We start from the raw sequence: 276,009 nt of genomic DNA on the forward strand, positions 1-276,009 counted from the left end.
CTCGGTACGCACGTTTGCTACCATATCACGTTCGCTATTAGTGTATTCCAGCCACCGCTGTGACACGGTTAGGATGAGCGACCAGGGAGACCGAGCTTTAAGTGCAATGAATTAATCATCTTTTCTCAGGCCCCGCAGCTTTGACGGTCAAACGTATGGTGTATGGTGGCCACGTGTCGTTCGGCATGAGCCTAAATTAATCTTTCCAAAAAGCTGGTGCAAACTTCTCGCACGTGGTAAGACGAGCCAGACTGCGGGCCAGACTGTGTGTGTGTTTGGTTTGCTCTCTCCTGGGATGCGCTGCGAACTGTAGTAATTAATTAATAATCAAAAGGTATTTAGTGTCATTTACTATCCCGCCCGGGCAGCGACAGGCTCTCGAAGCTCTAACGAGCGTTTGTCTAATGAGTCGGAGTTGTGGTTTAAATTGTAGGGAGGGTGGATATAGTGTGGGGTTGTTCCGATAATTGAGGTTCGTTTCATTAAAGTTCTGCAAACCTTTGGAAGTGTTTAACCACTGGTACATTGACGACGCTTCTTAAGGTGTGTTATTTCTGTGTTAAATTGTGCAGCTTGTTGTAAAATTGCAGCTTTTACTACAAAAAGAATTAACAAAAGGTCGAGTAAATGATTTATTATTCTCATCCAAGTGTGATGATAAAGATGACTGAAATTGATATTAAAATTGAATTGAGAAACTACAGCTTATAATGAAACTTTCAAATCAGTGATAACATACGAACAGATCGCAAACGATCGAGCATAGTTTGTGGATTTAAATGAATCTATTCGGAGCTTTAAAAATTAGATTTATGGTTTAGGCCTCAGCGATCAAACGTACATGCTGTCTGGCGAGGGAAGAACTCTATTTGAATTGTGGTGGCGCTGTTACGGAGTGTTGTTACAGGTGCGTGTTCAGTTGTTCAGCTTAATCGCAAGCAATGAGCCATGAGACTTTTCTAGCTCACGTTAGTCTCTTCGAAGAAGGTAGAAGGAAAAACATCATACAGTAGCTCATACAGTATTTCATCCGGTGCCTCTAATGGCCATGGCTAAGATGGATGGATGAATCCATTGTTCTGGGGTTGCTTGTTGGGCGTTAGATTAGTGTAACAGAAGTGGGGAAGTGAACTGGGAAAGCCTCCATTTGATCCAGTTGTTGGGGTCTTTGGGGTTTTCTACCGTGCCGGGTCAGAGGTGTTAAATGCTTCCGCTCGATTAAAGCGTACTAGTTACGCCGAATTGCCGTTGTGAGTTGGATATTAACCATGAAGAGGAAATGGGTGTTGAGATGGGACTATGCAGACTAGAATTAAATAAAGATTTTCATAATTTTTATCATCGAGAAGATTTGCTCTACTCTTTTAATGATAACACGTTGTAACAAAGCACGAACATATCAAGGTAATGTTTAGTATAAGATTGCGAAACAATTTCAAAAGTAATATAAGCATCGATAAGCAGACTTGTAAATTTTAAGCAAAAACCTACCAAAAACATAAAAGGACTCGCCTTTGACATCAGTAAATCGCGCAAAAGTGTATAAGTATTGAGTGGAATTATTCGTAGAATTGTTTCAAAATAACACATTTATACAACGTTTTTCTTGAGAGGTTCCATCGAAAGATTTACGATGGCTGTTTATGTTGTACCAAAATTTGTGTTTTGACGTGTTATCGTAGTGACGGAGAAAAACAGAAACCTGAGCGGGTCACTGGGGTTACGTTTGGGTGTCGACAAATAAAACTGTTGTAGTAATAGAATACCTTTTTGGAAAAAACAAACTACAAAAGTAAACAGTATTATTTTTTTGGTTAAGGGTGAAATTGTACCTTGTTTCTGATTGCTTCCCTTCCGAGCGCTTCTTGCTAAAAGTCTTCAATTTCTCACCTTCCCCAAGGGCTGATCGAACGGTATGGCCTTTATCTGTTGGGAAAAGTTACGACGAATCTGGTTGTTTTGACTTTTCCGTTTTCCGTTTGCTGCCGCCGATGTTGTTGTTTTTCTTATTGTCAGTTTGTTTATTTTTGCTTGGGCACCGTAATCCATTCAAACGCTGCTGTGCCAAATTCGCTGCCCGTTGGTTTGGTGTACAGAACTGAACTGTACTGAACGCAGCAATGTGGCCATGTGGCGGCGGGTGGTCGGTGAGAACGTGTTTTGGAATTGCTGAAATGGCACTTCCTTTAAGCGTTCAAGCGCTTCCGACTTTAAGCCGACTTTCCGATGTTGTTCTGAGCGGTTTTTTATTTGTTCAAATTTGTTCGCCATTCTCCTTCCTTCCGCAACTTTTCCCTTGATCGGTGCACATTGTTACCACGCGTTGACAACTGTACCGGAAGTGGGGGGGGGGTTGGTAGATGCTTATGCGCATTTATTTTGTGTTTTGCTTTTACAAACTTTGGATGTTTTTGGTGCAAGTGGCGACGCTGGGCAGGACGCTAGTTGGGCAAAAGATTGCACCGTAAGATAAGAAGTTGGATATCAGGCTTAAGGAAGCGAATTCATAGTCTGCAAAACTGTAGCTTCTTTTCTATCGGATGAGTTTTTATCCCCGTATGGAAGATGTTGCAGACGAGCAGAAAGTTTTTGTGCAAACCGTTCGATGCAATGGTAATTCATTTGGATTATATTTTTGCTGTTTCGATGCTATTGCAAACTGTGCATGTTCGGAGAATGCTGCGGCAAAAGAACGGGAAAGAACATCATTTGTGTGGTATGAATGACTGTGTGGAAATTGAATTTTACGGTTCAAGGGAACCGAGTACCGAGAAATCGGAGGACGCTCAGTCAGTGCGTCTGCGGGCAACGATTGAAGTAGGCATCAATCTAACCAATCTGTCACCTTGACAGGACTGTTCCGGTGTGCCGGGTGCAGTTCGAACTCGGGTAGTTGATAGTGCGATCCCGGTGCGACCGCTCCGGGATATTCGCAGTCAGGAAGACGGATGAAAACGTTCCATTGTCCCGGAGGAACGCTTAACTCGTCCGATAAAAAGCTTAGCAAGGGGAAAACTATATCAACATCCGCTGGTACAAGTTAGAGCATCTTGCCAAGTGCTTCATCGCTCGGCGCAGAACCTCGTGATGTGGTTTGTACTGCTTGGCCCTGTGTGATAGGCATACTAGAGTGCGGAAAATTCCTTTGTGTCGTTTGTTTGTTTTTTTTTTTGCTTTTTTGCGCATCGTACTCCAACGGCGAAGCCACCTCGTCTCCGCCGATTCACTTTTCTTTTGTTGTGTCTGGTCTGCCCGGGCCAAAAGGGTGTGTGATGATTTATTGCCCTTTTCAACCGTCACGAACCTTGGGCGGGTGGGATACTGAAGTCATATCATCATCGCTCAACGTTTACCAACCATAACTCGAAAGCAAACAATGCCTTGTCAACGCTTTCTGCACTGATATCTAGCTACGTTTGCTTCCTTCTATGCGATTCGTGCTTTTCGTACACTGCCATTTGGGTAGTTCTCGTGCTGTGTTGGTAGGTCTACTGAACAAACACTTTCCGGGCTGTGGCTGTGGAAGATGTGGGAATAATTTCGCTTGCGATAGAGTAACAAGGATGCAATCTGTTCATTAACACTAAAAAGCGGCCTGCAGAGTAAAATCTTTCGGGAATATCACATCATATGGAAAAACTTAAATTTGCGATAAAAATTTATGTGCTTTTAATAGTATTGATTTAAATATTACAAAGCAGTATCAAATTTTTATGTCAAAGTTGATGTCATCATATAATATTTTTATGTTATTTTGTATTGATTTGAAACTTCAACTAGCTTTAGTATGTTATAATTAAAATTATAAATTGTAGGCATATTTTGGAGTATGTACCACGTAGTTTATTAATCTTTAACAAAAACAATTTTTATTGTATACAGCAAAAATAATTAATGTTAAATTTTTAAAATAATTGAATAAAGAACTTTGGCTCTACACCAGTATTTTGATGAATCGCTATAGCAAGCTATTTCCATTTATTTTGTAATTATTAGTAAGTTTGTAGAAAATGTGAAAAATCTGTTTGTGGAATCGATAATCAGAACTTCTCCAAATCCGCCCTCGACAGCGATGAACGTTTGCAATAAGTACTGAAAATTATAATGTCTCTTTTCAGATTAATCTCACCGTTCTCTAAACTTTGCACGGATTGTATCACGGATCGGTAGAACTTCGTACAACAGTCCAAAATGGTGGGTGCTTGGTGTAAATTACATGCCAGCTTCATACGTCCGTCACGGACCATCAGCTGCAATGTGCTGAAACGGTTCATCAGCATCGGTATCCTGCTACAGATCATCGCCAATTGTGGTATGTAAATACATAATATCTCCATATCACGCCCTCATCAATATGAGGTACCCGGAAGCACCTGGGTATGATGAAGAAATTTATTGCTATCGTTAGGGTAGGAAGCGGTGGTGGCGTTTTATTTTTTAAACCATGTACTCTACTAGCACATCAGTAGCCGTACCGATGGGTTGCGGTTGGGTCGAAATGAGTACTCTTTAATGTAAGCTACACCGAATTCGCAACGTCCCGACACGTATGACAACAGGACAATCAGGTACGGAAAAAAAAAATGGGAAGCTCACTTCAGCCGCAACGAGCTTCGGTTTAATGATGTGGGAAATTTGAAACAGTCGTCATAAAATACGTCCATCTGCCAGCTTGCATCCACCTCCAGCGGTGGTTTTGTGTATGTGTTGTGGTGTATCCATTCTGGGCCCTTCACAGAGTTTCGGTGAACGATCGGGTGACCACTAACGACATCATTGCGATTTCATTGGATTGAAACGTTTGGTTTTTGGTGCAATAATGCACGATGCAGAAATGGAACTGATCGTTGTCCGCCGTATACCGTAGTTCAACTGGGAACTGGTTTAGTTGGAACAGGATTTTGTTGGAACTCTGACTAGTGATCAAAAATCAACGTGAGCAGTGCGATTTAATTAATATTTGGCATCGTGTTTTAACAGTTGGTGATAGTAAAAGCACCAATACATTAATTTTGATGTACAATGCGAATGTGAATTTAAATTTCCATTACCACTAATGCTCAAAAATGTTGCTAGGAATGTTAATCAACGCTATCGTGTGGCATGCCGGCGGTGTCGAATTCGGGAGGAATCCGCGCTTCAACAGCTTGCTTACATTCCTCCGAACTTGTTTGATGTGTCAGAAAAGTATCGTGTTGAATTTGCCATTCATAAGCACTTGGAATTAACGTGAGAACAGACACTTAGGTGGTGCATTTGTGAAGTTCATTCAACGTTTTTCACGGATGGCTGTGTAAGTGTGGAAAATTTAGTTATCCGTTCAGGCGTTTCGTTGCGAGAATGGTATTCTCACATGCCTTATGTGTGCTTATGCATCCACATAGACAGGAATGCTGAATTGAGAAAATGTGCACCGTGGTCGAATACGTACGTTTCCTACCTTGCATTATTTTTTTTTTATTTACGTTCGTAACACTAAAGAAACATTCACCGACCGTTGTTGGGGAAGGAAAACTGTGGAATCAGCTGCATTTTCCGTCGATGAACCGACCGTTTCTTTTGGACTGTGGCGGTATGTTCGGTGGAGTTTCAGTGCGAGGAGAAAAAAAAGCTCTCCCCGAAAGCTCAACCATGGTGAAGTTTTTTTCGCTAGCACACGTGTGCATTCATCAAATGGCATTAAATGGAACGGTGTTCAGTCTGTGTGGCCATGCGCTAGTACGGTTGGTTCATTCCGGGTCTCAATAAGGCCGACACGACGAGGGAAGCGAGACTGGATATTCTATTTTGGTTACTGACCGCTTGTGAATGTAGCAAATGGAGAGAGAGAACAAAAAATACTTTCTTTCCCGTTCGCAGTTTTAAACTGCTACGTGCATAAAGTGGATCGGTGAATACTGCAGTGTTTGGGCCGAATTTGTTACTATACAACAGTTATATAATGAACTTTCCATTGTTTTGTTGACGAACGCTGCCCGGATTTGAGATTAGTTTTCATTTGGTTAAAGTTATTTGAAATTAAAACAAAGGGGTGTTTTTCATTTAAAACTGTTATCTGCAATACGATCAGGCCTGATAATTAAAATTCAGAAAAAATACATAAAGAATAAATAAATAAATAAAAAACAGAAAATAATACTAATCGTAGTAACAGTAGGAAAAGATAAAATAGTTTTTTTTTGTAGAAATAGAAACTGTTTGATTTCAAAATCGTTATTTTAATACGATTTAACGGATTTTTTTTTAATTTTTAAAAAGGTGCAATTGTTGATTATTTTTACAACATACTTAAAATTGACAAACAAATGTTCCCATCATCTTGTAGCAGGAACAAAACAAAACAATGGTTTCTACTGCTTGAATAAAATTGGGGTTTTTTCCCCAGAACCGTTGTCTGTCACGTTTAAGCTTTTGCACCCTTCCCGTTTGCGAACCAAACGAGAAGTGGGTGTAAAGTTAGTCCATTCGGTGTGAACATTTGGTGATTTTCCCTTTTTTCGCTTCTGTTCCCCCAGTTTCCGGTTCGCACTTGAGCCGATTTCACGCCTCGTAGGAGGTGACTGGTGAATCAGGAAATCGCAAAAACGAATCGCTGTGATGACGATAATGTGCCTACGGAAGTATTGGATTGACCGAACAAGACAAAAAGAAAAAAGATACTGCAAAGAGACTAAAGGAGTAAAGCGGGCGTGCGTTGTGACCTTTCGGCGTAGCACGGCGTGAAAATCCTTTCCGGGGAAGAATGTTAGTCCTTCGCTTGTGTGCTTGTGTCTGTCGGGCGAAGGAATCGAACGCGGAAAAGGGAGATCGTTAAGTTTTTGGTAGAAGGAATAAAAAGGATAGAAAACATAGACGTGCGGCACTCGGCGGACGGGATCTGTCGAAGGGTTGTACCGGGTTTGGTGAGTTAGAGATGGGCTATCAGTGGGCTTGCAAGCACACACAGGCGCATCGAACCGTGTACCATCTAGACTGGGCGTGTAACCACCAAGATCAGAGGGATCGATTGAAAACGCGTGTATCGCGCCCGTGTGTGTGTGTTTATGCTTTTTGTTGCATTTCATCACCTTTTTCCCACAGTCGGAAAGCAACAGGAACTAAATCACAAGGGTGGTTTACGATGAAAGGAACTCGAGATGAAGCCGGTTAAAAAGGGTGGTTTGGTAGAAGACCCGAAGAAACATTCAGCGCATTGATTGTTTGGCGGTGGTATGAGGTGGATCAAAATGGAAATATTGACAGCTGATAAAGCATTTTTGAACGGTTTTTTATCCTTATGGGATGTTTTGCAGATTGGAACAGAAATATGTTCGTGAACTGGGCGAGTAATTCTTTTACCACAGCGGAGCTTTGTGGAGCTTTAAGCGATGAAGCTGGAAATTTTCTATCACATCCTTGGGTACTTATGCCTGTTTGAATGATGAAAAAAGTGTGTTGTAAATGAGAAATAATCGTGTAACGGGCCTTTACGTAAAATGATTAGAGTACGGCAAATACTATAAATTAATTAAAAAATCCGTGTTCTGAGGCTTGAAAATGATATCTTAAGCATGTCTAACTACTGTTATAGCGTTCATTTTTAAAAATGATAATTGTTACAAAAAGGAAAACAATTATTAACAAAAATGTTTTAAGTGTTACATTACTGTATTGTGGAATTATTGATCGTTTATTTAAGTGTACTTTATTTGTATTTTGTATTTATGAAACCTCTTTGCTTTAAAAGACTTTTTAATGATTTGTTATGGATATGCACTGTTCTTTCAAGCTATTTGGTGGCTACAGACAGCGTAAGAATGCAACGTCAAGCATTTTGAAAATTTTCTTTGCTTATCTTCTTAATATCCCTCGAAGTTGATGGGCGTATTTGTACAACGGATCTATCTCAGCTAAGATGTTAAAGTAAATGTTTAGATTACTTATTCCGGCGCCATCGCACCATCGCACTACACACTTGACGTGCTCATCTCATGCTCGTGGCACACATCGTACGGATAAGTGGAATCAGATCTTCTTCAAACCCTATTCCACCATTCCTGAACTTGAACCATCCGCCTGACTCGAGTACTCAATATTTCACACTCAGCGCCCCCAGTCTACCGCTAATACGCTTATCAAATTGTAGGCGAAATAATAAAATGTGTATTTTTACGGCCGAGCGAATCTGCACCGCAGGGCCGCTACACGATGTGGTTATCGCGTCTGAGGTGAATGCGCTCCAACCCACCTCCGGGCGGAATAGAGTGGAAAACAGGAGCTAATATCCTCGAGCCATGATAGTGGCTGAAGACAGTTCCGTTTTGGCACTGGTTTTGCCAGCGAAGGCACACAGACGTGATGAAGCCACCAACACCCGGTACGGAAATCGACTCCCTTGCGGGGGCGGTTGTGGTTTTTCCTGTTGCGCGCGAACGTTACATCCGTGTGGCGCAAAGTGAGCGGCAAAGCGTGTGCCGCTTGTCGTCGTATCTCGCTTTCCGTTGGAGAAAACCCTTTCTGTGGGGGATGGATGGCAGAAATAAGGCTGTGGAAGCAGAAGGCAGTGAGCACAGTCGGATGGTTCGGGTTTCCGGCTTTTAGGAAGATTAAACTCCTTCCGAGAAGAGCGTTCGGTGGATATTTGCATCCAGTTGGAGCTGGCGTCCCGGACCTGCGCCGTGCCCAACCCACCAGTACTGTGCCGGGCTCTAGCAGTAGTTTGGTAATGTTTTGATAGTTGATGGTTTGAGGTTTGCCCCAAAATCGTCCGGTAAACGATGGTCCCGATTGGTGATCCCCAGCTATGTGACTACGCCCAGTGGGAATTTTTCTGTCGATTTGCAACCGGAAAGTGAACAGCTGGCGTACGTTTCGCCGTGGCACGTCGGTCGAAGGTGGAAAATAAAATTACGTACGCTCGATTTGAATGGGCGAAGCGGGATAACGAAATTTGATTTTCCGAATTCTGTTCCACAGGAATAATAAATATCGCTTTTTAATCCGTTGTTTTTCTTTCCATTTTTGGCTATCGTTCGAATGCGTTAGACCATACAAAGCAGCTGTGCTTTGTTTATCTGTAGCGGGCAAAATAGTTGAAATAACAAACTTACGTCCCAAGCAGCATGTAAATATGGGTGAAAATTTAAAACAACTTTTTCGCTACATTCCGAATTGATTAAAAGGCGCATGATCGGTGTGTGTGTATACGTCTTCACGTACCATTAGTGGCGTTTTGCTGGTCGTCCGGCTGATTGCCAGCTCCTGATACATGCTCGCACACACATATTGCTTCAGCAGAACAAACGAGGTCACACATTAAAGCGTGTCTGTTTGTTTACCCCGTATCCGACGCTGCATCGCTAGTGTCCAGGACGTTGAGCAGCAGAAGACGTCAGTCGCGTACTCGTAAACACGGAAACATCGAAAGCACACCAAATGGGCGCAGGCCCTCGATCCGGAAATGCGTTCGAGAATGGAACGCTTTGATAGCTGGAAGCGGAATCTTACATGAGCGAACGGACGGAACGTGCCGGTACCCATATCTCGGTGCTCTGCGTTGTTTACGCTACGCCTAGATGGATTTCACGTCCAACTGCTATCGCACTACTCCATTTATTACTTCATAATTGCAACCGAGGACGACCGAGCGTGGGGCAGCCGCTGCCGATGCATGCGGGCTTGGCATTCAAGCTTCTGGCTTCTAGCTCTCGTGTGGGTGATGAGAAGTCTTGTGATAGACTGCTGCGTGCCATAGAGTAGTGCAAGTTTCGCTAGCCCCCAAGATGGCGAGGTTTAATTAGAAACCAATGCGCATAAATGACGCTATGCGAAGGGTTGATTTGCGCAGTAAATATCTACCGCACGGAATCGTTGGACGCAATCGGGTGCAACGGTGTCGATGTTTGCAGGCTCATTTACATCGCTCATCTTGATGATGATTCATAAGGAAGGAGTGAGTGAGCGGAATCGATGGAAATGGTCCTACATTTTTCCAACCAGGCACGGTTTTAACCATCGTTCTTTGAATTTTATGCATTTCGGATGTGCTCGATGCATCATCGCATGACGTTAAGGAAGCTCAGCTCCGTCCAGTGCATGAAAGCAAACGGAACGTTGCTTAGCAACGATGAACAGTGGACCTCGTCTCGTAGTGTGTGTCCCGCTGCTTCCAGGGCAATAATCACGGAACAAATTTATCTGTCAAGCGATGGTCGGTTGGCCATAACTCTGTCGGCAAAGTTCTTGCGCGCTAAGTTGTTTGCAGCACCGGTTTGTCCGAGTTGGGTCACGGGTTTGACGTTGCAATTTCGATCAAAACGGAGTAAGCGAGAGGAATAGAAAAAAAACATTCCACCCCAAAACACTTCTTGCTAGGGGCCGGCCGAGTAGCGGTCAATCCTAGCTATAACTTTTCCCATTTTATTAAGCCTCTCGCTAGGCCGCTCGGGACGTCCTCGGTATAAATGAGCCGCAAGGCTAAACCCCAGACCCAAGCGAACGACGGTACGGAGATGAACGGTCACTTCCTGTGGAATGGGATGAGTTGTGACAGGGAAGGATACGGCATATATATACACCACCTTTCGGACCATTTTCTGGCCGAGGAAAGTTTTCATGGTACGAGGCACCGGTGCACCGAACCGGTTGGCAGTTTTTCAGCATTCTGCCTGGCGGAATTTTGGAAGGACGTTGATGGTCATGTTTCGATGCAATTTGTACCGGGTTCTTCCACAACTGTTCAAAAACAAATCTCGAAACCAGAACACCTGCACGCTTCCTTGCCATGCTTCCATTCCGCTACGGATGGGTGCAATGTCGTTCGTTACCTGGTCGATAGATTGGTTTAGCGGTGCTTACTCCTGCAACGTGGTGCTGGCAAATATAAGTACGAAAGATACCACGTGCAGTAAGCGGTTCTTGTAGCATTTTTTGGAGGTTTGACTCGTTTGTACTGGACCTCCTGCTTTAGGGAAGAAATATCAAAGCACGTACGCCATATACTTGTCGTCGGACAGGGTAATAAACTGATCCGTTCGAAAATGGGTGCATCGCAAGTGGAACTTTAATGGTCACGTAAGGAATTGTTTGTGGAAAAAGAATTGCCCGTTACTACTTGCAACCTGCATCGAAGTTTTTGGAAACACGTGTTCGAAAATAGTTCATTGAAACAACATTTCCCGAACATCATGAAAATCATGCTGTTTATCTAAACATATTTTTATACCTGATGATAGACCTTTATGACGTATAACATTTCAATTAGGATCATTTATACGGAATCAGGGAGAACTTCGCGTAAAAATGCATCGACTTGCCTTGCCAACAACAAAAGGAGGTTTAAACCTTCTTGTGCCTGAGTTAAAATTAAAATATTTACTTATAAATCGGTTCCTTAAAGAAAAACAAATAATGCCGTACACCAGTGAATATATTAAATATGATAATCCACCCAATATTTCCGATATTCCATCGTTCTACCCTTGCTTAAAAACATTAAAAATTGAAATTTCCTATCTCAACAAAAGTACTCTTGAATATCTGCTAAATTATTACACAAAACAGTTCTTAAATCATGTTCGTTACCACACGTGCAAACCAAATATTTCCAATATAATTGGAAAAGAATTTGGAAAAATATTAACTGCAACGCTCTTAATTCTAAACAAAGAAGCCAGTACTACCTGTTGGTTAACGTTGGTTGGTTAAAAAATATTAACACAAAAACTAAAATATAAATTTGGAATGAGTACACATGCAAACTGTCTTGAATGTACGACAATAGAAAACGTAGAACATAAGTTTAAAGACTATAAAGCTGTACGTAAAATGGCGCCGTTACCGCCATTTGAACAGCTAATCAAACCTGTGTTAGACAATATGAAGAAAAGGTACAGAAGTGCTATCATGTCTGCATTTATAAATTAGTTATAATTATTGAAAACAAAGAAATATGTAGCTACTAAAACATGAGCAAAACTTATTTGAAACAATTAATGATTTTCTTTTAGTAATAAAGTTAGGACATAAGCTTTGAAAAAAATAGAAATAAATCTTGGTTTGTTATAAACAAATAAAATCTCCCAAATTAAAGCTCCCAATGTTTATCAACTTTCAATTCCAAGAAATAAAAAATAGACCAAAATGGATGGATATTTAAGGAGGTAATTAAGATGTTCGATTTATCGTATGGGAAATAATTCCATTGCGTTAGTTAACGTTTTCTATGTATTAAACCTAATGTTACGAGGCTCGTTGTATGATGACAGGACTGCTTTCAGCAAATGCGTGAGCTCTTGTTTGTTTTGATGTTAAAAATTAATTTTGCTAGCAGGTGAAATTATAATAATAATGAGTAATGAATTTTATAGTTGATTTGGGATGTTCGAATCACAGTTAATAAGTTAGTAAGATAAATAGCCCACACAGTAAATTTTGATGCTAAAATAATATCCCTTCTTCAGAATAAGGGCTCATTCAATTATTACGTAACGCTGATAGGGGGGGAGGTCAGTACCAGCGTTACGATTTGTTACATAGGGGGGAGGGGGGGTTTAACTTTTTGTTACGTAACATACAATAAGATTATACTTAGATTCCCGCTTCATAGTCTATGTATGAAAAATTAACTTATTTAAGGGATTTTTATACAAATTCCTTGTTATCTATCTACTTGTCGATTATTTAAAGGACAAGTTTCTTGGTATCTTTTGATACCCACTCATTGATGACTTCTGATGTCTACTCAGATGGTGATTTTGGAACCCTGTGTGTTGTAGTGGATCCAGTTTGCATCCATTGTCACATAGCAAGCATCGTCGACTCTTAAAACTTACATTGAGCTTGAAGAGCTCTAAACAGGCTCAGAATGATGCATGCAATTTATCCATTGTCGTGAAGAGCTTCATACAATCATACATCAATCATTAACCATACATCAGTTCATTATTCAATATCATTTAGTGCTCGGAAGCTCATTTACGGTACAATGAATAACTTTTGCCAACTAGAACGTGCAACATCGTGATCGGTGTTTGTATGGCCGTGTTTGAACTCAGCATACCAGCTAAAATGGTTGTTTTAAAGGTGCTGAATTTGACGATGCTTATCAAATAAATTTAACCTTTTTTTTAACCAAATGCAATTTTTTATTGATATTCTAAATTAATGATGTAAAATTAATGTAAACTAATGTAAATTAATGATGAGGAGCGGCCCGGTGGCATCAGGACCAAATCCCATCCGGACCAATCCCCCGTAGCAAGGACTGACTATCCGGCTACGTGGTAGAATAAGTCGATACGGCCAGGCCGTTATATTGAAACAATACATAAATTAATGATGTTCAATTGGGTGTTAAATGATAACAATGGGTTTGAGTTTTGAGTTTTCCGGCACTTCATGGTCTTGGCCTGCTGCAGGAATCCTCTGAACCACCTACGGTCAAGCGCCGTCGTTAGCCAATCCATAATCCCGATCTGTCTGTTGGACTCATCAAAGACATCCCTCTAACTTAACTTGGGGCTACCAAGCCTCCTCTGTCCATGAGGACGACCTAAAACAGCTTTTTGGACAGGGTCGTCCGGTGTCATTTTCATGACGTGAGCAGCCCATCGTGGCCCAGGCTGGTCCAATTCGCTGTACGACGGTAGGTTCGCCGTACAACTCATAGAGCTCATCATTGTAGCGGCTCGATTGTCCTTCCACACAAACGGTGCCAAAAAACCTTCTGAGCATATTTATACTTTCGTTATGTTTTAGATAATTTAAATGTGTATTTTATCAACAAATAAGATAGTTAAAAAAAAAGAATGAATAATGAGAATTAACAGAAGACAACTACGCTAAAGAAAGGTTGCTGGATAAATAAGAAAGGAATAGTACTGATAAATAATTTACGTGCGAATTCTTTCTCTTAATAGATTACATCGATTCGTCATGTAGTGTAAACTTTAAAACGAGCTTCTTAAGCTTTTCTCAGTGGTGTTAAAGATTTTTTTACGAAGCGTCTTCCAGAAATTACTATTATTATCCAGAACCTATCCAACCTAGGTTTAGTTCACTTTGTACATGCCAATCATGAATTATATTGATGAAAGCTACGAACAGCCTGAAAACTGAAGTTAATGAAGTATCGTACGCAGAATCGTAGCTGTACAGATAGAAGTAGGTTCTAAAACCGCTTCAAATTATTAGCAATGAGCAATGCATTATGAGCAAGTTATTCTGGCGTGTGTAGTAAATTTATTAGGCAGTTTGTTCGTTTCGTTTTGCATTTGTCGAAATACGATGGGATTACATGGATTACTTAAGAAAATTTCAATTTTTTTTTCAAACAAGGGGGGGGGGGAGGGTCAACGAAATGTTACGTAATTAATGGAGGGGGGTTGCGTCCAGTGTTACGTTTTGTTACAATAGGGGGGGAGGGGGTCGAAAATTGACATTTTTTGCGTTACGTAATAATTGAATGAGCCCTAAGATACCTTTTCACGGTTCAAATAAGGAAATGTCTCAGCAGCCTATGTGAATTGCAAGAAATGTAACTTTACTTATCAACCACCATAGGGCCACGCCATCGTTTATGAAAAAATAAAAAAGCACTTTCTTCACAATATATGTATACCACCAGCGAATTGTGCTAGCGCATAAGAAGGCACAAAATCACATAAAAACCTAACAAGCCAAAAAACTGCATCACAACAACATCATCAAACAGACCATGTTTTGTCCCACTTGCGATTGAAGGAATGAAAAATGAGCCAACGGGTTTTCGGGGGCCCCAGAGTCGCATCCGTGCTAAAACATTACACGGAGTTTCGGTGCAATCGTTTCCCTATTTTGCTCGCTGGCTGCAGTACGATATGTGCTGCTGGTGGTGGTAGCGTATTTGTAGTGCTCAAGACCATGCCTGCCAACGATGGGATAAGCATATTTCGCTGTACTGCAATGTGAACGTGCAATACCCATGCAGAGCATTTCCCGCGAACGGTTGGAAAAGCGGGAAAGGCAACCTGCCAACCTTCTCGCGATTGTGGCGCGCGTGGCCGAAGAATCTCGGCACCTTTTCGCCTTTCGCCGGATTGCACCACTGCACGCGCGGCTTGAGAGTAAATTTGTTTTTATGGTGTAATTGTGTTGATGGTGTTTTGTAAACACAGCATGGTGCATTGTTAATGGTGACTGGCACGGAAACCACTCATTTGAAACGATTTCGCTTGTGAGTCTCGCTTTCTGTGCACCGTGGGCCATGTTTGTACCATGGTTGCATACTTGCCGAACAATGGATGCGCGAATGAAGAAGTTTCGCACATGTCTTTCCGCTTATTATTGGTTTAGTTTCGGGTGCACACGAGTGGGTGATGATTTTTTGCAATTTCGCGAGAAAAAAAAAAAAAACGCCACGACGCTTGTCTTCCCTTTCGCTGTGAATTGGTGCAGTTTTCGACGACGTCACCATGGTGCGGTTCACCCCAAGACGATCTCCAGTGTCAGCTCGTTGTCGTACGATGCCGTCACTAATTTGTATAATTACTCCGGCTTTTCGGGTTTCGCCGTCGGTATGGAGGCAGCATTGGAAAAACCATGCACACAAATATACAGCAACGTGACAGCAGTGCGGTGCATAGCGATGCAATCCACCATCAAGCCTTACGTTGGCGTCTGTTCGTGCCGGTTCGGTTTGAGCGGTTTTTCGGTTTGCTCGGCAAAGTGTTTGGCAAGTGTTTGACGGGATAATACGCGGGGCTGTACGGCGTGGGGGGAAGGACCGAGAGCGTTCCGAGATTTGTTTAGTATATTTCGTTGCGGTAGACATCGTCGGGAATGGTGGTACACCCAGCACAGGGCAGAAGACGAAGAAAAACGAAGGATAGTTTGTTCTGGCAGCAGGGCGACGCTCGCTGCACATGTCATCCACCCGGTGCGGTCATTGAGTGCTGGGTGCTGGGAAACATGGGAAAAGCTTTTCCGACAGTAGTGAGAAACATACGTCACGGAGGGACCTGGTAGCCACACAGGGAGAGTGATAAAGATTTGGTGCAAATGTTAAGTTACACATGGGGGGACTCATTCTGGGAAACACACTGGGGAACCATTCTGTGGTTATGGTGGGTGGACTGAATTGAAATTGTTCAAATACTACCAGCTAGTCTTTCATTACCGTTTTTTGGTAGGAAAGTATATTTGCAGTGCTCTTTCGAACATTCGGACCAGTTATTTGTAGGTCGCGCAAACTGCTCGAAAGTTGATCATGAAGTCATCCGAGAGAAGGAACGAGAAAAAAGGGCCCTGGGTCGACCAAGGGAAAATATTGGACTGCAATTTAGAGGCTCTGGCTCCTCATTTGTGGCCAAAGTTTCGCAGCGTTAGATAAAACTTGTGCAGCAGCAGAAGATTGGGAAGTGGGCAGAGTATGTACGACATTAGCCCAAAATATTGTGGCGAAGAAAAGTTGGCACCTTCTGTCAGCCAACTGGTTTGCCACCGGGAAAGTTTGCTAGACTGCGCGTGTTCCCGGCGAGGAAAGCAGTATGGAATGGAATGAATTCTTGACAGGCAGATAGCTTAAGCACTGACGAGTCGGTCTCATTTCGGAACATATTCTTCCATTGGTGTCATTCCCAAAAATCGTTCAGCGATGTCGGCGGGTGACTTCGATTCACTGAACCAGACGTTATAATCAGTAATTTAATGATTCTTGCCATTACCGATGTGCGCCGAGAGCGAGTGAATGCAGCTGGGATAATCAAACACCACACCTGCTATGGAAACCCCCCCCGTGCATAGCCCGTGGAAATTGCTGCCTGCAATGAAATCGTATGAGAGTGATGAAAATCTTCTTCGGCATGCATTGCTACGAGGTATTGAGAAAATGCACGATGAGTTTTCTCCCTACAGGTATGACAATATCGATTTTCGGAACCAACGTATGTCAATGCATCGCGTGGTCATCCCGGTTGTCTGAACGCTATCGGTTACGGCCAGAGCAATGTCTGGTCAGAGCGGTCTGTGTGGTTTGGCCACGCACGCTAGAACACGTAACAGTTAGCGATTGGTGCGTCCCGGCGGCCACTGATGTCATTAGCAAATTGGAAACCCGTTGAGGGTTGGTTGGTCGAGTGGATGAAACTACCTGAAATTGCAGTCTTACGGTTGGCGTAACGATGATGCACCTTGGAGAACGATAAGGAGTGAGTTCGCTGAGTACCACACAAATCTAACCTGTCAATATTGTATACACTCACGGAGCATAAGGCACCGTCGCTCTGTCGTGTGATTTCTTTACTGCAAGAAATAAAGGAAAACCCACCGACAGCGCTCAATGTATCGCTAGCAAGGCTACATCAAAGACTGAAGTAAAACTCAACAATACCGTCGACGACACAGGGAAAGACAAACATTAGACAGCGCTGTCTATCGCCCTGGTGGGTACGTGGGAGTGTCAGCAGTCGGGACGGGAACAATAGCCTACTACTCGTCGATTGCTGGTCTCAATTTGCCCACACCTTATCGCTTCGACGCAGGATAATGGATCCAAGTAGACTGGATTTTTGGTGAGAGTACCGACCGGCCGAGGTCAGAGGAAATGACAAATAAAAGTTTTACTGTTTGCACTACCACTCATCCGAAACCAGCAGCGCCACGATCTTTTTTTCGGTGCCACTTTTTTTTCCTGATGTCGGCTTAAATTCCTCGGGGAGTGAGGAAAAGTGCACCCTCCTGCTGGGAAGCAGTTGAAAAATAAAAAGGAACTCCGTCATAAGCGTGAGAAAGAGCGAGAAAGCGAAAGAGAATGAGAAGAGAGAGAGAGAGAGAGAGAGAGAGAGAGAGAGAGAGAGAGAGAGAGAGAGAGAGATAAGTAGAAAAGAACACTGCGAAAAGAGAAAAGAAATAAAAAAGCGACTAAGAAATCAGTCTCCACTGGTTCGGGTTGGGTATTCGGACAGCTAGGTTCTGGCTGGCGTTTTGTTCGAATGTAGCTCTGAATGGAAAAGCATCAATGGCCGTGGAAGCTCACGACCGGTGGAGGATGGCGTTCCCTCCCATGGGAAAAGACGGACGCGGAAGAAACAACCGGAAAGTTTGAAGCTTTTATCTGACTGTTTTGGAGCTTTTTTCCACACTTTATATCTTAACCTTTTTGTTTTGCTTTTTGTTTTTGCTCCTTCTCCTGTCTAAGAGGGTAATTGTAGGACTTTTTTGCACTTCACTAACTTCTCTCATTGCATCATCCCGTGCCAGAGCAGTCGGTGAGGTCGAGATGGGTAAACCATGGCCTCCCCCCCCCCTCCAAAAAAGGAGATGGGAATGGGTGGCAGAAATGAAAGTGGTTTGTAGGAAATTAGATTTATGTTCTGTTTGCTCAGGCCGTTTCCCATTTCCCAAGCGCGCTCTATGTATTCGTGCCGGTGTGTTTTTGTGTGTGTGTGTGTGTGTATGTGTGTCATTTTATTCTTCTGTTTCATTTAAGGTTTCGGTGTCATTTTGTTTTACTTTTTCTTTGTGGGCTTTGTGTTTGGAGGTCTTCTTGCTGCACGGAAGTCATCGAGCATGCTTTTGAGTATGATTTGTGAGAAGTTATTTGAGAAAAAAAGGGTGTCGTAAAACTGTCCATTACAGTATCACACGTTTCGAGTGGATGAGAGTGGAAGTATAAATTATGTTTGCGTTTGTTTTTGGAAGCTGCAAATGTCTGTCCTACGGTTACGTCAGCCATGTTTCAAGAGAGAGACTCTCTTAGTAAATAATAATCATTACAGATGATGAAGAAGAATAGTGATAAAGTTTCATTGCAATGCGAAACTTTTGGTGTGCCTAAAAAAAAAATGTAAAATGAAAATGAAATGAAAACATGAAAAGAATCGAATTTCTCTTAGATGTGAAACATTTAGTGGATGTGCGCGAGTGTTAACGGAAGCAATTACCCGCAAAACCACCATATTCAATCTTGCTCGAACATGCTTGTTTCGCTGCGGTAAAGAATTTTCTTGCGTTCGACGCATTGTTGCTTAATTGAGCGAACTTTTCGTTTCGGGTTCATTACGAAGGTTAACTATCGTGAACGGCCCCCTCCCGCAGGGAGAGAGTCTAATGGCGGTGTGTGCAGGAGTAATTTTTCGAAACCTACGGTATGTTATGCGAAGCCCCCCCCCCCTCAGCAAAACCGTCCGTCTTTTGGCTCAATAACGTTAATTAAGTCCAATGCGATTCATTCATCCGTTTGGTCGCGAAAGGCGTGGGCTAAGCGAGTGGGCTGTAGTGCCAGCTGGTGATGTATGAGGTCCGACGAGGTTCCTTTCGCTTTTCCCGCATGGGAAAAGCTTCTTCTAGCTGCAATCAGTGTTTCATAGTGTTTCGTGCCGTGATCATTCCGTTTGTCGTCTGTGTGTGCGGTTTTGGGTAGCCCACAGCGCAGCGTGTGTGTGCTTGGAGCATAAAACACAGGACGCACCGCACCCGTGACTGATTGCATGCGGTTAGCAATAATGGACTGGGCTTCCTTCCAGCACCTAATTACAGCGAGGTGCAGGAGTGATGCCAATAAAATTACGCAAATTATTATAGTCAGCCCGCAGTGGGGTTTACCTGAGTGCGTGCAGAAGTTGACGCTCCATGGAACGCCATTTGGCCACGAGTGGCGTGGTCTCGTGGTCTCGAGTCCTTTGCTTTGATATTCATTATGATGACGCTTTATGAATCACCAGTGACCGGCAATGTTTTGTATATAAGAGGTAAAAATCTAGCTAAATTAAATAATTAGAGCTAATGGGGTTTACACGCATTGTAGTGTTGTTGTAACGAACAGTAGGTATACCGCTTAGGTGTGAGTGATTGACTTTAAATTGTCTTAAATTTGGAATACTGGTATGAAAGTGAATTGAGAAATATTTTACTATCATCTGCAGAGTGTTGTATTACTGTTACCATAAAATGAAGATGATAAGATTTCCGACTTGGTAGCTCAGCAATTTACCAATAGTGATTCTACGCCAGGAGACTCCGAACTATTCAGTCCGGGGGCCACATTGGTAGAAACTACCTTGAAAGTCTATTCAAGGGGCCTCTTCAATATATTAATATTTGGTCGGTTGAACACTATTAAAACTTATCTTTAATGAGACAATTTCATAAGATATTAACATAAGGAATAGAAGGCTGCACTGGAGGCTCTGAAAGCCTGCATGCGGCACGTGGACCGTAGCATGGAGATCCATGTTCAACGTCAACGTATTGATATATTTGTACACAGGATTTTATCTAACATAGGTGCAAATAAATTGAACAGCTCCTTCTATTGCTTCAAAAAAGCTATTTCATGCTGTTGCAAATTCGGATTGAAAAGTATATTTTTAACAGCCTCGTTATACTGAGAGACGTTCAAAATTTATTACTCGTCTTTTCTCGATTGCAACATGAATAGGGTGCGATTCTCGCAATACAGCCCTTTTTATTGCCTTGCTGGTGGCGCCCTCTCCCGTCATTTCTTTTAAGCTCCGATCCTCCAGATGAGCAGGTTGTGTCAAAAAACTTTGACACATGCTGTTCATGATCTTATCTGATCATTGGTAGGTATTACGAAGAAGTGTTAGTGTTAACACCCAGAATGGTGAATCTCAAGTTCATAGAAGTAGTTGTGTGATATTATTTCACTTTTCTAGTACTTTACTTTTATAATAAACTTACAGTACTCCATAAATAAAATCTGTCAACTGGAAGATTTATAATTTTGTTACATTTTTTTCACATTACAGGGCTAAACCCCTAATAAATATAAATTTCACTTAACTGTTGATGCGATTTACTTTAATGCAATAGAATTAATCACCACCACGACTTGAAAGTTGTCACTAAATTAAGCTAGCAACAGCTAGTTCTGAAAAGTGTTTCTCTTTTGGAAGCACCCCCGGCCGTTATGCCTTTATTTTCAGTTGGTCTTCAAAGATTTTAATGTTTTACTTACCCTATGGAGGAGAATGCCCAAGTTTGGCCAGACTTCAATAGCATCATATCGTCAGACATCATGCTAGTAACTGGAACGAGTCAGTGTTTTTGGAAAGTTTTCCTCAATTCATTAAGCTAGTTTTGGGGCTAAGCATTTGGGTGCGCTGGAGCAATACTGCTACGAGGAACAAATTCTCCGGGACAACTTCGCATCCCGTTCGATATGGATGGCTTTTCCTGCCAGTACACCAATTAGTGGGAGCCTTTACCAAGTGCGTTGTTTTTCGGATCAACATGTGTGCCGAAGTTGCGGCGTTGTGCAAGTTCTGCAAGTGTTGATTCCCGACTCGAAGATTGATCCGTCTCGCTCGTATCGGAAGCTGTTAGTCCGGGGCGCCCGAGGCGCAGGGCTAGACAATGGTCAGCAAGCGGGTGGGTGGGATATGTGTACATAAATCTTGTGTGTAGAGCACGCAAACCACATCGTTGTCTGCTTTTCCCCGGGGCAGTGCGAAGTGAAACGGCTGTGTGTGTGTGTCTGGCTGTTCTCTTTCCCGGGAATTAGGCTTCCCGGGAACGTGTACCGACCGGCGTGCTATGTAGCAAAGTTTTGCCACTCATTTGTTTGCGGAAAAACATCGGCTGCTGCTCTCTAATATGTCTACGAGTGAGCGGAGTGGTTGCGTCCAAGTTTGGGTTTGATTTGGAATCTAGCTGCCTTCGGGCAGATCGTTCTGGTGCCCCGGGGAACCAGATGCGAAGCTAGATTTTGGAACTGTACCCACACCATTCTGCTTCCGCAATCATCCTTTACTCGAACACTGTTTACCAACTAATTAGACAGCACAGAAGGGAACCTGCATCGTGGATGGAAAGTGGGACATTCAGAACACATTCTACAGCTCAACAACTCTCACCCGAGCCAATCTCAGCCATGCGAGATCGGACACGAGTACGGCTGTGTAGTACACACGTTCGACTTGTCGGGGAAGCGGGTCCCGTCCGACCCGCCGAATGTGCACGGAACCGTATTCGTGCAGCCTTATGTGCGGAATATAGTACGCATAAATCTTATGCTAGCTTTTGCGTTTGTTTTCTTCCGTGCTTGTGCGGTAGCGATGGATATGGGTGGAGAACGTTCTTTCGTCGGCGGGCACAAAAAACACTAATTAATGACCCTGAGACCCTTATCGTTCGTGAAATCGGAACCGGAACGGCAGCGGAGGCCCGACGGCACCACGCAACTCGTCATAAAGTTTTAACTAAAAGACGCAAGCTGCCAATTTCTGTGGCTGTTTATGTTTGTGTGTGAGAAAGTTGAAGACTTTGGCATGCTTTGACAGTGATGCACACCAAATTGACACAGGCAAGCACAAACCGCTAGGCAAATGGTGAAGTGTCATTCATTGCCGGTACCGGTTTGGATACCGGCAACCGTGGAGACCGGTGCACTTAATTAATAGAATTTTTGTTATGAATGTGAACTGCAACCGTACTGCAGATTTGTGGTAATGTGAAGGATGCGGCATCCTTTGGAAGGTAGGAAACCAGTGTGTAATGTGAACCTCCACTGTGCAGAGTGTTTGCTCTGTGTGTGTGTGTGTTATGTGATTTGTTTTTCAACAGTTTCAGCAAACGAAAACGATGCGCTCGTCCCGTTTGCTGGGGAAACCTTTTAAACGCTCCCAAAAGCACACGAAAGCGCCACCACGTTCGGCAATAGTTGGTCGGAGCTGTTTGCAATCAACCATCGCCAAAGAAGACCTTGATTCCGCAAGTTGCAAATTCACGTCGGTTTGGCTAGTGGGATGAGTCGATCGGTGTAGTTTCCGCTGTTGAAAACCACCACACCGAATTGTGTGAAGAGATACGAACATACATTTGGGGTGTTTGGGAAGGTTTCCCGCACAAAACACTTTTGACTCGTTGCAGCTGGAGCATAATTCGCATAACGGACGGCGAGCGGCCATGGCAAAAGTGCTGTGATTCGAAACGTATAACAGAGATGTTTATTTAAATTGTCCACCGGGTACGGTGTGTGTGTGTGTGTGTGTGTGTGAGTGTGTGCTTTTTTCCAGGATGTAGTTTTGTTGGTGCAGTGGGGTGGTATGGGTCCGAAGAATGCACTCTGGGTATTGTGAAAGCGCAAGATATTTTTCACATAATCTCATTTATATTATTTCTACCGAAAGCAAATAAACATATAAACTTCCCACCGGATAGCACCGATAGCAGTCGCAGCAAAAGCAAATGCGGGGCACCGCAATTGCTTCTCGAGCTTTACATTGCACCCAAAGCTCTCTCCGTATTATGTTCCGTGTATTTAACGCCGAAAGATGTGAATACCACGGAGGTTGGTAGTTTGGGAAGACCGTAGCCAACGCAAACAATATCATTTCGATGGTTCGTGAATGATCCTCACAAAACTAAGTGATTGTTTTTGTATTTACTAAAACCGTCGGTTTCGACTCACCCGTGGCCCATACCATACACTCCAACCAAACGAGAACTGAGCGAATGTTTTAAAGCATGAGCATTATATAATGCTTTCGATTTACTTTTAACTGAATTCGTTCGTAATGCACCGTTGCCTGCCTATACATAGTTCTTCTATGTTTATGTAGGGTGTGCAGTCAGCACGCCGTGCAACGATCATCTAACTTCCTGGGGATTCTTTGAACGCACTGAATCAAAACGGTTGCCGGTAAATCAGTCCACCGCCGACTTTTGCGCCGAACTCCTTTGGGATGCATTTTAGGTTTAGGGTTGACTGCGAATGAACGTAGACAAATAATAGCGATTTGGTGAATCATAAATCGAATTGGTTCCGTTCGGTCTTGAGGAGATAATTTCCAAGGTTTAAGAACACAAGTTTTGAGAAATCGATATTTGTTCGTGGAGATACTCCCAAAGAAGGAGAACCACTGCTGGGTGGCAGTCCCGTTTTGTTTTATTTATCGGACAGAGTAATCGTTTGGTGGTTTGAGTTTATTGTACATTCGGTTAATCAGTTTTCATTTATTATTTATTTATTATTTATTAATCAAAATTGTTTGCCTTGCGAGCTGTACAATGGCATAAAAAAAACTTAAATCTAAAGTGGCCCTAAACTAAACCCTACAACGAAAAGAACAAATTAAGAAAACTGCAGGAACAAGCGAGTACAACTAAACCGGAAAGACAAAAAGGAAGGAAACAAATAGAAGAGGAAATGGATAAATCACAAAACAGAGTAAATAGAGTGGGGAGAAAAAGAGAAAGCGAAAAGAAAACAGGAAGATATCTAATTAGAAACAGAGGATAACATACGAGAGCGAAATGAAGACAGGGAGATGCCATAGTCAAAATGGGTAGAAAGAACATTGAACTGCCGATAACACTCTAGAAGCGGGTCACTAGAACCAAATAGCCTACGGCGCACTGGAACAATTAGTGGAGGGCGAGGACGAAGGGACCGGGTGGGAACATAAAGAGGGATGATAGAAAGAAGGGATGTCGCATCGGTAACCCCAAGAAGTAAGCCTGCAATAAAAGCTCCCCAGTCATACAAACGCGGAGTCTCTTGGTCGAGTTTCTTTTGTTCTCATAGTCAAGTTTTGAGTCAAGTATCTTTCGAGTAGACAACCGAAAGGAAGACGAACTTCAACCTTCACGCACACATTTACACCGCATGGTATATAAAGCGGCGCGTAACCACGCCCGCTTCAGTCGCCCGGCGGCTTTTGCAGCGTGTGGACCTACGCCGGATCGTAGCAAAAATATGATTCTATGCAAAAAAAAGGGGGGGTGGGGGAACTAGCACCACTCTCTGGCTCTCTCGTGAGAGCCGTTATCAGAGAATGATACTCTTTTTCCCCATATATTTGCGTGGCGATAGTGCTGTAATGAAAGAGAATATTGGATTAAGTCGGTCGAGCAGCAGCAATAGGTACATCCTTCAGGGTCGCGTGAGTAGCTTGGCTCACGTGCGTTGCTAACGGTTTATAAACAAAGCCTAACGGGAAGGATTTTTGTCATTGAAAATTTTGAAAAACATTCAAATGGCTTGGCGATTGGCTGTTTTTTAATAAAACATAAAATTTAAGGCATTTTGAAATAATTTTTGCATTGAAAAATAATGAAAAAAAATTTTTGGTATAAGTTTTAGAACTTTTCAAACACCATAGAAAGATGTATTATTTTATTCTTTACATTTTTGTAGAACATCATTTTTATCTATCTCTGCTACTTTTCTAGTTATTCTTAAAAATATGTAAAAATTGTGGAAAAATCACCACTAATATGTATAGAAAAACTACATTTCTTATTCTTAACCACTTTGTAGAACAATGTATGTATCTAACACTTAAACTTTTCCTGCTATTGTTAAATACTCCCGTGTGTTACCGATCGCCACAAAGCAATGTCTTCGAATGTATCAAATTATACCTAGTTTTGATCATTGAATTTGTGCGCTTGTCCTTCAAATATCTTAGGAAAAAGTGTTCCAATTGTTTAGTTAAAGTGTTGCCAATACTTTACAACCGATGGTTTATAAATAAATAATAATTTAAGTACGATTAAATGCAGAAATCCACACACGCCAGTCAGTTGGACGCTTTAAATGAGAGGTTGAATATGTGGGCTTCGAGCCGCATATGCTGAGCTGCAAGGCGCGTAAGCTGCATGGACAAAATTTGACTCTAAGTCGGCAGACGCGAGCACAGTACACAGGTACCTGTCGACACACGCGTTATCGGTCGGTCGCTTTGAATGTGTTCGCCTATGCGTACATAGGCGCGTAAGCTGCAAGGACAAAATTTAACTCTAAGTCGGCAGACGCGAGCACAGTACACAGGTACCTGTCGACACACGCGTTGTCGGTCGGTCGCTTTGAATGTGTTCGCCTATGCGTACATAGGCGCGTAAGCTGCAAGGACAAAATTTAACTCTAAGTCGGCAGACGCGAGCACAGTACACAGGTACCTGTCGACACACGCGTTGTCGGTCGGTTGCTTTGAATGTGTTGGTGCGTTGCGATATCCGTATACGCGCGATGGAGGGCGTGGATCGCGTACCGTGATTTTGCGTGTGTATCACGTGTGTGTTCGATTTTTTAACTCGCGTCGCATGTAGGCCAGAACGAGAGATCCGAATAAAAAATGGATAGGCGGAGTCCATTTGCTGGTTGGGTCCTTGACCAAGACAACGTCTGGATTCCAGCGAAGGAAGGTTTAGGAGCTCACACCGAGTTGAATAGGATGGTAGATCAGCATTGGAGCAGCCAAGGAGGCGAGTTTTGAACAGAAGGCGCAGTTTAACATCTCCTTAAACCAACAACTCCGTCCTTTCCAGGAGTATCATGTCTAAATTTATAACCTCAATTACAATATTGAGTTAATGTTTTTAATAATGAAACATTTAAGAAACCCAAGGTCTGTGTAGGATAGAGGTCGAGTAATATAGAGCAATTTGACAAGTAGCCAAAAGTTCGTTACACGTGATTTGACGTTTGGACGCCCTTTTCCATTCAAATGTTTTGTGTGTAGTTGTGTTGATTGATCGGGCCGGTCATAGCAACAAGATTTTTATTGTTTTAGATTTGGTTGGAAATTTGTGTCGCTGTTTTTCGATTTTAGTCCGGAATAAGATCTGCAGATTTTATTGGCGATTGGTGTTAGGTATGATTGTTGTTCAAGGCAGGTGAAAAAACGGAGAATCGGATTTTGTAAAGCGATCATTTGGCAACGAGTAGGTGAGGTTCTTCACATATGAGGAAGAGGATGAGTCTCATCATATCTCCAGGTTCACCGTACGACGTGAAAGTCTGGTACACTAATTGGCAACACTAATAGGTGATGACCACACACCACTTTATAAAACCATCAACAGTTTGCTGTTTTAACTAAAGGCATTCAAAACGAAGGAAAACTTTAACGGCCAAGCTAATTGTGAAACTTCGCGATATAGTAAACAAGTAGGCTAGACGCAAGAAATCTTACACGGGCGACCAAACGTCAAATGAAATCCAAAATGGCGAACCTCTATCTTGGCTATTACTCGACCTCTATCCTACACAGACCTTGTAAGAAACCCTTGCTAACATTACAAACGTGTAAAATCATTAAACTTTTAATCAGAAATAATGCTACCGGTTAATTTGATATCAAAGAAAAGCTTATCAGAGCAGCAGTAGTGTTTCGTAACTATATCAGATTGCTTAAATCATTCAACAGGAAGTGAAGTTGGCAAGGCAACTAAAACGTGATTGATGGTTGGAATGAGACATGTTAGGTATTTATAACGTCAATTTTAAGGTTGATTGAAGCCTTGCTAATTGGATTGCAATGTACCGTTCGGGCATGGGCAAGTGCGAGAACTATCCGAGGGAATAATTCCTCGGTGATGGTTGTGATTTTATATTTATAAAAAACTACCCTCTTCCTTACAACCCCAGTTTTGATGGACAGAATGATGGATGTATGTTCGGTGGTTGGGATTTATGTAAGTAGGAGGACCACACACACGCTGGTCGGGAGTGGAGTCCATCGAAACAATAATTCACTACCACACCTCTCAGGTGCGTGTGCGAACAGGCCATGTCATTCTTATTCAGGTTGATTGGATGTAAAAAAATCGTTTACTTTTTACAGAGAGGCAAATTGCTAGGACTACAGCTCCCAGCTCTAACTTATGACAATGATTTTTTGTTTTATAAAAGACTCGGTAGACCGTGCTTTATTTTTTTTCCTCCAAATTAAATGGCCAATGCCCAAAAGGTCGAAATAGGGTTGACTGTTAATTATGAAAATGAATCATTTCCGTGAGCGTGGTTGCATGGGTGAGTGAAGGTTCACTGGACAGAAAACAACATTGTTTCGAAAAAGTGAAGAAGCTTAACGGTTGACCATTCAACGGATAGTGTTCCCGGTCGAGCTGTGTGTAAAACCGCATGTTTTTCCGCCATTTCGCAATCCATTATTGCTGTGACACATGAAACGCTGGTGTGTCGCGCAATACAACACTGCCCCCCCGAGTGATTTGTGTGATCGACGTGCGCGGATGGTTTTCTCATTCAATTAGTGTAAATTGAATGTACGCGTGCTTGGAAAAACAAAACAACCCCGTGTTAAGCCAAAACTTCAAGGTATTAATAATCCTTAAGAAAAGCGGCAAAAAAAAACCAAAACACGCGTGAAGCATAAAGTGGATTCGCGGACACTGAGAGTATCCACCACCATTTCGCTGATTATCGCAATAAACCTCAATTCATCTAATTATCGGGCGGGAAAAGTACGTTTCGCACGAATTTTTATCCTTTAGAAGTACCGCCACGCTAGCGGAGGAATGGAGTTTTTATCTTATGCGGGGTGGGGGAACGGATGACAGGAGCAGTGAAACACGGGTTGAGAGCCCCATGTTTTTTTTTGGCAAAAGCCAAAATCGTCATTTCGGTAATTGCCATTGCGGCATCGCACATTTCCCCGATGGGTTTTAATGTGATTAAGAGGGGGGATTAATAAAATTATGACTCTCGTCGCTTGTACGCTTAAGTGAATTGGAGGTGTGTTGCGGGCGATGGCACTGTCGCAAGGTGTAAGTGATGTTGCGCGCGTTTCTAATTTATAGTAAATCCTGCTATGAAACGCCACGAACTGGACAAAGACATTGACCGGAAGTAGCAAGCGTTCCTAGACGCTAAACGATTATCGCCCCAAAATCATTCATTGGCGGAAGTATCGTAAACGCATTTTCATTCCTGCCCAACACTAAACATGGCCTACTGTGCTAACTTAATAAGCTTCCTTGCTAAGTGTTTTGTAGGTTAATGGTAGGGAGGGATGAGTAAGAAAAAGAACTTCCACTTCCATAGCAAGAGCTTAGGAGCTTTTGTAGCTCAGTGCTCAGTCATGTGACGGGCCGGCTGGATAGTATTATTGTTATTTTGTATCGAAATCGACTCGATTGTATCGGTTCTGTTCTTGAAAATGTCAAAAATCTGAAGCACAAAAGGGCGAACTTATGTTTCGATTAGGATGATTGTTTTTATTTTGTTAGCATCGGCATAATGGTGGTATCTTATGAAAGAGCGGCCGAATGCTCGGAAAGATTTGGGATAAATCATGGGAATGGTTCCAGCTGTATCTGCTTTATCCTTGAGGTAAGAAAATAAAGCTTCCCCTTAAAGGGATTGTTTATATTGTCAAGGTTAAAAGGAGAGTGGATTTAAAGCAAAATGATCCTCGATTCCCGAGCGCGTGTGTTCAATGATGTGCCAAACCCGATGTGGTTGTCGTGGTGCATATGCGGAATAAATAACGAACCAATTTTAAAGAGATTTATGTATTAAATGTGTGCCGTGTAGCTTTGCACATCCTCTTCCTTTTCCGTAACATAGAGAGCAACGCAGTTGAATTGCTGATAGTCCCATTGTACCGTACGATCGTTATGATGCGTAAAGGTAATTCTTGGGAATGGAGTTTTCCGCACATAATTCGCTCGTTGCGACGAACCATTTCCAGCAGCACTAAAGCACCTTCCATCGTAAAGCATACTTTTGCCAGCCCAAACCCATCCCGGCGACCGTTAAGATAAAGCTCCACCTATTGTACTGGTTTTTGCGCAACGAATTACATGCACGGGTACGCCTGAACCGGCCCACTTACACAAATGCGCTTGGGTCATTTCGTTTTAGTATTATTATTACTACTATAACCGAAACTATTTGTGCATGTTAATTTATCGTTCACCCCTGCAGCACCCCCCCCGATTCGCTCGTGCCAGTCGAGTAGTTGTTTTGTTGTGTATGTTGTTTTTTTTTGGGGGGTTCTTGGGTTCATCCTGGCACTCATCTTAAGCGGTTTCGAAGCTAAATGGCACCCGGATGGGTGAGTGATGTGTAAACGGCTGGCTGGAGCGGGGTCCGGCCAGTGGGGACGAAAATGCATTGTATTATGTGGTGGGGTTTTCCTCGTTTTTATGATTCTCACAAACTTACGGCCTTACTGGTGAGATCAGTGGCGTATTGGGTACACAATGGCGAGATCATTCTTTTGGCCGTTTATCCAATTTTGCAACGCCCTCCACATTAGCCACACCAGGCCACCGGCATAGGGAGGGGGAGGGAGATGGGGGGACAGTAGGGAACGTTTCCCCTGGGGAGCGGACGATGCACATTACGGGCCGGATTGAACAAGGGCTGGGCGCGTCCAGCTCGGATGCGAGCCCGGTTCGTCCGTCAGTCTGTCCGGTACGGGGCAAGTTTGCACTGGCCGAGAATGACAGACTGTCATGTGGATGTGAGGTTATGTATGGACGTGTGCGTGTGAGCGAGGATTTTATGAGTCGAACGATGGATCGCGGGATGTACTATCCCCGGCATGCCCCAACCCGGTCCCACCTGCTAGGGCTGCTGTTCCGGCCGGGAATGCTTTTGGGCCATTCGTTCTACTTTAACGATAATGTACCAGTCGCCCGTTCTGCCATTGTGTCTGGCAGTGGTCGCCATTGCTCGGATGTGCTGATGTGTTCATTGTGCATGTACTGTGCAGGCGGATTGAGGTAGGGTCAGGGAGACCAACCGTTTGTGAACCGGTGAAGTCTGACAGGACGGGACATGGTCGTTGTAACTGTCGTTTTATGGTGCTGTGAGCACGTGATTTACCCCTGACAGGATGGTACGAAATTTAGCTACTTTTGCTCATCGACAAAGTGGCCTATTTTACAGGCACGTTTCATTCGCTGATTATTTTCTCCGGTTCACGAGGGATTTTTTTAGTTGTTTTTTGTGCATTTATTTGCCAACAGTGATTTCAGATTAGGTGTAGATGATAGGAATTTAGAAGAAGCTTATGAATGGATGAAATTGGGTTAAATAGTGAAATGTTACCGCATACTATACGTAGATAGAAAATATTTCGAAAAATTTGAAGATTAAAATTGTAATGCGGTCGTAAGAAAAAGGTTACTAGAAAACATTAACAGAAAACATAACATAACTCTTTTCCTCTTCATCTTTTCGGGATGTTTTCCACATAAAAAAAAACCAAAGTAATGTTCCCGGTTTTTTTGAGGAATATTAAAGTCTAATAATAACAATAAAGGAAATATCTGCACGGAACATGTCTCATGTCTTTGGTGACTGCATATAAATGTACAAGCAGTCCCCGAGATACGCGGTTCCTCTTATACGCGGATTCGAAGATACTTGGATTTTGGAAATTTGACAAATGAGCTAGTTTATAGCACAAAATCTAAGCAAAAAAATGAAAATTGTTTAACTTTTTGTGTCACATAAAACATTTCTTTCTAACTTATTTTAATGTATTCTTTCTTAAAATCGCCTGATTCGGTGAAAAAATTAAGTCCAGATAAGGAAGTCGACGCTGTGACTTTGGAGTATAAACGAAATTACACCAGGATTGGACTTACGAGCATTTTTTCCAGATTATAGCGGTCCGCTATTATAGCGTATCTCAGGGACTGCCTGTATGTAGTTTTCGAGTGAAAATACAGGCAGTCCCCGAGATACGCGGTTCCTCTTATACGCGGATTCGGAGATACGCGGTTTTTGGAAATTTGACAGATGAGCTAGTTTATAGCACAAAATCTAAGCAAAAAGGAGAAAATTGATAGAAAATACCTTTTATGTCACATAAAACATTTGTTTTTAACTTATTGTAATGTAATCTTTCTAAAATCGCCTGATTCGCTGCATTCGTGACTTTGAGTTATAAACGAAATTACACCAGGCTTCGACTTACGCGGAAAATCGAGTTACCCGGATTTTCCCGGGTTATAGCGGTCCGCTATAATAGCGTATCTCGGGGACTGCCTGTATAGAATAAATATATTCTGGGAACAAAGCTTTGGTAATTGGCGTCTTTGAAAGACCAGAAAGTCCACTCCTTGATGTATAAAAAAGAATTTTATACGGTTTTTACTGCGAATTAATGGTTTTGAAATGGATGAAATGGGATGAATTTCTTCCTTGCGTTAAAGAATATGTTTTCCGATCAACAAGTTTGGCGGCATCCAATACGGGATGCTTGAGATGCAAGATAAAGGGGTGCTTTTCCCCAAATTGGGGAAAAATCCTGGAACAATGGCGTAAATGTGTTACATAAAAAACAGGAATGGCGTTAAATGAAATTTTTATAACTTTCAATAAAGAAAGAGAGATAGGGCGAGAAAGAGAAAGAGAAGAGAGAGAGAACAATATGCTAAGCAAATGTAAAGCGCCCATTTGAGCTACAAAATCGTTTTCCACTTTATTCCATCTAAACTCATCTAATCAACTGCAGGATATTATTGTGCCAGTCTCATTTCCTCCATTGGATGCCTAAGAATGGAGCCTTGAAATTAATAAAATGTAGAATACAAACCATTTTGGGCTGGGCTGCAATTTGCGCCGAAGTGGCCCTGTAAACGACAACAACGCAAGTCTCCCGGCTTCATTCGCGCTCGAATTCGAGTCAAATGCGGAGTTTACTGCTGCAACCGTTCCGGCAAAGATGTGCGGCGCCTGTCGGTAGCTAATTAAAATTATTTGCTACACTTCCCGGTGCCGGAAGGAAGACGGCGAGGATGAGGTGTTGCTGTTTACCATTTCGAAATGTGGAATCTTTTAAATAAGTCTGCAGCGTGGCCTACTTGGTGAAGGTGGGTAACTGAGCAACAAATAACTGTCGAAAGTATTCCTTTCCGCTATAGCCGCTAAATCCCGGACAAATTTTACGCTGTGCATCACAGTGCCGTGCCAATACGGCTTCGGAATCCGGGATGGAATGTGGTTTTTGCTTAGGAGGGAGTAAGAAAACAAAAAAAACGAACACAAAACGATAAGGATTTTGAATCATTTTCGTTTGCACCCAAGCCCACACGCTATCCGGTGAAAATTGTGTCCCATTCGGTGGCAAATGTTTGTGTAGCGTGCTCATTTCGAGTTTCGCTGCTTGTTTACTTTTCATTGTGTTCCCGTCCCGGTTCCATTAGCTGACTGCCTCACACGGTAGCCTCCGTCGGTACCAGCATTCCAATGGCATTCCAATGGGAATAAAATGATAAAAATTATGAAAACAGAGATTGGCTTTTACATCTCATCGGTGCTCAGCGCTGTCGAGGTGGAACGAGGCTCGGGACTAAGGATTCCGGTATTTCCCATTTCCCCCCGACAGACAGCATGGATTCTTCATCTTTGGTTAGCCGCGCAAGAACCCGCCGACGACGGCAAACAACACCTCCCCGAATTGACGGTGCGACGCCACCGAAAGGACTACGCGGTTGCGCGAGAATAATGACATTAAAAGCAACGGGCGGCACAGGAAATAGGAAAAGTTTTCAATTTCTTTATCGTGCGCTAAAGGACAGCCCGCTTGTGCTTGTGAACTTGTGATCGGCGGTGATGATGAGCTGCTGGAAGCCGACAGAAGCCGGTGGTTGCTTGATTTGTGAAGGGAAAATGAGCTTTCAGATCTGTTTGTGGAGACAATTGTCGTCAAAATGAGTCGCAAGATGCCGAAAGATGTCGGACGAATATTTGCACGCCAGTGATGGTTGATGGTTCCGTGAAATGCGTCTTATCTGCAAGACGTTTTGCAGCAAAAAATCCACCTCCACACACACACACACACACACACACATACAGAGAAAACAAGACCCCAAATAGCGAGAGGAAAGTTTTGTGAGAAAGTTTCCGTGCCCAGGGACCGCGGATATGGGTCCCTGGTAGATGGGTTTTCGTGGTCAGAATGGGCGAGGGAAAATGCTTTACGTTGTCTGAGATTTTTTTTTGTTTGTTTTGTTTTTTGGCTGCATGCCTTTCGCCCGGTGGGAGTTGAAGGAGGGAAAGAGACTCGAACAGCTTCCAGCACTTCTGGTGCTGGTGCAAAACTGACACTAAAAGCAACACCGTCCACACCACACCCTCTCCAGTGCCTGCAGCTGACGATGACGGTGGCGGTGGCATCCAGCTTTAATTTAATTAACTCGGAACTCGGAGACTGCTGCTTGCGTGTGGACCACTCGGTGGGAATATCGTTTCGTTCGTTGAGTGGCTCAATTTCTCATTTAAATTTCAAAGTTTTCCTCGGCATTTGGCGATCCGGTCGCAGTAGTTTTTCGTGTGGTGGGGCAATTTTTAGGGCAACCACGGAGCGATCCTTACCAAGCGGTTTTGAGTGCGGAGGGATTGTGTGGCGGGAGATAGAGATAGGGCCACTTGACCTTGGCAGTAATGGAGTGCCATCACGGGTGGAATGTTACTGGTAAAGCTTGAATTAAGAAGGATAGCATTCCTCGAAGAAGTCTTTTGCTTGCGGTAAAATAGTGAGTTGTGATAAAATTTGAATTTACTCCAACACTTGCATTACATCGTTTCAATAATTTGACTTGAAATAATTAATTGACTGTACTAGCACGTTGCAATTTCACATTTGTGATGGATGACAAAATGTAACGAATGGAACTCGGCACAGTTGATGTATTAGTTCGATTGCAATTCACGGCGGTGTCTGTTGGGGACCTGAGAAATTACTAGAACTATGACATCGATTTTAAAACATGCTTGGCTTGGCATTTGGTCAGCTACGAAAAGCAGCCTTAAATAACATTATACCATTTATTGCGTCAGTCCAACAGGTCCTACAAGCCTCTCATAGTTTATTTGCTAACGTTGTATAGTCGCCTCATTGACGAAACTTCGTTGTTAATTCGTCCTTGGTTTATTCAATTTCAAACTGTATTACTTTGCATTTTACCATTTGAGCTTTGAGAGCAATTCTTTGCGCTTTCTATTTAGTTAAGTTGCTCCCATAATTTTTATCGTATTTTATTCCGCAGCTTAATCGTTTTATTCAGAAAGGTTAACTCCGAAGTCGAACTACCCTACGCTCTATTTTATTTTCCCCTGAGACTGAAATTGTTTTCTGTACACTTTTCATTATCTTCTTTTCCCCTTTTGTTTCACAATGATTGACATTTATACCGTTCTGAATGGAATTACGAAGATGTTTAAATTATTTATTTAAAGACTTTTATCTCGCCGCATATTAATTTTACATTATTGTCATGATATTCTAAAAAATAATATAAAATTACTGCCTCTTTTTCTATAGAATTAAAAGCTAAAATGTGAACAATATCCAGAATTTGAAACTGTCCATAATTTGATTCAGAATTGTATACGTAGCAATTAAATTATGTTTAGTTAAGTCGTATTCCGGTGGACTATAAATCCTTAAATCGTCCTTAATAAATATCAAATATCAAATATCATGAACTGACCGGAGGAAAATATTTGTACAACTCCAACAGACGGTTCTAAGTGGTTGTTATATTACAATGAGATGTGCATAGGGCGAGCATACAGATGAAATCGGCGTAGGAACTAAACTAAAAAATTTAAAAGAAGCTAATTGTTACAGATAAAAATAACGATGATCAATAATAAGGTTCGGGATGGTGGTTTTAAATGTAGGTGTTTTAGAACACTATTAAACTGATACTCATTTACATATATCAAGTATATTTGTTGCAAAACTTCCGTCTGCACGTTGTGTTTCTCGATAAACCTACTCTATGGGTTCACCGTGACGTGGGTTTAGTCCGTTGCACGAAGAATGTTGAAGCTAGATAAACATGTTTGCCCTAGAGCCGTAACAAGATTCATACCCGGCACCAGAACTACTCTCATTGCGGCTCAGCCCTTTCGTAATCCTGCACAACACAACAGCAGCAAAAGAGACATGAAGTTGGGAAATTACATCGGTTAGTTTTTATCAATACCCTCAGCTGCGTTTCCCATGAAATGAGAAGGGAAAAACAATAAAACAAACAGGTCCGTTCATGCTACTCGGGGGATTTTTTTGTTGTTGCAGGTTTACCGCTAGAAAAAGCGTCCGTCGATGTTCGATGTGTGTTTGCAGGGTTTCACCACCACCGGCCAACGGTATCGGTATGCAACGATGTTTGAGTGAAGTTGGGAAAACATGTTTATTTCCCCGATTGCGGCATTTCCATCGATAGCTACATACCATCTCGCCCAACTATGAACTCTCATTCGCTCGGATAAGCGTTGTCCGTGTAGTGGGTAGCCCCAGATTGAAGTGGACATCTACAAGTGGGCACACGACTCACCGACTCGCCGCTTCAACCGAGCGCAGGATGGACATACGAGCGCCCTGAACCCAAACGTTGCATCGTGAAAAACATGCAATGGGAGGAGGATAGAGAACGCTCCGGATTGTTGTCATTTTTCCGTATGTTTTTCTCGTATTTTCGCTTTCCACCTAACTAAAAGTAGGGGTTGCAAACAGGGCAGAAAACATTGGCACGCTGATGGATTATGCTCGGGTGTACAAATTGTTTTGAGCGGGTTGATTAAATCTATTACGCGGGATCGAGTTTGCGCTTCTGCGTGGAATGTTATGAAATGGTGCAAATATTGATCGTTCACGAGATTCTCCACAATGTAAATACTTATGTTTTCCATTTTTATTAAGTGCTGTACTTTACTTTTTATTAATTCATATAAATAAACTACTTCTACATTTCAATAACGTCATTGCTTGATGGATTTTATTTTTGAATTATTTTTATTAGTTTATTAATCAAGGATAGAGCAAAAATGATTACATTTGTTATAACCATCATTGATAGCATCCACAACCGTATGCTAACGTTACTACAAGAGCATGGCTTATTTTCTTCGCAGCTCATGAAGCATATTAATCATCAGCATGTCGTTAGCACATATCAAACTACTGCTGTATTGGTTACGATTGCATTGTCGTGCGGAGTGCGGAGTGGAGTAAAATTGCATATCTCAAAATAAAAAAAAAAAACCGGTTAATAAATACCATATTTGGCTAATTGGAAGCAAATATGGAGAAATCTACACAATAGCAATATGACAAGCAACCAGAAAAACCTTTACTTCTATTTAATTCACGGAAAGGTACACAGCAACGAAACATTCAAACGAATGAATATGAAAAACTCTGAACAATGTGAAAAAATGCAATGAAATAGAATCGCTAGAACACAAGTACGCAAAAATGATGAAACAAAAATGGGAAATTTTTGCTAAAATTAACCAATCAATCCATTTGCACAAAAACTCAAAGCTGGGAAGAACTAGTTTTCTCTGATACCACCAAGAAAAGACCGAAATTCAAACAATTTATAAATTACATAAATGCAGTTAGTCAAAATCCTGATGTAGACATAATTGAGGAATTATTAAGTATAGAATTTTAGACAAAGATATTTTATACTGAAATACAGTTTTTGTTTAAATATTATTTAAAAAAATTGGAGATCGGGAATAAAAAGTTTACTCGAACCGTAACTATGTGTTTATGTGAATATTAAGAATCGTTAGGATAAAAGTATAAGCTTAACCGCCACAATGAATCATGCCATTATCAATATCAGTAGAGAACAGCTTTTAAAAGCAAATGATAGATGATTCGAGCAAATGCTTTGCCGAGTCGTTAATGTAGTGTACCATTAAAAATCTATTACGGTCGATGCTAGTTGTTATGGCGCTTTCCTACACTGGGGCGCATAAAATAAAATGGGACGAAGCAAAAACTATATGAAAATGGCGAATCGCTACACGATGGTGGGACAACCTTAACATACCGCCCTGGGCATGTGGGTTACTTTAACCTAGAGCGTGTTGTTAAACCGTATATGGCCGGTGTCAACAGACATGCAGTTGCCGGCGTTTTACGGATGGCACTAGGCCGACTCGGTAGATCCTACTTCCAGGGTATGTCGTCTTGCGTTGTCGCAATTCGTCGTACAACAAATTAAATGTATGCACACATATTTTGAGTAAAATGTAAACATACTTAAATTTTAACTCTCTACATCGTTCCAACCGTCTCGCTGCTGATGGTTGTGGAGAGGATCAGCTTTCGTTACCGTCCCACTCGTCCTGGCACGTTACGGATACGGATGGAGGTACAGAGCCTGCAGCAAACGCGGATAGCTACGGGCCGACAAACATTTGACGAACATGCTTCAGTCGTCGTTTGCTGTTCGTAAACAGTTTCATTCGCACCCAACCGAATTCGGTTGGAACCGGTCGGAAAGCGGGAGGGAATGGAAGGAACGTGTTACGGAAATCTGTCTCCGTTTATCGTCGGCTGTAATACGGTACTTGAGAGATACTCATGCTGCATGCATCTAATGCCCTCTTGGTTCCGTTTCATGGTAGCGCGAAATGCTTTGGCACTTCAAACCCCGAGTGTTGTGGATGTGCGTCCGTTTCGGTTTGCCATTTTGGACGAAGAGCGAAGACAAGTTCGCCCGGTGCAGCAGATGGGTGCAAAAAGAACGGGTTCCCTTTTTTTGCCCCCCCGATGGGAGCATGGGAAAAATAGTGGCTTTATACTTTCCAGCACACATCACACCGGCGTCTGATGGTGGCCTGTCATCTCGGTCCATTCCGGTCCATTCCGGTTGCGAAGCGTCGCAGCAACGCGGGACGGGACACGCAAAAGTTATATCAAGTGTCATCTGACGAATGCCGTTCGTTTCTGGATGCTGATTCCAGTGCAAGCATTTCAAAATCCAATGCGCGCACCGAAACGGGGTCCGACGGTTTGAGGTTTGGGTTCCCCTTTTTTTCCGTGCCGTGCCGACGGGTTGACCGTCGAAATGATGCTCTGCCAGTTGTGAGATGAGCGATGTGACAGAAATGGGTCGCGAGAACGAATGAAGAAAGCAGTCGAACAGTCGCAGGATAGCGCGTTCCCCACACAGGCAGGCTCAAGTGCAAATATTTAAACCCATTTACCGGGAAGTTTTTTCGTGTGTATGTGTGTGAGTTTCGACATGTAGGTACACGTGAGGAAGTTTTGAGATCTGCTGGTTGAGGCGAGCGATTTTTCAGCGGGTTTCCAGCAAAAACGGCGAGGAAAGGATCGGTCACGCTTCCGAGCACATGTTTATCGTGCTGGTAGATGAGTTTTCGCTCGCCTCAAATGCTTTGCAATAAGAAAACGCGGGCTCATAAAAGTTACATCATGCATGCGCATACACACACGCACACACACACAAACACACTTCCAGTGCCTTTTGCCTTTCGGGCACACCCTGTCATTACTGGGCTCGTGTACAGGATGGTCGCCCTGTTTACCGGTGGCCTGCATGTATCTGTGTCAACAGTGTTATTTATGGTGCCAACACGGGTTCCCTGACACAATACACCGTTATACAATTTGAACTTTATTTAATCCTTTTGCTGTGGAAGTTTGTCCTGCAGCAGCTCACACAGGACCATCGTGCCTTGCGCTTTTGCGGACGGTGTGGCGCGATGGAGCGATGGGTTCAATTCACCAAAACAAAAAAAAAAAGCCATGTGTCGATGCTGTGGTTCTTTGCCATGTTGTTGTTGTTGGAGGCCACCTTCGGAGACTTGATTATGCTCATAATCGTACGTCAGTTCCGTGCAGCCGTGCAGGACCACGGCGTTTGGGTGGGGAGAAAAGTTCGAGACAAAAGTGCGATTTTGGAAGGACACACGAGCGCCGTGGTGTTGATGGTAAACAAATTTCTTCCAAGCTTTCCAAGAACTCGTCAGCCATACAACGTTCCCAACGCCCCTGGGGGATATGTGGGGACACTGTGGTGGGGGTCTTTTGTTGCTGTTTTTTGTTGCCCGGAACATGTCCCCCATACAAAACCTCCTTTTCATGATCGTGACAGCAAACAGGCCGAGGTGAAAGCGAGGGCACCCATGGTTGTGGCAACTTAACTATGACATAACGGTGGCCACGAAATGACCATGATGGCATCAGGGGGAAAGCTAATGGGCCCCCAAATGGCTCATTTGCTCAGTAGATTTTCTGGGGATGTGAGTGGTTTTGGGATGCTACTTGATGTTACATCATTTCGGGCTTGTTCGACTTTGTACCATCCGGTAAGGAATGGAATGGGTGGGGGAATCTATTTACTAGCACTCCCAATTCTTGGCACAATGTGACCCGTAGTGCGACGTTGACATGACTTTGCTGGGCCCCGTGGCTTATGCCACGGTGTCATGTTTTAGCAAATGATTTATTCTCTTTCTTTCGCTTTCGCTTTATGCACACGGACACGCAACCGTGCTGTAGTGAAACTAAACTAAAGGTGCGCTACAAAACGGGACACAATTTGTTGAGCGGAACCGGTAAAAGTGCTGCTCAACTGGGGGGGGGGGGGGGAAGCCAGAACCGTTACTGCACAACCGCGATGTGTTTGCTGTTGCAGTGGAAAATGTTTTGCAAGTACGTAGGAAGGTGCGGTCGCGAACACGATCGGAAATCCATTACGCGAACGATGAACGGTGTAAGTATCGTGCAACAGAGGACGTTTTGGGATTGACAAACCCTGGAGTGGCTTTGGGAAGTGGTGGCTCGCGGTTAATACGAGGTCGCACCATGGAAATCCATTAGTTTCGCATGATTCAATCACTTAGCGTGGGTAGTGTTGTGCGGACTGGTGTTCCGCTTGGCAGCAGGTTGGCGCGCGAATGCTCAGTTTTGCCCGTTCCGTTTGTCACGCCAAAGGTGCAAAAAAGATTAATCTATTGCCCGTCCCTGTTTGGAGGAACGCCTCGCATACACGACAGTGAACCCGGGTGGAGCGCAAAGCCAGTCGACGCAATACACCTTCATTGTCTGTCCCGGGCCGGATCGTGCAATCGTGTGGAAAGACAAGTGAAAGACGTGAAATCTGTAGCCCGTGTAGCGGTGGCGAAGTCACCGAGAAAATAATGAGATTTTGTCACGCGAACGTCGGTAAGGGACCAGGTCCAAACAGTGGGTTGGCTGGCTTAACAGGCGTGGCTCGTTGAAGTCGATGGTCCTTTTCTAAGATGGTTTCCTTTTTTTTTCGGCACCCTCCGAGCTGCTGGAGGTGTAATACTGCTAGAAGATAAGTCTGGTTAGAAAAAGATCTCGACAATAGTGAGATGGTTTTATTCTGTACTTTAGCACCTTTCCCAAGGGATCTCTTCCCGGAGCAAACGAGTGGTGTGGATTGAAATTGAATTTCTGTCCCTTTTATTGCCAGAACTCATTGTACTCGCCTGAGGTGGTTTTTGGTGAGTGAGGTGATAATCGAAAATAGATCAAAGCAGGCGAGAAAAACTTATTGGAAATAGGTAGAGAACTCAGTGAAAGGATAGACGGCTATGTTCTAGTCATTTGCTTTAGCCGGTTCGGATTTCATTCGTTTACTTAACAAATGGTAGCGTGATTCTGTTTTGTACTTAAATCCATCATAGTTTTATTGTTGATTGCTAATAAGTATCTTAACGCTTATAGAAGGAAAAAATAGATTCCTAATGTTTAATAAACATTTGTTTCTTAGTAGCTAATCGGCCCGGTTACAGGGCTATGCAACAGAATTCCGTAGTGTACGTGAAATGAAATATGTTTAAAAAGGGATTTTCTTCCCAATTGGTGAAAGTTGTTAATTTTGTGGACATGAACAGGTGAAACATGGACTGCAATCGCAAACCCGAAATATCCAGTGAAGTACAGTGATCCATATGATGATGGAAGTCAATTCTCTTGGCTGGTGTGATTTAAACTGACGATTGTTGCCTATGATTTAATCGAGCCTTTCATTCAAAAGATGTTTTCCTGAAGTTTTGGCAATATTACGTATTTTGCCTATTTGCATTTGATGACATCTTGACCATTGGGACTTGACTACAGACACCTGGTTGCCTGGTTGTTGATAACATTGTTTTAGAGAAGTAAACAACAGAGATGAATCAACTGCTCCTGAAACACTCTCGCATTTCTTTTATTAAAAAACATTGCAGCGAATCAAGCAGTATAACAGCTTTTTAAATACCTTTATAAGCTGCTATAAAACATGGTATCCTTTTCTATGCTGTTATCTTCGTGGATTCAATGATCATTTCTGGTCTTCCTTGATTTGTATTAATCAGGATATTGAGTCCAGTCTTATTGGCACTTGGATGGTGGCTTGATGGTAGCGACGCCGGTCTTCACAGCAACGGATCGGGACCAAAATCCCCCGTTCTTCGGTCTGAATATTCAGCTACGGATAAACAAAGACGCAGAAAGCCAGAAATGTCAGGCCCATACCTCTTAAAGTTGTGCCGATAGAAGCAGAAGTGAGTGCTGCGTACGGGTCGAATAGTATTTTGTATCAGTTTTGTCATTTAAGAAACCTTTCACACTGTATTACCGAACATGATTAAAATCTTTTCGAAAATCTTTTAAAGGATCCGATTGAAAAATGCTAGAAAACGCGCGACTACCCAAGGACAACAATTAAAAGCATTCTCAAATTGCGCGTCTGTGGACGTCGATACGTGTAAAAAATTTCCATTTGGTAAAATCTTAGTATACATGGAAAAATAAATTGTTGGCTAGAGGATCATAGAAGGCATAGCGAAAGAAAGGAGTGGGAATGTGGGAAATAATGTTACCATGGAAACGTTATGCGTCGCCTCCAACTAAAATTTGTATAGCGAAATATCTCATTTGGAACTCACTTACTATTTTTAAAAAGAAATTAAAACAATTTTATCATTAAAATCTTTTATCCGCTCGAATATCATTTCAACAGTTTGTTTATTCCTAAAATGCGAGTGAATGATTTCATGACAATTGGAAGAGACAATTACCAACGATTATTTGCGCTGCGTCGGTGGTTTACCCCCCGTTTCCTGATTCGAAACGCAGCTCGCAACGCGTTGATCCCTTCAGAGTGATAATTTAGTCGGCAATTGTTTCCTCCAGTACAGTCTTATCGTTGAGAAATGGGGTTCCGATTTCCATTTAGATTGCGCCACCAGATAGCTTTCATCCGATGAGGTTTACCATGGCACAAGCTGTTCAATTTGGTACGCTCCGTTATCTTGGTAATTACGGACGATAACCATCAACTTTAATGCACGCACCCACCGAAGCAATCCTTGTCATCGAAATAAACAGTTCATTTTTGGAAACGGTAACGGGTATTGGCGTTTTTCGGTCAAAAGCCAGCGCTTTTTGTGCTAGGCAGCGCGTAGAATGTCGGACGGGGGAAAAAAAAACTTTCAGTTCTGCTGCCGGCAGCTCAACCCTTTCCGAAAGGATGAGCTTACAGGCCGTTAGTGACCGTTGAACGAGATCATTAGCGTCTTCCTCGTGTACACTTGCGACGCGAGCGCCAGAATGATGGGTCCGAAGTTGGGGGTAGCCCTTTTTTGAAATTTATCTTCCCCGAAAAGTTGTCCCATTCCGTCGGCGCTTAATCGTGACGGCCATCAGTTTTCCGACCACCGCACGTTCCCGGGTGGCTAATTTTTCGATCTCAATTTTTGATGCGTTTTTAATCCAGACGGAAAATCATCATACCCCGGGTCCATCACCGAGGCACCGAGTTGGCCCTTTGGGACTGGGGACTGGTTGGGATTTCGAGGAAGCAGTTTAATTTTCACGCAAACACTTGTCCAGCAGTGCGACTGATCGCTGTCGGTAGGGAAAGTTTTTGGCTTTGCGTTTGGGTTGAATTTTTAGCTGTTTTTTGTTGTGTTCTTGCTCTCCGCTGGGCCCTTGCTCAGCCTTAGAAAGTTAATAATTGATTTGGTTATCTTTAGAGCCTTCAATTTTTAAGCTTACTTTGAAAAAGTTTTCATCAATGCTCGATTGTCGCTGTGCCGAAATGTTTCTCGATTGTTAGATTCGATCGAAGGAGAAAATTTGTCCGCGGTTTTGGAATATTGATGCTGCGAGGCTTATCGCAATGTCCTGAGATTGTTTTATAGGTATAAATTAGTATGATCAATGCAGTTGTATTGAGTCATGACAAACACAGTTCATAAGAAACTAATAGTATATAACCTTCTCCTAATACATTGAAGAATGTTATATGTGTGATTGATTTGAAGAATTAGATATGATCGATTTAGCGATTATTAATACATCTTTTACGGTTTTGATTATCTTAGCTTAGTTGAGTTTTCATTAGTAATTTCATTAATTAAAAAATAAACGAACAATTTAGTTGTCGTCTTTGCGAACCAGTTAATTGAGGTTATATGGATCTTATAAGAGCTTTTATACATGGGCTGTTAACGAAAATTGTTAAGGTTTAAATTGGCACCCGTTTCGGTTAGGTTCCTAAGCAATACTAACTTATACTTTCTCTTTTTATTTTAATCGCTATTTTCAACTCTATTCACAATCGGATTCGCTCGTGAGTGTTGTTTACAAACTTTAATTGGTTACTTCAGATCGATCCTATCTCAATCCTTAACATGGGCAGTTGAGCTGTTTGTTTAATTATTTAACAAGATCTACCATTGGCTTCATGGCCATCTATAAGCACTGCAGTTGACTGCGTTAGAGCTAGAGGGCTTTATGCTATTCTGCCAAATTTTGATAGAAACTCGAGGAAGCTAAAAAGAATCCATCCTAATGACTTATGGTTCGAGGAACGAAACATTAAACAGCTTGTTGTGAGCAATGTTAATTATGTTTTATGTTGTTTTAGAAAAAAAACCTAATGTTAAATTAAATTCAATGATTATTGTTATCACTAAACGTTGACTTTAGTTCACTACGGTGCGGTATGCATATACTAATTTGGTAACGCGGGTTCATAGCTCAACTACGTTTAATGTGGTTTTTCATCCATGCTTGCTTTCTAAAGGTTCATGTATTTGAAATGGTATGCCTATTATTGCAGTAATCTTCTCTACGCAAAGTGTATTGTTTCATTTGCATAATTTTGGTCGTCCAAGTTCACATTCACGTGCACACTCATCGTGAAAATGCATTTCCTTTGTTCAAGCTGCTACCCAAAGCGCGTATGTACGAGGTGTGTTGTGATGTTGGTAGATGGTCCAAAAATGATCGAAACAGTGGGACAATCGAAACAATGAGGGATTTATATGTGCAGCTCTATTATGCATCGGTTCGTAAGCGTTGGATGCGCGTATGCGGCATTGGAGAATGCACTTGTTTCCTACGGCATTATGTGCACGCATAATAGCGAACACAATCGAACCACAATCGAACATTGGCACAGTGGGTTGATCACGTAAATGGGATGGCGTTGGTAAGATTATCAAAAAGCAACATGTGCTCGTGGCAACACATGAATGCAGGCATTAGGATGTGATGCGCGAGTGGCAATATCGCGTAGCTGGGAAAGCAAAAGTGTGACGAAGGAATTTGTTTGTGATGGTGATGTACCGTACACTATACGGTCATTGAAACGTTTCCATAATAGTTTTAAGTCGCTGCATTGAAAACGCATCCTTCCGCTCGATCATGCCCGAGGGGGGGGAGTTGGGCTAAAATTGATAGTTCGAGCACGGTTTTGAAAAGCAACGTAACAAATAAACTCTTCTTTATCAATTCATGAAGTGTATAATGAGTTTCAAAATAAATCAAGCGATCGTGTATACATTGGATACTTTGGGAACTCTCTGTCAAAACGTGTCTAGCTGTTATAGGGTTCCGCAGAAGATAACATAAAGCAAGCACACTATACTGAATCGCGCAGTCGTTTAAGATAAACAAGGCGTTTGATAGTGAAACGGAATCAACATTGCAGTAAAATTGAATATGGAATCAAGTGCACAGTTTAGTGAATAGCAAATCTGCCAGTTGTTTTATGTATATATCAGGTTCTAGAGTTACAAAAAAGGTAAAGAAAAACCTTCAGTTATGAGGTAGTTAGGTAGTGAGGTAGTGAGGTAGAATTCAGGGTCAAATAAGATAACTAATGAAATGAATTTCAATGTGATCAAGTGCGCGCATGATTGTTCCGTGATGCGATTCCGATGTATGCCGCCGTACATGCCGAGCGAAACTGGGAACGAAACCGATCGCACAACACATCCCGATTATAGTCCTGTCACGTCCGCGAAAAGCCCTTACCGGCAATTTATTTGTAAAAGTTGCAATTTTCTCACTGCCAAAGGAATACAAAAAAAAAAACACATCAACGATGATCGGTTTCCTTAGCATGGTGAGTGGGTTTTTTTTGTCATGGCCTGTTTTGGTTTTGTTTGCTACGTTTCACACCACCGAAACCGGTGTTGAGGCCTGTGTGGACGTAAAAGTTTGTTGATCCTTTTTTACGACTCTTTAACAGAACGGACACACAGGCGAAAAAGGCAGCGGCCGTTGTCCGGTGTCGTCCTCCCGGATGGGTTGGTATTTTATTGATCATCGGCCCACTCGTTTAGCGTTCCTCCCGCAGCGTAATACACTTCGCAGCATGGATGTGTTGCGTTTAATCTTAGCTCCACAAATAAAAACAACTCACAACGGCGGAGGTGCGGAAAATGGTTGTTTTTACCGAAAGAATGGCCAAACAATAAATCGTTGTTCCAAACACACGCCGTAAGACAATAATACAAATGCCAGTTTTCGCGATTTGGCCGCTGGATTTTATGGCGGTATTACGCGCGTGTTTTGCTAGGCAGCAGAGTGTTTTGAAAAATGTCTTGAATCGGCGAAATGCGACAACAACCTGCTGACAGCGAAAACGATACGAACAGATAATGTATAGATGCGGACGGTTAATGGGCAGATTGTTATGGTCGCAAAACAAACGGGACGTGGTTTTTTCCTTCGCGATGGTTGCAAAAATATTCACTCCATGCGTGCGTGGGTGTCGTTTTTACAAATTTGCCAAACGACGCAACTTCGCATACGAATAAGTATTATTGCATTTGTAGAAGAAACCGCACTAAATGTAGAAAGATGTGCAAAACATTCATCACACCGTTGCCAACCTAGTTTTGTTTTTTATTTCTGCTGTGTTATTTGTTTCTGCCGTTGGATTGTTTGTTGCGCTGACGTGGCAGATGATAAAGGAAACAAATCGTTCACATACACGTAATGCGCTAAGCCATCATGCGTTATGTTAATTTGTAGTGAGTTGTGATAACCCAAAAATCAATTACATCTAGCAATGAGCGCGTGTTCGAACGTTTCGCAATAATTCAATTTTTATTTCCGGATATGCACTCATACTTAGTCAACACGAACCCGGCGAAGGCTGGTACAAAAATACTAGAAGTTCCAGGAAAAGATGCTTTCCTTGGGTTCCCTCGCCATAGCAAATGAGTTTTCCATCGCGCACCACTTTTCGAAGCCATTAGAATGAATGATGACATCTAGATGCCATCAAATTTATTCACGGGGTTTGGCTCGAGAGTGTATTATTATTATTACTATTACCATATTATGGTTCGAGAAGTTTTTACTTGCGACTCCGACAAATCGCCGATCTGTCGAAAAAACCCTCTAAGCTCCAGCTCTTCCGAAAGTGGTTCATGTTTGTCCCATCTCAATTGGGGAAGTTTTTTTATATGATCCTATCTTTCGGTCAGTTCCGCACAACCGTTTCGCTCGCATTGCTCTGAAAGCATCGCGCATAAGCAATGTTTGGCCACGTTTGGCCTATATTCAGGATCTCTCGGAGCTTTTACACAAACAACACAAACACAATTTCGAAAACTTCTTAATACTACGATCGTAAACTCGAGAAAAGGATATGATTGTGGATGTGGAAGCCGATTTAGTTAATGATCGATTTTGCAAATGAATAAAAAATAGTTAAAAATTGCGTTTATGCTTGGGCGTTGCGTTTTCAAAAGATAATACAGTAGAGAAAGGAATAAATGATCACAATAAGTTTTTTTTGGGAAAACTTTAGTAAAAAACTGGAAAAGCCTCTCAAAAGGACGAAGGAGTGTAGCATCCTAACAATAGCATTCAGTAGCAAGTGCTGAGGAAGGATTATATCGGAAGCCCGAGCTACACCCGTTCCTTACTCGGACGTTGTGAAGTCGGCTGACAGATGATCCTTGCCGGACTGTCTATTTGATGTCGGGCTCGTTCATTTACAATCCGAACAAATGCAGCACGAGTCTACAGCAGCCGGGATAAAAACCGAGAAAAGCGTCCCAAACGTACCGAACCGTTTTTACAAACCTTTCCATTCCACTTGACGTTAATCCTTGTTTCTGTTTCTTCGTAATCCTGTTGTGATACTGTGGAATTAGGTCATTAGGGAGTCGGACAATGCTATCCAAGCAAGCAAGAGGATGGCGAAGCTTTCTCCGGCTTGGAAAATGGTTCCGAACTCAAACATTTAGGTGTCCTGAAATTCCAGCTCTATCGAAAGGGGAATGGTAATTTGGGTTTACAAATTCAGGTTGGTTTGCATTCAGAGTACGTTATTGGACGTTATTTGAATAATATTTTGTTAATACTAAATAGATACAAATTTGGATCAAATAGTACATTCAAAATATTATACTGGTGTTTTAAGCACATTTATTATCGTATGAAAATGTTGTTTCCATGTGGAAGAAACATTTATTTGTTGAAGTTTTACATCAAATTGTTAGAAATAAATTTATAGCCTTTCATTACAGCACAACAGGGCGATCCGATTGTTGCAGTTGCTGTACATGGACAATTTTTATGGCATGCCACTCAACGATACCTCAGGCGAAAAGTTTGAGAACTGTAAGCGGTGCCAATAAAATGCAAATATAGACAAGGGATCAACTTCGTCCTAACATACACTGAGCCGAACAGTTCAGCGCATCTAGAAGTTACTGGTATTTGTTGTGGTAGCTTTGTTGCATTTCAATGATTGCAGAGCCATCTATCTCACGCAACTCATTTCCTTTCCTTACTTTTGGTACAAACGAATGGACGTTGTTTGAGTTAGAAGTCTCGGGCATGCAGCCGCTGGGCATCGGAAAGTTAGTGACTGCGTTCGAACACCGTAGCTTTCAAATTTATAAAACAAACATCGGCAACGGTGATTACCGAGCACTCGAACCAGCATCGGATCGAGTGGGTCGAACAATTTGGATTGAAAGTTTGGGGAAAAAACCGTTCACTCGTCACAATTTTCGGCGAAGGCACGAACGATTAAGCAAACAGCACTAGCTGCGTTGGATCTAGGTGTTTGTTTTCTCTGTTCTTGTCTGCTTGAACCGATGGTACGGTGTGATGGTCCATTTCGTCCTCAATCGACAGGATCACCAGTACGATGTACGGTCCAAACGAGTACAAACATTCTTACCCACCGACTATAAAAATGAAGGCTCGTGGAAAATCTCAGCCATGACCTCGCAAAGCAAGACTGCTTTTCGAAAACCGGTGGTCCATGTTTAAGAACCTTGCCGATTCGCGAAGAATATAGAGACTGAGAATAGCATAGAGACTTTCGTACCCGAATGAGGTTCCCAAGAATCCCACGAAACGAATGCGTCCCAAACTAAAGCCAAAACTAAAGCGCACCCTTCACCGAACGAACGGAAACGAAAGGCGAAGTGAATGTGCGAAATTATCATAAAAATATCGTTAAAACAGATTCCACAGCAGATAATAAAAGAAAATTTATCGTCTTCCGTTTGAAGCGCGAGAGCACACGTACTACAACCCCATCACCGAACCGCTATATGGGACGAACCGTATCGAACCGTAATGTCGTAGAAAAGGTTGAATGTGGTTCTAGGCCCGGTTCGTACCCGGGTATTTGTGCATTTCTATACACCGATTTGACGATGGCCATCGAAAAGACTTTTCCACAGCAGGTCGAACCATTAAAAGAAATGGATGTGCAAATTTGACTCTTCCAGTGGGGAAAACAAAGTGTGCCTGCGTCGTGACAGTTGGGACCACGTTGAAGTTTTGGCATGGCCAAACGCTTCGATTGGGCTCGGGGTGCGAAGTACATTTAACAGATGCAAATGTTAGCTTTGTCCTAGCTGCCATTCGAGTCCCGGGACACATTCCAATTTTTAGTTCGTTGGTTTCGTTTTAGTTTTTTTTTTGTTTAAAGACTATTGCGAGACTTGATGTTTTGTTTTTCGAATCGATATTATTTTATTTTGCTCAAAACGGACCCTGTTTTAGGAGTGTAAAGAAAGTGCTTGTATTTTTTTCTGAGAGTTTCCAATTGATTGGCTCATTTTTGTTGATTGCTTAATGTACAATCAGACACCTGTAGGTGTAACTGCTAGTCAATTTGTTATATAGTCGTGGCCACTATGTTTTATCTCTAACGCATGATTTTTTTCTGTCGAAGTTATCAACTTTTGATAGCCTGTAAGCCATGAAATTTTATCAGTTTTGTCGACAACTTGTAGAATTCGAAAACATGGAGTAAATAAAAGCAAAAAGCATTTAGAGCTCAAACTCTATTTAACTCTCGTAACTTACTCTGACTTTGCATTACATATGACTAGAAAACTTGACGTCAAAGAGAAAACGGTTTAGACTGTTTTTTACACAAATTTATACACCTTTTTTTTATCAATTTTAATGCAACAATTTAATTATCTTTAATCAACATACCATTTAAATAAATTCATCGTGTTTACGTAACTGAAATTCTCGAATAAACAGACAGAAATTGGTGACTTCCAGACAAAATTTAGAGCCAACAACTCTAATACAGCAATGAAAGCTTTTTTTTTAAAGATTCTAGTAGCTACAGTTATTCACCTACGGGTAAACTATCTCAAGAAAAGCCTGAAATAACAAATCAACGAGAAGATGCACTTCGCTAAATAGAGTTGAATTGAATTATGCTAAGAAACTTGATCTATTATGTCTTTAAACAGTGTATATAGCCCCGTTTATTTCCATCTCCTCAGGGAAATATTGATATGATCACCTATCTTACTTAACGTTAAATCGAGTGTGCTTAATCCAGTAGCAAGCAGCATTCTCAAGAGATTAACCTTTAAGTGAAGCTCCAGATCAGTATTAGTAGGTAGTGCAATCGAATTCTAGGTTTATGCAAGGAACTATTAATTGTTGCCATTGACCTTGGCAGTACTGCACGCATTACTTTCACCCATGACGTAGTACCGCCGGATCTATTTGAGGAACATTAATTTTCATTACATTAATTAAGTTAACACAAAAATAATGGTAAAACAGGAAGGAAAAATAACCCACTGGAAGGCCTTTTTCTTGGGAGAGTTTGGCATTTTTTCCTCGAATTCTTTTCGCTTCATTAATTTACGACTGGAATTGTGTAAGCCCTTTCTGTTCCACCGTTTTCCCCTTTCATCCTCCATTCTACCTTTTTTCACGTATCGTTTTTCCTCTGGTAGAAGTTACGTTGGATGCTGTAGTTGGTTTATCTTAAGCTGCTAATGAATATGTCGGAAAAAGTGTTGTTGTTTCGTAGTTGATTAAGCGTAGAAGATTGCAAACGGTGGATCGAACTGAAGTTGCCATCCTAACACAGGGCCGATCCATTTCCTTAGCAGCGTGTGTTGTCAGCGTAGAGAGGATTCTGAACAGCAATGGTAAACAACGTTTAAAGAGAGTGAGGAATGTAGTACTACGCTGACTGTGGCATACAACTTGAAGCTTTAATTAAATCGAGAAATGGTGTTGGTTTATAAGGCTCTTTTATTCTTAACCTGTACTCAAAGAGGATAATTTTGCAGATTTATTAAAGCAATTTATAAAGTACATATCATCTAAGCAACTGATAGATTTTTTTTATTTCCATTAGAACGGCCAGGCCATATCGACTTATTTTTACCACGTAGCCGAATAGTCAGTCCTTGCTATGGGGATTTGGTTCGGCTGGAATTTTTCCTCGGACTTTCCTGTCCTTAACTGATAGATTTTAAATTGAACAGAAAATACTGATAGAAATTAAAGTTGAAAATTATTTTTGCTTCTTATTAAACGTATATTTTTGTAATAAAAAAACATCTTTTGAGTTGATCAAAGAATGCCTGGGCTTTTTACGTAAAAAAAAACTACTAAAAATAGTAAACCAGGAAAAGATTGAAGAAAGCAAGATTTGTATCAAATATTTCACAATTTATATTACATTAACATTTCTGCATTTTGTAAATATTTGTAACATTTGTTTATGACCTTTTTTTTGCTTTCCATTGCAGATTATGGTTTCGGTGCTATCCGATCGGTACAGCTGGTGGTAGATCCTCCAGCAGTACGCCGTGGACAACATGCAACGCTCCGCTGTCTGTACGATCTGGATGACTCGCCGCTGTATTCCGTAAAGTTCTATCGAGGCTTGCGAGAGTTCTACCGCTACTCGCCGGGCCAGCAACCGAGCAAGAAGATTTTTCCCTTTCCCGGGATCAATGTTGACGTAAGTAAAGATACGTTTCAATTTTACAGAAACCAACCGGTTGATCGCCTCCACTACGATCGTTTTGGCCCTTGGGCGATCGGGGATTATAATCGGGGCGTAGGTTGAAATGAACCGGTCAGTTCTGCAAGGGTAATTTAGGGGCATGTTTTTCAGCTGACACTAATCCGCTTTTTCCGATCCTTAGAACCGGGGCAGTTATGCTACAGCGTCCGACTAGTAAGGGACTTTGAAAAATAAAATTATGCTTCCCGGAAGAGAAAAACGGAATTGAGTAACGCTCGCGAAGACTTCGTTAATGGAGCGACAGCTTTTCATTTTGTCTGCCGTTTATTTCCTGATTCCACATCACTAGCTCTGAGGAATCCTTTCTACAGGCAAACGTGACTTGCTGATGCTTAACGTTGTTACGTCGCCTGGACGAAGCTTAGCATCTCGCTTTTGCGAAACTGACTGACTTTGGGTGTTGCTTGACAAGAATTACACGAAAAAGGTCTCGCAAAAACGGTCCCACAAGTCGACAAATGTCGTTAAGCGTCTTGCAGATTGTGGGACGAAAAACTAGAAATCCGAAACGAAACGAACTGATAAGACACGATTACATTTCGAGATGATTATTGTTAGGTTCTTCGGTAGTAAGGACGTGCCGTTATTTCTTTCTTTCTACTTATGAGTCTTGTTTTATCGCTTTGTGTTTCGTAGCCTTTTTCGTAGCGATCGTCCCGTCGGACGCTTGTACCCTTGAAAAACCCGAAGGTCGTTAAACATATTAAACATATAAGTAATCTGCTTTTCGTTTGCAGTCCGTGCACTGTTACTAAACCGCTGGACTGTTGGATGCTTTTGGACGGTTTGATTCACTCCCGCGAACAAAAACGCAAGTGATTTCAGCTAAAAATCTGATCATTTGCACTCGGGTGGATCCGTGGAAAAGTTATGTTTGCCGCCCTGCAATCAGAACTGAAGTTCTTGAAAGGCGCTGGATTGGAGTTTGAAGAGGGCAAAATGTCTTGTTTCGTGCCTTATTTAGTTTATTGTTTCTCATTTTTTGCTGCTAAAAACGATCGGCTCTGGTCGGGTTTTATCTAATTTCTTGAAGGGTTTTTTTTTGTGCTATCAAGTGTCAGACGAGCGGGTTGAATGAATGGCGCCCGTTGTTTTTCCGCCCGTTATTAACTTATTAATTATAATTGGAAGGCTGAAAGATTATCTTTCATCGCTTCGTATCCCTATCGTGCTTAAGCATTGCTATCGCTTTGTTTGCTAAATTGTTGTCCCGGAATGCTCGAACCGGTATTCCGCGTACGTTCTTAACGTTGAATCGTACAGCTAGGCTTTTGGCCCTCGTTGTTGTGTTTTCCCGTTTGCGAAAAAGGCAGCGAAATGGATTGAATTTGTGTGTTGTTGTTGTTTCGCCGCTTTTGCTGAGCTGTGCAACTTTGACGAGATGAGCGGGATATTTTAAGGCGTCTGAAGAGTCCCCTTTCTGTACAGACACTGGGATAAGGATGCTTGAGGCAATCTCGAGCGATGATTTCGGATTGGTATCTGCTTGAGTAAAAGGTTATGATAATTATCGGAAAACGAAATCCATCCAATTCGAAAGGAGAAATAAACATAAGGCCACTGACCAGTGCTGATAGAAGAGAATCGCAAAAAGTAATGGACTTTTTTCCCTTTGAACAAATCTAACGAGCTAAAATAATCATACCAAATCAGTATTTCGAGACTGTTATAAGTTCTTAAATAGTTCGAGTTCCCAAAATGCAATATCTGATTGTTCAAGCAATTGTTTAAAGTAGATTTGTATTTTTTAAGGTAATGTTCATTCTGAAAGACCTCAATTCAGTAGTTTTGGATTCCCAGAATAAGCTGGATAAAATCGGCAGAAAAAAAAAACAAGTTTCTTTAGCAAATTGTCTGATCAATATCAGATGTGGCCGTTACGCCCATTTCCGGTTGCTGTTTATCATTGGGAATTTATCTTTCATGGTTTCTTTCCCATGTCATGCCGTCGCCTACGCGTTGTACGAGCCAATTCAAATATTTTCTGGCAAAAGCAAAACACGTGAGGCTAGCAGCTTGCAAAATTTAGCTTTTTTGTGCTCCGTTGAAGCTCCAGATTCTTGGCATTAGGGTTTTTCGTTTTCTACCAATTTGCGTTCCCGATTTTTGCCCATTTCGTGTTACGCGTGCTAGCAAAGCGTGAGCGCAGGCAAACCGTTTGTGGTCTTCGTCACACAGTGTTCGTCATTCGGGCGCATAAAACAGCGCAGTCCAAAAATGGGAGCCAAATTGGCTGATCTGCACAAACGGTGGCCGAGCGAGCATTCGTGGAAATATCTATCCAATACACGAAAGGAGTGCGTGGGTGTAAACGGACATGGAGAATGTACACGGTTCGCTTCCATTCCTCACTACAGGCATCGTAGCTTAACTTTTGGACTTAACATCGTTCGCCGTTTGGTATGCTAGGCGATCCATTTTGTCAGACCGTCGAAAGCGTTTGAAGAAAACCAGCCTCTTCGTATAATATATTTATGAGATTATCGTCCCATGCTTCGCAGTCGTTAGTCCTTCCCCCGACCCTACCCGACCGGAGATTGAGGATGGTCTAGTGCCGTTCCACTTCCACGCCTTGAGCGGCACTCAATTTTGGACGCGAAAAATGGGAAGCTTTTCGTCTTCCTATAAATATCGTATTTCTTGCGGAAGCGTTTTGGTATTTTCCCCGCTACATTCTGGTGACCTACGATGCTTAATGTACGGTATACATACGTATACGGTAACGTATTAGGTGACCATCTTTTGTGCTGTGCTTGTTTCGGACGACAGAACATAAGTTAATGCTTCGTCCAGTCCGCACTGGCCCTCGTTTGCCGCGAATAAACTCCAGTGGGAGAGAACGACGAAAAACCGATGAAGACTACGACGGTGAAGTGTGTGTGAGTGTGTGTATCGGGCTTGGAAAAGAAAAGAAAAAAAACACGATAGCATGTCCACACTTTTTACCACAGTGCTCGATTTGCGGATGCCGGCAAACCTTACCAAACCAAAATGGACAGTGGAAGATTGGAGTAACCTGACATGCTGAATCGTTAATAGTTAAGGATGAAACAGAGGGCACACACACACACACACACACACATACACCAACGAACAAAGATAAACGTTTTGGGAGAGAATATGATAAAGAATGCGAGGTGGAAATATAAATCGACGGAAAAAGGATGATGGGATCACCGGAATAGACGGGATGTATTAAATGGAGCAGGCTGCCGTTCGACAACTGGAAATCGTTGGGGGTAAATGGTTGCCATTTGGTGACATTTTCCATCGTCAATCCTCACCCTAAATGGTTAAAAAAGCACGAATTGGACGGAGCGAGCCTTGTTGATCAGACGACAAACGTTTCCTTTTTTTTTACTTGTATCCTGATCTCCTAATACATATATTCGATGTACGTGAGCGACTTTTTTCTCTCCGGCTGCCCCATTTGCGGGAGTGAAATCGACAGCAGGGCTGAACGCAGCAGCAAATACGGCGAGCTCTTTATAGGGAGAAATGAATGAATTATTGCTTCGGTCATAAATATGGAACAGATACATTTATCTGACTGCAAAAGCGGATCAGCGTCGCGCATGTGAAACGATCAAATTCTTATAAATGATGGTTTCGGTATTATCCGGGATTGAATATCCATTTCCGGTCGCCATAACCTGGTTGTCAATAGAGCGGCTTGCTCACTGTGTGGTTAGAATGCATTTCCAGCTGAACGGCCACTGAAGGGTTTGATGCGGCGTGAGCTCATTAACGATCCGGGCACGGGATTATGCACGGGACAGACGAGAGTAAATCATTCGTGATCGGACGGTGTGTGGTTGTAAAATAAAAAAAAAACAGCAATTTCTATTAACAAAAGATGGCTTGGATTTGAATTGTATTCAATGCGAAACCTGTATTGTGAACATTATCCCACCAATGATGGGATTTAATTGATGCTGTTCAATGTATCAAACATGAACCTCCTGATTCGATACGCCCTTTTACTGTTTGGAACTAATTGTATATTGTGTTTTTTTTTACTTTCGCTTTCCTCCGACAGGCTTCACTTTCCGACAACCGACAGGTGGTTATCAAAAATGTTGGCTTCGGACTGTCGGGTAACTTTTCCTGCGAAGTTACTGCCGACGCACCATCGTTTTCTACCGCCACCGAACACATCAGCATGCAAGTAGTGGGTAAGTTACCTAGCAGCCTGACAGCCACTGTTAACGTTTTGTAGTCGCATGAATTACGCTTGAACGGCCCCTAAAGTCGTGCCGTGTTCCCCCGACCGAGAAAATCCACTTGGGGAAAATCCCGGGGAAATTCGAACTGTTTCCGAACTTATATGGAGAGGCGGTTAGTGTACGCCGTTAGTGGATGGATTAGGCAGTTGGATTTTGGTAAAACTGAAAATGATTATGTGTGCCTTTGTGTTCTCCGATTCTTGGCCGTGTGTGGGTTGAAGCACACATACACACACACACACACCCACACAACCCTTGAGGCTGTTCGGTGTGCCGTTTTTCCGCACGACTTGGGACGAAGCTTGGTGCAGGCCGCTGAGCAGGACGTAGGACAATTTTCCGAATGGATTAAATTTAATCAAATTACGTACGTTCTAAGGAACGGAAGACTAGCTGTGTCTACGGGTGGCCAACACGCTCATGCGCAACGTTCGGGTGGTGCCATTGAAATCCGTATAATATGTAGCTTTCGCCGGTTTGCATGCAATTAGGTTCCGTTTCCAGATGCTGGCTAAGTATCCTTCACGGTAAAGTAAACTGTTTGTGCATTATTTCGTGACACATAAAACGAACTGGAAGGTTTACGATTTTATTACGATTTTAGAAAAAACATTCTTCTTTGCCTTCAGTATTCAGTATGACAGTAAATTAAAAGAACTCGCAAGGTACGCTCCTAGTACATAACTAAGCAGAGGAGAGAGCAAAAAAAAAACACACACAACGAAATATAACAAAACAGACCCGAAATGCACCACAAAAACGGGTTAACCCAGGGACGCCAAGGGTTGATCAGATAATTGACGAATCGACTTGCGGGACCGCTATCGAAGCCCGGGGATAGGATCGTAATGTTGTTCATGCCCGTATAAAATGGAACCGTTTTGGGACGTTTACCGTAAAGGTTTATCTCGCCAGCCCCAAAAATTCGTTACGAAAGGGTACACGCTCGGTATGACCGCTGGCTATCGGTCGAAAATGCTCCCACATTGACTTGTACTTCCATTTGATGTAGTCAATTTGCGCTGGTGGGCGAGAGATGGTGTACACACGATAGAAGGAAAAGGTGGCCGTTTTAGGTTAAAGCAAGATCATTGCGTGAACATGTTTTAAATCCTTTTTACTCCAGTGACCTAAATGTTATCAGAACTAATAAAAAACTTACTCCCAGTTCGAGCCACGCTCGAGTGTCCCGGTAGATGCTATAAGGATAAACATGAGGCTGAGTGGATTGATGGCCACGGGCGGTGGCACAGAAAAAAATAACTCCCAAACATGACCTATCATGAACACAAACATAAACACCGCATTTTTGTCTCCCTGGTCCTGCATAGCATATCAAGATGCTGGCAAGGCCAATATGAAGAGCCAAGCCGAATGACATCGATTTTAGTGCCACTTGGCCATCTGCTTCACGTTCTCGCAGTGGATGGTTGTTGTGGCCATACTTTTTTGTTGTTGCTGCTGCTGCTGCTCTTTTCCGTTCGCTTCCTGCACCGTCCAACGGTCCGAACGGTTGCGCTGCTCGTTTGTCTTTCCGCACATCCTGACCATTTCGGTTTGCAGCCCCGGAAATGTTTAAGTCCTCGGGTTTCCCTTTTCACCCATCCGCACCGGTTTGCAGATAATAATAGCATCGAGCATCTCGTGGCAAGCGGCAGTGCAGTGAGTGGTGAAATTTAATGGCGGAAATGCAATTGTCGTTTCCATGTGCAACCTCTCTTCCGCTTTCCCAGCGAGGAAAAAAAGCGGTGGTAAACAGAGAGTGGATGGCGCACCGTGGGAAGAGGAGAGAGCTTCGGAGGCCGTTGTGGTTCTGTTGCAAAATAACAACATCAAGCTGTTGTGTGCCAACCGAGGAATACGGATACATTCCAGGTTTGTGCTTTTTGGATTGTTCGGCAGTGATTGTTTCGCTCCCACTTGGAAGCGATGTTTTTCTCCACTGCTCGGAACATCCTGTGTTGGTGATCTGTTTTTCTTTTTTACCTTAATTTTATTTCGCTTTCCTTATTTTGCTGTTTGTTTGCAGCGCTCGTACCGCATCAAAATACCACTGTCCACTGGTGGCACTTGTATCTCAAGAAACTGTGCATGGCGTGCTTCGATTCGTGCCATCGGGCAGTGGAAAATTGGGCGAAAAAAAAGTTTGAGTGGAAAACAACGGCAAAAATAAATATTTTATAACGATCCTCTCGAAATCGAGCGGTGCTGACCGCTTCCTTTGACATCGCACCGTTGCGAGACTCTGACATTGGCTCTTGGCCTTTTTCGTGACTGAGGTTCGCTTTCGGTCGCCCAAGTTCCGTCTTGTTTACGGTGGGTGCAGTAATAGTTTTTTGCTGCTTAGAGATGTTGTATAGCGTGCTTGTGGGTTGGTGGTGAAGTAGTTTTTGCTTTGCTGGAGCTATATTTACGGTATGTTGCGGGTTGCCCGCTTGTTGTAAGGTCATTCATCGTGTCAATCTGTGCTGGATTTTTCTTGTAACAATAGAGCTAACAATGCTCTCCAGTAGCACCATTGAAAGCCATACATACGAATGGCTTCTTGAACATTTAAATGCTCTATAAATGATCCCAATGTGTTATTTACTGTTTCGGGGGGGCGTGTTTCTTAACTTGCAGTATGCAGAAAAACGTGTGCAGATTTGGCAGCGAAAGTTCCGCCATCCCGGCATAAATATACAGCGAAAAGCGTCGGCTTTTGGGTGCAGGTTCCGCTGTTATAAACTATGGCGCTACCATTAAATCTTTCTCGCACGCTCGTACAAATGCTCGGTCCTCGTTACCGGATCGAACGCACTCACCTGTGGTGAAATATTTCGATCGCATAAATAATGTTGTTTGTCTATGCTTTGCCCGCGTTCATGGCCGAGCAACGAGCTTATTGGGCAAAACCCTGCTGGGAGATGCAAATCGTGCCGGGGGAAAATGGCAAGCAAGCTTAGAAATTTGGGCAATATATTTCGATCCTTCCGAAACACACTCACACACAAATACACATGGATGGCCAAAAATGGACTATTAAGAAAGATGCATTTATACGCGGTCACGTCTCTGAACGTTATCAGAAAATAACTTACGTGAAAAAAACAACAAACAACGCAAAATTGAAAACAAGTTTTTTCCCCGAATCAATGGCATACCCATAATGCTTCTGCACATTGAGATATTTGGATTACACTCATACCTTTTTACTCACAGGCTATTCGGTTTTGGAAGAGACTGCAACGGTGGGCTATCTTGATTAATATTTCATAATTAAAAAAAACTTCGGAATAGAAAAACCTTTTAAAAAATGTTAAAAATTATTTAATAATATTTTGCTGGCATTAAGAATTGCATAGCCTACTGCTTTCAGCTTTGGTCTTAATCTTAATTTGAGGTGATATTTAAGAACAATAGACAACAATTCGAGGATTTAAGTAACAATATTGATTGAAAAAAGGTTGTTTGTTGTCATATTTTCTTATTTGCATAATCGTTGTTCAACATTGTTTACGAACCTATTAATATCAGATCGATAAATATCTCGACGACGCCGGTGCTTGTTCGTGAGCGGTTCAGAGAACTCCTGCATCAGGCGAAGACTGCAAAGCGCGTTTGTAGCACCTAATAAGTACATTAGTAAGTAAACTTTCACTTGCAGAAAAACGCTGCTGAGATACATCGAATTTCGCTTACGCTGTACATGAAGTTTAACTCGGTGAAACACGGGATTGGTTACAAACATTCCGAGGTGGTGATTTTGTTATTAGAAACAAAAAGCGCGGCTAGCCACTAAAAATGCTTAAAGTCGCTGAACTTTTGATATTAAATGGGTAGATTACTAACTGTTAAAATTCGGTGAAACAATTGTTGCCCAATTGACTACCAACAAGAACTGGCCAGGTTAAATCGCGACATACACCAGAAACGTCATGAATACGTATTATTTATTTATTTTTTTTCGTATAAAATTGCAACGCCCCAGTGTACAAGAGCATCCTAGAAATTAGTAAAGTCGTTCAATTGGGAGTAGCGGATTACACATCTCGCTTACTCACTAGTTTTGACACAGAAGAAACAACAAACAGCAAAATAAGGAAAGCGTTTTGACAGAATAAAATGGAATGGATTGTGACACAAGGTCTGTGTAGGATAGAGGTCGAGTAATATAGAGCAATTTGACAAGTAGCCAAAAGTTCGTTACATGTGATTTGACGTTTGGACGCCCTTTTCCATTCAAATGTTTTGTGTGGAGTTGTGTTCGTTAAACGGGCCGGTCATAGCAACAAGATTTTTATTGTTTTAGATTTGGTTGGAAATTTGTGTCGCTGTTTTTCGATTTTAGTCCGGAATAAGATCTGCAGATCTTATTGGCGATTGGTGTTAGGTATGATTGGTGTTCAAGGCAGGTGAAAAGGCAGAGAATCGGATTTTGTGAAGCGATCATTTGGCAACGAGTAGGTGAGGTTCTTCACATATGAGGAAGAGGATGAGTCTCATCATATCTCCCGGTTCACAGTACGGCGTGAACGTCCGGTACCGTGTGATCAACCCTTGGTTCAGAACACTAATAGGTGATGACCACACACCACTTTATAAAACCATCAACAGTTTGCTGTTTTAACCAAAAGCATTCAAAACGAAGGAAAACTATAACGACCAAGCTAATTGTGAAACTTCGCGATATAGTAAACAAGTAGGCTAGACGCAAGGAATCTTACACGGGCGACCAAACGTCAAATGAAATCCAAAATGGCGAACCTCTATCTTGGCTATTACTCGACCTCTATCCTACACAGACCTTGATTGTGACCATAGACGAACAATTGTTTGGTGAGTTATTCACAAATTGCAAGAAAGAAGGCTACAACGTGTGTTAAACGCTGGCAATAACTTGCAATAACGAATAATTTGCATTTCTCAAAAGCAACATATTATAAATTGCTAACAATTATATGGAATGCTAATTTGAAATGATGCATAAGTTTACGAACCCTGTTCTGAAAAATAGAAACAAATATCAGTACAAATTTCAACAATTTGCACGTTTCCAGTGAGTTGGTTTGCTAATATGTGTTGTTCGGAATTAATGAAATATTGTGTTGCTGCTATGATTCACGTAAAATTATTCATGCAAATGATTTATGCAAAATAGAACGATTTTTTAGTTTTCTCTGTAAGCAATTAGACTGAAATGCGATTGCAACCCCCTGCAAACAAAAGTTGCAAATGTGGGTTGATTTTAATTGAAATCTACTTTTGTTCAAAAAAAAAAAAACTCGTGTGCTCGTGTGCGTTACCGTCATCACCTGTCACCGTGACGCAAGGTTTGGCTTCAACTCGGCGCACAAAACCATTTCATTTTTATTTACTTTTACTCGAGGCGTCCTTCTTCAAACAATTGCCTCACATTATTGTGCACCTTTGGCAGCTTGACACAGGATATGTGGGTGGGATGAGATTGGTGGTGTGCGATAGAACCGTGTTGATTTCAATTCCATCGCTATTGAAAGATCAAATAGCCGATCTACTCGAATGTGACGGGGTAGAGTAACCGCGGGCTAAGGGGCGGTAGCAGAGCGATGGGTGTTGATAGAAAATGAACATAAACCATCTGTCAACGCTGACGTAGGGTGGTGGACCGATGCGGCGACCCGAAGTCAACGGGAGTCCAGACCAAGAAATAGGAGAAACTGATAACTCATCCTCATACGGTTGTTCACCAATCTACCAACTCCACGTCAAAGGATCTTTGGCCCGTCCGCACTCGGGAAACTCGGGAAAATGGGAAAGCGATTGGTCGTACCGCACTGCCGCGGGAAAACCCATTTTCCCTTCCCCTTGGCTGGTGTCGAATCGTACAATAGTGATTCGGGTAATAACAACCACCGTTCGGAATAGTTCGAGAGTGAGAGTTCCCATTGTTCGAAACCAATCCCCAAGCAGTTTTGCCGTTGCCGGTGCGGAAGGAAAGCGAGCGGATGGGGCGATGGCGACGCAATAGCGCTTCCAGTTTCGAATTGTCGAGCTTGGCTGTGGGGTGGGTTGTGTGTAGTGCGGCTAACTGTTGCCCGTTCGCTTTGATGTCGATCGTTCGGTCGTGTTTTCCTTTTTGGCCGTAGCATTCGCCCATACAACGGGCACAAACGACCGGCTAAACAATCAAAGGCTCAACGGGTACACTGCTGCCGGAGTTTGTTCCGCACGGCGAGAATCATTGTCGGGGCGTTTGTTTCGGTCCGGTCGATCAGGACCCATTCGACGAGATTCGTAGTGTGTGCTTGTGCAGTATGTGCGAATACTCCCTTACCGTTTTTTTTTTCTCTCGTTCATCGCATCATCATCGGATGTCGTGCTTCGACCGAAATGGGTCCCACTATTGCAGAAAAGGCGCCCGGGTGTACCGGGTTTTAGGAATGTCGTTTTTTTCCGGGGGTTTGAGTAGCAGTTACGGATCGATTTATTCGGGTTGAGAATTAACTCGGAACAAGAAAAGAAAATGCACGCACACACACAGAACGCAAAGCAAAACAAAAACTGGAACCCTGCCCACAATACTTCCTTTTGGCGTTTTGGGGAGTTTAAGGATGTCGGAAATAAGGGTATCCATTGCCCGGACGTGAAAGACGGAAGCATTTGCGGCCCATGTTCCGCCTGTTTCGTACCAAAGCGATGCCCGAATGTGACACTTTACGCCCAGCATGAGCTTTTCGGTTTTTCTCCGCAGGAACCGTAAAGGACGCAGAGGTTTGTTTCTTTGCCAAATGAAGATCAGACCACTATTGCACACAACAGCACACAACAGCTTTGCACTGGTTGGTTGGGTGTGTGCTGCGTTTGTGTCACGGTGTCCATCGTGTTTATCGTTTTATGGTCGTACGTACAACCGCCCCGCAGTGCACGGAGCGCATGGTGGTAATTGTTTTGTTCTGTTGTCTTTTCCGAGCAGTCAATTTCTTTCATTTCTGTGTGCCATCCCGGAATGAATGAGTGTCCTCGAACATAATGCTGCTGGCTGGATGGACGTTTTCCGTTGGTCAGTGGGTGCGAAACGATGGCCATTCAATCGACCAGCGTAACATTGGTAGAAAATCGATCGAGTACTCGATACGTTGTTTGTTCGACAGTGAAAATCCCTCCCAACCCAGCTTGTCTTCACACCGGACAAAAAGGGACGCAGTTTACGGGCGTCCCAGTGGCTACGGCACGAACGTACCGGATATGTGTGTGCGTATTAGTTTCTTCCATTTTCCCCCTGGAATCCAGGGTCCAGGCCGAAACGGACCGGAAACGGCGTTTGAGTGTTATGAAATCGAGCATTTGTTTGCTCTTATCGTCTGTCATGGACGAACAAATATGTGGCCACATACCTGGGCCCCGTGCAATGGGGCTTTTAGTCGAGCTTCATTATACCACACCCAAGGTGAGTGGATGCTGGAAATGCCACACATTGTAGAATAATGCTCGAGAGGGTATTTACATGCATCGTTCTTCTTTTTGCCCTTTGTAACAGGTATTGATTTGCTTTTGAGAAAATTTTAACATGTCTGCTACCGAGTACTGAGCAGGAAAATGGTTGCATAATCTCGATGGGCATGAGCATCCTGACAATATGTAATTGATCCATTGAGTTGTACGGTAGCTTTCGGAGCGAAGAAGTATTCGAAAAACGTATCTCTGATGGATGTTTCTCGCAGAAAAAGGTTACATATATGCTTTCATTATAAATTACTGATTGCATATTGATATGGTATCATCTTTTCCTGTTCACTGACATGATTAAAGATCTACCACTGCCTCTATTACTTATTGTGATATATTATCACCCTCTTAGTCCAGACATCTGCTGTGGAATTCACTCCAGCTAACTGAGAATATTTGATTATTCTGCTTTCGAGTTGAGTTTGATGTTGTTAATTGAATGCGTTGGCATTGCAAACTGCGCAATACTATCCTAGGGATTTACCAAAGATTCCATTGTAATTTAACGAGAATGGAACGAGAAGCCTACCAAGGCGTCTTAAATCAATTTAAGCAACTTTTTTACCACTTGAGAAAAATTCACACCAAAGAATGCCCCTCGAAAATGGGTTACATCGACGTGGGAAAATACCTGCATTCAACGGTGAGATTTCCTTTTTCTTTTTCTCCCCCCCCCCCCCATCACACACATTAAAGAGAAAATCCTACACAATGAGCAGTGTACTATAAAAAAACGCGTTCAAAGCATACGCTTTCTGAAGACGATCTCCGGTCGGTGGCTGCTGGCTTTTATGATCGTTCACAGTGCGCGCACCATTCAGTTTCCATTTGCGCTCACCGCTCGGCATTCACGGGGTCCACGTGTGAATGTACTATTATGAGGCGGATTTTTCATCTTTTCTGTGCACGCTTTTTCTTCTGCACCTGCATCCTAACGAGGCACGAGCGACGAAATAACACGTTTCATGCATCCCCGCTGCAACGGATCGCCGCCGGAAGTGAATGCAGGGAAAGAAGGAAAGAAGTATAACTACAAAAAAATATGTTCACATCGCTCGGCTGAAGCTGAGAAAGTGTGTCTACGCTTAAAGTTTATGTTGTTTCTCACTTGTACCGGTGTCATTGAAGACGTTGTGGTGCTTTTTTTTGCCCCCCTTTGCAAACACCCCGGCGATACCACGTGCGGCCCGACGGTGAAGAATATGCGACTGCTCGCGTGTGCTTTTGGTTGAGTTTTTTTCCCAGTTTGAAACACCTACCTTTTCAGTGTTCGTGAGGAAATGTTCCTTTTTGCTTAAACTACTGTACGGTGTGTACGTCGCGGTTCGTGTCACACATTTCGGCACCTTTGCTTGGGTCGAGAGTTAGTGGGAAAGCCAGCAACATAAAGCGCACATATGCCCCACTTATCAGTGGAAACATTTGTCCGCATGAGGAGCTTACTCGGTCGGGTGAGGGTGAGTTTCCGTTCGTTGGGGAGTTTTTTTTTTGTATTTTGAGATTTTCCACTCTTTTCATACGACATGGTTGTGTGTGAAAAATACATACCATGTTCATATTGATAAGGATGAAAAGAAAAATTGAAACGCACCCAGTTAGCACTAGTTAGGGGGATGCCACTGCCCGAAAGGCGCATCCTTTTTCGTGATAATCTTTTGCATGCTCTTGCTCTCCACTGTAAGGTCTTTTGTTCGAACATCCCAGTAGAAGGTCCTTGCCCTTTGCCCGGACTGCCATTGCCGGTATTGCCTTCCAATTTCCATTGTGTCGAAATTTTTGGAACGACATTTTTTTGGGAAATTGACGATCCAGTGACATTGTGCCGTTGCAAGATTGACAGGCAGCGGACAAAGAATGTGCAGCACACGGTACCTAACCTCCTGTGTGTGTTTGTTTTTTTATTCCCCATCCTTTTTTTTTTGGGTCCCTAACGAAAAGACGCCTTATTGCCCTGCATCATGCAATCGCCCGAAGCGTGCTGTCCTGCAGGTTTTACGAAGCATATAAAATGCGGATCACGTCTCAAGTTCAATTTTGAAGCTTTTTAGCGTTGCCATGGATCCCTTTCGGTGAGTTGTTTCAATAGAGTGTTTTTTTTTCGTTTTCGTTTTCGTTCTATCTCCCTCTCGTTCTCACGCGCGCGCATTTAGCGCAGTCGTGATGTTGGACTGCTGGACTGCCTTGCAGTGCATGTGCTGTAATTTTGTTGCCTTAGCTGGCAGGAAAATGGCTACGTTCGGAAAGAATCAACATCACAAACGAGAACGTACGAAAGTACAAAACAAATCAACACACAGGCAGGCAGGTAACTGGGCACCCTTTTTTGGTGAAAATGTTCCGTGTTTGCGAGTTCTGATACAACTTCGACGAAAAATAGGTAGAAAATTTATGAATTCATCCGAACTTTTCGTCAGTGAGCTACGTGCTCGGACACGGCACTGGACGTTAACACGTCACAGCCACTTTAACTGACCAGTTAACAATGATTCTTTGCGCACCATCGTTCGAAAGTCCGCAGCTGTTTGTATTAGAGTCACAGTTACAGAGATTATGGTGTGTAAATACTTATTGTTTAAGAAACGAAAATAAAAAGCCACAAAACAACGGCTGAATGAAGTCGTACTGCAAGAATACTTTTTACTAAAACTGTGTTTCAATGATTTTCGTGAAAAGCGTTTCAATTTATCCGTTTAAACGAAAAAACACACAGCGGATGAAACATCATAGTAGGCCTTTGGATTTTATTTCCTTACCAGGTATCAATTGCATGCACCGGTTTGTATTTTGAGTATATCTCGTTGCCAAGAGGAAACTGATTGTGGCATTTTCTTGTTTCTCATTAAAGTTATTACACAAGCATTTGCTTTGTTGATTCTGGTAGATAGCATCGACAGACTGTTTGATCTATCTTGATGAAGCTCTGATGTGTGCAGAATTTAAGCAATCTCATAACATACTCTTTCAAATTTTGAAAAATTGGATGTTCTACGAATGCAGCTGTTTAATTGAAGTCTGGTTCGGTGGAAGGTAAATAAGATAGTTCACTGCGTGGATTGATAATACTGGGTATTCATAAGTTTCATTTCAGCCATTGCTGGAAGCTATAAGGAAACGTCACGAACCAAAGTTCGGTTACTTTGTCCAGACAGTCGTGCGGCACGTCATACGGCGGAAATCAAACCATGCTGTTCATGCAACTCGATATCTAATTAAAGCCAACCCAAACATGCTGCCCGTATCAATTTCAATCAAACTGACTAGTCTGAATACATGCACAACCACAACCACGCGTCTACCGTTACGTTGAGTGTCGGAATGTCCGGCCGGAAGTTTGGGCATGGTCTAGATTAGGTTAGAGAAGGACAACGACGTACGTCAAACCTTGTTGCCCATCATTGAGCGAAGCCACCTTCGGGAGGGCCCGTGACGGGGGGCGAAAGCTTCCATCGAGGCGTAGACTGTACCGATGACTCGAAGTTAATCACCATGTCAGGTCGGTTGTTGAGGTTGCGAGTTCGGAAGACGCAGGCCGGAAATTAGTGGGCTGAAGCGGGATTGTGATGTGTTTATTAGCGCCACACCTTACGTCGGGTGTTGCTATATTTGGAGTATCCGACCGGTTGGAAGGTGTTCAGGTGTGCTTATCTTACTGGATAGTGTCCACACCACACCACCACCCAGTGTTTCGCACTCCCTTAGATCTCGGACGGGTAGAATTACAGGCCACCGGAAGACACTGATTCCGTTGGATGGCAGACTAATAACGCCTTCATCTTCGGAGCCATCATTATCATATTAAACCGTAACGGTGCAAATTTACCATACGCTTTCAGCGGCCGTTTCGACCGTTTAGTGTATTATCGTTCCTTCTACGGGTGGTGGTTCAAATGCTTCCTTAAATTCATGATGTTCCCTATATGCTAGATGCCTTTCACGTAAAGTGATCTGTTAGCCGTCTTTTCCGTCTTTTCCACAGTGCTCGAGATTTGTAAAATCAAATCGCCGTAAAAGGATTAGCTTTGGAAAAAATCTCTCCAGGCATTTGAGCCCATAAATTTTGCAGACGATTTATAGCTTTTCCAAACTAAGAAACATGCCCAAGAATTACCGGGAACCTCTGATCTCACTACGTTTGCACTAGGATAAGCTTAACAAACGTAAACATTCACCGCACCGGCACAAAGCGGGTGCTTATATGCACACCAGCACAGCACGTCGTTGCCGCCGGGAATGCCCGCTTTAGTGGTTCGAAAAAGCTTATGCTAATGTTTGACAGCTCGGACAAGTTTGACGAATGCTGGAATGCGGTCGGGTGCGGTAGGAAGGACAACATTTTGCACGCTTGAATTAATCTCTCGGGTAAGAGGAAAATCTTTGCCGCTCCGTATCGTATCATGGAGACGCCTGGTGCCTCATCCACGCCTGCGGCTCTTGAGTACGTCTGTGTTCTTGACGTTATCCGCCCTTCTACATCGCTGACATGGAAACGCCAAGAAGCATACAGGTGTTAAAGAGTTATGCTAGCGTGGCGCAAGAATGGCAAAGACGATAGCGGCGGCGCCTCGTTGAAAATTTATTTAATATGGAAATTAGCCTTGCTCGAGTCGCGCACACCTGCATGATCTCGTATGTAAGACCTTTGGAAGCGTGCGAAAACTGTCCCAGTGTCCCGAGGCATTAATTCACATCGCTATAGCGAAAGTCTGCAGTGTACTTCCACCCTCATCACAGGTTTATCCTCACCTTGATGGATTAGGGTAGTTTTTGTCGAGCGTGTGTTATTCCTTGTTGGAAAGGCACCGACTAAGCGTGCTTTGGCAGAATCTTTGACATGAGCCTACTCCTTTACCGACAACCTTGCGCCCGGTGGGGATTACGTCGTACGACACAATGTCGCTGGCGGTGCAAATGCAATCAACAAGTTTGGGCGGAAAATTGCTTCGATAATTTGTTTCCGTTTGAACGCACGGCAATTTAATTAATTTGCAGACAAAACATGATCATTTAAAGAGTTCTTGTGTGGAAGAAAATGTAAGCTAGGTTAAATGGTGGTGTAAAGAGTGAAATACGAGGATACGTCATGTGCGCTGCCGTTCTTCTTATAAAGTAATCCCATGCTACCATAGCTTTAGATTAAAGTCTTTTAATATTGTTAAACCTACCGCGAACGCTTTTCAATTAATGAAATGAATCTAAAATATTAATGAGAAACAAATATTTAGATTAACAAATATTTAATCAATTTCACAATGAAACTGTGTTTATAAATGTTATACAAAATGGCTCGTATTTGATACCTAGGCTTTTAATGCTTGAAAGTTTTCTCTATTTGATTCATATTTCATTCCAAAACTTGTTGTTCATCAGAAATGATAGCCATAGATAACGTGTTAAAAAGATTGTTAAGAAATTTGACAATTCGACTTCACTAATCTCACTCTTGACTTTGTATAAATATGCTAAAAATGGTCAACATCAATCCATTCGCTATCCTCTACATTGTTTTACTCAGAACCACAAATATCCTTACGGATTCATACATCCAAAATGGGAACAGCTATAAACCACAAAAGCAGTTACCATGTGCTACGCGTTACGCACGACCCACGCATGTCACAGGCGGATGGAAGATATAATGAAACTATTGCGCTGTTTGTCTCGATTTGTGGTTCATGCCATCCCCAGGCGTACAGCTTGGTGTCATGGCAATATCTTCTTGAGCCGCTTTCCCCGTGAACAATTAATGTCAGCATTGATGGCACGCTCATGAACACACACACACATACACCGCACTGATATGAAGAACTAGTATCCCTTTAGGACAATTTCGTACCCCACTTCATGCGAGAGGCCAGAAACTTTTCGCCAAAACCCATTCAACAGTCGCTATCAACAATCGAAATCGTTTGAGAAAGTTTTCACCACAAACAAAGGTTTTGATCGTCTCCTTTCACTTTTTCCTTCCTGCCGCTCCCAGGTGGTCCCCCTTTGCTGGTGGGCTTGTGGAAGCTTTGCTCAATTTCACCATTTTCCAGCAGTTCTAACTGTCATATTATCCTTTATCCCATGGCTCGCTTTGCTTTGTTTCGCTCACTCCTTCATACATTCGTGCGGGGTGACGAGCATGGGTGGTGATGGTGGTAGGTCATGGGAAGTTCCTACACTTTTTCCAAGTGAATCCAGCGCCAGCTAACGGTCTTGGCGTGGGAAAGTTAAACGCGAGACCTCTTAACGTGTTATAGCTTTGGTCGCGGTAACAATGGATTCGACGAAGGGAATAATCATCGCTTGAGAAGAATGGTTGTACGGTATGGAAAAACAATGGCTCCATGTGAGCATACATATCCTTCTGCACACAACCTACCCACCCACACACCGACAGCCGTATTCGTATCCATGCCCAAATAAGCGGGTGTGAATCAAAGCAAACATAATTTACACGTACGCGACATAACGTCGAAAACCTCGAGTTGGAACCGCGCGAGCACGAGATTTGGTAGCTTATCACATACGCGTGCAACCACGGTGGTTCGTATGCGAGGGTGAAACACCAAGGGTGCGAGAGGATTCGCGAACAAAAGGATCACAGCAGGCACCGACCGGTTGGTTGCTGTGGTGGATTCGGCTCGTTCACCTTGCATATACAGGGTTTTACACTTTACTTCAGACTGGCAGCACACATTTTTTGACACGCGGCACTCGATTTCTTGTCGCGGGCGCACATTTTTGATTGCAAGCACCGGATTTTTGATCGGGAGCATTTAATTTCAACAGTCAGACGCTTGAAAGCTTTTCGGCCGCATGTTTATAACCCCCCTTGTGAAAGATTGGTTTGAGTTTGTAGCATTTGTTTATATGCAATATTGTTTGTTTTTTTAGTTACTTGATAAGTTTTGGTGCAAAATATGTTTAAAAAATTGTGAAAAGGTTTAAAAAACTTGTATTGGATAACGTATTTGAAGAATTATGCCCAAATCGCTCTAATTCTATGTACGCAACAGATTTATTTAAATGTGCAGCAGTGGATCATTGGAGATAAACATATGTCCATAGGATTGGTTCAAAATTGTGCTAACCGACAGAATGGCGCCAGACTTCTAATCTTCTCCAGAGCTATTCACGGACATCGGTGTAATCATTTTGCGTAAAACTTATATATTCCCACGTAATACTGCTGCTGCTAACAATAGTGTTGTGTGTCATTAGACAGGTACGTAATTGTTCGTCCGAAATTCTCTAACTCACCCACGATCTTGTTTACAGGTATCACACAGGTATCACAACGTGTTACACATTAGGAACACATTTAGAGCTACGCAAACAAATTAATTGGAAGCACACAGTGAACCTAAAGAAAATTAATACGATTTCAAACTATGCATTTCTAAATATGTAATGGTGTTATAAGCTCAATCAATTTTATTGAATCCTCGATTGATGTTTAGCATTTCTGCAATATCTTTGCCGGATGCACCATTTTCGTACGCTGTAACAACACGGTTTCGATCTTCGTCAGACGTTGTTTTGTTACGGCGTCGAGGTACAGCCTCCGATGTATCCAAGTTTGCTGTAGGATTATCATGAATAGAATTATCTCCTTGTTGTATTGCAAGGATAAAATACACAGTACCTCTTTGAAATGCGTAGCTCTAAATGTGTTCCTAATGTGTAACACGTGATACATGTGTGATACCTGTAAACAAGATCGTGGGTGAGTTAGAGAATTTCGGACGAACAATTACGTACCTGTCTAATGACAAACAACACTATTGTTAGCAGCAGCAGTATTACGTGGGAATATATAAGTTTTACGCAAAATGATTACACCGATGTCCGTGAATAGCTCAAGAGAAGATTAGAAATCTGGCGCCATTCTGTCGGTTAGCACAATTTTGAACCAATCCTATGGACATATGTTTATCTCCAATGATCCACTGCTGCACATTTAAATAAATCTGTTGCATACATAGAATTAGAGCGATTTGGGCATAATTCTTCAAATACGTTATCCAATACAAGTTTTTTAAACCTTTTCACAATTTTTTAAACATATTTTGCACCAAAACTTATCAAGTAACTAAAAAAACAAACAATATTGCATATAAACAAATGCTACAAACTCAAACCAATCTTTCACAAGGGGGGTTATAAACATGCGGCCGAAAAGCTTTCAAGCGTCTGACTGTTGAAATTAAATGCTCCCGATCAAAAATCCGGTGCTTGCAATCAAAAATGTGCGCCCGCGACAAGAAATCGAGTGCCGCGTGTCAAAAAATGTGTGATGCCAGTCTGAAGTAAAGTGTAAAACCCTGTAATTCCACTTCAGTATCAGACCTGGTCGCACTACTGACACGAGGTTTTTTTGGAAAGACGCCCAGTAACTCAAGGACGATTGGTAGCGTGAGTGTGTACGTATGCTGAAGAAGTGCTTTTGTTATGTTGACATCTGCTTCTTAGTGTGACACATCATCGTCGTCGCCACATCTACGCCTGGGGAGAAATAGCGCGGAACCCATTGTTCGATGGTGACTGACGGCATCATGCTGTTCGTCATGTCGCCGGGACGCTCCTGTACGAGGATTGCTGAACGTGAGCACTGGCTGAAAACAGTAACATATCCCATTCGCATCCGCAGCTACCATCGAGCTTTGATTAGGTGATCGTATTTCAACTGCAGCATGTATGCGGGGAATGTAAAAGAATTGTTAGAATTAAGATAATGTCGGGGTAATGTGAGATGGGCTGAAGCGTATCAACGTTGTTACCCTTGAGGACCAATTATTCGCCTTTGCAATTGCTTTTGGAATTGTTAATTTTGTCTCTGGCTTTAGCATAAACTTCGGCATTCCCATTGCGTAGTTTCTGCTGTGCAATATGTGAAATTTTCTTGAGCTCACGTGCAAGAACAGCAACATTCGTCAGCTGATGTTTGCGCAAATCTCAACCATCACCGAAAAACAAGGATTGACTAGCTCGTTTGGAAAATTCCACATAATCCAGCAAAAGATGGTAGGGTTACGGTGAGGGCATACCCGATTCGATGCTCAACCACCCTCTGGTGATGTTGCGATAGTTGGTTGACTGAAGCTGATTGGAAAAGTTCCAGATGGCGATGAAAAGAGTACCAAAGGGTTCATTAGGATTTAAGCACGTCCCTAATCTTCACACATTAGTTTGTCAGGTTTGTTCAGCAACGCAGCATTATGACGGGGGGCGATGAGATGAGGCTTCTGGTTTGCGGGAGTTTGACTCGATCGTGACGTTTAACAAGTTTTCTTTAAAATGCAGGTAGATGTCAGTCAGTAATGTAGAAGGAGCTGCATGCTGTCTTTAGACAATCGATGCCCTACACGTTTGCTACACTTCTGTCGTATTCGATAGCTCATCCTTTCTTTAATCTTGAGCACAGGTTTCATTGAATGAAATTAGTGGATATCAACAATATGACTTTAGTATAGCAACACATAAAGTATTGTTTATGATGGTTGTTGTGTTTTCTCTTATGCCAACTACTTTATTTCATGCAACTTACAATACTGAAGGTTATTTCGATACGCGTGATACCAAAGTGAAAAAGCACGGCCTCCTAGAGTCCGTTTCTAATTGTCGCTCATTGTCAACGGTTTTCTTGTAAGTCGTGACTCAAGGTCTGTGTAGGATAGAGGTCGAGTAATATAGAGCAATTTGACATGTAGCCAAAAGTTCGTTACACGTGATTTGACGTTTGGACTCCCTTTTCCATTCAAATGTTTTGTGTGTAGTTGTGTTGATTAATCGGGATATAGTAAACAAGTAGGCTAGACGCAAGGAATCTTACACGGGCGACCAAACGTCAAATGAAATCCAAAATGGCGAACCTCTATCTTGGCTATTACTCGACCTCTATCCTACACAGACCTTGGTCGTGACTACACGTCGAGATATCTCGCGGATGCTATACATGACAATGGTCGATAACATCAGTTAATAAGAGTTCGTTTTCTGCATAGAATAGAAGATAAGATTATAAGAAAAACATGAATTCTTAAATACGTAAAAGTTGCAAATAATATCCAATATAGAGAATGTACTGTTCACGCAATATTGTTAATGTATCAGTTTATGACATCCCTTTGTGGCTCTAAATCTATCAATTAGAATTCTTTAAAAATATGAAAAATGCTTTCGTGTTGCATGGTTTTAGGCGGAAAAATAAATAAAAAGTCATTATGAAAATTGTTCCCTTACATTCCAACCGGTAAAACATTCCAAGCAGTCAGTTGATCGACGCAGCATCATCTTGATGTTACCTGATGTCATACGACCACAACCGGTTCGTACGTTCTTTTCAAATATCAATTTTCAATCACCTCCCTTTACCGTTGTTCATCACATCTTTTGGCGTACGGGCTTTTCATCGCGGAACGGTCTGGGCGTACAAAAGGAAAGCATGAGGATCGTACTTTTCCGTCTATTCGAATCTGTTCCCGAGAGAAACGACAGCATGTTGTGAAGAGGGAGCTTTCTTTGGCTTGTTGGCCTCTCCCCTCCCCGAGTTGTGTAACAATGTTGTGCTGAAAAATGTATTCCCAAGCATATGAATGCTGATGAGTTGTTGCCAAAATCATGGTGGGCTAACGGCCAAGCTGCCTGCCGCCGCCTACTGCCAACTGTAGCAGCACCGAAACGATAGGTGTTGCAATCGTTTCCACGAACGCGAGGCCTTCACATTGCGTGCGGAAAAGCGCCATTTTATTGAGGACTTTGCCGGAAAGGAACAGAAAAAAAAGAATCTCCATAAGACGGCCGTAACGATAAAAAGCGCCCGATTTGCGTAGAGGTGGAAGGCCGCATAGGCCTTGCACCCGTGTAACTTTTGCTCCCGAAGGAGCAGCCATTCCTTCTTTTCTCATTGAACCATACTTGTCCAGTGCGCGAACGCGCACCTCCCCGAATGTTGATGGCCCGCCGCAATGTGCGAGGTTACATCGAGGCAACGCTGGAACCGCAGCGGTGGTGTGTGGTGATGGTGGAAGTAAAATATATTACAGATATTATTGCTTATTGTAAGTGGTTTGATGTGAACGTTTGGCATTTTTCGCCGCATGTTACGTGGTGGTGGAATTTCATTTATTATTCAACATCGTTGCGATTCTTGCGTCTCCCCCATCCCCACCACGTTCGGTCGACTTCGTCTGCCGTGCTGCACCTTTGTCGACATTGTTAATGCCAGTTTTTTTTTTAGTTATTCTTGCTGTTGAAAGCGTTTCCAGGTATGGCGATGCTCCGGTTGCCCGTGCGTTAGGAAGCATCAAATTTTATGTTATCAATTTGTTGTGAATACTTACCGTTTGGCTTGACTGCGCACAAAGCGATGTAAAGTTAGAGTGGGGGAGAAAAAATAGCGTGCAAGTATTGTCGAGTGTAATCCTCTTACCATAAATGGGTTGGGAAATTGTAATTATTTTGAGCATTCAAATGTGTATTTAAATTTGTATGCGGCGATATGGATGCAATTGTGTTTGTCTGTACCACTATTGGGGAATTGTTTGCATTGTGGGAGTTCTAGCGTACGTGCAGGGGGGTGAAAAATATGTATGTGATGACTGAAACCAACAAATAGCAAAAAGTTGTATCTATTTCATACTCGAAATTTTAAAATGTGTTACTGCGGGAACAAAAATTCGGATTGCTGGATCCGCCGCCGTAGGTAGGACCACGCGAAGATTGGCTTACCCTGAAACTCTCGCGCAAGTCTCGTTCACCTTTCAGATCAGCTCGGATCGGACGTTAGGCTTCGAATCTGGGTTTCCCAGGGTGAGTTTTTAACGGTGGACCTCTGCTTTCGAAGGGAAGGGCGCTCGGAATTGTTCGGGTCGGACACTAGCCTGTTGTTCTGAATAATCAGAGTAAGTATCTAGTGTGGACCTCCGTTCAATTCGATTGCCAACCCAGCGACTTGAAGATACCGTGGTTAGGTTTATTGAAGGTTTATTGAGTGAAATTTATTGGCAATTTCTCTTGCTTATATACTAACAATGTGTCTTGAGATTTGAAAGCGAAAGCGAGATGAACGATAGAATCATGCTCCTGACGTTGGAAAATCTTATATCATTCTTCTTACTTTAGCATATCTTGCATTGTGAGGGTGTTCCTGCCCGTTGGCGGTCGTATGGCGTCTGCTTATTTGCGATAATTATTTCTTAACTGTATCGTTGATCGTATTTGTTTATCATATCAAACGGTGAGGGCTCTTATTGTTTATGCGATTTTCGAACGGGTCTCCGGACGTTGTTTACTTATGAGCTCGCGGTTCTGTCAACTGTTATGATTTACACCTTCACCTTGAGTGCTAGCATGCTCATTCATGAATTCTTTTCGCGTTCGTAACAAAATGCTTGTTGTGTTAAGCGGTTATACAAACAATAGTTTTATTAAACATTATAATAAAAAATGGACTATAAATTGACTAACGTCAAGCTCCAGGTGATAGTGGATGTGATAGTGGAACAAAGCCTAAGAGGGTAATCTAGTTTGTGAGCTCTTCAACTTACTGCTAGACAGGGCTATCCACGACTCGGTGGTCGAAGCTCTGGGGACCATCTTCTATAAGTCAATTAAACGTTTGATGAGAGAAAAACTGAACTGATGCTGGCATAATAAGTAGCCCCGTTCACAGATCCTGACTTACGCACAGGTGCCTTTTACTCTTTGTTTATATGCCAACAAGTCCTGTTTAACGAACTTACATCTGGTTGAACTCTAACAACAGTACATTTTATTTATCCTTTTTGTCTAAATCAAATCAAAAGTCAAAAGTCATTACCGATAACAGCATTGATGTCGACGTTTTATAGACACGAAATTTGTTCAAAATTGACGAAACTCGAATATTCGAGAGAAACTGCCAAGAAGGATGATGAACATTACCCGCTGTACAATAGAAGCGCTATTAATCGCTACAACTTATACACGTCATTTGTAGACAACCAACTGTAATTTGTGAATTAATGTCTATGTCACTTGAGAGTTGTACTATTTTTTAGAATAAATGTTATTTGCCAAGCCATTGCATTGTGATCTTCAACAGCAACAAAATCATCCCGGTTGAAGGTAATTCCTGTAGCAACTTGAAACACAATGACGAAGCAACACTGTTTGATTGTTTGCGAATCTGTAAAATAATCTCGAAATGAAAACACGACACCTTACGAATGAAAACCTAGCAATTTAGCTTTGGCACTCCTTGCTCGAATTGTGTCCAATGACAACATCCATCCGTTGGTGTTTGAATGGCAAAAAAAAACCTTTAAAAATGCCAACCCGAAAGAAAGCCGACGAAACTACCTTCCTTTTCGGTTCTGCACCGTGTACACCGGCCCACGTGTCAATCCGCTTTCACCGAATTCGATTCCTTTTGGCCGTAACATCACAACGTAGCGCGGTGTGGGTCCGAAGTAATCCTCTTTGCCAGTCACGCTTCGACAACGTTCAATATCCAGCTTCATTAACCCTGGTTCACATTTGAGTTGGTGGATGGCGCTTTCGCGCTTTCCCCGGGAAGCGAACGACACACCAGTACGAGCGTGGTCGGGCCACAATGAACCAATAAATCAATCTCGGAAATAGCAACGTAATCTCCATTTGTCTCCTCTCAATAATGTAATGGGCTTGCTATTAATGGACGGCTGGCTGCTGTGGGAGGCCAACCGTGGTTTTGATATATTTCCACTGATATCGGTGTTTATCGCGTATGGTTCTGTGTAGTGGAACTTGGTACCGTTTGTTTGTTGTTTTTCGCTCCAGGTTCAGAATATTGGCCTCATCGGGTGGATAGCGCGCGAAAGTTGAGGGATGAAACACTGTTTTCTGATCGTTGATGGATAATAGTTTTCTTGATAATTTCGTTTGTTTGTTGCCATCGATATAATAGTATTTGCATTGTATTGGCAATACATTTGCTCAATCAATCGGTCCTATTGCGTTTTTCACATTATTCACGTCGATTGCATAAAACATTCCACGAAACCACAGATCGAGAAATCTATTCTATTCTTACTTTAAATGTTTTCGTACAATACCACCACCGATCGTTAACGCTGCCACGAATCTGCGGTTCGCATGATCGATTCCAACACGGGCAAAGATGAAAATACTTGTGGAAGCGCCTGAAAAAAATAAAGTGTCATCCACCACATCCGGCAGCCACGATTTCCACGATTCACGTCCCCGTAGTGCCCTAGAGAGTTTCAAGTGTCTGTTTATTTGTTTCGCTTCAGCGCAGTGCAACGGAATTTGATGGGATTCCAGTGTCGCAAGGGCGTCTTCGTGGTCGCCTGCGGATGACAAGCGCCCTGGGGCCCACTGGGTAGTAATCCCCAAGGAGGGGTCAAGATGCTGTGCTCCTTGAAGGCGTACGAGCTGCCATCGTCAGTGCACGAATAATGCGCTTGTTTGAGATTCCGGGTGCTGTTACGAGCAAAGGCGTTCCAAGCGCGGAACAGCGCTCGCCCAGTACCAACGCTATGGGACAGCAGCAGCAGCTGGCTTAGAAATGGGGGAAACATTGAAAAATTCTTCACCCATCTGGGACGGTGGCAAAGCAAGAAGGGCAATAAAAATCGAAAAATCCACTCTCTTATTAGAGCGTGATTTTCCGTTTTTGTTCCCCGGGCCGGCACGGCTCCGAAGGGGGGGGCGCAAGGAAGACGCGAGTTTTATTTACTGTGGCACATTCCGTTCATTTTTAAGGCGCTCCGTTGCTGTGATGCAGCTGATACGATAGCCAGGCGACACCGGGTCTTATTAAGTGTCAATGGCACTTTTCCGATTTCAAAAGACACTTCGAAATCGATGCCACATTCTGTGCGCGCTTGCTACCCTCTGAGTGTTGTTGAGTTCTAAATTTTCTTTCGCTCGTTCGGTTCGACTCGGTTTGTCAATCGCCATTGCTCTAACATGCGGTGAGGATTTGCTAAAGCTAATCGTTTGGTTTGACTTTTGGATTGAAAGTTTTTTTTCGAAATTTTCCGTTTGAATATTGTTTTCCGTCCGTTGTAGTACATTGTAAAATGAACCATATGTTAATAGCTCGATTGCAAGCTATTCACATAAATAAATTAAACTAATTATCATTAAACTTATGTGCATTATGTTCATCACGAAAATAGCCTTCACAGCTCTTTCATTTACTATCAATATTCTGAAATTAGTAAAAAGTTTTATAAACTTGTCATACACTGTGTTTCGAAGAGCCATGAACATTTTATACCGCCTTGTAAATCAGTGGATTTGCGTGTCATTCTATCGAAAATCAGAATAAATGTAATGGTTTGAACATAAGAAAAGTTTGCAAAAATGAGCTTAAAGAGAATTAACAGATGTTTGTTAATTAATAGTTAATGCTGCAAGGAGCAAGGAGCTTTTCCGAGGTTGAACTTTGCTCTTTTGAAACCGTTTCTCACGCATTTAGATGTTTCTTCTAACCCTGTCCTTCGGGGCCGTACGTCTACGTGCCCTACACTTGTCGTATCGGTTGCCGGAAAAGCCGCTACAGCAGCCCCCAAGATTGATGAGCTTTCTATTAGAATTAGATCATGATTTAATGGAATATGAGATATCCATCCATCTTCAACAACAAGCCAACAACAGATCCGGGCGCTGGTCGATGCTTCACATTCCTTTCACTTACTCGTGCAGCATCTTTTCGGGGTTACGGATTCAGTTTCGGTACGGCATTAGCGGGCTCCATTTATCTCCCACAACTCATTCCATCCATTCCTAGACTAGGCTAAGGGCAATCGTTCCCATTTTGGGTAAATGGTGTATGGGCTGCCGAGAGCGATTTGAAGTAGCTACCGGAAATTTGCCTTCATCGTACAGTGGCAACAGAGCTCGGTATTCGTATGTGTGTGTGTGTGTGTGTGTGTGCTCATTAATGATTGTATGTGGTATTGTATGGCATGCGGGTTTGAGCTGTAAGATATATGACTCGGTAAAAGTTCCCTTCCGAGGCAGCAAACTACCCTGGTAGCGTTTGCGCTAAAGGGAATGCAAATTTAGGCAAATCAATTAAAGCTAGCACAAGAGTTCACTTTCTGATACGCGACAGTGAAACCGATCAAGCAGGAAAGGTGTATTATTTATTGATAGTTATTAGAAAATTTGGAATAGTTATAAACAAAAAAATATTGAAAAGAAAGAAACTTTATTCATTCCATTATAACTACAAAACGCATGGAAAAAGCAAATCGGAAATGAGTATTTTTGGTGGGATTAAACAGCACCTTGGACTTGCAGCCGACCTTACCCATATTGCATGACCACAAAAACCGCATCACTTTAATGCACTGCAAGCGATCGCCCACCACTTCCTGCCCAAAACGAACACTTGGGTGTCGAATTGCTGGCCCAAGTGTTGTTCGCCATTGATTTATCGATCACCGTGCTCGCCCGGCAGATACACACACACACCGGTTGACCCTCTCACGGTTGACCCCCCCCCTGGTGCGTGGCGTCGAACGGTAGGAAAACCCTACCAAATGCTCCATGTGGAAAACCGCACAACATTAGTCACATGATTTCATTTAAAGGTCAATTAGAGGAACCATTATTTAAAAGGACCTGGCTCGACACAGTTCGCACTGCTGCGACCGGCGACCGACATTTGTCGGTGTCATCGTTTCCGTCTTTACCCGGTTCAGTGGCCAGTTTGTCGTTGGAGATATTTTGCAGCATTTTCAATTTTTTTTTCCCGTTCGTCATTCCTTTGCCTTCGGAACCGATTTCAGGCTAGTTCTGGCTGCCCCCCCCCCTGCTCGTTGGTTTCCAGCCACCCCTCCCAACTATCTGCATCGTCCGGCAGAACGGCATTAAACTGTGTAACGATGGTCGAGTTGAAGAGCAAACCACTTGAACTGAGCTGCTCTTTGCGGTGCCTGGGCGACGCCCGATGGTGCAAGAGGGGCAATTTCGGTCTGGCGATGGTATATCACTACCACTCGTTTCGAGAGGCTGTTGAATAGCAGAGTGACGTGCAACATTATAGGGTTTAATTCGGCGCTCGAACTTTGGCATGCATCTTTCATGTACGTTGTTGAGGTTACCCATGTTTTACATCATGGCACAGTAATTTTTGTCACACGAAGAAAAATCGTAAAGGGGATCATTTTTAAGTTTATCATTTTATTGCTGATTGAAATTAAAAGTTACGCAAGACAATGAACAGAAAACCACAGCTACAAGCTGTGCAGTATTTGAGATGCATGAAGCTAATGTTTTGTGTTTGGTCGAACGTAAATATGAGTTCGTTTTATTTAATTAACAAACGAATACCGAAGTATGCAAGGGAAGTCTGTTGGTTTTTTGTTTTTTCATTCCCATAAACGATTGGGAAATGTGTTTACTTCCTTCCAGGCACCCACACAGTAACAGCTTTTCCCGTTTAGCATATCGCAACTCGAATTTCAACTTTCTCCAAAGCCTTGCGCTGTGTGTAAAATTAAACTTTCCAGCACACCGTCGCTGCGACCTTCAAAGCTTCCAGGATATGGCCATGATAAAGCTATGTTGTTAGGTTGCGTGTGTGTTTGCTGCGTGCGGGATGGTTTTATGAGCAAAACTCGCTCAATTATTCATAATTATGTGGAAACTTTGGTTGATCTCATCAACGCGTTCCCCGGCTTGGGGTTGGGGTCAAATCAAAAACTTTACCACTTCTTGGCCCCCGAAACTTCATTGTTCTGATCCGGCACCGTCGTGATGGCAGCGGGTGAAACAAATGGATGTGACAATCTCAATTTTATTGGCTTTCACCTACATAAGTGTGGTGCAGTTTGTGGAGCGGAGTTGCCTTCACCGGAGCAGACAAAAGGTTTGCTGTGTGAGGGATGAGTTGATTTTGCTAGGCTGTGATGTCTTTACTGTGATAAAGTTAAGCGTAAAATATTCGACGAATGTGTAGCCGTTGGTAGTTTCATGTCCGTCTACGTTAGCATCCGTAAGTCAGCCGAAGTGGCATTTCAAAGGCACTGTACTTCCGAGTTCATGATAATGATACTGTAGTGCATTAAAACACTATTTTCACATAAAGATAATGTTTCGGTGCGTCTCATTGCAGAGCTACCAGATAGTGGACCCACCCTATGGACGGAGCATACGCGGTACGAGCCCGGGGACGTGCTGAGAGCAAACTGCACCTCCCAACCATCGAGACCGAAAGCCGAGCTAACGCTGACACTGAACAACATGGTGGTAAGCATTCAGCAATTTGTGACCGACGAAATTTGTTACTTTGGTATCTAACGTTCCCTCGCACCCAAGTCTCAGCGGTAGTTCGTTTAATTTTCGTTCAAATATCAGTCTCGCATTTCTGAAGTATAATTGATTCAGCAGCACTGTGTTTTCTGTATACCGTTTGCTTTCGAGATTTGTAGCATCGGTCGCAGTTGGGTGTGAGAAGCCCACCCAGCTACCAGAAACCGTGAAGCTGATGCTAAACAGAATTCATAACCTCACACCAACCCGAATAGTTTTTGCTAGCTGAATATGCAAAACATTTCTGTATTTAATTAAATTGTGCCTGCCGGTGAGTGATGACGGACGGATCTGACAGAACGAAATTATTGCTCGCCAAAAAACAACGGCGGTAAAAATACAATCCGAGAAATGATTAAGGAATGACCTGTGGTCGTGAGTAGTTGTAGGAAAATTATGTATGACCGGGTGATTTGTGATGCATGCTTAAAGCTCCCCAGTTTAAGGCATGCAACATTAATGCAGACTTGCTCCTTAAACCACTTAATCATTTAACTGCACAGATAGTATATGATAAAGAAGGTTTGTTGAAATATTGTTCAAATCAAGTTCTCGTATCGTACAAGTTCGAAAGAATAGCTTTCACTTTGAAATTTGTTGTCTCTCACCAAGAGGAAATGTTTAGCTTCATCTTGCTTCAAATCGTGCTCTCCTTCCCTGGGAATGAAATGGGCCCAACATATTTAGTTCTCCTTCTCTAGTTTACCTTTACCCACTGACACAAGTTTTGGCGCGAATGCCACATGGTACCAAACAATTAAACGTACTGCACAATGCAAATTATGTTATTTGCCACCTTTCGCCGACCGCATCGTTCCGTTGGGTCGAGTTGGCTAATGGACCAGATAAAAGCAGCCTATTCTGTCTTGGGGTGAACTTATTCCTATTAGCCTGATCGACTTGCACTTGGATCGTTTTGGCAACTGTTTTGAAAAGACCTTGCCATTCTTCGTCTTTTGCATAGACCGAGAACAAGTTGGAGTAGTTTAAACCAACGGAAGATATTAAATGAAAACCGTAAGTCACGTGAACACTTTCGCAACAAAATCATCTCTCTAAACACATAAGATGCTTCATGTCATGCCACTGTCAGTTTGACGTTTGAATACGTTATGTCCTCCAGATGATCTTCGTAAAATAATTAAATGTCTTCCAAAGCGAAACCAATCAGTTGTTTCATTGTTTCAACAAAAAATATTTTAAATAATACATGTTGCAGTTATAGGTGTTTAATGGATGTTTTCAACCCCCAGAAGCATAACAAAATTATAATAAAATGAAATTAGAGATCACAGGTAAATCCGTTTGCCGTCGCGCGATAGTTTTCAGCAAACATTCTTCTGTTATTTTAAGTTCGCTTCTGGCTTATGTTATTTTAAGTGTAGAAACTTAATTATTATCTCTGTTTCGTACCGTAATCGTGCACGTAAAATAAATGGTAGTCTTAAATGTCTTTGGCCCTACGTAGTGTCTATTTTTCAGTTTTATCAGTTTACAAAATGAGTAGATATTTGGAGCGAACTGACTAAGACACGTGCTCATATCCAACTCAAAAAACTCCTCTTCTTCTTTTTTAACTCTCCTTCTTTCTCTCCAATCTGACATCTTCTACTCGCCAGGTTGGACATTTGACATTTGACGTTTCGGTGTCAAACAATCTCCTATTCACTTATTCGCTGACTACTTTATCCAAACACTTTATCTTATGAACCTTTATTTATCTTATTGATTCAGTGTGTTTATATTGGGAACAGGTAATAGACCTTTTTTATTCTCCATTGGAATGAGTCAAGCAAAGCGCACTGTCTTGTTATGGGAAGCTACAATAGCTACACATTCTGAATCTAAACCTTGATTTAATTTTTGTTCAAACGTTAAATGGCTTTCACTAATGCAATCCTAGAACTACCATCCCAATTAAACATTCCATGGATCGCAATTTCACACTATTCGATTGGGATTGTTTACACCGGGGAAAGAGCAAGAGTTTGGATTAGTAGGAAGTACCACGTACGATGTTTTGGTCTGGTTTTGAACCTGAACACCAGGAACGGTTTCAGCTTTGCCGTTAAAGGAATCTCATTTTCCATCGTATACCTTTCTCATATCACCGTACTGGTTGCTGGTGTGATGCTGGGAAATGGAGTAATTGTGCCTGTGAGAATTTCGTTTCCGGAATCCCGGCAAACACCGTACAATGCGTCGGTCAACCGTGTGCCGTTGCTGCGTAACGATTAGCATTTCCGTGTCTGACCAGGCTAGCCAGTTCCGGAGTTGATTAGCAAGCGTTCCCACTGACATCACGAACTGTATAACCGCGATTGGAGTTCATGCTGGATCGGCGGTTGTTGTGAGACTGTGACAAAATTCAAAATCATCGTTCTCGGAACGTTTTTCACCCGCAGAACCAAACCACGCGCTCGGACGCCAGCGTTGGTAAACTGAAGGCAATGGCTTGAGTTTTTACCGTGCGTTTTCCATCCCCATTCTGGTGCTGCGAGTGTTTTGCGAGAGTTGCTAGACACCATGCGAACGATGGCACGGCTGTAAGGCTAATGAAATAGCATGACTCGGTACGGTTGCGTGCAATCGGAGGATGTTTCGGAATTTAATTAGCTCTTCCGCAGCCAAAGCGAGCATCGTCGGGCCAGAAGCCGGGAGCATATCGTAGCGTTTGGCAGCAAAAGTGGACACTTCCGATGGGATGACTTGGTACCAAAGCACCATTTTGCACAAAGTGCCGCAGCGCAGGACGAAGCAAAATGGGTTTCCGTAGCTTGCCCGTGTGTATGCACATTGTAGCAGTAAATTAAAAGTCATTAACAGGAAAATGGGAATTGTTGCAATGTTGCCTCAATGCCGACAGGCGGGTTGAGTCAGCCAGCTGGATTGCCGTTGCGGTAAGCGATAGTTTGCTTTCCCACTACTGTTAGTTACTTTCAGATCGAGCGCAGATTTAAAATGCTCTCTAGTGCACGAAGATTTTCTGATTTGATCGAATTGTAATGGAATGCAATGTCGATGTTGTGAGCTAGCTCTTTTAGGAATACATTAGTTCAAATTGATATGATGTTGTTGAAGAACGTCGTTTTGCTGAGATGAGTACGGTTAATTGAGGAATCATTTCAAGTTAATTCTTTATTTATTTTGTGGATCATGAGTATCAGATCGAATTATGATATAACTTGTTGGAATAGAGTATTTGATACTAATAATTCATCGCATAAGACAATTTATTGATTTGTTTAACTTGTTCAGCAATTCTGACGGGAATTGCATAACAACTCATTAATTTGCATTCATAATTAAATATTGAGTAGAAAAGAGATAGATTATATTATGTGAGAGGATTTCGATTTTTTTTCATTCATTATATAGAGGCTTTGTGCCAATTGGCTGACATTCACCTCTTTGCTTTACATCTAATGTGAAAAACATATACATTCCCTCAGTTCCCCAAATTTCCTTTGCTCTTTGCAATTCATTCCATAATTTAATTTTCTTAATAAAGTTTAAAATGTTGATCCTATATCGTTTGTATCCTGGTTTGCTAATATACTATCAAAATTACAATCTAAATTCTTGTTTTTCCTTTCTTTGGCGTATCCTATGCAGCAGTCAGCAAGGATATGCCTGACTGGTACGATTTCCCCACAGTATTCACATCTAGCAGGATCTGTTTTCATTAATCGGTGGCAGTGCGTCAGTCGTGTATGTGTAATTCTTAATCTAGTAAGGATTGCTTGTTCTTTGTTACTCCGGTTAGAGGATTTCGAAATGGAAAATGGTCAGGTCTTCACAATGCAGTAGACCTGGGAAAAGATGCAACAACTTTACTTCTCTTCGTTGCCTTCAAGACTGGATAGCATAGTCATGGTTAAGCTGTACGACTCCTTGACATCTTTTTGAATAAAAAATAACCAGAATATTTCAATTGTTAAAGGCCAACGTCATTTTTTTTGTAAAGAACAATTATTGTTGAATTTATGCATAATAAACCATGTTTACAAAGAACATGAGTGTACTGTCGCAGGTGCTTTGTACTGAATAGGTTTGCTATTACTAAATATTTACTCTATGGATAGAAATTAATTCTGGGGAGATTGGAAAAGATAGGTTAGAATAGACTAACGATTCGGGAATTGGAAAAGAACAATTATAAAGTGGAAAGTGAAAAGGATCAACTTTCATATTGGGAGGCCAACGTCATATGCAAAGTGATGGTGGATGAAAAACTCTCAGTAAGTTAGATGATCGCATCTAATAAATCGTTAAAAAATTAAACTTAACTTGAGTCAAGAGTCAACATCAACAACATTGATGTTGAGATACGCGCAAATATGTTAGCTGCCAAAAGGCCTTTCTACAGTCTGTGGAAATTTATCTACTCAAAGCACCTATCACGACGATCGAACTGGGGACTATATAGAAGTTATATAGCTCCAGTATTCACATCTGCCTCTTAGTCATGGACTTTGTCCAAATTTGACGAAACCCTCTTAGCCGCATCCGAGGGGAAGATGCTCAGTAGGACTTTTGGTTCCGTATGTGGTAAAGAACAATGGATGAGAAAGTACGATGAACGGACTATCGTGCAGTAAGTTAGACTCACCAGACTGCGAAGCGATTGTAGAGCCTGATAAGTAAATAAGAAAATAATTAAGTAAGTAAATAAGTAAGTAAGTAACTAAGTAAGTGAGTAATAAAATAAATCGATTAAATTTAATATAAACAAATACTTGCATTTAAGAAGCGATATTTATGCCAGGTCTTGATATTCGAAGGTATCGACTGGTATCAATTCTATTCTTCCATCTTGTAACAGTGGAAGTGTCAAACGGAGGAAAAGAATTTTTTTCAAACTTCACAAAAATTATTGTTGAAATTTGTGTCGTACTTTGCAACACTTTTCACCCATCCGTTTGCCGTAAAAGTTATGTTTTCATGTGCTTACATACCCTTTGTACATAACGGAAACTTCAACCACTAATCTGCAACACTCGCTGCACCTGTACACGCAAATCAAAGCCTTCTACGTTGCCGTTTTGTTGGTTGGTTTGTACGTTGCGACGAAGTTGCAAACTTTCACCGTGCTGCTGCTCGATTTCGACAGCTAACTATCGGATTGCTTCAATATGTTTCAATTAAATTCAAACTTATTCCCGCCCCATTCCAGGCAGCTGTTCAAACGTGGCATATAGAACCTTCGAAGGCTCTTGTGAGCGCAGGAAAAGCGATTCCGCTACTCGAAACGTAAACCAACCAATCGAACCGAGATTGGATCCAACTTATCCTTGCCTTTTTCGAGCGCAGCGCGTCCACAAGTTTCGCTCGTTAACTGATAAATCATCGGTACAGTGTGAGAAAAAAAAGGATCTCCCAGGGAAAACCATCGCAGTGGTTGTAGTTGAATGGTATAGTGTACTAGACACGAATTCCTTGATGACGAGAAAGGTCCTATGGAACAGGACGCAAGTTTTTGCACACTTTGCTCACAAACACATGCATTCGTCGCGCTATGCAAGTGTGTGAGATAGAAAATCGCATTTGTGGTAGTTAGAATTTGTTCCGAAAATCGTTTCCCGTGCTTTTTTGTTTTATGATGCCACCCCTTTGGTTTGTTTGAAGGTGGCTTTCAGTCTGGAATGGTTCCGTGTCCGTGGCCCAGTCGGTTGCATGATCGGTGGGAAAAAGTCCTACAACCAGAGTGGATCCGCGTTTTCTGGTTTGTTTGGACAAAATTCAATAAAACCCCGGAGGAATATTAATGGGAGCGAGAATGCCCTCGCCTAGTTTTACTAGTGCCGCCATACCCAACAACTCGCGTGAAGTTCTACGTTTGGGTTCACGTGAAGGTGCCCAAAATTGTGAAGTTGAAAAAAAAAAACACGTAACAATGGCCGGTTTGAAAGCGTGGGAAGGCATGGATTGGTGAGAAATTTTGAGTGTTAGAATTCGGAGCGAGCTTTTCGTATTTTGTGGTGTGGTTCTCGTACATGATCCACTGTGGACCATAGATTTGACCCATTTGATAGGTAAGAAAGTCCGTCCTGGCAAAGCTACGGAGGGTGCGGGTTAAAATTGAAAATTAACGACCGGAAGTAATTTGAAAAGTTCAATATTGGGATTACGGCCGAGAACCGGTCATTTGGCGGAAAAGTTCCAGCGAGGTAGAGCGTAAGAGTGATGGGTAATACGAAACACGAAATCGTTCAGTTCGTTTTTGTTGAACGATTAACTTCTAGCTTAAACACTGCAAATTTATTTTACAATTATTTTATTAGAACTTTCATATCAGGGGTAGATAATGTTAATGCTATGTATTTAAAATTCATTTCAATTAAGTACACATTTTAATAGTTATAGCCTGTTTATATCTCCTGTCGGTTTACGAATTTAACTCTTTTGGTTCGATTTTAATTAGATTTGGACTTAAATAATTCAGTTATGATTTAAATAAACATTAGAAATACTCAAGTAAATGAATAAACATGAATAAACAAAACATGTATATTTACTGATTTCTGCAAATCACAAAGCTTTGTGTAAATCACACAGTAAACACCAGTAGCATCGCGACACTAGCAGTAAAGTTTTGTTGCAGTACATTCTCAGAGGTGTCTTTAAAAGGCATTAACTTCGTAGTGCCAAAAATTAAGTAGCAACATCACAAGCAGAATGTTTTGTCTCTAGATGTTGCAGGAGAATTGTTGTGATTTATTGTGAATCGTTTGCTTGGTGCTGAGCTTTCATTAGTTACATTCAAGAACTTTGTAAGTTTTCTAGGTGACCGTTAGGATTTAAGTGCTTCCACAAGTTTTGCAGTATCGAAGTGCATCTAATGGATGCCATAAATAAATGCCGCTTTCCGGCGAGAGCACTACCAACATTGGCAAAGGGACATGCAGCTGGACGTGGTTACAGTCACCGTTGTGTATGAACGGCTGTGTGTGGAAAGCCAAGGAGAAACTTTCTGCCCAGTTTTCTGGATGACTTAAAATGATGGCAAACTATAACTAAAAATTCAACAGAATGTAATGTACACACAAGCGCAATGTGTTAGTTTTACGTTTCCAGCTAATTTTGATTACATTGCTGCACGTTCAAAGAAAACTTTACCTTTTGTAAACGGCCGTGATAAAATCAACTCTAAGGCCAAATCAGCGTGACAGGATCGGATTGTATGCAATGCGAATAACTACGCAAATTGAAGTTATTTGCTCTTCATAAATTGTAAATTTATCCCAGCGGGCGGTTAGATCGACCATTGCCAAGGTGCTTGAAATGCTCGTTTATTTCTCCTGTCAATCGCTCTTGGCACTTGGATCTTGAGTATGACCATGCTTTGCCCATCGTATGCTGCAGCGTGTCCATTCGCTAGCCGAGTTCCATCAACACCATAGCTCCGTTCGTTGTTTGGTTACACAATCTCGTCGATATTTGCCTGCGGTGAAAAGTTTACTGTGCAAATTTTATCAAATTCGGGCCCACCTCGACCAGCACCAACAAATTGTGTCACAAACTTTAGCCAATGTAAACCGACCGACGGAAGAAGAGTTGTACCCCTGATGCAAGTTCGGCTAGCTTAAGGTGCTCGGTTGGGTGAGCTTTCCGTGGTTGACGAAGACAAAACTCATCCAACCCGATCCCATTCTGCTCTAACGATGCTGGTAATTTGTTTTAGTTATTCTACCAAAATGATTTGATTAGTCAAGCGGCATTTAGGTGCCTCGAGACGGTGCTACCCCCGGTGCCCGGTAGGTAAAGCTTTCGGTTGAAAATGTTGATCAAAAATCAACACGGTAAAAGTGGATTTAATTAACAGATGCTTCCCACGCCGATCTCGACCAAGCGGGTCCGTCATTTCATTCAACGCTCTCCCGATGCAAACGATTTGTGAAGCTTTTTGCCTTATTAACAGTACCAGACCTAGGAAGGAGGAACGAATATCTGGCCGCTTCCGACGATTTCGGCTCCAAACTTGTGATGGTTTCAACGAAAAATGTGAAACGGCACACCTTCGAAAGATTCCTCGTAGCTGGAACAACTTTGCCCATTCGCTGACAATAGCATTTCCGCGTCGAATCTGTACATAAATGCCCGATGCTGGTGTGCTTAAACCAGGAGTGAAAATGGTATCTTTTTGGCTATGATATGGGCAAATCAAAATGTAAATTGCTCCACCACTTTGCTTCCTATCGCACAATTGGATCAGGAAGGCTTTGATTCTCATGAAACCTGTTGCGAGCTTCGTAGGGTATAGCAAACTTTAACAATTAATTGGCAGCATCTAGTGCTGGAGTTTTGATGGTACTATCCCACACTTCTCGTATACTGTTCTCAATTCCTGTTAAATTACACTTGAGTAAGTCCAGATATTTCAGACACCCAAAACATCCTTAACGATGCGTGAGCTTGACTGTACTACAACCAGTAGAGGCATTGAATGGAAGTTCACAATTTATTTAACTATGAAGCACAAAAGGAAGTAAAGATTAGAACAAGTACGAAGGAGAAGAAGTTATAGATATATGTTTTGACTCAGGAGGAAAACTAATACAGCTATTACAAGGTGATCTACGGTGATCAAGGTGATAGCTAATGTTATAATTTTGATCACTAAAACAACATTATCATGAGAAATAATCAGAAATAATAATCCGATCAGACACCGATCATTTACCTTCCCGCTAGTTGCTCTTTTTGAAATAACTTGTGGAGCGTATGCCTTAGAAGGGGCTGTTGAGGTTTAGAAGATTTCTTTCGATCCGAATATGCAAAATGAAAAAGGAAGATCAGTTTCTTTTCGTTAGTAAAATTCGAATGTCGTTCAATACGATTTTTTTCAACTTTTAGGGATATAAAAGGATATACATATGATGGTATTTGTAACATCCTTACGGTAAGGATTGGTTATACGTCAATGTACATTAATTTGCATTAGTATTTGTTACATGTTCTTATTGTTCATTTACACATGATTGCAACGTTATTAGTACAAGCGATGTTAATAAAATAATAGTACGTAACAACATTCTTCATGGACAATAAGAATCGAAGGGTTATCAAGTATTTCGTCCTTTTCTGTTCTTCAATGGTGTTCAATGAACTCCAAAATAACTGAGCAGTCCGTAAGATCAAATGTCTTGCAGGTGGTGGAACTTTTTAGAATTCTAAATAAGGTCACTGGAAACAGAATAGTTGTAGCAAACTACGAGAAGTTGTATGATTTTTATGTTCCTGCTAACTTTTTCATTCCTTCATTCATTTGATTTATTTCATAATGGGATATAGTGCATATTTACAATAGGTAGATTTGATCGGTGCCGGATTTTTCCTTAACGCGATAGTTGGAGGTTTATGCCTGAGACTTTGTTGGAAAAATTAAATTGTTGGATTGATGCATTACATGGGGAAAAATTACAAAAAAACCCCTTAGAGTATAAACATTTTTGGATTATGCTAAAAAGGAAAAAGAACAACTATGTACATGAAAAAAAAACTTATAACCTAAAGAAGAGTAACAATAATGGGGAGGGGAGGAGTAGTGGAGAATTCTATCATACGTAATTTGCTTAACTTAGTGCTGTTCTACAAGCTTTTGTAGAGTCTTAATTTTACTATTTGTACATTTGGTGTGGTATTTCGAGACAATTTTTTGTACGTGATCGACAATCCTATCGATATTTGTTTTACTATGTATCGAGTTCGTGCTATACCAAGGCGGTAGATTTAAAATTCTTTTAAGGAATTTGTTCTGGAACATTTGGATCTTGTTGATATGTACCTTTGCGCTGTTTATCCATATTGGTGACGAATACGTAAGAAGAGGTCTGATTAATTATTTGTACAAAAGTAGCTTGTTCTTAATATTCAATTTAGAGTTCCTATTTATAAACGGGTAGAGGATTCTAATGGCATTTGTGCTACTAATTAACTTCTCTTCGATATGTTTTTGAAACGTAAGTTTCTTATCTAAAACTACTCCTAGATATTTAATGTTGTTACTCCAAGGAATAGTGTTGTTGGTGATGTGGAGTGTACGGGTTGGAAGTTTTCTTGCGCTGTAACATCTTGTGAAATAGATAGCTTCGGATTTTCCATAGTTAATCTTTGGTTTCCAAAGATGGCAGAATTTCGCATATTTTTGAATACCATTGTTCAGGTTCTTGATTATAGTTTTTGGATTGGCATTGGGTAAACTAAGAGCAAAATCATCGGCAAATGCATATTTTTTCACACCTTTCATATTAGGTATATCGCTTGTAAATATATAGAAAAGGATTGGTGACAAAACGCTTCCTTGGGGCAGACCGGCATGAGGATTGAAGGGTTCAGAATTATGGGAAGGAAGATGAACAGATCCAGACCGATTGTGCAAGAAGGATTTAATAAGTAGGATAAGTTTGGGAGGGAAGTGATTTCCTAATAATTTAAATATTAAACCGTCGTGCCATACCGTGTCAAACGTTTTTTCTAAGTCCAGTGTAACTAGCCCAGTTGAATTTTTTATGTTACGTTTCGATCTGATGATGTTGGTGAGTTCCTGCTAACTTCCTGTAGATGTTAATACGTGACCAGTATTACATTTTGTATTGATCTCTAACTCGCAAAAATTAAATCTTATGATTTTGTACAATAGATAATTGTGGAAGGATGCCCTAAACAGTCTTTTTTGTTCAGTATTCAATGACTGAAGACAAGCCATGTACCTTTCATGGACTCCCTATTAAAGAAAGCGCCAATAATTTAGACGTATGATATGAAAGTAAAAATGTACTGAAAACAAAATAACAAGACAAGGTTCCATAAGTGTTCGTAAACAATTGAAGATATCCTGTTAAAAGCTATGCATAGTATTACGATTGTAGGGAAAATTGTGAATGGTTGTGGTATTTTTGGTTTGATTTAAAACTACTTTGACAACTTTCTGACAGTTCATTAATGTACACGTCATTGCACTGGCGTCATACAAGTGCCACGCACTATATTACCATAAATGAAATGACATACATTTGATGCGTCATATTGCATAATTTTTTAAATATATTCTTTCAATTAAAAACACGATGCTTGTAATCAGTTTTGCGTCACGGGCTTGTTTTGATGGAATATGTGCTTTTGATTCACATGAATGTTTAGCGCATACTCACGATCTTCATTGCTATCCGTGATGTTTTCCAAACTTCTCTAATGTTGGTGCTAAATAATTAACATACATCATGCGTTGTAAATGTGCCCAATTTGCATATATTGTCTAAAGAACAAACTTGGGTTGGGGTGATTATTAGCTACTAAAATAAACGAAACCTTGTAAAGTGGCAGCAATTTTCAACAAAAAGAAAACTCCTTCATTCCGGAGCATCATAAACGTCTCATTGCTGATTTGGTCGTACGAGCTGAAATTTAATTGAAGATGATAAAATTCCAGAAACGTCACTTTCCTTCCCTTGCCCCCAGCTCACGGAACACCAATCTGACACCGATTTCATCTCACACTTTTCGTGTCCTTCATGACAACGCGGAAATTCATCCATCTTTTCTTGTACGGACTTTTTCTTTTCGCCTTTTTTCTCGCGATTCGCAAATCTACTTTGTACGAAGCTCGTGTTTTTACTCAACAGAAACATCAAAGCAAATCTTGTGCACATCGTAACTCAAGCGGTACGGTTCTCGAGTGCTCTTTTCTAGTTCTATATCATCCCAGGATTGTGGAGGAGTTTTTCTCTAGCTTTTCCGCCAGCTTTCCTTTCGCCGAATGTTCTGCCGAAACATCACCGTGCCAACGCGAGCCTTTAACGTCGCACATCTCGAACGTCATCATTATGTGCGCTCGGCTTTTGGAATCTTTTGCCAAAAGTAATCAATATTTTAATTGGATGAAGATTTCTGAATATTAAAACCGTGAATTTCGATCCGAAGGGCAAAGTTTTTCCCGGGGCCCGATGCCTTAAGCATGCTCACGCCTGACGGTACGGTCGAGCTGTGTCGGTCGGTTATCTGGGAGGGATCCGAAGTAAGTCATTTTAAACTTAAATTTCTCGCCGTTCTCGTGCGGCACTGACCATGGGCGCTGGAAGTTTTGTGCGGAGAATGTGCGCGAAATGGTTTGGCTGGGGAAAATTTTGCGGTCGTCTTCCAGCGTCCGCTATCTTGCTCAATGTTTGAAGATTGTTGTTTTTTCATCCAGTTCATGCATTTATTTGATTAGTTTGAAATTATGGCGGTCGGAAGCACCACGCGCAAGAGCTGAATGGCGATATGGTCTGTGATTCGTAGATTGATCCTAGTTTTCTTGGTACACATGGAAAGGGACGTGATACATAAAAGAAGTCTATTTCAACGAATAGAGAATGAAAAGACAGCAAATAGACAGTTCAATTTTTTGGCGCAACAGTCGTGAAATTTGAAAGAAGTTCTTAGCAATGGTCCACTGCATTTTCAACATTACTGGGCAAATGGTAATTATTCCGAAATTATCTCCCAAGTTCTTTGATCTCACAAGCATCGTGTTGGTTATTTACGATTCTTTACCTTTTTCAAATTAGTTCTACACAATGTTTAAACATTATGCTCAAATTAAAGTTTCAATCGTTCAATAAATTCTCTTTGCCTCTCTGTCTGTTCAGGGGTTTTTTAAGAAGAATGTTCCTTCCTTTAAAACAGGGTATTCTCACTTATTGCATCACGTAGGTAGTTGGAAAAAGTTGCTGAGGCTTTCATTGCAGTTTTTGTTTCATTTTGTGGCCAACTGGTTAACTCCCTGCCCTTGGCTTCGAGTGTCATCCAGCTCCGAATTTCGCTCACAGTTTATCTTCATCGTTTCAGCACGAGTCACTGGTACGTACTATGGTTTGCGTGTGTCGTCCGGTTATTTTTCATCCGCGCTGGCCACCATTCCAGAAACCAGCCGAACACCAAGCGAAAATGTGAGAAAATTGTGATCAAATAGGCACTTGTCGTTTTCACCTCCGACTTCACCTTTCGCACCGTGACCATTTGATTGTTCTTCGCTGCACCCATTCAATTGAAGCACTTGTGTCCTGCTGTTTCTGCACAAATGGCACTTGAGCAACTCAAATACTCACTCAAACGCACACATACACCCACCGTCACCGTAAACGTCGCTACCTACGAGCCTGGAATCAAGTCTCGGGGTGGGTTTCAGGTGGATTTTTTTTTTCCGCCCGGCAAGGAAAAAACACTTAACAGCAAAATTAAAAGTTTATGGGGAAAATTTTAAATTGCTTCTTGGGTCAAGTTTCCGGAACCTGGGAGGTGAGCTGGCAAAAGCAAAAGGAAAAAAAGACGCGTGAGAAACGGTTCGATAGGACGAACCGAGCAGGAATTCTACCAGTGGGCCACACCTTCCTTCCTTTGGGTCGCATTGCCATGCGTTCACTCCGCACGAGGTTGATGATAAGGTGGAAAAGTTGAAACTTTTACGACGATGCTTATTATTGCTATAAGCGTTCAGCAAACGGGTGAACCGGAAATGGCGAATGGAATCATTCGAGGGGTGGGACGAACTTGAAGGCAGCTTCAGATGGAAGACTATACGGTCACCTGAACATTCAACCGGACACCGATCAAATACATTGCATTTTGCCCCCAGCATCGGTATGCGGGGTCGGCACGGGAGGGAGCCGGAAGTTGCCCAAAAAGTTGGCCACATTTGCTGTACGTGTGGATAGTGGTGTTGGGTAGCTTTTATACGTCGAGTCGGTGGTGTAGAAATTTATGTCTATCGTTCAGGTGCTGGTTGACCGGCAACAAATTACTTCCACACAAAAAATCCGATAAAAAATGGGTACAAACTTTGAATTATTACCGTTCGGAAAAGTAACATATTGATGATGGAATTTATGAGTTACTTGCAGTTTTGGAACTACTTTCATGAAATTCAAAATTATTGGCGAATCAATAAAAAAGCATTAAAAAGGTAATCATGCTGCAGAAGCTATTCGGATGAATACGAATCGTATATAAGATCTAGGTATTAAAAAAATCGTTATATTACTGAAAAAAAAACAGCATGAATTGGAAATCGTTTATATGATTAGAAAAAAAAAATGTTGTATAAAATAAAGAACATTCTTAAGAAAACTTATTTTTAAAGGAATGCCCGAATTGGGGCCTAATAATGAGGCCTTATAATCGGGCCTTAAAAAAACTTCTTAATAATTATGCCGAAGGAGTTATTGTGTGGAGAGATTGTGGCCTTTCTCCTGAATGCTAACTAGGAAATATGTAACTTGTCCATCTCCATACTTTCCCAACTGTGTTATTCAAGACAACGATGCAAGAAATTGAACGATCATAACGACGATAGCAGATTCATTATCTCTACTAATCACCTGTTCAATTTCATTTGCTTCGCGTTTGAAAGTTCGAATGTTCATTGATCTATCACAAGATTAAGCTACTATTTGCAAACGGGGGCATCGTACCACTCACGCACACTTGTGCTCGCCATTGTTATGTAAATGTTTGGTATTCTATGATTTTTTTTTATTTGAAGTACACACCAGGTGATTCATATCGTAATCAACACCGATCCTACTGCTCTGGCATTCGCTAATGGCACTTCAAACGCACTTGCCATTCATGGGATGCAATCCACTTACAGGAAAGTTGTTGAAGCGTTTGAATGGGTGATGATGTTTATCTGGCATCAGATCGTTATTACATTCAGCACCCGGCACCAGCATTAGGCGAAAGCGCTTCACAACGTACTCTATCCTTTGGGATGTAAGAGTAGCAAGGGATGTAATTGTGTAAGTGTAACAGCAGATCATGCGAATGGAAATATCCTTTAATGTTTGTCATCACTGTCAATTCGTTTGCGAGAGTTTCATTCGGTTCAATCGTTGTGTAACAAATCAGGTTTTGAAAAATATGATGAAATATTTTGCCTATAAGTCTTGGGTCAATAATTTTCAATGGCTTCGAACCATAGCCATGGTACAATGCACAAGAGCTTTTATAGAAACAAAATGAAAAGGGGTATTGATTTTCACCCTACTTTCAACCATCATTTAATGGTACCATTTAACAAACATGCCATTAATTCCCAAACAAATGCTGAATCCTAATGATCAGTAATCCTTAGAAAGAGAACTCCTTCAAACGCCCTTACGCTACCATTTCATCCTTCAGCGAATACCATTTTGCCATGGTAAATGGTTATCGTTTTGCCCGTTTGTTGCCTTTCCTATCCCGTGGCTTCTCAATCTGACCGAACTTTCGACGAGATTTTCATCACCTTCACCCTGCCTGGGTGGCTTCCGGCGCCGTATCTTATCCCGCGGCAAATAATAGATGGCTTGGGAATTAATTAATCCATTAAACAATCCATTCCTGGCGGGGGGATAACCCACTTTACCCCACTTGGACAACTACTGCGGGCAGCATGGGGCCTACTTTCATCGCTCAATTAGTGCGACCGGGAGGAATGTTGAAAATGTCCAGTGCGTTGGTCGCTTGTATTATCGTTGCTGGCGCTGGATGGTGGTGTGCTGGTGCAAGTTTACGTTACATAGCAACTAACTAAGCAGTGTGTGCTATGGCTTTGAATCAACATCAATCAGTGAAAACATTCCACGTGCGCAGTGCACTGCATCGAAAGCGTTTGCCATCGGGACATGAAAGAGAACTACCACAAACAATAGCTATCGTTTTGCGGTTCCACGGATCGATACATTTATCAGCTGATTAACACGTCAATTGAACGGCTGATAAGATCCTACATCGCACCAGACTCCTGCGGAAGAGACGGAAATTACTAAGGATGAATAGCCTTTTCACTCGCGCATATTGGAACAGCCTGTTGACTTATCGTTTCGGTTGGATAACTTTGGCGAGGATTAATTAAATCATCCTCCAATCAAACAGGTCACCGTGAGGGGCAAACAGAAAGGTAAAGGCTATCCTACATCGGCAACGGAACGGAAGGGTGATATGATGAAAGGTGGGGTGTAACGGATGATTCCACTGCATGGCTTAATGAGTTCATATTTTCTGGGATGTTAGGCCTGAGTTAAATTTTCATGGTAGGTATATTGTTTTGAATTCTCGTTTACAAAAGATACTACAAAATACATAGAAATAATACAAAAAATACTGAGTGAATACAATGTCAATAATGAAATAAGGACTTAAGTATTTTACAATTATTGATTCCAGTTGCAGTTTTTTTAACAAAATGTCTATTATCACAACAAAAATTAATTTGAAATATTTGCAAATTTAAAAAATACATGAAGTACCATGCGTCTCCATTGGTCATGGGTAATGTGGATGCTGTGAGCTGATTAATCTTTCAACCCTGTACTATAAACCAAAAGTACTGTCTATCGAAATATTTCATTTCTGAGAACGTTGATGTGTGATCAATACAAAATCCAGAAACTCAGCGAGTGTTATGATGCTTACAATCAAAATGCCAGATTTAAGTTCCATTTGATGAGGACAATTATGCTTTATAATTATCTAAACTTAAATCAACAATACAATTGGTTGAAATGTTCAATAAAACCTCAACATTAGATCGGGATTGTTTGCATAAAAAAAATATTGTCGCTAATGCTTGTACCCATTGAAAGACATTGAACTTCACACCACATGACCAAAACAAAATCGCATCCGGACCGTTCTGCCGTAGCTAGGACTGACTATCCGGCTCCGTGGTACAATTAAATCAATAAGGCCTGGTCGTTATTACGAGAAAAAACTACTTGCAAAGAAACAATTACACAAATTCCAATGAATATTAACATATAAACAAACCATACAGCGATATAACTCAGTAATATAGATAAACGAATATTGTAAATTATCAATCATTGAAATGTTTTTGAAGAGAAAAAAATCCAAATAATTTGTAAATAACGTTTAGACAAGTATGCATAAAATATCATCCAAACTTTCCACCTGGAGCCGAGTTTGTGTGCGATTCATAAACATGCGAAAATGTTTCCTTATTCCCTCGTGACGCCATTCATCTGTCGTTCGCTACACAAAAACCCGCGCACCAGCTTGCTCTCTGATGGATCATTAAAAATGGAAATGGCTCAAAACGATTTGGCGTTGCTTAGCAGTCGCCTATGTCTACAATGGATACAAAACCCGGCTAATGAACCGGCAACACGGCAGGACGCAAAAGACCGCTTCGGGGTCTGATTTTGCGTGGAAAACAACACACAGCACGATTCGAGCGTTTATCGCAAATGAAAGTGAAGTGATTCGCCATTGACGATGGTAAAGTGGCACTTTCGCTGGCAACCGTGCCAAAGCATCCACACCAAAGCGGGTGCTCTTTTTTCCGCTTTGCTTCCCCCAAACGAAAGACGCTCGCGCTGTTCGAGTGCCTTCGGCAACGAGTCCGGATCCCCGATTGCGCTCTCGATGGTGCAGCGTTTATTCAGCCGTTTTAATTACGCTAATTAAATATTATTTATGAGCGAGAATATCCAATGGTTCCGCATCCCCAAGGATTTGCACAAGCAAGCGATACACCGAGAAGCGATTGTCCCGGCACTGTAGATTCGTCTTCTTCGGCAGCTCGTTGTCGGTCGCTCTGGTGCCGGTAATCCGCTGCGCGAGCCAAACAGCAACGATTCGTTCCAAGTACCGTGGACAAAAAATGGCTTCCCACCGCCACCATCCTATTGACGACCGCAAAAGGTGCGATATTTACTTTGACGGCAAATAGGATAAAACTGGCTGAAAAATGTGAAGTCATTACGCTGATAACGTTAGCTGCCGTTGCCACCGTGGAACCCAAATTTTACTTCAAGCAGTTTGCTGACGTGAATTCGTTGGCCCGAGTTTAAGGATGGATCGAGTTTCGGGGCAAAGCGTTTATGGTATCGTTTTACGCGCAAATGGATATCAGCGATCATGAGCGCGGTGAGCAAGTGACGGGCGTTGAGGAGAAACACACACACTTTACGAGTCACTTGTTACGCACAGTGGACGTGGTTTGCGGAATCGACACGGGGAACAAGAAATGGAACCATATTTTGACACTAAAAAACTTCACAGCTCGCTCGCGTAACGTGACGGTGCGGCATGGGTTTCCTACCCTAGTGCGATGCATGGTGCCACTTAAACGACGATTTTATGAGCACTTTTAAAATTTTACGATTCTTTGCTGGTTTGGGAGGAGTATTTTTTTTTTTGGAAACGTGTGGTTAGGCGACGGAACGTAAAAAAAAGGGGCCAGAGGGGGGTGAAGATTAAAGGAGAAATTTTTCGACAGCAACTTTTTAAAACCTTATATGAATATAATCGGTGCCGTCTTAGCACGTGCTGCTTTGGTTTTATAACTCTTGCATTGCATTCGTATCGGAAGCAGATTAGATCATATCGGGTATTTCGGTATTCTGAGGATTGATTGCTGAAAGCATAGCAGCTGTTTTGTTTATGAGACACTGTACAATAAACCTGATCTGATTGTTTTGTACGATTGAAATGGGGTTTCTAAGCAAGTGTTGACAATTAAAACTCCTCTAGCTAGCAAAGGTAAATAAAAGAGACAATAACAATTTACAAAAAAATCGCAACAATAATATGGATGATGCACGAAACCTTACCATTACACTCGGATGCACAAATGCTTTCGAAAAGCGAAACAAATTTAACAACTTTTGCCAAAGTTCAATCCTTTCTGCAAACTTGACGCATCCTTCAAGCGAAGCAGAAGCAATGAGTGTCAAGTTGCCACCCAAATATGCAAACTGCTGTCGGAAATCTAAGCAATAAAACTTCACCACCGTTTGCACGTGCATTTATCAAATTTATCCATTTACATAACGTACTTGTCACGAGCTTGGTCCTTTTTTTTTGTTAGTTGTGCTTTGCTCAAAGCCTAACCAAGTTCGAAATTGAACTCACGGGTTTCGACAGCTTTCCCTGGCCGCGAGGCAGGAAAACATCGTGTACTACCACCACCACCACCACCACTACCCACCCCAACCCTGTGACAAGTGTGAAAAATGGTTTTCCTTCAACGTGCGGAACCATAGTCTCACGGATCCCGGAACCTCACTGCGTGCCAGGTGGCGAAGGAAAAAGTTCACCGGAAATAAGTTTGCCACGTGTAAAAACTTAACCCCCTTAGCGGAATCCATCATCGCTTCGCTCATACACTAATGTGCTTTGTGCTTGTAACAAATGGCACAAGTTTTGCTTAGACGGTTCGGTCCAAAACCATCCCCAAAAAACTGTTTTCTTTCCATTCGGCAGCGAACGCAACGGATGTCGCTTCATTTGCGTTCGACATCTCGGAGTTTGCTGGGAACAGAATTTTTGCAGGTTGCTTTTGGGAACGGTGATACACACTATTCCAGCTGGTTCGACTCCCGATTGATCAGCATCAGTTCGCGTTCAATAAGTTTCAGCTCTAGGACGGCTTGTGTTGCTTAGTTTGCTAAGTCTATGCAGCAAACCTTGAACTCCGAACGGACACCAAAAACGGAAGTTCATTATTTACCATGGATTATCTTGGAGCAGCGGTTCACTACCGTCCCGATCCACCACTGAACTGATGGTCTACGATTAATCATTAGGCCTGGGCTCCGTGCAGACTTAGAATGATGCATACGCGCCCGCATTTTTTTCTCCTCCTTTTGTCACACGTAGCGTAAGCATTCTTGCCGACTGTTTCCGAGTGTTTTTCAGGAAATGAAGGAGAAAAAGCAGCATAAACATTTATCCCACAGTCTCCATCATCGCCATGAGAAAAGTGGCCAACTTGTTTGACAGATGTTCGTTCACATTTGTGGTAGCTGTACGTTTTGTTTATTTCTTCTACCCATGCCGTCAGTGTGGCCGAATGGGTTCGTTTTTCCATTCAGCCGAACGTGGATAGTGGGTAGAAGATGAACGATCGGATGTTGTTCGTCCGACTTCCGGATTGGAAGCGGAAAACTTTTGCTTACCCAATAAACTTTTTTCGGTTGTCACTTGGTTTGAGCGTTGGTGCAAAGGGATATTCGCTAGCAAAGGGCATTGGCAGCGAGACGTTTCACCAAAACAACAACTAGGCTTGCCGCGATGGGGGCCGGATTCGCTGAATTGGAGGTTCCGTTTGGTGGAAGCTTGTGACAAATGTGTTTGCGGCTAGAAAGTTCACTTATCGGAAGTGGAGTTCGCCTTTGCACGGCCTTTGTGGGTAACCCTTCTGTGTTGGCTCATTGATATGGAAAAGAAAGATACACACTAGTGAGGCAACATTTTCGTTCGCACTAAACCGTCTTTTCAACCCAACTTCCTTCCGGATACACACACAGCGTAGCGAAAACATGTTGCGTATTTAACAATTTATTTCCAGAAACTTGTTTTGTGAACGACTCATAAAAAGCAAATCCTCATTGCGCTAGTTTCTTACACAACATTCAAGCCGACCAAAGAGGGTTAAATAAATATTCAAAGAAGAGTACAGATCAAGATCTTCTAGAATTTAGTGCTGGTAATAGGGTTAGGATCACAAACAAGTTGCAACTGGCAAAATCTTATCTCAAGCCTCGAAAATTACAAAAAAATATTTAAATCTCAAGCATGTTTTCGGCAAAGGTTTCCAACAAAACGTTCTCTTTACTTCGATTCAGACTATTTAATTCCTTTCATTTATAACTGCAACCAATTTTCGTTCAGTATGCTACTAAACGGATTTTAACGTTGTCCTGGTTACTTTTTACAAAGCTCTTTAGAGAGATTGTGGTAAAAATCAAATGCACAGTCGTACGTGCCTTATTGTGCACATTATTTCATTTAACCGATTTCATGGTCCTCGGAAACGCCATCACCCTATAGCCAGCCTCGTGCCTACCATGCGGATGAACAAGTAGACTCAAATCCAATTATGGTACCAACTCAAATACGCTTCCCGACACACAATCCCACAGGTAAGCCAACAAAAGACAGCGGGAACCAGCACAATTCAGCTTCCGTCCTTCCGAAAAGGAAACCGGTTTTGGAGAAATGATCAAATTACTTCATCTAAAAGATAAAGCTTGTTTCCGCATTTCGGGATCTGCTTGGCTACTTGGATACTTTACGTTCGCTCCGTTGTAAAGGCACAGGAAAAAAAATCAAAGAATGGTTGACGGTCCGTACAACTGCTAGGGCAAAATAGCTAAAGGAGTGTATTAAAATGCGAAGCAAGTCAGTAACTTAAAACCTGCAAAACTGGTTAGCAGATTTGTATCCATGGCTTAAACCATAATATCCATTAAATGTTGAAACCAAATAACTTTTAATAAAGACAATCATTTTCGTTCATTTGCCATTTTCGTTTGAGTGTTTTAAATATGTGTAATTGAATATCAAATCACTATGAAATTAAATTTTACATTCGCCCCATTCGCTCTCTACTTGCCACTTTAAATTAAAACCAATAAAATTAAATCATGAATAAAATCAAGCAGGCAAATGTTTAAAGTCGTTCAAAATACCTACAGTAAATTAAACTCCTGTCAATCCTCTTCAGCTCGTCTAGCGCAGTAATTACCTATTTTCCTTCGCGTACGTAACATTCTCAACGGAAAAAATAAACTTACTGCTAAACTTTGCTTCTGGTGTTATAACCGACTAATAATCCGTTGTAGCATACCGCAACCAACTGTACAATGAACAGTATTGCTGCGCACAGCAATAGACTTCCTCGGAAAAACCGGAATCCAGTATAGTCGAGCTGTGTGCGGAAACTGTCCTTCGGTGCGGAAACCGGAATGGAAAAGGCAAAATTGTCTACGGCACCGGTAGCTGATGCCCATTAAGTCAGTTCGCGAAAACGGTGTCGAGGCTTTATGTTACACTATAAATTAGCAATTATAAAAGTTTTCCGTTTGCCCGTCTTTCTCTCTTTCTTTGAATGAAATCCACTCCGAAAGGGGTTTCCTTTGGTGTGGTCTTTTTATGCTGTTTTATGTGATGCTCACTGCAATACTTCCGGTGCTTGTGAGGCTTGTATTTCCGAAAATCGGTGAGCTCTGTTTTTGTTCTCCTCTTCGAAAGAGGTTTTCTCTTTTTCCAGCATTCCCGCGAAAACCCGAACAGAAGTAAGGCATAATGGAAAAATGTCTGACGAGTGGTACAGTAATGTATTTCATTTATCACTTGAAGATTATTTTCATCCACAAAACGTGGCTCGTGGCTAATGTAGTACCCTAGATTCTCTTTTATGATAACATCCCTTCAACTGCAAAATAGATTTTGCTTATGTTATGTTAACCATTCGATACAGCTGTATATTTTCAATACCATTTTATTACATGTTACACATTTTTCATTTTAAACACTCCTTATAATACCAAAAAATTGATTGAATGGTAGCGAACGACTGCAATTGGCCCTCTAGCCCTCTTGAGTTTTTCTCACTCGCTCTTGCCTTTCTAGCAGCGAGGTTTGATCTCGAGACGATTAACACGTTGCCTGTCATGTGTGACAGATTCAATTTGCCATCCCTGACAGGACCAATCGAGACACGTGTCCTTCGTGGCCTTGTTGTGCCGGGTTGGATGTGTTGTGTTTTTATAACGTCTGGCGTCTCGGTGCACACTTTCGCACCCGTGGATTACTGACATTTTTCCTTCTCGCTACCCAGCGAGTTAGCTGAACCATACCATCACCGTGTCAATTAGGGGTTTGACAAAGCCATATTGCCATTTGGCCGTAGTACGGACACGTCTCAGATGTGCTTTGGCGCACAACATGTGCTTGCGAGCAAAAGTAGGTCTCTGGTGCCGTCGACAATGGAAGCGCATGGAAGCAATCTCATATTTGACTAATTTTTATGCTGTCATCGTACGGCGTGGCGATGGTCGCAAAGATAAATGTTGACAAATTGTATCGACGGTATAGCCGTTGCCCTTTGTTTCTGCGTTTGTATTGTTCCAAGCAGTCTCCACTAAATGAACCTAAAAATGAAGAAAACATGCTGCAGTTCATCTCAATAGCGAATTTTGTAATTATTGTAAAAACAAAAAAACGGTTGACCAACTGCCGGTAATTAACCAACAGAAATAGTTAGAAATAAACATAAAATAATTGCAAAGCTCGCTAGATTTTAAAATAGATGTGAAATTAAGTAACGGGGTAATAAATGTTTAGTCCCAAGGTCTGTGTAGGATAGAGGTCGAGTAATATAGAGCGATTTGACAAGTAACCAATAGTTCGTTACACGTGATTTGACGTTTGGACGCCCGTTTCCATTCAAATGTTTTGGTTGTAGTTGTGTTGATTAATCGGGCCGGTCATAGCAACAAGTTTTTTATTGTTTTTGATTTGGTTGGAAATTTGTGTCGTTGTTTTTCGATTTTAGTCCGGAATAAGATCTGCAGATCTTATTGGCGATTGGTGTTAGGTATGATTGGTGTTCAAGGCAGGTGAAAAGGCAGAGAATCGGATTTTGTAAAGCGATCATTTGGCAACGAGTAGATAAGGCTCTTCACATATGAGGAAGAGGATGAGTCTCATCATATCTCCCGGTTCACAGTACGACGTGAAAGCCCGGTACCGTGTGATTAACCCTTGGTTCAGAACACTAATAGGTGATGACCACACACCACTTTATAAAACCATCAACAGTTAGCTGTTTGAACTAAAGGCGTTCAAAACGAAGGAAAATTTTAGCGACCAAGCTAATTGTGAAACTTCGCGATATACTAAACAAGTAGGCTGGACGCAAGGAATCTTACACGGGCGACCAAACGTCAAATGAAATCCAAAATGGCGAACCTCTATCTTGGCTATTACTCGACCTCTATCCTACACAGACCTTGGATTGAAAGCTTTTTTTTCGAACATCAAGCAAAAACTGTCAAATAGTATGGAACATATTTGTTCATCGATCAAATTATCCGTGCGATTTGACAGTTTTCGCTCAATGTTCAATAACTGTAGACCTCCGGGTTAATTGCCCCTTTATTTACCTACATTATTTCATAACAATATCACTTTGCTATCAGATACGTGCAGGTTTTTTTTGGTATAAAACGTTCGTAAACCATTCCCCCAATGCTTGGTCAATTAATGAGGCAAACTTATGTTGTAATCGTCCGGATTTGTCATGCTATGCGGTTCATTACACATGTTCATATCGTTAATGTGCGTAACGAATCATGTCGAACAATGTTTGTACCGCATTTTTTTAACAAATTACGAACAAATAAAAATTGCCTTGAAATACCAGTAAAATGCTCCTTGTGCCGGATAAGCCAACTTTGAACCGGCTTTTAAGTGTAGCTAAATTGAATCACTTTACCCGGGTGTGTGTGTGCCAACACACGCAAAACTAGTTAACGAACGGAAAAGTACTCGGTAAACACGACCTGTTTACTGTCCTGTTCAACGGGGATGTAGCTGGGTCACAGCTTTGACTGTGGATTGCTTCGTTTTACAAATCATTTGTCCGTAAGGCTGTTTGGGGCGAAAAGTTTTTGAACCTAGCGAAATCTAGTAAACTTACTTCAAACACTCATCCATCCATCCATCCATCAGTCGTCAGTTAGTCAACCAGTCACTCACCTAGTACGCTCGCAGCAGTGCCACATTCGCAGCACTGCAGGATGGTTTCGGACGTGGAAAAGTGTAACACCGTAAGCTGCTGAAAGCTGTCCGACGAGTTTGAAATTTTCCATAAATCATCACCCGCGCGAGACGCAAACGCGCCCGATGTTTGGAGGTCGTGCCCTGCTTCGATGCCTGCCCTTCTCTTACCCCACTTCCTGTACTCTTCCGTACGGCTTTTGTCCACCATATCCGGTCGCTTTTGTGCGAGCTTAAGCCACAACATTTCAATCCATTCCCGTCAGCCGTTGTTGGGTAAAGTTTTATGTTGTTAGAGCTGCCTTCCTGGGCCGATTTGCCGGTAGCAAACTGGTCCTTCTTCACCTCGCTCACGGTCGGTCGGTTTTTCTTCTTGGCGTTACATCATTTTCCGAGTTCGATCCGGTCAAAACGACTGCCTGTCCCTGTGGGGTCCATTTGTCATAAACCGTTGTTCTTCGGTCCCGCCTCACACCACCGATCCTTAGCACATAGCCCTCTTGAATAGTGCTTCCTGTCCAACACTTTTGTCACTCTACCGCTCTACTCCGTTACCGCACCGGTCCTTGAGCGAATGTTGTACAAGCACTTTAAAAACAATCATTCCCACACCAAAGCACTTACTTTCGCCCGGGACTTTACAAAAGAGTCAAACACAGCGCACTCGCTCATTCCACTACTTCACTGTCCCCGATTCAGCTCTATAGACCAAGAAGCTCCCTTTTTATGGTGTTTGTTTCTAGCACCATAAATACGTAAAAGTACGCCGCCCGATGGAACGCGGGCAAGAGATGGAAAATAGTGACATTAAAATATGCTAACGTCTCTCGTTCCCCCAGCAAAGCCACAAAGTGCCGCAAAAAGATTCGATAAAACATTTAGAAGAAAAAAAATCTCTGTAACGTAAAATATTGCTCACTACTACACTGTGTTGTTGCTAGTGAGCCTGAGGTTAGTAGTTCCATGTCCATAATCGGAAAACAAATTTGCCTCTGTTGAGGTAAAGACAAATTGCTTATGCAAAGGGTTTCCCAGTGTTTTCTACTGTTTTCTTATTCCAATTTATTTTTGTGTTCTAATCTCTTAAAGAAGCTTTATTCAAATGAGCATCTTCCTGCTATGTCTATTCTTCAACAAGAATACCTAACTGATCGCACTATTTTTCCTTATAATCCAAACTTGTTACTACACACACAGCTTCTGGAGTGATAGAACAGGATGTTTTCTCAGCAGCAAATCAACTTTTCTTCTCCGCGCGTACATCCGCTGCTTACAGTAGACTTCCGGCAACAAGAAGTAACACGCATCCACTAAGCAGCGCTCGTGTCAGGAAGTCCATGTCAGTCGTATCGCTGCATTTTTTTTTTATAAAGAAAAAAGGTTACGGATGGTTTCGAAATTCACGATGCAAATGAGCAAACTTTGCACTGAAGGCGCACTTTCCCATCCATTTGTTTCCTCGCTGCACCACGAAACGCGAATGCTCGCTTATCGCTTGTCGCTGTGTCTCGAGTAGAAACGTCTTGCAGCACTTAATATTCAACCATTGCATGCGGCGCTTGCACACAAAGTTATAGTTACCCTTTTTGCTCCTTCCATACTGTCTCAATAGAAGCAGCAACAGTTGCTGCCCATTCTTCATTTTGTTTTCCATTCCTTCGCCGGCGCAAGGCACACTGCGGGGCTGCGTACAAAGAGCTCACAGCTCACAGGGCGTCGATTAACCCAGCGGGACCCAAACGGTAGATATGCAAAGTGTGGCCTACAATAACAATAGCACTGCCCTTCGGTGGTGGAAGGGCACATGCACATCGCACCTTGCTGAATGACAAACAGCCCCGCGCACCACCGCCCCCATTCACGAAACGCATGCACTTAATGCACTTTCGTCACACAGCGATGAAAATGAGGAGGGGAAAAGCGGGCAACAATGGTGCCACACAATGCATACGATTTGTGTGAAGCAACAAGCGTTGGTTCCTGGTGAGTCCTGGTGCGACCGCACGCCTGTTCCACGTCCCTTTACGGACACGAAGAACTGCCTATCGGGCGAAACAATCCTTTCAAGCACGGAATGCGGAAGAGTGTTGCAAGGTGGGGGAAAATCTTTTGTACTCGATACAACCCGCTTATGTACGTTGTGCGCAGCGTGGGATGGTGGTTGTAAGCCGTTTCAGCTCTTTTCAATACTGAACCAGTGTGAGTTGCCGGCTACCTTTCCATTACTCTCATTACGGTAGATGCAGTCACCCAATAGTTTGTATTTCCGGTGCATACGATGTAACATTCTCCGCTCACACTCCGTTCACGGCGACAAACAAAGGCGTGCGAAACGTGGCTAGGATACTGTCAGTGCCGCTTGTTCCCTCTTCGCAGGTTGTCGATTTAACTTGACAGACTCATTTCGTGTCCCTCCATTCTGCCATGCCCTTCATTTTGCAAAACCAGAACTCAATTGTTGCATCGGCGCTGTCATTTGATTTCATGCAGATCCGATGCATGCATTGGCGTGACTACAAAAGGTTGTAACTGGGTACTGCATCACAATAGGTAACATGACACACAAACGTGATGATGAATCCGCATATGCTTGCATGTAACTTGCAGTAAGCAGACACTGGCATTAATGCAATAACATTGAATAATTAGAATTTTCCACTCCATGAAATGATGTATTGGTAAAGTAAAAGTTTCCAAAGATCTCATTATGACATTCGGACATTATGGCAGTGGTCCGTGCAACAAATGTTGATTTTTTTTTTCAAAATAATGGTGTCGCAGATCAGATCGTAGCGCTATATTCATAATTTGTGCTTCACTAGAATTATTAGGTACCGTATTTTAGCTTGTCTGACGACAATCTTTAGATGAATTATCCAAAAATGTTGAAAAAAAAAAGATTTTATTTCTTTTTTTTTAAACAATTGAAACAATTTTATTGTTACGTTTAATTTTGAACATTACAATTCATAATACTCTTTCATATCGTCCTCACTGATGTTTTCAAACACATTTTCATTGTCATCATCCCCGTCATCACTATCTTCATAAATTGCATGATCCTCAGTCCCAGCAAGATTGTTACTGATTTCGCATTTTTTAAAAGATTTGACGACAATCGCTTCGCTGACTCCTGACTATGCAGTGATGACCCATTGTCAGATCGCTGGTTGTTCTTATTCTTCCTGAAGGAGTCAGATTCGAATCAGCCCCTTTTATCCACTTACTCCATTCTTCTCTTACCATACTCTTAAACGGATGTGGCTGCAGCTGGCTGGTTAGACCTCCAGCAATGAATTCCAGAAACGTTTTGCTTGAGCAACAATTTGTTTAACTTCTGCTGGTAGAAGAGCTCTAAATGCATCCAGTAATGCTGATTTTTCATAAGAGCTCCAGGTCTCTTGTTCCAAATAGTTTTTAAACCACAGATTCATCCTTGTCTTATCCATCCATCCTTTTATTTCAACAAAACGACCTTTAATCTAAACGGCTAGAACGAAAAAGTTACTACCTTCTTATAATGACCCCCTTAATTGGACTTTGGTCATTTTTGACCTAAAAGGACGTCGTTATACACGCTAAAATACGGTATATTGCTTTCAAGCTCATAGGCTTTATTTAATTACGGGCGTGTTAACTTTGTGGAAACTTATCGGATATAATGATTTTCAAGTTACTGCCTTTTTTTACTCACTGATATATTAAACAAATAAATAATATTCCATGAAACATTTTTAAGGTTCCACCATATAAGGCTTCATTTAGAAATGGGGCACTGCACAGCGGGTATCTTTTATACCATTAATCCAATTGAAAAACTTTGTATGAATAAATCATAGGTTTCAATATAATATATTTAAAAAAAATATGAAAAAAATTACACTTCGCTTTTACGAAGAAATTCTCGGACTTTTCTGTTTACACCGCCCATCAACCGCCGCACAGCTGCTTCAGTCACTGTCCTGGCCATTAAATTCCACCAATTCTTCATTTGTATTATATCCTTAGTTAATTGCACCCTTTTTCTTTAGTTTTTGTTTCATTATTGCCCAATATCGCTCTATTGGATGGAATTGGGGGCAATTTGGTGGATTCAGCGTTTTTGGTATAAATTTCACACCATTATCGTTGTACCATTGTAGCACGTCCTTGCTATAATGGCAGCTTGCTAGATCAGGCCAAAACATTACTGACCCATGATGAGACCTAATAAATGGCTAAATACGTTTCTTAAGACACTCATTCTTATAAAAATCCGAATTCATGTTCTTATTCGTCTCAAACACGTTGGTCTTCTTGCCACATGAACAGATTCCTTGCCAAATCATACATTTTTTAGTAAATGTATCGGCAAAAACAAATTTGAATCTCTTGGGGACGTTGCCGCGAGCATAAGCCTTATAAAATTTAACACCCGGAATTTGTTTGAAATCGGCTTTCACGTAGGTTTCATCGTCCATCAAAATGCAACAATGCGGTTTGGGCAGCACTTGATCGTACAGCTTCCGAGCTCGGTTTCTGGCCATTGTTTGTTGTTTCACGTTTCGATTGGGATGTTTACTTGGTCGAAAACATTTAAAACCTACTCGGAGTCGGATTCGCCGAACAGTAGAGCGGTCGGCGTTAAGATTTTTGGCCAAGTCGTAGTCGGAGATGTTTGGGTTAGCCTTGATTTTCCGAATTACTCTCAATCGCAGTTCACGATTCACGGTTCCACTCCGTCGCTTAGTTTGCACCTTACGAACAATCGTCTGTGTCTCCTTGTACCTTTTAATCACTCGCGCAACAGTCGACTTAGACAAACTTAACTGTTTTGCCAGCTCCCGAGATGACACTGCTGGATTTTGCAGATAGTTGTGCACTATCAGTTTTCGCTTCTCCTCTTGCATGTCGAATATCTTGGAGCAGGGAAAACAAAATTGCGTGAAGTTTTCACAAAGCGAAATGTTTACTATTGTCTACAAAACGCTGTCAAAAGTTTCCATTTTTGTCCACGGGGGGGCGCCACTATAAATCAATCAAAGTGCCCCATTTCTAAATGAACCAAGCCTTATTGAACAAATATCAATATTATTGCCCAAAGTGAAGGTAAAATTTTGAATAGTTTGCTGATATATTGATATATTGAAAATAATATATTGACCAATATAATGAAACATCAGCGAATCACCTTTTTTCTATTGCTCCTATGAGCAGATTAAAAATGAATATTTGTTCGAATAGAATAATTAATTAATTCAACTTATACCAGCTGTGACTGTTGCAATTCCATTTGTATTATTGTTAATTTATGATAAATTGAAGGTAATGAATTCATAAAAGAATTATTTTAACACAATAAGCAATTTAAAACTGCAGCAATCAATCCTCATTTCACTTCATTCCAGTTTAAATATGCGTGTTCATGCTACTTTCTGAGATACGATGTCGCAAATGCTGCGACAATTATTATATCATTATCTCATTTTCATGGTTGTGACACTCACAAAAAAAACAGTACCGGTGTAGAGTGTTAAAACAAAAGCAATGTAAAAAATATGATCAAATGAAGTAATTCCATTAACCGTCCACTTGGGCACACTGATAAATTTAAATATTCACTTACTGCAACACTCCATCACATCGCCGAATCGAGTCACCACTCGTTAATTCTAATATAAACGCAACCATTGTCCCATAAAATGACACCACTTCGCTCTCAATTTGTTGTCGTAATAAAGAACGCGTGGCTAATCGTTTGCTTTTTGTTCTGCTGTCACTCTGGCCCTTGTAGGTCATGGGCCAGATTTGTTTTCGTGATTACTTCTTCTCGCTGGTCCAAGCAGTCAGTCATTCTGTTGGCAGTGTGTGTGTTTTTTTTTGTTTGTCTTCGTTGAAATCAACGCTTGGCCGTTGTGTTCGTTTGACAGTGAAGCACCATGCGTCTCCATTTTATTACTAAATCAAGTCCACTGTTCCTGTCTAATTATGCTGTGCTGCCCAAAGCTATCAGAGCGATGAAAAAAAAAAAGACGAAAAACAAAGCACACGCACTGAAGCTCATCGCAACAAAACAATCAAATTTCGCTCGACAGCATGGAAAAACGGTGATCCTGGGGGGGGAGGAATTCGCGGAAAAACAAAGCAACCAAAAGAAGACTTTTGACCCCTAACGATTTGGGTGCACCATATCCCTTGCGTCTGTGTACGTCTAAGGCAGGTATTTTTTTTTTCGGTAGCTAAACTGTGATAGAAATATGGAAGGGAAGTACGTGCAAAAAATGCCAAAGTCACCCGTTTTTGAGTGGACTGCCCGATTCGCTACCTCGGGAAAACGATGGACCTCCATTATTGCTACCCCGTCCCAGACGTCGGTGCTTTGAAGTCGTACCGAATCTCTCCCTCGGTCGTACCCTTTGCCGTCCCTAACGTCACACAGTTAGGACGCGCATAAATCGCACACTCTCATTGTTTCGGTACACCGGCACGACAACAACAATAATCATTTATTCTCTGAATAAAGCGCGAGAGTGCGGCATCCTTCGGCCCCGCGGGGACGTCACGAGCCCTGAGCATGGAAGGTGGGGAAGGAAAATAAGGCAAAAGTCATGTGCCAGAAGTCGTCTTTTTGCTGTGGGAAAAGTCAGTTGACGCTTCTCCGAGTGCGCGGCGGCACTCTTGGCTGGGAGGTGCGGGACATGATGCGGGGAAAAGAAAACATAAAATAAGAATAATGAAGCGAGTGTTTTTCCTCGAGACGGTTTTATCTATCTTCATTTTCTTTTTGTCTTCGCTTGCAATTTTTCGGGCAGCGTCCGTGTGGGTAAAGCTGTTGTTGTTTCCTTTATCTTGCGTATTTCCCAATCTGTTGTTCTGCTTTTTTTGTTCCGGTTTTTTTTTGTTTGCTTTTTGTCAAGACAACGCGTACAAACACTGCCGGGCTGGGTCGGAAGAAAAGTAAAACAGAAACAGCCTAAATAATAGGGCCCACATAACCGAAACCCAGTTGGTCTGGAGCGAAAAAAGCCAGCTTAGCATGGCGGAATGACGAACAAACGAATTCCAGCTGTCGGACGACGCCATCCCGAACAATTGCACAGCGCTGTGAGATCTGTTCGGCGAACCAGCAACGCCGTGGCAGAAGCTAGAGACAAATTTGCATTCCATTGAGTAAATTTTAATATTGAGCCAATTACGCACCATTTCGAGTCTATATCGGGTGAGTGGTTTTTCTTTCTTGCTGGTCGCTTTCCACGGGCCCTCCGCGTGGACCCCGTCGTTGGTTCCGCTCGCCGCCGTTCGTCGGCATTGGTTGATTGGAGAAATAAAAGGCGGCATCGGGCCAAACGTACCAGCGGTTCGCACTAGATCTCGCTCGCACCAGGCCTAACAGACTACGAATCAATAGAAGCACGCAGCACGCTAATTTGCAGATTTGGCGCGGCTGTTCAAATTATGCTTTCCGCTTGATTTGCTCAAGGATGCGAAGCGTACTAAATTCGAACGAAAACGTTCGATCGGCCGTTGAAGGAAGCGTTTAAAACGGCAGACGTTGATCGAATGGCCTACATTTGTTTGTCCATTTTCAACAGTGGGATTTGTGTACGGGAAACAGGGAAACAGAAAAGCATGCTGGAAACTATTTCATTGGGAGTGAATTTGCAATTTCAAGACCGGTTCATACCTGTACCGTATTTGGCAACAGCTGCATCCAATCGAAACACTTTATGAAAGCACTGTGAGCAAACGAAATACAAGAAATTATTTTAAGTCAATAGCATAAATATAACATTAACATTTTATTAATAAAACAAAAGACTTACTAAAGGTCTGTAATCTTTTACAAAACATGAAGCTCCTAGTTGGTGAAGTCTTTTTCGCATTCGATCGATGATTTCATTTGAAATTTTCTTCAGTTCTTTGCATAATTCTCAACTCCATATCATATTTCCATGGAATAGTGCACTCAGCGTTTGATGCTTTTATGTGAAAAGTCTCCCAGGAATGGTATCTTTAAAAATGAAACATACATTTTAATCACTTCCCCCGTGGTACTTGAGAAGCCTCGCTCATATTTTGGCCCTTGCCAAAAAAAAAACGACTCCCTGCGACCACCAACCAACAAAACTTTCCATATCAATTACGGGTCACATACATTTATGAAGTCTCCTGGTAGCGCACTTTACACCATCCGCAGGGAGTTTCAGGTGATCTTGCAACACACCCACACGTACGTACGGCCACAGCTCATCAATTGTGCCATTCACCATCGTTCGACTCCTCAAGCGAACCGTTTTTCCAGCACGGTAATACTGTTCGGCGAACTTTCTAAAACTTTCACCATCGAAAAGCATCCATCGTAGCCGGCCAATGGGCACACGGTTCTTTCCGGCGCAGCTATGAAGGAGGCTGGGCCAACAAAATTGTGGCAAAATATGTCCACCGTAAATTGAATCTGCGGTAAACGGTTGCGGGTTGAACAATTTATACGCTTTACACGAATAGGAACAGGTTGTGAAGGAAGTGTAGGATGCGGCAACAGCACAAGAAAAAAGATCTACATTAAATTACTTTCCTTTCGTCGTTGCTCCTGGCCGCTCGGAATGGACACCCCGCGAGGTTGCTCTTTGTTGAAAGAGCTCACAACTATGTGTCGTACCCGGGGAACGCTAAGGTAAGCCACCGAGCGAGGTGATTTTTGTCCGACAACTTCGTGCACCACATGTTGGTAGCGTGAAAAATGGTTTGCGTCTCCTGTGGCAGCCGGTGGCCGGATGTGACTCAAATGAAAATCCTGTTATTCGGAGGTCTTTTTCGCCGACGTCAAACCGGCTGCAGGGTGGCCTCACCGATGCACGGGCGAGCCGAGATGCGCTCTGTCATCATATTCGCTACAACCGACCATGCGACTTCAATGGATGGAACTAAAACTGACATCGTAATTCGTCCGCTGCAGGGATGCTTTTGAACGGGGAAGGAAGGAACGCGTGGAGGAGGGTGAAAAATTACTTAACTTGCACATGAAAAGTTTCGCTTCTAGACATTTTCTATTTTACACCGGCCGCGCTCTGTCTTTCACGCCCAAATGTTATCCCGCTGGGCGCTCACGGTTGTCTTGCAGCCCAGCGGTTCAAACGGAGCTCGAATCCCAACTTCGCGCCCCAATTATGCACAACCCCTGCAGAGTGCGTCTGGTCTGCAGTTCAACCGGAGCTCGATCCACGATGCAACACCTTCGTACGTTTGCCACTTTTAATTTATCACCTGCCGTCAACATCACGATGGCGTGTAGGTCATGAGTACCGGCCCCCGAGCAAACAGAAGGTGATAATGGAGGGAAATTCATTCGGCACATTGAATTACATGAGGGTAACGGTGCTAACCGTTACCTTGATTGTGCACCATTCGCTCGGTAAAGTCGGCGAAAGTGCACTTCAAACGAGTGGCATGAGCAATGCTTGCACTTGCCCTTCATAATCAATTTCATTTCGGTTAGTGGCACCAACACGAGCACTTAAGAAACGCGTCACTCTTTCTTAAGAAGCGACTGGCAAGTCATTGGCTGTTTGGCGTACAGTAATTATGTTGCTTTAAAAATAGAAAATCTTCACAATATCTGGAAAAGTTAAATTGTTTGTAGAAAAAAATGAGACAGAAAACAATTATTTGCTGTCCCTTATTATAATCACAATGCTGAATGTCAAATAATAAAACAAAAACCAGTGCTAAAACTTCAACAAGCACAACACCCATGAAGAACTTTATTTTAACGCTAATAATTAGCAATAAAAATAACGATAGTATAAACTGATACTTGATCTAGCAAAAGATGCATTTCAATAAATTCAATCATTATGAAATTGTTGTAGAATAATAATAACGACGCTATCCGCTATCCTAAACCAAGAAGTTGATAGGGATTCAACAAGCAACACTCAGTGGAGGATCAATCCCCTTGGAGGCCCAGGGCGGAATTATAGTTGGGGCCTCTTATTTTAAAAACGATGAAAGAGGGAGGGGATAACGAGCCGGCTTGTAAAAGAATGTAATGATTTGACAGCCTCAGTAGGCTCTAAATTGTCTTGAAATTGAGATGTGGGTTTTTTTGCAAGATTGATCTACTTTGCGAAATATTGCACTAAGAAAAATCGCTGCATGTCTATTTGTACGGTTAGATAAATTAAATGCAGAGAAGAATATCGACTCTGTGACTAGAAATTATAAACGACATTGCACCAGGATTTCCGAATGCATAGTACCAGGAAAGCATCCACGGAAGAGGTAGCACCTAGTACAGCAATTTTGGTCGAAAACCGCCGAAAAGTATGCAATGTTTAAACATTAACTTTCCCGTTGGTCGTGAAAATTTCTTCGAAAACTACCAGTTTTCGAATGTATAGTACCAGGAGAGCATCCACGGAAAAGGTAGCTCCTGGTAATGCGCCGTAAGGTATGCAATGTTTATACACTAACTTTGCAACCAACTTGCAATGCAATGCGCCGTAAGGTATGCAATGTTTAAACACTAACTTTCCATACAAACCAGCTGTTTTCAGATTTCCGATACTAGGAGAGCATGTTTTTGAAGAGGTAACACCTAGTACAAGCAGAACAAGATGGCGCCCAACAATTCATGATATGTTTCATGAAATATTTTATGAAACATTTCATGAAACATTTCATGAAATATTTCATGAAATATTTCATGAAACATATCATCAATGAAATTTTCATGAATGAATTTTTTCATTCATGAAAATTTCATTCCTGAAAATGTCATTCATGAAAATTTCATTCATGAAAATGTCATTCATGAAAAATTCATTCATGAAAATTTCATTCATAAAAAAATCATTCATGAAAATTTTATTCATGAAAAATTCATTCATGAAAATTTCATTCATGTGAATTTCATTCAGAAAAAAATCATTCATGAAAATTTCAATCATGAAAATTTCATTCTTAAAATTTCATTCATGAAAATTTCATTCATGAAAATTTCATTCATGAAAATTTCATTCATTACAATTTCATTCACGAAAATTTCATTCATGAAAATTTCATTCATGAAAATTTCATTCATAAAAATTTCATTCATGAAAATTTCATTGATGAAATGTTTGATGAAATGTTTCATGAAATATTTCATGAAATTTCATGAAATATTTCATGAAATTTTCATGAAATATTTCATGAAATATTTCATGAAATATTTCATGAAACATTTCATGAATTGTTGCCCGCCATCTTGCTCTGCTGGTACTAGGTGCTACCTCTTGATAAACATGCTCTCCTGGTATCGGAAATTTGAAAACAGCTGGTTTGTATGGAAAGTTAGTGTATAAACATTGCATACCTTTAGGCGGACAAAATTACCAGGTGCTACCTCTTCCGTGGATGCTCTCCTGGTACTATACATTCGAAAACTGGTAGTTTTCGAAGAAATTTTTCACGACCAACGGGAAAGTTAGTGTTTAAAAATTGAATTCCTTTCGGCGGTTTACGAGCAAAATTGCTGTACAAGGTGCTACCTGTTCCTTGGATGCTTTCCTGGTATCGGCAATCTGAAAATAGCTGGTTTGTATGGAATTTCGTACCAACCGACGGGAAGTTTGAGCGAGATGAAAGATGCTTTCCGTTTCATCCATCTTCCTTACACTAGTGATCGCTCTCACGGGTTTGATAGTATGCAATGCAATAGTGATGGGAAAATTTTTTCCACGCTGCAGGTTATTTCACCTGCAGCGCAAATTTATTCCACCTTTTGAAAAACATGCTCTCCTAGTATCGAAAATCTGAAAACAATTGTGTGTGCGGCAACGGTATAGTGGTTTTCACAGTTGATCAGCTGATTTGGTCATTGGACAAATTTGTCAGCATTTTGTCAACTCTCGTGGCCCTGCACCTAATGACGTTTCAACAATACTACCAGCTAACAACCATTTCTTTTATGCTGATGATGCAAAAATATTCCGTGCTATTTGCTGTCCTGCCGATCATGCCATGTTACCAAATTTTCTCGAGCTGTTTAATTCCTGGTGCAAACATAATGGTTTGGCTCTCTGTCCTTCAAAGTGCATCATAGTTGCGCATCATCAATTAATGAATACAAAATCAGCGGCCATTCTCTCGAACGCTTGCAGCGCGTTAAGAATCTCGGAGTCTTACTCGTGAACTCCGAGATCCTCTCTATGCTAAGACGCTGTACGGCACTCTTATCCGCTCGGTGTCCGAGTACGCCTATGTCATTTGGTGGCTCTCGAGGAAAGTGTACTTAACGCCAGGCGATTGTTCGTGGCGGGGCTTTCAAATGGTCACACAAAGTATTCTGCACTGCTCTCAGCCATCAGCCTTTCCGTCCCTGCCCGTTCCCTACGTGTGCAGTCCTTGCACGCGGTGAATGATCGACGAACTGTGTTTGGATCGTCCGATCTTTCTGCTCATGTGCCGGAACATCAATGAGGTCTGCATCGTGTTCGATCCTGGCATGTCGTAAATATGTAAAGTTTCATGTATATCTGTTGTACTATCGAGAGGGTCGGTTGATCAATAAACCAATTACAATTATTACTTATTTACCACAGGTCTATTTCACGTTCTATTCTAAAATCAATAATAGTCAGTATGCACAACAGCACTAAATTATACGCCTTTGAGATAAGATATGTAACAATAAATGATGGTAATAATGATAAATGATGAATAAAAAAAACCGCACAGTCCATCCCCGTAAAACTGTTTGGCTCGTAACAGATTGGCCATCTTTGTTCGAATGCAGCCATACAAGCAAAAACGGTTTGGTAACAGTTCGCTAATTGTGTATACCGTTCGAGTAGTTCGAGTAACAAGCCTGTTGACTATCGACGGCGCTCCACCAAGAGGAGAGTTTCCAGGATGGCACGACTAGAAAATAAGTACTGCATATGGGGCAACTTAAAACGAATGAAAAACTAATCCATACTACATCGAGCTGGACAGTACACTAGAAAATAGTTTAAGTACATACTAAATAGTATGGAAACCAGAAACATCACCACACAATTGTTTTAATGTTGTTCACAAGCAATAGATTGTTGTTCCTGGGCAGCCATTCGTGTTCTTCTGATCATATGAACGTAACTAAACGGGCAGCATGTTTGTAAAATCCATAGAACAATCAGAAAAAAAACAACAAACAGCTATAAAACACAGAGAAATATGGTACACGGTGGAATACATTTCTGGAGGGAAAACTTTCCCATCGCTGCATCCATAAAACTAGCTGCAAAACCGATGCAGCTGGACGACGTGTAATTGTGGCATTACAATGCAATCGTTTCCAGCGAACGATGAAAAACACACCCGTACGGTTCGCGACGGAAAACTCAATCTCGGAAAGATTCCAGCCCCCCGGTTCCGATGAGCAATGATGGTTGGTGTATGGTTTTCGCCAACGCTTCATGTTTCGCTCCGTTTGAATATGGTCGTTTTTTTAAATTTCCCGACGAGTTTTGAGGAGCAGCAGCTACGAATAATGTACATTGTTGCCGACCACACACCATGGAAAGTTCATGCACGGTTTTTGGAAATACATTATTATTTCCTGTGCTTCGCAAAAGCATGTCTCCTAGTTGTTTAATCTACCGCTGCCGAACACCGGAACGAGCGAGCAAACAGTAACGCTTGTTTAAGCACGTTAAAGCACCGGTTCTTCGTGCCCTGCCCATCCCATTTCATGGTTCATCTCAACGGCTTATCCGACACCTCATTCTTGTGCGATCATCCTTCAGGCTAATCCATCTCAGTTCCCCACCCGATCCGCTCCCCTATTTGCTTTTCGGAAGTCATGTCGTAATAAATGTTTACTTTCCCGTTTTTTTTATATCGCTCGCTTCCGTTTGTTTTGCTTGTGAAATGTGCACCCACCCGATGGTGGGATGGTGGAGGTATGATTTTCCATTCCATTTCCTACAAGCAGAAATTGTAACCCACAACCATTCAGTACGCCTTCGCTCGGTACGCCTCGCTTCTTAATCCATCACGAAACGTTCCAGTTTAACGACTACCCACTCTCGGTGTTGTGTCGCCTCACGAGCAGTCACGAAGTCATTGCCCGCTTTCAGGACGACCTTCACATATAAAAACCGTATCGACAAGTTTATGATTTACCGATACGGATCCCGTTTCCTGTTCGCAACTGTTAAGCTTGTGTTACGTTTCTGGTGCCCCCGTGTTCAGAACGTTCCGTACCGAACGTCTCGTACCCAACAAGAGCGATGACATAAAAATAGCCAGCAATGAAACTCGGTACATATGGCTCCATCGCCGTCAGTCAGCATCCCTGGACAACTTGTTCAGGGTGGTTCACTCGTAAAGAAGCTACATTTATGACTACATCACTTGCCCGGGAGTTCTATCCATCTCGATATTGCCCGATCATCAACGCACAGCAAGGCACAGCACAGAACGGAAGGCCAAACATTCGACTTGTGCTAGCAGGGTGACGTGATTCGGTCCATTTCTAAGCGTTTGCATTATCGAGCACAACCGATAAACATAAAATCGCAATAAATATTTCTTCTCGCTTTTGGCGACTCCACGCGATGGCGTCAGCGGAGAAGAGCCCACCGTTCGTACCTGCGCATACAGAAGTTTGGCAGCTGGATGGTTGCAGCTTAACCCAAGCCATCTACCCAATAGACGACAATATTGTACTTAAATCCTCTTACACCGCCACTACCGACCACTTTACCGAACTTCTGTGCGAAGCGTCCGTTCGGCCGTAAAAGAAGTGTGCAATAAAAAGACGCACGTATCCTGGTCTAGTTTAACCCTTCTTTATGCGTTACACGCGGCCGATCTCAATGGCCAACGGCCATCGGCTGGCAAAGGGAAATGTCTTGCACGATCGATCAAAGATGCTACTTTACAGCGCCGAAAGGGCGACCGGACGAACGAGTAAACGGGGATTGCGTGAAATGGGATCGATAAATCTCGGAACTTGTCATTTGGGTGGGTGTGCCGATCGAAGAAATCGTTGGCCACGCTCGTACACGGTCGTTTACCTTTATTATTCATACCGATTCCGTTCATTATTTAGCGTCCGTGGGGTGTTATATCCTACCCGGCACGAAACACGGCAGATTCGCCGCTGCCCCATTTTTCCTCCGGGGTACACTAAACTGTGTGTGTCGACGGTCGCAACGGGTCGCATACCCGTTTGTAGTTTGATTAGGTTTCCGATTCCGTGGTGAAATAAACCAAAGGCTACACAACAGGTAGTTTGGCGGTGTTATTTTATCTGATTTTATTAGACCACAATGCCGAGTTTAGAATGCCTGCGATCCGAACCGAAGGAGGCTATGAAATATAGAACCGGATTGCCTGATGCCGATACCGTTTCCTTCTGTTGCCCTTGCAGGTCTACACATCGCACGAAGAATCACGAACCACCACGGACAATCTGATCTCCAGCAGTCTCACGCTACGGCTGCACCTTCAAAGCTCCCACTTCGGCTCGGGCCTGATGCCAGGATTGGGCGGTGCGTCCGGTTCCGGCGGAGCGCTACTGCTACGATGTACCGCCACCATCGGGAAGCTGTACGAACGCTACACCGAGCTCGAGCTGGGCGTTCCCCAGCGGGATCCAATACCGGCCAGAGGTACGTATCGAATACTTATAGACCCATCGCTGCTTCCATCAGAAGTGTAGAAAGAACGCGGTTAGTCCCACGATAATTGACCCACCGTGGAGTTTATGGACGATGTTGTGTGGTGGGTTTATCGTCATTGGGAATATACAATTGAGGCTATTTACAACCGCGTTGGGTTGCTCCCGTACCATAACTGGCTTCGAGTTTCCGTGATTGTTGAAGAATTTCTTTGAGCTAGAATTTTCAAATCGGTTGACGTCCAACCATAAGGTAAAATACGGATTTACTGGTTGGAATTTTAGTGGCTCCATGTGGCTCCAGCAATGCATTTCAATCAGTTGGCCTTTACATTTATAAAAAATAATTCTTGATGTATAAAGGGTGCCTCCGAAAGTATTGGCACGATTTAAAAGTTAGACAAAAAAAAACCTGTTCCAGAAACTTAATGTTTATTTGATAAATAGAGTTGGTGGAGTGTTCTGTACTAAAAAAAACTTAATCGTATGCCAATGATCGCACTTTTGATCTGACGCCTCCCATCAGGCTCAGCACAGACTAGTCCCGAACGATTTTCGACACTTTCTTCCAGTCGTTTTGAAAACTGTCGATGCCCTCCGCAGCTTTAAAATGCTTTCTCAAGTGCGCCTTGGTTAGCGTCCAAAATAACTCAATCGGTTTGGCTTCAGGGCTGTTCGGGGGATTCATTTCCTTCGGCACGCACCGTACCTGATGTTCTTCATACCATGCGATCGTGTCTTTGGCATAGTGGACAGAGGCCAAACCTGGCCAAAACAACACTGGACCAATATGTTTTTGTATTGTTCGTTATGCCTTCTTAAAGGGCATAACGAATTTTTTAAAAGTATCCAGACGTCACCACCGTCTGACGTTTGGAATGACATCAGTCAGTGAGAAAAGTCAGTGAAAAAAGAAGCAAGCGTTGGTTTCTGGATAACACGTGGAGAACAATAAACACACAAGTTGAAAACTACTCAAATAAACTGTACTCGGATTAAAAAACACAAAACTGGTCTAAACATGTATTATGGGTCGATTAACGTCGATTCAAACACTCCCGGATGTCGGGGTCGGTCCTCATCGTCTCCGTTGTCACAAACGGTTGGGACATCATACCGCATTCGCAAATGGCTTGCCACAACATCGCCTTTTTTCCGAATTTTTCGGGAAAAATAGATTTGCCGGCTTCATTCAGGCACGGTGGCGAAAACAGATAGAGTTTGCAACTGGTTGGAAATACACGAAAATAAAGTGTCGTGAACTGGAATCTTAGTTTGACTACTTTTTTTCGATTACTTTACATACAATCAATTTCAAAGCCATGCTAATTTGCTCAAATTCGCCTCACCTTTGACACACTGTCCTCGCGGCTGGGTTACAGAAGAAAAATAAACCTTCCACTGTGTATGGAGATGATAGCGAGGAAAAGCCCTAACCATGAGATGGCAAATCAAGAAAACTCAATCAGAAACGAGAACCGAATACGACGTGCACTATCTCCGTCTTTGATTAATGGCCATGGCACCATTACGAGGCTGTAGCTACGCCGGAATCTGCTACCGCAGGGCATGAGGGAAATAGGAAAAGAAACAGGGGTTGCGAGAAGATGAGCAGAAGGGCTTGATTTGGTCACATGCCGTGAGAGTACAGTAATCTATCGGCAGTCCCTAGTGTTTCATCAGTGGCCACCAGTGATTCGAAATTGGCCCGAAAGCTAATCAACAGATGTTTTTCCGGTCACTTTTAGGCGTCCGTTCTGTGGCTGCGTCGTGACGCCCGTTGAAAGATTCTTTATTTTCTTCCGTGCCGCTTCGATACCATCGCGCTGATCGAATTCCTGAAGATGCTGCCCAGTGCCCTTAAGATTTGGCGAGGCAAAATTGATTTATCATTCTACCACACCACCAGTGTGTGACCTCTTGCGCTCCCCGTCCATGCCCGGGGTACAGCCGGCTGCTGGATGACCGGAAGGATGATCAAACGGACATTTGGGGCCAATTCGAGTGGATTAGATTAGTTCCGGTTGAACGGGGCTCGAATGTCCGAGGGAACAGGAGGGCAAAGCGTACCAGCTCGCTCACACGGAAAAAGGGAAAAAACGAAGCCAACCTCATCATTGGGACAGAACCGGCAAAAGGACGGCTCTTTACGCCGAGCGATGATATGCATGCGTGCCCACATTCTTCTGCTGGGAAAAGAGGGGAGGGGGGGAAGGGGGGGGGGGGGGGGCAAAACAGCTCCCAAATGGGGTAAATTCACCATAATCTTCACGCTACCCCGATTTCGAGAACCAACCATCTACACCCAATTTATACGCACTGGCTCAACGGACGCACTCACATTCTCTTAATCAACTGAATAACGCTTTTCCGACAATCTGATTAGGATGATTTGGCGCTTCGTCGAATGTTTGGCGATGTTTTTCTTTGCTTCCGAGCCGCGCAGGGTTTCAATACTCGGGGTGGGAGCTAATGGAACATTTTTTTACGCCCTCTCCATTTGTTTGACAGTCTCCCTTTCGAAGAAATGCTTCTCTATTCATTCATTGTTCTACCGGAGCCTCAAGCTCGCGAACTTGTATCCCGAAACAGTGGAACAAGTCAAACGAAGAAGATAAAAAAGCCTTCTCATTTAGCCTGCCACGTCCCGGGACTAGCGGGCCCTTGTCATGCTGTTTTCCTCCTAAAAGTAATGCTTTTTTGTCATGTGTTAGTGTGTTTTTTCTCTACACATTCTATGTTTCTTCTCCAGCGATTTTCATTTATTTCTTCACTTCTTTTGTTCTGTCCTATTGAAAGGATATTGAAAAATCCTAAATTTAAATCAAAGCCAATTCAGGGTCGTACCATGAAACTTTTGCGATGGTTCATCTTTTATCGTTACATTCAGCAAAAAAAAAAAAAACACACACAGCGCTAAACCCTTTTGCTGTGACTACAAAAGATGATTAAGAGATCAATAAATAAGCTTCAAAAGGCCAGGCCATCTTATAAATTCATCAACAAAGAACCTTACTCGTGAAACGTCGTCAAGTGAATAGATAGAGAAAAAAATTAGGTTATCCCCAACCGAGAGCAACAGAATCCTTTTTATCTTTCTTTCATCAAAGAAAAAATCGCGAACGATTGTGGGAGAGGTTCTGGAAAGCGTAGGTGAATTGAAAGCAGATAACAGCATGGTTCGCTTGCGAAGGAACAAACATGAAAGGGGTTTAATTGATTAATCGAAGGATGAACATTGTCCTGCAAGATTTGCTTCCCACGTGGTGGTGTGCAAAGGACCGGATGAATAAAGCGTTTGTCGCTACAACGTCAACTGGAATTAGGTTTGTGCTAGCAATTCCAATGCTGAACTAACGTTTCATTTCAAGTTCGATGGCATGGAAGAGGTAGATTAAAATAACATCGCTTATTAAAGCTGCATAAAACCAATAAAATTATTGCATTAAATATCTCTCAGTCGAAGGGACGTAGCGTTTATGGACTCGAAGATTGGAGTTCCTCAACCTTAAAAGTAGGTTGAACACTAGTTGATAATTATCCTGCGGAATAATATTTAAATTTACCAGGTCTTTAGAAAAGAGTAAATATTTAATGCTGTGTCTAAGCCGTTCTATATTTTAAATTCAATAAAACACAAGCCTGTACTGAATGGCAGTTGAAATAATTGACGTCTTTCAACGACCATGCCGTGCCATCAAACAGGACCAAACCGATATTTATTTGTGACACCCACCATTATTATTATCTCTATATTTTTTAATGTATGCATTACAAAATGAACTATTTTTTTAGCATGATTGAATGCAATGAAACTTCCTCGCATCCTATTTGCTTTAAGCATATAGGAAAAATACACCGAAATCCATATATCAAACAGGCTTTATTTAACGAGAATTAAAACAAATTGTTAGCTATTTTTAATCTTTTTTTAACTGGTCTCAAGATATCTTTTACAAACTAAATTTGATCTTGTCCAGGTACGTCTTCACCATTTGGCCGATTGCGTCAACTTCCTCGGAGAACACAGGCATCACTTTGCCTTCGATTGTCAGCTTTAAGTTCTGCTGCAGTTTGCGCTAATGTCTGCTACCGCGGTGTTCTGTATTGTGGCGGCAGACATAAAATAGGAAATATCGGTCATACCGGACGAATACGAAGATTTGTTGTTTGTAAAACTTCTACTGTTCAGTGTTGACGCATGCAGCTCTCTAGGTAGCAAGGAACTCGTATGAAAAATCAGTACCAGTATTAGTACCACGCATGTGTGATGATGTTCAGGTTGAAATAAACCTTTACACAAAGCGCTGAATGTCTTCAATAACTCGAATCACCTGTTTGATTACAATTAGTATTTTCTGTGTAACTGATAACTTCTTACTATTCGCCTTACCTCCCTTAGTAAATCAGCCAATTCATGAGGGTTTTCACTCGATTTGCCATCTGCAAAATGCTCGGTATTAGTTCCTCTGCACTCCATTGTTACGAAAATAGGTGTCGTTTGCTTGGCTTACAGTCCCTAGAATTCCATCCTGCTACATTGCAATCCTTCTTCATTGCTTTCCTCTCGCTCGATTGTATAAATAAACCTTTTAGGCTCTCTTCTATCCCCCTATGTGCTCCAATCTGTTCCCTCCGTTATTGTCCCCCTATACTCGTACCTAAGCGTACTTCATCAATGCAATAGGTTCGAGGATATCTTCTGCTGGATGCAATTCGTGCATTTAACTAGTCGTCTCATCCTTTTGAATTTCATCACTCCTTGTCCTCCTATCTTACCCCCCTGTTGTCCATTTCCCATTGATTCTTCTTGTGAAAATTGTATTTTGTCGGCCTAAGTTAGACGTAAGCATTAGGTTTAGGTTAGTTACATAAGTACATGTTGTCAAGCCGTTTCGACAAACAATAGTAATAATAATATACAACAGTGTGTCATTTATTGTCTAGAACTCACACTGAAACAACAGAAACATTTCTTTCGATCGACTGAAAAGAGTCTTTGAACTATTTGTATCTTCTAAATTAATCATTTCAAATGTAACGTTTTGCAACGTAAAACGCTCATAAATGGTCTTTGTGTCGAATTAGACGACAAGCTTACCTTCAGGACGCACATTGAGAGCATTATTGACAGAGCTAACAGGATGTTAGGTTTTATAACTCGACAATCTGTAGAATTCAGAGATCCTCTATGTTTAAAATCTTTTGTATGTCTGTTTAGTATGATCAATTCTCGAGTTTAGCTGTGTAGTATGGTGTCCCCAAACTGCTGTGTGGTGTAATAAGCTCGAATCTGTTCAACGACGATGCACTAAGGTCGCGGTTCGGTGTCTCCCTTGGAGAGGAAACTTCAGCATGCCCAACTATCGCACACGATGTATGTAGCTAGGCCTGCAATCACTCGAGCACCGGCGAGAAACCCTACAAAGTGTGTTCATCGCTAAACTGCTTAGACATGAAATTGACGCACCTGAGTTGCTAAAAAATGTACACGCGTACGCACCAGCTAGAAATTACAGACAAAGAGCTTTTCTGCACAATGAATATAGAAGTACGGTCAGTGGAGGATCAATCCCCTTGGAGGCCCAGGGCGGAATTATATTTCAAAAACGATGGAGAGAGGGAAGGGGAACATTGAGGGGACTTGGAATGAGACAAGGCGAAAAGCGCAGTAAGAAGGGGCCTACTCCGCCTACCGTTTGATCCGCCGCTGGGCCACCCCAAATCACCATCTTCGAATACAATAACGGAACCGGCTATATCACCACCAACAACAGTTACCACTGTACCTGCACTCTTCTAAATGGAGCTACAACCATACGTGCGCCAACTTCGAGAAGCTGCACGTGGTGGAATTTACAACTAAAGCATCTAAGGAACACTTTGCCATCGCATTGGCTGTGCTTCCGGGATATTTGTCATGCAACACTCAGTTATACTTCTTCGATCTTAACTTAACTTTACAAAACATTCAAGCACCAGTAGTTGGTGGTGGACATAATCGATATTGTCTGTCCTGCAGCGAGTATTTATCACTCGCAATCTCCTAACTCGGATGTTCAGTCATACATATGAACGCATGTCTTTTCGCGATGAGCTGCGCCTTTGTCTCCTTTCACGTATACCAGGTATTGACCAGTGCCGGAACAACGCACCGACTGCAGGTGAGATAGGTCATGTGCAGTGGAGGATCAATCCCCTTGGAGGCCCAGGGCGGAGTTTTTCAAGGGGGGCCCATAATTTTGCTACGGCATTATCGGTGTTAGGGAGATGTACTTCAAACATGATGTAACAACACCAGCAAAGTCTCGGAAAGAAAGCTCCCTTGCGTACATCTCAGAGTTCTGTTGAGTAGCCCTGTAAACGGGCCTAGTAAGCTAGTCTCTATATATAAACGTTTGTATGCGCTAAGGAGAACCATAACGCCACTACTTGGATCGCTATTAGCTGGTACGAAATTCCATACAAAACCAGCTGTTTTCAGATTGCCGATACCAGGAGAGCATCCACGGAAGAGGTAGCACCTAGTACAGCAATTTTGCTCGAAAACCGCCGAAAGGTATGCAATGTTTAAACACTAACTTTCCCGTTGGTCGAGAAAAATTTCTTTGAAAACTACCTGTTTCCGAATGTATAATACCAGGAGAGCATCCACGGAAGAGGTAGCTCCTGGTACTGCGCCGTAAGGTATGCAATGTTTATACACTAACTTTGCAACCAACTTGCAACGCAATGCGCCGTAAGGTATGCAATGTTTATACACTAACCTTGCAACCAACTTGCAATGCAAGTTTGGTGCAAGCAAGAAACTTGCAGCAAGATGGCGCGCAAGATGGCGCCCAACTTCGTACTTGCATACAAGAACTTGCATGCAAGTTTGCATGCAAGTTCTTGCAAGCAAATTTTTGCATGCAAACTTGCATGCAAGTTTGCATGCAAGTTCTTGTATGCAAGTTTGCATGCAAGTACTTGTATGCAAGTTTGTATGCAAGTTCTTGTATGCAAGTTTGCATGCAAGTTTGCATACAAGTTCTTGCATGCAAGTTCTTGTATGCAAGTTTGCATGCAAGTTCTTGCTTGCAAGTGTTTAAACATTGCATACCTTTCTGCGGGTTTCGACCAAAATTGCTGTACTAGGTGCTACCTCTTCCGTGGATGCTCTCCTGGTATTATACATTCGGAAACAGGTAGTTTTAGAAGAAATTTTTCTCGACCAACGGGAAAATTAGTGTCCTGGTCCTGGTGCAATTTCGTTTATACTTCAAAGTCACAAAGTCGATATTCTTCTCTGCATTTAATTTATCACATAGAAAAAAATGTTTTATATAACCAAGGAAGATATTTTTGATCAATTTTCTACTTTGTAAAGTAATTTTTTTTGCTATAATTTTACTTTGTTTTAAAATTTTCAAAAATCAAACAATAGGCACAAATTTATTGGGGCCCCCAACACGGCGAGGCCCTAGACGACCGCCTACTCCGCCTACCGTTTGATCCGCCGCTGAGTACGGTAGCATCGTACAACGATCCTTTTTTGATAATGTGTAGGCAGTTTAACACACATTTTGACCTATTCGATTTCAACATAAGTACTCAGTGTTTTAAGGTTAGAATTTTAGATTCGCCCTCGACAATAGACAAAACTAAGCTTATACCTTAATTTAAGTATACAAGGGTCAAGGTCCATGTCGTACCAGATCCATTAATTGTTAATGAAATAAATAAAATAAGCTATTTAGCCAAATTATTTTTTATAGAAAGAAATATTACCAACATGTTAAAGCAAATGATCGACTCAGTAACATCTTTTTCAAATTTTGATTCAACATGTCACTCAAATTCAAGCTCTAATCTATCGATTTTCACGCTTGCTCATTACAGTCACATCGTCCGGGGGTGCAAGGATACTCCCCAGCCCGATAGGAGGGGGAATGCCCGCCAGCTGGAATCTGTGTGCGCTCGTGCTCATCGTGCTGACACTGGTCCTGCATAACAACCATCCCTCATTAGCCCAAATCAGTCGACCGCTATCCTCGTCCAGTGCGCTTCTTCGAAGATAGTTTGGCTCTGCCCCGAACGCCAGTATTCCAGTGAACGCCAGGAACGCGCTGGGTGGCTGCTATTGAATGCTGTTAGTGCTAACGAGGCCCACTGCATCCCTTCCTAAACACCCAAGGCTGGCAGCAAAGAATGGACCCCGGTACCCCATCATCCTCGTCCTTGCCATCTACAATTATCGAACGGAGCTGACTGGAAAAACTTACTGGATTGAATCCTCGGATTGTCGTACATTTCGTTGTTCCGTTTCATTTCATACGTGTCTTACGTGAAAGCTCTTTTTATCCACTCCCTCTCAAGCTCCCATCCGTCTTCTTCCATGCATAATCACACGTAATATTAATGTGTGTGTATGTGTGTGTTCGTGTGTCATCTCGTCGATAAATCATGCGGTTGGGAGAGAATATTTCTGCAGCTGCCTGCAGACCGCAACCATCATTCTGTCTGCAACAGAAGCGAAAGGCACACGACCGTAATGTTTAGAATGACACTAATGATAACGATAATGATAATGATGATGGTGATGAGTGTGTTGCAGAACTCTTTACGTTTCGGTTGTTGTGGGCGTGATATGCACACAAAAACATATTCAACGTCGTCCATCTTTAAGCGTGTAGACATTCAAGTGGTTTAATTGTCGGAATTCGTTGAATGTAAATATGATCCGCTTCGAAACGCATTCATTGCAATGCTAACATACGTGTTTCGGTTCGCTAAAAAGACTCCTTAGGCAAGCTCGTGAACAAACCTCTATTGTTCGAACACCCTTTCCGGCTTATAATCGGATCATTTCCATCTTACATTAGACAAGCGAAGAAGTAAGGTGCAAGTTTTATTCATCAAACAATGTTGCAGTATCGTGGTGCTGTACCTAAAATTTCCACACCGATCCATCCTTTGATGTATAATCTACACATATACGTAGTAAAAACAATCGAAGCTCGGACCTAAGCATACCAATGAACACGATAGAGAAAAAAAAACTCTCAAATCTAACCACTAAAACTATCAACCAAAAACACACCTTTGAACTAATTGAATGTAAATTTGGACGTGTGGTCCGGGCACGTGTCGTGCATTCGATAATGAGCCGATAGTGCACACGAAACAGTCGATCCCTGTCATTGGCGATGCAAAAACCGAAAGGCACCTACTAGGGGAAAAAGAAAGGTAAAGTTCATTTGTTCGTTTAGCTTCACTGTTTGTTTTTTTTCCTTCTTTGCCAAGATGGATAAAAACCCATTTCACTGTTTAATTTTCCTGCTTTTTTTTTGTCTGCATAGGAGATGTGTGTATGTGTGCGAGTGCAACATCAAACCGAGCATCAGCACCCGTTTGAAAGCAAGTGCTAGAGTGCATTCGATCATACGGTGCATCGCGCATAACCTAACAACCTGTACCCACTATCATGATGATGATGATGATGGTGATGATGCCAATCATGGGTTTTCGTTCCATTTTGCACTCTTCCTTCCACTGTGGACGGTGCAACACGAAATCAGCACTAGAACGGGCCACTGGGTGGCGGACAGGGTTCGTACAGGGTCCGCAAGCGAAAATTTAATTGAAAATGAATAAATGAAGTTATGCTGCTTTGGTGCACTTTCGTTTGATGTGTCGATTTTTGTTTTCCACATTGCTCCGTTCCGCTGTCGTGCCGGTTCGGCAATGTGTGTGTGTGTGTTTCCACCTGTACGGCGGTTCGATACATGCAATCGAACCTGGGGGAGAATGCGACACAAAGGGAGGGGCAGGGTCAAATGAGAGATTCTTTTTTATTGACCAACGAACACTTGTATGAAAATGGCTGCAATAAGTGACACCATTTTATCCATACCATTGATGGTTTATGAATAGGGAGAAGCAAAAATTGCATTCCGGTGGTGGTAAACGGTACATCATGATCGCGTATGATCGTCGCTGGTTACGTATCGGTGTAATAAATTGATTTTTTTTTCGTGTGTCACTTGCAAAGGTGCGTTAAATAGCCAACCAAAAAAAATGATTCCCTTATCGGCCAACAACAAACAAAAAATTAAGTGCACGGATGCACGGAGCTTCTTTTTTTATCACCGCCTTGTTGGCTATTAAAAGTGGGAGCACTCAGGAAATCAGTTCAGCTTAAAAGTCATTTGAAATTTACCAATAATCGTGCACTGGTTCCACACTGTTCCCCTGTTTCCTGTTTTAGGTGAAATGGGACCTTATCGCTGATTCAAAGCACACACGCTTACAGTTCAATTCAATCAACAGGGCACGGGACGGAGTGTGTACACCGCCCGTGCTGCTTCAATCGCCACCCCGAGAGAATCAACGATAGATTAATTGGATGCCCTTGTTGAAGTACGAAATTCGTGCACCACCCGGAGGGCAAACTGTTTCGCCAACCAACCAACCCCTACGAATGTGACTTGCAAATCAAACCTTATCGCGTTTCGTCCTGCCTCCACCGCTTGTTTCGTTGCAAGCAGAATAAATTGATTAATTCCACGAGCCGGGGGTGAAAATAAATCGCCCATCCTCTGTCCGCTTGCCGCGATGATGGGGCCACAGATTGATCGATGACTTTTTCACATCGCCCTACTCGTTGATCGACGAGCTTCCTGCATACATTTCGATGTTTATGAAACTAATGATACTACTCAGCAGCATCATTCCGGTGAATGGCCAGGCGCCTCCATCAACAGGGCACCGGGAATGGCGATACGCAATCAACCGTTCGTGTACCGCTAACTGTCGTTCCGAACCGTCAGGAGCTTTGATATAATTAATTTTAAATGTATTTATCAATCTGCCCGTGCGAAATTCCACTTCTGAAAGGAAATTGATCACACGAGCTACAGCGGGATGCGAGAACCACATGCTACTAGAAGCAAACGCCATGGAAATCACATTAGACTGCATCTGAGCTCCATTTTTTTTTTGTTGCATTTCGACTAACATGATTGAAAACGTTTGATGTACGAAAGGCATGCCAACGCAACTCCGATACCAACGGCAAGCTGCTGCAAAACACTCATCGCCGTCGCCGTCAACAAAAAAAAGAACTATATATTTAAAAGAAGCAGAAGGAAACATACACATGAACATACACAAGAATTCAGAAACTAGATGGTAAAACTGATGTGTAAATAGTTGTTATTGATAAGAGCTTTCCGGTTACGTGGATGCACAGAAGAATGTGTCTACGGTCGAAGATAGAAACGGGCGCAGCAACATTAGCATTGCTGCCGGTTCCGAAGAAGCATCAACCAAATTGCATTGAAATCCCTTCAATCCCATCGGCTGTAGCTTACTTTCAACTCATTCCAACGGTTCGATCTTGTTTGCGCCGCAATGAAACAGCGATGGGTTAGACGATTAGGGAACGGGGCAGTGAAAGTTGTTGTAGTGACGTCTAAATTTATGAAACCATCAGCATTGAAACTATGATATACCCACAGGTACAAGCCAAGCCGATGAAGCTAGATGTATTAAGTTTCTTTTATATGACCGTGTACGAATACATTTCTGCTAGCAATTCGAGATAGTAAATTGGGGCAGTATGTCTACCAGCAGAAGGAACGAAAGGCTCCGAAAACCTGCACAGAACGCAAATAGATGAACGCGAGCTGCTAGAACATTACCTAAGCAAACCCTTAACTCTAAACGTTTCTCGATGTAATGACTAGGTAACGGTGTAAAGGGGAAGCTAAAGCTAGATGGCATACGAAACGCGGTGATAAGCAAATGTACACGATTTCAACTCTGAATCCAGCTCGACAATGGTGAGTGAACGCGTAAGAGTGTACAGTAAACAAAACTCTACTAAAAACCGATGGCGAATGAATGCGATCGAGGAGAGAGAGAGCAAAAATAAATCTAACCACAACATAGACGCATGTTTTGAAAATGGTAGAAAAAGGAAATCGAGCAAGAAAGAACATTACCCCGAACGATAAAATCACTTAACTTATCCATACAACCGAAGAGATACGAACACAGCAACAAACCAAACCAATTAAAATCAGCAGAATCAGCGTGAAAACATGACTAGTTTAGATGGCTTTTTTGTAACATGGTCGAAACCGGTGTGTGGTGTGGTGCACGAGTGGAAATAAAATGTGCGAAAGAAAAGAAAAACAAACACAACAAACAAACAAACAAAACCCCGATGTATGACGGAGTGTTAGGATGCATTAAAAGCGAAGTTTGCTGAGGGTGCTGACGAGAGCGTCAATATTAACGAAGAAAGGAAATGAAATGAAATCACATTTGAGATATATTTGCAAAAACTTCTGTTGCAGTGGAAAGCGACCGCTACAAACAATTCTCTAGTGCGTTGGGTTGTGCAGGTGTGCATAGCAAAAGCAGGGTGCATTATATGAAATTGGTTTAAATAAAATGAATCCGAACGAATGCTATTTGGTTGATTGATTGTTTTGTGTTTGTTTGACGGGACGTTGCGTTTGAAAGAAACAGCAGTATAACAACAGAATGATTTTTTTGGGCAGCAATGTTGTTCCTGATGGCAATGGGAGATATTGCGCTGCTTGCTGCCGATACTACAACACTGTACTGAAACGAATATGAGCAACAACCCTCGCTTCTTCTGGAAATACATTAATGAAAAATCATCTGGACTCCCGAGTTATGTGCGCTATGACGGCTATAGACGGCCAGCTCTACAGCAGAAACATCCTCGATCCCATTGCAGTGGCTGCCACCCTCATCAGCACACCTGTCGACTCGATGCGTCCCATGTTATCGGTAATTAATCACAGAACAGTGACCCGTGCCATGAACCGCCTTAAGCCTTCGTATGCGTCTGGTCTAGATGGAAATTCTGCTGCTATCGTAAAGCGTTGTGCTATATCAGCGGCTTCACTTCTAGTGAAGATTTTCTGTGAATCACTTCGCTCCGGTTCCTTCCCAGTCTTCTGGAAGACGACGTTATTGGCTCCCGTTTTCAAGAAGAGCAGTCAGATGGAAGCAGTCAACTATCGCGGTATTCTAGGCATAGACTTAGAGCGATGTACACTATGCTTTCTGAAGTCTATGTTAAGGTGCTTAAATTCATCGTCTATGGGCCCCTAATAACTTCCGCGCCCAGTTACTTCAGCATGAGCCAATGCCCAGAATCTCAACGACGTCCAGCTTGGTGGAATTCATAAGCGAAGGTCATTTGACGCCAGCATATAGGTAGACTCTGTCTACACAGACGTTCAAACTCTTTTAGACAATGTATCACATTCCATCCTGCATTCAACACTTTATGCACTTGGACTTCGCAGACTACTTCCTGTAGTTGAAGTTGATACTGTAGTAGAGTCATATTCCGTCAGAATAGGAACACAGCCTCCTGTGTTCTGTAGGACAGTGACCGTGGGCTCTTACTGTTCCTGATCTAACAGGTCGGCTGATAATTGTTTGGCATAACACATAGATCGCGCTAGTAGATTTATATCCATATCATATTTAGTTTGTACCAATCTTCAAACGAGTTCTGTCAAAATTTGACAGCCCTTGGACAATAACTTAGTAGGCTAGAGGCATTTTGTGTGACTCTTGTGTATTGAGTAATCATGGAAAAGAAGGAATTTCGCGTGATGATAAAATATTAGTTTTAGGGGAAAAATACAGTCCAAGCCAAAAATTGGCTTGATGAAGAGTCTGTGGACACTGTTCCATCAAGATCAAGCATAAAATATTAGTATGCTAAATTTAAACGTGGTGAAATGAGCACTGAGGACGGTGAACACAGTGGACGCCCAAAAGAGGTGTTTACAGACCAAAACATTAAACATATTCACGAATTTATTAACAGCAACCATAATGAGAAGTTGATCGAGATATCTGACACCCTAACAGCGGCGGATCAAACGGTAGGCGGAGTAAGCGGTCGTCTAGGGCCTCGCCGTGTTGGGGGCCCCAAACAACTTGTGCCGATTGTGCGATTTTTGGAAATTTAGCAGCAGAGTTAATTTATAGCATAAAATCTAATTAAAAAGGTGGAAAATTGATCGAAAATATCCTTAGATTTTATATATCCTTGGTAAGATAATTTTTTTTAATTTGATTAGCTACATCGGCCCGGTTACACGGCTACGCAAGAGAAGTATGCAGTGTATTCAAACTCCTTCTTCTTTATCGGCACGACATCTTCAGCATGTTTATGCCTACCATTTCTATATTTTTTTACTTTATTTACCCGTAGGATAGTCAGTGATGCGAACGGAGGTTTGGTGGCCCAAATGATTTTTTTCCGTGGTCCTGTCTTGTACAGACCGACTGCGCTACCAATACACCATCTGACCGCCCCCTGAACCCTTATATGCCCTTTTACTTCAACCTATTCATGTATACTATTTCTTTAACGGGATTTTTTCATCTGTTCGTAAATGATCCTACCGTTAGATGCTAGAATAGAAACCATGCTTATTTTCACTTCCGCAATATTCGCAAGCTATTGCCATTGCGATATTCGTGGTGTGGAATTGTTTTCTCTCCCCGATTGAACCGTGAAAATGGCCAGCCTACGTGTTTCGAAACAGTATTGTGGTGGAGTATTGTGTTTAGTATTTCGATTGTCACAATTTCTGCAAGTTTGCAAGCCGGTAATGATGTTATAACCGACACAATCTGTCAGTGTACTACGACATAGCTAGCATTGTCATAGAATATGAATAAAATCATATTGCAATCATTAGAACTTTCTTTTCCGTTCGATATTTGATACTTCATGGTTCTTGGAATACCATTTCTGTCTTTCTTGATTATTACTTATTCGAAGCTGCATTGTAGATTCAGCTTATGTCCACCCACTTTCCAAACACTTCATCATATCCCCGTATAGAATACTGTTCAAACTACATTGTTGTAAGCTCGGTAACATTTGCATCGTTGTTAGACTGAAATTGTTTTAAAATTTCCAATTTTAAATCCATACGGTTTAAGATCATCACTGCGAAATCGTTGATCTAAATTAAAAAAAGAACACGAAAAAAGATACTTGAAGAAATCAATGCACACAATTGTTTTCAGATTTCCGATACCAGGAGAGCATGATTTCTCAGAGGTGACATCTGCAGCTTGGGACAAATTTGCCCATCACAATTGCTATTGCATACTATCAAACACGTGAGAACGATCGCTAATAAGTAATATCAATAAAACGGAAAGCATCCTTAATCTCGCTCAAATTTTCCGTCGGTTGGTACGAAATTCCATACAAAACCAGCTGTTTTCCGATTTCCGATACCAGGAGAGCATCCACGGAAGAGGTAGCACCTTGTACAGCAATTTTGGTCGAAAACCGCCGAAAGGTATGCAATATTTAAACATTAACTTTCCCGTTGGTCGAGTCAAATTTTGCAGCAATTTTGCTCAAAAACCGCCGAAAGGTATGCAAGGATTAAACACTAATTTTCCCGTTGGTCGTGAAAAATTTCTTGGAAAACTACCAGTTTTTGAATGTATAGTACCAGGAGAGCATCCACGGAAGAGGTAGCTCCTGATACTGCGCCGAAAGGTATGCAATCAACTTGCAATGCAATGCGCCGTAAGGTATGCAATCAACTTGCAATGCAATGCGCCGTAAGGTATGCAATGTTTAAACACTAACTTTCCATACAAACCAGCTGTTTTCAGATTTCCGATACCAGGAGAGCATGTTGTTCAAGAGGTAACATCTTCCATCCTCCTCCCCCCCTTCCCTACCAAGATGGCGGACAAGCTGGCGGCCAAGATGGCGGACACAAGATGGCGGCCAAGATGGCGGACAAGATGGCGGACAAAATGGCGGGCATGATGGCGGCCAAAATGGCAGACACAAGATGGCGGAAAGATGGCGGACAAGATGGCGGACAAGATGGCGGACAAGATGGCGGACAAGATGGCGGACAAGATGGCGGACAAGATGGTGGCCAAGATGGCGGACAAGATGGCGGACAAGATGGCGGCCAAGATGGCGGCCAAGATGGCGGCCAAGATGGCGGCCAAGATGGCGGACAAGATGGCTGCCAAGATGGTGGACAAGAAGGCGGACAAGATGGTGGCCACGATGGCGGACAAGATGGCGGACACAAGATGGCGGACAAGATGGCGGACACAAGATAGCGGCCAAGATGGCGGATAATATGGCGGACACAAGATGGCGGACAAGATGGCGGCCAAGATGGCGGCCAAGATGGCGGCCAAGATGGCGGCCAAGATGGCGGACAAGATGGCGGACAAGATGGCGGACACAAGATGGCGGCCAAGATGGCGGCCAAGATGGTGGACAATATGGCGGACAAGATGGCGGCCTAGATGGCGGACAAGATGGCGGACAATATGGCGGCCAAGATGGCGGCCAAGATGGCGGCCAAGATGGCCGACAAGATGGCGGGCAAGATGGCGGACAAGATGGCGGACAAGATTGCGGCCAAGATGGCCGACAAGATGGCGGACACAAGATGGCGGACAAGATGGCGGCTAATATGGCGGCCAAGATGGTGGACAAGATGGCGGCCAAGATGGCGGACACAAGATGGCGGACACAAGATGGCGGCCAAGATGGCGGACCAGATGGCGGACACAACATGGCAGCCAAGATGGCGGACAAGAATGCGGACACAAGAATGCGGACACAAGATGGCGGACAAGATGGCGGACAAGATGGTGGAAATGATGGCGCCCAAGATGGCGGCCAAGATGGCGGCCAAGATGGCGGACAAGCTGGCGAACAAGATGGCGGACAAGATGGCGGACAAGGTGGTGGACAAGATGGCGGCCACGATGGCGGACAAGATGGCGGACAAGATGGCGGCCAAGATGGCGGAAAATATGGCGGACACAAGATGGCGGACTAGATGGCGGCCAATTTGGCGGACAGGATGGCGGCCAAGATGGCGGCCAAGATGGCGGACAAGATGGCGGCCAAGATGGCGGCCAAGATAGCGGAAAATATGGCGGACACAAGATGGCGGCCAAGATGGCGGACAAGATGGCGGACACAAGATGGCGGCCAAGATAGCGGAAAATATGGCGGACACAAGATGGCGGACAAGATGGCGGCCAAGATGGCGGACAAGATGACGGACAAGATGGCGGAAAATATGGCGGACACAAGATGGTGGACAAGATGGCGGCCAAGATGGCGGACAAGATGGCGGCCAAGATGGCAGACAAGATGGCGGCCAAGATGGCGGCCAAGATGGCGGCCAAGATGGCGGACAATATGGCGGACAAGATGGCGGACAAGATGGCGGCCAAGATGGCGGCCAAGATGGCGGCCACGATGGCAGACAAGATGGCGGACAAGATGGCGGCCAAGATGGCGGACACAAGATGGCGGACAAGATGGCGGCCAATATGGCGGACAAGATGGCGGACAAGATGGCGGACAAGATGGCGGACAAGATGGCGGCCAAGATGGCGGCCAAGATAGCGGAAAATATGGCGGACACAAGATGGCGGACAAGATGGCGGACAAGATGGCGGACAAGATTGCGGCCACGATGGCCGACAAGATGGCGGACACAAGATGGCGGACAAGATGGCGGCCAATATGGCGGCCAAGATGGTGGACAAGATGGCGGCCAAGATGGCGGCCAAGATGGCGGACAAGATGGCGGACAAGATGGCGGACAAGATGGTGGCCAAGATGGCGGACAAGATGGCGGACAAGATGGCGGCCAAGATGGCGGCCAAGATGGCGGCCAAGATGGCGGCCAAGATGGCGGACAAGATGGCTGCCAAGATGGTGGACAAGAAGGCGGACAAGATGGTGGCCACGATGGCGGACAAGATGGCGGACACAAGATGGCGGACAAGATGGCGGACACAAGATAGCGGCCAAGATGGCGGATAATATGGCGGACACAAGATGGCGGACAAGATGGCGGCCAAGATGGCGGCCAAGATGGCGGCCAAGATGGCGGCCAAGATGGCGGACAAGATGGCGGACAAGATGGCGGACACAAGATGGCGGCCAAGATGGCGGCCAAGATGGTGGACAATATGGCGGACAAGATGGCGGCCTAGATGGCGGACAAGATGGCGGACAATATGGCGGCCAAGATGGCGGCCAAGATGGCGGCCAAGATGGCCGACAAGATGGCGGGCAAGATGGCGGACAAGATGGCGGACAAGATTGCGGCCAAGATGGCCGACAAGATGGCGGACACAAGATGGCGGACAAGATGGCGGCTAATATGGCGGCCAAGATGGTGGACAAGATGGCGGCCAAGATGGCGGACACAAGATGGCGGACACAAGATGGCGGCCAAGATGGCGGACCAGATGGCGGACACAACATGGCAGCCAAGATGGCGGACAAGAATGCGGACACAAGAATGCGGACACAAGATGGCGGACAAGATGGCGGACAAGATGGTGGAAATGATGGCGCCCAAGATGGCGGCCAAGATGGCGGCCAAGATGGCGGACAAGCTGGCGAACAAGATGGCGGACAAGATGGCGGACAAGGTGGTGGACAAGATGGCGGCCACGATGGCGGACAAGATGGCGGACAAGATGGCGGCCAAGATGGCGGAAAATATGGCGGACACAAGATGGCGGACTAGATGGCGGCCAATTTGGCGGACAAGATGGCGGCCAAGATGGCGGCCAAGATGGCGGACAAGATGGCGGCCAAGATGGCGGCCAAGATAGCGGAAAATATGGCGGACACAAGATGGCGGCCAAGATGGCGGACAAGATGGCGGACACAAGATGGCGGCCAAGATAGCGGAAAATATGGCGGACACAAGATGGCGGACAAGATGGCGGCCAAGATGGCGGACAAGATGACGGACAAGATGGCGGAAAATATGGCGGACACAAGATGGTGGACAAGATGGCGGCCAAGATGGCGGACAAGATGGCGGCCAAGATGGCAGACAAGATGGCGGCCAAGATGGCGGCCAAGATGGCGGCCAAGATGGCGGACAATATGGCGGACAAGATGGCGGACAAGATGGCGGCCAAGATGGCGGCCAAGATGGCGGCCACGATGGCAGACAAGATGGCGGACAAGATGGCGGCCAAGATGGCGGACACAAGATGGCGGACAAGATGGCGGCCAATATGGCGGACAAGATGGCGGACAAGATGGCGGACAAGATGGCGGACAAGATGGCGGCCAAGATGGCGGCCAAGATAGCGGAAAATATGGCGGACACAAGATGGCGGACAAGATGGCGGACAAGATGGCGGACAAGATTGCGGCCACGATGGCCGACAAGATGGCGGACACAAGATGGCGGACAAGATGGCGGCCAATATGGCGGCCAAGATGGTGGACAAGATGGCGGCCAAGATGGCGGCCAAGATGGTGGACAAGATGGCGGCCAAGATAGCGGAAAATATGGCGGACACAAGATGGCGGACAAGATGGCGGCCAAGATGGCGGCAAAATGGCGGACAAGATGGCGGACATGATGGCGGCCAAGATGGCGGACAAGATGGCGGCCAAGATAGCGGACAAGATGGCGGACAAGATGGCGGAAAATATGGCGGATACAAGATGGCGGACAAGATGGCGGCCAAGATGGCGGACAAGATGGCAGACAAGATGGCGGACAAGATGGCGGCCAAGATGGCGGCCAAGATGGCGGACAAGATGGTGGACAAGATGGCGGACAAGATGGCGACCAAGATGGCGGACAAGAAGGCGGACACAAGATGGCGGACAAGATGGTGGACAATTGGGGGACAAAAATTTTTCACGACCAACGGGAAAGTTAGTGTTTAAACATTGCATACCTTTCGGCGGTTTCGAGAAAATTGCTGTACTATGTGCTCTTCCGTGGATGCTCTCCTGGTATCGGAAATCGGAAAACAGCTGGTTTTGTATGGAATTTTGTACCAGCCGACTGAAAGTTTGAGCGAAATGAAGGATGCTCTTCGTTTCATCCAACTTCCTTAAACTAGTGAACACTCTCACGGGTTTGATAGTAGGCAATGCAATAGTGATGGGCAAATTTTTTCCACGCTGCAGGTTATTTCACCTGCAGCGCAAATTTATTCCACCTTTTGAAAAACATGCTCTCCTGGTATCGGAAATCTGAAAACAATTGTGTGCGCGGCAACGGTATAGTGGTTTTCACAGTTGACCAACTGATTTGGTCATTGGACCAATTTGTCAGCATTTTGGCAACCCTCGTGGCCCTGCACCTAATGGATCAAAGAATGCTATAAAACATGATAAATTGTTGTAAAAGTTCAGTAAGTAGTAGCTCACCACAGAAATCAACTCTTAATTTTTGTTCATCGCCTAAAACATCTACATGAACAGGTTTCTAAGAAATTTCGCTGATTGTTACCGAAAAAGTAAACCGATTGGAAACTGCACCTTGGGCGAAAAAATCGTAGAAGGCGTTGGACTAATCAGGAATCATAAATGTAAGTAAATCGTAGAAAATGTGATCCAAGTAGTGGCGTTATGGTTCTCCTTAGCTCATACAAACGTTTATATATAGTCTAGCTTTACGGGCCGGTTTCAGGGCTACGCAATAGAACTCTGAGTTGTACGCAAGGGAACTTTGTTTTCGATACTTTGCTGATGTTTGTTTGATCATGGAGGTAGTCTTTCAACACAAAAACTTTACTTGATTTTAGTTTTCAAATGCTAAAAGCTATGCAAATCTAACCAGCTGTGCATAACACAAATTACTATTATTATTAAATAAAATTTGCGTTGTTTGCTTAATGGGATACACAATGTTAAACAATCCACTAAATAACAAATAAATAAAAGAATCGAAATTCACAACTTAGTAACTTGCTCATTCTGTATTGCAAATCGTACTGGACTATATTCCTGTTATCAAGACTCGGATTACAAGTTACGGTGATCAACAGATCTGGTTTGCCCAAAAGCACAAACAATGATCATTGAATTTTGAAACTGTGTCCTCATATATCCGCTGCAACTGAGTGTTGTATGGCGAATATCCCGGAAGCACTGCGAGCGAACCAATTCGATGGCAAAGTGCTCCTTGAATTCTGTAGTTGTAAATTCCACCACGTGCTGCTTCTCGAAATTGGCGCACGTATGATTGTAGCTCCATTTAGAAGAGTACATATACAGTGGTAACCAACACTGGGGGTGATATAGCCGGTTCCGTTATTGTATTCGAAGATGGTGATGGCCCTGGCGGGCCATTTGAAGAAGATGATTAGGGGTGGCCCAGCGGCGGATCAAACGGTAGGCGGAGTAGGCCCTTTCTTACTGCACTTTTCGCCTTGTCTCATTTCAAGTCCCCTCAATGTTCCCCTTCCCTCCTGCATCGTTTTTAAAATTAGAGGCCCCAACTATAATTCCGCCCTGGGCCTCCAAGGGGATTGATCCTCCACTGCTTCCGGGATATTCCCCATGCAACACTCAGTTGCAGCGGATACATGAGGGCACAGTATCAAAATTCAATGATCATTGTTTGTGCTTTTGGGCAAACCAGATCTGTTCATCACCGTGACTTGTAATCCGAGTCTTGATAACAGGAATATAGTCCAGTACGATTTGCAATACAGAATGAGCGAGTTACTAAGTTGTGAATTTCGATTCTTTTATTTACAGTGTCGGACAAATCAATAAGACCACCCATCAATCCAAACTCTTAGTTGTTAATTTGGCTAAATTTACTTTAGTAAATTATTGAACATTCGAAGCAATTATCGAACATCACTTTAGTCTTAACTATTTATCGAACATTTGCTTTGGATAAAGAAAAAAGTACACAAGTTTTTACAGGCAAACACTTTGCAAAAGTCTTAAATCTTCGCGGAAACGAAATTAGCGTTGGGACGTCCTCGCAAGACGACCTCGAAGGACGATGCGCGCATCAAAAGGTTGTGCAACATCGACCCGTATCAATCTGCAAGGGCCATTCGTGATGAGCTGGGTTTGTGCGTAAGTGCAAGAACAGTTCAACGACGCTTGGTCGAGAAGAACCTTCAGGGACGTTCTCCACGCATGGTTCCTCTTTTGAAACGGGTGCATACCCAAGCCAGGATCACATTTGCGCAGGATCATTACGATTGGGCTGGAGACAATGCATCCAAGTGGCGAAACGTTCTGTGGTCGGACGAATCAAAAATCAATTTGATTGGTTCGGACGGCAAGCATTGGGTCAGACGACCACCAAATTGTGCTCTCCGGCCACAGTACATTGTAAAAATGGTGAAACGCGGTGGCGGTAACATCATGGTGTGGGGTTGCTTTTCTTGGCACGGGGTTGGTCCAATATTTTGGATAAAGCAAAATATGGACCAACATCTGTATATCCCGATACTAGAGCAAGTGATGTTGCCGCACGCTGAGTGAGAGATGCCACTTCGATGGCAGTTTATGCAGGACAATGATCCAAAGCATACTGCCAAAAAAAACGCAGAAATGGCTCGCTGACAACAGGCTCAACGTGATGAAGTGGCCTGCACAATCTCCCGATCTCAATCCAATTGAGAACCTGTGGAAGATAGTCAAGGACACACTCGGTACCACAAAGTTTCGAAATCGAGAGGAATTGTGGAAAAGGGTACAAGAAGCTTGGTACGACATCCCACAGTCGACATGTCAAGCTCTTGTAGAGTCCATGCCCAGAAGAGTAAGGGCAGTTCTGCAAAACCACGGTCACAGTACCAAATACTGAGTCCAGCTCAAACCCAGTTAGCCCGGGATAAGGCTTCTTAGTTTAGGGAGGAGATGCCTTTTTTAACAAAAAAATATAAATATTTGCAATTAATTCCTTGAGTGGTCTTATTTTTTTGTCGCATTTGTCGCGGTTTTTGGCCAATTTTTGGTTTGAGGACCATACAAGCTTCTTAATTATTTACGTGGTACTTGAGACGACTTGATCGTTTAACCAACACACTAAGCAATGTATCAAATAGTTGTTTTCAACGATGCAAAGAAAAACATAGCAGATGCAGCATTTTATTTATAACAAAACCGGGTGGTCCTATTGTTTTGTCCGACACTGTATTTGTTATTTAGTGGATTGTTTAACATTGTGTATCCCATTAAGCAAACAACGCAAATTTTATTTAATAATAATAGTAATTTGTGTTATGCACAGCCGGTTAGATTTGCATAGCTTTTAGCATTTGAAAACTAAAATCAAGTAAAGTTTTTGAGTTGAAAGACTACCTCCATGATCAAACAAACATCAGCAAAGTATCGAAAACAAAGTTCCCTTGCGTACAACTCAGAGTTCTATTGCGTAGCCCTGAAACCGGGCCGTTAAGCTAGACTATATATAAACGTTTGTATGAGCTAAGGAGAACCATAACGCCACTACTTGGATCACATTTTCTACGATTTACGTACATTTATGATTCCTGATTAGTCCAACGCCTTCTACGAATTTTTCGCCCAAGGTACAGTTTCCAATCGGTTTACTTTTTCGGTAACAATCAGCGAAATTTCTTAGCAACCTGTTCGCTCATGTAGATGTTTTAGGCGATGAACAAAAATTAACGGTTGATTTCTGTGGTGAGCTACTACTTACTGAACCTTCACAACAATTGATCATGTTTTATAGCATTCTTTGATCCATTAGGTGCAGGGCCACGAGGGTTGCCAAAATGCTTACAAATTTGTCCAATGACCAAATCAGCTGGTCAACTGTGAAAACCACTATACCGTTGCCGCGCACACAATTGTTTTCAGATTTCCGATATCAGGAGAGCGTTTTTCAAGAGGTGGAATAAATTTGCGCTGCAGGTGAAATAATCTGCAGCGTGGAAAAAATTTGCCCATCACTATTGCATTGCATACTATCAAACCCGTGAGAGCGTTCACTAGTTTAAGGAAGATGCTGTTTTCAGATTTCCGATACCAGGGGAGCATGTACTTCAAGAGGTTACTCTCAGCCACTCAGACACCCGAGCCCCTGAGCCCCTGAGTGCCTGAGCCCCTGAGTTACTGAGCGACCGGCACTGAAAAAAGGCCGTTGATTAGCCGTCAGTTAGACGTCAATTAGCCGTCAATAAGCCGTTTATTAGCCGTTAATAAGACGTCCAATAGCTGTCAATTAGCCGTCGCTTAGCCGTCGATTAGCCGTCAATTAGCCGTCAATTAGCAGTAATCTCCAACCTCGTGTCACCTCCCTCCTCGTGTCACCACACCCTCGTGACACCCCCCCCCTCGTGTCACCTTTATCCTCCCACGTGTCACCACCTACCTCCCACGAGTCACCACCCACCTTCCACGGGTAACCATCCACCTCCCACGTGTCACCACCCACCTCCCAGGTGTCACCACTCACCTCCCACGGGTCACCTCCCACCTCCCACGTGTCACCACCCACCTCCCACGGGTCATCATCAACCTCCCACGGGTCACCACCCACCTCCCACGAGTCACCACCCATCTCCCACGTGTCACCACCCACCTCCCACTGGTCACCTCTCACCACCAACGAGTCACCACCCAACTCCCACGAGTAACCATCTTGGCCACCATCTTGTTTCCGCCATCTTGTCCGCCTTCTTGTCCAACATCTTGGCCACCATATTGTCCGCCATTTTGTCCGTCATCTTGTCCACCATCTTGTCCGCCATCTTGTTCGCCATCTTAACCACCATCTTGTCCGCCATCTGGTGTCCGCCATATTTTCCACCATCTTGTCCGCCATCTTGTTCATCATCTTGTCCGCCATCTTGGCCGCCATCTTGGCCACCATCTTGTCCACCATCTTGGCCGCCATCTTGTGTCCGCCTTCTTGTGTCCGTCTTCTTGACCGCCAACTTGTGTCCGCCATCTTGTCCGCCATCTTGGCCGCCATCTTGTCCGCCATATTGTCCGCCATCTTGGCCGCCATCTTGTGTCCGCCATCTTGGCCGCCATCTCGGCCGCCATCTCGGCCGCCATCTTGTCCGCCATCTTGGCCGCCAGCTTGTCTGCCATCTTGGCCGCCATCTTGGCCGCCATCTTGGCCGCCATCTCGGCCGCCATCTTGTCCGCCATCTTGTCTGCCATATTGTCCGCCATCTTGGTAGGGAAGGGGGGGAGGGGGATGGAAGATGTTAACTCTTGAACAACTTGCTCTCCTGGTACGGAAATCTTAAAACAGCTGGTTTGTATGGAAAGTTAGTGTATAAACATTGCATACCTTACGGCGCATTGCATTGCAAGTTGATTGCATACCTTACGGCGCATTGCATTGCAAGTTGATTGCATACCTTTCGGCGCAGTACCAGGAGCTACCTCTTCCGTGCATGCTCTCCTGGTACTTTAAATTCGGAAACTGGTAGTTTTAGAAGAAATTTTTCTCGACCAACGGGAAAGTTAGTGTTTAAACATTGCATACCTTTCGGCGGTTTTCGACCAAAATTGCTGTACAAGGTGCTACCTCTTCCGTGGATGCTCTCCTGGTATCGGAAATCGGAAAACAGCTGGTTTTGTATGGAATTTCGTACCAACCGACGGAAAATTTGAGCGAGATTAAGGATGCTTTCCGTTTTATTGATATTACTTATTAGCGATCGTTCTCACGTGTTTGATAGTATGCAATAGCAATTGTGATGGGCAAATTTGTCCTAAGCTGCAGATGTCACCTCTGGGAAACCATGCTCTCCTGGTATCGGAAATCTGAAAACAATTGTGTGCATTGATTTCTTCAAGTATCTTTTTTCGTGTTCTTTTTTTAATTTAGATCAACGATTTCGCAGTGATGATCTTAAACCGTATGAATTTAGAATTGGAAATTTTAAAGCAATTTCAGTCTAACAACGATGCAAATGTTACCGAGCTTACAACAATGTAGTTTGAACAGTATTCTACACGGGGATGATGAAGTATTTGGAAAGTGGGTGGACATAAGCTGAATCTACAATGCAGCTTCGAATAAGTAATAATCAAGAAAGACAGAAATGGTATTCCAAGAACCATGAAGTATCAAATATCGAACGGAAAAGAAAGTTCTAATGATTGCAATATGATTTTATTCATATTCTATGACAATGCTAGCTATGTCGTAGTACACTGACAGATTGTGTCAATTATAACATCATTACCGGCTTGCAAACTTGCAGAAATTGTGACAATCGAAATGCTAAACACAATACTCCACCACAATACTGTTTCGAAACACGTAGACTGGACATTTTCACGGTTCAATCGGGGAGAGAAAACAATTCCACACCACGAATATCGCAATGGCAATAGCTTGCGAATATTGCGGAAGTGAAAATAAGCATGGTTTCTATTCTAGCATCTAACGGTAGAATCATTTATGAGCAGATGAAAAAATCCCGTTCATGAAATAGAATACGTGAACAGGTTGAAGTAAAAGGGCATATAAGGGTTCACGGGGCGGCCAGATGGTGTATTGGTAGCGCAGTCGGTCTGTACAAGACAGGACCACGGAAAAATTTCATTTGGACCACCAAACCTCCGTACGCAGCACTAACTATCCTACGGGTGAATAAATTAAAAAAAAAACTAGAAATGGCAGGCTTAAACATCCTAAAGATGTAGTGCCGATAAAGAAGAAGGAGTTTGAATACACTGCATACACTGCATACACTGCATACACTGCTCTCTTGCGTAGCCGTGTAACCGGGCCGATATAGCTAATCAAATTAAAAAAAATTATCTAACCAAGGATAACCAATTTTCTACCTTTTTAATTAGATTTTATGCTATAAATTAACTCTGCTGCTAAATTTCCAAAAATCGCACAATCGGCACAAGTTGTTTGGGGCCCCCAACACGGCGAGGCCCTAGGCGATCGCCTACTCCGTCTACCGTTTGATCCGCCGCTGCCTGGAAGCACTGCGAGCGAACCAATTCGATTGCAAAGTGCTCGTTGAATGCTGTAGTTGTAAATTCCACCGCACGCGCATTGGCGCATGTATGATTGTAGCTCCATTTAGAAGAGTACATATACAGTGGTAACCAACACTGGTGGTGATATAGCCGGTTCCGTTATTGTATTCGAAGATGATGATGGCCCTGTCGGACCATTTGAAGAAGATGATTAGGGGTGGCCCAGCGGCGGATCAAACGGTAGGCGGAGTAGGCCCTTTCTTACTGCACTTTTCGCCTTGTCTCATTCCAAGTCCCCTCAATGTTCCCCTTCCCCCCTGCATCGTTTTTAAAATTAGAGGCCGCAACTATAATTCCGCCCTGTTCCTCCAAGGGGATTGATCCTCCACTGCACCCTAAAGATGTCTAAGGAACGGGTTCGACATATCGTTCATGAATATTTGGATACGAAATAGCTCTGAGCAAAATGGCTGCCGCGTGAGCTCACATGTGACCAAAAACAACAACCATTCGATGATTTGGAGCAGTGTTTGGAGCTGTTTGAGCGAAATAAATCTGAGTTTTTGCGTCAATATGTTACCATGGATGAGTCTTGGCTTCTCCATTCCACTCCAAAGTGGAACCTGCTCCAAAGCGGGGAAACGCAACAATCAGTTGGCAAGGTTATGGCGTCAATTTTTTGGGATTCACAAGGAATAATCTTCATCGACTATCTTGAGAAAGGAAAGACCATTAATTGCGACTACTATTCACCCCAGAATTTAATTTTTTATATTCCTACCCTTTCCTGAAAACGTTCTGCTTCAATGACATCTGAGTTCAGAAAATTTTATTCAATGTTTGAAAAAACACGATATAATATAATTTTGTTTACTATCAGCTGACTAAAGAAGATATTTTTTATTTCAGTTAAACTTATAGCGGACGATTTCATTCACAAACATACAAAATTAAAAAGAAACAAGCAGAGGCTCCACTGACTTGAAACATGCAACAAGAAGCATGTGAATTTAATTTAAAAAAAAAATTAACAGAAAACGTATGGCATGGAGGTCTGGCAGGTGAACAACTTGTCTTTTTTTTATAAATATTTAATTAACAAACCCAAAGGAAATTATTTAAATATTGTAGGCCAATTTCAAATTGTCCACCCATTGCAGGGGTGATCATCATTAATATGGCAATTATTTACATTGTTTACGTATTGCATACTAATTACAACAAACAATTGTGTGAACAATTGAGTACACAAAAATACAATAACAGCCCACCCCTAAAGAAACAATGTACAAATATCCTCAATTGATCCAATCAGTCCAGGTGAGTGGTCCCGCGTCTATAAACACAGTAACACAGCATAACGCTAACGACATGAGTAGCAGCGGTGTCAGCGTGGACGCGTCCGACGAGATGATCGTGACAACATTTTGAAAGCATTTTTTTTTCAAACACCACCCGCGTTCTATACTCTCGCTAATAATTCTAATAGCTAGACGAGTTGATAAGCGGATAAAGTGTTAGTGCTGATAAATTTTATAAAACCTGTTCGTTCTACAGCTTGTTCACAAATCATCGACAAAGTACGCAGTATTCCAAATATCCGAGAGCAATTGATAAGCTCGATTTTTTTTGGAATTTCCGTGCATTATTAACATATTGACTGCCACATCACCTATTCGTGGGTGATAGTAACCTAGGGGGCCACATCACCCAATTTTTGGCTGATGACAAAAGCGCTCAACGTACCGTGTACGAAAAACACTCATACTATGAACGTTCTAATACGGATTACGCTCTAAAACAAATCACGCTATTATAACATTTCCATTTACACATGCTATCTTACGTTAGTAAAATTGTATGTTTTACATAAATAAATTCATAAGATTCATGACGTAAATACTTAATAACTTAGGCGTATTTTTCATGGTGTAAAATGGTGAAGCATTCTTCACACATCTGTGGTTGAGTTTTTACAGTACAATGATCCTTTGGTCGGACCTTGTTTTTCCTTCGTACAGCATGCTAAAATTCATTAAAATATTTAAAAAATAATCAAGAATAATAGGAACGGTACAATAAAATGAAAGTGTCTGTTTGTTTATGTTTAAATTGATTTTTTAAAAAGAAATAAACTCGTATCGTATGATATTGGAAGGATAGATCACAGGTGATGCAGGCGTAGCGCTTCTCACAAACATATATGAGTAAGTGGCACTCGCTCTATGGCAATTCCCGTGGCCTCACGAAGAATTTTGTTCAAAAAGGCTTGGCAGTCAACGTGTCAAATAAATTATGTTATATTTAACTGCATTCACCGGCTTAGTTAATTCAAGTGAGTCTTACTAAAGCTTAGAGTAGTCAAACTTTAATCCTTTACGGGAAATTGGTCCAGACGAGATTTTAGACCGGTCCTGTCGTGTGAAGACCAGCGCCGCTACTAATAATCCTCCGGGCCGCCCCAAAAAATTTTACATTTAAATAGTTTCATAAAATAAAACACCAAACCCCATGGGTAGATTGCTTGGTAGAAGGCTCCCTACGTACGGTGCGTTTGATTGCATAAGTTTAGGCGCTTACTTCAGACGCTTCGGAAACGCTTCGTTCTTCGGAAACGCTATGCTAACACAATTTTAAACGGTTCTACTACATTACACACAAAAAGAATAAATGTCATATGAATGATAACTTTGCTCATACTGTCCAATGACATAATGTAATTGGATTTTTTGTTCCAGTTCCACTTCATTGCCCAGCTACCTTTTCGAACGCGTTTCCCTGAGCACGTAGAAGGGATTAATAACTAGCAGTAAGACACACCGTTCACTACACACGGATCTGTAGTCAAACAATGGTTGTGATGCAATTTCAGGTGAGTATTTATTCAACATCATCTGCCAATACCTCGACACTGGCCACTACTTGTACATAATTTTCAAATCGAATGACGAACTTTTCTTACTTCGAGCTGGTTCATAAGTACTTACCAGCAGCCGGTGTGAATACCATTCGTCGTAGCGTTTCTTTATGTGCTTTTCCGTCACATTGCACCGGCAAATAACGAATGTACTCAGTTTAAACAAAACTCTAAAGACGTAACACCATAAAACACTAGCCACTCGGTAGCAACAGTCAACACGCTTAAGACACTCCATTAATCATTTGCCATTAATTATGCATAAAGGAGTACAATGGGTGGCACTGTTGAAGTAGCAACCATGCGCTCCGTTCGTCCGAGTCATCGTTTAACGGATGGGGAATGATTAGCCCCCGACGGAGGTTAAGTCCAACACGGACAAGCTGGTCAGGTTCATCTTCATCATCGTTTCCCGTCACCGGCACCAACGGACCGGCCGTCCGTTCCGTTTCGATCGACGGTCGGTCCGCTCCGGAAAGGATGTCATCCTACGAAAGCATACTGGCGGAAGGACTTCTCGACGGAAGTGGCGTCCTGCTGGTTTTGCAGCCGTACGCCAAACAATGCACGCGAGGGACGAGCAGTGCGATCATTTATCAGCGCCTGGCAGGAGTTTAAGTGAGAGATTATCGCCACGAGACGAAGTTCGGGACTATCCGGAACTGCGAACGCCATTGTTCCGGAAGTGCTGCCCGGTGAGCTGCCGGTGAAAAATGGTTTTGTAAGGATTCGTCGTCCTCGATGCTATTTCTCTTCGCGTTCGCTTCACTCACTGAATCATGCATCTGGACGGATTCCGGTTGCAGCTTTCGTCAGCCGAGGTGAGAACTCAGCATACGGATGGAAGCCACACTCGGAGCGTGAACAATAATCCCCCACAAACGGTGACATCGGCATGGGAATTCGGGCAGGTTGCTGTAAATTTTCTTGTTTGTCTGTGTGTCATTGCGTGTGAGTATGCCCAGCTTCCGGTGCAGCATTGGTCACTGCAAAATGTTCCCGATAGATCGCTGGCAAACAATGCAAGGATGCAAAAACGTGGAACGTGCTGCTAGATGAATGAATAATACGGTCAGTCAAACACCACCGGGGGGGCCACGGCAGACAAAAAGTAACGGTGGTCGACACCCTGGACAAGGGAAGCGTAAATCTTTACAAACAACAATGCGGTCTCATATGTACGAACTCGACATGTGTTTATCAAGGGGACAAACGATCATCTGCTCAAGAAGTGGATTAAGTCGTTGCATAAGTTGAAAAGCAAGCTTCAAAATGCTTTTACCTGTAATATTACAGAACCTCATAGGGTTTTGTTGAGGCTCAACATTTACGAAGGTATCATTATCGAAGGGTTTTTCACATACGATATGTGAAACAATGTTTTAATGACATATTAGCAATGAGTATTACTGTTTAATTAAATTTTCATTTGGGATATTTTCCCCCTGAAGATGATGAACGTGTCGCTTTCCTTTTCCATTACATAGCTTTTTCATAGACGCATGTACTTCTTAAACCGTAAATTATGACGATCATTAATTATATCTTTAATTCTTAGTTACATTACCGTGCAGCACACTCCACAAAAGCTTTTCCAGTCCTACCCATTCACCGGAAAGCTGGTGGAAATAGATTTCAATCAGTAAATTTCTCTTCACTCCACATTAATTTACGTTGGCTACATGCTTTCACACGAATCGTCACCATTCAGCAAAGTGAACTAATACTTCAGTGCACACGCACACACATGCTTAGAAACACTACACAAACACATGCCGAAAATGTAACCGTTTTACCACCAAACGCGACTGATTGCATTTCACATCGAACTGTGACCGGAAAACAGTTTTCCCAAAATCCCGACCCGGTATGTGGTTGTTCTCGCAGGGAAAGATATTTTTGGCGCTCGTCTGCAAAACTGCGAAGCAGTGAACAAACAGCTCGTTAAATCAATTATAATTAAAAGCTTTACATGACTGTCGCACGACGTGTAGCAACCACCGCCGATCAGCAAGGGAAAAGATGGGAAGAGTTTTAGGATGAATTTACCGGCAAACCATGGGCAGTGCTGCTGATGGTAGTTTGATTTAACAAGCGTTATTTGGATAAATTAGTTGTTTTGGTTTTCCCAAATGAAACATTCTTGACATACGCGACGTTACGCGTTCTAAAATTGTATTCGTGCTGTGCGGCCAACTTCAGGTTAATTTATTTTCTGTTTGTAATATTGTACAACTAATTTAAAAAACAAATGCTCCCAAGGGGTCACATAAGGTTAATTGAAATCAAGGAATAAGAAATAAATAAATAAAATAAATTAATAAATAAATAATAAATTGAAGCATTGTGAAATTTTTCAACTTTAACCAATAACCCCAACCCTGTACAAGCGACAGCACTGGAAAAAAATGGAGTTTCACAAGGCATTTTTCATTTGTTTTCATTTTATTGAACGTTTTCATTCCATAAAAACGCGATTTGTTTTGCAAAATCCCAAAAACAAGAATGACATTGTCTCACTCTAACAATATTCCTACATTTTATGTATCTTTCGTAATTATTCGTGCTTGTTTCGGCACGATCGTTTGTCTTACCTATCCTTGTTTACATCTTATACGTGTCAAAAACAAAGTAGTCCGTGCAACTAAATTACCGATTCCTACAAATCACTGCTTCCCTCTTGGCCCCTAAGCATATACAGCTGCCGCTATATAGCTGACTGTCTAGCCACAGAAGAAGACGTAGATACAAATTAATACCACAGCCCTTACAATCTAACTTCCTATTCCTTCCGTGGTTCTAACCCGACGAAACGCAAGAGTGAAAATTGAATCAAACTGTTTACTTTGTACTTACGACACCCGGGGTAAGAAGGATAACTTGCCTTCGTAAACCCTCGTTACCCTTGCAGCCTTCCGGGCAGAACACCAGAACTTGCAAGACCACACCCGTCCGAGCTCCTCGGAAATGGTACGGATGGTGCAGCCAAACTGTCATCGCATCGTGAGCATTTGTGGCAAGAATAAATATAAATTCAACATACATTTGACTAAACATTATAAATTGCTCTTATCCGCCATGGACCGCACGGTTTTCGTAATGGAACCTATTTACCAAAGTTACTCACGCACAATCCCAGCAGTCCCAGCTTCGCCAGCAGTTGTGTGAAGCACATTGCTATGGTTACGGCACCAGTGGACGTTGAGCATAAATCAATCGAACGTTACTCAACCACGTTGGCCGATGCATCCACCGAGAGGAGCCTTTGTACGCCGGACTAGGTGTGGTTGCAACGGAACATTATCTTAATGTCTAAGAATTAACCAGATTATTCAATTATGACCCACCGGGTACCCCAACTTCCCTGATCCAGCATTGCAAACCAGGTGCGAGAGCCAGGGTGAGACAAATGCTGCTTTGACGCTCATCCCGTCATGCGTGAGGTCGACCAGATGGTCAAGTGCGAACGTTGACGCTATTCAATTACCCTGCCGAGAGGGGGGATTGATGGCTTGTTTACTTCTGTGTCGATTGCTCGTTTGATACGCTCGTACAACTTTACTAATCATAGGTTGGCGATCAATCGGACCTAAACGAGCGTATCCCGGTAGGGCCAAACGTATTGACCCGAACGTGAGTTTTTTTCTCTCTTTCTATCTCGCCCTCTCTGTTCTCACTTTAATCCCCCCCTCTCTCTATCTTCTCGCTCTTTCATCACTCGTCCCGCTGGTAAAATCTTTCTGCTCAGGTCAATGCACCAGAATGAAGAGACCCGCGCGATGGTTGTCGAATTAAACTTAATTCCTCATAATTATCTTTCAAACAAATAGCCCACACTTTTCGATGGCCTTCGGTGCAATAGGATCTCCGAAAACGTCCGCAAAGCACACCTGCCCCCAGCACTCGATTTCGGTGCGTAATGGCGTACAATTGTTCGGTTGTTCGGTGCAGCTCGAATCGTTTTGGAGTTCTAGCGCAAACGGTCATTACCGTGCATAATATGGTATTAAAATTGTCGAATTATTTTCCTGTAATCAACCATGAACCATGGGCTCGCGCCATTTTATCTGCGCGAACGTGCGAGTAATTGTTTATTATTGTGCGTTCAATTAGCAACCGGATTTGTTTCGAAATGTAAGCCATGTAATGATAGCTTTGGTGGGCAGATGTACCGGAACAAACACAAACAAATTTATTTGCATCATCACAACTATGAGAAGAGTTTTTAAAAACAAATTTGTTTGCATCATCACAGCTTTGAGAAGCGTTACAAGCTTCACAGGATTCCTTTTCGTTGCTACAACTTTTGTTACAAGTATATGAAAATGTAGGAAATTATATTTTCATGCTTCTAATTATATGTTCCAGAACTGTTATAGAACAGACAAATACGTATTCAAATCACTATGGATTGGTGATGATGTTGATCAATTGCCAAGTCAACTATCCATTCAAAGATAAGTTTGTTTTAAGTCACTTGATCCAGCTAAGCAAATTGCTCGATTAACTGGCTCTTATTTGAATGTTGTTGCAGTTTTACCAAGTAATCTGAAATAATGTGTTAAACAAGAGCCCGAAACCAAAAATAGAATTCGAAGCAAATGTCAAAGCCCTTTTGTCGTGCGACACCCTTCACAAGTGACAGGATATTTTAAACCGTCAACTTTGCTTTGAATCGACTGTTTATGTGACAATCGACAGCAAAAAACCTTGCGCACACGATCAGGACAAATTCCAAGCTATGTTCATATTGTGTATCCACTCAAGGTGTTCTGCGAAGATGCTGCCGCTTGTCTTCCGGTGGCCCTGTGAATCAATCAGCGATAATAACATCGATAATCGCCGAGCATATCATCGATCCACCGACGAGACAGCTGTTATTTACTAAACTTCCTACTAATTCCAAATTAATGTCGATAGTTTCCATTTGTTACATAATTTTATCTCTCATCGTCGTCTGACTAAAACATTCAGGTAAAGCTAATTATTCTGGGAGCGCATTCGTTTCCACATCCTTAGGATTGAACTACGAAGCAGCTGCATTTCCTTACCATGCCACATTCCATTACCACACTGCTACAATACACACACACCGAAGTCTGCGATTGTTCTCAGCGCAAATCATATCAATGCACCAATTTGTTTGTTATTACAACCCTTTAGGATATGCTACCCAATCACTGCTCGTCCCAATCTCAATGGAGTGCATTCATGCGGAAATTGGAAATATTGCACTTCAAACGCGTCGATGACTTCCCGTATCTCCAGAGTCATCTACTGGGGTTTGTCTGTTCAATTTATTACTAGCATTGAGCATTGTCGAAGGGCTGCGACGCGGTGTACCGGGGTGCGCTTCAGTATCCTTTGGAACACAACGCACACAAACGGGTTGTATGCTTCGATTGCTATCAATATTCTCGTTCCATACCATGCAACGGATTGTCATCGGCTCCTCAGGGTAAGATTTGTGTCCAATTTGTACACCTGATGTAACGAAGGTTCGGAGATAGGTTTGCATTTTGTACGACCGATTCCGCAACAATTTTTCCAAAACATCTGGAACGCTCAATGTCTGCTACCGTCTGGTGAAACGACACAGTGGGATGATGGGTTTGTAAAAACAATAAACTTTTACACATGTTTTTACTTTTAATACATGTCTTCTACTATTGGCTCATCTGAAGAATGACTGAAATACTTGCCGTCGTGCCAAATTATCCTGCCATATCAAACATAAATTCTTATTAAGCCTGAACGAACCCTAAGATTTAACGAAACTTTTCGTTATGAATATAACATACAATGCTTATCCTCTTGAATCTTTTCTAAAACAACTTCGGCCCAAAGTTCTTCTGTTTCACTCCGTTCGCTGCTTTCGATCCGGTGAACCTAAAGAATGGAGAATCGAGTTCGCGTATGGCTGCAGCAACAGGAAATAAGATTTTACCATTGATCTCCTTGGGGATGTACCGTCGAGCACGACGTGAGTGCATCGAGCACTGATTTTCCCTGCATTTTCCACGCAGATAGGAAGTACGGATACACAACACAAACTCTCCAACTATTGCTCATCATTTCACTTCGACTTTGGCATCGTTTCGCCCGAACCGTACGACCCTCCGTACAGGGGGGGGCCAACAAAGACGGGTGGCATCCGCGCTGCATCTGCTGGGTATTGTTTTCCTTCGCTCCGGAAGTTGTGGTGCTGAACACGGGGCAAACTGTTGGCAAAAGCATGGCGTCCGGTGTTCCGTTCCATTGGGAAACTCGTCGAAGAAGTTAATAAAAATAAGCATAAAATCTTATTGGAAAATTGAACAATAACACCAGAATCGAAGCGAAGTGGTGGATCGATCGAACACCGCGCATTCCGCGAGAATCCTGCGCCAGCGATGCGTTCTCACTCCGGATTGTGTTCCGGATTTCGGTGGTCGATGATGCAATGATGCGGGAAACCGGTCTAGAGAAAGGGATAAGGCTCAAATACAAAAAAAACACACACATACACATAAACCAAACTTTCTCCCTTTGCACGTCGGAACGGGACGGCCGGGGCACACGGTTGTGGTAGAAATGGCCGCATCCCTCGGTATCCGAGTATCCGGTTGTTCAGACACGAACCGAACTGAAGGATGAAAATAAAGAAATCATAACAAAAAATGGATAGACTCCAACCGATTCCCTCCCGAAACATCCTTTTTTGCCGATGACGAGCGTAAGTGCTAGCGCGTAAGTATGTTTGTGAGTTTATGATCTTGCAAGAAGAACCGTATCGTAAAGCAATGTTTTATGGTCTGCAAAATTGATAACAAATTCATACCGTCGGTATTGCTCGCCTGCACACAACCATCGCGCTAAAGTTGATGCTGTGACGGGGAAAAAACTCTAAAAACCGACTTCCGGCGTCAGGAATCAAAATTGAAGTGTTGCATTGTAAAATGTATCCACTTACAGGTACTGGAATTCGATCGCCAAACGATACACGGTGATTGGAAAAAATATATCAGTCGTTAAAACAGGCCAATAACGCGAGTTAATATTTAAACATCTTACAAATATCAATGCGTTATCATGCTTTTCTAATTCAACAAGTGATACCAGTATGGGCATGCTCTAAATTGAACTAAAAGATAAATTTCAATCAACTGGTATTTTCATTACGGAACCCGAAACCCATGGAATGGAAACAAAACTTGTTTGTTTGGTTCGATGGTGATTAAAATTCAAATGCAATACAATTAAAAATGCGAAATAAATACAATTTCTGATAATATGCAATAATATGCCATTAAAAGAAACCCTGCTAGAAAATGGCTGAAATGCGATCTCACGATCCTATCTCATCTCAATATTGATTCCTAAATTGGCACTCTTCGATCTACTTTCACCTATACTTACTTACTGAGTTAATCCCTTTTCTAAGCATTTTAAGCATTAAGTGGAGAGGCGATGAACATAAAACCCTGGATCGGACATGCTCTCCAACTATTCTGTTACTAGGTTTGTCAAGCATGTCAACATGGACCATCGAAACAGAAAATGTTTGTTGTCCTTTGTTGAAATCAGACAGTGTGTGAGCTTTTCTCATTAACCTAGGTTCACAAGGGTCTTAATTCAATAACCTCCACTAATTGACCGTTTCTTATTTGAGCTTCTGGAGGTAGAAGTAAATATTTCTAAATTTAATGTAAGTAGGAACCGGTATTATCGAAAATGCAAGTTCCTTTTATTTACTAGGTGCATCCGACATCGGTGAGTTCTCGTAACAGACTCTCATCCTCGCTATCCTACTTTTGACAACCGTGTTGCCAGCTCTCGCCTCAACTGTCACAAGGACAGGGTGATTCATTTCCTACACGGCCTTTCCTGATCTTACAATTCCCCTGAATTGAGAAAATGCCGTAATCATCGTTGTTGGTCCTTCATTACTATCAATTAATTTCCTTATTTCGCTTTGCACTTGTACAATACGTCGCTACCAGAAAATCTCCACGATTTCCACCAAAAATACCGCATTTTTACTGCCGCTATTTTTGCATCGGCTTCTTGCGCGTTAGCAATTCTTTTTCTCACCCTCACAAATATGCGAAGTATAGTCGCTCTAGATAACGCATCTACATGTTTCATTTTATCAACTGTTGTATGCTTAATTTCAAAATCGAATTCTGATAACACAACGAACCATCTAGCTACTCTCGCATTCGGATTAACCTTTGCCATCGACTGCTTGAATGCGATACAATCTGTTACTATAGTGACCTTGTGCCCTAACAAGTAACATCGAAACTTTTTCAACGTTTCCACTACCGCTAATGCTTCCAGATCATATGAGTGATAGTTTCGCTCGGCATTATTCGTTACGCGACTGTAGAAGTAACAGGGATGAAATAATCCGTCCTCCATCGACCGCTGCATCAGGAACCCAGCTAGACCTTCCTTGCTGGCGTCTGTGTGAACCTCAGTCTCTAAACCAGACTTGAAAATTTTCAGCACTGGATATTGCGTCAACGCTGCTTTCAGATCTTCAAACGCCATTTCTGCTTCAGCGTTAAACACAAGCTCAGCATCCTTCTTCAGCATCCTGGTCAACGGACGAGACCTTTTGGCAAAATCCGGCACAAATTTCCGGAAATAACTCGCCAATCCCAGAAATCGTTGCAACGCTTTAACGGTTCTCGGCTTTGGAAAATGTCGCACCTTCTCGATCTTCTCTTGGGACGGTTCGATCTTCCCTTCATACACAGAATAACCAAGATATTCTACACGCCTCTTCAAGAAAGCACACTTTTTCCAATTAAACTGTAGATTAGCTTTCGCAGCTAACTCCATAACACGTCGCAATTTGATTAGTCCTTCGTCCTCATTTCTCGAAGGAATAATAATATCATCGATATACGATAAAATTTCACCCGCGTCGATTAGTTCTTTGAACACTGAATTAATAAATCGGCAGAACGAACTACCACTTGTACACAACCCAAACGGTGCTCTCAAGAATTCATATTGTCCTTCTGTTGTAACGAACGACGTATATTTACAACTATCCGCACTAAGCCTCACGTGAAAATATGAATTTGTTAAGTCGAGCGTTGTATACACACGTGCATCCGCTAATGCATCGATTTGGTCTTCAATATTCGGTGTCGGATACTTATCGCGCTCAATCCTTTTGTTTACTTCGCGATAATCGACGCATACCCGATATTTTCCACCTTTTTTGGGCACAACGACAACCGCACTGGAGTATGGACTAAATGATGGTCGTACAATTCCATCTCTTATCCACTCACTTACTTGCTCCTTCACGATCTGTTTTTCAAACGGAGCTAAACGACGAGGTCGCGCGCACACAACTACATCGTCAAGCAGTTTGATTTTCATTTCGGCTATATTTTTGTCGTTTCCAAATGTCTTATCGCCTTGTTTTGCACTCTCATAGTCATCTACTATGGACAAAACCTCTTTCTCGAATTTACCTGGAACGTCCAACGCTCCTTCCACGGCACAATCAATGTGGTGAATCCATTGTTCCTCGACGGTAGCAACATCGTCAGTTTTCGCAGAGATCTCTACCACACTATTTGAAATAGTGAAGTTCACTGTGTTGAGGAAATCCATACCGATCAATATCTGTGTGTCGATCGCTTTACACAGAACTACAAGAAAGCTGATCTTTGTTCTGACATTGCCTACTTCTGCCTCAACAGACAATTCCCCCTTAACACACTGACGTTCTCCGCCGTATCCGCGAACAATTCAATTACTGTTCTTTATTTTCCTTTGAATTGTTTGCACCACGTCTTCACGCAACAATGTCACATCACTGCCCGTGTCGACCATTCCGTCGAATGTGTGCCCGTCAATTTTCACAGAAATTGTCGGGTACCGACCAATGATATTGTTCACAACTGGTTTCAACTTGTTTGGGCAAGCTGTCGAAATATGCCCCATGTCCCCGCACGAATAACACTTCGTACTTCTTCTATCGTTACGAACATCTTTCTTAGGAACGCTTTCCGCCATTTTGCAGTTCTTTCGAAAGTGATCCGTTTCACCGCAGTTATAACACTTTCTATACTTGTCTCATGGGGTTACACTCTCCTTACCGTAGCGCACACTTGGCAACTGCGATTTCATCGCCTGATATTTCTTAAGTTGCACTTTGAGCTCAGCAAGGCTTGCTGCACCCATTAGACACACTTTATTTCTAGGATCGTCCACAATACCCTGAACGATATATTCACAAATCGATTCTTCGTCGACTTGTCCTCTCTTAGCCAACGCTTGCATGGCATACACATACTCAATGTATGATTCGTCTGCCCTCTTCTTCCTTTTTCGCAACGCCTCGTGTACATCTACACTCTTGCTTTCGTCGCGAAACTCTGAAACCAGTGCGTTTTTCAGCAACTTCCACGAATTTAATCCACTGGCGCACGCGATGAACAATTTGGCTGGGCCTGTAAGGAGTCGCTTCGCATAAACCAACGTCTGCAATTCAGTCCAACCTAAAAGATTTGCATTTTCTTCGAGATCGGTAATGAATTGGCCAATATCGCGACCTTTTCCATCACCCCCGAATGTTGGTAAAGCCTCCTTCACATCATTGAAATTAAACGTAACAGATCGCCACGTTTGCGCATCGACGAATTCACCCATAGTGGTCGAGTTTAGCAGACTATGTTCCGAACCAATTTCTACCGGCTCACTTTGGTTAGCTATTCGCGCAGCTAATTCCTCCTTAGTGCCAGATGTCGGTAGGTTTTTGGCCTCGCACTGCTTCATTAACCCGGTTCGAGTGAAAGTTTCCACAAGTTCTGTTATCTTGTCGGATACATCCATAGTTCAAATCGATGTTCAACCAGAATTACCGACACGATACAACACGCACAAAACGCGCACACCGCACACACTGCGACAACTGGGCGTACCAGGAAGCACACAGCAACCTAAAACCACAGCTATACTCTGGGAGCACACAGCAACCCAACGCACGCAGTTTTTACTGGGAGCACACAGCAACCCACTAACACTACTACACCCTGGGAGCACACAGCAACCCAACGCACGCAGTTTTTACTGGGAGCACACAGCAACCCAACACACGTGGATTTTATTGGAAGCACACAGCAACCAATTAACACTAGCACACAGCGTATTTCACAGCTCGATATCGGAAACAGCCTTTCCCGGACGAGCCCCCAAGTAGGAACCGGTATTATCGAAAATGCAAGTTCCTTTTATTTACTAGGTGCATCCGACATCGGTGAGTTCTCGTAACAGACTCTCATCCTCGCTATCCTACTTTTGACAACCGTGTTGCCAGCTCTCGCCTCAACTGTCACAAGGACAGGGTGATTCATTTCCTACATGTATGCATGCTATTCTTTATTTAAAAAAAGTCGATTCCTATTCCTTGCGATGTGATGTTATGCGAATACATCACTATTCTCCGGAACAACCATCTGTGGTCTATGTTGTCCGAGTTCAGACAACAAGTTTTTGCAGACTTTGGTGTTGGCCACGAAGGCAATTGTTTTTTCATCACCTTAATAAGACACTACATAGAACAATATTTGACCTTTAACAACGCTAAACAAAGGATAAACTACAAAGCGATAGGGGGAAAAAAGGAAATAAAGGTTTCAAAGGAGAAGTCTGTTGCCTCGCGTAAAACGGTGAATGCTCACCATGATTGTAAGGTCCCTACATAACAATCTGTCACATATTGGAATATCCGAGAGCTTGATGTTCCGACCGTATGCAACAAGGAGAGTTTGGCTGTTTCAATCTGCACGCAGGACCACAGAAGCCAAGTCATGAAGTCCTATTGCACAGCTATAAGCTATTGACGTTGCCATGATGATTTGTCAAATCATGATGAAATGATTTGACATCATTCAAGAAATCTTTCTGATGTATTCATGATTTACAGCGGAGCCACCACACCGTGGGATGAATCCATCAAACCAAACCCGCTAGGACACTTATGGAGGGACATGGGCAATTCTCATGCTGAAAAAGGTCTGTTGCCTTCTGTGAGACCTGTGTATCTGCCCTCTCACTACGCAATGAGAAAGATTCAAATTATCGAACTTCGATCTGTCTTGTTAAACATAAGGCCCCGAAACTCAACAAATTCAACTTCAAAAAAGGCTTTGTATCGATGCAATTAACAATAGCGCGTTAAATATCGCTTATCGCGGCTAGACACCGCCCCTCGATATAGGTTATGTGGGATTCATCAATGGAAGATCAATCCCCTTGGAGGCCCAGGGCGGAATTTTTCAAGGGGTGCCCATAATTTTGCTACGGCATTATCGGTGTTGGGGAGATGTACTTCAAACATGATGTAACAACACCAGCAAAGTCTCGGAAAGAAAGCTCCCTTGCGTAAATTTCAGAGTTCTGTTGCGTAGCCCTGTAAACGGGCTTAGTAAGCTAGTCTATAAGTAAGCTAGCTAGTAACGTTTGTATGCGCTAAGGATAACCATAGCGCCACTACTACGCCACTACAGAGAAATTTCTTAGAAACCTGTTTCGCTCATGTTGAAGATTTAGGCGATGAACAACACAATTGTTTTCAGATTTGCGAAACCAGGAAAGCATGTTTTTCAAGAGGTGACACCTGCAGTGTGGAATAAAATTGCCCATCACTATTGCATTGCATACTAACAAATTCGTGAGAGCGATCGCTAGTGTAAGGAAGATGGATGAAACGGAAAGCATCCTTTATTTCGCTCAAACTTTCCGTCGGCTGGTATGAAATTCCATACAAAACCAGCTGTTTTCAGCTTTCCGATACCAGGAGAGCATACCACAGAAGAGGTAGCACCTAGTACAGCAATTTTGCTCGAAAACCACCGAAAAAAACTGTTTCAAAATCTACCAGTTTTCGAATGTTTAGTACCAGGAGAGCATCCACGGAAGATGTAGCACCTAGTATTTGCATGCAAACTTGCATGCAAGTTTGTTGCATGCAAGTACGAAGTTGGGCGCCAACTTGCGCGCCATCTTGCTGCAAGTTTCTTGCTTGCATCAAACTTGCATTGCAAGTTGGTTGCAAGGTTAGTGTATAAACATTGCATACCTTACGGCGCAGTACCAGGAGCTACCTCTTCCGTGCATGCTCTCCTGGTACTTTAAATTCGGAAACTGGTAGTTTTCGAAGAAAATTTTTCACAACCAACGGGAAAGTTAGTGTTTAAACATTGCATACCTTTCGGCGGTTTTCGACCAAAATTGCTGTACTAGGTGCTACCTCTTCCGTGGATGCTTTCCTGGTATTATACATTCGGAAACAGGTAATTTTAGAAGAAATTTTTCTCGACCAACGGGAAAATTAGTGTCCTGGTCCTGGTGCAATTTCGTTTATACTTTAAAGTCACAAAGTCGATATTCTTCTTTGCATTTAATTTATCACATAGAAACAAATGTTTTATATAACCAAGGAAGATATTTTTGATCAATTTTCTACCTTGTAAATTAATTTTTTTTTGCTATAAATTAACTTTGTTGTAAAATTTTCAAAAATCGCACAATCGGCACAAATTTTTTGGGGCCCCCAACACGGCGAGGCCCTAGGCGACCGCCTACTCCGCCTACCGTTTGATCCGCCGCTGGGATTCATCGTGATGCTTCACCCGTGAAGCGAGTCAAGCAACCGATGCGACCGCACTAAACCACTCCTCAACCTGATCCGAACCCTGCCGATGCGCTGATGTGCTTAGTACTCCATGCGGGGTCGTGTGTGCGTAACACCCTTGCTGTTGCGCACTGCTGCTTCGTCCTTCCTGGTTGTCCTCGCTGCTGCTGCCGCTTCGTGCCTTCCGTCTGCTGCTGCTGCTGTTGTTCCGAATCCACCCGTCCGTGGCCGCCACTCTCGGGTGGGTCCTAGCTCCTGCTGCTGCTCTGGTTACTCGTCGCTACCGCTGCTGCTTCTGTTTTCCGTTGTCCTGGTGTTGTTGGTGGCGGGGAGCCGCTATTGCTGCTCCCGTTGATCCGCATTCCACCTCACTTGGAGGCTTTTGAAGATTGTCCGTGCGGCCGTCCGGACTGCTTCCCATGTGCTGCGGCTGGCACACATTTCCGTGGCAAGGTTGTCCATCGTCAAGCGGGTGTGGCTCTGTTGCTGCATCTCGTGTTGTGCTCGGGCGAACCGTGGACAATGGAACAGATAGTGGAAATGGAACCGTGGAAAAAACACCGGATAGTTAGGCGAGCCCTCCATGATACCTTTGTTGACGAAGTAGCTCCGCAGGAACCCGTGTCCCGTTAAGACTTGGGTAAGATAGAAATCTATTTCCCCGTGCTTGCGGCCAACCCATGAACTGATGTCCGAGATCAGCCTCATTGTCTTCAAACCTGACGAACTCTGCTGCTCTGCGCCGGCTGTCCACTGGCGTTGCCAGCGCTCCATGGTCTCTTCTCGCTGCCGCTTCCGTATGTCTGGTGCTGGACCTCCTCTCGCTGCCTTTCGTCGTGGCAGCGGATGTCCTCCTCTAGGAGGAGAACTAACGGGATGGTGCTTGCAACCACGCAGGCGGCGTCGTATGAAACCGTTTGGAATGCGCTGGCCACTCGAAGCACTCCGGTGCGATGCGACCTCTGGACTGTGGTGCGGTGAGTGTTCCTCTGTAGAAGCTTCCGTCCCCACGCTGGCGCAGCGTAGCGGACAATGCTATTCCCGACGTTCACCAGGGGTCTCCTTCTGCTGCTTTTTGGGCCACACTTGTTCGGCATCAGGGCGATTAAGACGTTCGTGACACGAGTCGCCTTGTTGCAAACCTCCTCTAGATGTCGACCGTGGTGCTGTTTGCGACAGAGCTCAACCCCGAGGTACTTGAGCGTCTCCGTGGATTCGATCGTGTGTGTCCCCGCTCGTAGTTGGCCTATCTGCGGGGTGTGATGGGTGCAGAAGATCATGCAGCCGGTCTTTTCATGGGCCAACTGCAATCCCACTTCTCCCGAGGGGGCGCTGATGTCATGCGTGTCCCGTCCAACGAGGGTGAACGTCACGTCGTCAGCAAACCCGATGATGTCCGCACGCTTCCCGAACAGCTCCAGGCGGAGAGGGTCGTCGTACATGACGTTCCACAGTGTTGACCCTAGAACCGAACCCTGAGGCACGCCCGCCGACACTGGTAGCGAGACCAATCCTTCGTCCGTCTCATAGTGGAGCGTGCGATTCTCGAAGTAATTCCGCAGCATCGCCAGGAGGTAGGGTGGCGTGTTCCTTCGCTGCAGAGCCTCTCCGATCGCTGTCCAGTTAACCGTGTTGAAGGCATTCTTCACGTCGATTGTCACCATCGCACACAGTCGGTCGCCCTTGCCCTTCTTGTCGAGCGCGACCTTTCCGTTGGCAAACACCCTGTTGATGGCGTCTATTCGGCGAAGCGTCCAGCGTCCCTTTCGAAATCCGTACTGGGCGTTAGACAGACCACCCGTCGCATCAAGATGCTTCGTGAGTCTGCGCTGAATGAATCGCTCCAGTACTTTCCCGAGGACGCTTAGTAGGCAGATTGGCCGGTACGACGACGGTTTTCCGGGTGGTTTCCCCGTCTTAGAGAACAGCACTAACCGTTGCCTCTTCCATTCGTTGAGACCTGCTTTAAAGGTAGAAGAATCAAAGCTTTTCGCTGAATACACCGAAGTTATCGATCTAGTATGATACTGATCAATTATGTCAGTAATGGCCGTGCTTGTGCTTAAATATGAAAGATGCAACCCTTGGGCAAAAACATCTTTCACCTGAAAAAATGAAATTACTCTATGTAACGTTAAATGACATTAGCGTCTAGCATTTGAGACACATTATGTAAAATTTAAACGAGTAAATTCAAAATTACAAGTTAAAACAAAGCAGAAAGATTAACTTTATTCGATTGCAATGTCGTATAGGCCTCATTTTCTGTATTTAAAACACAAATAGAAAACTACAGCTTCAATCATTCCACTTGTTGCCATTATCGTTATACACACCTTTAACAAAAACTTTACTTCCAAACTCATTCACTCATTGGAATCCAAAGAACAATTGCAGCAAAGTTTTAAAGATTTAGATGTAGAAGGAAAAATATGTTGGTCCGTGGCTTTCTTTCAATTCATACCTCAATTTGACCCTTTGCTACAAGAGCTTGAAGACTCCCGCTCTAATACATACTCTATTGCTTGGCTTTGAACATTGATTATGAACTCAGTTTGTTTTGAAGCAGCCCCACCACTACGAATTCGGGAAACTCTTCTCAATCGATGAGTAACATTCGTCCGTGATAAAATTTCAAATAAAAATAAATAAATAAAATTTAAAATAGTCCTGAAAAAACTGAATAAAAAAAGGTAACAGAATTCATCACAGAATTTCCCACCCTTCATAAAGCACAGGTTGCCAAATCAATGCACTTCATTTCGAGCGCCTTCATCGAACCATCAATTAGGAGTGTTATTGAAATAAACGCATCTAAGAAATTGAAAATCATTTCTCCCAAATAGGTGCCCTATTCGCCCGTTCGCATGTTTCGCATGCTACAGCTCGATAGCGAAATTATAAACTTTTCGGTTCACTGAAGCAAGCAGCAGGAAGCCGCGTACGCTCCGTCGAGTCAAGCACCATCGGCTGCAATACATTGCAATCGAACGAAATATATTCGTGCCCAAATTTTGAACCAGCATTCAATTTGTTAGCCACCTACATCACTCGGTGCTCCAACCCCCCCCCGGCTCGTTGGCCGCTCATTCTAAACTTTTGCTCCCCGTGTTACGGCTTAATTCAATATAATTCCGACCAGTTCGTTTGTGTTGCAACATTTCAACCCGGGCGCCGGGTAACGAAGCAAACAAGCGCGCGCACACAACCACACACACCGTGAGGCAAAGGGGGTGGTGAAGGGGGGGGGGGGGGGGGTTGGCCGGGTTGCATCTTTTCATCGAATGATGGGCGCCAGAAATGCTTACGTTAAAATGTTTGATATCGATGCAACCCGATGGCCGCCGGAGTTTTCCTCCTTCATCACCCTTAGCAACAAACCCGACCCAATTCTTGGTGGGTTGAGAAAACTTTCAAAAACGTTGCCCAGTTTCTTTATATCCTTTCGAGTCTTGTTGCTGCACTTTTTCATGCTGGTGGTGGGGTAAAGGGTTAAGAAGGGGACGGGGTTGAAGAAGAAGGGAATTGTGTGGAAATCTTTTGAAAGTTGCTCTTTTGCAACCCGTTGGCGGCCGTTTTCGATGACCCGTTTTGTAGGAATCTTTCATGGATGCTTGCCCGGTACCACCACCAGCAAAACGATGGCAAACAATTTGGCTCAAAGCTCGACGGAAACGGGCAAATCGGGCACTTCCATGGACTACACTTGCATCCAGAATATCATACCGATCTATCCCCATTCTTAGATTAGGGAACGAAGTTCTTGGTGAGACTCAACCTTCTGTACACTAAATGTACTCTTTATAACGAAGCTATCGAACTGATGGCAAGGTATTTTGGCTGGCTGGTGAAAGATTGCTGTAAAGCCATCTGCAAGGAATAAATCAAGCTGCGTCAGTACACACACACACACATCAATCTAAGTTCCGGTGCGCTGTTATTTTTTAAAGAATCTTTCCTTTTATTAGTTCATTTTATAACCACGTTTCAGCCCATCTTGGCACCGGTTTGAGCATCACGAAAGGGATTCGATCCGGTTGTCCATTAGCCGAATGAACCTTAGCCTCACTTCCGGTGTACGGGCGTTGCCGTTCGTTGATTAGCGACGTGACAACCGTACGTCACGTCGGTATTGGAATTTTGCACCACAATTGTCATTCGCTGCAGATTGTTCGTTAGGGCGCTGCCAGAACGGCAAGATCGCCGGAATGGGATCGACCAAGTGGCACGGACCATTTCTTTTAGCCAACCGCTTCCATTGATTTGATTACCACCTTACGCCACTGGCCACTGGGGCTAGGTATTATTTTATTACTTCAATCGCATACCCTTTGTGCTGTGTCTCTTAGTATGCTTTTCCAGTCCCTTGGTACGTCGATTCAGGTTTTTTTTTTGTTGCCTGTCACTTCTATAGATTGGCATTTTTGTTCTTTTTTTATTTTGTAGCTGGCGTGCTCACGTCCACAGTGCCTGGGCCGTACAAGCGGCACGGATATCCGGCAGGCAGGATATCCTGCAACACAAGACACTAAAACCAGTGCGCGATGAATCCATTCTCTCTGCTTGAATGCTGCCAACGAGAAGCAAAATATAGTATAAAATAAAATCCACCCGATTCGCTGGATGAAAGATCATTGGTTTACTTTGGCCAAGAACAGCTTTGGTAGCAATGTGAATACGTCCGTCAGGCGGAAATAAATGGCAAAATTTTATTACCATCCTCACATCGGCATTACTCACAGCAATGAGACGTTAGAAGTGCGTGGACGAGAAATGGTTCCGGTCGAACAAATAACAGAGAAGTACGAAAGAGCAACACAGAACTCACAACAACTCTCCGAACAAATCCATTCCGAACGGAACAGTGCTTGTTCCGTGCACGTAAGGACACATGCATTACGCTTCCGCTATTCCGGATGATTTTCGTACGATTTATCGCAACCGTAAAATGGCATCGACAACATAACTTTACCTGCCACAACCTGCACCGTATTGTCAGATCTATCAGTAATCCAATGTTCATCATCGTAATTAAATATCTGTTCATCGCATTCCGCGAACGATTCAAGACATGTACAATAAAACAAAAATGATACTAATGGGCAGTAGTATACAGCTTATACTGCTCATACAGAATACAGCCTAACCTTGAATTAGATGGAATTGCACCTTCTGACTAGCAATACAAATGAGCATTTCTGCTACAAATATGAACATTTTACAGTTTCTAACTTTACTACAAAAGATTACATTTTCTTGCTCTTTTTGAGTGGTTTTCAATAACGCTCCAATAGTAATAAACACAATTTAATTTACTTGAGGCATTATAGATGACTGTATTGTTCTGCAAAATTGGACTTCATATGTTTCTCATAAATGAAAGTTTCCTATATGTTCAAATGCATCTTGCACAATGCGATATTGTAAATCAAATGAGCAGGAAATTGTTCGATTTTGAGTTGGTGTCTTCTACAGGTTCTAATTGTCCACAGCAAGAATAATTAGCAGCAGCCTGCTCAGCTAGAGTAAATTTGCAAACCTTGTTCACCTAGCAACACTTCTCTCTTTATGTTTACAAACGACATCGAAACCGAACATCCTAACCAACCAACCTGTCTAGTTCACACTTAGTAGCTGTGTTGAAGAATTGCAATCCAAGAATGGAAAGTGTGATGGTCCTCTGGTGAGTTGCAAATGTAATGCTCTCCATGGTTTAGCGCTTGATTTTATGGATCTAAATGGTAAGTGCTGAAGTTAAAAGGCAAACTTGCTGTTGATGTTTGTGCTGTTGCATTGACTATATTGACATGCAATGGAAAGGATATCTTCATGCTTGCTTCCATGGCCTTTTAAAGTCTTTAATCCAGAAGTGTTTGCGTTTGAGGTGTATTTCTCCATTGATTCGAGCAATATTTATTTTAAGGTTGAAACAGTGATGTCTAGATAAATAGTTTCATCAACTGTGTGTTAAAGATACAGCAAGTTATTCGAGGCATCCTTTTAGGTTGTTGATCAATTGTTTCGAGCTGAAACATGAACATGAAAACATTCGTACAGATGTGCAACAAAACGCCATTCGGTTCCGAATACACTAAGGAGGTGTTTACTTTAAAGTTGGTAATTATAAGAGTTTATTAGTTTAAATCACCAAGAATAGTTTAGCCGAAATTACGATAGGGAAAGTGAAGCAAAAATATATCTGTTTGTTTCCGAATTGAAAACTATAAACCATGGCTGAACTATTTAGATTCCCATCGAAATTTAACTAATCCGTTATTAACAATTCAGCGCATAAACAATTGGATTCCTAATAACTTTAGAAGATTTCAACCAGATTCATCTAAAGAAGTACTATGTTCTTCAACAAAGTTTTTCAACTATTCAAAAGTTTTTGAACCTACAACTGAGTACACCCGGGATAAGGTGACTTTTCACTGTTTAGAGAAGAAAAAGGTCTTCAAACGAATGTGAATTGTACACTAGATTAAGTTACCTTTGGTTCTAAGCATTACGGCCTGACGGTTCTTGAAGTAAAAAAAGTGTTTGAATTATGCAAATACGCCCATCACGGCTTTGAAGTTCAGAAACATATCTAGCTAGCTCATAATTGAACACGTTCAGACGGCTTGTTTATGGCGGTTAATTAATCGTCAAATGATTCTGCTGCATATATACTTTTACTCCATACTTTTCCTCATTTTCCTGATGTGTTATTATATTTTATATATTTATTTATCACTTCTTGGCTCATTTTCATATACCTAAGAGTGGTTACAAAAACCTTTAACAAACGTGAGTTTTGTCCGTTTGGGATAATTGAGCTGAGCAATAGAGTTTGCTCTTTCGTTCACGGCCCAACTTTACTGTTACACCTAATTGTGCTGACCAAGACCGCTAAGTTATCAGAACTTATAAAAGATAAACAGCCTATGACGAACAACTATGAAAGCTTTATTTTTTTTGTTTCGTTAGAACGGCCTGGCCGTATCGACTTATTTTACCACGTAGCCGGATAGTCAGTCCTTGCTACGGGGGATTGGTCCGGATGGGATTTTGGTCCGGGCCGTTCGTGTGAAGATCGGCTCCGCTACCATCATGCCACCGGGCCGCCCCAATATGAAAGCTTTTAAATATATGAAAAAAATTATGAAAGCTTTTAAATATATGAAAAAAATTATAAATTTTCAGGTAATTTTTTTCTTATTTATTAACGTCTATCTCAAATCAAGACTCGTTAATCAAGATTACATGCCAATCTTATTTGCTTCGAGATAATTAGAAATGCATAACATCGAACTCAAACGAACCGGATCAAAATCCCATTCAGATCAATCCCCTGTAGCAAGAGCTAACTATCCGGCTAAAAGAACGATAATAACGCTAACGGCTAACGGAGAATAAAATAACATCATTGTTTCAAATTTCGTATAAATGGTATTTATCTTGAAAATGGTAATATTTGAGACAAGTACTACACTACTACACACTGTAGTATGAGAGAGACATATTCTCTTTTTTTCATTTCTTTCGAGTTTCATTACAACCCAATTGATTGTCTCTAGAATCCTAGTAAAGTAAATAAATACAGAACTCATACTTTTTGTAAACCAAGATGTACATTCAGAAATTCAAATCATTCTCCGTTGAAAATAGACAGATTAGCAAGTTAGCATAGAAAGTTACAAATAAAGGTGTCACGAAACAAATATAGAAAGCGGACACTGAAATATAACATTTTTTAAAGGAAATTATAAAAATTTTAATATATGTCCAAATGGTGAACGTTTACATTGAAAAATGCAATTTTGGATCAAAAATTTGTAAACAAAATTTTCAACTGGTTAATAATTTCAAGTGAAATCAAAAGAAGATAAGAAGCTTTAACAAAACCGACTGTATATCCCCTCTTAAATGACTCGATGCACTAGGAAATCTCCGTTGACATTGGTTATGAAGCATGTTTTAATATACTTTTCGAACAAATTCTTCTACGACACTCCATTGTGTATTTTAATCATTGTCAATCAACACTTACTTTACGATCTAAACATGGACTATTCCCATTACATCGCATTTGTTTTACCACACATCCAACTATGAGAAACTCGCACATTCCTTTGGCATCATTCATCGTTTAACTATCTGCACTATGCGCGTGAAAAGTAACACAACACGCTGCATCTTCCCGAGCATCATCGACAGTTGACTGGAAAGTGTAAGTAAAGCGGCTGGAAAGTGTAACCCGACTAAACGAGTACAGTGGCACAATGGGTCGTGGCCTCCCCATCGGTCGAGATCGAGTGAAATATGGCAGATAAATGCGCATTCCCGATGAGCCCTGCCTGGCATTTCTGGCACACGGGTGGGGTTCACTCTTCCATCTCCTGTCCATCGTGCACCGTGCCGTTTCGGAACAGTGCAGTAAGCGTTTTGTGGTGCGATCTGTCCGAGAGACCTAAGCAGCTGTCAAGTTAATTGGTTGTCGTACAGCACTGTCCTGGACGACATACAAATGAGCCTGATTACGGGGTCCGTTTTAGCGATAGCTCGCATGTCGTCGCCAAACGGGGTTCTTTCGATTTCTTTTCGATTTCCCACCGAGTTTTGGGTGTGTTTTTTTTTTTGGTGCCGAAAACGCAAGTTGGTCAAGATTCCAAAAGAACCCACCACGGGAACACGACCAAATATTCGCCGTATGCTCGCTTTCAACAGCCAGTCACAGCCGGTGTCATCGACTTCGGGTGGTTCACAATGTTTAGCCATTCGAATCACGTGCAGCAAATTATGATCCCAACTATCCTTGTGCTGTGCTTCGGTTTAGTTTTTTTTGCGCTCCTTCGCCAGCACACATTGAAGCGTACCGCGTGAAATGATATTTTTGGCAGCAATTTGATAGATACTCCACCGCTTCTACCACCGAATGAGTCGTGGGAAAAATAAGCTAGACGATCGATTAAAGCTAAAACCTACAGCGAATGCTGGGAAGACTTACACACACACACACACAAATCAACGTAATTCCAAACACATGTAACAACGAATTTAAGTGATTTTATTATAACATGAATAAGGATGCGACATTTATGCCCTTCATTTTACCCTAGAAGGACGGGAATGTGCCCTACATGCATGGCATGGAAATGATAACAAAATTAACTAGATAGCTTGTACACAGAAAATACAAAATTGCCACTAGAATTAAAACAACCCCACAAAAATACTATTCCCCGTGCGCAAACGGTGTACATACGGTGTGATTCAAAGGTTGAAAATCGCAACATCATGTTTGGTCTCCATCAAACAGTCAATTCGATTCAGCTCACTTTGAGAGCTTTTTTACGCAAGGACATGAATCCTTTCTTCCTGCTCCATAGCATTTCCACTCCGAACAGCGAAGGTGATGTTGGTGGTTTTGTCGAAATAAATAGCCTTTCTGCACACCGTAGCTGATGGTTTCGGGGAAAAGCGGTAAATGAAATGTCAACATGCTATGGAAATAATCCTTTGCTAGCAGAAAATACACTTAAGCACCCGCATGGCCACACGCACTAATGTATTGTGGCTCGTTGGAGTTCCTCGAAATGGAGACGTATTTAGTTAAGCAGATTTTTATTTCCCTTTTTTTTGTGGCAGCTTTATTGGTCAAATGTTGAAGAAGAGATTTTATATTTTCCGCAATACTAGACTCTACCGCATATGTGGTCTTCCACGTCCTGAAGTATACCAACAACAGTTCGCTTCCAGTTTCATATCACGGAAAGCAATCAATCGAAATTCAATTACAAAAATATTTCACCCTCCATCCATGGAAAAACAAAATCTTGGCCTTTTGCTTGATTGCCAAACACAAATAAACTGGTGGCGGATTGTGTTTACTGAATAAACGAACCCAACGCCATAGAGTTTAAGATATTTAAAACTAAAACAAATTCCACCCGATAGGCGTAAAATATGCTCACGATTATGGCACGCAGCAAAAGCGCCAACGATTCGCCTCAAGTCAAAGTGACAAATAATGCGAAAAGTACGATCTCAGACAACACAACCCTCAGGTTTCGATGGTTTCCCAACATCAGACGAAGCAAAACTCCGGGCAAACAACACAAAACAACCTTCAAATGGGCACGTTTCTAATCTTGCCCCCCCCTCTAGGTAAAACCTAAACGATTCGTCACCATCGCGCCGGTTAGGTGGGTTGTGACCATGGTGACCATTTTTCCAACCATTTCATTCGCAGCTGAGCCATCCTTTCGAATCACCAGCGCAATCACGTCACGTACGCCATAATTTAATGGACGCATGCCGAACGCGCAAACATATTTAAGCAAAAACAGCTTCATTCGCCTAGTTTTTCCGGGGTTCGGGACGACAAAATCTAACAAAAGACGATGGCGCTTTTCAGCCTGTGGCAGCAGCCGATTGTCGGCAATGGAAAGTAGATTAAATAACGGCAAAACAGCACAAATAAAATGAACAACATCTCAACCCCTATCGCCCCGCGGTCGAGTTTTAGTTTTCATCTTTTTTTTCTACATCGAATGATGCGTTTATTAAGGTGACGAATCAAATGTTTCGTAAATGAACGGACACCACCATCAATCGAAAAGCTCGTGAAAGTGTCCCACCGGACACTCGATATTGATCGGCGCCCAATAACAACATTGGCTCATTCGTTCATTTATCATGCAGCGGAAGCGGTTCCGGACGATTCACCGCTCCACCCCATCCAAATCGATTTCATTTGCCATCCTGACCCATTGCTCACAGAATACGCGTGCCACCAGACCGGCGGAGGCTTAAGAGATGCGATGATAAAAATATCACTCTGAATACCCCCTGCGGACCGTGCGCCCGTGGTGTGACTGTGATTAATATTTCTGCTCAAAATTGGTTGCAATTCGGTCAGTTTTCGCTCGAACAGCTGTCAGAGGATGGAAAGGGCATGGTCCCGTTCCTCTTCCGCGTCTATTCCACCACCCTGACCGAGGTGACATGCGAGAACGCAAATGAGGTGTGAATAAAATGTCCTGTACCCGTTTCGGTTTTCTCCATGCGAATGCCTACTGCCCGCCGCAGCGGCCCAATACTTCCCGAGGCAATGCACATGCGGTGTTGCAATTTCGATTTCCCCGGTGTCGCTTTTGACGAGCACGGGCACAATGCATGCTAGATGGCAATGCATCCACACAACATTAAATAAAACGCTATGTATCTATGTATCGCATGCATGGGTATGTGTGTACGCGTGATTCCGGGCTTGGAGCGCCTGTTCAATTTTCTACCATTGCTATCGTCCACCCCCCTCGCAGTGGAAAGAACGGAGAGCGATCGAAAAAGGCACACGTAAACAGATTATTGGTCGCCTGTCAACGGAATAAACAAATTGATAAACATCGATATTTTCCAACCGATCTTTGTGTACGTGCACGTGCAATGGCAGTTGACTGACACCCAGGCACCCGTCCAGTCTGGCTAAATCTGTGCAAGTACTATTTTGGAGCTTGCCCTAGGTCAACGGCCATTTATTTTGCTTGAATAGGTGCATAGTTTCTTGCCAACACTTTCAGGTAACTATTCATGTATTGTAACGACATGTTTTATATAAACTAACTAGTTTTTTGGGACATTTCGCTGGAAAATCATAATTTGATAAATCTAAAAGGATATTCTGTGACTAGATAGGAATAAAAATAAACATTTCTGGATTATGGCTAAAGCGAAATAGGGTTTTTCATGAGCATAAAATGTCACACAAACAAATTAATCGAATGTAATACGTGGAATACACCACAATCAGCTCTGCGGAAATATAACCAACAAATGTAAAATGACAGACATTCATCTGAACAATGAAAATATACGATACAGCGTTACCCAAAGAGGTTTGTGCAAAAATGTACATCAAATTAAATTTCAACTATTTTCATTGCAATTTGGCACGCATTCAATGGAATACGTTAATGATGGTGCTACATACCACGCCCGTGTTCGGTATGCAACTGGTACATAATAAAATGCTAAAGCATCCATGAGCTACTGCGATGAATTTCTGTTCTTCTCAAGTATCAAGTATTATTCCATGTGCAAAACCTAAACCCAACCAGGATGACTGAAGCGTGATTACACGTTGGAAAGAAGGGACGATGTTCGTTTTATTTCGTTCTAGTTCATCTCATCTCCAATGAATTGCCCTGAAACAACTGAATCATTCGTTAATGTAATTGCTGCGGTTTTATTGTAAACAGTGAAAATATTACAATAAATTGTTCACTACCTGAGATTGCGGGGTCGGAGTACTGAAATTATTTTTAAAGAAACATTTATTATTTATCTCTACGTCTTTAGACCATCAGTTATGTTCATGATAGCATAAACAACTTACAATATATCATGCTATTCTAATACAGACGAAAGAATAGAATTATTCCGCAATCAATTGATGTTTAAACTGCAACAACGATTCTAAACCCAATACTAATATTAACTTAAAACTAAGAACAAAATGCAAATAACAACTACATTTTTAAAGTATTCGCCATGAAATACATTATCGGAAATTCCGTCAACTTCTATGTACATTTTTAGAATAGACTGTTCTTTAAAAGATAGTAAAAGCGCCTGCCATGCCACCAAATCTGCGCTTAGTCGCAGTGAAATAAAGATGTGTCTATGGTACTTCCCATATTACACGTTATGGTGGCTTCTTGTAACAAAAATCTATTTACCATAAGAAGATATAAAATTGAAGAGCAAATTAAACATGCTAGAAAAGATAAATAACTGCCCTATTAGCTTATAACAACCATCATAAATCAATAAACTATCGCTCATAACCATTAAAAAGCCACAAAAGACCCATTGTGACTCGTGACTTGTGCATTGCCTTTAATCAACTGTCTAACCACCAGTAGGATCCCACTACCTTGCCTCTCCCAACAACTTGTTTGCTGTAGCAATAAACCGAAGTAAACAAAATTCTTTCGCCACGTCCTACAAATTGACGATCGTTTATTGAATTAGCATAGCTTAACAGGTACGACTTACTCGGTCTTTAACGACAGCAAAACAACAAACGAAGAAAACCGAGAACTTACTTTCTCCTCCAACGGGCTAAAAGGCAACCGGAACGCGTTCCGAAACCTAACCTCATTTTTTCGCACATAACCTCGATCGACACAACGATCACCCAGCACAACTGCGGGAGGAAGGTCATTCCAGTTGGATTAAAAAAGCTCAGGCTACTTTTGCTTTCTCTCGCGTCAATGATATCTAGATCCAGAGACAAAAGTCTATCTTAACGGACATCGGTTGGTGACGCGTCTCGTCACAGCTAGTTCCTGTTTTTACCCTCTTTCGGGAATGTCGCCGTGTTCGCCACCCATCGAAAAAGGTGTACGACTCAAAAAATAGCAAGCTTCTCACAGAATTGGGTTTACGATCCGGTTTAAGCCCAACCGCCACCGTACCATGCGTTTTCGTCCATCAAAATGATAATTCCGATTGCGTCCACTCCACCCTCCGTCGTTGTTGTGCGCGTTTTAATAACGGCATATATTACTAGGTCAGCGGCAGTGGTGACGCTGTATGCGAACAAACCGAAGGTGAAAGCATTCTCGCTCGCCCAGCCTCGTGGGAGACCCCGTCTTGAATATTCTGGCACATCTCAGGACCGGCAAAAGTGCGCTTTTTACCGTTAGCTCTTACCGACCCGTCTGCACCGGCGTGCGTGTGAGAGAAGTTTTGTAAGTCTCAGAATTTGGGTCGCCTATTGAAGGAAATACCCTGACAACAGGATGCAACTAACAGATTTGTTTTCGATTTCGTGTCGAACGGACATATTCATCCAAAAAATGCTTGCTTGATCGGTCACTTCACCACTTGCAGTGAACTTTTGCCGAAGTCGATACCGCTGGGTAAATGTTAAAATGTGCCGCGACTCCTTGCAATGGGATACCGAACCGCTGGGTACATGCTGGCAACGCCGAGTGATGCAAAGACTCAAATTTATTAACGTGATTATGGGCAATAAACTTTATAACTGGCAATTTTTCGCATGTGCGTGTGCTTCGCCAGTACATTCCATGCGCAACTCCACCCTGCTTTGCAACTTGATTGCGATTGCGAGCCCTAAGAACTTCTTTTACTCTGTCTTTCTCCAGACTGTTTACTTCAATACCATTCAATGTTCGTCCGCATCATTACTTCAGTGTCGACGAAAAGAAGACATAGTCGCTATACTACTCCTCGGGCTAATCATCTTAGGTGCTGTTCGTCGTCGAGATTGTCAGATAGCTCAAGGTTGTCGGACGTCCTCGAGCGTAAAGATCTGATGTAATCTGAGCACTCGTTGTTTACCCTGTGAGCCCGTTGTCTAGCGCCACAATGTATAAACCGCGTGTACAATCGATGACCGTTGTTCGCTAAAAGCTGGAATTACGATTATCATTACGTTGATTGAGAGAGCCCTGCCGTCGTAGGGTTGGTGTGCTGTAAACGGAGAACCTGCCCAGCTACTTCCCTGGGGATCTTGCTTGATTTGCGCATCCTTACAACAAAAGACGAGCGAAAAAAAAAAGCACTACATAATTTCTAGCGATAATTTTTTATTGATCCTCAATAAAGCGATCGTCGTGGAAAAGCCCCTCTGTAAGCCAACGAACGTTCAGCAACGAACCGACGACACTAAACACTGAGCTTCCTAATGGACGTGTATCAAAAGGTGTTGTAAAACGACTTTAATTACACCACTTACTGCAATTGTACTGCCACTTGGCAAAGTAGGTAAACGAGGCGTGTGGAGTGTAGAGCCCCTGGCTTCTCGTTCCTTTCCTTTCCCACCTTTCATTTACAACCCTCCAGAAGCGGTCTCCCTCAGTTGCTCTATCGATACATCTAATGGATGCTTGCACACATTCCAGGACGTTAATGGTGGCGCGGGCTGCGCTTCAGGACGATTGTTGCTGAACAGTGGAATTCGCGTTTCTCAGCTCGTACAACATGTACCATCGGCTTCCCTCTCTCGAGCCGATGCGTGCCGGCAATCAAAACTTTTAATTGAACTACCACGCGGCTTACGGGGCAACAGTTTCAATGCGCCGCTCGAACGCACAATTTCGAGACACCCCGGAAGGAACCCTGAAAAACAGTCATCGAACTGTGAAATTGGAAAAATTTGTCCTTAAGATACGTGTGCAGGCTGTGGTGTCAATGTTTACGATTCATTTGCTGCGGGCAAAAAGCGAGATCTTCATCCACAACACCTGTTTGAGCTATGTTTTTAATCCATGGATTATACAAACATATCGGGTGGTGTTAGCTGTTGATACTAAACCAATATTTTGTATTTTGTATGGATCCAATTAATACACCCTACGCAAAACACGCAAACCCCACTCATAATATCACCATCGTAAACTTCGTTGAGATTTTGCAAAAAGCCTTACTATGTTTTTATCTTCCTATTGGTATCGTCATCTTTTTTATAATATCGATAAAATATAGTTTTTGACGGCTTTCACGCAACTATTGGCGCAAGACGTTACCATCAGAGAAGTTTGAGATTTGAAATACGAGTCCAGTTAATTAAACTGTAATCTTTTTAAGTGTTTACAAAAGGCTTCAGATGGCATCACTTACATTTGGAATGCGAATTTTCATAAACGAATTTCAAAAATATGTCTTAAACTCTTGTTTACGCAGCATCACTTGATCAATTTGTGATCGGGGCCGAGTGCTTGCCTCATCGCGATCGAGCGGGATGTCTCGGATGAGATGTAGGGGAATGGTAATGAGCCGGGATCGAGTTATAGCCTCGTCGAAGCTTTATTTCAATTGACCATTGTTTATTCTGACAATTTGTGATTATATACCTAAAAAAATGCTTATATCTTATTTTAAATCCGTTTTCTTTTTTGTTTATCATTGTTACCCAACATTTGATAGATCGATTTACTTGCGATTGCTTTATTTTTGATCGCTCGCCGTAACATAAACGTATAATCTTTTGTTCATCATGTAATATAATGCATAAGGTGGCATTTAGTACTCTTTCTATAATATGACGAACAGCACTGCTCTTTCCATTGTAATATACTTGAATATTATTTATTATTGTTTACCATATAACGTTTCATTAAACCATATTCATTGGACTAACACGGTCGCCATGTAATATTATAGATATAACGTGTCACAGTCGCCTTGCAATGTATTAGCTGACGCATTATATTACAGATGCGTATTGATCACTATGCGAAGGTTCTTTTAGACGGACTACGGGACAGAGTCCCCCATAACACAAATAACACCTGACTTTCTTGTTGGTTATGACGATCAACTGCGACAGTTACCGCGTGTGGAAGTGACTGCGAGGCTGCGAGTCCGCGAGTGCCTGCGAGTGTACGGTCAGTCTTTATTTATATCATAATTTCGAATATACATTGTGAGAACAATTTTGATGGAAATTTCCATTCGTCCACATACCGCTTGGCTGTTCAAAGTTAACCATTTGGTAAGTACAGTAAACTAATGTTTTACTTGAAACAGTAAATATAATAATACATTCCCTCATATGTAAATTATGATGACCAGTTTATTCTAACACTGAATCCTTACTAACTACGCCTGCCTCCACGTCTCGTGCTGTGCGTAGACGAGACGAGTGGCGGCTTAATCCTTACAACTACCTATACATTTAATATGTACGTGAGATACTTAGTATCTAACGAATATCAATTCTAGCTTACATCTAGTCGTTGGACGCATACTAATTTAACTAACATTAATTTAAATATACCAAATATAATAATAAATATACCAAACAAATAATCTAACTTGTGTACTGGGCATTTCTACAATAACACTAATTGAAGGAATATCCTTTGGCACACAATAACTAGCACCGGAAGTACACATGAAGAATAGGAATGCAAAACAAAAAAACACTTTCTAGACCCTTTCCTTTCCTGGTTTGATGCTGCTAGCGTTCAAAATAGAAAAAAAGGCTTACAGTGCCTTTTTTAAAGCCGAGCAAGAGAAAACCAAAATATCATTCGAATCATTTCTGTTCCCCTCCATCCTTCGAGGGTAAATGTATTTTTAATACATTTTTGTTTAGCTATACGCTTTAGACCAACAGTTCTACATCCGGGCGGTTCCACACTAACACAACCCCACCACCTACCGGAAGCTGCAAACTCGACCAGAAACTCTCCAACCGTTTGGCGGTTTGGCAAATAATTGTCTGGTGCGAAATCGCGACCACGGCGAAAAAGTCCCCAGCCAGTACAAAGCGGCAACAGTCACACAAAGGCAGCAAGAACGAACAAATGCACGCGCACAATAGCTACAGCGTGGGGAATTATAGCATAAAGGGTGAACGCAGTACAGCGATCAACGCTATCGGTGCTGTGAGCTAGCCGTGCACAGTAAGTCCACACGGGAATCCAACGATGCAACGGTTCACGAGCGATGGCTTTTTTAATAACCGGGAAGGATGTTATCCCCGGACACAGCGCAGCAACCGGGAGGCTGCAGTGGAAATCCTTCGAAAGCTGTACCCACCAACAGCCAGCCTTCCCTTGGTTTGCCTCCAGTCTTTAGCAGTCAAATTGCCTCACGAGAAAATCCTGCCAAGCCTTTGAACGTGAAACGCCATGATGAAGATGACCGGCGAAGAAAAAATAAGGGATACCGCTCGTTTGGTTTGGTGCTTGCATTTAAGTGAAATTATTATTAGTTTTCCACTCGAGACAATGAGCGGAAAACAATGGCCACCGTGGAGACCGTGCAAATGCAATGCCTCTTGCCTGGATGCGATCAAACCGAAACCAAACATAGGAAAAAAATCTTAAAACTCCCACTGCACTGAACCGATGTTGCAGTTGCATTCGGCAACATCGACCAAAGTGTGGGACATGCCAGTCCAGCGAAGTGGGCGCCCTGGGTGATGCTTGTAAAAAGTGCCTCTGTAAACAGTGCGAACGTCTCCGAGAGACAAACAAACCAAACACTCGAGCCCCAGCGTCCAAACACTCGCACGTACACACAACTCCGCCCACACACACATCAGCATCAAAGACGGTGGTTCCTCGGTCGGAGCGTTCTCCCGGTCCGCGTCCCGTCGTCGAATCTCCCGGGACTAGTCACTTTTCCAGTACGAGTGACACTTTTCCTTGTGGGGCTTTTCGGTTTCCACTTTCACTTTACCGCCAACGTTCTGCCCCGTTGTCTGCGCATTCTTGTCCACCGTCTCCGTGGCAACCGAAGCCGGCTGCTTGCAACCGTACGACCGTAGTGACCGCTCGTTATGATTTTTCCATTCCAAAGCAGTTTTCCACGTCATGGTCCACGACGGTGTCTGTTTGTTTGCTACTGGATTAAATTGTCGCCGCGCCGGGGGATGCAGTTTTGTGTGCAGAAGGATTGCTGGCATCCTTAAATTGTTATCCTTTTCGTTTTGCCTTCCTTTTGCTTCCGCCGCACCATCCTCCCCGATGTCCGTTATTCACTTTGATGAGGATATAGTTGGCTCTGCTAGCTGTTGCTTGCTTGCCTTGTGTTTGTTTGCTTTGCAGATTTTTATTCCTTTTCCCTGCTTCTGCTTACGCTCCTTCGTTTGATTGTTTAACTATACAAAAAAGCGGGATAGACAATGTGGTGTGGACGCTTCGAGCAAAGGAAAAGCTGAAAAGCCGACCGCCGATTCTCTCTAACGAGCTGTTTGCCAAGTGCTAACAATGGGGAATACATACAGCGAATGCTCTTCTTATTTGGATGTAAATGAATGTGCAATGTCCCACCGTGATTTGGTGATTTCTGAGCAATCGTTTGGGATGATATGAGAACAACCAGTCAGCTCTCATTATCTGAATAATTATCTTCTTCGTTATATGTCATACGTGTATTATCTTCTATTCAAATACGTGTATTATCTTCTACACAAATTAAATATAATGCATAATGCATACATGGGGGAAAAGGCTAAAAACGAAATGCTTTAAGTTCAAAATACGTAACGGGTGCCCCACACCAAATTGCATCGCTAGAAAATGTAGAAAATAACCTAGTTGATCCATCATTTTCAAACTTTCTACCAATAACATATAACCCTTTTGGAAGGTTTTGGATAATTTTACGATAAGCATGTTTAACTCCGATGATTGGATGATTCTCTACAAAATACGACTGTAGCTTCTACTGTACCTTGTATTTGACCTCCTTGGAATGCTTTCGTAGTTCCTGCTTCATAATAGCCTAGTATTTTTCGATAGGTATTAGTTTGGGTGGATTTGGACGGTTCATGTCAGGGCTGTTGTGTTCCGCTTGCATGCTCAAAATTAAAGAAACAAACAAAGAATTCAAAGACAAAGAACACAGATTTGGTTGCGAAAATAGTCAAATCTTCATAATCAAAAACAAATGTAAAACAATTATTTACTCATTATCCAACTTTAAATATCTGGTTAACAAATAAGTGTACGTAAAATATTACCCTGCTTAATAATTTTGATGATATTTTCATATATTAAATTTTAAATAACAACTACAAAACCCAAAAACAGAAAAAAATAGAATAATATTACTCTTTCGTCCATACAATTCCACTCAATCATAACATTGTTCTTTCAAACGGAGGAGGTGTAGCATTTCTGCTAAACATTTTATAGAACATCTTATTGTGAGGAAGTAAATATACACGAGAATAACTTCAATCATTATCATTCGTTACGTTATTCTACTAAAAGGGGGGAGGTGTAGCATATCTGCTATACAGTCTTAAAACATTCCAAAATCTATTTATGTTGAAATTCACCCCATGCTCCTCTATCAAGATTTATATAGAAGAATAAACAAGTAACGCAAATAACATAAGCCTCAGGCGCAATTAGAACAATTATTTATCGCTCACAAGTTACAAGTACACATTCAATGCACACAAGTAGCAGGTACAAATCCAATATGCAAAACATAAAAAACATACTCCATAATCGCATCGATCGCGCAAAGAACTTGCGCAATACCAAACCATACCCGAACCATACGCAATGTCAAAAAACCCATAGCGACCTCATTACAGGTGCACTTCACGCCAGAATAGCAACCATTGCAATATAGCAATAGACCCTACACCCTGCGCTTGACTTGTTTCAAGCTAGCTACAGGAAACGACCCATCCTTTGCTTATATGGAACTTAACTACGCCACCCAATAATTAAGAACTAGAACTCAAGAAAATAATTGAACCAATCAATAAAAATTCAGACAAACAAAACAATCAAATTTCCACTAGTCCGGTATGTGGACGAATGGAAATTTCCATCCAAATTGTTCTCACGTCAAGTGTTATTTGTGTTATGGGGGACTCTGTCCCGTAGTCCGTCCGAAAGAATTATCGCATAGTGTTCTATACGCATCTATAATATAACGCGTCAGCTAATACATTACAAGGCGACTGTGACACGTTATATCTATACTATTACAACACAATTGCACAAAAATTTGAATAGTAATACGAAACTAGATAAGACCAGAAAATCGCAGGGCTCTTGTGTTGCTTTTACACCGGAAGCAGATGCATTTGTAGACCTCCTCATTTCGTCCAAGTTGTGACGAACTAATCAATTAACTAATGAATGCTCACCACTTTGTTTGAGCACATGAGAAGGTCACTAGGCAAATCATGTATTTCTTGGAAAACTTAAAAAAAAACTATTTAAAGAATTATATGCTACAGTCAAATGAACTCCATTAAAAAGGTAACTTAATTCAAGAAGAAACAAAATTTTTGTTCAAAGAAACAATTAAATTCCTTTCTTTGTACAATTTGTTATTTACAACCTCTTGTTGAATAACTTCAATTGCGTGCATCAGTTAATTTTGCTGTCCGCAACGGCCAGTGCATCAAACGTTCCCATAAACACATTGCTGATGATTCTTAAACACGAAACAGTGACTGGCTCGTGTTAACGCTTTAATCGCCCTTCGAGAGCACGAAGTACTTTCGCACCCTCTGGACGCCCTGCCCAAACGGGCTGCATTAAAGTGAACTGCTTGTTTATCACCAGCCAATTGGCTGTCGGAGCAATTAAAGCATTCCTTCAGCGTTCATCGCAATTGGCAAGCCATTTCGCAAAACCCCAAATGTCATCCCTCGGTTCGGAAAGCTCTCTTAAGCTTGTTTGCTTCCCGCATCGCGTTGTGCTTCGTCAGCTAAACGATCCGCCCAAAATTGGGCATCCGTCGGTCGTACCGTCTCACCCGAAAGAACTCCGCCCTGTATTTATGCCAGTGCAGCCAGCTGCTGGCAAAGATTGGCACACCCTTCTCTACCACCTGGTTTGACAAGCGCGTGACAGGACCATGGGAATTAATTAGCAAACTGCGAGCACTGTTTAAGCAGATACAGTTCCGCTAAATTAATTTCATCACTCGGTACCGTTGATTGGCAACGGTTTTTCTTGTGCGGCAACCAAATCCTGTCCGGTCGACGGAGAAGGGCTGCAATCGGGTTGTTCCACTGTCTAAAGTAATTAAAATTTCCATTTTTCTCGCGATCGATCTCGGTGGGAACTATTGATTATCAATGAGAAAGTTAAAGCACGATAAGAAAATGCATCGAAGCTAACCACCGACCGCATCGTACGTAACGTTGCAAATGACACTTTAATTACGAACAACCTCGTGGTTGATAAGCATACAGTCAATCGCACAGCATGCCTTGGTGTTATGCGAAACTTTGGTCAGACTCGCTGTTTTCACCTATCAAAACTATTAAATCTTATTGGCACATCGAAACATTGCCTATATTTCTATATTACTAAAAGGTCGGCTGATAATTGTTTGGCATAACACATAGATCGCGCTAGTAGATTTATATCCATATCAGACTTAGTTTGTACCAACCTTCAAGCGAGTTCTGTCAAAATTTGACAGCACTCGGACAATAACCTAGTAGGCTAGAGCATTTTGTGTGACGAAACTTTTGTGTTTTGAGTAATCATGGAAAAGAAGGAATTTCGCGTGTAGATGCAGTATTGGTTTTTGAAGGGGAAAATACAGTCGAAGCCAAGAATTGCCTTGATAAAGAATTTTTGGACAATTTTCCACAAAGATCGACCATAAAATATTAGTATGCTAAATTTAAAAGTGGTGAAATTAGCCCAGAGGACGGTGAACATCGTGGAAGCTTAACAGAGGTGGTTATAGACAAAAACATTAAAAAAACCAAAAAATATTAAGAGCATCCTTAATGTCAAGTTGATCGAGATAGCTGACACCCTAAAGATGTCTAACGAAGGTGTTGGACATATCGTTCACGAGTATTTGGATACGAGATAGCTCTGTGCAAAATGGCTGCCGCGTGAGCTCTCATGTGACCAAAACCAACAACCATTTGATGATTTGGAGCAGTGTTTGGAGCTGTTTGAGCGAAATAAATCTGAGTTTTTGCGTCAATATGTTACCATGGATGAGTCTTGGCTTCTCCATTCCACTTCAAAGTCCAATAGACAGTCATCCGAGTGGACAGGACGCGATGAATCTGCTCCAAAACGGGGAAAACGCAACAATAATTTGTCAAGGTTATGGCGTCAGTTTTTTGGGATTCACAAGGAATAATCTTCATCGACTATCTTGAGAAGGGAAAGACCATTAACAGCGCCTACTATATCAAGTTATTGGAGCGTTTGAAGGACGAAATCGCCAAAAACACGGCCACATGTGAAGAAAAAAAAGTTTTGTGTCATCAAGACAACGCACCGTTCCACGAATCAGTGAAAATAATGGCAAAAACTCATGAATTAGGCTCTAAATTGCTTCGCCACCCACCGTATTTCGTAGATCTGGCTCCCAGTGACTAATTCCTTTACTTACATCTCAAAAGGATGTACTCTGAGAAGAAATTTTCCTCGGATGAAGAGGTGATCGCCGAATCAAAGGCCTTTTTTGAGGCAAATGACAAATGCTACTACAAAAATATTAACCAAAAATTGAAAACCGGCTATAATCGGTATAACACGTATGTCTTAGGCCAAACAATTATCAGCCCGCCTGCTATAATCGTCAAATAATAGAGAAAAAATTCTTTTACGCCATTACAACCCTTCCTTAGATAGTACAATAATTGCAAAATATCTAGAGTAAATATTCTTCACGATTTTCAATGTAGAAAAGCGCGAAAAATGAACGGATTTGTACTTCTGCCTTCAGCAAGTTTCATCGTATCCTGACCAATATCGTAGCAAGTGTCCTAAATCGCTAAGATCGATACGGTCTTCTGTTGTATCAGGAAACACCTACACGCTAAATTTAATCTTTGTTCGCACTGGTGTTTAGCACCATCGCCCTACCATCGCAACTTCCCATATTCTCACCACCATTTTCACTTCTCTCAATTTACTGCCTCATAAAATTACACCCAACCACTAACCATGACAGGCCGCCCGCAGAAGAAAAAAAAGATACTCCGTAAATAAATAATCCAGTTAGAAGCATCAACACACCTCGATCGTGTACACCTTACGACTTACAATCAACCAGCGCGGCAAAGGGCCCAACCGGACCGGAAAGGAGATCTCTTAACGAGCCCAAAAATCAATCATCCTTACGAGACCACACCACGCCTGTCGGTAGGCCTATTGATTTACCGAAATTAGTTTTACGTGGCTCCAAAAACCAATTACCTCTTCTATTATTTTTGCTGCCATCGGAACGGAGTAGCATCGGGACCGACACACTAGCTAAAATGGTTCTACCTACCGGTGGTACCTGTATTGGTTCCGACAGTACAGTAGGTTGGATACGAACAGTAGCAAATTGAGGCGATGCAAAAAGACGATCCACCAACACTGCCCGGCGACAAAAACCGTTCCGAAGCCTTGCAGCTATCGCGTATGTAATTGTGTTTATAAAATATTGATTAACGTTGTTAATAAAGTTTATGATAAGTAAATGAACGTTATTATTCGCTATTACGTTACCGTCAACGACCCCGGGCTTTGGAGAGGAGCTACCGCTTGGCTCCGGTGGCTGTGGCTCTAAATTGCTCCCTGAACGATGCAACGGCGTACGACTAGATAGAGGCACGGGTAAAAGCGCTCCCCAGCTAAAGTGGACCACAGCAACCTGAGGGATGTTGAAACTGCAGGACTTCAATGTTCATGCGACGTTCATGCGAAACGGAGAACCAACCAGCGAGACGGCTGCGACTACAACCTACTCTTGCCTACGGTTGCATCCAGAGCCCCCAGGGATGCCTCATCGGAGCCGGTGGAAGTGCATGTACGTATGTCCTGATGTTGACGCAAAATGTGAATCTACTTGCGTTCACACTCGCCAGTGAGGTGGCCGATTGCAAACCCTTAACGAAGTGGCAAACATCGTGTTCACAAGGCGCACGCAGTCACAACGGGTGCTACCGCATGTACGTACACAACGGCCATCGTAATCGGTGGGGTAAGAGACATCGCATCGCTAGTGCCCAAGTGCGCTACTAGCGGGGTAGAACGCATCCCCGTTTCCGGCACGGTGGCCGACAGAGCCGAACAATGTTTACACTAATTGCGGTCATAAATTTATTTGTTCCTCTCGTGTTTCGACCACGACGTTTGGTGGGTTCGTGCGTTTGTATGGGAGTAATATTTATTTGTTTTCTGGAATCTGTGAGCAAGGTTTTGTGTGTGTGTTTTTTTTTTGTTCACCCGTTTTCGGTTATGACGCCCGCAAACATTTATGCATACATTTATTTTTATTTTTAATCATGCCGTTTGTGCATTTGTAACTAACGGGATAAGATACCTGGCGTGACACCCCGCCGGCAAACAATCGATGAAACATACCTGCTGAATATTTCACTTCATGATTCATTCATTCATTATGCGCCCGGAGCAAATTACTTCAATTGTTCGAGAATTACTTTATTGTTGCCGATCCCGAGAGTGACGTTATGCATGGCAGGGTGCAAAGTTTATTCATTCCACTTAACTAGATGGGGATTGTAGATTCTGTTTCTACAATTCTACTCTTCAACTATGTATGTATTTCTGTGATTGAATTTTAACCTATTGTTACAGCAAATACACTCACATTTTTATCTGCTTTTAAGTTATATACAATTTTTTTTATTTTTTAACTTAACTTTTTAACTTTAATTTTAAACTTTAACTTTTTTATTGTAAAGAACAGATTTTATTTTAATTTCAACATATTTTCTATGATGCATTTTATTCTCATTGAGCAAAATCTCCAGCCCGTCCGTATACAAATTAGATATAAAAGAGTTAGTTAAAGTATATCTTTATTGTTTACAATTTCTAGATGTGACGTAACAATGGTAATTCAGAGCAGTGGGTTCGATTCATAATCTTTCCGCAATGATACATACTTTCCTACAACGTAACCGGTGTTGAATTTTTATACTAGTCGTTCGGGTTAATGATGTGAGAAAAATTATTTCAAAAAAAAAACTCACGTGTAGAAAAAATAACTTACTAACTATCTAGAGAAACACCTAATCTACCTAAATTAAATTATCTACTAAATTACCTACATTATCCAACTAGTTGTTGTACAAATGAATTTGCATTCATTTGGCATTTGTTGTAATATTTTCGCGCAATCAGATCGATATAATTTGTAATGAGATGGGAATTTGTTCTTTTGTGCAGATCAATAGTGCGATACCATAGAGGAACATTTAAGTTAATTTTTAGAAATTTGTTTTGACAAATTTGCAATTTCTTTAAGTTAGTTTTTGCGCAACTCTTCCATACAGGAGCAGCGTACATTAATAGAGGCCTGAAGCAAGCGTTGTAAAGATGCAATTTATTTTGCAGATTCAGTTTTTATTTCCTATTTACTAGAACGTAAAGACATTTAAAGGTATTTTCAGTTTTACTTACAGAATTTAAATATAAAAGAATTGCAATACATTTTAACTAAAAATCGTATAGTAAAAGTGATAATAAAAGAGTCTTCTACACGCTTAATTTCATATGCTGAAACCCCAAAATCTACTCAACTGTATGGACAGCTGGTAGATTTTAAATAAAACCTGATTATTTGAATAAATTTTAACTTCACTTGCTTAAAAATACTGCACTTCATTTTCGAAGTCTAGAAATGGGATTAAGATCTGAACTTGCTACCGTTTCCAGAAGAGTGGAAGCCTGAATAATGGATGTCAATGACGTCATAGTGAGAAGATGCATATTGTTGTTTGTAAGGAATGCAATTTTCTAATAATAGATAAATAGATGAAATTGTAAATATTCTTTCAATTGTTGATTGATAATTGCAAGTCTTAGAAGCTAAGATTTTATGTAAAACAAGAAACTCTATTATACAGCAATTCGAACATCTGTTCAGTTGCTATTAACTTTCGACGTCAACTATTAAATTACTTTATGTTTTATTTTCATTTTTGGTTTTATAAAAAAAACTCAGAACTATATATCAAAATTTCTGTATTCTTTATGATGTCAAATATGTGTGTTCTTAAAATATTTGTTTAATTTAAGTCATTTCGATAATGTTTGGAAGTATATTTAATGTCCTCTAACAACAAAATCGAATAATGATATTCTTAACGTTACGTAAATAATAAACTAACATCCATCTATTCAAACAAGGTTTTTACAGTATTTGTGTATGGCCTGGATAACACCTCAAGCAGACGAGTGGTAATTTTGCTTTAATGATTATATGAATACATACTCAACACATAACCTCTCTTCATCCCTCTTCAGGCGCTTTATCGCTTGGTTGCATCAACAGTTTACGGCGTGAATTTTACTTTTACCATGCTCAAACAACCTGACGTCCTGCGCAATAGCAGTACGACCAGTATGATCGTTTGCTTGATGTGTTAATCGAAAGCAAAAGAACGAAAACGGTACACACTTAAGCGACCCCCGGTGTTGCCCTCGCCTAACGGTACTCCATGCAATTCCACCTATCCTAATCGACACTTGAAAATGCAATTGAACACAGTCCCTCCGGTAACACCGCTCCGGAATCTACGGCAATCTGCCAACCGGCACGGGTGCATCTTCTACACCGGCGGGATCGAAAGCGAACGGAACACTTCCCCATCATCATTATCGTCATCGAAGCTGAAACTGATGCGTTCTTTAACCCCAGCAATAACCGGCCACGCTGCCCTGCTGCCCCCTTCGGCTCACTTTCGGTTTTGACATCAAGCGCATCACGCGTCCCTCCTGTCATACCGAACCGTTCAGCGCGACCGTGCGCCAAACCCGCGTGAAGCTCCATTCTTATGCCGCTCCTAGCCTAGCGAGGATGCCGTCAAACGTGACGACGGGGTCGGAAGAGCAACTGCACAAAAAAGGCAAACTAGCAAACCGGCTACAAATTGATTCCGACGAACTGCAATAATCGATAGCGAAAAGAAGTACAAAAGAGTGCCGGGGCTGGGAGCATCCCAACGTCCACCTTCGGTCTGACCGAATCCGCCTGGATCCCAGTACTTGTGTCAGATCGTTTCTGAGTGCTTTTTTGTCCCGCTTTCCTCCCCCGTTGGATCTGCCCCTCCCTGCGGTCATCGCTATTGATCTACCAACCAACCGTCCTTGTCCGTGCGGGATCCATCCAGGATGGGATATGTGCAATACGCAAGTGCAAGCGGAGAGCATGCTTACGAGGCGATGGTATCGGAAGCCATAGGGCGGGGCAGGAATAGACAGAAGAGCCGAACAGCAAAAAAAAACGAGTTAAACATGGTTTTGCACCGCATGGAATCGATCGCATCCACATCGACACGCATCGCCTTCGGCCCGGTGTGTGTGTGTGTGCCAGTGTGCAGTGTCCCAACATGATTCCTCAACAAGGTGCACAAACAACTCGCACCCCCATCGTCCTTCCAGCGCCAGCCCGGGAACCAGACCGTGCGAGATAAAAGTGAAGATGCGTTCGCTATATCGCATTATTTCATATCTTAGCATTCTTTCCTAGGCATCATTTTGCTCCGTAGGTCTTTGTGTAACGAGCAGGCGGCTCAGCAGTGACGCCAGCCAACAATCGAAGGTTAGCCAGCCTGCCTGAAGGTCCTGCCAGGTGGCGGAAGATTGGAGGCAGCCCGTGTTTGGCTTTAATAAATTGCTATTGTTTATTTATCGACGCAAGTGATGCAGGATGCAACGAACGTAACGCATGCTGGAGCTCTACTAGCTTTTTATCCAATTCTTCCTCCGAAGTCATGTCGCACTTCACCTGTTGCTTCAAAAAGCTCATCGAACCCACACGAACATGATGTTTTTTGTTTTGTTGCACCAGTTACCACACAGTGTCGTACAGCTTCCACCAACACGGTAATTTTATTTTTAATGGCCATTGTCATAGCGGAATGTTCGATTCTGGGAAAAGCATTTGTGATGGAACACAAACACACAAGGGCGTTAGACCGAATGCAGTACTAATAGCAGTAATTAAATTTGTTTTGTAAACATGTCTCATCAAACAAAATTGCCTGTTTTTGATCTACATGTAATTGCCCATTATTAATCAGCCATTTTGTTTGGTCAATCTTATATGGGAATCAGGCACGATACACATAAAATGCACGAAGAAGCACCATTTATTTATTTAAATTTCGCACGACGACTGGACATACGGTTATTCGATCGGATTTAAATTGTAGCACCATAATTCACATCATGGTGATAATTTTCAAACTTATTATTGAATAAAATGTTAAGACAACCAAAGATAATTTTTATCACGATTAATTTAGCCTTTTTTCAGTTGAATTTTTGATAAAATTTTTATTCCAACAATTTTTTACTTGGATCTTTGTTATAAAAAAAAAATATGTTAAAATGTGATTACTCGAAACTAAGACATCGCACAGTTTCACTGTCGTGTATAAATACCTTTAATAGCTCATCAAATTCCCGACAACGCAATAGCAGATGCAAACCTTCCACTCACTATTTTTTCTTCGATTTCTTCCAAAGCAGCAGGAAAGGTGTTAATGATGATAAGAAATCCTTTGTTACGCTGCTGAATCAGTAATCCTATTGCAGTTGACAATGATTAAAACAGTTCTCTCTGTACACTCGCATTATCCTTCTACTACAATCACCGGAAGTGAACCGCCAGACCATCTTCCGGCCGGCGGATTTATAGAGAATTCATTAAACACATTAAGCCATTTGCTGCATCAATTAGGATTAGCTTGTGCTTGTACGGGGGGGTGGGGCGAAATATCTTCACCAACATTCATTCGACACTGCCGCGCACGAATTAATTATTGTAATTATGTAGCAAACCTTATTTGTTGTCACTCCATTTCTCAACCCAGGGCCTAAGAATACGCCGGTTCACCCTTGCCCATGCTTTGTACTTTCATGTGTAACGTCCAACGTCCATACGAGATAGAACACGATAAACCGAAAGCGAGATGGTGAAAAAAAAACACCCTCCCTGTGTACTCATCGCCAAGAAGATACGTTTGTTTCGATCATCCCAACCCAACCCATTTGCCAGCATCCAGCCAAAGTACAATCCGGCCAACCGGTGGGCTGGCTACCGTTTGCGATGCACCATGCCGATGCGGTGCAATGCATTTTTAAGTGCATCAATTTAAAACAAATTATTCCGAGCACGGTAGGTAAAGGCAAAAAAAAACAACATTGGAAAGGCATTTAGGTAATGGATACCGGTAGCAGCGTCCCAGCACCGGCAAGGAGTGCAACGGGCTGCGGGCTTAAGCCGAACGGTTCAAAGCGAACGAGTAGCTCCCGGGAGGGGAAAAAAGCGAACATAACAGGGACACACAAAAAAAACAGTCTCCCGTCGCACGGATGAGCACACGGTGAGCAATTTTCTTTACGTCACCACCACCACGATCGGTAAGTGACGCTACGTCGTCTACTGTGAAAAATGGCGCGTAATTACTGCATCTCTCGGCCCGGAAGGTAGACCCTGTTTTCCCTTTTCCGGAACGGTCCCAGGCGATGTCGGAGCGTTCTCGGCCACTGATGCAAACACCCGGCAGCAGATAATTCACATCCTAACGATCTAACCTTCCGGTGGGTGCGGAGGCCACGCTAAATGATTACACCGTGCACCGCGGGGGGTGGAGTCGGAGATGAAGTCTGAAGCTTTCGGGTTGATTGAAAAATTATGAAAATTTTCTTCCAGCCACCACCATGCAGCACAAGCTGCATTGTCCTCGCTTCCCATTGGCCGCGATCGTGGCGCGTTGTTTGAGATGATTTAATCAACCAGCTTCTTTGCTATCCGAGCTTTGCCGATGGGGATTTTCTTGAGATCCAATGTTTGATCGCTTTTTTCCCCATTCAGCACTCGCTTTACTTTGTGTAGCAAACCGTTCAGCGACATTCTCGACCTCCGCCGTTACAAGTCCCGTCGGTGTACCGGCATCGATCAGCGAACGATGACGATAAAGACCCATTCCACCAGCCCTGCTAGACGTCGTTCGATTCGGTTTTTGCACGGTCCACGCCATACTGCGCCATGGGACGGATTGGTTTGCGATACGTGTACGAGTCGGTTCCGCCGAGCTTAGCCTCAAAAGAGATGTAGCAAAACTGGGAGCAAAATTCGATTACATCGACTCCTCGCGCCCTTCTATGGGACAATTTTTCAAACACTTCCCGAACCACCGCCGGATGAAAGCGATTCTAGCGGAATTTTGGTTCGATTTCGCCATACCAGACCAGCAGCAGGATTTTCGTTTGGATTTTTTCCCCATTTTTTCTTCACCCGTTAAACGTGTGAATCAACCAATAAGCGTTCGGTCAATAGTGGAGCCAACACGTTGAAGGAAACGCAATCCACCTTTGCCAGCGATGCAGTGACATTTGGGAAACCTTTACACCGTCTATTCCATTCCCTTCCCTCTTAGATTGCCAATATTTGCTTTCGAATAAAAGCTACCTCAACCCGAAAGCTCAACCTTCTACATACGTTCGGGGTTTGCCAACCCCACAGCAGAGTGTGAACTCCACATTGCCGAACGGTGCAATAAGAGATTGAACGAATTAATTTAATTCTGCAAACAATACGACAAGCGCCCGTGACCAGTGTTGCCAAAACCGACGACGACAATAGAGCACCCACCAACGGAGCTTATCTGTTTGTGTCTTCTTTCTTTTTTTTGTTGCTGCTCCATGACGTTTCTTTCGTTTTTCATTAACCCAAGCAACCATTGGCAACCATGGGCAACCGTGCAGTAACGTACGAATGCAATGCATTACAGTCGCTGGTAGCAGACGAAAATAAAAGTACAGCTGCGCGCTGATAAAAAGGCTGAAGGGCAAAGGATTGAAATTAGCAATTAAACTGCGCTTCGAAATAGTCAGAAACTGTTTTCTACCGTAGATTAGGACTAAATTTATTGGAAAACTCCTACGTGAGTACCGCCAAAGCGAGCCGTAGCGGGTAAGTGTTAAAGCGATGAGCAACCAAACGCGTTCCGGTGAATCATTGCACAGAAATTTGCGCGTAGTTTATTGCGTTTGCAGCGATAACCCGAGACAGATTTAAGGCACGGAAGAAAGCTACCATTTTTGGAACAAGCCCAATTTTATCATAATTTATTACACTCGCTAGCTGACGGTTCAAGCACACAGGAGCGAAACAAATGCTGCAACGTGCGGACGTGCTAAATTGATGCTGGCAGTCGCTGGTCGTTGTTGCAGAATTTGGCTAAAGAGCTCTCTACACCTGCCCAAGTGCTTGACCAGATTGTAAATTGAGTTCATTATCCGTCGTCCGCCCGCTGTTGTGATGCACTATGCCATCGGCTTTTAGGTACTGAGAGTCAAACATCTCTTTCCCTCCCTGTAACTGGATAACTTGATAGTTTGTTGTTTCTTTTCAAGTAGTTTTTCGAACCTTTTCCAGCACCTGAAAGCATGTTGCAACGACGCTGGGTTAATCGTTACTTACGGGAGTGATTGTTAGCTTTACATAATCGAATACAAGCACGTAAACACAAGAGATCCTCCAACGCTAGCCATCAATCCCTCGACTTGGATATAATGCTAAGCGATCGATTAGACGCTCTCCCTTGCGCTGATCATTACCGTTCGATCCGCCCGAAGGAAAGTTAATGACCAAACGCCGTACATACGGTGCTATTTGTCACAAGACTTCATGCATCACATTCTGCCGACGAAATCTCTTGAGGTTACAGGGCCACCATCACTACTAGCGGGTAAAAAGGAGCTGACACCACGAAAGAGCGACAACCACCGGAAAGATACGCTACATGTCACCGGATGCTACTCACCATCGATCCGACGTTGTTTTGGCTTGTTGGCCTTCTAACGAACTAGCTCGCAGAGGTTGCTGTGTGCTAGTTTCACCTGCCAAAAAAAGCTCTCTCCAACAACAACCCGAAACCCGAAGGTGTGACACAGAAAAATAACAGACTGCAACGATTAAGTGACACTCCGCTAAATCGTGCCCTTTCTGGTGAAATCTCGTCCTGCCAACGATTTTGGCGCTGTTGACGACATCCCCCCTACAACACTAACGACGCAGGCAAGAGAAATTCGAACCCGAGCCCAACCCTGCGCTGTATGCAGGACATCTTGATAACAAAAAAAAAATGAGGCAACAAATGTTGGGCACGAAAAATGAACTCACCGCACGAAACAAATGGTGGCTCCCTGATGGTTTGCGCATCAGGTAATCTCCACCGTACGGTTCGCCTGCAGCGGCGCCAACACACCACAGGGTAAGATATTTCGCCATGACATGATTGATTGTTGCACAGCCAGTGCTGCGCAGACTTCCTGTGACGGTGTTGCCTCGGTATCGGAAGGACACGATTAATTCGCAACAATTAGGTGAAAGGTGGACGGTGACAAATGTGTAAAGACATCATCAAGCCAAAGTAAGTCAAAGCCAACACCGTGAGGCTACCGTGTTGAGGTTGGTTTATTTTTTTTCGTGCGTCATTTTCTTTTCGCACCTTTTTATAAATAGACTTTTGTCTTACTTGCAGCTCCAAAAGCAATCCATTCAAAACAGTCATAAGGGCTCATTCAATTATTACGTAACGATGATATGGGGGGGGGGGGGCTTTAAAAATAACATAAAAAAAAACATAAAACATAAAATAAGATTATACTTAGATTCCCGCTTCATAGTCTATGTATCAAAAATTAACTTATTTAAGGGATTTTTAAACAAATTCCATGTTATCTATCTACTTGTCGATTATTTAAAGGACAAGTTTTTTGGTATCTTTTGATACCCACTCATTGATACTGATGTTCACTAAGATGGTGATTTTAAATTCCGGTTTGTAGCAGTGGATGCAGTTTATACCCATTGTCATATAACAAGCATCGTCGACTCGTAAAACAAGTATTGAGCTTGAAGAGCTCTAAATAGTCTAAGAATCGTCTTGCGTTTAAGCAAATGCAGCAAATTTTTTATTTTTTTTTGTTTCGTTAGAACGGCCTGGTCGTATCGACTGCAAAAAATTTTAAATCTACTAACATATATCCAAATTAATGTTCAAAATTATAAAAATATTGCCACGTGATGCATCAAAGACTTCCGCTATCTCAAAGAATTTCAGTTTGCAACACACATCAGTTCATTAATCACTATCATTTAGTGCTCGAACGCACATTCACTATGATCAACTTTCAACAACTATAACGTGCTGCATCGCGATCGGTACTTGTATGACTGTGTTTGAACGATGACTGTGTCAGCATACGATGCTTATCAATTCAATTTAACCGTTTTTTTCCTAACCAAATGCAATTTTTTATTGATATTCTAAATTAATGATGTAAAATTAATGTAAATTAATGATGAGGAGCGGCCCGGTGGCATGATGGTAGCGGAGCCAGTCTTCACACTAACGGACAGGACCAAATCCCATCCGGACCAATCCCCCGTAGCAAGGACTGACTATCCGGCTACGTGGTAAAATAAGTCGATACGGCCAGGCCGTTATATTGAAAAAATACATAAATTAATGATGTTCAATTGGGTGTTAAATGATAACAATGGGTTTGAGTTTTGAGTTTTCCGGCGCTTCGTGGTCTTGGCCTCCTGCAGGAATCCTCTGAACCACCTACGGTCAAGCGCCGTCGTTAGCCAATCCATAATCCCGATCTGTCTGTTGGACTTATCAAAGACATCCCTCTAATTTAATTTGGACCTACCAAGCATCCTCTGTCCATGAGAACGACCTAAAACGGTTTTTTGGACAGGTTCGTCCGGTGTCATTCTCATGACGTGACCAGCCCACCGGAGCTCAGGCTGGTCTTATCCGCTGTACGACGGTAGGTTCGCCGTACAACTCATAGAGCTCATCATTGTAGCGGCTCCATTGTCCTTCCACCCATACGGGGCCAAAAATCCTTCTGAGCATCTTTCTCTCGAACGTGGCTAAGAGGGTTTCGTCAGTTTTGGACAAAGTTCATGTCCCACAGGCGTATGTAAGTACTAGAACTATATAAGTTCTATATACTCTCAGCTTCGTTCAACTGAAAATTATTCACTAAATCTACTTTACCAACAAATGCATTTATACTTTCGTTATTTTTTTAGATCCTTTAAATCTGTGTTTTATCAAAGAAAAAAGTTAGTTAAGAAAGTGAATGAATAATGAGAATTAACAGAAGACAACTACGCTAAAGAAAGGTTGCTGGATAAATAAGAAATGAATAGTACTGATAAATAATTTACGCACGAATTCTTTCTCTTAATAGATTACATCGAATCACCAAGTTAATATGTAATATAAACTCGCAAACGAGCTTCTTAAGCTTTCTTCAGTGGACGATTAGCGAATGAATAATGGTCCTACGTTTGAGATCTGAGGTGAATGAGGACTTGTATACGAAGCGTCTTCCGGAAATTGATATCTATATCCAGAGCCTATCCAACCTTGGTTTAGTTAACTTGGTACATGCCAATGATACCAATTATATTGATGAAAGATACGGATAGTCTGAAAACAAAAATGGTTAATGAAGTATCGTACACAGAATCGTAGCTGTATAGATTGCAGTAGGTTCTAAAACCGCTTTAAATTATTAGCAACGATCAAGCAACATAGCCTGGCGAGAGTAGTAAATTTATTAGGCAGTATGTTTGTTTTTTGTTTGCATTAGTCGATATACGATGGGATTACATAGATTACTTAAGAAAATTTATTTATTTTTAAAAAGGGGGGGGGGGTCATCCAAATAATACGTAATTAATGGAGGGGAGTTGCGTCCAGTGTTACGTTTTGTTACAATAGGGGGGGAGGGGGTCGAAAATTGACAATTTTTGCGTTACGTAATAATTGAATGAGCCCTAAATGATTTTTTTAACTCGGAGTCCTATTTTGATGTCGAAAGGTCGATTACGTACCGTACCTTGGAAAATAAAGCTTTGAAAACTAGAAATAGAACACTGTACAATCAATGGATAGAAAATAATAGCTAATTCCCATTTAATATTGGGAGTTTTTTTTTATTTCTTCTTTCGCTACTTTATTTAAACAGTACGAGCAGGAATTATTGTACTTTCTTACAACATCGAACCCGATGGCGACATTCCACTGTCGGATGCACTCGACATTGTATGCACTCAAACACGTCACACAAAGTCCTCTGCCAGCCATCCTCGATTCCAGCTGTTCTGGTAATGTCAAGGTCAACCCAGCCGGGCAAGACCAATTAAACCCCAGCGATCATTACCCCGAACGATGGCCGGCAGCGGTCAAAGCGCGTGAACCACCGTCACGCAGAAAACGCTCGACTGGGCGGCAGGTTCGTTGCCGTTTGTCAAAGAATGTCCTACGATTGTCATCGACCCAAGTCGTTGGCTGGCCGTCCGATTAAGTGATCAGAGAAGCACAGCTTTACATTTCGCGTTTCGCTCTGTCCGATGCTGGGCTGACAAGCGCTTTGATTTTGATTTCAAATTTAACAAACTTTCCAACATGATTCACCAACCTGTTGCAAAGCGGGGATTGTCAAGAAGCAACCCATGTCGTCTTATCCATCCCGTTTCGGGAGCCCCTAGTTCGGGGAGTGGCTCTACTTTTCCGCCGACTGTACTACTCTGTCTTCTCGGTGAGCTTCTGTCCGACGTCATCATTACGTTGATGTGGATGAGTAAAATGCTAACCAACCATTCCGCCACTACCGGCCCACAAAAAGGGCCACAGCGGGTACGCACTTTGTTTGCCCGGCACGCGTCTTTAGGTCGGTAATTACGTTTATGCAAATTACGCTCCAATTCCACGCTTCACTGTTTATCAATTGTCGCCCTTTAACACCATCGCTTCCTAGCAGAAGCGCATCCTTCGCTCTCGCGCGCCAGCCGCTTACTGGTGGTGAACAAACTGGGCTGATTATAATTTTATTCAAATACGCAAAGCCTGCCCTAACTCGTTATGGTCGCGGAAAACTGTAAACACATTGCTTCCTTTCCCGTCCGCCGGCTGTGTCCGATTTGTGGCATCCTCAGCGCCGAGATTTAGCCCTCCACGGGCTTTCCTTCGTGGTCGTGGATTTGCCTCACAACGAAGCAAAAGTATTTCAAATATTTCCACCCGTACCCGTTTCCTATCTCTTTGTTATGCTCGAAAAACGCTATAACCATCTTTTAACTATTTTCTTCGGTCCATTATGAGAAAGAATGGTATATTTTATTACGTAAATTGTGCATTGCAGTTTCACGAAAACTGAAATTAATATTTTTAAAATTATAATTTGCCTATTTATTACGGAAAAGGGAAATTAATTCATATTATTGGGGTATTAAAAATGAAAACTGCAATAAACAAAAATAAGGAAAATATTTTGCAATGCTACAGTTAATTTAATTCAGCAAAGCGTAGTTTGAAATAGCTATCTTTCATTTTAGCTTTAATTTATAAATACGAAACTTATCTTTGCCATAAGTTATCACATGAACAAATATCTCTCTTTCACACATTTCCTCTCTATCTCTCTCTTTCTATCTTCCATGTGATTGAATAGTGATTAAATAAGAAGTAACAAGAACTCCCAAACCCAAGGTTAGATGAACAATATTTTTATGGACAATAAAAAACCTAAATAATTATACAAATTAAACATTTAAAGATTTCAACCAATTCGACTTTCCAATTCGACCAATTTTAACGAATGCAATGGTGCACCGCCTAACATTAAATTTAACACTGTTGCCAGTATTGCTCATCGCCAGTGTGGTTTTGTACATTCATTTTCTACCCTTCGTTCGTTCAGAAATTATCATAAAAGGAATTGCTTTATAACCGATCTCCAGGGTGCGCCATTTTATTCAGCGATTCCCGCAGGCGGCCACCAGATTTCACTGCCGAATCCCTTTATCCTTTGATATTGTTTTATAAGACACCTCGTTTAACACTCCTGCAAGCGCTTACGCTACCGAGTGTTGCTCATGAATTTTTAAAGCATACAAATTTATTAAAGAATCTCCCCTTTACGACGCGGACTAGCTCATTATGCAAATGTAGTCAGGATGGCTACGAGATGCCGCTTGTTTGCTACGATGCCATATCCTTCCGAGCATGGGGCCAACAAACAGATGTTGTGCCCCATCTCTTGCTGCATGCCTCCCGCCCTCCTCAAACCTTTCGCCAGCGCTTTACTAGGCGATCCCATAATGGGGAAAAGAAGCGTCCACCATCGACAGATTGGCTTAGCTTCGTCCCATAGATTGCATGTCTAGCCTTACAATCGAGTGCCCTCTGCAAGTTGCAACAACAAGCTCTCGCTCTCGTAAGCCCATTTCAGGTTCCAGGTTCCCGCGGGCCAAATTCAATTCGACCCAACCGTTCAACGGCGCGCTACACAGCGACCCGGTCGTCGTGGGTTGTGGCTGGAGCTATTGACTGGTAAACTGATAAACTGCATCATCGGTTTCGTCCCTCTAGCTCTACGAGCTTGCTATAAATAGCCGTACAAGCACTCCCCCCCCGGAGAGCACTGACTCTGTGCCGTGGAATTCAACGCATGCTGGCTAAACTTGCCAATATGCCCGTAGGCTTTTCCCTTAACTTATCCCCCGTTGCTCCGCTGCAATTGCACCTGGAAGACATTTTTCGTGTCTGCTGCGCTGTCTGACGGCTTGTTTGACGCGTTTAGGCACACATGTTTTCTTCATGTACAATTATGCGACGATTGATCGTTCACTTCTTTCTACACTGCCCGCGAGGAAACGATCCACTTTAACCTGCTTTACGCGCCGTCATTAATTTTCTTTGCGCACCCGCTCACAGTAAATAACGAACGGCGTACTACGGAATTTGACAATCGATTAAGCAAATTAACCTGGGTGCTGATGTCGGAATTCAGCTCATTCCAGGGGCTTTAAACGGGCAGAGAAAATAGAGGAGGCACTGTAAATTTTCGACTGTCCGAAACAAAATAACAATTGTTCGACAACACTATCCATCACCTGGCAGCGAGACAGCGCTAATGGGAGCACGGATAAATATTTTGCAATACATCGGCCATAATGATTTACATCAATAAGCAACTCATTACGGTTGATGATGTAATTGAAAATCAATGAATCATGGTGTGTGGATGAGGTGTTGGGAGGGATATGTGTCGATTGCTCAACTGGAAAACAAATATTTAACGTTCAGGCTATTTTTTGTTCCGTTGATTGCCTCGATTCAATCTCATTTAGGCACAAACGAATTCTTTTAATTTAATTAAACTTATATTCAAACCGACCAAATCATAGGATTGGATAAGATACAATTCGGAATATCTTATCAAAACTTCATTCGTTGATATACTTGCATTTACCTTATAATTTCGGACTAATTCTTAGGAACCGGATTCCCTTTCAAGACTTTACGATTCTGCTTTTTATAATTGAACCTGTAAAGTGTTTTAAAGAGTATATGGGCTGTATAATAAACAATCAATCAGTAGCGCAGAAATTACTTTTAAACGGTCACATTTTTTTCATACGATGATAGTACCATTGAGTATAAATAATTAAATAAATTAATTATTTTTCCTTCTTTTCATCCCTTTTCCAACCAACTTGTAATAAAGTCTTCTATTAAATTATCGTTATCTTTATTGCTTTGACATGTTATTTAGCCTTCTCATTTTTTTATTCGTGAAGAAAAGTCAAAGCCTTGTTTCTTATCAATCTTTCCATTCATCTTTAAAAAAAATATTTAAATTACATTTCTCATCCTGGACATTTGTCAATTTTGCAATTATTCATCAATTGCTACTTTTCCTTGCACATGCTGCAATGTTATTAAAGAGTAAAATTTAATTCAAGTCGCACCGTTACTGCAGAGACATTTTCCATTTCCGGGAAAACTTAACACAGACCATCGCCATCAACAACTGATTGTAGATGTGCCTTCACTTCGGAACAAACGATCTACATGGTTGAGTCAGCAAAAATTGCGCCCGCCAGCAGAAAAGCAATCTCTCGCTTGACATGTTGCCTGAGCTTCTGCTACTACTGATGCTGCTTAGATTTTCACCCGACATGGCAGCATGGCAGGCTCGGTTGACAGGAACAAAATGAACAGGACACCCAGGCAGCACCCGGGAACTAAGGGGAAAAAAGGTATTCAAGGGAACGCCAAACGGAACCTTCGGTGTTGCGTCGTGTGATGGGCTCGAACCAATATACTGCAGTATCAAACCTAGGACTAGGAGTCAAGTGGTTGCGTACGGACATGGCAATGTGAGACAATGATATCTTAATAAATTACTCTATCGTTTGCTTCAGACATTTGCTTTTTCCGAATATCTACTACGTTAGGCGGGACGGATTGTTCTCCACCGGAAAGACGACTCCATGCGCCAGTGTAAGGAGAAGCGCACAAAAAGGAGCCGACTACTTTCGGGTAGCCTTTACATGCCGTTCTCGCTGAAAGTCATCTCAGTACAGTCTCTGACGCATACTGTTTCGTTTTCGGTCGTTAGTCATGCTATTGCGACAAAATGGATTGCATTACTACTCTTGAAAAAGCTCTTAAGAACGCTTTTATCATGGCCTGCTTGGTAGATGCATGGGCCTTTGGCGGAAAGCATATTTCACAGGGCAACAGCAAAACGCCCACGGAATAGTTTGAAGCAAGGTTCAAAATACTCAAAATACTTTCAGTTAGCAGTTTTCAACTTTTACTTTTCGCATCTACAATATTTTACGTTCCACTTCACATTTATGAAGTTTTTCAAACTGAAAATTACATGCCACGTTTCATCCATTCACGATTGATTGGTCTTGATTGAGGCTTGAAATAGCGCTACTACCGATTAATGCCTATATTTTTCACCAACAAGCAAAAGGGCTCTACACATCAAGTCAAGTTCAAGTTCAGGTGCAGGTCATAATGGATTACCGGCACCGAGCTTCGGAAAACCCGGCAGGCCAACCGAACCACGAACGATTGCATGCTTGAAATCGTTTCCAGTCAGTTCCAAACGCATAATTATGAGTGAAACAGCTGTTGCGGCTAGTAAAACGAAACGATAAAAAAAAAACAGTGTAAAAAACTGCACAAAACAAAAGAAACAACGCCTGACCACACTGTGCTGTGCTAGTGAGCATAATTTATTAAGAAAATGACCATATTTAGTGGCCCATACAGGCGCAACCGTGGAAGCAATGCCGACGTGCATCACGAAAAAGCCGTGAGGATATCGACTGTTATTTTTTACGACAATGTTCCACGCTTTCAACCGCCCTGCCCGGAATGCGTGATGATAGATCGATGCATCATGGACGGTGTCGGCGACCGGCGATGGGAAATGGCTTCGCTCTTCATCAACAGATACTTGACATCCGTTATATGATAATGTAACGCACAAGTAACTGATTCTTTATAGTAAGCTTAGCTTTAATGCGTTGATTGCGTGCGCGAAGAAAAACCAACACTCGATCCATATTAGATTATGAGCCGTTGGAAGCCGTATGATCTACTCCGCCGTCCGATCGTGCTACATCGCGCAACAAGATGTTCGTTGCGCGCCAAACGAACTGGATGCTGTACGACACTGGCACTGTCGCACGGAGGTCTGTCGGCTTCTGGTCGTCTCACGAACCATAGCCGAAGCTCTACAGCGACGATCGCGCGCTTACGTCACAGCAATCATCCCTTCTTTCGTCATGCACCGGGCTTTAACCGCGATCAACCCCGTGGGAGCTTTAGTGGCGTCATCGTCACGATCACAAACGAGCACGCGCGTTCAAGTTCAATGCTGAGGCCAGTCTTCAGCGTACGGGGCGGCACGTTTGGCGTGTTTGTCGCCCTTCCCGCTCTGGCAGCGGTACACACAACAACCGTCTCGCTTCGATTGAACGTGTTTGTTTACCGTCGGATCGGTTGCGACCGTGTGCCACTAAGAAGCGTCCAACACGGTCGACATTGCCCCTGGCGGCCTGATCCACCACTCTTCTGCCCCATGCTTTTGCCTTTTCCGGCCGAACAAAAACTAGCGCGAACCATCCACTACGCATGCCACCACCCCTTGCATTTGGGGGCTAAACTGGATTCGTGTCCCGTTGGGGCTTCGGCTTGTTTGTCCCGAGTCCCAATCGAAGAAGAGCTTCCTGTGGGATGTCTTCGGTAAGAGCTTTGCTTCTAACCCGCTTTCACTCACCGATTCCCGTAGCATCTCTCTCGCTTCTTTGATCGTAGAACGAGATGCTTTTTTTTGCGTGCTCGATCGCATGAACTTCCCGAAGAAGAAGCATCAAACGCGCTCTCACTCGCTCGCCAAGCTTTCGGGCTTCCTCATGACCCCCGCCAGCATGGATGGTACGCAAGGGGAGGAAAAGGAAGTAGAACTGTTGGAGAACGATCGTGAACGGTGGCCGAGTCCGGGTGGACGGCAGAACAAACGATCCGCGATCCGCAGCAAACCGCGATCCCGAAGAAGGTATATAAGTAACTGCTGTAATCAGCACCGGAGCAATACTTTGTATCCGTCCGCGACTGGCCGCGGTCACAGGCGCAGTTCGACCGTACGTCCATGTGAGTGTGTGTGCCTGTGAATGAGTCTTCCTGCAGGAGGATCGTATCCATCAAGGATCCCAACAGTGAAGAAGATCTGTGCTCTGATCCTTAACTTAAACAATAGTGCGTGAAGTGTAACGTTTCCAACACAAAGTGCAACATTGTAAAAACTTTACGTTAGTAATTCATTACCGTTCAAGTGAATTCGACTGCACCGTGTTTGGAGCTTTCGAACAAAACGCACTGTAGAACAACCAAGACAAAACGGAATTACGGAAAATTAAATTTATAAAACGCATCGATCTCGAAACTAAGTCCTGCAGGATCTTGCAGCGCCCTTAAAGTGCTATTGGTGCTGCAACAGACATACGGAAAACTTGGTGAAAGTTCGTTTCGTTCTTGCATCGTACGCGTGTGTACCTTGCTGAAGGGACAGTTCTGGAATTTTAACTCGAACAGTACAGTGAACCGGCACCACAACCCAGGCGGCAAATATTCTCAGTGTACAAACGCATTTCGTGGTGCTTCCAGATTTAACCGATTTTGTCATCGTTGAAAGGTACGTTGTGTGATAATGTGAAAATGTTAAGCAAGCTTTAAACGTTTGAAGAGCACAGACCAAAAAAAAAACAACCCAGCAGTATTCTATTTCATGCTCAAGATTTACGAGCCGTGTAAGTGATAATCATCTTCATGTCATGCAAATTATCAGCTAGCACACGGTTACGGCATATGGTTCGGGAACCCGTTCGTTGAGGTTAAAGTAGCACCAAGAGTGCCACAAGTGGATTGGTCATAAATTTTGCACTCCATTCCCCCGGATTCACGGTTGATACGGCGATGTCTCGAGATTCCTTGCATATCGGAACTCAACCACCGTTCGGAAACCGGTACTTTTTCCGAAACGTTTCTCCAGTCGCCCCCAAATCGAATCGATCGCCCCCTAAGGGAAGGAAGCTATTATTATGTGGACAGTACTTGCCGTGTTTATGCGAGTGGAGTAAAGGGAAAAACGGATCCAAAAATGTTCTTTTTCTTCAACCAGTGCAATATTCTTCACTGGTGAAAGTTGTCCGAACATGTTAGGTTCTTTAGGTCATCTCCTCGCTCACAGTTTGCTTGCAGTTTTAGTTTGCTGTGTAAGGTTTTTTGTTTTCATATTCAAAAATTTTACAATTTTCCAAATTGTTCGCCAGATAAAATCAATTTACCTCATCCGCGGTAATTTAAATTTATGCTTCCCCGATGGCAGTGAGTAAATCACGTTTCAGAACACGAAACTTTTCCCCATTTAAATCGTACGAGGAATAAAAATAACACTGCAACCAGTTCACTTTTATTACGCACCGAACCATGCGGTATTTCATAATGAACTCGTGGTCCACATACGGAACAAGTTAACTGTTAAGGGGTTTGCCTCCGATTTGGCTTGCACACACCTGATCGCGAAGGACAGCGAATGTTGGAAACGTACGGAATGCATTCGACCCCGAAACTGTGCTACAACAAGATCCTTTTTTATCATTCCCCCTCGAGAAGCAGCCATGGGAGAATAATGTAATTATGATTGATCTTCCCTTTTCGCTCCATCCCATGCGCCGCTCATTTTGCTTCCAATTATGTTGTATATGATTATGGAACCGACAACAACGTCAAACAAGCGTCACGCACCTTCGGATCGGTAGCGGTACCACGGGGTAAAGAAAACGACACGTTACACTTCGTTTAATTTTTGACGATAATCGATTGGGAGCGGAATGCATACCGCATACTGCTTCCGCCCCGCAGGCTGCACCGAAATGCTTGTTATTAAGTTGTGTACTTTGGAGACGTTTTGCGAATGACATTAACCAAACGAGTGTGGCATTGGTGCCCGTTCGACACGTCGGCCAACCAAATGAGTTGGTTCCGGAAGACAGCGAGGGTACTTGGCGTAACAACAAAAAATGCCCCACACACTTTTCGTGACGAATTCGGCTCATAACAATCGCTGTTCAACATGCTGTTCGACAGCGCTGGATGACCTGTTGGGCTGGGTTGTACTTCTCACGATTATGCTAATCATCGTCCGGTCAGCTGATGAGGGTAGCAGCTTGTCGAATGCTACAATTTAGAGCACTCAATCTGCACCGATAATCCACGGCGTCAACGAGATCACACGACCGGAACAATTCGGACCTCATCACGATGCCGCAATCTTTCCTCATTAGGATCGAACGTAACACGATACGACAGCGGATGTTTTGCTGTTCTTGCATCTCCCTAATGGACCCATCAACGCTGACCCGCGAGGTCAACTCGTCAAGCATCCGTCACATTCCAGCGCGACCTAATCATCGCGCAACTTGTGTGTAAAGTGGCTGGATTAAAAAAAAAACCATATCCCTTTTGCTCATCACACATTACAGTCGAGGTCTGTGCTGGAGTTCGCTAAATCGATGCTATGTCCCGTGAATAAACATAATCCAAATTATCGTACTCGACTGCACACTCATTTACACGCATACACAGAAACACATACACACCGATAATTAATAGGCAAGCGACTTAAGCATCCTCCTGGGCGCATCTTTGCGCTCACGAAGCGACTAATTAATTTTGCCACATTGCCTTCAACTGTGCGGTCAGCGTTACTTCACCACCAGGCATTACCAGCGACCGGTTCTGCGCTTAAAGCGCTTTAACTAAATATCTAGAATCGATCGGATATAAAAGTGATGATGTGCTGTGTCTTTGATTTTATTGCACCAGCACCGGCACAAAAGTCTTGTGTTCCATGCGCAAAAGATTGATGGTTTCCTTTCCCAATAGGAGTTCAGGCCAATTAACCTACCAGTTAGACATGGTAAAGACACTCGAAACAAAAATGATAGGAAGAACTCATTGTGAAAATTTATTTATCAGTACCGAAAACCTACCATTTAACCTAAACCTTCCGCTGTTTTCTATCCTCTTCGCAGCGTTTGCAATGAATAACAGCATAATGTGTTGTTGAAGCTTCCTCCGAAAAAGCAAACGAACTCCCGCTTATTTAATCACGCAACGACTTCAAATGGCCTTGACATTCGTTCCGCTTCATGATTGGTCAGTGCGTTTCCCGCATTACCCGACCCGACGAGCTCATTTTCATTTTTCCCACACAAACACACAAAAACCCACAGCGCCACCACCAACAGAAATCACTTCCAACGGCCCCGTATTTTCAGCAGTCCAGCGGTCCCCAAAATTGCTACCGAAAGCAATCGTAATCCGGGGCTTCGACATGCTTGTCCATGAAGACAGTTTAATTAACCTTAACAGACGTGAGCCGCAACGTCATGTTGCATGTTCCGTCCAGTGCAATCGTCACCCGGAACACCCGGTTAGTAACTGTCAATTGTCCAATTTAATGATAAGAACAACGCGCTTCCGTAACCGACCATTACGTGGCGCATTCTTCACCAAAATCGCGTCGATTCCACCTCCAAGACCTTCGGTTTCGGGTGATGATGATCGCTGCATTTAAAGTCACTGTTTGATGTTTTGTATGTGTCAGTTTTGTTTTCAGCTATTTTTTTTTTGTTTCTCTTCGTATATGTTTTTTTGTTTCCTTTTCATACCTGCCAAAACTCGTGGTTTTAATTCATTCCAACCAAACCGAACCAGCGCCGGTTTCGTGCGGTCTTCAACCAAATACGTGCCGGGAGTTGACCGATTGTGTGTCTACTACCCAAGGCACCATTGGCCTGCTCGATCAATTACCGAATTTTAATTTGATGACACGCTTCTCAACACCACCGTGCATACTGACGACGTTGTGCTGCATGTCCTCGATCACCCTGAAAATACAACGTGTGGCCGGAATGCTTCCCGGTATGGCGCAAAATGGCCAAGATTACCAATCCGCGAAGGATTTGGGTCCTAATTTTGGCGTTGATCAGTATTCCATGCGGATGGTGAACGATTTGAGCATTCGCAGTTATGATTTCGTTTGGCCGTTTTCTTCCAACGATCTTGGATGGAACAAAACGAGGAAGAATTTCACTTGCAATGACGACATTGGCGTTTATCTGGGACATACCAATGAATACTGATCAGAAAGGTGGAATCGAAACGTAGAATAGGGTTTCGCTTTCTTACCAACAAATTTTAAATAGTGAAATTTCGCGAAGTTCTCCATTTTCGGTATTGACAAATATTTGCATCAATGCTTTGGGGAGAGTAATCTACCCATCTACCCATGAATCATGCAACCATTAGTCGAATTTATAATGAAAATTTTTAAGAAAATCTCTAAACTCACGTAAACCCCGCAAACAAAGTGATCGAAAGTGATCGTATGTGAAGTTGACCAGTCCTTTTCGATACAAAAGACTACAACCGTACAGCAAGCGACGAACCCCAGCGAATCCCGACATTTACGTTTCGCGTCTTTTTGTTCGCACCATGGTGGCTTTGTTCGTTTGTTCGTTTGTTAAAATAAAAACCCCTAATCGGTTAATCGATCCCGTCCCGTCTTTGTGTAATGCGCACCCAAGCCGCTGCTGATTATTAATGATGTAAAGATGCCTCATTCCATTGTTCTGCTGACACATTCACTTATCGCCCATTTTGAGTCATATTTAAACCGCATCAAAGGGACTGATAATCACCATGAGGTTATTTTCCATACGAATGAAAATGAAAGAAACGCACATCTTGGCGTGCGTCATGAACTACAATGAACGAAGCAGCTAAACGGCATTAATTAAAAACGATACCACCCTCGTGTCGTGTGCGAAAACGAACCCACCGCCAAAGACAAACAGAAAGGTTTTGTTTGTTCTATGTACTGCTCGCTTTTGGGATTAAAAACACAAACAGTGCTAAAAACCTGATTTCGTTAATAGCTTCTAACCTATCGGATGTCAATAAAGCGGGCTGACTTTTATCCTTTGCGACTCAAACATCGTCTCAACCTTCACAAGTACGCTCGACATCATCAAACTTTTGCAGACATCGTTCGCAAAACTTTTACGATCTCTGGTTCACCCTTTTTTTTTCAACCTGCTTTTGACGCGTCTTGGTTTGCCGAGCCATGATGCCTCTTGGGAAGAATGGTGAGTTGAGTCTTCGCCTCAGTGTGCGGACCATCTTCACAGCGAAATCCCACCGGTGACCGGGCATTTACGACATGCTCCAGGAATTTGCATAATTTCGTCATATAAAATAATAAACGCTCGCGTGTGTACACGGCACGGGTATGACGATTTGCAAGCGCCACACCGACCCATCGACCGGTCCCGGGACGACTAGAGGATCCAGCAACAACCGCTGAAGTCAAGCAACCCCACCGATTCGAACTAACACCGTGGCGAGTCATTAGCTTGGTACGGCTGCATTAACTACCGGCATTTGCGGGGGTCACCCGCATGTAGCGAAAACATGTACCAACTCGCAAGTCGCAAGTTCAAGGCCTATGGCATCATCAGCATCATCATCCTCATCGTGAATCTTGCTCGCTCCGTCCATTAGCTTCTTCATGCTTCGTTCCTTAAGAACGCGGATAACAGAACCATTAGGGAAACCCCTCACAACACACGCACGCACACATCATCTCACGTTAGGTGCTCCTAAATGCGTATTTCGAAGTCCGCATGCTACAAATCGAAACGAAAGATCGTTCACCTCACGATCGATGTGAAAGTCGGAGAGACTGACTAAAAAATTGGGCCACCAGTATTGATGGTGACAATTTTTCAGCGACACGCACTAACACGCCAAAAAAAAAGCAACTCCAAAACCATTCGCACCCTGTTCCGTCTTTCCTGCCGGAGTCCGACGTCGGCAACTGCACGCCATACCTTGGGGAGAAAGACAATCGGGTGGATGAGCTTTGCAAACTGGACCCATCGGACCGGAAAGAAGATAACATTTCGTTCTTTTTCCGCCACACACCGCTGTACAAACACATTAAGCAGCTTCGCCGTATTCCAGTTCGGATTAAGAGAAATGGGCGGCGCGACATACATTTTTACCGATATCTTCAGCCCGGCCAATTCCCATTCCCGTCCCACAAACATCCCCAAACATAGTGCAAGGAACCAGAATACGGTTAATAAAAATAAAAATTTTCCACTTTCTTGTCCGACCCAACGGGAAACGCCGACGGATCGCTTGGGTAGAACTTTGATAAACAAAGCATTCGCTAAAAATAAGGCCACCGAAGGAACGCGATCGCATATGCAAAGCGGGCGAAACCAGTTTTTTGTGTGTATGTGTACTTTTTTTCTCCCTTTTTCTCATTCTTGCTACAACTTTCGGCAATGGCAACATTTCAACGAAACCTCCGGATACACCGGATGAACAGCTAAACTGGCGACAACTTAAGAACAACACCGGCCAGGGGCGAAGCTCGCTGAGATTTCTCGAAAGGGGAAAAAGCAAACAACTAACCAAAAATCCTCGTCAGCGGTCAACCACCAAACTGAAGGTGACTGCATGTCTTATAAATGGCAAACCGTGATTCGCTTTAGTTGCCTCACCAACAACACCATTAAAACGCAATGGAAAGTTGTGCACCGGCTTGCCGAACGTCCAAATAAGACCGTGCTAATAAGACCGAAAATTAGACCAAATGTCAGTTCGCGGAAACCTCACGGAACTGCCACGAACAGGTGGTTCGTTCTGGTTTTGCTTCCCGTTTGCCTACTTCTGAACAGGGACCAGCAGCGAGCAGAGAGCAAAGAGACACGAGGTACACGAACAACATGCCTCCCAACCATGCAACAAGCGACATCTAAATCTGACAAGCGTTACCGAACTAGGATTAGTGTGTGCGGCGGGCCACATTCGCGCTCAATGAGATGCACGGGCGTGATACGATCGCGAAAAGAAAGAGCGCTTGAATTATTCATACCGAGGCGCACGGCCCGCGCGACGCAAGATTCGTAAACGACCTTTAAACATGCGCCATGATGAGCGCACGTAACGATGTAACCGCGTTTTGGCCCAGGCCCAGGAGTAAAAGACAAAACCGACATCCGCCAGCTCTTCGCCCGGTTCGATACGATCAATTTCAGGCCCTATTTCCCTCCTTTCCAGGGAAGCGAATTGATCGATCGGCGGCATGTACAAGATATCGGTGGGATGAGATCGCAATGCAAAATCGGGTTTCCCGAACGACAAGAGCAGAACAACCTGCAGAATTGATGCCCTAATGCCCCCGTATTTGATCGTACGTAATCAATAAATTAAAAGCGCAAAGAAAAACAACTCCAACGGGAGGAAGGCGAGGTCGAACGGAAAGGGAACCAAGAAACACGGGTGAAAGTCGGATTAAACAAGGATAATCCTGCTTAAGCCGAATCGAGACCAATGGGTGTAATAATATTTTATTTAGCAGAACACCAACAGCATCCCGGTGCCCCCGTTTGTCCTTCCTTCCCATCGTCGAGAATTCTCGTACCTTTTACTTACAAGCTCGAAAATGCGAATAGCATGATGTTGACTCATAATTTTATCCCCATCGCCTCCCCCCACCTTCATTCACCCTAGAAGCCTCTTTTCAATGACCTTGTTGCAGGCTGGCACTTTCTTTCTTTTAGCCCGAGGTCGCACAGTCGCCCGTTTAATATGCCGTGGGCATCATCAGCAGCCCGATGGATGCGTTTCTCCGATGCGGTCCATTCGCATTCGGATGCATTCGGGGCGTCTTACGTCACTCGATTGCAATCCAAACATCAGCACGGGAGTGTCAATCCTGCCACAGCGATGAAGATGAAGAGAAACAAAAACAAACGAAACGCCTCTCCTGTTTCTGCCCAAGTGGTAAAGTGATGGCGTTCCCTTTAATAAACTCATCAGCAACGGGAGCGCCCGGAGAACAAATAATTGAACGCAAAGCGTTAATACGCACGCATTGTTGTTTCGGTGCGTATTGTGTATTTGCTTTGCCAATGTTTTTTTCTTCCTTCCTCACATTGTTTCGGCGTTGTTTTACCAATTTTTTTCCACCCCAAAATGCAACCGCAAACAGTTTTCCATTCTGTTGCCAATTTTCGTTGCCGGAGCTTGTTTGCCGTTTTTGGGGCATTTTTTACATCCCTTATATATCGGGCATGCACTCACACTGCTCGCATGTGGCCCTTTTTTCATGTTGGTCCCCGTTTCGTTTCTCGGGATGGGATGGGATCGAACCATTCATAAATTCTCATCACTGCCATTACCCGCCGAAAAGTGCATACTGCACGCCGCAAACCTCAAGCCGCGACCACAATCACCACCACCGCCTAGCTCCAGTTCGCGTCTAGCGACGGTCCCACTGGCCGGACGCAATCGAAATCGATTGCATTTTTGAACGAATTCACCAAACGTTCAATCCCGGGGTGGATAAAGTTGGGAATGATATAAAAGAATGCCTCTCTCGAACAGCAAACACCAATACTAGCAGCATCGAAACCGCACACACTCATACCGGCACGGTTTGGTCCTTTAATAAACACGCAAGCAGTGGATGCTGACCATGGGCTGAGAAAAGTAACGGAACACGCTTTGAAAAATCGACCGATAAACTGGAACCGATGGATGGAACCTTTCCCCTCTGCTTGTCCTTGTCCGCTAGCCCACCAAAACGAGGAGGCAGGAAATGGAAATCGCGAAACCACCGCCTCCATCCACCAACATGCGGCCGTTGCTTTGAAAGGTGGGAAAAATCAACAACCCCCTGCTATGAAAGTATGGCCCCGGCAAAGTATTTGGAAAATGAAAAATCGTTCACGGTGGCACTAGCACAGCGACCAAAAAATGGGCACACATTTTTATACCGCTTTTGTGTCCTTTCCCAATCCGCACGCTGATGTTTATGCCGGTCGTTTCCTCTTGGACAGCGGCGTTATTATTTAGCAGCTCAATAGCGGTTGGTTAATTTTCCCCGGGGCACACCCGCTTCCAGTTCGCCTCCAGTTCCAATACCTGCGGAAGCGTACGTTCGATTGAAAATTGCATTTTTTACGTGCCGGGAATATTTGTGCGTTTTAGTATTTTTGCAATTCACCGTGCCTTCCGGTCCTGATCAAAATGGCATCTCAACGGTTGCTAGTCAAACAAACAACAACACGATTGGGCCAAGAGAGGCACCATCCTTGCTGAGCTGATTTATTTATTTCCAGACAGTTTATGTTGGGACTCCCTTCGCTTCACTCTCTCCATTACCAATCCCGTTGGGGTTTTATGCCTTTTTGAAGTATTTTTTGGAATTCCTCACAATGGAAAGTTGGTACAAATTAACTGAATTACGGGTGCGGAAAGGATTCAACACAGCTTAAATGCGGTTGGAATGCTAGGGCTGATTCAAATGCTAAGCAAGCTAGAAAATGTATACAGGCAGTCCCCGAGATACGCGATTCCTCTTATACGCGGATTCAGAGATACGCGGTTTTTAGAAACTTGACAGCTGAGCTAGTTTATAGCACAAAATTTAAGCAAAAAGATGAAAATTGGTCGAAAATACCTTTTTTTGTTACATAAAACATTTGTTTTTACCTTATTTTAATGTAATCTTTCTAAAACTTACCTGATTCGCTGCATAAATTAAATGCAGAGAAGGAAGTCGACGCTGTGACTTTAAACTATAATCGAAATTGCACCAGGATTCGACTTACGCGGATTTTTCCGGGTTATAGCAATCCGCTATAATAGCGTATGTCGAGGACTGCCTGTATTGTAAATTATGAAATGCAATAATAAACACAGATTAGAAAAGAAACATCTACCAAACAAACCAAAAACATACATAAAAACAACTGTTTCAACTACAACTTTGAAAACATAAACATAAAAGCAAACAGAACATTACACCCTTAGCTGGAACGTTAGCATTTTCGTTAGCTGCATATGTTTATTTTTCACTAAGAGTTTTTTTTTATTTAAATAACTGCCCAATTGAAGCTAAAGACTATACTCTTAAAGAAAACACTTAACAAATAAACAACAAAATACAGGTAGCCCTCGAGATACGCGGTTCCCCTTATACGCGGATTCGGAGATACGCGGTTTTTGGAAATTTAACAGATGAGCTAGTTTATAGCACAAAATCTAAACAAAAAGATGAAAATTGGTCGAAAATACCTTCTTTTTGTCACATAAAACATTTCTTTCAAACTTGTTTTAATGTATTCTTTCTTAAAATCGCCTGATTCGGTGAAAAATTAAGTCCAGAGAAGGAAGTCGACTCTCTGACTTTGAAGTATAAACGAAATTGCACCAGGATTCGACTTACGCGGAAATTCGAGTTAGGCGGATTTTTCCAGGGTTATATCGGTCCGCTATAATAGCGTACGCCGGGGACTGCCTGTATGTAAATAATTCTCCAAATTATTAATTATCTTATACTTGATGTTGTTAAACTTTCGTTACAAATCGTTCGACTTTCGACTTTTAATATTACCCTATTTGCTCCTGCAGCACGCGCAGAAATATATCGATCGCTATCAGATGCAACTGCGATAACTCTATCAAAGGCACCTACAAATGCACATATCGGAGCATAAAAAAGTGCCCTTGCCGACCCCCACGAGGCTTCAATCGCACGTGCCACGCCGTACAGACAGGTGCTTAAAAGCTTACGCTTCGATAGGAATCATGCGTGAATAATGGCTCCCGAAGAAATGATTTTCCGCCCTCTTGACCGTACCATCGATAACTGTCGCATGCCGACTGGCCGACTGGCCGCCAACGGCAACTTTGCAATGCGCCCGATAGATAATTATTGCATGCACTCGTGCAATTATTACCGCTAGCTCGAAGGTGCAAATATATTCGCACGTGGCACTCTTGCGAATCCACAGCGGCCATCCAAGGCACGGGATGAAAGCGCATTCCGCGGATGCCCTTCATCGGCTAAACTCGCGCTAACAACGCAACCCAGCTCGAAGGGTTGGATAACCGAGCATCAGCCCGGGCGTCGCACTGGCCGCCTCTAATTGATTTATGGCTTTGCCTCGTTGAAAGTCCTCCCCTGTCGGTTCACACGAACATCCCAAAAAGTCGTACCGGTGCTGGAAGGATTACGATCAATTTTCCGACAAAACACCGTACCTGCACCTTTGTCGGCTGCGAGCGGAGCTCACCAAGGTTCTCGTGTTTTGGCCGCTGATGATGTATTTCGGTCGTAGCTTGACCTCATGGCCAGCCTGGCGCCGAACCGCTATCGTCGCCGACCGCTGCGGAAGGATCACTTCTAATTAGACGCCAATCGATTCTGATTACCACCGTGCAATTAGCGAAAGTGTTTCTGCGACATCGTACGCCGAAGCTCGGAATTTATCACCTCCTTTATGTGCCGCGCTACATTCTTTAATCCTTATTTTTCCTTTCCTTTCATTTCAGGTAAACTTTGGGTGGAAAATTAGCAAAACCCTTCATTTAACTACTAATTTATAACAGCGAACAAGCTAATGTCAACAACATTCGTAAGTAGTGCCAAATAAACTCTCGTACCGATCTCCTATGGAAAAAAGGCAACAGTCTAAATCTAATGAGACTATGGCAAAATTACGCTCTATTATAAACTCGAATTTATGTAACATTAACCCAGTTGAAAAATTGAAGAGCCGATTTATGTATTTAAATATGCTTTTCACAGAATATTTCATGCTACTATATTCAAAATGCAGGTCTCTCGACAAACCGTCCAATTAGCTTATAATGGAACCCGAAGAAACCGGCTCGGGATCAATTGTTTTCGTAACCGGTTAAAACTGGTGGCTCCGACTGGTAGACCTGCTCGAACATTTTTACGCCCCTAGCCTAGAACCCCCATTAAAACGGATGTTCTTCTTGCTGTTCTCCCACTTCTCAGCTCTTATCACACTGACAAAGCGTGACAAGTTCGTAAAACCAGCACGGATTAAAATGCCGTAAAAATTTTGCATTCCAACGACGGCATTTGCCGTAAGCATCACGAGAATCAACGATTTTCATCCGATTGGAACACAATGCAAACCCATTAACAAGGTGAATCGATTCTTCTTCGAACGTACCCATTACCCCTCTCATCAACGCTAATGGTGTTTTATTTGTCAAACGTTTGTCTAATGACTCAACTGCGGATATCATTGTTGCCGTTGTGCGGTGCGATCTTTCGGGTGCGTCACAACATCGGTGACCTACTAAGATCCCGAAATCGAGCCGCCGCCTTGATCCACCGACGGTTTTCCCTCCAGTGAACGTGACGGCACGTGACATCAGCGCGTACGCAAATGAGGACACCTTCCCATATTATTTCTCCGCGTTCTTTGTGTACGGCATCTTGCGCCCGTTCGGTGTGCTGCAAGATTCTGCACCACCAAATGGACCACGGCCCTTTACCGTGTGGGATCTATCGCGCAAAACTGCATCAAATCTCTGTACCACGGAGCTTATTGAATTACCGAATGGTAGAAATATGAGCATCCCACCGCGATGGCTGCAATATTCGCCCCACGTACCCAAACTACGGAAACTACGTGGGCAGAAGGCGATAAAGCGGCGGGATGGGGAGTGAATTCGCGGCGACAACGCGGACAAAACCACCGTTGACCCATTTTGCAACTCACGGGGAAACCGGTTCGATAAAGATCACCCCAAACTCATGTCCTCACCTATTTATTTAGTAGCTGGTGGAGTTTTGATTGTGGTTCTTTTTTTTTTTTGGTTTCGTCTTCCATGTCCATGGCACCCAACATCCTACACGTGGAAACGGAACATCATATGAGGTGCTCTGGTAGTCGATCCCCCCTTGTGTGGAAATGCTGGTGTACCGGCAAGTGCAAGTGCAGCAACCGCGAAACACGGCGCACCATTAGAACTACGAAAGTTCAGATGATGTGCCAGTTCGATTGGCCGCGAAAGAAGCCCGCGAACTGCGATGGAAAGATCTAGCGGAATTTTGTGTTTTACTCCGCACATCGCGATGCACCCTGCACCCTGCAAAACCGGGGGTGACCATAATTTAGCGCAAGTCGTGATGGTTACGCGAACCGTCCGTACCGTTCTACGAAGAGTTTGTATTCTTTTTCGAACCTTCCTGGTGGCACCAACCGGCCAGGTTGGAAAGATTCGTCTGGATCGCGAACCTAAATACGCAAAAAAAGCTCCGCAATAGATTGCCCTTTGCAGATCGTCCTGGGTGTGCATACGACAAACCGGGGCCCGTTTAAGCAAACACGCGAGTACATGAACTCTGATAAGCTATTATTAAATGATTCCCGTACGAGGTTGAGCGGTTGCAACCCTTAATGCAAAGTGATAGTGTGCCGGAACCGCTGATAAATTAGACCATGAGAAAAAAAAACGCATGATGAGACCTCGATAAATCTTCACTTTTTTCATGCAAAAATCCAAGCTCCAGTCGAAGCGACATGCTAAGAACAAAAAATACGCTTGTCATCCATCATACCACCCGGCCTTTACCAGCTTTGTTCTTGCATCGTACAGAGGAGAACATCATCATCGCTTCTGGCATGCGGTTGGGATGCCCTAGCGCATCGCATTGCTTCCTGCAATCTATCCATCCATCTTGGCCAATCACAACATTCCAAACGTCGCACGGCAGCGTCAGCCGTCAGCCAAACGTTACCATTAATTAGTGCCGCGCTGTAAGTTGTATCGTCGTTTGGTGCGGAGACTTTAAAGTACAAAAACTCCCAACCATACGCAGACAACCTCGAAAGTTTGTTGCACGGTAATGTTTGTCAGTGCGTTAGGAGATAATTGCAACAAAGGCCACAGACTCTCCTGCAAGCGTGATAGAAGATGCGTCAATCAGTTCCGTGCACACACACACACACACACGGTAGCAACGGTGACAACGAGGTTCTTTTTTTTCCTTGTATCGCTTCATTGCGCCACCTAGGTCCGTGGTCGCGATCCATCTCATCTGACAATTGCTCCTGTCATGTTGTACAATGTGCAAAACTAGACGATCAAAGTGTGCTTTGCTTCTCCTTATTATCGCGTGCAGGAGAGAGAAAACCGCTCACCGCTGTTGTGAGAAAAAGAACTCACAACATTGAGACCATTCCGCTGGAACGAACAGATGTGAAATACGTTACGTTTCTCCGTTACCCATCCGCAACCAAATCCCTCGCCAAACCAAGCCAAACGGAGAATGATTGATTGCAGACGGGAATTATTTGATGAATCATTTCGCACAGGCACACTTTAGTCATTGAACTTTATCATCACATCATCATCATCGTCATCATCATCGCCGATGGCCGCGCGTTCTCTCGTACGGAGCTTTAAAGCTGTGCGAAAAATCGCGGCTCGCGGTATGATCATCGCTCGTGTGCCTCGAGCCTGTCTTTGGTCGGGTAGGTATCATCCCTTCGTCAAGCAGCAGCAGCAGCAGCGGTGGCAACAAAAATGAAGGCGTAAGAAACCGAACATTCGTGGCCAATTTTAACCCACCATGAGATCACTGCCGATGCTTCAGCGTACTACAGGGGGATTGATTTTCCGTTCTCAAACATCGCGTAGTGGTTTTTTTATAAATGTTGTTGCTGTTCTAACTACTCTTTTGCCTATTCTTCAGTGCCGCCAGGGTCCAAGACACTGACAGGATGGGTAATAAATTACCTCAGCATCCGGTTTGAGTGTCGGTTTCGGGATCGATCCACCATTTAGCCCAATCCCCAACCCGTTACCCTTTTCCTTGCACCCACTAAACTCACAATTTTGATTGATCACTAACAATCGTTCAATACCTTCGCGCAAAAGGGTTCGCGATTTGCAGCTTTTGATACCTTCCAACGATGTGTTCGTTTCATCTTTTTCGCATCAGTTTTTGTTTGTACCCTTTTTCGGGATAGACAATGTTTACGCTTCACCAAACCACATAATGCTCATATATGCATGCGGTGGAATAATTCGCTTTACATCGACCATCATCTCGTTGCCATTGGGGGGAGGTCCTGACCCCGGGATGTTGTTTATTGCAAACAGAAATTGTCAAATCAATTTGCTCAGCACACGTGTCCGGTGGAAATGAATTTGGTCAGAAATCGAAACTCGTGGCTCGAGGCTGGTTGGCTGGCTGGCTGGCTGGTGGTTGCCGGAGCCCCAGTGCGTAATAGATTTGAAACGATCTCACCATAGCCCTCGGCGCCCCACGAACCAACCGCTCGGCAAATCGAGCGAGCTACCTCACACACCAATCCAATTCAATATCCACACCACTAGTGGGAGGAACACGTGGCCAAGCTAACGTGCACGGTTGCGTTTGCTTAGTCAGGTACGTGTCTCGGCAACTTGATGATAGGTGCCGTACCATTCGCTTCAATCAAACGAACCTCCGCAAACGCATTCGGCGAACGACCACCGGGCCGCAGGACCTGGCAGGTGGATCTTTCTAACTCGCATCTCGTTCCCACCTCGTTTTCAGACCGTTTACCACTAATGGGGGAGTATTTACGGTGGCTCCGTTCCAACGGACCGCGCGCACCCTTGCGATGCCCATCGCTCACTGGCCGTTTGATTCTTTGTTCTCAAAATGCGGAATATTTCACCTTCCAACGGCCGAAACTGCAATGGCTATTTTTACAGATGAGAAATACGTGAGGTGCCTTAATATTTCGATTAGCGTGCTCTGCGCACATGTTTGTGTGTAAAGCGAGAGACTTGGTCGATTCGCATCTGGTTGCGTCCCGTGCTGCCTGGCTCGCTGCGAAGTTTGTCTGGGAAACCCCGCTACTGTTGAAATAAATGGTCGGCAGTAAAAATTTATCCCACATTTCCATCCAACCCCTGTCCCCTGCTTGTGCCCTTACTGGCCTTTCGTATTTCCTTCTCCGGTTGGTGTCCCGGTGCATGGTTAATGTTTGATGGTTCAAGGATGGTACGGAATGGTGGGAACGCTGGGATGTGGATTTTGTAGAATGGTTTGGAAACCGACTATTACAATCGATCGATAGCCCATCGATAGTCGTGAGGGGGAAAAAATGGTGCCAATGTGCGTACTGTTACACATCCTTTTCGACAGCTGCGAATCAATCAACAGCTAAGGCATTATGAAACTGTACACGGTAACGGTGGAAACGCGTAGATACGTGTGATGGTTGCTACGATGAAATGGTTGTTTATCGTACGCCTATCGTGTGTTTATCGTAGAACGTACACAAGACAACTTAAAGCGCAAGGAACAGAAATTAAATTTACTGCTATGCATAAAACTGAGGGGGAATTGCCAAAATAATTTTATAATCATAAATTAGATTTTCTGTTGTGTTTTTATTCAATAACGACTAAATTACACCATTGAAAAAATGTTATTTTTGTGACTACTAACAGAAAACGTAAAACTCTCAACAAAATCTTTACTAAGTTGTAATTTTATCGTAAATTTAATTAAAAATATAGTTTGACCGCTATAAAGCACTTTATTATGGTTCACAACCACTTGAAACTAATGTCATATTTCTTACTCTAGCATGGCTTAATCAGTTTAACCATCAGGATAAATACCAGCCGCGTCATTGGGTTTAAATAATATCTTTCTTTACACAAATTACCCATAAAATAGTTTTCGTTTAGCAATTCCAAAAATCTCACCCTTTATTAACATCCTCTCGCATCCACATTTTCAACCCCAACCCCAATCCGAAACTTGCAAATAGAAAACTCTTATTCACTGCTGCTGGGATGCAGCTCGCCTATCGCAAGAGACACAATTAACAAATAATTGACATCACAGACAAAATGTAATCCTCGATAAGTTAAAGTCCCCATAAACAGTCTAGCAGCATTCCAGTACCGCAAACACATTCTCTTGCCTCTTGCCTCGAAGCTTCCTTCCACATCGTCCAAAACGGGGGGCCCCTGTTTGCGTTTTGCCATTTTACTGCCCTTGGCAAACGAGCCCACGACGGAGAGCGCCAATTTCCAGATAGGGCGGGCCGCTGTCGTACCCCACGCACGAAGTTTCCTTTACTGGGTGTGGAGGGGGGGATGGGTGAATTCCGACCCGGTAAGCGTTTGTATAAATTATTAAACAGCTCACCAGAACATCGCCAATCGGTCCCGATGGAAAAGAGCGCGAGGGATTGGATCAAAATATTTTCCACTCCATAAAGAAACGACCGGTCTCGGAGCGATAGATGCGGTCCAGCAGCACCCGCAAAACCTATGCCTGGGTGTTTGGGGACACGGGTTGCAGATAGGGAAAAACGCACCAACACGAGGATAACGAACGAAGGTGATGATGGCACGAGGGAAGAATCCCAAAGATAGCTGTAAAATATGTAAAATAATTCCTCCTTTGCCATCAATACTCCCCGCGTCCCCTGCGCCGGTGCTTGGCCGGTTGGGGTGATTTTGTTGCCAATTGGTGTGCCTTTTTTGTGTGTGCTTTATTCCCACACATTCTTACCATTCGTCCTTCGCTCTTGATCATTACACATTCTTTCAGAGCGTCCTTGTATAGCTGGATTCTTCATAGAATAGAAAAAGGTAGGATGGATCCTAGTGCTTTTACTATGGGGTAAACAGCTTTTTAACGACCCTAGCGCCACCAAACCCAAAAGCACACACACACATTGATCCTAATAACTGTACCAACTGTTGCACGATTGCATGATCCCGGCGATCTTACAAGCTCACAGCTCCACTCTACACGAAAAGATATGCAAATTAATTAACACACACACACACAATATCGCCACGCATCAACAAGCAGAAGCACCAAGCTCGAAGTGTGTGCGATAAAAACAGTCATAAAATTCAAACAACGCTTCCCACCCCGTCCCGTCCCGCATTTGGCGCACAAAACGGATCAATCCCATTGCAAATTGCCATCACACTTCTGTTGCATCGGTGCATCCCTCCATCGAACCGGGTCCGGGTGAGAGATCATTGATCTCTAGGCTTCGTGCAGCTCGGTAGAAACATACCGTCATCGGCACAATGTTTACCGTTGCGATTATCGCGTCAACAGTTTGCGCAGACAAAGCTGCCCAACAACGGGGCAGTGTCGCCCGCAAAACGCGCTAGCATAACGAGATCACCCGCCGGACTCCCTATTCTGGCCCTGCCATTCTTGGATGATACATCTTCCCTCCCTCGTCGCCGCTTTGTCATCGAACCTCGGTGACTAATTGAGGCGAGAAGTGTACAAGAGTGCACAGAAGTGCACAAATATTTATCAACTCCCGTGTCACCCTGGGATGGAAAATCCCTCCAGCACACAAAGAGCTCGATGCGAAACCGGTGCGAGACACGGGTGAATCAAATTAGGTTCTAACGATTTGTACAATTGGTTCTGCTGCTGGTATTTCTTTCTCCACCAAACGTAGGCTGTAAACTGCCATCGTTAGCCCCCGGGCAAGCCCCATTCAATGGCACTGTTTGCCCTTTCCTGGGAGACGCAGAACGCAACGGTCCGTCCGGTTGCATCAGGATAAGGAACTTCCCTGGGACTCTCGGACCATTTAACCTCCATTTTCGGACAGTCTTCCCGGTGGTGGCATCTCCTGCTGGGTGGCGAATGTCCATATGAAACAGTCAACCAATTTCCTTCGAAAGCGGAGCATAACGATCACGATCGGTGAGAAATGTTATGTCCCCATTGTTTCAATATCGGTGTGAGTATTATAAAATGGGTAACAGCGAGTGAAGAAACAGTTCTGAAGGGTGTCTTCCCAATATCCTCCCGTAGCATCTAACTGTAATCAATAGCATTACACTCTCTCATCCACCCGGTTACGAAGCAACGCTGTGCTGCATTTCTTTTACGAAACTCGCGCTTTTGCTACCAAATTCCACTTAAAAGGTACTTCCCAACTTCATCGGTACGCCCTACGCTCGGTTATGCAATTTGCTCGACGCCCCGCTAAACGAAAGTAGCGGAACTTTTGGTCAATTTCGTCGCGGATTTTCCAATTAGGCGTTATTGCCTCATTATCGGGTTGAGTTTTCAGCAACGCGTTTTTCGTGCAGATTTCACACCAGCCTTGCATCGTGGTGTAGGCCACGCTCGAGGCAGTAGTTCCGTGAGTTGGCTGTGCTACGGCATTTTCCGATCATTAACGCGATGCTGTGCTGACCCCACCCGATGGGAGATGGCGAGATACTTATCCGAGCCGATAACGACACTATCGTGATCGCGATAAACTTCGATAAACGACTTCGCCTTTCAGATTTCCTTTGCCAAATTAGTGAAGGCGGAAAAAACGTGGAAATTGCTTATTCTTCCACGGAGTAACCGTGCAAGTGCTGTAATAAGCGATACGGGTTGAATATTTAGCTCAATTTGGGTCAATTGCATATAAATCTATGCCTATTCTCGAGAAATGAGTTAATTTGCTGTTGGTGAACAGTTTAACGTGCAATTTTATTTCTTTTACAAACTCACCAAAATGTTTCATGCTGATTTATCCCCCAGGAGTGCGATTTCATACTCATTAAAAATACGGAATATAAAAAATCACAAAAAAACACCTAAAAAAAGAAATCGTCATTTAATATTTAGCAACTGTAAAAATGTTTTCCAATTCCAACCTCAGTTACATGACTAATGCTTATCATCCACAAGACTTTATAATTAGACCTGTTGGTTACAACTGTTGGAAGGCGAAACAATATCTCGTCTCAACTACTTCGACTGTTTATTGTTTGCTTTAATTGCTCAAAATTAGAAATTCCACACAAATCATTAAATGCCTCAATGACTCACTTTACCGATTACCCACAGCTGAAATTGAGATATGTGAGTCACTCTTTGAGCGCAACTCACATCAGTCAATCATCCAAACCTTATTTGAAGTAAGATCAACCTGGAGGACGAAACAAATGTTTTCGATAATGATCTGTTTCAAATTTCAAATGTGTCTGTTTGCTTAACCGTCGCAAACCAAAGCCAACGAACCTATAAATAAAGGTGCTCGGAAACGATCACAAAACGAAAAAAACACAAACCCTACACAACCCGCAAACAGAACACTCTTTGGATCATTTCATGAGAACAAATTGCTAAAACAAACAAAACATAAAGCGATCAGCGTTTTGTCGCACACTTTTACTCTGCTACATCGCACAGACCGAGCTTTTTTGCTGCGTGACATCGGTTCCAGCGCGCGCTTTCGTTTTGCAACGCAACATGTTGTCACACTTGAACTTGAAACGCACGCTCGTCAACGATCTTTCGCACTTCACTAGATCAAGGCGATCGTGTTTCCTCTCCGAACCGTTACGCTCGTAAACCTGTGAACAGTACGATGATATGCCGCTCATATTGTGGACACTGTAGCGATCGCCCCCGGATGATGTGAATGTCCGACGGTTTCGTCCTGCCCTGCTTGTCCCACAGCGTACCACACCTTTCCGTTGCGTGTTTGTGATTTTCTTGAACGCCCAAGAACCAGTTTCTTCATGCCGATCGAAAAAGGTGCGATTTGCAGACAGCCTCACACCATCGCCGTGCCGTTCCCTTCTTGCGCCCAGCCGTTGTGGAATTGGTCAGATTTTATTTTCATGAATCATATGTAAATTTCAGCGCGCTCTTTCGATTTTGTGGTGTACCGTTAGCCCGGAATGTGCATATGTTTGCGAGCGTACCGGACCACCACAAGCAGGCCAGAAGGCGGACGGAAGCTGCAGAACGGATTCGGTTCAAGCGGCCAGGCGTCGATGTTAATAGTCGCCAACTTCGCAAAGTGTAAATGATGACGAGAACGGTGATGATAATGATGCTCTTTGCATCATCAACAGCAGCATCAAAAGCACTCTGGACAACCGGTACGTGCCTGTTAGAAACGGACATCATTAGAATGCATTCGGTGCCCGACAAACTGACCACCCATCCAGCGCCGGACGGCGTGGTACGAATCATTTTCGCATTATCGATGCACTTTTGCCGAACTGCACTCACGCTTATCCACGCTGGCCGGAGCTGTTGCCTATGGGGTGTATCCACGCACACACACACACACAGTTTGCAGATGGTGATGGGTAGCCCATAATTATTGCAATCGATCCTCGTTGCTATCACAAACCACACGGCGATCGGCACGCGAGATTGGCGTTGGAAGAATAATCACTCTGGTCAGCAGCGAAGGCTCGCCGGCTTGCTGCGTTAACTCCGCGCGTACTCATTAGAGCATCTCGGCCATCCTCTACCCATTATGAAGTACGTGGTAATGCTTAATGGCATTGATGTGTTATAATGCGATTAGGGTGCGTTTACGGCGCCGAGCACTGTGATTGGGTTTGTCCGCTTGCAATTTGGCGTTCGACGTGCGCTGCAAAGCCACAGTTTGGAAATTTGCAAACCAGTATTCGCGCCTGTCGCGCCTGTCGATGAAAGTACTTAAACGTCAGCCGTGCAAACCGCCGCCGTCCGTTCGCAAAGAGAGAGAGCTTTCCGGGTAGATCACTTCGCTGACGATTCTGAAGACCACACAAACCGAAAATCGATATTTTTCGATACGGTTTGCGAAAACCGTACAGCGAATGCAATTTCATCCCTCGTTTGAACGTTTCCCGGCACCTCGAATTATTCGGGTCGTTTTTCCGTGCACTTAAAGTTCCGATCTCCGTTAAAGGTACGGCGGAGCGTTAAACTGAATTGTTTTGTCTTGTGCAGATTGGGCGCCTGGGGGCGCCCTGAAAAAAAAACAGGATATTAATAAACGATGAATAAAATTAAATACAAATTAAATCATCGCCCCCGGTAACCTCCCCCAAAGTGGGTTGCACCGGTTCTATGTAAATCAGGTCCCCGGCCATGCATCAGCAATTGTCGACAAATTATTAACAACGAAATTGATTTAAGATAATCGACAGTGACAAGGGTAGGTCATAATTTCCGCCCCAAACCCAACTGTCGCCTCATTTTGTCGGTGCAAAACCATTGTGTATGAACGGAGGTATTTTAAAGCCCATTTGTGTGCATCCCGCTCGTTCTCCATCTGGGCCCGTATCGACATCGCACCAGCGGAGCAACCGCCAAGGGCGGCGCTGTGATCAATTTAGTTGACACATGCGATTATTCATGGAGTTTTCGAAATAACAGGGACACGGCACCACGGTGGACCGATGTGCACGCGATCCGTGTGAGCTTTCGGCCATAAATTGTGCGCCTTAACGGTAACTTTCGAATGTGGCTCTACGACCGATGGCGAGGTGCCGGTATAGTTTGTGCAAAGTTTGTGATATAACGGACAACGCCTAGTAAGTAGCACGATTGGGAGTGGCATCGAGTGGTTCTAGTTTGCCAGCGCTGAAGTAATTCGCGGCTCCTTCGCTAACTTTGTATTCATATTTGCTTACATATTGTGACCCGTTTTTCTTGTTCATAATTCGATGTATAGAATTACAAATTAAAAGACTATTGCCTTTCTTAAAGTCGATACATTTTTCATTTTTATGGTAAACAGCTGTGAAGAGAATATGGTTTCAATCCAACTCCGATCGAGAGTTAGAAGTAATAACACAGTTTATTTAAATATTTGTTTTTCAAACTTTACAGAAGATACACTCATTGCATGTACCCTGTGTACATAGTACCTCTTCCAGAGATTGAAATCACATTAATTACTTGGCCAAATATAAAATGTTCAGAAGCTTCCTAAATCAACGCCACTAAAAAACCTACCAGTAATGAGCTTGTAACTTTGACCAATCGTTAAGGAATAAGATTCAAAACAAATTTCATTAAAGAGCTTCTAACGGCAGACCCATCCACCGGAACACTGAAATTTGGTGCAGTGGATGCTGATGCCAAGGAGTTCGTTTCTGCAGTGGATAATAAAACAATTCCTCAAGCAGTTGAAGGCTTTCTGAAGATATTTACTTCAATCAAGAATATCGAGAATTAATTCTCACAATCTTGTTCTTTTAAAGGATTGGTTGTCAAATTCTATGCATTTTGAATGAACATTACTTTAATAAAGATTACTGCACTTTTCATGTAAATTGTATTGAACGAGAGTTTAGTCGTTAGACAGACTAAAACGCTGGAATGAGTTAAATTCGTCATAAGAAATTGGTAATATAATTGCACTAAAATGTACATAGGCCAAAACTTACGAAACCCTCCTAGACGAGGAAGAGAAGAAAGAGAGTAGAGAGTAGTAGAGAGGAAGATGCTCAGAAGGATTTCTGGTCCCGTATGTGTTGAAAGATAATGGAGGATTCGCTACGATGACGAACTCTATGAGCTGCATTAGACTTGCCAGGTTTCGATGGGCTGGTCACGTCATGAGAACGGACGACCCAACCCGTAAAGTCCTTTAAGGTCGTCCAAATGGACAGACGAGGCGTGGAAGATCTAAATTTAGATGGAGTAATGGCGTTGATGTGTTCGTCAGAGAAATTGGAGATTGATCCCGTCGTCGGCTGTTAGTGGTCGCAGCAGGCCAAGACCGCCTAATAAGCCTAATTAAGTAAAATGTAGAGACACAACCTATATGCTGAGAGAATTTATTTATTCTTTTATGGTTGCAATACATTTACTTATTCGAATTGCTTTTTTATTCTTTATAACTCCAAAGAATATTATTTTCATCCGTTCTTTAATATGTTTACGTTAGATGTTACTGTCTGTATTCGAAAAAGCGTGATCGTACTTAATTTTCTTTTTAAGCTTCATATCGTACTCTTCCAATCTCAAATGGTTATCATTCCAAACATTTCGCGAGCCTAAAAACAAACTAATTATAGCACTCTAAAACACAGATTCGCCGGCACTGGCGTTAGATAGATTATCGCACTAAAAACATACTCAACGTTTACAAAACACCTTCAAACCATCCGTAACGTCTAACGAGAATACGTCCCACAGCCAATTCCTCGAATTAAATTCTGCATACAGAATGAAGACGAAATTACAAAAGAGAAAAAAAAAACCAACATAAACATTGCGAAATTAAATGTTGCACAATTAAAGCGACTCTCGCGCGTGGAGCACAACGACGAAAAAAAGCAATACTTCCAGCATTAAACTGAAGCTGAAGGACACCGAAACCCATCCGAAGGGGTCAAACGGAAATCATGCTTCTAACCGGTTCAACCATCATTATCAATCATTCTCTTTCGACCGGCAACTCATCATTCACGCTCAATAGAATACGGTACGATGTCCGTCGCGGAGCCCATGTCCATCCGTTCTTCATCATCCTCCAGCCGGGGGTGGTGCCATAAAAAGTCCATCCCATAGATTGCCATCGTAAAAGGCGTCAGGATGCGGAAAGTGCGGGCGCGCGCGCGAAAGGATCACCATTTGCCGTGATCCTCCCTAATAGAAGAAACTCATTAAATCGTTGCTCACAGTTGCTGCCCGGACGGTTATCTTAGTGCTCGGTTCCGGACCGTTAATGCTGTGTCTCAATTTCCATTCCTCGTCGGTAAGCGGAACAAAGCAACAACAAAAAAACAACTTGATTCCTTCCAGAAGGTGAACAACGGGCAGGAATTGCATCCTTTACTATTCTTCTACCTTCAGCAACTTGTTTGCTGCAAACGGACTAAAAGCGCCTCCACAGACCATCTTCAATGTTCTTGCGAATGTTCGAACAAGCACACGAACGGTGCTGTCAATGGCACAATCCCATCAAAAATCAAATCGAGCCCATACCGTCCCGTGGGGAAGGCATCGGCTTCGGCGAGGCAGAATGAAATAAAATTTATGATCAGTGAAATTAAATCCATCATGACTGCTCGTCCAGCGTCAATCTCGAGCGGACTTCGGAGCGCTCCGCAAGACGCTAGATAAGTGCAAGAAAAATCGATTTCAATCTTATCTATCCTCCTGATGATATCTATCACTGTCGAGGAACTGCGGAATCGTTCCTCATGGTCGCTCGTGAGCGACGAACCGACGAACCAAGCCGGTACAGCTTTGCCCTTCGACAATGGAAACGAATGAAGACGGTGAAACATATTCCAACCAACCAACCAAGCGCACGCCCATAAGCTCCAGCATAATCCCATAATTTTCGTGCCCCCAAAGCGCCGAGCTAATTGAAGGCTGGAGGCTGAGCAAATTGTCACCTTTTGCGCGAAGGGAAGAGCTCAAATTATCGCAACCAATGACGCCTTAAGCGGGATTTCGAAACGTTCAACTGCAAAAAAAAAAGCGAAGAACCACCGACAACAGCAGGCCAACCAAACTTCACCGTCAGATTTATGCTTCCGACGTACCCACTTCGCGTGCCACTTTATCACGGGGCACACTCCTTGCCCAGACATCGGCTGTCGGCTTTCGGCGGGTCGTGCAGTCAATTTTTCGGGAAGTATTAAATTAAGCTTCTCCCACTGCTTGGTGCGGGCTTGTGTTGTGGAAGTTCGTGCGCCACCGGCCTGTGAGTGCCGACGCACCTTCGAATCCCGACCCATTTCCACGGAAAATTCGACTCGATCGCTCGCACACGCACACGCCGTAACTCTTGGCTTTGCCGCGGAGCCTCCGGCGAAAGGATCGCGCCCGACTTCCGTCCAAAGCCGAAGGATACCGCGTCCCACACAACTCCATCTTAAAGTGCCGGCCGGGAGAGAAAGCAATAAAAATAAATTAGCTGTAGCGATTGCTGTGGTTTATTTTCCAGTTATTTTTTTTTTCTGTTGTTTTTGTTGTTGTTTACCATTGTGTTTGTGTGTGTATGCTTTCACGTTCGCCACATTCCTTCCGAATGGTTGATCGCGATGAAAAACGGCAGGCATTTTGGGCCGTGGGCGAATGTGGAAACCTTACTGGATAAATCCCAATGCAAAGGGAAGGCGAACATCTATAGAAAAAATAAAAAGAAACGCTCCCCAAACCTAAGGGAAAGGATGCAATAAAAGGCAACCCCCGATTCGGGGGGCAAATACTTTTCCCGAAGCCGAAGCTATGCCTGGCTGGTAATACGTTTGCTACACGTTGTTTATTGCAAAATCTCATCAGCCTGCTTAATTTAATACCCACCGCTCATTCAAAACCCATTCAACGTCAGCCAAGCGCTGATGATAAGGACCCACAAGGGGGCATTTCTGCTTTTTTGTTTCCTTCATCTTGAGAAGCGGTGGAGGGTGAGATTGAATGGCGGAAAACAGAACGCCGCTGAACAATCGTTTGTTCGTGCGGAACAAATGGATGGATGTGTTGAATTGTGAGATTAGTGTTGGATCGACGCTCCCCAAGATGGGGGGGGGGCATGAAAGTGAAAAATACCATCCGAATCACTCAGAAGATCTTTATCAGGTGTGTATCTTTAAAAGGTTAGATTGATTGGTGAAGAATGGTTTTAACCAACAAATATGTGCTATCACCAACCCACCCATTGGGAAGATGTTCCTCGTGAAGAAAAAGAGCTGATTACATTTTCTTATCTCCTTAACAACGCTAAAAAAGACATTTTCTTATCATCTCTAATACTTGGGGCTACCTTTTAAACGCATACTAGATTAATCTTGTTGTACTTATATTCATTAAAACATCTCTGATGTCTTCATTGATTTTATTGCAAACATCAGTAAGTGTAATCTTTCATCATTTTTTTCATACGCCATTCGCCGTTCCTACATCTCCAATCAATTTGGATTGTAAATTAATTGAAACAGATAGCTTTTGCCGCTGTCAGTTTATTATGACATTCAACTTCCAATTTTAATGAGCCGCGCATTGAGGGAAAACTTTGCGAATCAAAGCCAACCGCGCCACGGCGAACGGCCGTATAGGAGAGAGAGAAACATTCACCGTCAGTCGTGGCAGAAATGCTCCTGCGCCCACTCGAATGCTTCAAGTGCATCGAAACCGTTGCACTGCTGCACCTACCGACCAACCATGCCATGTGTACATCGCCAACCATGCCAACCACGTGAAACGTCCGAAAGGGCGTATGTTTCCAAACAAGCAAAACGGTCAGCAACTCCTGACAGGTCGACATCAAAACGAGCCACAATCGTGCAGAAGCCTGCCGACATCGGGAACCATGAATAAATTAATGAAAATCCGGTTGCCCTCTCTGCCCGTGTCTCGTTTGCCGATCGGGACAGACCCACATTCCAAGCCGTTCGATAAGACGGCCGAGCGGACGTGGAGGATGGTTCTGTTTGCATTGCCCACACACACACACACACCAAGGGCGACCGGCTCAAGGATGTCCGCCCGCTCAGGTTCAAGATCTCCGTTGCGGGTAATGAGAATGTTGCATGATTTACGCCACAACCGTTGCGCCGTTCCGCAAAAGGAATAGCCACCGCGGGCTTATGTAACCGCGGGCGTAGCATGACCGCGATCGGCCATAACAGGTTTACCGGTTTCGTGGTTCCATCCATGGTACACATGGTAGTGACTGCGATCGCGACCACATTGGCTCGTTACTTTTAATTTCAATCACAATGCAGGAAGGCTTGTCCACCGGGTTGAACGAACTCCCGCAGCATGGCATACCGTTGTCCGACGGGAGTTCCCCACAAACACCGGGAATTTGCGAAACGAATGCAGCTTCAGGCTGAAGGTGTTCAACTGGTTTTGTCCTCCTAACATCCACACCAATCGCTATCTTAATGCACTGGATGCTAGGCCGGTGGCTATCATCGTCGGCTTTAAATGTTGAAAGAAACGTCACCGAATGAAGTTGCTACCGTGCAGCGGCGGAAAATCACTTCGCTCGCCGACTCACGGTGGCATCGCTCTGTCAAATGATTAGCGAACATAGGCGTGAGCTGAACCAGTTCCCTTTTGCTACCCCGTACCCGCAATATAGACGATCGGGGTGCATGCTCGTCCGAATGCAACCGTGCGCTGCACCGACAAATGAAGCGATCGGAGTCGCACCGCAATCACTATCCCAAACATGGCATGTTACAAATTTTCCTGTCCAACTATCGTTCAATCACGGCTAGAAGGAATGTGATGGCAATCATTGCATTAATAGAATGAGAGAATCCATTCTCTGGAAAAGCTATCGTTCCGATGACGCTGTGCTGCTGAAGCGTGAATCATTTATCTTTGCAGTGTTGACTTTTCTTTCGGTTGGTTGCGTTGGTATAATTAAACTTGCGTCAATCAGTAATACAGTTTTACATTGTAATCATTATGATATGATGCGCTGATAACGCGAAAACAAATTAGCAGTGATCATTGAAGAAAACCAGATTAATAACGACTCAAAAAACTAACAATTTTCCAACAATATAATTTTTTAACTTCCATTTGTGTCACGAGTTAAGTTTGTTAATATTTATTTGCATCCTAGCCCTAAAACAACACAATCGCTCAGAGATATAAACTATTGGTAGCTTAATAAGTTATTAATGCCACATCTATCTAGGTGATAAAGGACTTGCTCTTCTGCAATGTGCTATTGGGCAACGTAATCAAATTAAACAATATGCTTAAATAACTTCTCTCAAAATGTTATACGCAAGAAGCAATCCTAAAGAACATAAATGCGGAATATTGACTACTATGAGTATTTCTACAATTCTTCTACAATAATAATATTACAAAATGACAAAGGGCCTGGTGGTATGATGATAGCGACGCAGGTTTTCACTCGACCGGACCAGACCAAAATTCCATCCGGGCCAATCCCTCGTAGCAAAGACTGACTACTTGGCTATAAGGTTATGTCTTGTCTAAACTAAAATTGTCCTATTCTCCCGGGCCTGATGGTATACCATCCTGTGTCATCAAAAATCCGCATTCTCTCCTATCCTAGCGGTACTTTTCAACACATCACTCACCCAAGGTTATTTTCCTTAACTGTGGAAGGCAGCATTTCTTATACCAATATTTAAAAAAGGCAATCGATCTGACTTATCTAACCACAGAAGAATTTCAATCCAAAGTGCGTGTGCTAAAGTACTCGAGTCTTTTGTCTACTCCTTGTGTTTCGTCAATTATATCCCAACATCAACATGGTTTCATGCCAAAACGTTCAACTACGTCCAATCTTATGTGTTTTATATCCTTCCTTTTTACACACCTTGTTGCTGGTAGGTAAGTTGAAAGAATTTATATACATTTTCGATAGCATACCACATAAACTGTTAACGTCAAAACTAATCAAAATCGGGATGGAAGATCCTTTGCTAAGGTGGATCTCATCCTTTCTATCTGATCGTAAATATAGTGTTCGCATTGGTAGCTCAGGACAGACCTGTGAATTTACTGATCTGTCTGGTGTGCCCCAAGGAAGCGTCCTTAGTCCTCTTTTATTCATCCTATTTATAAATGACTTGGATTAATGTTTTACCTTACCTAACCGACACTTGCTGTATGCCGACGATATCAAAATGTTTCTTCCTGTGTCTTCGACAAATGATGTATGTCTGCTTCAATCCTACCTCGACTCTTTCTGTTCATCGTGTATGGCAAATGGGCTTGAACTTTGCGCGCAAAAATGCTATTCTATATCCTTTGGACGTCACAACGCTAGGAAAACAATCATCATCATTAAAAACTATTCACTTCTCAACTCTACCATACAACGAGTGTCTCTTGTAAAAGACCTCGGCGTATGGCTTTATTAATCATTGTCTTTTAAGGTACATATAGACAGCGTTGTGGCTCGCAAGCTCGCAAAGTCCTGGGACTTTTATGTCGGCTTTCAACTGATATTCGTGACCCTCTCTGTCTAAGGGCGCTGAGATTGCTGCTGGATTAGATCCACTATCCGGCCGATGTCACCGTTCTTCAACGAGTAGTTAACAAAAAAGTTTACTAGAATTGCAATCGGATCATTGATTCGACATTCCAATGTTCCGATGCCTCCCTACTCCATTCGTTGCAGAATGCTGGGAATTCTAGATCTAAAATCACCCCTCTCACATACGCAAGCTATTTTCATCGCTAAGATTCTCCTCAACAATATTGATGCTCCGTCCTTACTATCTACGCCTAACCTATATGTTCCTTGCCGTCGTCCCCGTTCCCGTCCTCCTTTATTCATTCCGGCGCGCCTTACCTCTTACGGCCAAAATGATCCTTTTCTTCAAGCTATGAAATCAATCAGCTATGAAATGCTTTTTTCGATTTTTTCGAGTGCATTTCGATTACAACATCTCAATATCTGCTTTTCGGGCCCGACTAATTAATGACTCCTTAAATTCCTCTATGTTTGTTGTTTGTTATTAGGTTTAAGATTAGTCTATAAGATTCCTTTTGTTAAGCCTTATGGGCGGACAAATTATTTTCCGTATAGTATAATAATATAAAATAATAATAAGTCTAGTAAATGGCAGATATGACCTAGTAGAGTAAGTCGTTACGCCAAGAAGAGAAAGAGAGAGAGAGAGAGAGAGAGAGAGAGAAAGAGAGAGAGAGAGAGAGAGAGATTACTAAATGAATTTATTTTTAGTTTAAGAAATTAAAGTCCTGTGCGTAAATATCTCAATACGCCCAATTAACCGAAATTTCAAGGCTTATGGCGGCTTGAAGTATCTTCTTTTTTTAGGTACTACAACCAAAACGATGTGGCTTAACCTTTCTGAAATACCTTCCATTTTAAAATACTGAAAAGATAGTAGCAGCCTTATTTTCATGATGCATATTTTTAGAATTGTGCAATGACTTAAGTGATACTGCGAATATTTATAAGTTATAAGCTCCCCATTCTGCTCCAGAGCTGCGTGAAACGACCAGACGAATATTAATGAATAACATTGAACGAAATATGCTTCCACAATTCGTACCAGATTTCCATCACAACCACACAGTTCCGCTGTATTTGTCCGTTCCGCAGTGAACCGATCATTAATACGCCGGACAACTGTTTGCCGTAGCAGAACAAACATAGCAGAACTTTAGCATTTCTTGAGAACTGCAATCGATGAACCGTGGCGGTGGCAGTGCCAATAAATAGCATAATCAATAAACCGTGCACCCGACATCCACCACACACCGATCCCCCCAACCGACGTCTCATGTCCGCGGCTAAAGGAAAGGAATTTTCCAGCACACCGTACTGCAATTTATGATTTTCCACAAACACACACACACAGCATGCCATTCGCGTCAGAAATAGTGTGCCGGTCGGTGTTTTACGATAAATGTCTGCCGCTTCCGCTGGTCCCATCGCCCCTTCAAAGCGCCCATACACCCACCGCACCACATGACGTCTTTATCATGATTGCTGCCAAGGTTTGCGATCGGATAGCAGCGCGTTGATGATGGTTGAAAATAAATTAAGTGCAAGCGACAAGCATCCTTCTAATTATTTTTTTTGTTTTTCATAACTTTATTTCGCGCCACCCGCAAGACACTCGATACGCGGTGGCTGCTTTATCACCGTTACAAGCAGAAGAAAAATGCGCCTGCAGAACGATAACAAGTGGGAAAGATTAATTTGACAGTTCACAAGAAAATTATCATCTGTCATAGCGCAGCGTACGTTGTTTGTCGGGAAAAAGTAAAAAATAAACGCGCGCATTCCAGCAAACAAAATAAATAGCTAGGATTGCGTCCGCTCATCAGCGGGGCCCAGCTGGGCGAATAGGAGCGACTGCCAGCGGGATGGAAGTATTTCTCATTATTCGCACCGGCACACTGCGAAGCGCCAGTACACCCCTCGACACCGATGGACGACGATGGTAGGATTGCTTTTAATTGGTGCCCAAGAACGAAGCGCGAAATGAGATACCGGCGGGAGAAAACTGCGCACAAGAAGCGAAATGTACTGATTTTATTAATTAACTAACTCTCGCTCCTCGCTGCTTGGTGTTGGGTTTGTGCGGCAATTTTGCCAGCCGCTAGGATCGTGTTACGCGGTCGTATCTGACGCTGTGTTTTCCCCCTCCTCATATACAATTTTTTGTTTTTGCGAGTGCTATTTGGACGTCCGAAGCAATCCTCGATTGCACCCACTATCGCTTCCAGCTTTCGCGCTTTGCTGTGTGGGATGATTTTCTTTCCCCGCTACTGTTTGCCAAAGTCCGAAGGATATCTTCCGACAAACAGGGGCAACAAAAACGCTGCACTCTCTCTCTCTGTGCACCGAAAAAAAAAACACATAATGAAAAAAAAAGGATGAGGGCTTGCCGGCACAAGAATGATGATACATTATTAACGAGAAGGATGGTAATTTTGCGCTGTAATCATAAAAAATAATTGCTTCTAATTTATGCTTTTTTTAATCTACCTTCTCGCCTACCCGTGGCGCCCACATCACGATGCTATTAATTTTCCCTCAGCTATTCGCTCCTGTTTTTTTTTTCTTCTTTTTGCTCCTCCTTGTTCCTTGCGTGATTTCTTTTTTGTTGTGATTTCTTTTTGCTCACTGACCACATCCTCATCCTGACATTGACGCATCCTTCGACCATCCATCCAGCGTGGTCACACCCCCTGTGCGCTGCTTTGCACCTCCCCGACGATGCCACCGCCTGTTCGTTGCATCGTCAAGTAGTGCAATTAAGTGCAGCTTCCTGTGCGTGTGCTTCCCGTCGCTTCCGCTGCTTCTTTTTCGCCCTCGCCCTTCCGGGAAGTTCTATCGCTGTCTTGCACAAAACTCTATTTGCATTCGCATTCGTGGGAGGTGTGTTCGACGCTACGGAAGCGAGCAGAAAAATGGTCACCCTGTAATCGCGTTGGCACTGGATTGGTCGGACAGGTGCTTACTCAAATGACATTTAATTAGCCTTTCCTCGCACAGTGAGCGATGCAGCGATAATGCGGCACACAGGGCACGTCACGGGTCATAAAGATCGCATTCAATGCAAATTTCCTCGTCTTCATCACCCCCTTTTTCCGCCCCTTCCCCCCACCCATGAGGTCATAAGCGCGTGAGTGTATTTATTTCACTTCATTTTGTTTATAAATCGACCGTAATAATCGGCAAACAACATCGAGCGTGCTGATGGAGTGGATAGATACATTACTAATTTTATTATCATGTAATGCGGCTAATCAAATCGCAAGGGCAGCTCGATTAACACGAAAGCGGTGCGATGGGCACTTGTTGAGCCCGGGGGGTTGAGATTATCATATCGACCAGTCATTTTGCATTTTGCTTTCCATTAGTGCTGTTTTTCACACCGTTAATAGTTTCATTTATTATAATCCTGTTTTTGTTTTTGTTCTTGCAGACACACTTCATCATCGTACCGGTTGACGATCTGCTGAAGTCGAACGTTTCCCTCCCCGACAGTAACGAACAAGATGGCGAACAAGCGGATCTTCTGGTCCGCGGTTCTGCTAACACTGGCAGCGGTGGCATCAACAGGCGAAGGTAAAATTAACATAAGCAGCAACTAATTGTGGTGGGCGTATGAGAGAAAATATCGATTCTGGCCAACCGCTGCTGAATCGTTCGCCATGGTGGCCACCTTGCATAATTTATGTTTGCTCGTTGTGCATCTCTTGCAAGATCGCACTATTTCATTCGACGAAACGAATCGGGCGATCAATTTTCTCTTCCAAAGACAACTGTCTCCCCGACTCTTGAGATTGCCGTCCGTACACCAGCCGCCGTTATGTCAATTATCGTTCCCCTCTCAACACCTCCTCGGGGGCACAGACGCGCCAAGACGACCTTGACAGTGAGTCCTTCCCATGGGCAGGGAACGGCCATACAAAGGAGACCAACATAAATAATCGTTCGCTTGACGCTAAGTCTGTGTCTGCGGGCTCGGTTCAGCAACCTGCCATCCGTTGCCTGCCGCCGGTCCGCTTCATTTATCACTGGGGTCGAGCCTCCACACGAAGCTACGGCACGTGGAGCGCCAACGGCAACACGTCCGAGCGATGGATGCCAGACGTAACCACACGCGGTTGAAAATGAGACGTCGAGTGTGTGCCGACCGACGTGCGAGGCTTAAGACAGCCGTCACTCTGACACGCTGAAAAGGCAACTCGGTCTCGGTGTTGTTTCGTGGCTTTTCTTTTCGCTCACAAGACCACTCATCGCCCCTGATCGCGGCGAGGACTTCTGTGGCAAACGCCCCACAACTGGGTGGCAATGCGCAATGCAAAGAAAAAAATACACCAATAAAACCGCAAGTGATGAATCGATCGATTCACGCAGCTTTATGAAAAGTGTTAAGTAAAGAGAGAGCTTTATGAAAAGTGTTAAGTAAAGAAAGAGAGAGAGAGAGAGAGAGAAAGAGAGAAAGAGAGAGAGAGAGAGAGAAAAAGTTGGGGGTTGAGGAAGCAGTAGTAGCAACTTCCCATTGTTGAAAGTTGTTGCTGATGGTTGTTTTTATAGAGTCTTTGAGCAATTGTTCAAAGTCATTGTTGGAACTGGCAAATTTATAGCAAATCTGATAAATGTGACGTACAGGTAGTCCCAGAGATACGCTAATATAGCGGACCACTATAATCCGGGAAAAATCCGCGTAACTCGCATTTCCGCGTAAGTCGAATTCTGGTGCAATTTCGTTTATACTTCAAAGTCACAGAGTAGACTTTCTTCTCTGGACTTAATTTAAGATTTAAAGAAAGAATACATTATAATAAGTTTGAAAGAAATGTTTTATGTGACAACAAATAGTATTTTCGACCAATTTTCATCTTTTTGCTTAGATTTTGTGCTATAAACTAGCTCAGTTGTCAAATTTCCAAAAACCGCGTATCTCCGAATCCGCATATAAGAGGAACCGCGTATCTCGGGGACTGCCTGTAATTTGTAAAAGTTTTTTTTCGTTAGAACGGCCTGGCCGTATCGACTTATTTTACCACGTAACCGGCGAGTCAGTCCTTGCAACGGGGGATTGGTCCGGATGGGATTTTGGTTCGGTCCGTTCGTGTGAAGACCGACTCCGCTACCTTCATGCCACCGGGCCGCCCCTTTTTTTCTGGAGTTTGTACAATGTTTGTACAACGTTTGCCATATTACTATATTTTCTTCTTTTTATACAGAATGATACAATAGTTGAAGTGTTTCCTTTGCTTTTTTAAATGTTTTGCTACCTCTCGAGTTACGATAAGCGCCTTCATTCCCGTCTTCTATCATTAATGGCTTACGTGTCTATCCGTTGAATTTCTTATTTCAGCTTTACTTTTCCTTCTACAAATTGCAGAGCTTTGCCTCTTTGCTACGCCTTATATCTAGTGTTTTGTTGCTAGCCGATGTCAGAAATTATTCTGTGTACGTGGTGCACCGATCGTAAATTGCCTAACATTTTGCTGAGTGTTTAAATTAACATTCGGTTGAGTTGTTTTTCTGCAATTTGTAAAAATTATTATCGAAATATTGTGATATTTTTTGCAAAACTCCATGCAGATCAAAGCTGTTAAATGTCATTAAATTACTTTTCGTATAAAAAAATACTTTTCGTAACGGCTTTCTCTTGAACTTTTTGTTGTTATGCAATACACAAACTAAACCACACATCAAGCTGGTTCCTGTCCGTACCATCGTTGTCGTTTGTCTTCGACTTAATTACTAACATTCACTATCGCATCCCGCGCCACCGTTACGTTGCAAGCTAAAATAAACGAAAGAATACAACATCAACACGATAATTAACCTGTCAAAATGTGAAACACCAAAATGCAATCAACTTGCAAAGTCTCGCAAGTCAATTCGTTGCACAAACAACCCGCTCCATGATGCGGACCATAGCTGCCAACCACGCTGCAGATACCGATCCGTAAACGTCACAATGCAGCCGGGCTGGATGACGACCACCACCACTATTTCGTAACCACTATACGGCCGTGTTTGGCAAGTGGCTACTTTGCCGACTTTATGTGACTTTACGAGGACAAAGATGCACGCTTCACTCAACCAAACGAATGGAGCGAATATGTCCCATCCAATACAGTCCGTGACTTTACCGAGTGCGTTTGATGGGTGTATTCCATTACGGCCAGTGTGTGAAACGGAAGGTAAACACAGTATACACCCACCCACAGCCGACTAGATCTATATAAAAATTGATATTTTTATGTCCCGTCTCGTGCCTCCAGCTCGCTTCGCTGTATTTGCACAGCATTTGCAATATTTTCGCAACCGAACGGGGACAGCATTCGTACGGCGTTGACTTTCCTACAATCTTCTACACCGAACGCTGGTGTTTAGACCGTGCTACCGCATACGATGCGATGACACCCGTCATATCCTCACAGTGAGTACGGACGGCCAGAGCGTTTGGATACCGAAGCCCACCATTCTCTCTCTCTCTCTCTCCGCACTGCTCACCCCACAAACAAAGCCTCGGAACTCGTAACCCACTTCACTTTAGTGATCGATTTTGACCGATTGAAAATTGCATCTCTGTTGCAGAATCCATTTTAGATTCAAATCTGCGTCCCGCCCGGTTGCTCCATCTTTCCTTCGCCCACCAGCGAGCGCCTCCAAGTTCCACGAGCCTGACGAATCCATTAACCATTCTCCTGAATGATCTCGAGTGTGCACTTTGCTGGGGTAAAACGGCACATACCATTTTCCCGGCCCGGCTTTTCCGTGGTTAGCCCACGCATGGGTGGTGAATCATGCTGAATTTCTCCCCAACTTTGACTACACAAAACGGACGTCCATCGCATGATTTCGCTTTTGCCCAGGGCTTTTCCGTCGTCGTCGTCGTCGTTTTGTTTCAGCCGTCTGGCGGAGGAGCGTTTTTGCACGTCGATAGAAAAATATTACGAGTCAATGGCGAATGAAAATAAATAAACCTTGCCGCCACCGGTCTTTCGCTGCCGGTGGAAAGTCAATGTTGCATCACAGAGTGGCCCGTCTGTTGTATGACTGTCCACCGAAGGAAGAGGCCACCAAATAGAAACCAGAAAACGCCAAAGGGCGGCAGAGAAAGTCCTTGAAAAACTGCCATCAACAACGCGCGACACTGGCCTTTGCATGCATGCGTGGTGGTGGTGGTGGTATGCGACGGTGGTGTGATTGATGATCGTGTTTATGTGTGGAAAAATATTTATCCATTTGCGATTGGCGCCTCGGGCAACGGATTCGGAAGCAGCATGCTGCGAAGCGCACCCAAACGCAGCAGGATTCGTGGGCTTTGTGGGTTCGAATTTCCATTTCCACCCCAAAAACCGTGCGACCCCTTGCAATTGTTTACCCCCCCCACACACACACGGCCACATTCAGTGCTCGATATCGATCTCTGACCCGATCTTGGTGGTCATCATTCATCCCGCACTTGCCGTAACCGGCTCAAAAGGGACGTGCTTAAAATCGCCACCATGGTGGTGGTTACACGGCGGGCGGAAATTTCTCCGATGCTAAACAACAACACCGTGCCGTGTCTTCCAAGTGCAATTAAAACCGATATTTATTGCGGTTTTATGCAAATGCAATTGCTCATAACGATACACTAACAAGTAGTAGTGGTGTGTGTTCGGGCTGTCCCATCTTCGCTCGGGTTCGTTGCACCTCGAGCGGCTAGAACACGACCGGCCCGGGCATCTTCCTGCGTAGCGGCGAGAAATGACTTCTGTCAAACCAGTTCATTAATGAAGTCGGGACGGAAGACCACAACCATCCCAGCCGCACCACACCGTTTGCCGCAGGCATCGAGAGGCCAACCGAGAGGGGAAGCTTATGGCCGTTGAGGCCATTGCGCGCTGGCTGGTGTCACACCGAGGTCAAGGCAGCAGGCATCGGGTGGAACTGTGACTACGATTAAGTATCGATGATACCAATACAATTAGTCAGCTGGATGACGGTTGTGCAGATGGTTGAAATAACGGTCGCTCCGGAGCGGTCCGGAATGAGCCGCACAATGACCGGGTGCGCAACTAATGTCGTCCGACATGGAGTACGCCATCGTACAATTGCCATTCTGACAACACCTCGAGGCGATTGCAGCATTACGCGTCTGGAGTGACTAGTTGTTACTCGGCAGCGCAGCCACCTCCAGACCAGCCACTGATCTAGTTGATGTAAAAGGAATTTCTACCCAATTTAAACCATTATTTTCTCAATCAGTGGAATTGATATACAGCTTAAGTTACTAGACATATTGACACAAGTTTTAAAAGACCATTTTTAATGCTTCTCTTTAAAAATTTCAAACTATTCAAATTACACTATGCCACAGAACAAAACGTTGCTTTTAAAGGAAAGAATCAGAACTCGCTGTGCTTTACGGTTTTTTTAACATAAAATAAATTAAGCATTACATACGAAGCACAGCCACAAATAAAAACGATGTGAATACAAAATTGAATTCTGTACCAATTTCGGTTAACTTTATTCGAAATAAAATATACAGGCAGTCCCCGAGATACGCGGTTCCTCTTATATGCGGATTCAAAGATACTTGGTTTTTGGAAATTTGACAACTGAACTAGTTTATAGCACAAAATCTAAGCAAAAAAATGAAAATTGGTCGAAAATTCCCTTTTTGTGTCACATAAAACATTTCTTTCAAACTTGTTTTAATGAATTCTTTCTTAAAATCGCCTGATTCTCGGTGAAAAAATTAAGTCGACTCTGTGACTTTGAAGTATAAACGAAATTACATCAGGATTCGAGTTACGCGGATTTTTCCCGGATTATAGCGGTCCGCTATAATAGCGTATCTCGGGGACTGCCTGTATATCAAAAAGACTTATTTCAAAACTAATAAAAGGCTGTAACCAAAGACTTATCTGTAATGCGTTTCCATTAAGGAAAATCACAAGGATAATAAAAAGTAATTAACCATAAATAATGTTGTTTAAATATTGTTTGTATTTTTGCAAAAACTAGGGTTCAAATTATAACATTAGAAAATTTGAACCTCACCTGTTACATACACGGCCCTTATAAAAGTAATAATGAAGCATTCGATTAGCACTGTGTCGTGTAATCGTCTGATGTTTAGCCTAATATAAACTGCCTCAAAAGAGCTTTGTTCGTTTGACTAAGTTCAGCTAAATTGATAAAACAAGTGAAATGCAAATTAACCTCTCGATACCTTGAACTTTCCGACCAACCACGTCGCCCATGATGCGCATGAAGCAGCCCACCATGATCTTAATAACTGCACTGCTTAATAATGATGAACCTCTCCTATATCAATTATGCTACAATAAGCAAATGAATGCTAAATTATCCGTAATACGATCATAGCACGATAGCGCTAGCAACTCACGCCACGTCAACACCTATTCAACGGATGCATTATTACATGTGCGTTCCGCGGACAGTTCATGCGTGATGCGCCCGGGATATCAATTTCCCAATTAGCCACCGGTGCGTCGGTGTTGGTGTGTCTTTTTTTTATCCCGTCTCGTCCCGCTGTTCCCGTTCCTGCCCCGATTTAGTAGAGCGGGAAGGATTGCACACCGCCAAACCTGTTTCCACGCGGGAAGGCGAAGAAAATAACAGCAGCACACGCACCAACCCACAAAGATCATATCCAACCCCACCATCAAACGTCAACAGCGATCAGTTTAACTGAGTGAAAATTAAAAACGGCGACTCAAATGAAGTGAAAAATCACACACCTTCTTCCACGCTTTTCAGCAATCGGTGGGCATTTTGTTGAGGAGGAGCGAGGATCGAAGGGTGGGTAGCGGGGGTTATCATATTCCCCGTACCCCTCCGCAACCGCCCATTGCCACGCCGGGGAATGCTGGAAATAGCAGTACAAATAAACGGCCCGTTGCGTTCCAGCTAACGAGACCTCGACACTGTCCCCGGCCCCTTCTGCCCGTTCTGCCGGACGCAGGACCCTTCGTCTGTGGTTGTAATAATAGTCCACTCCACCGGCAATTGAGGGTATAATTTCGAAACGATGATCATTATCATTATCAGCACCAGTGTGCTGTTGCTGCCTGCTAGTGCTACCTCGCAAATGCCGGCGAAAGACGGCAAAAGACGAGGTATCCTCGACCTTTATCAACCATTTAGCTCATCGAGACCCCCACCCCACCCGCCCCGGAACGTGGGGTCGGGGTCATGCGTAAAGGTCCTTCAGGTCCTTCAAACTACAGGCCACAGGGCGGGGCGGGGTAGGACGCACGAAGGCAAGGAGGCAATTGGAGCCGTGCTATTCCTTGACGGCACTTACGCAAAGCGTCTTCCGACAACATCGGTCCGCCCGGTTTCGCACCCGCACGCCCCGGTGCCGGTCGTGACGCGTTGGAGTTTATTATCATTTGTAACTGTTATTGCGATTACATTAATCCCAGCCCTTGCGGTCGACCCTTGCGCCGAAGGACATCGACCCATGCGCGCTTACCCGTTCTTGCTCCCCAGCGCGGTCCCGGAAAGTTGCATGATTAGGATCGTCCCGGTCGTCGCAGCGCCGTATTGCGTTGACGGCGTCGTTTTTGCCGTTTTTATCTGCTCCATATTTCGGCTTCCTGACACTTTCCACTGGTACTTCCAATCCACCCGTTTTCTGCTGACGCTACTTGTGTTTATTTTTTAAACTCACCCATCCACCTCACCACCCCTCCGCTTCCTTCCACTTTTTTACGATAATACGATTCCGCCCAGCTTCTTACTACGGTGGCGAATAAACATTTACGATCATTATGGCTTCAGGTGTCAATCTTATCGCCAACTTTCCGCTCGCACCAGAATTAACCAGTACGGCTTTGATTAAGCTATTAACTTCCCACGCGCAAAGGTGTTGTTGCAGCGCGTTGTTGTAACGCACCTCGCACCCCGTTGTGAAAACTACCCCTCGAGGAAAACTATCATCCGTTCACTGTCAACCCCTGTTTGCACTCAACTATCCTTGAAATGGGGGGTAAAGGGTGACACCCCCAACGAGCTTCAGCTGTACCATCATAAAAAGGCGTACCGACTGTGCGAAACTACTATCCAAAAATCGCAACCACATCCCAGCCACCTTTGACCGAGATTGTGCCGGCAGGAATGTGTGTACGATCCATTGTTTCGTTTTGACGCTTGTCACACCCAAAATGGGGTGGGTCCTGAATGGAATGCTTTTACGGCCCCCCTTTCACACTCCTTAAACCCTTTTTGCAGGGGTGGTGAAACCAAGCCTCTATCAAAAGTGTCTGTAAGCACTTCTTTCCGACTGCTTCAATAATGTGTGGGAGGGTGGGTGGTTGGGAGTGTGTGTGTGTGATTACCTTGGTGGTTGACCGACCGGTGGGTGAGCGTGAAGGTGGCAAACTCAGGTACGGAAAACTCATCGGCAGCTGTCGCCGCGCATGAAAGCAATTAAGGAGTCCATATTTTTACGACCGCTTTTCTTCGCTCCCGGCTTCGACCATTTGGCTGGTGAAAAGTTTTGTGAAGTCGGATGTCGGAGTGTGATGGGGGCAACCAAAAAAAAATATATTCGTGTCGAGGATCACATCCTTTATTGCCAACCGGATGAAGATGGCACAGAGTGACAACATTGAACAAAATATGACAACAGCAATGAATTATAACCGATAATATTTATGGGCTTTCGCATCGCTTTCCACGCAACCAACCTTGTCGAAGCTGCACGGCACGGAAAGTGAAGGTACTTCTTTTTTGTTTTTTTGTGATTTCCATCCAAGTGGTCTGGGTGATGCTGCTGCACAAAAAGTTTTTCATTGCCGTCAGTCCTTCTTTTTAAAACTTTTATCATTTTATTACACAGTCCGAAGGATGTTTGGAGCGTACGTTGGCAACGCTGCTGCTTAAACTTATCCTTCACCCGGAAGGTGAATTTTCTTCTGGGTCTGAACCCTTTCCGTTGGAATCTGTTATTGCGGCTGTACCATCTAGAAAATGTGCGTCAATGGAAATGGAAGTTTTGGGGAATGTAAACTAATTATAATTACTCCAATTAACGACAAGTCGTAGATGACGGTAAAGGATATTTATTTCCAGTTTTAAATGCGCTTTATTTTATTAAATATTACTTTATACAATTTAACAAATCGCTATACAAATTTTAGTTGGAGGCGACGCTTAACGTTTCCATGGTAACATTATTTCCCACATTCCCACTCCTTTCTCTCACTATGCCTTCTATGATCCAATCGCCAACAATTTATTTTTCCATGTATACTATGGTTTTAGCAAATGGAAGTCTTTTACACGTATCGACGTCCACAGACGCGCAATTTGGGAATGTTTTTAATTGATGTCCTTGGGTAGTCGCGCGTTTTCTAGCAGGAATCTTCACAAGATATTCAAAATGATTTTAATTTTGGTCGGAGATACAGTTCCCCCATCATGTGCCACCGGGCCGCCCCAAAGCTTCCAAGTGTCAAGTGAGCGCAGGACTCATTATTCTGATTGTAATACGAATCAAGGAAGACTACAAAATGATCATTGAATCCACAAAGGTAGCAGCATAGAAAAAGATACCATGTTTTACAGCATCTTATATGATATAGGTATTTAAGATACTGTTTTACTGCTTGATTCACTGCAATTCTTTATAATTGTACCATCTGATACTACAATTTCATGAGTAGTTGTTGTTGTTGTGCTCTATTGTTTACTTCTCTGTTTATATAGAGCAAATTTTATCAAACCAGACAACCAAGAGTCTGGAGACACAAAATTTTGTGGAGCATAGTTCCAATGGCCAAGATGCCATCAAATGCTAATAGACAAAATACGTAATATTGCCATAAACTTCAGGAAAACATCTTTTGGATGAAAGGCTCGGTTAAATCATAGTCAACAATCGTCAGTTCAAATTATACCAGCCAAGAGAACTGGCTGCCATAATCTTCTTGATCATCGTACTTCACCGAATATTTCGGGTGCGTAATGGCAGAATTGTTGCCGTCAATGTATGGAGTTTTTACGAGACGAAAAGATTTTTGTAGGCTAAATATTTTTTTACAGATCGTCTGTGCTTCAATAATCCATTACACATGCTGAGCGGAATATCCAGAGATCTTGGCCAGTTAATTATGGGCTTTTTTAACTGTATTTATCTGTAACCTGGATGGTTGTTCCTGGGAACGAGGGATTGGTTCGGATGTAAATTTATACCGGTCCTGTCGAATGAAGACTGGTGCCGCTTCCAAATATATTACCAGGCACATCTGATAAAATGGCACCGTATGAAATCTAAACATGTATGTACCTGATAAAGGAAAGGTTCGACTCATATATACTGTATCGGTAGAAGAAGTCAGAAAAAACTCATGTTTAACCAGTGGTACCTGAATGGGAATACCTACTTGACCTTGGACATATGGAATCAGTTGCAGTTTTCCAATTGTGAAAGACGTCGACTTTCGACGAAATTATGTACAGTGCGTACGAAAAGCAGGAATGCATAGTAAGGAACATAGGGTATAATCTTACGCAAGATTCTTAAGAACTGCTTAAGTGTAATTTCACAGTCCAGGTGGAAGCTGAACGCAAACAGGACGTGTGGTATATTTTTACGATACATTTCATTCGTGATAACTGACCAAGGTTCGGGACTAATAAACTACAATGGCCTAATATCTAACACACGATGCAAGATGTCCAGATCAGACAAATGGCTATCTCAGACTAAGAGATCGCTAATGCTCAATATCTGTAAAACCTTAAAATAACAACAATAGCTCTATGTGACTTGGAATATGCTTTGTGGAATAGGTAAGACAAATTATTAAACTAAATGAAATAAAATCAACGTCCACCAATTGGGATGAAAACCTATTTTTATACATCTTTGAGTTTACGCACACAATGGAATTCTGTTGCATAGCCCTGTAACCGGGCCGATTAGCTAGTTTAAAAAAATTTCCTTAAAATTTTCTATGCTAACTATCATTTATATTTGATTGCAATAATTGTCAATTTTAAAATTGTCATTATGAAACATTAATTTTACCTATTACTAATGGCATTCTGTTTGTAATTGCACTTCCAACGTCCCTTTGCTTTATATCAACACGTTCAATAAACTCAATTGCACTTCAACTTCAACTGCTTGCAGCGTGTTTTCGAAAATGTTCATCCATTCCAAATTAAATACATTTTATTGATTTCCATCGAGCATCGCAACAATGCTACAATACAGTACGACCCCGTGCACGCCCGTTCACAATGATCGCAAAATAAACAATCATCACTCAGGGCCTGCTGGCCCATTTGCGGCCGCTTTCCGTAAATCGATCGGCGACTGCCGCTGCCCTTTTACCCATCAAAATGCACTGATTTATTATGCACATTGGCGGATCAAAATACCATTTCCCTGGCCAACAAACAGCAATAAATCACCGGTCATCAGTCGACCGACGCTATGATTTGCGGTGCTACTCCACCCAACGGAATGCTACAGTTTGCCACACACTGGTTGCCGATACACTGGTCCGTGCGTTCGTCTGTTCGCTCGTACGTTTGTGCGTTGGTTCGGCACAAATGTATTGATGTGCATTTACACTAGCGCTTGCCCATTGCCGGTAGGGGTTCCTCGTGTGGGAAACAACCACCGTTGCCCGTGCATGCGGCCTAAGTATCGTGAACCGGTGCCAAATCCTGTAATGTAGCTGCCGTATCCCGGACCGGCAATCCACTAACACTGGGGAAGGGGGTGAAAATTATTCGCAGTCAAAGTGCACTCATAATCGCATCGAAGGCTGACGTCGGACATGGCAAGCATTTTCTGACGATGGCTCCACGGTTGGCTCCCTAAACCTGTTCCACCACCAGTGTTCGCCAACGCGAGAAAACGGCAAGAATGGGTCGACGGTGGAGATGTAGCCGACCACGGATCGCCTTTACCTCGAGCCCATTCCCAACTACCTACACCCAAACACCAGCACTCTTGCCCAGGCCGGTGTGAAGCTTGTAAATTTTCCGCCAGTTTTCACACCCTGAGAACGCAAACATCCGCTCGCCGGTCGGGGAAAATGGCGGTCACCGCCCGTTCCAGCGCTGGCCGAAGGCGGGACCGTGTGCGAATAAATCTGAACGAGTCACACGATACCGGGGCTAATAAATAATATCATACAATTATAAATAATCAGATTTAATAATTTATTCCCTCGGATGCGCAACGCCAACGGCAGACACCAGGGCTCGAGGAAGGAATAGGCTAATGTGCATGTGCGGTTGTTATTAGTTCATGTTCACGCACGGCCCTGTAGCTGCGCACATGTCGGTGTGTGCTGGAGATGAAATACTTGCGTCTTGTGGTTGATGCCCTTCCGCCCGCGAAACGGAGTTTTCGCCCTTCAGCCCTCGAGGGCAAAGGAAAACGGATCGTCCGGTGTGCGGAATAATATACTGGGTGCACCAGAAGCTACGAGCGCAAGTGATAACTTACTCTCATTCCTTTCCGTTTGTGGAACGCTGCATTACAAAACTACTCCACTACTCACCGGTGCGAAAGGCTTCTGTTTTGGGGACCAAAATTGGGTGCAACTGCCTCAGGCCCGTTGTGAGAACTTGCGTCATGTGTCCCTGCCCAAGCGCTGGTATTGAGGTTGGAAAGAAATTAATAATTATAATCTTCATTACTGTCTCTCCCCCCTACTTCGGGATGCAGATTTTGAATTAATGCACAAGTACAGTACAAGGATGCAATATGCAGGGTTTTCAGGTGCAATTTTTCACCAACACCAATTGCTGCCTATCCTCGATAGAGACAAAGGCTCAAATTGTCTTAAATTAATCTTCAAGTTTTTATTTACTCTAACCACCACCTTCACCTTTTTTTCGGTTTCACCGCTTTTCGGTTTACTATTATACTTGTAAAATTACAATAGTTATCGTGGGGTCCCCGTCAAGGCTTACTGAGCTTTTTGTATAGCTTCTTCTTTATCGTCACAACAACCTCAAGAGGTCTAGGCCTGCCATTTCTGGGTTTCTTTGATTTTATTTACCCGTAGCTGCATAGTCAGTCCTGCGTATGAGGGATTGTTCCGGATGGGATTTTGGTCCGGTCCGTTCGTTTGAAGACCGGCGCCGTTACTAATACACCACCGGTTTTGTAACACTTCACCCAGTTTTGGATGATACGGCAAGACGGTAGCCATTGCCATTCGGGTGATGCCTAATGAACGTATTAAACGTGAAAGCTTTTATTCATCGTATATCGATTACTATATAATACAAACTTGTACAGATACTAAATTTGACAATGACAATATTTAACTTAAAAAAATATAAACAAACACAGGAAAAGTAGTCATGCAACTGTGCACGATTATTTATCCATCTCAGCATGGAGCGAAGTAGTTTGACTTCTTGATTCAATTCTGAATAAATTTCAGATCATCGAACATAAACCTAAATCAGACACCCTGTCAATAGATGCCATTGTAAAATGCAGCAAAAGCAACATATAAAGAGTGAGGACAGTTTAATTCGCTCACAGCGCACAGTGATTTGCAGGGCATTTTTTAGCAAATCTCAAACGGAAAAAATACTCCAATAATTTTGGGAACCAAAAAATAGTCGATAATCAAGCATACGAAAGAACTGAACCATACATGTCAATTTTTATTAATTGTATCACACATGCTAGGATTCTGGACAGCTGGCGTAACACTATCCGTTAAAGCTACTATATTTCTCCTATTTTGGGAAAGATTTAAGAAAATATCGCTTCCTTTCTTTCTCTCTCTCGTTTTTTTTTCTTTCTTTCTCTATCTCTCCTAGTTCCCTCCTGATAAGGTAAAGTTAGTTGGTATTTGGTGGCAATAGAAAAATTGACAACCTTGCTGAAGTTACGCAGCTGCAAACCCTGCACGACAATGCGAAACCCCTTTTGCGATACGAGCGTTTCGCTTATGATGAAGCAGTGCAGTTTTTCGGTCGAAGTAAAAAAAACTTCAAATTAAGTACGCTGCGATTCGGATAGTGTTTTTGTTTCATTTCCTTCAGCGCAATATCGCTGCAATTTATCTCACATTCTCGGCATCCAGAAGCAGAATGGATATACATCGGAGGGGGAGGGGGGACCACGAACGGAAACGGTCGCGCGCGCTCTGGAAAATCATCTCAATGAGCGGAAATGCTCCCGGCCGGAACGGATTACAACCGCTGAGCTCTGAGTTTTGAGGTGCGTGGGAAATTTAACCAGCTGGCAAGGGTATACCGGGGTACCGGGGGGAGGGGGGGAGTGGACACCAACGGCGGAAGTAGGCGAAATCGTACCCACCGGAAGCACGGTACAGGACGTTTGATTGTCGTGCCTTCCGACTGGGATTTGCTAAGCTAGCAATAAGCTGCTACTGCTGCCGCTTTGGTGGAGTATTATGATTTAATGCTGGTGAGAAATTGTTCCCCCGTCCCCACACCTTCCGTCCCATTTGCCGAAATGGCGGGCGCGAGCAAACTTTTTGACAGATGTGCCATCCAACCCGAGAGTCTGGAAATGAAACATCTTTATTTATTCTTACATCGCGTCTCGCATTGTTTTGCGTATGTTCTTATTTATTCGTTTCGGTTGCGTTTTGCGTTTCGGCGCTTTCTTTTTTTGTTCGCGCTTCCTCAGCCTCACTTAACGAAGCAAGGACGCTTGGCCTCAGCTTGGCGAGTCGCTTGCCGAGTACTGCTGTCGTAAACAAATGATGTAACGTTTGTTGTGTTTGTTTTTGTCCTTTCCTTTCCCTCTTTCCCTTCCCGCTGCAACTAGGGGTTCTTGAGCTTTTCATCGCTTCAAACTTCGCACCCAGGAAAATGTGGTTCTTTAGTTTAAGCAACTTTTCGGCATGATAAATACGCATCCGGCCGTGTGCTCCTTCGAGCGTGCATGTCGTGTCGTTTGTTTTCGGTTATGTTTGCGGTGTATGGAAATGTGTACTAACGGGTAGCTGTAAAAAGCGGTTTCCTGCTGACGAATGAAAATTGCATTCACTCAATTCCAATTTCAAGCAACTCCACGCTCACTAAGCACCCATTTTCTTCCCCGCAAACGAAGACATCAGGAAATCAAATTACATGCGCCAATTTTCCAACAACTTCTCCTTCCTTTTCTATTGCTTGTCGAGAAGAAAATAAGCCCGATATGTATTTCGCATTTCGGAATCGGAACAAGTGCACGCAATTGAATTTCTGTAATATTTCCTCTCGAGCGAAACACACCAAAGCGTACAAAGCCCGGCGCTCCACATCGCTTCCATGCTACCCGAAATTGTTCCGCCAATGGGTACAAATTAAAACTTCGCTACCTTTGCCCGTGTACCAAAATCTGAACATAAGCTGTATGATAAAGGCGACCAACTTTAGCATACGCAAAGCGAAAAAAAAGCAATTTCCTCTAATGCTATATCCACCCAACCGAGGCCTACTTTTTTCATCCGGCACTACCGAAACCGTTTTCCGAATAAGGCTTTCCGGTTTTTCTAATCGATGTTTGACGCTGGCAAGCAACAATTGCTTTCCCAAACGCTACACAACCATGTGGAAAATTCAATTTCATGCATTCGCACTTTCGAATAGGGCACCCCACATTCAAAGAGATGACGCGATGCGATTCCCACCCACACCATCTGCCACCCTGGCATTCGTCGCTTGCTACGATTAAATTAGCCCATTTTGGTGGGTCGCTTTATATTCTCACCGTGGTATTGGCTGGCATGCTGTTTTTTGTGTGTATTTTTTGTTTGCTATCATCGCTTCACGGTACGGTACGGTGGGCGCTTGAGCCAAAACACAAAAGACCGCTCGATTCGCAGATGCAAAATAGGCTCAAGGATCGCGCGTCACTCGTTTCGCGGTCAGATGAAAAAGGTGGCCTATTGTTTGGTATCTGCCCACCGTGGGGTAGAATGGTGGAAATGGGAGGACGCAACAACAAAAAAAAACAACAGTGCGCCCTGCGCCTTAAGACGAAAGCTCGTTCAATTATTCTAATCTCTCAATCAAACTACCTCCCTAGGCGCACCAACGCACGGTCACACGGTCTGCTTCGCCCACCCACCACTTCATTATCTAAACACCTTGTCACACCTTATCGCGCTAAATGAGGCTCGATTTACACTTTATACCGCCGCCGAGCTACCGTGGGGCACCCATTTTCCTGGTCACCCACTGCAACATAATGAGGTGTAAATTTATGCAGATTGAAACGCTTTAATCAATCGCTAATCTGCACCACACTGTCAGGTACTGTCCACCGGAACCGGTTGTCACCGCTGCTTGAGGTGTTGAGATGTTTTTATTTTCCTCTTCCTCATGACCAGCTCTACAAGTGCCGGTGCTCAGTGTTGCTGAAATAGGTGCATTTTTCTTTACGGTTGTTCCAACGTTACCGCTGCCTACTAGATTGTCAAGCAGTGGGTAGTCAGTCGTAATTTCAGTGCAACTGCGATTGAAGACTTTGCTACAAAACTTCAGACATCGCCGGGCGAGCTTGCGAACCAAGACAGTATCAAGTAACAGCGATCCGGTGAGAACTTTTTGGAATTGCCTACATCAACCCAGACAACTCAAGCTATCACTATGATGAAAAATCTAAAGATGACATCCAATTAGGTTTATCGTGTTCCGAACGCATAAATAAACGACGACTAGACGCGGGAACGTTACAGCAAAGAGAGGGGTACGTTTGCGAGAAATGTGAGCGCCCAGCAATGTTTCGCGCCGGGCACAACTGGGAAAAAGAAGAACGCAAAGGCGAACCATCACAGCACCTAGAACCGAGGTCGAGAGTCCCTTTTCAGCGGCTGATTTATTGACTGTTATAAAGGGATAATCTTGTTCGGGCTGACAGCACCTGAGATAGGTGTTTGCGTTACGTTTGCCCTCGAAAAGCGTGCCTCGACAGCTAGGTGAGAAGCCCGGCCCGGCGAGTGAACGGAACAAATCCACCCCTCGCCGATGACCGCCAAGCATAAACTCTGCCCGAACGTTCCGTCGTCACCATCATTCGTATCATTACTTTTGCGTTCTCCCAGCAAAAGGATCGAAATGCGAAACCAACTTCGCGGAACAAAGGCTGACGATGGCGAATGAGGTGAGGAAATCAATTACACTTCTCATCGACACCATCGGCATTGTGCGATCAGCTGTGCTTTCTTGCTTTTGCTGTTTCGCTAACGCTATCCTTTTGGTTTGCGTTTACCCGCGACCTTTTGAGCTGCGCTCGAGCGAGACGAACTTTGCTTAAAGCGAGTTTGTTCTCCTTCTTCAGCGGAGTTTGTGTCCCTATTTGTGATCCAATGCAATTAGAAAACTCTTTCGTGGCCAACCAAACGACGGCAACTACATTCATCTGCTTTTTATTGAACTTCTTGAGCGTTAATTGAGAAAACTTTCAAAGCTTCTGCAGAACCGTACCCTGCGTTCTATCGTTGACCAACTTTACACGGGGAGGAAGGGTATGCTGCATGTGCAACGGAAGGTGAGTCGAAGCATTCCATTTCCCACGATCCTTTTTGACGGAATTCGTTGCCATCGGTCCAGGGTGTCGGTTTGTGACGGTACTGACATCGCTATTTCCACTACGCCACAGCTGTAGAATGGTCAGTGAGAATGATTGAGCGTGCCATAGATGATTTATTAACCATGGAAATAAGTTACTTATGCACAATGCCCTTAGTCGATAGCACTTTTATATTTCTAGCCTGTTTGATAAACCATCGATTCAATTTCCATATACTTGTTTAAACCATTGCTCTCTGAACTCTTTTCAATCAAACAAAATGCCATCAATAATTCCAATCACTTTTTGTTTCATTCCAGCTGCTAAATTCCAATGTCAGGAGGAAGGCTTTGCGGTGGACCCAAACGACTGTGCCGTGTTTTATCGGTGCGTGCAGGAAGGCGATAATCTGACGGCATACAAATTCCGCTGTGGACCGGGAACTGTATTTTCCATGACCGAAAACGTGTGTGTGCATCCACGGGACTCCGAGCGGGAAGAATGTCGTGAGACTGGCAACGAAATTGACGGTGGAGACGGAGGATACGGCCCAGCACCGGAACCCGAACCGGCGGCACCAGAGCCGGAACCGGCTGCACCGGAACCCGAACCACAAGCGATGGAGCAGAATGAGCAGGAACCGATGGCGATGGGTAACGGTGATGCCGAAAACAGTGTAAATCCGGAAGGTAATGAGCTCCCCGGCTCGGGACAGGAACAGTCAAGCGCGCAGGGGACCCAGAAAGAGGACAAAAAACCAATTGTAGACGATGGAGTGCCATGCGAGGAGGACGGTTTCGTTGGTGACAGGAACGATTGTCAGGTGTTCTACCGGTGCGTTTCTCAAGGGGATGGGAGTTTCCAAAAACTCCCATTCCGGTGTGGTGAAGGAACTGCGTGGGACGACCAGATCGGTTCCTGCAACCATGCGAGTTCCGTGCCCAGGTGTACACAAAATTCTCAAAGTGACTACGTCAGTCAACAATCTTTCAGCCAGTCGAACGCATCCATGGATAGAAATATGACCCAGGCCTCTGGATCAATGACTCAGAATGGTATCACTACGAATACTACCAGCTCCCAGACGTCGGCGGCAAGTCAAATGAGCAATTACAATAATATGACAACTTTCGTCCAAGGAGCCAACGGTCAGGGTTCAAGCAGCTCGAGCAGCTCTAGTTCAAGTTCAAGTAGTTCTAGCAGCAGCAGTAGCAGCAGTAGCAGTAGTAGTAGTTCCAGTTCCGGCAATTTCGGTGGTAATAATCAATGGAATAATCAAGGATCAGGTGGGCAATGGAGCAACCAGAACCAAGGATCTAGTGGAAATAATCAATGGAATAATCAAGGATCAGGTAACAATAATCAATGGAACAATCAGAATCAAGGATCGAACAATCAGTGGCAAAACCAGAATCAAGGTTCTTCCAGCAACAATCAATGGGCCAATCAGAATCAAGGACAAAATAGCCAGTGGAATAACAATAATCAAGGCCAAAGCAACAATAATCAATGGAATAACCAGAATCAAGGACAGAATAACCAGTGGAGTAATCAGAACCAAGGGCAAAACAATAACAACCAATGGAATAATCAGAACCAAGGTTCCAACGGCCAATGGCAAAATCAAAATCAAGGATCTGGAGGAAGTAACCAATGGAACAACCAGAACCAAGGTCAGAATCAGCAATGGAGCAACAATAATCAAGGTCAAAGTAGTAACAACCAATGGAGTAACAATAATCAAGGTCAGAATCAGCAATCGAGCAACAATAATCAAGGTCAAAGTAGTAACAATCAATGGAGTAACAATAATCAAGGTCAGAACCAGCAATCGAGCAACAATAATCAAGGTCAAAGTAGCAACAACCAATGGAGTAACAATAATCAAGGTCAGAATCAGCAATCGAGCAACAATAATCAAGGTCAAAGTAGTAACAACCAATGGAGTAACAATAATCAAGGTCAGAATCAGCAATCGAGCAACAATAATCAAGGTCAAAGTAGTAACAACCAATGGAGTAACAATAATCAAGGTCAGAATCAGCAATCGAGCAACAATAATCAAGGTCAAAGTAGCAACAACCAATGGAGTAACAATAATCAAGGTCAGAATCAGCAATCGAGCAACAATAATCAAGGTCAAAGTAGTAACAACCAATGGAGTAGCAATAATCAAGGTCAGAATCAGCAATCGAGCAACAATAATCAAGGTCAAAGTAGTAACAACCAATGGAGTAACAATAATCAAGGCCAAAATAACCAATTTAATAATCAAAACCAGGGTCAAAATAATAACAATCAGTACAACAACCAAAATCAAGGACAAAACAATCAATGGAGTAATCAGAACCAAGGACAAGATAATAGCAACCAGTGGAACAATCAAAACCAGGGTCAAAATAACCAATGGAACAATCAGAACCAAGGTCAAAATAATAACAATCAATGGAATAACAATAATCAAGGCCAAAATAACCAATGGAACAACCAAAATCAAGGGCAAAATAATAACAACCAGTGGAACAACAATAATCAGGGTCAAAACAACCAATGGAACAATCAGAATCAACAGTCAAATAGTAATACTCAATGGAATAATCAAAGTCAAAGTGAAAGTCATCAAACGAGTACGCAAACACAGAACTCTACCACTAGTAATCAGTTTAATAATCAAAGTCAGGGACAAAACCAAGAATCGAACAACCAGAATCAAGGTCAGAACAGTAATAATCAATGGAACAACCAGAATCAAGGTCAAAACCAACAGTCGACCAATCAGAACCAGGGAGCGAATAATAACAACCAATCGAGCAATGGAAACCAAGGACAAAATCAGCAAACAAACAACCAAAATCAGGGACAAAGTAATAACAATCAATCGAACAATAATAGCCAGGGTCAAAATCAAGGATCAAATAGTAATAATCAAAATCAAAGTCAAAATAACAATAACAATCAAAGCTCCAGTAGTAACTCGAATAGCCAACAAAACAATCAAAACCAATCGTCTAACAACAATCAGAACCAAGGACAAGGACAAAATACACAAAACCAAAGCTCTCAAAATAATAACCAGAATCAATCGAATCAGCAGCAAAGTAATGCATCCAGTACGAACGGAAACAATCAAACTAACCAATCGAACAACAACAATTCAAATCAAAGCTCCAACAACCAAAATAATCAGTCGTCCTCTGGACCAAGCCAATCCAATGAAAATAATCAGCAAAACGCAAATAATAATCAGCAGTCTTCGGGAAATCAAAACACCAATAACCAGAGCTCTACTACTCCTGCCACTGTTGTTTCACAATCAACTTCCACCGAAGCTCCAATAGAATCTAGCACCACTACGACAACTTCGACCACTATGGCACTGCCAGAAATGCAATCCACAACATCCACAACTGCTCAACAGATGACAACAACTACATCTACTACTGTTGCTCCAACTTCTGCTCCTACTACTACTACTACTACTGCTACTACTACCACAGTCATAGTAACAACCTCAGCAGAACCATCAACACCTTCATCTTCTGGCATTCCGTCGTCTACTGAAATGGTTTCCTCAACACAATCCCCTAGTAGTGTGACATCTTTCCAGAGTGTGCCAACTAGCTCTGAAACGCCTGTTACTACTCAAAGCACCACTACCACAGCTACACAAACCACATCAACATCTAGTAGCTCCGCCACTGAACCGTCCACAACACAAGTTACTACTCCAGAGGAAGCTGAGAAAACAACTACTCTTTCTTCCTCTACAACACAAACACCCACCACACAGGCTCAAAGCCAAACACAATCATCTTCCATTAGTGAATTTTCTACACCACCACACACCACACCAACACATGTTCCGGAAGCATCAACCACACAAACACCCCAGAACACAACAACAGAATCAAGTGCGGAAACATCGTCGATTGGAAGTACCGAAACAACCACACCCACTCAAACAAATACACCCGAGAAGCCATCAACGGCTATTGTAACTAAACCCTTAGAAACTGCTACTACACAAATCACCGAGTCTGTCACACTCACACCTGAAACAACACAACATAGTGAAAACAGTACACTAGAACCCACTACACAACACTCCACTACTCAATCCACTAGCCCACAGGAACAGTCAAGCACTGAGCGATCAACAACAGTGGCTGAGCCAAGCACTCTAGAGCCCATCACCGAAAAATCCACGGTGACAGAAGAACCCACCACACTCATCGTACCTACACACGAAACAACCACCCAGGCACCTTCGACGGAGGTGCCCTCCACAACACCACCTACACCAGCTTCTACGGAGGCAAACACTACACACGAAAACACATCCACACCAGAACCCACAGCAACACAAACAACTAGCACCGAACCTTCGGCGCCTGCTTCTAGTTCCACGGCAGAAGCCACCTCAGAGGTGCCAACTACACAACCGATACACACTACACAGTCATCTACGGTGGTGTCTTCCCAAGAAACAACTACACAACCTACACCACCAACCACACAATCCACCACAATGCTCACCACAATCGTTATGCAAAGTACTCAGTCCACAACCACTCTCTCTTCTTCAGCACAACCGTCAAGTACTACGCAGCGTCCGTCCTCTGTATCAACCAGCTCCGGCTCTACCACGAGCCAACCGTCCTCGGCTGGATCTGCCCCAGCATGCACTGAAGACGGATTCATGGGAGATCCGAACGATTGCAAGAAGTTCTACCGTTGCGTTTCCAATGGCAATGGACAATTTACGCGCTATGAGTTCCGCTGCGGAGATGGAACTGTATGGGATGACAATGCTGGCAGTTGCAACCATGATTGGGCCGTGCAGGATGGTCGATGTGGCAAGCCGAATGGGCAAGGATCGGGACCTAATGAAACTGGTACTGGACCAAATGGATCTGAAGGTAATGGAAGTGGACCTAATGGACCTAATGGAACGAGTGAACCGACCGAGGGGCCAACCGCTTCAAATGGAACTGATGGACCAAACAGTGGACCAACAGGGCCTAACGAATCTTCCAATGGCCCTAACGGACCAGATGGGCCTAAAGAACCTAACGGACCTGAACAACCAACTGGATCAACCGGACCTGATGGACCCAGTGGAACCACTGGAACTGATGGATCAAATCAAACGAATGGACCCGAAGAATCCACACCTGCTGCGCAGCAGTCCACTACGGTTCCACCGTGCCAGCAACAAACAACCACTACCACCCAAACGCCCTCGGTACCCGCCGGAAGTAATGGTGTATGCGAGCAAGAAGGATTTATGGAACATCCGTCGAATTGTAAGAAGTTCTATCGATGTGTCGACAACGGCAACGGAGGGTACGATCGATACGAGTTCACTTGCGGTCCCGGTACCGTGTGGGACAATGACATTCTTGCCTGTAACCATCCAACGTCTGTCCAAAACTCCAAATGTGGAACTGGAGGTGAAACTGCATCCTCTCAGTACCCGGGTAGTTCGTCCGGTCCCGGCAATACTTATCTGCCACCAGCACAATCCTCCAGCACGGAATCGATGCCAAGTACTACGGAGCAAACAATGAGTAGTCTGGAACCAGAATCGCTTACCACCGGTGCTACCGATGCGACTAGTCAGGAAACAACCAGCGGTGCAAGTAGTACAACGACACCAGCCGAATCTGGACCATCCACCACCGAAGCAGCCAAGGAAGAAAATTCGTCCGCTGCTCAAGAACAAACGACTGAATCGCAGAGTCAAACCACAGAATCTTCCAAGGGAGAAACGACTGCTAATCCACAAGAGCAGACAACCGGATCGCAAAGCCAGCCATCCACTACTGAAGCGGGAGATTCATCCACTACTCCTGAAGGGGCTACCGAAACATCGACAATGCCATCATCGGAAGGTTGCGATTCGGAAGGATTTAAGCCTCATCCGACCAACTGTAAGATGTTCTACCGCTGTGTCGACAATGGCAAGGGTGGCTACACGAAGTACGAGTTCACTTGCTCGGAGGGCACTGGATGGGACGAAAGCAAACAGGCGTGTAATTATGAGTACGAAATTCCCAACTGTGGTGCAGACCGCCCACCAGAGCCAGAACCCGAGCCAAGCGGAACGGATATGACGACCGGAACTAGCGATGGTACCACTACCGCTGCAACGGACGCAACAACTACACAAGCTCAGACCGATGGTACTACTGCTGGGCAAGAGACTACAACTGCCAGACAAGATATGACGACAGCTTCAACGCAGGAAACAACCACAGCTCCGGTTGAACAACAAACAACTACAACAGAGGCCAGCCAAGAATCGACAACAGCAACCGGCGACTCAACTACAGCTTCTTCATCGGCGCAGGAAACGACTACCACCGCCGGCACTGGACAAGAAATGACAACCTCCAACGAAATGGCGTCCGAAATGACAACCGCACAGGGTCAGGAAATGACCACCGCTGGTAGTGAAATGACTACTGAAAGTTCGCAGCAAACTACTACAATGGGGGGTTCGTCTTCCTCGGGCGAGTGTACTGAGGAAGGTTTTATGGGCAATCCGGACGATTGCCGGAAGTTCTACCGGTGTGTAGACAACGGCAAGGGTGGATACAATAAGTATGATTTCACTTGCGGCGAAGGTACCGCATGGGATCAGGCACTGCAAACATGTAATCATGAGAATGTTGTTGAAATGTGCGGCGGACAGACAGGTAACACTAGCAATAACACTAATCAAACACAATCATCATCCACCACCACTACTACTACTACTACTACTACCACACAAGCTCCTTCCACAACTACCACCAGACAATCTTCTACCACAAGCACTACTTCTACCACTACTACTACTACTACTACTAGTACCACACAAGCTCCTTCCACAACCGCTTCTTCAACTACCACTAGCACCACTCAAACACCCTCTACCACCACCAAAACACAAAGCACTACCTCCGCCACCACCACTTCCTCCGCACCTTCATCAACAACTGCATCATCATCATCCTCATCATCATCATCATCTTCTACCACAACCACCCAAAGCATGCAATCCTCGTCCGAATCCACCACCGAACGCATGAAAGCTTCTTCATCCTCCACAACGCCCGTAAACTGTACGGAGGCTGGATACTTTCCGAATCCGGACGACTGTACCAAGTTCTACCGCTGCGTTGATTGGGACGGCATGGGTGAAAACTTTTCCGTCTTTCACTTCGACTGCCCCGAGGGTACCATTTGGGATCCCGCTGTAAATACCTGCAATCACGAGGACAGTGTCCAGCCACCCCGCAATTGTTCCAAAGCCGCACCGGCAGAAACGACCGAATCGAACGCTGAATCCACTACCTCTGTTACAGAAGAACCAGGTTCTACGACCGAAGCCGCCCCAATGACGACGGCCCAGCAAACGGATGCGACGGCTGCGGCCGGTACGCAGCAGGAGACGACTACCGATTCCATGAGTTCCGAAACGACTGCTGCCGGAAAGGAAGAAACCACAACACAGGCGCAAATGATGACGACCACGGAGGGAGCGGCTCAAGAAACGACGACAGCGGCCGCACAAGAAACGACCGAGGCTACCACGACGACTGAAGCATCTCAGGAAACTACCACGGCGGCCGCTAACGAGACAACTACAATGGCTGCTCAGGAATCCACCACGATGGCTGCTCAGGAGACGACGACAATGGCCGCACAGGAGACGACTACGATGGCCGCTCAAGAGACAACTACGATGGCTGCGCAAGAAACGACGACTATGGCTGCGCAAGAAACGACGACTATGGCTGCGCAAGAAACGACGACTATGGCTGCGCAAGAATCTACCACTTCCGGTAGCCAACAGGAAACAACGACAGCCTCCGGTGGAGAACAAGAGATGACAACCATGGGTCAATCGGAGATGACCACCGAAGCGGCCGGACAGGAGCAAACAACCGAGGGTATGGAGTCCTCCACGGAACCCGCATCCCAGGAATGTCCGGCAGGTTGCATGAGCTCGTGCCCGCCCGTCGATGAAGATCAGGAACGGTTTGTGTGCCCGACCGGGTTCAAACGGCACCCGAAGAACTGCAACCTGTTCTACCAGTGTACGGAGAAACCAAACAGCTACGACTACAGCATTGTCGTGTTTAGCTGTCCAAACGATACCGTCTATCAGGAGGACCGAACACAGTGCACAGAACCTGCGGAGGGTGACGACCGTTGCAAGGCGTCCAATCTGCGATCACAGCTTCGAAACACGCGTCAGCTGCCGGTGGTGAGTGAAGGCGTAGTGGGAAGAACATCGCAACTGTACTCACTATTTTTTTTCCCCACAGATGCAGCTCGGTTCGATGGAACCGCTCTGTCCTACAGATGGCCATTTCGCGATCGATGATCAAAAGTGCAGCTCCACGTTCCTGCGCTGTACCCAAGGACGGTCTGGCCTTCAGCCGAACATGTACCGCTGTCCGAAGGGTTACGTTTACTGGCGAGTAAGCCGTCGCTGTGAACGTGTCCAGAAGATTCCCGAGTGCCAGACGACACCGATGCAGGAACGCTCGGAGCTTCCGGTCGAATGGATCAACATCGGCAATCGGCGCCGAAGCTTGTTCTAGAGATGAAAGCGCTGCGTTTTCCCGGGGGCAAACGAGCTCCGACTGCCATAATTCTTCATCGTATTCCCGAATCCCTCTAGCTATTGCCTTTCCTCCGTACAACTAACTACTCATCAGCAGGAACTGGGGCCAGTGTAGGTGGGCGTCCGGTGTCAGGCTGTTTCGGACCACGCATGAACCGCTGCAACCGCTGCCTGCGCAGCTTCGACACCCAGTTCTAGTCAGCGAGAACTGTTTCTGAGCGTACGACTGCAAACACTCCATAGCTAACCTGGTTGCGATCGGTAGCAGTCCGGCGTCCGATCCTTGACAATATACAAACTACGCTAGGCAACTTAGATGTTAGTTTCTAGCCATAAGTGCCTCACGCCACACGCACGGCAGTGTAAATAATTCCTGCGCGAAATTCATCTCAACGACTGGGTTTTGTGCGAGGTAAGATTTCGACGAAACAAAAACTCCGGCAACAGATAAAATTTAACCGTGATTACTCTCCGGTTCACTGTCACACATCTGACCTGAAAGTGTAGCCGGACTCGATTCCTCGCCGGAATCGTCCCTGCCGCGCAATGGTTCGATGCCGCCCTTTGCAAAAATGAGCTTTAACCGAGATTGGTCCCACGAAGTTTTGTACCATTGTTTTCGCAAAGCACGTGACGGTGAACCATTGAGCAATCGAATTGTAGCGATATACTATACTTTTGCATCACACATGAACGATTTTAGTGTATTAGGCTAAGGAACGTGCGCTACTACAGCAGCGCATGTGCAAACGAAACAGGTATATCGAAATAAAGCTGCTGTAATTTATTGTACTTTGAGTCGTGAGTACTGCATTTCCGAAAGGTTCACCTTAATACTTAAGACTATTGAAACATGTATTGTGTATCAATGTGTGTGTGTGTGTTTTCAGTGTAGTGTTGGGCGGATCGGATCGGATCGGATTCTGGGATTGGATCTTTCATTGGATCAATCCTGATTCGATCCCAGATCCAGGATCCTCTGGATTGGAATCCCAAACAATCCTTTTCGATCCGGATCTGTCATGACGGGAATCCGGGATCGAAATCCAAAACAAGAGTCCGGATTCGGATCCTTCAGGATCCGGATTTGTCAATACGAGAATCCGGGATCGAAATCCAAAACAAGAGTCCAGATCCGGATCTGTCATGATTGGAATGTGGGATTGTGGTAGGGATTGTTTTCGGATGCGGATATTTTTTGATTTATTGCCTTTTTATTCTGTTCCATGTGAACGTATTTTCTCTAAGGCAGGACAAATTGTTGGACATGGGATCACCCACTGTGCAACGCAGACGACATAATAACGAAATGACATTTCTTCTGTCATTCTAACTACTTCCGTTTTGATACGCAAAGCGTTATTGTATACATGTGTGAGAGAATAAAACCAAGCGTGTGACGAGTCGAGTAGAAAAGTGCTGCGTACTTATTATAGCGTATTCTAACAGGTTATGGGCCCAGCGCACACCGTTTTATCCGCTGTAAATCCTTTTGAGTCGATGTCGAAAATGGAGGGTAGCCGATTCAACATAACAAAGCTGAATAACAGCAACTACAACAGTTGGCGTTTTAAGGTGGAGCTGTTACTCGTCCGGGAGGAGCTTTGGCGTTTCGTAGAACCGGGTGTCAAACCGGATGGCGAATCGCAGGCTACATGGGACGCTGGTGTTCTAAAATCCAGGGCGACAATCGGTTTGCTGATAGAGGACAACCAACACGGGTTAATTCGTGCTTCGAGGACGGCACGCGAGGCTTGGTTGTCGCTACAGAACCATCATCGCAAGACAACTCTAACCTCAAAAGTTTCACTCCTAAAAAGGATTTGTGATAAGCGATACTCGGATGGCGAAGATATGGTCGAACACATATTTAAAATGGAAGATTTGTTCGAGCAGCTGCGAAATGCTGGACAGGAGTTGCCAGAAAACCTCAGGGTCGCGATGATTCTGCGGAGCCTGCCAAACTCCTTCGCCACACTCTCCACCGCTTTGGAGGCTCGCGCAGACGACGATCTCACAATGGAGCTCGTGAAGAGTAAGCTGATCGACGAGGCCGACAAGCAACGCGAGGTAACAACGGATTCCGTGCTGGAGGTTGGCATCGGACGACATAGCAAGCAGAGAAGGCCGATCGTGTGTTACCGGTGCAACAAGACGGGCCACACGAAGCCGAATTGTCCACAATCGGTTCGGGCGTCTGATAGAAGCAGCAGCCGTGGCAAACCACAGAAGAAGGACGACAGCGTATCATTTGCGTTTGCAGGGGTAAGTGAAACGGATAATAAAAGCAAAATTTGGGTTGTAGATTCTGGTGCATCCAGCCACACCGTTGCAGACCGGGATTGTTTCAGCGAATTAAGAAGCAGCGATGTAAAATGGGTGAGGCTGGCAGATGGAAAACAGGCTCCAGTCAAAGGCAAGGGTACCGCGATGGTAACACTATGCAACGAGAAAGGAGAGCCCAGGGAGGTTAAACTAAGTGATGCCTTATATACACCAAGTTTGACTCTAAACCTGCTGTCGGTGTCGCAAATCATCCAGAAAGGTGCAACAGTAACATTTGACGATCGAATAGGATGTCGAATCACGTTGGGAAATACGACCGTCGCTTGTGCATATGAAGTTAACGGCCTATATGTACTGAAGCAATCCTGCAGGGCCGTGCTAGCGACACAAAGCCACCACAACATAGACTGTGAGCACGTATGGCACAAAAGATTCGGGCACCGCGAGATCAGAGCAATTGACCGTCTGTCCAGAGAAAACCTTGTCACCGGATACAAAATGGTACACTGCGGCGTTGATGAACCCTGCGAATGCTGCATGAAAAGTAAAAGTGTGCGTACTCCATTCCCGAGGGAATCTTTTTCATCGACGAATGCTCCGATGGATCTCGTACACACAGATGTCTGTGGGCCAGTAGAAACACCCTCCATTACCGGATATCGATACTTCATGACATTGATCGACGATTATTCTCGGTATTGTGTTCTTTACTTCCTTAAGAACAAATCAGACGTTGCCAGCAAGATCGAAGAATACGTATTGATGGTAAAGAATATTTTCGGTCGCAATCCGAAAATTATCCGATCTGATCAAGGAGGAGAATACCGTGGACATAAGCTGAAGGACTTTTATAAACGTCACGGCATACAGGCGCAATTCACAGCAGGATACAGTCCTCAGCAGAATGGCGTGGCAGAACGGAAGAACCGTTATCTCGTCGAAATGGTGAGATGTTTACTCGCTGATGCTAATATGGACCAATTGTACTGGGCGGAGGCTCTGAATACCGCAGTATATCTCCAAAATATTTTACCAACAAAAGCAGTAAAGCGGTCACCATTCGAATTATGGCATGGAGTTAAGCCAAATGTTAAGCATCTTAAGGTCTTCGGTTGCAGCGCGTGGGTACACATACCAAAAGAAAAGCGTAACAAACTCTCTTCTACCGCAAAACGGCTCACGTTCGTGGGATACTCACCGGATCATAAAGCGTACAGATTCGTTGATTTTGAAACGCGACAGGTTATTGTTAGCCGGGATGTTCGTTTTGTCGAAAATCTTAATCTCAGCGCTAACAGAATCAGACCAGCATCATCAATTAAAGCCATCGAGGAGGAGGTTGAATACGAATCCATGTTAAAGAAACCTTCATATCATCTGGAAGAGAACAGCGATAACGAGGAAGAAACATTCGATTCGGCCAACAGCGACAATGATGAAGACTCAGCACCCTGTAGCAACGACAGCGTGGATACTGAAGATGGTCCGAGAAGATCTGGTCGAGTTACGAAAGGAGTCCCACCGGAGCGGTACGTCGAAGTATCGGGATTGACAAAGCATGATGCAAGTGAGCCCCGAAACTACTCGGAAGCAATTCAGCACGCAGAAAAGGATGCTTGGCAGTCAGCCATGGAAGACGAAATAAATTCGTTGAATGAAAACCATACGTGGGAGTTAGTACCGCTACCCGCAGGAAAGAAAGTAGTAGGTTGTAAATGGACCTACAAGCGAAAGGAAAATGAAAATGGTCAAGTGGTACGGTACAAGGCGAGATTGGTCGCACAAGGATTCTCCCAACAGTTCGGCACAGATTATGACGAAGTATTTGCCCCCGTGGCGAAACAAACCACTCTTCGGACTTTGCTGTCGATAGCATCTCGGAAGGGTATGGTGGTAAAACATCTGGACATAAAGAGTGCGTACTTGTATGCAGATCTGGAAGAAGAAGTATATATGAAGCAGCCTCCAGGGTTCCAGTCGGATGAAAATCTAGTGTGCCGACTCAAACGGAGCTTGTACGGTTTAAAACAATCTGCACGGGTTTGGAATAAAAAGATCGACGGAGTGTTCAAGAACATGGGGTTCCAACCTGGCCTGGCAGATTCGTGTTTGTACGTGAAGAACGAGGAAGGCGAAAGGTGCTTCATATTGATCTACGTGGACGACATGGTGGTGTTCTGCAAATCGGAAAAAGAATTCGACAATATTAGCGCTGTGTTAAAAGAACAGTTTAAGCTGTCCAACCTGGGAGATTTGCGGCAATTTCTAGGCATACACATAGAGAAAATAGACGGCCATTACGTACTTGATCAAAAGAATTACATCGAAAAGATAGTTGGCAGATTCGGACACGAGGATGCAAAGCCATCGAAGATTCCGCTCGATCCATGTTATCTAAAGCAAAAGGAGGAGAAAGTCCTGGAAACCAACACATCGTATCGTTCATTGGTAGGAAGTTTGCTTTACATATCAGTGAATACCCGACCGGACATCAGTGTTAGTACATCCATACTGTGCAGAAAGGTGTCGATGCCAACAAACCGTGACTGGACGGAAGCTAAACGAGTGCTACGGTACCTGAAAGGTACTAAAGACCTTCGGCTGCACCTGGGCAGCGAAGCAGGAAAGCTAGAATGTTTTGTGGATGCTGATTGGGCAGGCAACGAAATCGACAGAAAGTCCAATTCTGGATTCTTGATCAAATACGGCGGAGGCTTGATTTCATGGGCTACCAGAAAACAGACTTGCGTGTCCTTATCATCAACAGAAGCAGAATTCGTGGCCCTATCGGCGTGCTGCCAGGAACTGATGTGGATCAGAAGATTGTTGAACGACTCGGGAGAAGCAGATCCCGGGACCGTCGTCATCTGGGAAGACAATCAGTCTTGCATTAAGATGGTTGAGTCTGACCGCATCGACAATCGATCGAAGCATATCGATACCAAACATGCATACACTAAAGATCTGCGAAAAAGGGACATAATCGATCTTCGTTATTTGCCAACAGATGAAATGCAAGCCGATATGATGACCAAGCCGTTGGAGCGCATCAAACTCGAGAAACATCGCGAAGCTATCGGCGTCAGGAAGTAAACTCGTCTTCGTTGAGGAGGAGTGTTGGACATGGGATCACCCACTGTGCAACGCAGACGACATAATAACGAAATGACATTTCTTCTGTCATTCTAACTACTTCCGTTTTGATACGCAAAGCGTTATTGTATACATGTGTGAGAGAATAAAACCAAGCGTGTGACGAGTCGAGTAGAAAAGTGCTGCGTACTTATTATAGCGTATTCTAACACAAATTTACACGGACAGAAGAAATAGGCTGCTCCCCAAAAAATGAATGAAATATTATTTCTAAAGCATAATTTAAACGAGGAAGACATAGAAATAATTGGTTTTTTTTTTTTTTGATAAAATTGTGATATGCTGATAATCTGCTGATGCTGAAAAATGATATTCTCATGAATGTTGAGTAATACTGAAATCGATACTGAAAATAATGAATTAAAAAATATGAATTTTTAAATAATGAATAAACATAAATAAATTTAATTTTCCTTTTCTATTGTTTTACAATAGCTCAATTGTGAACCCACTTTTTTAATTCAAGAAAAAAAGTCGTATTAGCGTATCCACTATGCATTTTCTTTGTTTACAAAGCAAAGAGTTTTTTTGTGGTCATAAAAAAATCTAGTAGGATTCGGATCGGATTCGGAGGATCGATCCCAAGGCGGATCCGGATCGGTCGGATCGAATACCACATGGGAGTGATTTTTCCCATCACTATTTCAGTGTTATTACACGGATTAGCGGATAGTGTTAAGAAGGTGAGTCTAGGTTTAGGAACGCGCGTTGGTTTCTTTCGCATTGTACGAACATCAGAGATTGTCAACCCATTTTCAAATAAACGAACGTGAGTTGCACAAGTCTTTTTTTCTTCTTGCCCTGCTCGCTGTTGAGCAGGCCGTGCTGGCATGATCAAGTCACCAATCCGTTTGCAGAAACCTTGGTCCAGAGTTGCTATATTCCACCTCCAGCTGTGTTCAATCTCCGATTGGTTTAGTTGCACAGCCAACGATATCGCCGTGTTCCTCTACGACTCATACCGAACTGGTCGCTGACAAACACCTTCGAAGTAGGGCATAAGTAGCGCCTTAGCATGGAATAAGACAGGGCTAACCGTAGCCACCCAAGGGTACCAGTCTTTGGGAGCGCCAAACTGGGCTGGTAATCTCCGAAAATACCACGTACAATTATCCACTAAAAAGCAATGGTTTTCCGAAAGTTGTCAAAGTCTGTTGATTCCTTCACAAGAGCGCCGTTTTACTCTGCCACAAGCGTTCAAGATTCTTGGCGATTGGGGGCTACCGGATGCAGTAGATTGCGATACATGTGTACATTTCGTGTCTTGGTGGAGTCTTCTGGATTGTAGGAATTTGTGGAGCGAACAATAAGCACGATTAGCAGCACGGTTTTAACTTCTCTAAACTACCTTGACATCATCACTATTAAATAATAATCTGTTCCCCAGGCGAGCACTCTATAGCTATATAACGTCCTTGGTCACGATCAGGGTCTCTTTATATTATGTACTTCTTCCACATGATATTGATTTGCAATCCACTCCTTACTACCTTGCTATTTAGCTGAATGTACGTCGCACTTAAAGTGAGTGAGTCACTTCTGATCTACCAGCATACATTAAGCATAATTTTCCAACCAATGTCGAGCGAGAAAATGGCTGATCTGAAAATCTATTAACATCAACGATCATTTCAAGTCTACCCCAGCACATCGCAAAGTATCTTTTAGTAATTCCTTTTTCAATGCAGACACCTTGTTGAGAGAGGATTCTAAGTCTATCTTTGTTAATCTTCGCAAGAAGCCAATTCCACACATTTTCGTGGATAAGTATGGCCATTTAAAGAGACACCAATTTTATACTGACGGATCCTCATCAGATCACGACATTGGTTTTGGCGTATACAACACACTATCCGAAGCATCGCAGGATTTAAGCGCCCAGACTATTCTGTTAAAGAAATACAGAAAGTCTTAAGCTAAGGAGCTAACATCATTTCGTATTTCATTTATTTGGTTGTCTTTTCTTTGCTAGGCAGACACATTCTACCTCACGAGCACCTCTATGCCCTACAGTTGCTGTGCATGGTACGGGCAGAGTATGTGGGTCACGGATGAGCTCTGGAGGTTGTGGTGTATTGTGTATCACTCCTTGTGTGTCTTTGGTTCTCGGGCATTTCTGGTCATCCAGCGTTTATTCGAATGATGTTTAGATGTCTAGATGTGGGTGAACATCTCCAGCGTATAGAACGGGTAGACTCCAAGGTGTCGGATTCCACCATGTTAATCATCTGTTATGGTGTTGCATGGAATCTCCTCCTTGTTGGATGCAGTTCGAAGTATAGGAAGATCCCCTGATAACCCAATTCGAGCTCTGCTGGAGGGCCTAAATGTAGCCTACCTCAGGGAGTTTTTTAAATTTTGCCAGGCCAATAGATTGTCTGTGCGCCCTCTTCTTCCTTATTTTTGTCTTAGTGCTGTATGTATCTCGCTTATTTGTGTGACGACCCGGGACAATGTGACCCCAAGAGCATAATGAGCACGCATCCAATGATAAGTTGACAGTATCAGTAGTGAAGGCACTCATGAATCGGTCAGCAAATAAATTAAGGGGTTTCCTCTTTGTAACACGAGGTAGTGTTGTTGTAAGTGTGAACTGCTGGTAACCCAAGTAGCCAGATTTGCTTAAGCAGCCAATTTGGCAACGCTAAAGATCGATCTTTAAGTAGGTCGTTTGCAGTAGATAATCAGCCTTGAAGTTCCGCGAACTTTTAAGCAACCTTTAAGCAGCCCTCAACCAAAACGTCAAAAAATGTGAATGCCTGACTACACGGTGGAGCTGTTCATATTTATGGCTTTATGTTTCTTTTTTCTTATTTATTAATTATCATTTTCTGAGATTCGAACCTAGGGGTTTTCAGAGACAGCAGAACAACTACTTTACTAATTCGGCCATTTAGTTTTATTACGTCACACCCTACAAAATGCATATATGAATGATACCAATCTGAATGAAAAAAAATAACATTTTCGTGTCCATTGCTTTTTATGTTTTGTCTATTTAGGTATCAATTGTTATTTCGGATTTTTATTAAATTATTGCAAAATGATTGTATATATATTTTTATGTATCGTTGACTTTTTATTACACAATAAAACAAAACAAACGAATGCCACTTATTACCACTTTCGACAGGCAGGTCCTACGAACGTACTTTGGCGTAGTTTGTGAGCCTTAATCACAGAAGAGTATGCGCTACGAACTATGTTGCAGGAGCAGATAACCTCGCGATCGCAAGGATATGATGACTGGAGTACATAAGGAGGACCCTCATCCATCCAATCGTACGCATGAATCAGATGCGAATTGGAATCCAGCACGTTGATTTAATACACCTTTACGCGGATTAAAACCATTTTATTTTCACTTACAACTTCCCGAAACGGATGGCGTCGTTTGCGGAGCCGTCATTTGACAGTAGAGCTATCATATTGTAAACAAAGTTCCATCGAGTACCATGTGCTTCCAAAAGAACCGCATAGTTCCTTTGGGAACCTTTAACCGACTACTTTGGAACTCAATAGTTCCATCGTGCGCTGCGTGCGGTTTAAGCAGCCCCAAGGTTCACACACGGTTCGCTTTTTCACTAAGCAGCCCTCTAGCAGCGTTATGGTTCGATTTCAAACGTTTCAGGCTATTTGGGAAGTAGTTTCGGTTAGATTTGATGTACTTCTAAAATCTTCTCGGGTTTCTAGACAATGAGGATTGTATGCGAAACAGGAAGCGGGTGTGAAGTTGTCTGTTGTAGCAAATATCACCGTTGTGTGCAGCGATGAATCTCAACCTTCAGCGTTGTGCTCCCCATTTGAAGTAAAAGTAGATTTATTTCGTTTTAATTGGCATAAGTGATGGTTATACCAAGGAGGGTGGCGTCGTGGTGGTTTAAACGGGCAACAGCCACACAAATGATCCAGTCCGGTTGAATAGTTCAAGGATTTGATCAACATCCGTATTTCCAACGAGGAACGACCAGTCGGAACAAAGCAGCATATTGTTTAGACGCCGGAAGTTAGTGCGAGAGTAGCCGAGTAACCTCAATTCTCGATATACCGTTATAGGAGGTTGATACCTTTGCTGATGCTCGTCTTTGCTTAAAACACACAGTAGGTACAGCTCTATTGGTGGCGACTATTGGAAATGACGATTTCACAGGTGGAGAGCTTTAGCGCAGAATTACGCACACGAAGATTAGTTATTCAGATCATTGCAGATGTTACTAGTCTAAGACAAACTGTTTCTGTGCTTGCAATCAAGTGGAAG

General features: G+C 43.3%; 2 protein-coding genes across 3 annotated transcripts; both read left to right on the top strand.

Annotated features, from left to right (window-relative positions):
- The first annotated feature begins 4,190 nt into the window (after positions 1 to 4,190).
- Positions 4,191 to 133,431, top strand: LOC128296899 (uncharacterized). Of its 2 annotated transcripts, XM_053032423.1 has the most exons (7): positions 4,191 to 4,312; positions 51,827 to 52,041; positions 56,147 to 56,282; positions 81,898 to 82,031; positions 94,923 to 94,934; positions 122,026 to 122,266; positions 130,156 to 133,431. In XM_053032423.1, exons 1-7 carry the CDS (start codon positions 4,192 to 4,194, stop codon positions 130,332 to 130,334), a joined length of 1,038 nt encoding a protein of 345 aa, XP_052888383.1. In that variant the 5' UTR covers position 4,191; the 3' UTR covers positions 130,335 to 133,431. The 2 variants fall into 2 exon arrangements, with proteins under 2 accessions (XP_052888383.1, XP_052888382.1); XM_053032422.1 differs by lacking the exon at positions 94,923 to 94,934.
- Positions 133,432 to 258,695: 125,264 nt separating this feature from the next.
- Positions 258,696 to 266,289, top strand: LOC128296808 (mucin-22-like). The gene is made up of 5 exons (XM_053032295.1): positions 258,696 to 259,090; positions 259,160 to 259,365; positions 259,471 to 260,680; positions 260,834 to 265,949; positions 266,011 to 266,289. Exons 1-5 carry the CDS (start codon positions 258,702 to 258,704, stop codon positions 266,287 to 266,289), a joined length of 7,200 nt encoding a protein of 2,399 aa, XP_052888255.1. The 5' UTR covers positions 258,696 to 258,701.
- Positions 266,290 to 276,009: the final 9,720 nt, after the last annotated feature.

Source organism: Anopheles moucheti, chromosome 2 (genome assembly GCF_943734755.1).
Source record: "Anopheles moucheti chromosome 2, idAnoMoucSN_F20_07, whole genome shotgun sequence".
In the NCBI taxonomy this organism is placed as follows: Eukaryota; Metazoa; Arthropoda; class Insecta; order Diptera; family Culicidae; genus Anopheles; species Anopheles moucheti.

What these genes read in the sequence shown, in the direction of transcription:
- LOC128296899 (XM_053032423.1), top strand. Translation starts at nt 4,192, where the DNA reads ATGGTGGGTGCTTGGTGTAAATTACATGCCAGCTTCATACGTCCGTCA. An exon ending in TTCCCGGGATCAATGTTGAC is followed by an intron (nt 52,042 to 56,146) that starts GTAAGTAAAGAT and finishes TTCCTCCGACAG; the next exon opens with GCTTCACTTTCCGACAACCG. An exon ending in GGATCCAATACCGGCCAGAG is followed by an intron (nt 122,267 to 130,155) that starts GTACGTATCGAA and finishes TGCTCATTACAG; the next exon opens with TCACATCGTCCGGGGGTGCA.
- LOC128296808 (XM_053032295.1), top strand. Translation starts at nt 258,702, where the DNA reads ATGGATAGAAATATGACCCAGGCCTCTGGATCAATGACTCAGAATGGT. An exon ending in AGTAACTCGAATAGCCAACA is followed by an intron (nt 260,681 to 260,833) that starts AAACAATCAAAA and finishes AACTAACCAATC; the next exon opens with GAACAACAACAATTCAAATC. An exon ending in ACACGCGTCAGCTGCCGGTG is followed by an intron (nt 265,950 to 266,010) that starts GTGAGTGAAGGC and finishes TTTTCCCCACAG; the next exon opens with ATGCAGCTCGGTTCGATGGA.